This window comes from Corvus cornix, chromosome 1 (assembly GCF_000738735.6).
Source record: "Corvus cornix cornix isolate S_Up_H32 chromosome 1, ASM73873v5, whole genome shotgun sequence".
In the NCBI taxonomy this organism is placed as follows: Eukaryota; Metazoa; Chordata; class Aves; order Passeriformes; family Corvidae; genus Corvus; species Corvus cornix.
This window is the reverse complement of record NC_046332.1, coordinates 25,010,188-25,286,014: the sequence shown is the minus strand read 5'-3', so window position 1 is coordinate 25,286,014 and position 275,827 is coordinate 25,010,188. Positions and strand designations below refer to the sequence as shown.

The 275,827-nt window shown below is 43.8% G+C and overlaps 11 protein-coding genes across 23 annotated transcripts; 6 read left to right on the top strand and 5 right to left on the bottom strand.

Moving 5' to 3' along the window:
- The first annotated feature begins 2,855 nt into the window (after nucleotides 1–2,855).
- Nucleotides 2,856–4,194, top strand: LOC104687073 (apovitellenin-1-like). The gene is made up of 3 exons (XM_010396005.3): nucleotides 2,856–2,916; nucleotides 3,290–3,449; nucleotides 4,095–4,194. Exons 1-3 carry the CDS (start codon nucleotides 2,856–2,858, stop codon nucleotides 4,192–4,194), a joined length of 321 nt encoding a protein of 106 aa, XP_010394307.1.
- Nucleotides 4,195–16,400: 12,206 nt separating this feature from the next.
- Nucleotides 16,401–18,541, bottom strand: GPR15 (G protein-coupled receptor 15). Its single transcript, XM_039559105.1, has one exon. The coding sequence runs from the start codon at nucleotides 18,539–18,541 to the stop codon at nucleotides 17,441–17,443; it is 1,101 nt and encodes a 366-aa protein (XP_039415039.1). The 3' UTR covers nucleotides 16,401–17,440.
- A 7,347-nt stretch (nucleotides 18,542–25,888) lies between these two features.
- Nucleotides 25,889–36,371, top strand: CLDND1 (claudin domain containing 1). 2 transcript variants are annotated; one of them, XM_039559117.1, is made up of 7 exons: nucleotides 25,889–25,938; nucleotides 26,303–26,480; nucleotides 30,143–30,271; nucleotides 30,402–30,696; nucleotides 31,869–31,976; nucleotides 32,350–32,487; nucleotides 32,581–36,371. In XM_039559117.1, the coding sequence occupies exons 4-7, from the start codon at nucleotides 30,408–30,410 to the stop codon at nucleotides 32,799–32,801; spliced, it is 756 nt and encodes a 251-aa protein (XP_039415051.1). In that variant the 5' UTR covers nucleotides 25,889–25,938; nucleotides 26,303–26,480; nucleotides 30,143–30,271; nucleotides 30,402–30,407; the 3' UTR covers nucleotides 32,802–36,371. The 2 variants fall into 2 exon arrangements, with proteins under 2 accessions (XP_039415051.1, XP_039415048.1); XM_039559114.1 differs by having other exon boundaries at nucleotides 30,131–30,271.
- A 15,786-nt stretch (nucleotides 36,372–52,157) lies between these two features.
- Nucleotides 52,158–62,933, top strand: LOC104687070 (phospholipase A2-like). Its single transcript, XM_010396000.3, has 4 exons — nucleotides 52,158–52,713; nucleotides 55,844–56,009; nucleotides 59,506–59,612; nucleotides 62,694–62,933. Exons 1-4 carry the CDS (start codon nucleotides 52,671–52,673, stop codon nucleotides 62,855–62,857), a joined length of 480 nt encoding a protein of 159 aa, XP_010394302.1. The 5' UTR covers nucleotides 52,158–52,670; the 3' UTR covers nucleotides 62,858–62,933.
- Nucleotides 62,934–64,815: 1,882 nt separating this feature from the next.
- Nucleotides 64,816–72,180, bottom strand: LOC104687069. Its single transcript, XM_010395999.4, has 4 exons — nucleotides 71,837–72,180; nucleotides 67,700–68,143; nucleotides 65,993–66,134; nucleotides 64,816–64,930 (listed from the first exon to the last, which is right to left on the bottom strand). The coding sequence occupies exons 1-4, from the start codon at nucleotides 71,928–71,930 to the stop codon at nucleotides 64,921–64,923; spliced, it is 690 nt and encodes a 229-aa protein (XP_010394301.3). The 5' UTR covers nucleotides 71,931–72,180; the 3' UTR covers nucleotides 64,816–64,920.
- A 2,534-nt stretch (nucleotides 72,181–74,714) lies between these two features.
- Nucleotides 74,715–126,964, top strand: GRAMD1C (GRAM domain containing 1C). Of its 7 annotated transcripts, none has more exons than XM_039559089.1 (18): nucleotides 74,715–74,815; nucleotides 76,179–76,307; nucleotides 92,714–92,798; nucleotides 95,573–95,676; nucleotides 97,448–97,543; nucleotides 98,690–98,770; nucleotides 105,093–105,211; nucleotides 106,445–106,565; nucleotides 110,405–110,564; nucleotides 117,019–117,165; nucleotides 117,949–118,067; nucleotides 119,155–119,297; nucleotides 120,896–120,999; nucleotides 121,694–121,873; nucleotides 123,328–123,385; nucleotides 123,900–124,010; nucleotides 124,842–124,947; nucleotides 126,744–126,957. In XM_039559089.1, exons 1-18 carry the CDS (start codon nucleotides 74,741–74,743, stop codon nucleotides 126,819–126,821), a joined length of 2,016 nt encoding a protein of 671 aa, XP_039415023.1. In that variant the 5' UTR covers nucleotides 74,715–74,740; the 3' UTR covers nucleotides 126,822–126,957. The 7 variants fall into 7 exon arrangements, with proteins under 7 accessions (XP_039415023.1, XP_010394298.2, XP_039415006.1 ...); XM_010395996.4 differs by lacking the exon at nucleotides 74,715–74,815 and adding an exon at nucleotides 75,174–75,476 and having other exon boundaries at nucleotides 126,744–126,964; XM_039559072.1 differs by lacking the exon at nucleotides 74,715–74,815 and adding an exon at nucleotides 75,174–75,476 and having other exon boundaries at nucleotides 117,022–117,165.
- A 1,088-nt stretch (nucleotides 126,965–128,052) lies between these two features.
- Nucleotides 128,053–135,422, top strand: ZDHHC23 (zinc finger DHHC-type palmitoyltransferase 23). The gene is given in 5 exon segments (XM_039559057.1): nucleotides 128,053–128,159; nucleotides 128,393–128,412; nucleotides 128,415–129,087; nucleotides 129,786–129,953; nucleotides 130,746–135,422. Coding segments are annotated over 5 exon segments (1,236 nt in total). The 3' UTR covers nucleotides 131,014–135,422.
- A 3,108-nt stretch (nucleotides 135,423–138,530) lies between these two features.
- Nucleotides 138,531–160,629, bottom strand: CCDC191 (coiled-coil domain containing 191). 4 transcript variants are annotated; one of them, XM_039559019.1, is made up of 16 exons: nucleotides 160,437–160,629; nucleotides 158,220–158,361; nucleotides 155,817–155,942; nucleotides 155,106–155,284; nucleotides 154,385–154,608; nucleotides 153,429–153,585; nucleotides 151,383–151,573; nucleotides 150,416–150,662; nucleotides 148,639–149,093; nucleotides 148,050–148,144; nucleotides 145,407–145,489; nucleotides 144,246–144,347; nucleotides 143,153–143,296; nucleotides 141,927–142,079; nucleotides 141,369–141,523; nucleotides 138,531–139,871 (listed from the first exon to the last, which is right to left on the bottom strand). In XM_039559019.1, the coding sequence occupies exons 1-16, from the start codon at nucleotides 160,464–160,466 to the stop codon at nucleotides 139,739–139,741; spliced, it is 2,616 nt and encodes an 871-aa protein (XP_039414953.1). In that variant the 5' UTR covers nucleotides 160,467–160,629; the 3' UTR covers nucleotides 138,531–139,738. The 4 variants fall into 4 exon arrangements, with proteins under 4 accessions (XP_039414953.1, XP_039414944.1, XP_010394297.3 ...); XM_039559010.1 differs by having other exon boundaries at nucleotides 158,220–158,307; nucleotides 160,437–160,520; XM_010395995.4 differs by lacking the exon at nucleotides 160,437–160,629 and having other exon boundaries at nucleotides 158,220–158,981.
- On the top strand, nucleotides 160,620–174,015 carry QTRT2 (queuine tRNA-ribosyltransferase accessory subunit 2). Of its 3 annotated transcripts, none has more exons than XM_039559030.1 (8): nucleotides 160,620–160,889; nucleotides 161,898–161,953; nucleotides 163,192–163,268; nucleotides 165,947–166,156; nucleotides 167,093–167,292; nucleotides 169,876–170,027; nucleotides 171,513–171,633; nucleotides 172,695–174,015. In XM_039559030.1, exons 1-8 carry the CDS (start codon nucleotides 160,693–160,695, stop codon nucleotides 172,954–172,956), a joined length of 1,275 nt encoding a protein of 424 aa, XP_039414964.1. In that variant the 5' UTR covers nucleotides 160,620–160,692; the 3' UTR covers nucleotides 172,957–174,015. The 3 variants fall into 3 exon arrangements, with proteins under 3 accessions (XP_039414964.1, XP_039414973.1, XP_039414983.1); XM_039559039.1 differs by having other exon boundaries at nucleotides 160,622–160,889; nucleotides 171,516–171,633; XM_039559049.1 differs by lacking the exon at nucleotides 160,620–160,889 and adding an exon at nucleotides 160,940–160,958.
- An 8,041-nt stretch (nucleotides 174,016–182,056) lies between these two features.
- On the bottom strand, nucleotides 182,057–196,535 carry DRD3 (dopamine receptor D3). The gene is made up of 7 exons (XM_039566079.1): nucleotides 196,431–196,535; nucleotides 193,785–194,076; nucleotides 188,678–188,790; nucleotides 187,328–187,470; nucleotides 186,044–186,240; nucleotides 184,829–185,174; nucleotides 182,057–184,010 (listed from the first exon to the last, which is right to left on the bottom strand). Exons 2-7 carry the CDS (start codon nucleotides 194,064–194,066, stop codon nucleotides 183,814–183,816), a joined length of 1,278 nt encoding a protein of 425 aa, XP_039422013.1. The 5' UTR covers nucleotides 194,067–194,076; nucleotides 196,431–196,535; the 3' UTR covers nucleotides 182,057–183,813.
- Nucleotides 196,536–242,388: 45,853 nt separating this feature from the next.
- Nucleotides 242,389–269,016, bottom strand: ZBTB20 (zinc finger and BTB domain containing 20). Its single transcript, XM_010395989.2, has 3 exons — nucleotides 268,833–269,016; nucleotides 248,407–250,014; nucleotides 242,389–243,179 (listed from the first exon to the last, which is right to left on the bottom strand). The coding sequence occupies exons 2-3, from the start codon at nucleotides 249,992–249,994 to the stop codon at nucleotides 242,761–242,763; spliced, it is 2,007 nt and encodes a 668-aa protein (XP_010394291.1). The 5' UTR covers nucleotides 249,995–250,014; nucleotides 268,833–269,016; the 3' UTR covers nucleotides 242,389–242,760.
- Nucleotides 269,017–275,827: the final 6,811 nt, after the last annotated feature.

The window sequence follows — 275,827 nt, the reverse complement described above, 5'->3', positions numbered from 1 at the left end:
AACAGTCTTCTAAAAATCTTGTTTGGTTGATAAATGAAGGTACTGGTTGAGCTTTTCACACTTCCCACATGTGACAGTCCCCTACTAAGTGGTTGACATAAGAATGGAAATGTGTTGGGTCTCACACAATAGGCTTAATTTCTGTCCTCCCATTCCCCCAGCTGATGCCCTTTGTAGCTCAGCGTTGTGGCCCTCTTGCCCCCGGCTGCGTGTGCCAAACACAGGAGATTGGACCTACTGGGGACCCAAGGGGCACTTGGAACACGAGCTATGGGAAAACATTCCCTACAGCAGCAATGCAGCCACTTTCTGACTGCAACTTGGGAGCCTTGGGAGATGTTACCATAGAATGGTAAAAATGGTTTGCTTTGGAAAGGACCTTACAAGATCATCTCATCTACCCTGCCCCTTCCACTAGACCAGGTTGCTCAAAGCCCCATCCAACCTGGCCACTTGTGAAGTGTCCACAGCTTCTCTGAACAACCTGTTCAACCAGTGTCTCACTGCCCTCACAGTAAAGAGTTCTTCCTTGCATCCAATCTAAATCTTTCAATTTAAACCTGTTTCCCTTTCTCCTGTCAATACAAGCCTTGGTAGAGTCTTTGTGTTTCTTATAAGAACCCTTTAAAGTACTGAAGAGCTGCAATAAGATCTCCCTGGAGCCTTCTCTCCAGGCTGAACAGCCCCAGTTCTTTCAGCCTTTCCCCACAGGAGAGGTGTTCCAGCCCCATGATCATTTTTCATGCCCCTCTGGACCCGCTCCAACTGCTCTATGTGTTTCTTGGGCTGGGGATCCCTTAGCTGGATGTTCCTCCTGGTAAGTTTTGACAGCTGTCTCAGGTGTATTCTCATCTATTCAGCCTGTGCAAAAAGACTTGGTCACAGGGAAAGAAGTGTGAGAGGGGTGCACAGCTCTGTGCACCATCTGGTTAATGCATTTGCTGTAAGTGGAGGGGGAAATGCCAGCGGGTGTAGCAGCAGCAGGTAAGTGCCAACTGCCAGAGCAGTGGGTTAGGGCACAGGAGGAGTAGGAGCAGGAGCAAAATTCAGCCCAGCTCTAGCTACTGTTAATGTGGAATTTGATCAGCTTATGAAAGGGGCCTCTGTGACATGGTTGCCTGCAAAAGTAGGGGACTCAGTGACCCAGAAGCTGCCTTCCACATCTCTTGGGCTCGGGTCAGACTGACCCTCCATTACCAAATCTCAGTAACAGGTCCAGAGTCCTCCACAGCTTCTTGCTTGTCCCACTGAGCTGGATGTGCTTGCAAAAGAGCAAATGGGGAAACAAAGCAGGACCTTTGACCCCTTGCTACCACTATATTAGCTCTGCATAAATGCTGGGGTCTCAGATGTGCACCTACCTCAGCTTTGGCCTGAGAAAGAGAGAAAGCAGGACAGGTAAGAGCTGAACTCTCTGTTCTGGGTGGCATGGACTTCGTGACTGGTCTGTCTAGACCATAGACAAGTGAGTGGAGGTCATCTTCTGTTTTGCCCCATCTCCTACTGCAAACCAAAGTGTGAGCCCTTCTCACGCTCCATGGCCAGGAATGGTGCTGAAATGGAGGAGGGTGGGAGTACCTGGGTGACCTGGTCTGAAGCTGGGTCATGGATGCTCCATAAGACACTCATAGGAGGGTAAAGCCCATGGTAGGAATTGCAGACTTTGTGTTGGGAGATACATAACCTTTTCCCAGGTGCCTTCTCCACAGGGACTACAGGTTCTAAAGGGGGTAAGAGCATCTGTTCATGCTCCTGGGAAGCAAATTTATGCCTTTTGTGAACATGGAGAGAAACTGGCTCTGGGATTAAAAATCAAGGAAGGGTGATAAAGGAGCAACTGTGCAAACATCTAGTGAACTGGGTGATAGCTTTTGGAGGTAATCTGTGCACAGAAGGAAATAAAAATGGATGGAGATCTCCTTACTGTGGGATAAGAAGAAACATTGACTTGTAACCACCTGCTACGGGATTTAGCAAAGCATTCACATATAATAGACTTTCAGCCTATTTTGCCATTGCAATTCCTATGTTCAATGTTTTCTTCATGTTGCTCTGAGTGATGCATCCCTCTAATTGGGGGCATAAACAATTTTAATTTCTAAACACCTTTTTAAGTGCAGCATGTTTGAAAAGCTTGTTTAGGTGTAAGGTCGTATTTTCAGTGTACCAAGTAGCAAACTTTCAATTCTCCAATTCTGAGTTTTTTAAAAGACAAAAATAAAGGAAGTCAGATGAAGCTAAATTTTGCACTCACTCACTTTTGGGAACTTGTTCTGCTTGGGCTACTGTCTGCTGCATTAATTCCAAAGTGAAAAAAGGCAAGGGAACCTAGTTAGCTAGTTGGGACTTTGCTCAACTAAAGCAAGACAAAGTACTCTGATCACTGGGTCACTAAGATGATCATTGTATGTGATGTACTCACTAGCACAACGTTCTTTACAGCAGTTTACCAAAACAAACAAAAAAATCCCACCTTATAAATTTTTCAATTGTACTTATGCATGGAGGAAACCTACTCTGACTTCTGGCAGTTTTACTGGTTTGCTCATGTGCTGAAACAAGGGATTTTAGCTCTGATATAAAAGAACCAGCTTTAACTGTCCATATTGCTTTGAGATCCTGAAGTTATTATTGTGGATATTTGTGATTATACAAATAAAAGGACACCTTCATTTTTATACTGCCTTTTCCTCACATCTTCAGAGGAAATGCACCATGATCTTTCTGTTCTTGTCTTCATTTATTGGTTAGGTTTGTTGCAAAAATCTGGTGTTTACCCAACAAACAACCCCAAACATTGTATGCTGATTCCCACAGGTCTCTCTGTGTAGAGAGCAGAACTGGTACTGCAAACCATGCTGCAATCCAGGGCATTGGTGATAGCTCTGATCCTGCTCCTTAGCACCACTCTCCCCGGTAAGTCTGGAAAGCTTTGCTGTTTGCCTGAGACAAAGCTCAGCTTCTACAGGTTCTCATGTACTGTGAAGTAGGACTGAAGCCAAATAATTTAGTTGAAAATCATGACTACACAGTGCTTGGCAGCATGGAACAAATCAGTGGAGACCTGGCATGAAAACTGCCCATACTTGGTGCAAATACTCTGCCATGAATGGTCTATGACTTAGATACCCATGACTGGGTGAAGAGGTGCTGCTGGATGCTGCTAGAGCAAATTCTGGGAGAGGTTCTGTATCTCAGAATTTCAAATCTCTTTCCCTGTGCTTCTGGGAAGATGGCAGAGACACAAGTGACATGAGAAGCCTCATGGGGGTTTGCCTTTTTTTCTCAGAAGTGCAGTCAAAGTCCATCTTTGAGAAAGACCGTCGTGACTTGCTGGCCATCCCTGAGGCTATTGCATCTTACTTCTATGAAGCTGTGAACAAGGTGTCCCCTAAAATCAGTCAGTTCTTGCTGGATACTGTCCAGAGTCCATCAGTTGTTGCGGCCAGGTATGGAAAGCTGCTCTGTAGTAACACTCCATAGCCATGTGTGAAAGGGAGAGGGAGGTGTGGGAGAAAGAATAGATTAATCAAGTATCTATATGGGGAGATCCAAGGGGAAATTAATCAGCAACCAAAGCCTGATGTACCAAGGAAACAAGGTGCTGGAAAGTGGGGTGAGATGGTACGGTCTCCTGCGAAAGCACAAGCTCTTCCCAGAGAGGCACAGTGTACATGACAATGTTCTCAGGGATAGCTGGTACTGCTCTTTATCCATGGGTAGTGAGGGAGGAGGCCGCTGGCTGGTGGGGGATCAGCTGTCTGGAAGGGTGATGCAGTGCTGTGAGGGGCTGAGTACTCAGTGTGCCAGGATCACTTGATGCAAACCATAGAACTGGCTCTAACTGTGCATATATCTTGCTCAAGGAAGGGGAATGAGTTTCCTCACAAAAGGAAAAGCACGATCACCCTAGAGACAGTTTGATGTAACTCGTGGCACACACATACTGCCTATTCCTGTCTTCTGAGGAAAGCCCCTCTAGGACTGCCGAGGAGCTCTGCACTCCCAGCGACAGGCAGTGTGATAACTACAGCAGATGGGGTTTACCCTCGCATACTTGTGTATCTTACCACATACTCTGTTGTCTCCTGCAGACAGAGATTCGCCAAAGAAGCAGCTAGAGTCAGTATAATGTTCGAACAGCTGATTGAAAAAATAAAGAACCTGTGGTACACAAGAGTCCTAGGCTATTAGCCAACTGAAGACAAGTCAGTGTTTCCTGATGTGTGTAACACCCTGCAGTGTCCTCCTTCCCCCTGCCCCTCCTACGGACCAAGATCAGTCAATAAGACAGAATCGATGCTCCTCTTAATGCCACTAGAGGGAACCCACCTTCAAAGACCAAAAGATGGAAGGCGTCTGCGGAAGGCATCTGCTGAAGCCTCCCTGGAAAAAATTCAAGCGGCTGGGCATGGGGAAGGCAATGTAGAGATTGTAGAGCTCTTCTGTAGCCAAATCTTGAAAATTAATTCCTCCTGAATGGCTTGGCCATTGCTCCTCTAATAAAAAAAAAAATATTGGTTGTTACACTTCCTTAAGTTTCTTGCTTGTACTCACTGCTACAGAATCCCACTCCCCTTAGCATCCCACTCTGCTGAGAATGTAGCTGTGACTCACAAAAAGTTTTTGCAATGCTAACAAACCCTGAGTGTTCAGGTGCTTTTAGCTAAACTGAGATTGTTCTCGGGTGGAGGAGGCACTACCTGAGCACCTTTCAGAGTAGCCACAATTGATTATGCAACTGATCATGCTGCTTGGTTAGGTAGGAAGCAAGTAGGTGCACCTGTACCACATGTCTGGAGATTTCAGATAATTTGGAACACAAATGCCAGTAAATTGAATTGTCCATCAACCTGAGCAGGACTTTGGAAGCGTGTTTCATTGGCCAGCCAGAGAGGCTACTGAATGAGCTTTTCCAAAGCAGAAATGAGTGGAAAATTTCTCACTATCTTGACCAGTTTATGAAAGGGACACTTATGAAGACCTGGCAGGTCTTCATCAGTCCTGTGTAACTCTATCAGCTCAGATGCCCACAGTGGACAAAGAAATCCATCTACTTTCCCATTAAGCAAGCAGAAGCAAGTAGGCAATTTTTCTGAAATCACAGTGGGAGATTGGCAGAGGCTAAAGCAAGTCCATTATTTTGTTGTTTTGTTTTTTTTCTTTAATTATCAGTCGGATCAGCTATAAGCTCACACTTAACCACTTGCCTGGAATAAACTCCCCCTCATTTTCCAATTTCTTTGTCCCAGCAGCTCCTTGTCACCATGTGCAATCACAATGAAATCAGTGTCCCCATGCAGAGCAGCAAGTTTTTCCATCTCCGGTGGCTTCACCACTTCTGCAGAGCTGTTTTGCAGGTTTATTCATTGCTGCTTGTTTTCCTTAGACGGTCTGTGCTTTCCCGGCCACAGTGAACGCACATGCGTATGTATTATGTAAATGCACCGGTATTTAGGAAGAGATTAGGGAAAGCAGAAGTTTTGGCTGATAAGAACATTTACCACATGAAAAAGCCAGGACCTTTAGCTCTTTTGCTACAGGGATGATTTTCTTCCTGCTTGTTTTTGCATGTGTCTGTTCAAACTTCCCCCTCCCCCCCCCCCCGCCCAAAACATAACACTTATAAGGAGAAGCCCTGCAACTTAAATTCCCTCTTATCCCAGGGAATAATTCAAAGTTCTGAATTTTCTCAGAATAGAGCTTGTTCTTCTGGCATTTCTAAAGTATTTCTTTCTGAAAGAGTGAAAGTCATGAGTCATATGAAAGAGCCTGAAGGTGGTCTTAAGAATTTGGAGTCCTGGAAATCGGTGCTTCAGCCTTTTCAATCTACTTGTATGCATGGCCAAAAAGAGTAGGAAAAAGTTTGCAAAGTATAGGGGTCCTTGTATTGCATTTTGATCCTGTTGTGTGACTTCACTAATGCAACCCAGTGGCATTTCTGTATTGCATCACTGCACAGCTGGACCAGCACAGTAGCTGGCATGAATTTTGTGCTAAAACTTAACAAAGTTGACATTTTATTAAGTGCACTTCATTATAGCCTTTTGCTTCTTTGCAATGTAACCTCCAGAAAATCCAAGCCAGATGAATCCTGATTAGCAGTTTGATGTCTGATTTTAGCAGACGGGCAAAATAGAATCAGACCGTAGCTCTCTGTGTTTGTTTGTACTCAATCTCCTGATCATGTAGTTAGTTATCTGTACATTTTTATGCTTGAAAAAAGTAAGCAGAAAACCTTCCAGGTAGTTAATCTCTTGTACAATCTACAACGTGGTTGGGCAACCTATGAAGAACAAAGTAGACAACCTTCCACTGCCACTTCTGCCCCTGATGTTACTGGCATCCTTTAAGACAGAAACTAGCAGCTGAGACAGCATTCAGGCTGGGATTGGGTAGGGGGAATAAAAGCTTTTTATCCCAAAAAGGACCCTGGGGCTAATTCATGGGACACATAATGAGAGGGCCATATATTTTATATCTCAATGTTAAAATATTTCATATCTACTCTCAGTTTTCAGTTGGAATAAACAGGTTGATCTGTAATTTCATTTTAAAACATGTACAGAAATCAGTTCCCAAGTGATGTTTGTTGCAGAGTTCACTGAATGCTTCAAGATTCTTGGAGAGGCTTCGTAAGTGAAGCATTCATTTCAGTGAGATTCATGTCACAGAAACTTTCTTTGTGAGTAATCGTCATTCAGCTCGCAGCTTTTGAAAAGCTTGTGGTGTAACTGGTTCAACTGAGTCCATTAAAATGAAATCTTAAGAAATGTCAGGTTTCTGTTGTTTCTGAGATGGGTGGATAACCCCTCGGGTGTTCCTGATTTCTGCAAAAACACCCTTTCTTGAAAAGTATTTATGATCGTGGATACTTTACACCATTTTCCGTGGCTCAGAGTGTTGATGGCTTTTACACTTCCTAGCTCCCCTCGCCTCTTTTAACACTTGGAAAATTCACTAATTAATGCTAAGGGAACGCACGCCTCGGGCTCTGTGCTGCTTCGAGCACCGGTTGCTGCCCTTGTCGAAAAACAGCCCAAGTCCTTCAGCGGCAGAAAGCCCAGTGCAGGAGGTTTGAGAAGACAAGGACTGGGAAAAGTCGTGTAAAATATTTGAAACCTACGGCTGGTACTCAAGCCTACACCCACGCAGACATTGCATCTCAGGGTACCGCAGGTTTTGTCCTCTGGTGAGGGCTGTGCGGGCAGGCACAGCGAGGGGAGGGAGCAGGCGGAGATGCTGGACGCGCACTAGGACGCCGAGCTGACACGGCCATCGTTCTGATGGCTCTGCCCTTCCCACTTGTGACTTTGGACTTTTAGCAAAGAGGCTTTTCCCGATTTTAAAAGTAAACGCCAAAATCACCAACGGGGTGCTTGTGTGCGCATGGCTACGTGAAGTTAGTAAGGAAAAAAGGCACAAGCGTGCAGCGGGCGGCTGCGGGGCAGCGCTCGCCTGCAGAGGGGCCCGGCGGGCGGCACAGGGCGAGCCTTGCGTGCCGGGAGGGCGGCCGGGATCAGTCAGCGCCCGCTCCCTTTCGCTCCCCGCCCGCGCTCCCGGCCGCAGGCGAGCGCTGACTCAGAGCGGCCCCGCCGCCGCCGCCGCTTCGCACGCGATGCCGCCGGTCCCCTCATTCCCCGCATCCTCCCGGCCGCGCAGGGAGCGCGGGCACGCTCGGGCGACGGCAGCTGCCTGGCAAGGACGAGGGGTCCCCAGCCCAGCAGGGGATGCTCGGGGAGGCGGGAGTCGGGCAGGAGTGGCTGGAGGAAGGGAGGACAAGGTTTACAGCCATAATCCCACTCTTTGGTGCGGCTGGGACAGGTAAATTGCTCCCTGCTGGCCGCCTGACCCCGTGGAAGGGGAAGTGTGTTTCGGCATGGGCCGAATTGGGGTTGAGAGGCTGCAGCTGGGCCGGAGTTGGGTGGGGAAGGTTTGAATGTTGTTTCCGTAATACACAGAAAGTTTTTCGCATGTGTTTGCTCGCTTACCTGGGTGCTCACCAGAGGGGTGGGGGCTCCTTTCGTCTGGGTGTGTAGTGACCATGCTGTGCGTTGTAGATGCAATTTTTGGGGGTGAGAAAGGGTGTGCCGAATTAGATGATCCCGCGCTGCAGATTTATGTTTAGATTTGGGGGTGATATGCGACTAGGTAACCTCTCAAAGTGTTTCTTCGTGAAATGTTTCTTAAGGAGTTTCTCGGTTTGCTATTCAAAAACCTAGAAAATTGCACCACAACTCCAAGCTAACTGTTTGGACAGTAGCTGTGGTGAAACTGCTTTATTAAAAGTTTCCCAGTGCCATAACTTGGTGGCCTTCAGATGTGCACCACAGCACCAGGTAATGCCCGTGTGTCATGGGAGATGCATCAACTTGCTCGCTGCCATGCCGGGAGCATAGCTGGAAATGGTTTAAAGAACATTTGCTAACGACCCCGAGCTGCACTGATTACTGAAAATTATAGCAGAATAAATATTTACAAGTACTGCTGCTATACATGTCAGTGAAGAGCACAGACTGTTTATATTCACGTTTATATTCACAGCCTCCTATCTCCAGGTTTACAGTAGCATCCTTGTTAAATGGGTTCAGATGTTGGTTTTGGGGCTGTTTTATTCTCAGTTCACTTGAGAGACAAAAACTTCAGATATGAGGGAAAATGTGTGAGTGACCTAGTGTTTGAAAACAAGTGGATTAAGTTCCCTGCTTAGAAAAAATACTTCAAGATTGTTATTTTTTTCCTGATTGTAACATTTTCCCTTCTTTCCAAAGGCCTCATTGTCTCTTGCATTTCCCTGGGGTTAAAAGTCCTGCCAGTGAAGGACTGCTCTCTTTGGAGTGGAGCACGGACCCTCCCAGGTAACCTTCCCTTCAGCAGCGGCTTCAAAATGCCGTGCTCAGGTCGGCTTTGATACTTGGAGAGCACAGAACTGCAAAACAGCCAACGTGGCTGTGTGACTTGCAGGACTAATCTGTTTACAATTACTGTCAATTAAATCCAAAGTTTTGTTGGTTTTTTGTTGTGTTTTTTGTTTTGTTTTGTTTTTTTTTTAAGGAAGGAAACCCACATAAATCAAACCTTGTTAATGGCCACAGCCTGTTTTGTCCTTAGTTCGATGCTGCCTTTTGTCAGTTAAACTGCCACTGTGGCTGTTGGCTAATTCGGCCTTTTAGGTCTCCCTTATTTCTGAGCTGCTTTGCTCAGCATGAAAATGGGAAGTCTCCTATTTCTTCTTTTGGGGTGTCAAAAAGAGTTGGAGCTACATACAATTATTTTAGCAATTCAAGTAACTAATTAAGTCTTTTTTGGTCAGGAAAAAGCTTGTGATTTTTAGATTCCAAATGAGCTTTTCGTATTCTAGTAATAAGGTTTACTTGATAGAAGCCTTATTTTCTAAAAATAACTGGTAGATTTTGCTGGAGGGAGAAATTGTTAACTTTATTTGGAGTTACCTGTTTTTCCAAATAGTACTTTGATACTCCAGAAAAATAAAGATCTATTGTATAAAACCAACATACATGCACATGACATGTAATACTTTACTATCTATTGAGAAGCAATGCTTCATCCAAAATAGTCATGAATCTGATTAACTGTATTTGCAAAAATGTCCTTTGTTCATATAAACTCCATCCTTCTTCTGAGGACCTCTTAATAGTGGTTAGGTTTAAAATTTTTCCACTTCAGTTGTAAGTGCCTTTTGCTCCATCGCATAATATTGTGGAGGGTTCAGTGGGTGGTGAAGGAGAGAGGGAAAGAAATATTTCTCTGTTGAATTGACTCACCACAGGTCAGTAATTTTTGCCAGCTCATGTGCAGTGTTAGAAATATGGTGCAGGCAATTGTCATCTGTAAACTTAGAGAAAAATTCTTGTATCAAAAGAAAAAAGACAAGAACAGTAGGCACTGTTATAAGTTTTTTGGGCAGCTCATTGGCAGCTATCCACCATAGAGGGCTGGCAGGTAATGCAGACATTGCTAACTTGTGTCATAACACATTAAATCAAAATATGAAGCATGAATGCAGAAAGTACTTCAGTTCTTGACACACATTTGCTCCCACACAGTACCAGGGTTTATGACTGATGAAGCAAATCACAGACCTGACTTAAATAACTGAGTAAATAAGAAACCTGGTTTTGAAGCACCTAAATTGGCATGTGTGATCATGTCTGTTCCCTGAGTGGACTGACTATGTGTGGTGCTAATAGGTGGTTATATCCTCAAAACCCTTCAGCTTTCCTTTTAAAGCAATCTTTGTTTCCCTTCCAGTGTGTGCAAGGAAAGCGTGTGGTTAAAGGGTAAACCTACAAGTTCAAAAGCAAGTAAAAGGAACCTCTGAATAGATTTGCATGGCATCTCATGATTTTTAGTGAATTTTGTGAGTTCTGAGGATAAAGGATGGCTACCTACCCATACAGGTTTTGACAGATTTATGTGAAAAATAATCTGTTAAGTGTTTGCTCTTAGTGAACTAGATGATTGCCTGCAGTCTTCTCCAGCTGTGCTGGTAATGCCGCTTGTTAGAGCATGAGTCAGAATGCAGGTTTGCTTTTCTCAGATAAAAAGGATAAAGATGCATGTCACTATTTGTCCTCTCTATGAACATGAGACACTCAACAGCTGTTAGCAGACACTTCAGCCATTGTGTTTTCACACTACAGTTTATCCTGTCCTTACAGCCACAGGAGAAGAGCGGGGAACACAGATGCCTAAATCACTGTGACCTTGCCCTACGCTTTATCCAAGTTGTTTAAAGGCACTTTAAAGAAGGTGCAGCCAGCAGTATCAGGAAACCTGTCCAGCAGCACAGCTGGGAGCACCTATTTGGATGGCTCCTGTCTCTATGTGAGACCATAGAATTATGAGTTTCATGGGTCTTCAGAGGTTTTGGAGATGAATCATAAGCATGAATTCTAACAGACGCACTAATCCAGCTGGGTTCACTACTGGGTAGGTAGTCTGTGAGTTAGGCTTTTAGTCTTCTCCCTCAGCCAAACCCCAGCTCTCTTGAAGTTAGTCATACAAAATTCCAGTTGATTTTCAACAAAACCACCAGTTTCCATACTGACTTTAATTAGTATTTATTTGGATGACAGTGGAAATAAGGACCTATAAGCATCATTAGTCTAGTTGAACAAGTACTTAAAAATTCGAAGAGTAGGAGGATTACCTCTCCTTTACGAACCAGCAGGGCTTTCAGACATTTTTAATAGCCTCAGGAAGGTCGCAGCCTCTTAAGTGGCTATGCAAAAAAGTGTGTGTCACAGCTATCAATGTGGTTGCCAAAACGTGAGTCCTGGGCATTAGAAGGGTTGTTCAAGGTTTATTCTCTTCTCTAGCTACATCAAGTCTTTTTTCCATGCAGCAACTCTTCTCTGAAGCGGTCTCTCATCAAGTGCTGGCTTAGCTTCTCATGGGCACCTCGTTTGAGCATATTTCATATCCACCATATACTCTTTGTCCTACTCTTGACAAAAAGAAAAAAAATGTGCTTGCTTTTTCTGTCGAGGTCTCTCCTTGTCTTTATTCTCCTGATTTTTCCAAAGTCACCTTCTCTCTTCTGGTAAGATATCTGAAAAAGTTTTTCAGTTACCTGAGTGTGTTTCTAAGTGGTCAGAAGTACCATGTTCCTTGACTAGATTTCATAATACCTTATCTAGAGCTGAGGTTTTGGGCATGCCACTGCACTTTTCAGTGCATTTGTTGCTCTCTCTTTGCTTCTCAGCACCCCTCTATCCACAATGTCCTGGCTGGTTATGAGGAGAGCAGAAGTTTATGTACATATATATGTTTCTTGAAAGCTGCTAAGCTTCTACTCTTACTTGCAACACTTTTTAGGTGGTGTGATTGTACCCACGGTGGGTAACTCCCACAGGTTCAAACACAGGCAAAACCAAATATGCACCTGTCTCTTTTCTCTCTTTTTTTTTTTTAATCTTTTTTGTAATGGTTTGCATTTTTACTCTGTGTGAGGCATGATTAGAAGTTTCTGTAGCTCGCAGAGGAGGGGGGGGTGAGGAGTGGGTGGCAGGGGAAATGGTGGTTGTAATCATGCAGTTGTTTAGGCAGTGCATGGAAGGAAGTCATGTGAGTGGTCAAGTCAGGTGCATGGTACTATATATGGCAAACATTTGTGCTGTATTTATTTATACATGGTGTTTCTCAGTGCAAAAGCTGCTCTTTGCATTTAAAGCCTGACTTTCTGGACATTTGGTATAGCAGTTTTAAAGCTAGACTGAAAATCTGGATAGATTTAAAAACCACTGACCAAGTTTCATTCTCTGAGCAGATGCCACACAGTTTCAGTCTGGTTTTCTTTGCCTCAAATTGAGGGTTAAAGAAAGGGCATCATTTGAGAAACAGCTGTTCTTTTATATTCATATTAACTAGTTTTATCAGTGTAGAAAGAAAGAGGGCATCAGATTCTGGGGACTCCATTGCACAGTAAAAGAAGTTTGGGTTTTTTTTCAGAATTGACTAATAACTTTTGGCTGCATGCAGTTATTTCCTGGTATTATTGAATCCACTTTATTTTTGAAGGATCTGCTGTTTCAAAAGCGAGTATTTATCTTGTCTGGATATCAGTGCTTTGCAAAGGGTCTGAAGCTAATACAAATGAAAGCCTCTGAATTCACCTTGTGAGAAGCATTTTCTTTGGGATAGGATTCTCACCTTACATTCCCTGTGACCTACTCTAGTCCCCAAAGCAGCAAAATGCAGTACAAATTGAAAGAGAAACATTTGCCTTTTTTGACATCTATTGCTGGGATGCCTCTTTTAAAATCCCATGTACTCTAGAAAATGTGAGAAGTAAACAGCAGAGGATATATGTTTACTTACTAGACTTAGTAGGAGATTCTGAGTAAGAATGTGGTCTCTTACTAATAATGAAACTGTTCTGAAGTGTGAAAATATGTATTTTGGTCACAATTCATTATTTAGATGATTGATATTGAAAATGTTGCGTGCTCTCAAACTATAACAAGTGGCCTCAATTTCCAAAGCTGCTGCAATCTGGTACAGAAACATAGGTGAGGCAAATTGGGAAAAAACCCCTATGTTTCAACAATTTATTTTTTAAAAAGTATCAACACAACCAGCCTGGCCTTTGGCAGGAATTTTTCACCAGCTCAGAGCTGGAAGGCTGCCTTTCTTCTTGAAGGCTGTTGGTTTCCAATCCACTTGCTTTCTCATCTCCCATATTTTGCATTCTTTTACTTCATTATGAACTCTGGTCTTACCTGCCCAGATGTCTGGGGCCAAACCCCCTCTGTCATTTAGTGAGACTGGAGTATTCAAAAACCTCCTGTCACTTGCAGGAAGACTCCGGCAGGGTACTGAACACCTGCATCTGGCAAACTGAGCAGCTGCTTGGGTTGTTATTGAGACCTAGAGTGCACTAATGGCAGGCTTTGTGGTATAATGTTAGATGAGATAATGTGGGCCCTTTCTGGTTTTCTAGGGGTTCCCAGCCACCTCTGTGTGTGACATTTGGTAGCACTGTAATTACTTCTGAGGCCATTTAATGCATGGCCAGTGCATATTTCCATCAGTTGTGGATTTAGATAGCTCTTTCTTTGTTCCTATTCATGAACTGATCCTCCTTTCTCTGAGAATATGCAGAATGCTGAGATATTTAGTAAATAGCCCGAGGGGATGGATTTTCCACTGCAGGATTGTGGTCACTGTTTTCTGTGCTTCACTTGCCCTGAAATGTGCTCCTTAAATGGGTGAAGCCTTTTAAGCAAGAGAAGAATGACAGATTCATTTAGATTGGGAAAGACCTTTAAGAGCATTGAGTCCAACAGTTTCAGTTAGAAATTTTGGGATGTGTAATGATTTGTGCTCACAGCTTGCAAATCTACTCACAAGTTCCTGCTGACCTCATGAATGTAAGTGATCCTACAGGGATAATAAACTAGTATTGCAGGAGTAAGAGTGTAACTGTTAAAAGTGTGTGTTAGTCTCCCCACATGAGCTGACATCTCTTTGTACGGTATGCCTTGCAAGCACCTGAGAAAAAAACCCACGTCTTTTGTCAATGACCTTGCTGTTCCTGTGGAGCAGTCAGCAAATCTATCATTGCAATATTTTTGCAAGGTCAGGAAATATTCTTTTTGTAGTTCAGCCTATTTGAAACCTGAGGCACAGACATGCTGCGAGGGGCTTTGCCTCCCACCAGTCTGAAGGAGCCAAGACAAGAAGCTGCAGATGAGATCTGGATGCATCTAAGTCAGTGGAAGTTTTCCTCTTGGCTTCCAAGAGCCAATCTTCACTGCAGTACTTGTGGAGGGTCAGTCCACTGCAGTGACTACACCACTTTTCTTGTTTTGAGGGCAGCAGGTTTGCCCTGCTTATCCTGGGTCTGAAGCTATCCCCTGTGTGACTTTCTCCTCAGTCCTCTGCAACTCAAAGTTTTCCATTTAGCTGTGGTGCAGTTGTCAGTGCTAGTACATATGCTGCTGAAATTAAAGTCACAAAATTTCTTTGCCTATTTAAGCAAGCATCAGGTCTGGGTAGAATTTTTCTTTGTGTTGAGATGAAATACTTTATTTCTGAAAAATGCTGATTCATTCAAGCCAAAACTGAGACCAAGAGAGGCTTCTAACAGGATCCTGATTTGTACCAAGAAGGAGAGGCACTTCAAATTTGATTGTGTACACCTCAGGAAAGTGCACCAACCTCTAGATTGCTGGGGGTGGTACTGGTAGTGTAGTTGTTTTCATTAAAAACCTCAAAAGGTCTTGATTTAATTCTAAGGCAATATAAAAGCATCTCTGAAATAATGAAAAGGTTTGTGGGATGGGTAGATGAATGTTCCCATCCAGACTCACTGACAGATTTTCTAGTAATGCTTTGCTATTTTTTGATGACAATGATAGCAGAAGTTAGATTACAAAAAGCCAAATAATATTTCTTAGCTGCAGTCATAGGGGATTTATTTTAAAATAATAAAAGTTGCAGGGGAAAAAAGCCTTATCCAAATTACTTGCCAAGGTCTTTGGCAGGTGTCATATCAGAATTGCACCATTTCCATTTTACATAGCAAGCCAATTTACTGTCATTACATTCTTTTAACATAGATAAAATAGGCATCCTGTTACATTACTCAAGTCTACCACGTTAAATACTTTCAATCACAATAATTTTGCTATCATCTTAAGATATTTTAGCGCCAACAAACTAATAAATGTTAATATGGAATAGTAAAAGTCCCTGAAGTAAAGCTGTTCAAGCATAGGTTGTCTTTTCTTTGGAAAAAAAAAAAAAAAGAAAACAATGTTTACCATGTCATGAAATTGTCAAACGACCTGCAGTTCACAAGAAAATAAAGTACACTATTCTGGATGAAAGTCTGAAAGAATCTGTTGAGTTTTCCTTTGCTGAATTAGTTGCCTTTGGTATATTTTATTTCCTTGCTCATGTGGAGCATTTGCTGTGGCATTTATATGTGATTCTCCTCAAACCTGGCAATATCTATCAAGTTTATTTGTTATTTTTCAGAAACTAAAGCTTTGAGCATGAGATCTTGGTGGATTTCCTTAGTAATTTTTCCAATTTGATCTGGTATTTTGAAGTATTTAAAAAAAAGAAAGAAGCAGCCTTAACTAGAATTATTTAAGGTCTTGTACATTGGGTGTATTCCAAAGTACTGCAGTGCTGTAATAAAAACCATATCTTAGTTGAAATGCAAATCTTAGGCTTATTTTTTTTTTTTAGAAAAAGGTCTCCTTATACACTTGTAAAGGTAGAAAGAAGATAAGAGATGAAGAAGAGAGCAGTTTTTGAGGGTCACTGCAAATAAATTTAGAACTCTAACTTTAAAATTTGAGCTGACACTGGTCTCAGTCTCAAACACTGGCAGGTCTGGGAACAGTTGATGCTCTTCATGCAGTTGTACGCCTGAAAAAGGAGTGTGGGAGTTAGGTGGGGGTGGGAGGGAAGGTCTGCCGTGTGGAGGAAGAAAAACAAAATCTTTTAGAAGAGGTCGTGAGGGAGGAAGCAAACACATGCAATGAAGGGAGGGGAGAGCAAAACCCTTGTGTGTGTCTCTGTGATACCCTCCTCGTAGCCCAGGTGTGTATCCCAGTATCTTACTGTGCGCCAGAGAGCACTCTGCCACCAGCAGTTGCTGAAAGACACTTCTGCCTGCCCTGAGCCTCTGAGCCAGCTCTCCACCTGCTGTGGTAGCCAGCAGGTCCAGTGTGGAACTGGCTGGGGAGCTGGGCCAGATGTGCATGCCTTGGCTTCTAGGTTTGTGCCGCCCTTGTGTGAGGTCTGCTTTTGTTTCTCTGCAGGCATTAAACAGCTCAGCTGTTGCCGATACAAAAAGCAAACACCAGGATTTATTTGTAACACTCCAAATAGTTATTGCCATTTACGGATGTTTAGAAAACAAAGAGGTGTGAAAAGAAAAGCCATAGTGTGAATGTACACATGCTGCAGTTACATCGGAGGGATACCACTGCCATCGCCCAGTCTCCAGGGTTTTTTTCTCTGCTGTCCAGTCAGTAGTCAGCCCTTCAGGCTTTACTCATTTCTATTTTTCATGAGCTAAGTTAGCTGATACAGCTGTCTTCCCTTTGAAGCCTTTTAGCAGGTTTGCATGTGTGTAACCGTTCGCTCTAGAACCCACCATGTCCTTTTCCTTACTGGAACTCTTTAGTTCTGACCCAAGCAGTCAGAAATTGTGTGAGGTCCTCAAAAAAAGTCTTTAAAAGCACAAGTGTGCTTTTGTTGGTCTTCTTTCCTTTAAGAGAAAAGTTAAATGCAAGGTTTTGCTTGTCTCCTGGTTTCTCTGCCTTCAAGTTCTCTTTTTTCTGAAATCCGAGGGGCTAAACACTTTAATGATTATGATTAAAACTGAAGATTTAATGCTATAATAAGAAGCTGAGACTTAAAATGCACAAGACTCAAGTTATGAGAACTGGTAACACACAAATTCATAAAAATACTGGATTTCTAAGTTCAGAAAACCTCCAAAAGCCCATAATTGTTCAGGCTGGTTTGAGGACATTGTGAATTATTTGTGGGCAAGCTAGAAACCGAAAAGAAACACTCGTTTTTCTCACACAGAATGAAAACCTATATGCACACAAGTTCAAAGCTTGTCTCGGAGAGGCCTTGACTGAGTCACATGGTTCTTTTCTGTAGTTTGTAGAACTTGTACTGGGCTTCCAGCATAAGCATTTGTAGCTATTTCTCGGTATGATGGTTTCACATTTACACCATGCGTTGTCACAGCAATCATCATTGTGAAGTAATTCTGGGGTTAAGGTTTCCTATCCCATCTATTTGCATTTAAAAGGAAGCAGCATCCCACCCACCTGAAGCACTGGCTGCATTACAGTCGCACCTTTCTCTGTTGCTCGATTCTCTTTCTTTTCCTGCCATCTCTGGGGGGAGAAGTTCCTTCCTCCGCAGCCCCAGCTCCCAGTCAGAGGGACACAGAGCGCTTCCTCTTCCTGGCAATATAATCCCCTGCCACAAAACTGGATAAGGAATGGCTCAGGTGGGTGTCCAGGGTGTCAGAGTTGTTGCTGCTGATTTTCACCCGTGGGCACAGGCACTGGAGCATGGCTCTGCGGATGTAGTTGTCAAAGCAAAAGTAAATGAAAGGGTTGGCACAGCTATTGGCAAAAGCAAAAGGGCTGCTCACCTTTATGCCCAGCAAGGCAACCGTGCCAGAAAAGCAGTCAGGATGCTTTAGGAGTCGCAAAAGGATGGCCATAAGCTTGAAAAGATTGTAAGGAACCCAGGAGACAACAAAAGCTGCCACTACAATGAAGACGATCTTGATGGATTTCCTCAGTTTCTTATCACGTTTCCCAGCCTTCTGATAGTGCACACAGAGTCTCTTGGTGATGGAGCAGTAAAAGGTTAAGATACTCAACAGTGGGAAGAAGAAGGCCAGGATTAAAAGCATCAGTGACATGATCTGTTTGGCTTCTGTCACGGCTTTGTCTGTGCAGTAAGTCTTTCCATATTGCTTCTTCAGTTCTCTGGACAAAAGGGTCGGCATCCCTAAGCAGCAGGATAATAACCAGACACAGATGCAGAGTGCTCTGGAATAGGATCTTGTTCTGATCTGTCTTGCGACAGAGGGGTGCATGATGGCGAGGTACCGGTCAGCACTCATGCAGGTGAGGAGCAGGATGCTGCAGTACATGTTGACTGAGATGACGTAGGAACTAGCTTTACAGAGGAAAGATCCTACCCTCCAGTTCTCATCCGACACCTCCATGTCCACCCAGAATGGCAGCGTGATGAGGAAGATGAAGTCAGATGCAGCGAGGTTGATGATAAAGATGTCAATCAGCCTCTGGACCCGTCGCTTGAAGACCAAGGCCGCTATCAGGATTGAGTTGCCAACGATGCCCACCAGGAACACAGCACTATAAAGGATAGGGAGGAAAGTAGACATATGTTGCAGCTGCTGGTACTGGCACTGGTCATCGTAGTAGTAGTCGTAGTTGAAGCTGACTGTAGCCATGGATGACAGCTCAGGGAGTTCCATTTCTGGCCCCGCTGTCTTCATTCTCTCTCTGAGGGAGGCTCGGAGCTTCCCCTTACCCTTCCCTTCCAGGTCTTCGTTAAAAACATTTTATCAGTGAGCGGGGAGGAGGGGGAGAGGGGGGAGGAGCAGAAAAGTGGTTTTGTGGGGAGGTAATTTTTACCCTTTTAACCAACTGCACAGGCAAAAAACAAGCAACAAGAGTACCTGATTAGTCAAAACCCTGCCTTCAGAATAAATGCTTGTGAGTTTTTAAAAATCAGGTTTAGTTTTACTGATTCTATCTCCATTTTGCATTTTCTGGCTTCAGGTTTTGCTTTTCTTTCAGGTGGAGGGAAGGTAGTTTTCAAGATTCTGAACTTTTTTTTTTTAGGAAAGTATATTTGTAGTTTGAAGGCATTTGAGATTGTACCAGCTCGTAAGAAGCCCAGGAACAGTGAATTCAGGTGCCCCAACCTTTATCTATATTCAAAATATTTTGTATAAATTGCTTGTTGGGGCAAGTTTGACTTTTCTGAGGCTTGGAGGTTTTCACTTTACTTGTCTGGTTATGATTGTTGTTTTCTGTTTGAAAGTAATTCTCTCATACGAATATATACAGGGAGAAACATTTAAAACTACTATAACCATTCTACCCTGTAGTTGGTTGTTCTTTACCTGTCCCAGGTTTTTCGCTGCCCTACCAGTGCTCTCCTCCTGCCCTGCAGCCCCACCAGTTCCCCTAGATCTGGAGTGCCCACATCCAGCTCTAGGAATGTATTAGAAACTTCAAGAACAGTTTTCCAGTGTGTCGTATATTCTTCTGCAATTTGAAACTTGACTGGCTGTTCCCATCCCCCACATAGGCTTCCTTATCAGCCACAGTCCTGGACTCCAGAGCAGCAGTTTGTTCCTTCTCCTTCTGGCTGCACAGCCTGCATGGCTCTTGAGCTGTTCTTATATACAGCACTCACTCCTCTTAACGAGCTCTGATTTCTTCCATCTTTCACTCTCAATATCAGTATTGCTCCAGCTGTGACTTACCTTACAGACAGCCCCTGCAGCATTGCATAAATCAAATGGAAATTTCATTTTTAAAACTACTGAATTCATTACAGCTTTGTCAGTGCATACTAATTTGAAACCTGCACTATTAGTTTTCATCATCTTTCCTCTCTTCTAAAGATAAATTCATTTTCTCCTTCCTCTCCCTCCCACCAGCATGTTCACAGACCAGGCGTGCCTCCAGGATTCTCAAAGCTTTGAGGAAATCACCTCCTGGTGTGTGCTCCATCCCCAGGCAGACAGATTGCATCTGTATGTGTCTTCACATGCAAAGAGCAACTCCAAACTGCATGCACAGCAAGTGAGTCCCTCCAGTGCACTCTGGATGCACTCAGATTCATTCTCCCAGGGCTCAGGTTATGTGCTCCTGTGCAGCAGGTGCCTGCTGTGAAACGACTGGCTGCTGGATGGAAGGGTATTTAGGTGGGCACTGTCTCAGCTGTAGATATGCTGATATCTAACAAGTGCCTAGTTATACACAACTGCCTTCCTATCTGTAGGGCACTAGTGGACTCTAGCTGACTATTTTTATGGAATGTGTAAGCACTTGCCTAGTGAGTGTAATTCAGCCACCACAAACTCTGAGAAAGGATCAAGGTGTATAAAAACACCCTGGCTAAGATTATTGATTTGTATGTCACAGATGTAAATGTGAACCTGTAAGGAATAGCAGGCTAAAAATCATCTTCCCACCTTCTCAAAGTGGGTGTAAGTGTTCACCCTATAAATCACTGTGTCCTCTTCTAAGTAGGAGGCAGTGACTCTGTTTAGTTAGTTCACTTATGAATCAGAGTAAAAAAACTTTCCATAGATTTCTAAAATGCCTCGTTGTTATTCTAGGAGTAATCTCCTGCACCTGATTGTCTAAAAGACAATTCTTATTTTCAATGAAATGTAAAAGTCTCTTCTGTGGTGATTAAAGTGAGTAGGTACTGTTGCCATAAGTCTTTTTGTTCATAAGAGACTTGTCACTGGTCAGTTACATATGGATTTGTGTGCCACCTTATTTCTCCCCTGGCAAAGCTGGGAGAAGGAAGCACAGAACCAAACTCCTAACACACTTAGAATCAGGTTGCATTTGAGGGCATTGCAATTTGCATGCAGGAGACATCAAGTGTAAACCTGCAAGAAAACACAGGCTAAAAACCATCCTCTCCCCATCTGAAGAGAAAAAAGAATACACTGAGTTTTCAGCCAAGACTTGTGTAAAAGAGCCCAAGTAGCTGACAGTTTACAAAAAAAGATATTTGATGAATTCAGTGCAGACATGAGTTTTGCTGATTTTTGCTTATTGCTGCTTCAAGGAATGTGTTTTCAGGTTTGTTTTTTCTTCCAAGGAGCAGTGGGAAATGGAGGCATTCTCTTTCCATCAGTACTAGAACAGGAGATCAGCTGAACCCTACAGTCAGTTCTACAACAGTTCTGCCTCTCTTGCAAAGGCGGACCTACCTGTTATTTTACTCTGCAGTTAGAAAATAACAGCTTACAAGCAGTTACAAGCTTTAGAAATCAGACACAAACTTCTCTTCCCTCCATCTCACACTACTTCATACTCCTTGAAATTCACTCCTTCCCTCTCCACCTCAGAGCAAACAAAAAAAGTATCTTCAAAAAGCTTAAAGGCATAATAAAGATAAGTTTATGTCTGTGTATTCCTGTGTTTGTGGTTCCTCACTGTGTTGTCTCTCTTTAGATTAACAGCCTTACTCACTAAAATAAAAAATTAAATAGTAAACCTTTTCCAACAGGGACCAACTCTGCTCTGCTGAATTTGCTCTGTATTTCTTGAATGCTACAAGCAGACTTAGGGATGTCACTGCATGTTGCCATATTCCACATGTGACACTTCCTTATCTGAACAGAAGATTTGCAAAGATAATCTAAAGCATGGTCGTGAATAATGAAGTGATCTGTAATTATCCAAGTGGAGCAGCAGCAGGCATATTTGTCAGTAGTCTGGGGTGGTTTTGTGTGATTGTGATTCACTTAGGGCATCATGTAGTTTCTTACTCTTCCCAGAGTTCACTTCCCTGAGATAGAGCCAAGCTATCAAAAATACTGAGTACATGGAAATTCCCCTGATAACACTCCTGCACAGATACTACAGAAAGCTCAGGAGGACAGACTCTATCCTCTCCTCATCCTACTCCTGTATTTCCACAGCATTTTCCTCCTCCCAGGCTTCACCAGATACATGTAAACACTTTTCCTGAAAGAATTCTCTTCTGAAGCAACCAGCTACTGGTTGGCTCAGGTGTATGTTCTTCCATTCGGGATACCCATCTTGTCCAGCCCTTGATGCAGCTCTGAAAAAATGAAGCTTCTGGGTGCTGAGAATGAACTCAACCGTTGTAACCAGGCACTCAGAGCAGGTACTGCGACTGTGGCCCTGCATGTGGCCAGTTCTGCTTTAAATTGTGTGTTGCTCTGATGGTTCTGACTCTCTCAAATGCACCTGTGAGATCTGTCAGGTCCGTGTTTACACCATTCCTTAAATCTTCCTCCTAGGAAGCGCTGAGATGTTTCCAAGAGCAGCAAGGGAGAAGCTGTCACGTCTTTGTTCACGGTTCTGTAATGCCTGTGATAGATGTATTATGGTAGGTAGTCACGTAATTTGTGGGAAAAGTATCTGCACAGGAAGTAGGCAGCGTTGCCGATTTTGTTTGTTACACACACCACCTCCGCCTTACAAAGTTCTGCAATTTCAGGTAGCAAGGTGTGGGTTTGGTTTTCTGTGTTGTTTATATTTTGTTCTTTTTGTTGTTGTTGTTCTACACCCTCTGTTTTACTGATAGTTGAAATGTCATTTTGTTCCAGCTTGTACATGCACTTTTATATAAGAACAGGCAGCTAGATAAAATAAGCTGCGTATCTGTAAATTATTAATAGTGATAAATGCTGAGAAGGACAGAGGTTCGTTTGGCTGTAAAATAAAGTGTAGTAGTTTCTGAATGATTTTACTTAAAAAACATGTAAGAAACAGATTTGCAGACCTAATTAAAAAAGAAAAAAAATCAAAAACCCCACACTAAATTGGCTGCAACTGCCCTACTATGCTATGGCTAGTTGAAGGCAGGCTCAAAGGTAACCACATGAATGCTAACCAAAAGAAGTTTCGTCTCTCAACAAAGAGGAAAAGGTGGGACCTATTCAGGTAAAATTGTGGGCACTGATAGACTGAAATAGTTTAATGCTGAGAGCAGTGGTCTACAAAATGCAGTGCAGGAAGAAAATACGTTTGTACACTTAATTTTTAAATATTGCTTATTGTCTATTGCTGTTTATTTAATCTTTTTTTAATTTCTATTTTTGTGTATGTTTTATAATGTACATTATATATTGGTACTGTAGTACATATGTATAATTCTAAAAAAATATATACATTTAATAGGGGTGCCTGCTCAAAAAGCTTTTACTGAAAAGATGCATGATAAAAAGGTTTGGAGAGCACTGACATAAAGGATGAGTACCATTATAATGCCCCAACGCTATTCATGTTATTTGGGAGAAGCACATCTAGAAGGTTTTCTCTCTGTGAAAATTATACTACTGTGTTCTGTGCCACAAAAAAAATTAAAGAAAAACAAAGAAGGCAGAAATAAAACCAGGCAAACTGTATAAAGAGGTCTGAGGGGAATGGGAGGGATTTTCTATTCACTCAGGCTGTGGGAAATGCTCATAGATGGTGCCTAAAACTAAACCTGAAAAACTTTTTATTTTATTTAAAACTAAAACTTTTTATTATTGAGAAGAGAATATTTGTTGGGGGAGGTGATATCTTGTAAATTAACTAGTAGTTTTGGAAGAAACGGGCAGACTTTTGAACACCTTTTTCAGGTCTGAATCAATAATTCCTGAAGTGAACGTGATATATGAAGAAGGTTTTTTTTCTTTTTTTGTCTTGTATCAGCTTCATTTAATACAAATGGTGCCACCTCCTACAAATGCTTACATATTTCCTTAGACTGTGAGAACTACAATGACACACATTTTGTACTAAACAATTTAATTTTTTTTTGCAACATACTGGGGTTTTGGTTTTGTTTGTTTTGTTTGCAGCACTCTAATGTTAAACTCTCTGTCAATGCCCGAGAACTCAGTAATGCTCGTGATCCAGGTCTGCTATCAAAGAAACTTCACTTTTGCCAAAAGCAGGAATAGCATTTAAGCTATAGCCCTGAGGATTATTTCCTTAGCATTGTTCCCTTTGTGCTTTCCTGTGCACAGTAAAGCAAACTCTTACTTTTAAAACCTTCCCAACTCATCCTGTGCTGTAACTAAACTGATCAACCAGTGGTTCTGCTGAGGCACATTGAGGAGGTGTGAAAAGAAGAGAAAAAAGAAAAGCGTTGCTGGCAAGGAATGACACCATGCATTTATCTGTAACGTTTTTATTGGGTTGCTCTTACTATAAGGAAGGGTATTTTTCCAGGAAAAAAAAATCCAGGTGGAATCTGTAGAGAGTATTTGATTTTAAGTAAATAAAATGAAAATTCCTTCTGGATGCTTTTGAGCAGCTGCACACTTCACATTGATCAGGGCAGATTATGAAAAAGAAGAGGCCACCGTAGCCTAATTTAATAATGGAAGTAGCAATGGCTGCAAAATTTTTCAGAATTGATTTTCATTTTTACAAAATTAGATCTTTTAGGAGAAAACTGTAGTCGTGCCAGTGTTAGATAATTCACTGCATTTTACAGCAAATGGTTCCAATTCTGCTTTTACAATTTACGTAGTACAATTTACATGGCTTAGAATACACAGGGGTTTTGTTGACTTTTTTTCCTTTTAATGTTTTCTGGCTTCAACCTTTGATAGCTTTTCCAGGTATACAGAAAGAAGTTACTGATTTTTTTTGTTCCCTGTTGCTACTACATGTATTTTATAGTCTTGTGAGTCCTTTCGTTTAATAAATTAACTCCTTAAATAAACTCCTCTTCTATAAATAAAATGGACTGACCTTCCGTGATACATTTCATTAAGAGAGGTTTTCTAATTGCTCAGTGATTTTCATATCCCTTTTCAGGTTTATCTCTACTTTGTCAACATATCAAAACTAGTCATGCTATTTCAGAGCCAGCAGCAATTCTAGATGTGATACAACTTCTTTCCTTGTTATTTCTCAGTTTATACATCCGTGGTTACGGGAAAGTTGGGGGGTTTTTGGGGTCACATCTTGGTAGTTGGTACTTCACCAACATTCTTCCTTTTTCATTTTGTGTTTCCCAGGATGAAATCTTATGTCAGGTAAGTATAGCCTCCAGTCTTTGCTTTTAAATTAATGAGCTCATTGATGACCTTATTGAAATGCATGTTTGCTTGCCCCAGCCGAGGAGACATGATCAGGTCACCCTGTCCCAGTACCCTCTCTATGTCATTATTTACCCTTCCCTCGTGTCATCTGTGAGGTTTATCAGCAGTACTCTGCTTTCTTCCAGGCCATCGATAAAGATGTCAAGTATTTTAGAGTCCACGATAAATCCCAGACAGACCGCGAAATATGTCTTTCTACACAGTTTTATTATGAAGTGTTGCTGAGACAGCTCCATGTCCCAGAAAGGTGGGGCATATAGACAGAAATGTCTTTCATTAAATACAATTTCTAATAATTTTTTTAATTAAAAAAGTAATGTTGCACCAAATCTGAGAAGTTTCTTCTGTGGCTGTTTTTCACCTTTACATCCTACTTTCTTACCTTGCTGCAAAAATGCTTCCTGGCTGTTCTGGCGGAGGAGTTGATCAGGATAATTCCCCAGAAGTCCTCAGAGCGTGAAAGCCTCGGATGATGCTGGGGTTTTTTTCTGACTATTTGTTTGCTTGTTTGGAGGTTTGTAAAACCAAGACTGGGTGGGCTGGTCTCTCAAACAGGGGAATTGTTGACCACTTTTACGAGTCCTCTTGTCATTTCCGTGGTTTCGTGTACCAGGGATGGAGGGAAACGTCCAGTTTGAGGCATGGAGCCAGTGTTACCAATTTTTTTGCAATTTTTACTGGGTTTTTTTCCCCCTTCCATGCTTTCCCAAGTCATTCACCCAGGCTATCATGTCACCATTTTTTCCAAGCGATCAAGAGAAACAGAAAAAACTAGAAAGGAGGTTGTAGCCAGGTGGAGATCGGCCTCTTCACCCAGATAACCAGCGACAGGACGAGAGGCCACAGTCCCAAGCTGTGCCGGGGAGGTCCAGGCTGGACATGAGGAGGAATTTCTCCCCAGGACGGGTGATGAGCCATTGGAAAGGGCTGCCCCGTGGGGGCGGGGGCCGGCGCCCGGCGCCTCCGGAAGGGGGCGGCAGAACTACATCGCCAGCGTGCCCGCGCGGGGCGGCGCGGCGGGCGGAAGCGAGGCCGGGCCGGGTGCGAGGCGGCGGCGATGGGCGGTGGGTGCCGGGCCGGGCCGGCGCTGAGGGGGACGGGGCTGAGGGGGGAAGCGGGGCTGAGGGCTCGGGGTGCTCCCCTCGGGTTTGCTGCCGGCCCGCGGCTGTCGCCCCCCGCGCGGAGCTGGCGCCTGGGAGGCCCGAGACCCCAGGGGCGGTCGCGCTCCGTGGGGGTGCCCGGCCGGCCCGGCCCGGCGCTGGGCTGGTCCTGCGGGGACAGGTTCTCTTGGCCCGAGGGTTTTTCAAGTCATTTCACTTCTCCATCTTACCTTTTTTTTTCGTTAATGATGACAGACATCTCCCAGTGCTAAGTAATTTCAGAGTGAAATGATGATGTCCAGCCATTCGGTTTGCTCTCTTCTTGTAGATCACTTGTTGTGAACTGGTGGTGTGGAAGAAGCTGAATGAATGGAACAGTCAGGGCAGAAGGGAGGTTTGTGTTTCATGCTCTCCACTGGCCACAGGATACAAACAACACTGTGCCTCTGAAGCCATCTGGAAGCATTGGAGCTGTGTGTCCTGAGCGGCTCTGTGCATCTCTGAAGGTAAGAAAGTGTTTAGTAGTAGTCTTTCCTAACATTTTGTTGCCCTGAATATCGATCGGACGATCCTGTTTGGTGCTGTTGGCAGCCCTCTCCCCTTATTTGCACCCTCTTGTAGGCCTTCTGCCTAATCGCTTTTTGACTGCAAGCATGTTTCCTGAGAGAATGCCAGCCAATGCAGCCGTCCTTTTTTTGTGGTGTCACGTAAAAGGAGTTTCTTAAATGTGGTGGCCCACTGTTAGCTGGAAGGAGTGACAGCAGTAACAAGATAAAAATGCATGGTTTTGTATTCCCTTTTGCCATGGTACAGTAACTTCTTACAAAGACTGTCCAGTCTTCAGTCTTAGAGTTGATTTTTCGCCAGAATCCTTGCTTTTGTTCTGTTCTCTGTTTTTCTTTCCTGACTCTACTAACTTGCCCCCTTTGTTTTTACCTTCTTTGAAATGCATGCAGTCTAGTCATTCTATTGAGTATTGCTTCCAGTTTGGCCTTTGCCTTCTCTTTTTTGAGCTTTTTTCAAAAATTTTCTTTTTTGAAAATTTAAAAATTTTTATGTGTCTCATGTCTTTTAAAAAGTGAATATAATCGCAGTATCTTGTAAAGCACTTTTGCCTGTTTGCAACCATCTAGTGTCTTAAATTCGTTGCATAGCTTAGTGTCAGCTGCAACTTGTTTGGAATAGCTTCTCCTGTTAGACAGAAATGTGCTGTCAGAGCTATAAGAACAAACCTGTTAAAACAGTGAAGGCTCTTGTTGACAGCCTATGGAGAAAAAGCATTTTTATTTGTTAACAATCTTTGTCTTTATAATTTTATATTTATAATTTATAATTTGGTAGCACTAATGTTATTTTTTCGTAAGCATCTCCTACACGTTGTTCTGCACAGAATCTTTTGCAAAGTGTGGCATTAATCCCATAAACACACAGTGTATTTCTTCGTGGTCTTCTCCGGTAACTATTTCTTACTGGCTGTGCTCGCTGTTCCCTTTGAGCTCTGCCTGGGGCTGGCAGGATGGTTCTCTCTTTTGAAAGGACACCTCATTTAAGGGGGAGTGTGTCTCCTGTAAATGAAGATGCAGTGGATATGCACAGTGAATGGGCAGGGTAGTCGAGTCTACTCCATTGGCAGGAAAAACTGGTTCAAGCTTTGCATAAAGTGTTGTAGAGTTCTTCATCTTTTCTGTAAGTAGTTGCAGTGTTAGGCAGAAGCATTGAGGGAACCTTTATTGTAAGGAGCTGGGGATCCACTCTTGCCTTGTCACTGTCCTGTCCGTACTGAAAGTCATTTGGGGAAAAATGCCACACAAAGCCGCCCACTAGATTTTGGGGTCTGTAGCCCCCTCGGCTGCTCTCTACCCCTGCCTGCAGTTACATTACAAGGATTGAAAGTCAGTAGATTGCCATGTCCCTTTTACCAAGTGGATAATGAACACTGGGCAATGCTTTAATTTGCTACTTGGTGATTAAGCCTTCATTTTGCTTATGAACCGTTCTTGGTTGCCAGCTGACATCAACTCTGCCGTGTTCACAGCACACCAGCACACAGAAGGCTGGTCAGAAATGTGTAGCTGTTTTTTAATGGTGATCTAGTAGGGATACTGCCAGCACCAGTGTTCTGCACCTGGCAGCCAGGGATATGTAGCTGAAAGTAAGACTTTTGGGGCACTTCTTTTCTTTCTCTGTGTTTGGTGTAAATTTGATAGGGCTTTGTCAGCATTTATATTGAAAGGCAGTGACAGCAGATCAGCGGCCCAATAATGTCCCGGTTACATTCTTTTTCACCAGACACTACTCTGAGGATGGAGCTTGGGGGTTTTTGTGATCCTTCCACCCAGAGAGGGCCCTTTCTAAAGAGAGGAGTCTGTTGCAGAGAGTTTCTCATGCAGTAGATCGCAATATAGTGGAAAATCCAGACCAGCCTGTTCTGCTGCTTGCTCTGAGAGTGATCTACTCATCTCTGAGCTGAGCTGGGCAGAAGCTTTGACCCTGGAGGTGCCACTTGCCCTGTTTGCTTCGGGGGCAGTATGTGAAGGGGAAAGGATCCCTCAGTTAGCTCAGTAGGTTATGAATGGTGGGGTCAGATCTATACAGCAACTTGTTCTTCCTATCCTGTTCATCCCATGTCCTGTGTACCTTGAACAAGATGCTGGGATATCAAAGGAGAGTAGAAATACATAAACAGGAATTAAACACTGCACAGAGAATTTGCTTCCAAGTCTGTGCTTAATTCTATGTTTTCTACATAAATAAGCCCGGATACGGTGTGTTCTCCCTCTCAATATTTCTATTAACTTACAAAAGTTTACAGCGTGTAGATTTAAGTACAGTTGTGGTATGCAAACTTGGCAGTATTTTGAATGGGTGTTTCTTGTCAGTTCACCAAAAATCAGTTCTATTCTTTCTCGTCACTAAGGATGCCGTTCAAGGATGGATATTGCAGAGTGTGTGCCTCATTTAATGTGGAAATGAAGCATAGGAAATGATATGGGAACACATTTCTCCTCCTTGTTAGCCAGTTTCAGACAAATACAGGAGCAGATGGAGGGGAAAAGAAATAGGAATGGTATTGTTAATGGCAAACATTGATGCCTTTGAAATTCCCTTCTTTAATTTGCAACTTGTTTTCTAGTTCAGAATTTCTTACTGACAAGTCTGACTTGAGGCTCTGGTGTTTTTCCTGGTGAATGCTGAGGTTTAAGGCACTTGCTGTTTCCAGTTGCGGTTCATTAGTTGCAAAGAAACTAGACCAAAATATTTTGATCAAAGTGTGTGGGAGAAGGGAGGTAGAGCCAGCAGTAGACAAGAGCTGATTAGATAGTAGCTCCTGCCACCAGCCTACCTCTAGCTGCTGAGCTAGTTTCAATTTTTTTTCTGGCAAGTGCATCAAGCCTGATTCATAATAATCCATAAATTTAATCAAGCACAGAAAGCACGTGAGAACAACTGGCATCCGAGAGGAGTCCTGTGGTGTATTGCAGCCACAGAACATTTCTTGTATTACCAATCACTTGCTCATTAAAGTCATGGTATTGTCATAAGCATAAGCATGTGTGGTATTTGTGTTCTCCCCATGCCTCCTTTGACCATGAATCTCTGCCATTTGGGGGCATGACCCCACAGAGGGCATAAATGACCCCTAAGAGAGGGACGCAAAGTCCTTGCGGCAGCATATGAAGGCCTTTCAGTTTTGTCACCTTGTTCCCATGGAACAGGGCACCCCTCTGCATTGTTCCCGGTCTCCAAAAAATACCATGGTATGTATTGTGGCATTATTGCAGCATTTATCGTGATTTCCAGATTTGTCTTCCAATGCTTCCTTCATGTTCTGCCTCTAGTGCAAACATTTCTAGTGCTACATTTCTCTCTTCCCTAAAGGCATTCCAGCACCTTGGCATGGCTGCCCTTTGTGAGCAGCCTGGAAGAGCTTTTTCGTCATGCCTGTGGTTCTTATCTTTGCTGTAAACACAAGCTGTGAAAGTCTTATGGGATGGCAGGCTAAAAATAACTTCCACCCTTGGTAATCTCTTAAGGAAAGATAAGTCTTCTTCCTGGGCGTTGTGGATGGAGTCTCTGACGTTGCCTACAATCAGGATCACAAATGGCAGGGAGCTGTGTCATCTGCTTTGGAGATGAGTTGATGTTGTTCTGTCAGTTGCTGTTTCAGGGAGAGCAGCCAGTGCAGTGTGACTGGGAGAGCACACTCTCCAGGATATTATCCCTACTTGGAACTTGAAGACCCAGTGGATGCTGGCCAGCACTGTGGATTTGCTCAGTGTTCCTTTGATTCTAGCAGGTAGGGAAAGGAAGGCATGCATACCCTGAGGGGGTGTTGCAGAAGGGGACTGATGCCACAAGTTTGGCACTGCTGGGATAACTTTGTGCTTCCAGAAGCGTTGCTCACTTGTCCCTGTGTCCCCACCCAGGGCGCCATGATGGATAACCGGTTTGCTACCGCGCTGGTGATCGCCTGCGTGCTCAGCCTCATCTCCACCATCTACATGGCAGCCTCCATTGGCACCGACTTCTGGTACGAATACCACACCCTGTCCCCAGCCGAGAATGTGAGTGAAGCTGGTAGAAGCATCTGGGAGGAGTTTGTCAGCAAAGATGCAGATGAGAAGACCTACACAGATGCGCTCTTCCGGTGCAACGGCACGGTTGGACTGTGGCGGAGATGTATCACTGTACCCAAAAACTCTCACTGGTACAGCCCACCAGGTACCTCCGGAGCCATTATCACTTCCCTAGCTTGCCTGGGGTGCTAACTTCCTCAGAACACTTTGTTCCTCCAGAAGGTTTATTTCTAGGTTATGTTTTGGTTGCTTGGTTTTTTAATAAAGACAGTCCAGATTTTTAAAGAGGCAAAGGGCAAAATGGTCTGTGGCTGTCAGTGCTGCAGCTTCTGGTTTTGACACATGATACTTGATCTAAATTTAATCTCACAAGCTTGATTTTTATTTTGCCTCAGCTGTCCAGTTGGGGCTACAATTATAGTTGCTCTCCCAGTTACTGTGTTTAAGGACACATCCTGGGATCCAGCAATGGAATAAAGACACTACTTTATCAAGGAGGCACTCGTTGCTTTTAGCTAGTCATTCACTTTGTTCATCATCACATCAGCACATCCTGGATTCCTTGAATGGATATGGAGTGAAATATTTGTATGATTTTTCAAAATCATTGGAGGATAAAATGTGTGGTAAACAATTATTTTAATTGCTTCAAGGTCGATTTTGGGTACTTACTGTATGTGTGAACATCTTCATTTGGAAATCTCTTAAAGATGTACTTTCAGATACATTTCTGGAGGAAAAAAAACATTACATGAAATACTTTTTTTTTTTCCTCTCATGAAAATGCTTATTTTGGAAGACACTTAAACCAGTTCTGCTCAACAGTATTCTCAAAGAAAAATCTGAGGTAGAAATTTAGTATAAAGAAGCAAATCCTTCATATTTAAATAGGCTTTTTATCCCTCTTTTGATTTAACTGTTAGTATGAGACTGCGTTCTGCGTATGGAGATAAGCACAGTTTAGTTAAGGGACCCCAAGCACATGAATATGTGGCAACATAGTTGAGCATCATATGCCACCACATTTCTTTCCCAGTCTGTTACACATGGCGCAGTTCTCTGTGGATAATCCAGGGAAGCTTGAAGATTCTACATGTTGGAATGGTGTCCCTTAGTGTAGTACCTTGTAACAGCCATGCTATGTCAACTACATCATAGGAAGGCATCTACAGATCTGTTTGGAGAGGTAATTTTTTCTCACAAAGGGAACTCAGAGGAGCTTCCTAGCTCAAATCATTTGAAAGGAGGATTTGAAAGGGGAGAAGGAGGGTTGAGGGAAGACACCTAATGGTAACTTTTTCTTTTTTCCACCCCCAGAAACCGATATGACTACAAACTGCATCAGTTTCTCGCTCTCTGATCAGTTTGTAGAAAAGTACATAGAGCCTGGAAATCACAACAGTGGCACGGATTTGAATCGGACTTGTAAGTGTCTTTCAGTTCTGGCAGATAAGAAAGTAGAATTAAAAAAAGATGTTTCTCAAATACAGTCAACAGCGAGGAAAGCTTCTGTGTCTTGCTCGCCATTTACTGTTTTTTACAGTAGCACAGGCAGTAGGTCAGAAGACATAAATGTGTTAGCAAGGGTTTTGCCTATGAATTTTTTGCACAGGAATTTTTGAGTTAACAAATTAAGTTCTTTATGCTTTAATGGAGTCTTTGGTCCTCTTTAGCTATGAATGTGGAATGTCTGATGAAGCAGAAACAGCAGGGTAGAAGGGAATGTAAGATGGTGGGAGGAGATCTGTTTTTAACACACCTTCAGCAAACTTGAGGTGTGTGTTTCTTTCACATGCAGATCTCTGGCGACTGCAGTTTCTTCTGCCCTTTGTCAGCATCGGCCTCATGTGCTTTGGGGCTCTGATTGGGCTCTGTGCTTGTGCCTGTCGCAGCCTTTACCCAGCCATTGCCACTGGAGTCCTGCATTTCCTAGCAGGTAAGTGCCCCGCCATCCTCCTCCAGAAGCTGAGAGTACCCCCTGGAGCACTCCATGGGTGAGCTCACTGTGCTTTGCTGCTTCCTTCCCCAGGGCTGTGTACACTGGGCCTCGTTGGCTGCTATGTAGCTGGGATTGAGCTGCTCCATAGGAAGCTGCCTCTGCCAGAGGATGTGAGGGGTGAATTCGGCTGGTCCTTCTGCCTCGCCTGTGTGTCCGCACCTTTGCAGTTCATGGCAGCTGCTCTTTTCATCTGGGCAGCTCGCACCAACAGGAAGGAATTCACCCTCCTGAAAGCCTACCGTGTGGCATGAGTGCTGCTACTGCAGTCTGGGGTTTCCATGTTAGAGCCTCTTCTCCCCAGCCCTTACTACTTTTTTCTTTTAGTCAGAATTTTATCATGTACTGCATGCTTCTTGCCAGTCGACAATTTAGCCTGCAGGCCCTGAAGACAAAGACCTCTGGGCTAAATGACCAAACCCTGCCAGAAGTCTGCAGCACTTTAACAGGTTTTTTAATTGGGTTTTTTTAAGAATTGTTATTATTTTTTAAACTACATTTGGTTGTTGACAGTTCCCCTTAGTTAGGTGTACAGGCCCCTTCCTAATTTTATTACCCTGTCAGCCTGGAGAAAATAGAAGTGGTGTTGTGAGGTGGAAGAGAGATAGGAAAAGGTGCAGGTATGCAAGAATGGGAACTTCAATGCACAAATAATACAAAATGAGGAGCTGTCTGCCATGTGACTGAAGCTGGCAGTACCTACAGGGAGCACCCGAGAGACATGGGGGAATTCAGAAACCTCTGTTAAGAAAATACTGTAGCTAAATCAGTCTGTAGCTCAGATCTGGGTCTCCTATTGTCACTAGTTTGCTGTGTTTTGTGGCATCTGCCAAAACAGCTGGAGGGAGAGCAGGCAGCTGTGGCAGTGCCTGTACAGCACACCCTCCTGAATGCACACTGTGCACTTGCTTCTGCCAAGGAGTAGGATAAGATGGCCCTCATGGAGCTCTGTCCTGCTGTAGCTCCACTGCTTCCAGGACCCAGGCTAGTTTGGTATCTGCACTACATGTGATTGTGCACTCTACTCTTAATTTGTGGTGCTTTTGCTTGATGTGGAATAAGGCTTCTCTTTTGTTGAAAATTACTTCATCACAAGTTTTCTGGTTTTAATTTGGTTTAGTGTATGTGTGTATATGTACATATATAAACTTAACTTTTTTTAAACCTCACCTGTTTATCCTTTATAGCACACAACAGGGTTTTTTTAAAAGGTGCTGTTCTTTCCCCATCTTGTTTAAGTTAAATAATAATAATAATAATAATAAAGACTCAGAAATTTTCAGCTTTGCATGAATCTGATGGGAGGGTAAGGGAATGATCTAGAGCTGATTTTACTTGGGGAAAGAGGAGCCAGTGTCTAGATCATTCTCTCTTTTCATGGAAGTATCACCAGAAACCATGACATTAGATTGGATTTTTTTTAATGAAATTCTTGGACTCCTGCTAACTTTAAATTTTTTCCTGCTCATCACTGGTGGTCACAACAGCCCATAATTTCTAATTAATTCAAAAATGTTATATTTATTCTAAATCACTGCCACTCTAGCCAGACTGGGTGACATGTCATATCTAGGAAACAATGTTCCAAGACTAAACTGTTTAATTCTGAGGCCTTAGCTCACCTTGTTTCCTTACTTCATGCTTAATAAAAGAAGTATGCCTTAGGAGAAGTAATTCCTGACAAAACAAGTGATGGCAAGGATTCTGTGGGACTCTGGTGATGAGAATGATACAGAAATAGGCATTTTTATCTCATGGCTGTTTTTCTGTTGTGTTTTGTGCCTTTGTGCTTTTTTTTTCCTAGTAGGTGTTTCTACCCAAGCTATGTTTGCTGGATCAGCAAACAGCCCTAGTCATGATTTCCCTGAAGATCATATATAACTGCTTGTGTAATTTCTTTTATTTTTTCTCTCGAGTGTGTGATAGGCTTCTTCTATTATCATTCTTGGAATCTTTACGAAGTAAAACAGAGATGATGATGAAAACCAGAGTCACTGAAAAAGCAGTGGCAGGCCATTCAAGATAATCCTCTTTCTCCTGCTGTTGAGTAGTTTTTTATTTTCCTCCTTAAACAGCCCCTTCCTCTCCCTATGGTGTCTGGGCTATTTGTAACCTCGTGAGAGGGGATGTGGTACTTTTGTGCAGTATCTGAGAGTAAATGAAAATCCGTGCTGCCTGATCTGTATGATAAGGTGCTTTTTCAGAGTAATTATCCTGACTTAGATAGATAAGGCCTAACTGCTCAGCTTGTCATGTTCCTCATTTGCTAGAATTACTAGGGCATGCAAGCCTCAGCTTGGGTCAAAAGGACTGAAGTTGCTGTTCTGCAGTTTGAGAGGAAACACTGCTGCTGATTTTATCTAGTACAGTTTATGAGTTTTTTTCCTTTTTTTTTTCAGGAGCTGGCAGAATATTTGTTTTATGTGATTTTAATCTGAGCAATGGAAATCCTGTGCCCTCACTCTCCTCTTGTATGGGACACTTATTTTTCTGAAGTGTAAATCTCAGTTGTCAAATGTTTACTTTCTTGCCTCCAAAAGAAGAAATGTCATAGGGAGAAAAGGGGATGTTAGAGGTGCTGTCAGTCCTTTCTTCATCGTTTTAAATACCAGAAAAACCAAGATTGCCTGCTTGTGTCTATGCCTGAGACAAATGTTTCTGGTTTTCTCTGCCCAGAAATGAAGAAAAGAGGCTTTAATTGAGTCTTGATTTGGACCATTTTAACTAAAATGAGGGTCACCTTTCAGATTTGGTGGGGGTTTTTTCTGTTTTGCCCTTGTGTAAAGTTTTCTTCATCAGAGTGGATCTTGGTGAGAGGCAAATCTCACCCAGAAAGAGGGCTGGCCCTCTCTGTTTGGGGTGGGGGATCTGTGTATCAGTATTCTGCTTTGTAAATGTGTGTTTTGCTCAAGGTGAGCAAAAGGGAGCAAGAAGAGTTCTTGGACTGCTGGCTTGGGTCCACTAAATGGCATTGGATGACAGAACAACAGAGGAGATACTGAGGATGGAGTAATTCTGTAAAAGAGGTGATTAAACACATTAACAAATAATGAGAGACCCCAAGTGTGTGACGCAGGCTCTTCACACTGACAGAGCCTCATGCCTTGTTCAGAGGCTGCATTCAAGAGGAGCTTGCAGCGTGTGTGTGTCTTTGTGGTCACATACATGTGTGCAAATGCAGACACCCTTGCTCAAAAAACTGAGGAGTGCTTCAGCTTGGGAAGATAAAAGGCTGTATTTGTATTTCTCAGTATTTTGTGGTCTGGCCGTGCAGTATGTTTGCTGATACTGGTTCAGTGCTGAAGGTAGGGATGAGGCAGATACAGTTAGATGAAAATAGGTGAAGAAAGGGGGTGTTGTGGGTCTGTGTGCACAGGGAAAATGGCACACATCTCTAACACTTGTATGTGCCGGTGCAAGTGAAGAGAAGGAATATCAAAGGAAAAGGAGAAACGGGGAATCTGGACTGAGCGTGAAAACTGAGGACTCTTGGCACTACATGTGAGCGAGCTCCCAGAACTCCAGCATGAATTCCCCACATGGTATTTCATAGCCAGGATAGCAAAGGCCAACTGCTCCTGTATCACTCACAGCTCCATCACAGTGGTGGCTTAAGTGGGTGAATTGTCCTCTTGTGCTTATGAGAAGCTCCTAAACATTCTGTCCCCCAAATCTGAGGTCAGCAAGCTGCATTTCAAACATGCTGCTTATGACACTGTTTCTTCCTCACAGGCTTGGGTTTGTTTTCCTGCTGACTCTGTGAAACCTCTGGGAAAGCAGGACTAGCAGAAACTTTCACCGATCAATAAAGTTTTTAGTCTAGGTAGCAGCCTCTTATTTTCTTTCTTCAGATGGATGTTCTCCCCATTCTCTTCCCATGCTCCAGTAGTTCTGAGAAGGGACTGATAAATGAAGCTGCAAAGAGGGGGTTTATTGTGTCTGTAAGGACAGCTCCTGCTGGTGTTAGAGATGGCTGAAAATAGAATAGTCAATCCCACTTCCTTGCTTTAATAAAAGAGTAAGTAAAAAGAAGTATAGAGCAGACACAAAAGATTGGTTTGTTGTGTAAAGGGGACAGTTTGCCATGTACAAAAGTAAAGATACATTTTGAGTGCAAGTGGCTGAAGATGATCCAAGAGTCACTTCTAAATCTTGTCATGCCAGAAACTATGTATCTTGTTCTGGTTTTCCTTCTGGATCATGCTGGCCAGGTGATCCTTTCCTCAGAGAAGGTCTGTTGCAGTCTTTTTGCTATGGTGATAGTGAATGCCTCCTCTCTCCTCATCTAAAACGCTCTGAAGTATTTTTTTGAGGAAGGTGTTTGGATTTTGGGCTGGTTTTTTTGTTTTGTTTTGTTCTGATTTTTGCCACTTAGGCCTGGCACCAAGTTATGTACCAGCTTGCAGTCAGTCTCTTGCAGTATTGTTCTGTGATTCAAAGCAATGACTTCTGAAAAGCTCTTTCCTACTCTCCAGCATTGTGTGTCCTCAGCCAGCACCTGTTATTCAAAGAAAAATTCTGAAATGTCAGCAGCTTGTTATCATTACATCTCAGACTGACTATCCAGCCCTATTTGTGTGTATTTCCTGCTTGAGTGAATTCTATGTCTGAACAGAGAGGATAACATCTTGAAGCTGCTTTTTTTTTTCTCATTACCTCAGGAATAGCTGGAGTTTGTGCTATAGAACTTCTTTATAAACTGGTTTCAGATAGGAAAGGATCAAAAGTTTGCATGTTTGCTGTTAACTTTTCTATTGCTGTAGAATATTGTCCTGTGTTTTTAAACCATGGCTTTCAGGACTACGGAGTGCCAAGTGAAGCCTATGTTCAATTCATGGTTCAGATACATGGCAGTGGAACAGTAGATTCTCCATAACTGGAAGATTGCATAGGTGTCTGGATATAGCAATAACAGCCACATGCAAAATCAACATTTAACAAGCACTTGTCTGCCTACTGATACAGACCAAGCCTTTATAAAAACCAATGAGCACTGAAAAAACCTGAAACTAATAATATATTCCACCCCCTTGTCTCCTCCTTCCTTCTAAATTTACCCCTCTTAAAAACAGCCATAGGGACAGTGTTTTATTTATTCCTCAGGTTAGAGCCATGAGTGTCAGATGTCTCTGCTCCATGCTTTCTGTGTACAGACAAAGCTAAAGATGATGGTGACCATGACAATACCTTTTTGAATTCCCTGAGAACCTTATTTTCAGAGACTTTGCCTGTGAAAAACGTGTATAAGAGCACCAAAGGTGGCCACCTGAAGTGTTTACACTAATGTTGATTTCATTGTTGATTGAATCCACCGGTTGATCACCAAGTTGGTGTGTTTTGGAGCACTGGCTGGGTGAGAGCAGGAGTGTGCTGGACTGGCATTGCAGAGTAGGTGCTAATTTTCTGTGGTGCCTCAGCTTTGCCAGAGCCTTCCTGCATGCTGGTGTTTTAGACAGCAGATGCTGGAGAACTGGTTCCACAGCCTTTCCAAATCTTTCCTGGGTCTCTCCCTTACCCCATTGCTAATTCCCAATTTTAAACAAACTGCTTGTGTGGGTGATTCTGTGGTCCCAGTGACTTCACTCAAGTCATTTCTCCAGCCCTCATAAAATTGCTTTGATTACAAAAGGGGTAGAGTTCTTCTTCCCCACAAATCACTTCTGCTTTCTGAATGCTTTCTGGGGCTGTAGCAGTAGTTTCTTCTGCAAACAGATCCCTTTTGTCTTGTGCTGAAGTGACCCATTCAACCAGCGGCTTTGATTTGCATTTTGATGTTTACTTCCACACAAAACAACAGCAGCAGTGGTGCAAAACCACGGTTTCTGCCCAGTGCTGGGACTGGTTGGGTTCACTAAAGGTCTTGGAGTTCTGGAAGGTGGTTACCCATCCACAAATGATGAGAATGTCGCAAGCGGTGTCAGTAGCAGGATGGTGCTGGCAGAGGCACCCCAGTGTCCCAGTGCAGAACGGGGAGGCGAGGCAGGAGAAGCTGCTGAGCTGGCTCAGGCTGCAGTGGGAAGTGAGCAGCACTGGAGAGTGCGTCCCAGGCTCTGGAGCAGTTTCACCATTCTGCCTGAGCCACCGCAGACCTGCGCGGGAGCAGCACTGGGACAGCTCTATCAGTGGTGTGAGAGACAGCATGAACACGCTCTGGGATTTCCTCTGCGTCGCGGGGCTTGAAGGGGAGGCTGCAGCAGCCAGGGCTGTCCTCTGCCGGGAGCACAAGGAAGTGTGCAGCATTATGGGCAGAGGAAGCCAAACCTGTTCTGCAGGAGATAAGTGTGCTTTACCTTCAGCCGCCTTTGTGAACTGACAGGAGTGGCATCATCCGGGTGGCAAACTTGTTACTGCCATTCTGTGTCTCCTTGCTTCCTTCTCCCAGCTCCTGAATCTCCCCTCACTGATTCTCCCCTCTTTGTTCTCTCTCTTTCACCACAATATATGAACTAGTTACTCACTTCAGAGGCACTTTGGGCCATCCTTGGAGGACCTTAAATTTGTCCACATCCCTATTCCACAACCATCTGGGTGCGTCTGGAAGCCTAAAACCAGCTAATTGGAAATGTGAGGCAGAGGGACATGTTGGGGCATGCAACTACAGCCACTGGCACTCAATTTAACATGGCCTGAATGCTGTTGGCTCTGCCTGCCAGGTGCTCATTTTACAGTTTAAACTCTCTGCATCCAGTGTTTACACAATGAGAAATAAGAGCTTAATTTGCAGTAAAAGATTTGCATTGTACAGTCCAGGCTCTCTACTTCTGTTACGCTCCCTGCTCTGGGTCATCTTTACCCCAGGAGATGCCAGTAGGGAGCCGATAGCTTCTTGATCCATGGACACTGTTGCTGTTCAACAGGCTGTCAAGGAACCAGAGATCAGCTGATGGAGCACTACAGAAAACTGCCATGGTGGTGTCATACATAATACAAAGATTCTGGTCTACAGATAAAGACAGTACATGTGGAATTTTTTTCCCCTGTTTTCAGAGGCTGTATCATATGTTTAGCTTGGGTTTTTCCTGTTGCCAGTCATTTTTAGATTAACTGGTAGAGTTTCTAGAAATTATGGGAGTCACCTTTGTCTTCTTACTGGAAAGGAATATTTCCAACAAAGATGTCACGGATTTCAAGTGCCCCAACTTAATGAAAAATTATGAGGGTCAGCTGAAGCAGTGAGAAGTAAGTGGACAAAGAAAGTAATTGAAAATGAAGATTCAGAAAGTTGAATTTCAGACAAAAATAATGTTTTCTGTAGGTTTCCTATTCTGGGGCATAGTAAATTGGGATACGTATAAAAGATGCAGGAAATAATTGTTCTTCACTTGACCATGTTCAGCCTTAGCTGTTGTGTGTTGAAGCTGTAAATAGCTGGGGGTATCCCAAGAGGAGTGAACATCACCTCTAGAACTTTTAGAAACCATAACCTACAAGATAGGGAGTGACAGAGCCATTATGTTGAAGGAAGGACTCTTTGGGTGGGCCAGGTGATTTTTTTTTTTACAAAGGAAATTGATACAGAGTTTCAATTGCTGGGAGTTGTCAACATCCACTGGTGAGAGGACAGGAGGTAACCAGCTTAGTCTGTAGTAAAGGAGAACTAAGCTGAGGGACAGAAAAAGCCATCTCAGTCTTGGCGTGCTTGGTTCTGGCTGGATGATTATTTGTCCTTTCAGCCCTACATTGTTCCTCATCCAAACTATCTTCAGGAAAATGCATCACCTACCCAAGAGCTCATCTACTGAGTGTTACCAAGAGACACCATTTCTGAGGGACTTTCTTTATTCTGTCACAGAATTATTTGCGAAATACAAATACCAAAACTGCTAATTGAACATGGACCCTCAAATGAGTGTTGTGAAATTTGGCAATGATTCAATTACTTATTTTACCTGAGACACTGGCTCAGGATGCGTTCCAAAAAGTCACTTATATAGGTGTTTCCTAAAATTTTAGTTTGTTGTATTTGTTCAAGATGTGTTTAGTTTGGGGCTTGCTTAATCTGGTTTCTCAGTGAGACAAACCTGAGGAAACTAGGATGTCTATGTATTTATGTGTAGTGGTTTCTAAACCATGGCACTATGATTGTTGTCCTTCCTTCCTGTTTAGAATTTATTGGCCAGTTCAAGCCAGAGATGATGAAATACTGGTTTTGTTTCTTGTAAAGGAACTTTGTGGAGGACGGGACACTGTTAATGCCTCTATTGAAGGTGCCATTGCCATCTGAGTGCTTACTAAGATGTTCCAAGCAGAATAATCCTTTGTCTAGATGACAGTTCATGGTTTTCTTACCCTTCTTTTTTAATCACTGATGTCACTGTTATACGATGAATGAGAGGTACTAGGTATCAAGACTTTTTTAGGTGATTTTGCAAAATGTGAAAGAAATGCACTGGAGTTTGCTCTCCTGGATTTAGAACAAGCAAAAGACTAGCCTTGAAATCCTGCAGGCATTTGAGTGATGTCATGCAGATCTGGTCTGTAAAATTCCCAGTAACTGATATGTAACTGTTTGGAACCTTGGTGCAGCATTCTAAGAAAGTCTGCCACTTGGTGTAATGAAGAACCTCTGTTTGACTCTACAGGATACATCTCACCATATTCTTGTCTCATTTATGGCATTTCCTGTAGGGCTGAAATGAGACCACACATTATTTGTAGCCCGGAACTGCTGTTTTTTAGGCATTGCTGGAGTAGTTCATAGGGAGTTACATTAAAAATTTGTCATAAATAGCAGAATAAGGGCAGATGTTTGATATGCAGTGAGATGTCTTTTTGATGTTTGTTATGCTGAGTCAGGCTGAAATGAAAGTGATCAAAGGAAAGCATCAGAAATTAGAGGTGATGCAGAACTAGACAAAAGTAAAATTTGGAAAATAAGTCTGAACTGTAAATAATGAAGCTGATATTCCTTCTGCCCTTGCAGGAGAGCAAACAGCTTCATATTAGTGAAGCAGTCATACGTGTTCTGAGATAGTATTCTTCTTGAGCTTGTTCACACAGCAGTACTCATCAGCAGTTTCCCCACAAACTTCTTTGGAATTTACTTTGGAATTTTGTGACTGAATATTACGTTTGTTAAGCAAGATGTCTTTGTTACACATTCCTCTTCATTGTCATAAATTTCTAAGACAGATTTTTCTTTCAAATAGGAAATAACTTGTTTCTCATCATAATGTTCTAACAGTAGATTCTGCCCTATCTGAAGTCAGTGTGTGCTTCATTCTTGAGCTCCCCTTTGTTCTCTGTATCTTTATTTTTTAATGAAAATTCTTTCTAATGTGTGACTGACTTCTCTCAGATGAGTCCTTTGAACTGTTTCCAGCTCTGTTATCAAAAGATGCACAAATCTTCTCATAGTGACAAAATTTAACAAACAAGAGGAGAACATTAAAATCATGAGCAGGTAAGCCCACAGAGAGAAGAGCTGGTCCAACTGGAAATAATCAAATTTGAAGAGAGTTTCTAGCATCTCAATGCCACAAAGTGGTGGGCACTTTGGGTCTATGACGCTGATGTAGTAGGTCTTGTATTAAAAACTTAGAAGGAAATGCTGTGAGTTCAATTCTGGTATAACCAGATCACACACTTAAGGGTTTTAAATAAAATTTCAAGATTTTAGTGTTAGATGGTAATTTTGTTTCAACATACTGCCCTACATTTTATAGAAAAATTAAGGAGAAGCTTTCGGCCTTTGTTGCTTGCCTTGACTCTGCGGTATAGGGAATTTGTTTTGAAACTATGTTGTGGTTTTCAGTTCATGGGGTTTGCTTTGCTTTGAGGTTTTCTTTGTTTTTGAGACAAAGAAAATCTTAGTAAGAGAACTGTCTCCCCAGAGATCACTGCATCAACACATTTAATCTCTAGGATTACATTGCTTTGTAGATTGTCAGACTGCTTCAAGGTTGACAAATTTACTTTGTCTAAGGCATTATCCTTTGAAGACTTACAAAAATATTAGATGAAGGGAAAGTGTCAGCCAGTTGAACACTTCCAATTCCTACTTTTTCACAAAGCATGTTAATATCAGGCTTCCAGTTAAAGCTCGGTATGATGGTACAGAGATAAGTGAGCAAATAGCACAACAGAGCCTTGAATATACAAGTTAAAGTAAACACACAAGTACACAATTACAGCCATGGGCAAAATATCAGTCTTGGCACTTCTCACCACATGTAGGTAGTATGAAATGCAAATTCAGAAATTTTCTTATACTAGCCAAGTACAATAATTGTAGCCAGAAAAGGCCTGCAGAAAAGAAAAGGAAAGAAATATTTTCTTTCAAAGAAAACAAGATGTGACTCAGAAAACAATATTTTGGTCATATCTGGCATTAACATGAGCTGATAAGCAAAAATTAATTCGGCAGTAGTCTCAGAAAAAATACTCTCTATGAACAGTAAACAAAGCACCAAACACATAATTTGGCAGTGGTTGGAATGTGTGAAGACGTGCTCAGCGCTGTGCAAGAGAGGATAGCAAACTTGCCAAGCCAAATTTAAACGAAACAGTGGCCTAACTATCGTTCTGCCAGGGAAAGCCAAACTGCAATGCCAAGGAAAATAGGTTAAACTATCAGGGAATATAGTGATTACTGAGAAATATGTTTTGATTGATGGATGTATTTATTTACAGTTAAACTTGCTAAACAAGTGGCAAGGGATGCCCTCAGTAGATCTACAGACAAAACAATTGCTACTGGAAGAGCATGCATGTGATTTTGGCTTCTCTAGCAAAACTGCAGAAAAATGTAATGTTTTGGAAACAAAACAAGTAACATTTTCTGGATAAGTTACTCCAAGAATTAGACTGCTTGTGTCACTCAGTCCAGCAGAGCTTGATGGAATTCTGTTTGAAGAAAAAACCCTACAATAATCTGTATTTCTAAAGTAATAGTAGAAATTGGCAAATAGACAGAATCCTTGTACTGAAGTACATAAAGCCAAGGAACCAACTGACCAGTCAGCCTTGCCTCAGTCCCTGGCAAGGTAATGGAGCGCCTCACTCTGGAGACATCTCTATTCACATGGTGAGAAGAAGATCGGGAGTAGTCAGCATGGATTCACTAAAGGTAAATCACGCTTGACCAACCCAATTGTGTTCTACAATGAAGCAATTACCTGGGTGGGTGAGGGGAGAGCAGTGGATATTGTCCACCTCCACTTCAGCAAGGCTTTTGATACTGTCTCTCACAGCATCCTCATAGGCAAACTCAGGAAGTGTGGACTGGATGAGGGCACAGGGAGGTGGATGGAGAACTGGCTGAACAGCAGATCCCAGAGGGTCGTAATCAGTGGCACAGGGTCTAATTGGAGGTCCCTAGCGGTTTCCCCCAAGGTTCAATACTGGGCCTAGTATTGTTTAACTTTTCCATCAGTGACTTGGGTGAAGGGGCAGAGGCCTCCTCAGCAAGTTCACTGATGACACAAAGCTGGGAGGAGTGGCCAATACCCCAGAGGGCTGTGCAGACCTCGACAGGTTGGCAAGATGGGCAGAAAGTCCCCACAAAAACGCCCATGTCAGGAGCTCTTGTCATACTGTAATATGCTGCCTGCCCAACAGAGGAATTTGAGAACCAATAAATATCTGTATGCCCAATCCAACAGAAGTAGGAGTAAATATCAATGGAGTTGCCTCTGAGCTAATTTCCAGGCAGAAGCCAGAGAGAACCTGTGAGTAGGCAAAGACGTGGCACAAGCTTTACTTGTGTTCACACTCATTCTTCTGCCTGGAGAAAAGAGAAGCCTCATCTTCTCATGTGTCCCAAGTTATCACTATGGATTGAGTGTCCAATATAGCTTCACTTATGAAGATCCTGAAACCTTCAATAAGTCTCGTGTCAGAAAGTTCAGGAGCTGATTGCAACACATATCAGCTGTTCAGAATGACAAGAATGCCTTCGGGCAGAGATGGATGCTGCTTACTGTGCAAATATGACAGCGATAGAGATCAGGGACTTGATGTCCAGTGGGGTATATATGGATAGGAACAAGGTGTAAAAAGAGACAAAATACACAAGTTCCAGACATACAGTGGAGTAAAGTGGGAAGGGTGTCTTGACTGTGAGAAAATGCACTGAAGTAGAACATAGCCATTTTAACTAGGGCTCTCTGGAACTGACCTACTCTTTGCTGCCCAGCCTAGAAGGCCAGACACCCTACATTAATTTATACACTTTATCATTGCAGATCTTTTTTCTGCTAACTATTCAAACATTATTATTGCAGGCAGTTTCTGGGTGTGCTGGGAACTGGGTGAACTCCTGAACTCCCAAGTGATGACTGGCATCCATGAAGTGATAAGACATTTCATCAGGCACAGCCTGTTATCTCATTCTACCACCTCACAACCAACAGCATTCTAATCATACATTAGCAGTTAAAATTATAAATACACTGTGTCGTTCAGTAAAGTCTTAAATTCTCTGTAAGTACTATGTCTGGTATGAGAAACAGGCAAGAGAGCAAGGTAAAGGTTGAAAATTTCCTATACCTGTAAGCAAAAGACTACATGAAATCATAATCAAAATGCCTCACCTGGATTATTTGCTGAATATAAAAGAGGCAGCTTTACTGAGAATTGAGGACATTTCATGAGCTTCAGGGAGCTCCAAGGGGGCTTCCTGTGTTGGCAGTTCCTTGCTGTGTCTCAAGGCACAAGTCACTAAGTTCCTCATTCAGAGCACAGCAGCATCTAGCCCTCACCAAACCTGCCCTTGGGTGCAAAGGTACGGGCCTGGATCCGATAAACTCTTGTCATGTAAGGGAGGAGAGGACTTGCACTGGGACTGCAAATGTGGTCATTTACCCACTACAAGCACAAAGCCTGAAGAGGAGATGTAATACAGGCAGCATGCCCTCAGCTAGGGGCTGGCCAGAGAGGAAAAACCCACAAACCTACTAGGTGACCACAGTGACCAGCCCAGAGCATTGTGTAGCAGCAGAACAAATTGCAGATCTGTCTCCTCTCTTCTTCCTGGAGGGTGGAGCTCTTTTCGCTGTCCTGATGTTTTTTTCTTGTCTTTTTTTTTTTCCCCCAAACCTTTTAATATACCCAATATGGAACTAATTTCCGCAGCAGCAGAGGCGGTGAGTCACGTAACAAAACAAGGTAGCAGTAGTGAATATGAGTGTTGGTGCAGATGTGTATATATAGAAAAGAAAGAGGTTTTGAAGGACCTGTGGAAGGATGTCAACAGTGTAAGGGACAGTATTTGAATTTGGGCTTGGTAATTCAGACTGTGATTGTGGAAATAGTGAAGAGGAGTTTCTAGGGTACTTTCATTAATGTAAGCTTAATTGTGTGTCTCTGTGTGGGTCTGATGAACAGCACAGAGATTCCAGGAATGGTTAAAATCTTGCTGTCATGGTTTCACTAGCCATATGCAGCACTGGTTGATGTCAAGAAAAGACAGCAGCTAAACCTTTGCTCTCTAATGTTTCTTCTATTAAGCCTGTAGCAGTACCCTTGAGCTCGTGGCCAACCTTCAGGAGGGCTACAGGAAAGATGATAGTGAATCATCATGGTAGTATCTTCAGGGGGTGATTTCACATTTCATGTAGGAGTAGCAACACCACCTAAAACTTAGCGCATTATTGGCTTTCTCTTTATGTCTTCAGATATCAAACATGGGAGACATTAGCCTGTACACTTGATGCATCCTAATTTAGCAATCTGAATAATGGAGCAGAGGTAGTGCAACATACATCCTCTTTTCTTCAGGAAGACTCTAATTGCCCTGCTTCTTAAAAGTGGAAGATTCAGAACTCCCAAGTGCTCTCTGATGCAAACAGGACCAAGTGCTGTTATGAATGGAAGCCTTCAATAAAAAAAGCACTTTCCTGTGTCTGTTGCTACCTGAGGCTGGAGATAGTTACCAACGTGAGTCTCCAAGCTATTTATGATGTTGTAGGTGAAAGTGGTTGGTTGGGACAAAAGGTGGAAGGAGAGAGGTATGAGATGGCAAATGTAGAAGCAGGAAAAGTTTTAGTAATTGAAAAAAAAGAAAATGAAGCCTGAATAGTGGGGAAATGAGAAACGGAAGCAGACAGTGCACAGCAGACTACGTGGAAAGGCAGCACTGGAATACACTGGCAGAGCTGAGTGAGGATATTGGTCTAGAGTTGTCAGGGTTGAAATGTACTTGCAAAGGTGGAATAAGAATTTTATGTGCTGATCTATATCATACCTTCCCCACCCAGGCCATCCCTTCCTCTGTCTCCCAGGAAGATCTATGAACACACCTCTGTTTACATTTACTTTACAATCAGAAAAGAAAAAAAAAAGTACGATTTTGCTCTGTTGAGAACTGCCCATGAATTTAAACAACAGACTTCAAAACACTGACACATCAAACCAAGTATTTTGGTGGGCTTCAGAGTCTGGGTGAGTACCATGAATCTTGGTGCAATTGGTATGAATTTGTGTCATGGGTCTTTCAGCTTTGTCTCTAACAGGAGTTCCTGTTAAATGAGCACAAACATTTATGTTAGCTGTTCTTTTACGGGGAACTCAGAGACATTCCAGGAATTTGTCTTGGACACCAGACTGTATGTTCATCTCCATATGTGTGGGTGTTCCCTGGTCTCCCGTTGGATGAAGCAGCCAAACCTCTTGGTGGATGTCACAGGCTAAAGCAGCGTGAGTATTGAAAGAAGACACCTTTATTCAACCTGTATCCATTTACTTCATCTTTTAAGTGGGAAATGTCACCAGGGCTCTAAAATGAAAGCCAGCTGTCTCAGGGTGCTCAGCTGATCATGTATGCCTGCTTTTCACTCCAGACAATGCTCAGTGTGGTTCCAAGGAGATGCTCTTGTCCCTGGTTTGTATTGACAGCAATGTCCCTGGGTGGTGATGGTAGTGGGTTCTGCACTGCCAGGGCAGGCAGTGTTTCTCATTCTTGACTATCTATGGCCAAGGGACATTGACTGCAGTCTTGAAAACCTTTTTGGAGTCATGGCTCCCTTGCCCTGGCACATGCAGCAGGTTATGTGAGTTCCCAACAGCTCCTGGAGGACACAAGAACCTCTCTGTTCCTGAGCAAGCCTGTCTCTCCGGTGGTAGGATGGCTGCTTGCTCTACAGCAGAAGGGCAGAACAAACAAGGAAATGAGTGCTTCTGAAGGCCTCAGCATAAGACAGAGTGTCACGAACTCTTGGGAAAAGAAGGCTGTTAAAGTCAGAAAGCCTTGATGTTCTCAGTGACAACAGAAGAAGGCAACGGGGGCCTGCCACCACCTGCAGTGGCTGCACAACAATGGGACATCTGATCCCCATCTCCCTTCTGTGGATTGCATCTCCTCTCTCCATGGCTTGTGGAAGGAATGTGTGAAGGGATGCAATTCTGGGTTTCATGTGAAATGAATGGAGCTTGCATGGTTCCAGATCCTCACCAGGGCTGGATGGAGGCAGCCGTGAGGGTGGCAAGGCAGCCTGCTGGGGTGGTGTAGCTCTTCTCTAGCACACAGCCCACAGTGTTTACCCCACATTCAGCAACGCTGACAAGGAAGAAGCTGCTGCTCCCTCCACATATCATATTACTCCCCTGCTTCAACTCCCCATCATGCCCTGACTCCAGTCAGCTCTGCCTGCCTGCCCTCCAGCAGCGTTATACATGCAGACCATGAGGTCCACTCCTTCATGGGAGCAGTGCAAGAAAGTGTGCAGAAGGGGAATGACGCACGTAGAAATTACTTCAGAGGGGAAGGTCCCCCACAGTCAGCTCAGGAGACAGTGCCTTCGGAGACTGCTAGGAGGAAACTGTGACAGTGAAAGCCTGAGAGAGGTGGCCTTTTGCCTTTATCACCTTAGGAGGCGGTAGGGGGGGAGTGTGACTGACTATAGACAAAAGCAGGCACTGACTTTGAGAGGGTGCTGCAGGCTGGAGCCATCCAGCTTCACTATTCAGAAATGCCACAATCAAGATGAGACCAGCACACAGCAGCAGTGAAATGCAAGGAGATACATACCAGACACCCTCAAACCAGGAGCCACTCTTAGAACTCTTTTCAGGGCTGACTTAGAAACTGGAAATAATAATAATAATAATAATAATAATAATAATAATAATAATAATAATAATGTTGTCTTTCCTCATTAAAGACTGACTGGGCTTTATCAGCACTAAAAGAGGTGCAGACCTTCCATGCAAGACAATATTAAGCAAGACTGTTTACTTATTATATTACTGTGTTAACTCTGTAACTGGTTATGTCACCAGAAATCATGTGGCAGTCTTAGATTTACTTTTCTACCTCCAGACAGGTAATGTGGGGTTTGCTTCTCTTTAGAACTGATTTTCTCTTTTTATTCTGACTACCCAAACAGTCATTCTGTATCCTTCAGTCTCTTTAGTCCTGGTCTCTGGAGGGGCAGATCCTTTAGGAAATCTCTAATACTCGTGGTATTGCAAGAAAGCTTCCTCTGTCCCTCAGAGGAAAACCCAGTGGCTGGGACAGCAAAAGCACCATTGACTCTGCTGGTGCTGAACAGAGATCTCTTCTTGAGGTTGGTGGCGACATCCACAGTGGTGGCTGGGTATTTCATCTGAGGAAGGACAGCCTCTAGGAGATGAAGGACAGCCCACCTTCTACAAGAAGATCTGACATCTTAAACTTCATTGGGTAAGCCTTGTTAAAAACTGTGGAGTCCTTACAAATATCTTCACCCCTTCAACCGAAGATTTTTCCCAAATATAGTTTTTCAACAACAAACCCAAGAGTATGAAGTACTATCATTCCTGAGAGCCAGCTGGTTTGGTGGTACACGCCAAGGGAACTGTTTTCAACATAGCCAGGTCATCTGAAGAAACAGCCTCCCAACAGTACGGATTGACTGCCCCACACAAGTCACCTGAGGCTCAAAGTAAGTTTCTCGTGCCTGCAGTTTTGGACAGACTAGTCTGAGTCAGAGTTTGATGAGATGACACCTAAAATTCTCATATGCTGCCTCTTGCCACTAGTGAGGGTGGAGCTCAAACAGGTAACATGCAAAATTCACAGGAACGGGTGGGATCAGGAAATTAATTTTATTTCCCTGAACAGCACTAAAAATGCCCTTGTGATCCCAGTGCATTTGTTGTAACATAGTAAGAATGTGATTAGCACTTAATACTATTTAATAAATATGCTGATTAACGTAGGCAACAGTAATCAGTACTTTGCACAGATTAACAAACTTGACCAGTCAGTGGTGTGAAACAATCATGAGGATGTGTTATATTAACTCTGCTTTGTGTTTTGGGGTTGAATTTGGGCATCCCATCCTAATACCTGAAGAAACCTTCTTCAAAAACTGAAGATACATTTGGCTATGAAAGGAGTCTCTATTTCTTTATTTTGCATTTGTTGCTGAATGGGGGGGGCAAAAAACTAATCTGTTATTTGGGGTGCTGTGAGAATGGGAAGAATAGAATTAATTTCTGATCTGAAACTTTATAATGTCTTTTTTTGATCAGGTTTATAAGTCAGCAAGGCTTTGAAAGAACAAGATTAAGTGTCTGTTTTCAAATCCAAATGATTTGGATAAATCCAAATGAGAGTAGATACTTTTGGTGACAGTTTCCCCCGACTTGGGGACCCCAGGAATCCTGTAAAGCAACTGCAGAGGTTCCTCACAACTCCCACTTGGTCCCCGATTAAGAACTGGGACAGCCAAATATCCCTCAGGGGTGGGGTTTTCTCTAACAGGGCGTAGTTCAGCCAGACCCCACGTGATGTTTCAAAGCCTGCCTTCTTCGTGTCGCTTCTCACAGGCCCGGTGTCCATAGAGCCTTTGATCACAGCACATCTGTCCTCTGGCATCCTCTTTCTGCAAACTTCCATTCTTACGGTCTAACATTTGCCAGCAACAGCTCACACACACAGAACCCTGAGCACAAACACAGGCTGGGTGGAGAGTGGATTGAGAGGAGCCCTGAGGAGAAGGACCTGGGGCCATTGGTGGACAAGAAGCTCAATGTGCACTCACAGCCCCCAATGCCAACTGCATCCTGGGCTGCATCCAAAGCAGCGTGGCCAGCAGGTTGAGGGAGGTGATTCTTCCCCCCTGCTCCACTCTGGTGAGACCCCATATGAGGTACTGCATCCAGCTCAGGGGCCCCGGCATAAGAATGGGGATATGAACCTGCTGGAGCCAGTCCAAGGGAGGGCCTTGAAGATGATCTGAGGGCAGGAGCACCCCTCCAATGGAGACAGGATGCTGGGGCTGTTCATCATGGAGGAAAAAAGGCTCCAGTGAGACCTTATAGCAGCCTTCCAGTACCTAAAGGGGGCTACAAGAGAACTAGAAAGGGACTTTTTACAAGCACTTGTAGTGACAGAACAAAGGGGAATGGCTTTTAAATGAAAAAGGGTAGGTTTTGGATTAGATATCAGGAAGAAATCCTTTACTGTGAGGGTGCTGAGACACTGGGACAGGTTTGCCCAGAGATGATGGGGATGCCCCATCCATGGAAGCATTCAAGGTGAGACTGGATGGCACTTGAAGCAACCTGTTTGAGTGGAAGGTGTTCCTGCCCATGGCAGGGGTTTTGAACGACATGATTTTTAAGGTCCCTCCCAACCCAAACCATTCTATGATTCTGTATGATTTGGCATTATGACTTGAGTAAATTAATAATTACTGAAGGGGGTTTCCAAGGGCAGAAGTGTAAGCTTCTCCCAAGCCCCTCCGAGGTAGTGCAGAAGCCAGGGCAGGGTGTCCGAGTTGTCCTCCTCCCTCTCCTGCTGCCAGCACATGGCCCATCATGGGGGTGGTGGTGGGCAGGAAATTTCAGGCTGGTAATTGTAATGAGATTTACTCAGTCCTGCTGTCTCGTTTGCCCTGTATCACAGGCACCCAGGATATACTGTATCTTGAAAACTTGCTTGACAAAGAGTGATGGCAGCTGCACTGGGGCAGGTCTCAGCAGAAGGGAGCTCCATAAATGACTTGCTGATGACCTTTGATTTGACTACCAATATGTAGCAAGCAAATATTTAAACCCGTGCCCTTAAGAAAGGAAGCACAGCTTTAGCATGGGGAGCTCAGGCAAGGTGTGCTGCTATGACAGTCCTGGGCTGTGCCCAGGAAGGGGCAAGCAGCCTTCTTACCCTCCTCTTCCCCTCCAGCAGAGCACCCTGCCCATCATGCCCTGTCCAGGGAAGGGGCAGATGCTCAGACCCCAAGTTGGGTGGCTGCTGTACCAAGGAAGGCAGGAGTTTTAAAGCTGTTTCAGGCCCAAAGACAAAATAAGTGTGGCCATTCCTCTTGCCCACATTGCCTGTGACCCCATACAAGCAGAGGCTGTGTGAGGGGGAGGTCACCTCTGGATCTGGCTGCCTGCTGTGAACTAGAGCCCCAGGGGGCTGGACCCAATGCTGGTCTTCTGCCGTGGCTGGCACCCACATACTGACGAGTCTTCAAGAAATCCACTGGTGTTGGTCAGGTGGAGCAACAGACCAAGAGGGTATTTATCCCTCAGAGTGGTGCTGAATTAGCTCTTTTGGTCAGTTTATAATTAGGTACTTGCACTTAACAGTATTCTTTCTGTTGGATGTTTATAGTTTTGTCTTTTCTTTTTTAAACATGAAAATAATCGGTCTTAAAATAAAATAATTTTTAAAAAATACCCTGGGAAGTGATCTATAAAAGGAGAAAATCCTTGCCAAGGGCATGCCACAGCAGCGAGCCCAAGCCACAGAAAGCCCGGTTGAAGGCTTCGCTTTGCCGCAGCTTCTCAGAGGTTAACCAGGGTCTGTAAGCAAACAGCTTAAAGAAGGAGCCCGGCTTAGTGCCTGGGTCTTGGGCTGTCCCAGAGACTACCAGCCTAATGCCCTTCCAGCAGCCCCTCCCTCCCAAAGGCGATGCTGGGCAAACAGAGCCAGCCCTCGCCCTCTCCTCACGCAGCAAGGAGCGGGGACGGCCCGGACCCGCACTGGGGCTCAGGGGCATCGCAGGAGAGGGTGTTTCACTTCAGACGGGCGCAGAGCCATAACAGGCATTTGTGTATATAAAGCCCGGAGCAGCAGCCCGGGAGGATTGTTTAGCACAGCCACACCTCGGCTCACTCGGCAGCACGGCGAGGCGCTGCCGGAGTGCCGGCAGGCGAACCCCGAAGTACGCGAGAGTGGGAGCGATCTGCACATGGGCCCCCGCCTGCTGCTCACACTGATGCTGCTTCAGGCAGGTGAGTACCACCCCTCGCTCCCTCTGCCCTGCCATGCCTCCCCCTGTGCAGGGACAGCCTCTCCCCTTGCCATCGGCTTTGCGTGATTCACGGCAGGACCTCCGTGTGATTTGGCCAAGTGAGGAAAAAAAGTGTCACTAGACAATCCTCAACCTTACAGTGAGGGACTGCCTAAGTGAGCTGCCTGCTTGCCTCACTTCCCAGCCCCAGCTATGGCTTGCATAAACTGTATAAACACAGGTCTTTTTATTTTTTAATAGTTTTCTGCTACGGAGTTGTTAGTGTCTGTTTTCATAGAAATACCTTCTTTTTATACCAGTGGCCATGGAGTGAGCAGTTTCCAACTCATCTGAATTTAAAATAATTTTTAAAAATTCTGTTTATAAAAGCCATAAATGATGGCTAACATAAAGCCCCTACACACAGAGGCAGCAAAACACTAAACTGGCATATCTGAGGTTATACCTGCAGTAGACTTTTGAAAGAAAAAACAACCTCCTGCCTTCATCTACAGCAAAGGCTGCCAGTTTAAGCAGGAAGTAGTGCTAAGTTGTCAGATTCGCCTCTGCTCACCTCTCTGCAGGTATGTTCTTCTCTAAGGTGCTCCATTAGTAGTTTAACTAATGATTGGACGTGCTGCTAACGGGATATTTGGCTAGAAGCAGGCTGCTGTGGAGACTCAGACTTTTTCAAGGCTTTCCGGCTGTGTTGGCTTGGCTGCCTAGTGTAGAGAAAGCAATTTCAGTTTTTGGTCAAGTTATTAGCTGTGCACCTGAATATTAAAATGTACTTGCTGGGGCTGACCTCTCAGCTGCAGCAATGTGCTGCTGGCTCAAAACCCAGACAGCTTTCAAAGAACAGGAACATCAGAGGCTGCCTGGATGCCTCTTGCAGAACACGCAGCCCTAAGCCCACTAATTGAGTCTTTTGGACTCCATTTCCTTTGGGGCTTTCTCCCACTCACTTTCATGAGCAGTTCTGCACTGTAATTACAGTTCCCTGATCCTCAGAGATATCCCCAAAAGAAGAATGGCCTTTCTTCTTCTGGGTGAGGTACAGTTACCTTATACCAGCCTTAGCCATTTTCAGCCCATGGCCAACAGACCAAGCCCAGCAGTCCTGGCTTAAGAGGCCAGCAAAAGACAGCTGAAAAAAAAAAATCAAGCTGCTTGTCAGAAGGCCGGAATGCCTACAAAGAAGTTTTTGTCTCCATTGGAACATTTTCAGGGTCTGCAAACTGCAACAGGTTGAAAAAGCATGATTTATACCACCAAATCCAAAGCAGCTCACTACTTGTGATTTCCCCTGAGAGCTGAGCCCCCTTCTAACTCTGGAGCCTTGCTGTTTAGACAAGGAAAATAAGTGGTCTCTTTAGTTCTCAATAAAACCCATCTAATGTGTTTTTAGCATGAAAGCTGAACACTTAAGTAGTGTTCAGGTGAGAAGCCGCTTGCTTTTTCAGGAATGTGCATTGAATCCCCGAGGAATGCCCCAGGAAACAGACAGAGGCTGTGTTGGAACAGCCTGAGGTGTCAGTCCCTGGGGTGAAAATGGTGGCACCCGTTCCTGCTGGGGGGTCAGGCTGGGAGAGGGAGCAAAGCCCTGCCTTGTCCTTCATGGGGAGAGCCCCTCCTTGTCTTCACTGGCACTTGGATTGGGCTCGGAGGGCGAGCTAGCCCAGGAGATGCGGAAAGAGGCCCAAGCAAGGGGATTAGAGGCTAGGTTTTAAAAGGAAAGCAACTGTTTTAATAATAGTATTGAGTCCTTGGGTGGTTTAGGGGATTAATTAGCCCGTGTTTGCACAACACTTTGAAGAGGTCAAGCATGCTGCAATAGCCAGGGGCAGGTGGCAAAGCGACCTCAATGGCGCGTTCCCAGCTCCCAGGCATCACCTCCCTCTCCATCCAAGCATGCCCGAAGGTCCCCCTGTGTGTTTTTGGAGTGGCTGTGCATGGGTGGGATGAGCAGATGGGTTAGGCTGTCAGGTTGAGGATTTTCATCCTACCAATAGAGCAGTGCAAAGTGCATTTGGTCCTTCACAGTAAATCCAGGCATGAAATGCTCCTACTTGTCACTATAGCATGATAAGCAGCAACGTTTGCAACTGAGCATCACAGTGGGTTGAGTATTAGGGACAGGCTACTCTTGGTGTTCGTAACACTGCAGGACTGAGTCTGTGGTTTCTAAAAAAGTTGCAAATTAACATGCACAATCATGAGACTGTTTGAAAGACTTGTAATTCACAAATCTCCAGAGTGGCTTGGGTGGCCATCCATACTCTCCAGCTGACACAGAGCTCCTTTCTTCTTTTTTCTTTAAATTAATGCAGCCCACCTGTTATGACTTAGGTGGAACATAATAACGGAAACAGATGCAAGTGTTGCCAGCACTTCCAGAGTCTCAAGAGAAAGAGGATACATCCATCTTGGCTGAGGGAGGCACTTTGTCCTTGACAAAGTATGTACTCTTCACGCTCAGGGACTCATAGCTGTCTCTCTGTGCAGATTAAGTGCACTGTCAGTACTTTCTGCCACCTGGACAATGATTAAAGGATCCTGAATAGTGGGGGAAACTTTGATAACGAAAGAAATCTTGAGCAACATAGAAACCTCACTTCTTTCCACAGAGCCCAGGTTAGGTCTGGTTGCCTGGTTGTAGTCTGCTGCTTCATGTCCCAGTTGGGACCATAGCATAGCTGGAAAACTTTCCCAGGTTTGGGAGCTCTGGGGTGCAGGGAAGCCCAGCTGGCCCTGCATGGTGCTGGCACAGACCTTGCAGAGCTTTACAGCTTGGGCTCTGTGATGTGCAGGACCAGGCACACTGCTCCTGGGTGCAATACAGCTGCAATCACACACCAGTGCACCAGAACTAGTAAGTTCTGCTTGAATTGAGCTCCCATGGAAGAAAGAGCCTGCTCGGGTATTTTTGCATCCACCTTTTGATTATCCCAGGCCTCAGACAAAGCTCCCTGCGGAGTACCCTTTGCCAGCTGAATGTCACGACTAGTTAGATTGTCAGGGCTGCACCCAACCAACCAGTCAAAATCAAAACCATCTCCCTTTAAGGACTGTAGGAAAATCAGCAGCAGGCATGTTTAATCCTTGTGTGTAACCGTGTTCTGTCTTTGCAGTTTGGAATGGTGCTCTGGGAAAATCCCATTCACTGCACACTCGAGGAATCGTGGAACTGGCTGGAGCTATATCGTGTGGCACAGGACGCTCTCCCTTGGCATATATTGGCTATGGGTGCTACTGTGGACTGGGAGGACGAGGTTGGCCTAAAGATAAAACAGATTGGTAAGAAAAATCTCAAGTACGTGTCCAGAAGCAGCGCGAATCTCCCTACGCTTCTTTGTTTGTGCTACTGTGAGTCCACTGACTCATTTGCTGCCTTGTGGACAGGGAACTTAGTACATATGAACATACTGGGGATTTGTGAGTGATGACCCATGCATCTCTTGGGATGTGAATGAGGGCTTAACCTCCTTCTGGATGACACCAAAGCTCTTAGGACCTTGTACTATGTGGGGTAGAGGGCAAAGGAGAAACCAGGATGTAATTTCTTGAAATAACTGAATGTTTTTTTCATAGAGATCAAACCCTGCCTGACAAAAGGAGAGTAATCCAAGGTATTTGGAGGGTTATTTCACCCAGGTCCTTAAAATGGAAGTGATGGGAATATCACTGTTTATTTTCTTGAAGAAATCCATATTGATGCAAGGAGTAATCAAACCTGTTGCCTTAACTGCCTGTTAGTTCACATTGAATCAAGGTAGAGTAAGAGAGGAGAACATGTTATTTCCCCTTTTCTTAGTTAGTGGGGCAGATGTTGAGCTTGTTATTCCCAAGGAGTGTTGGAGGTGTTGCAATGAAAGGCTTCTTTCCTGTACTGTGCAATGAGCATCCGAGTAAAGCTGAGCATGGTGAACTCTTGTCTGCTCTGAGCCTGTTATTTGCAATCTCACCAGGTTTGGAATATCAGAGTCAGAGCACACAAGTCTATCTTTACCTACAGTCAACAGGCCAGGTGCTACTAGTAAGCAAGCCCTGCTTTTAGGAGGGGTGAAGGCAGTCTGCAGCTCACTGGGAAGGAAACTGAGCTTTCCAGAATACCTTGCTGCTGGAGACAGTGCACATTGCTACAAAACCAAATTTTGCTGAGTTTGCATGACAGCAAAAGCAGGGGAAAAGGAAGAAGAGGCATCAAGGTTAAAGGCCTCTGTGGGCATGAGAGAGAAGTTGTCCCTTAAAACTAATGGAGCTGTCTTCATTAATGCAGTGAGATGTTTCGCTACCAAAGCCCTCTCATCATGTCCCTTTATTTGTCTGTGAAACATTTCATCTATGAAACAGTCAATATGGGGCTCACAAATGATGAGTAACTGCAGTAATACCTCTTGACCTGCTTATCACAGCAGTGTGTGTGAGGTGTTTAATTATTTTTTAACAATTTAAACAATTTAACAAATCTCATAACAAAGCCTTTAAAGTAAAACACAACTTCACTAATTTGGAGTATGGCTTTTATTGAAGGGCCAGCAGAGTGAACTAAAAGCTGTTTTCCATAGAGGCTGAGTGATGTCCAAATGTAGGTGACCCTGGGAGATGCAAGTAGTCAGCACTCCTGAAAAAGAGAGAGTAAAATATGGCCAGGTGTTCATTAGGCAGTGTTTCTGCTGTTGTTTAAATTCCCTGGAGTATGGATTTTATCCTAAAGGAAGAAAATGAGATTTTTCAAGTGGAAATGCCTCAAAATATCAGGTAGTTTGTAAAAGGGAGGCTTGATCCTCTAAGTACGTTCATTATTATTCCTTACCTGCAATGTTTGGCTGCTGTAGAAAAACTTGAAAGATTTATTTAGGTTCTTAACTAGGAAGAATCAGCAATGCCACACTAGATTTGGCACTAAAAATTTCCATTTTCTGTTTGCTAGAGAAATTGGTATCTAAGAACTACTGCAATGAGTAGTGTAGTTGAGTACCCCACACCTGTCAAAGTGACCACATTATTTTCCATATTTGCCATTCTAAAAAAGAAATAGAGTGGCAAAACTACTGGCTGTGAGTGACAAACACTGTTTGAAATTAGTCACCCCCTTGTCACTTCTGGGTTTGTTACCGAGACCCTTACAAAAGGAGTAATTTTCTTGTGTGTAATTCAGTCAATCTGTCTAGACAGGGCTAGAGTGCTTCTAAGCACCTCTCTTTTATGTGCAAAAGGAAAAAATGCCATTGAGTGGGTAAGCCTTTTATAAGGTTTATTCCACATACTGACTTTGATGTGGTGTTGTCAGTAATTACCTTTTCCCTTTTGTTCCACTCTCACAGTTCCATCACTTCAAGACATCATGGCATTTCTTCCACATAGAGGCAATAGATTTGTTCCTCCTTCTCCTTTTTGTTCCCCTGGATTGCTGCAGCACCTGTGTTGTAAAGTAGGACCTGAGGGTGCTCAGCATTTCCCTGAAAACACCATGAAAGGCAGGGATGCATATATGACTCATCTAAGTCATGGAATCATTAAGGTTGGAAAAGATCTCTAAGATCATTGCGTCCAACTGTTAAATCCCGGCAAACTCATCGGGAAGAGTAAGATTTCCCCTCTGTCGCAAAGTTAAAGCAAAAGGAAAATATGCACAGCAATGAGGGTGCTGTTGATGTGACACACACAACGTGACAAATTCTTACCTTAGTGGCATTTGCTCAACAGCAGGGGTCTGGCCAGCTGATCCCTGCGGACCAGCCGGAGCTGTCTGTAGCCATTAGGGCTGTCTCGAGCAGGTTGTTTACTAGCCAGGTGACACAGTCGTGTTTGTTTGCCATAGCTGATGGCCAGTGCTCTGCCATGGTGTTGGTTGACTCTGTTTGTGTTGGTGTAACCAAGTGTTAGCGGGTTATTAAAAGCTTAGCACCACTCTGAGCCAGGTGCAGCAAAGGGCATTTCCAGACAGGAGGAGACCATCTGAAGGTGGCAAAGGACAACAATAGGATTCCTTAGTCTTTGTTCCTTGGCGGTTCTTTCAGATGTTTGTAAAATAGGAGCCAAAAGTCTTCTCAGTTTGTGCTGCTGTAAGCTATCTGTCACCTTGCTGCAGCTGTGGGTATCATCAGGAGGAACTGCTGTAAGGGGAGCAGAATTGTGCCCCAAATCCTGTGGTCCTACAGAGTTTATGTTGTGTCACTCTATGTTAGATCTCTGCAGCATGAAAATGTGAACTATGGTGCAGATGTGCATAGAGGGAAGATAGGTGAATGCCTTAGATGTAGATATTTTTAAGGTTCATAAGTTAACTGATACAAATTTCGCCATTGAGATGAATTAATTTGTAGCCAGCCCTCAGAACCTGGATGGGCCAAGGAGCATGTGGCCGGTCCAGGTGAACTGAAGAGATGAAGCTTCTTGATGATACTGAGGAAGGCAAGAAACATCCCAGTTCCAAATTTTGGGATGAGTCTAAGCCTAAGCCAGTGAGCCACAAAAGCACAACTTACAGGAACACTTCAGCTCCCTTTCAGCCAGATCACCGTGTCTTGACCACACATGCTTTCATGAGGGCAAAAGCTCAGAGGAAGAGGTACAGTGGTCATGGGAGAAAATATGACATTAACGAGCTCCTGAGACACGTGAGCCTTCCCAAAGATGCCAGGATACTTGGTTCATCAACAGATGATTTACTGACAGGCTGGGGTGAACTCTGCTGTCATGAGCTCTGTGTGAGCAAAGCAGCCCTGGAGTCTGTGCCAACAGTGGAATGCAGGAAGACACCCAAACTCTATCCTTTCATGTCTCCCAGGTGCTGCCACAGGCACGACTGCTGCTACGACACGGCAGAGAAGGAGGGCTGCAACCCCAAGGTGCAGCGCTACCAGTGGGCATGCGAGCACAACACCGTGCGGTGCGGTAAGTAAACGCTGTCTCCTGTCGGGGGGGGGGGTGGTTTCCCTGCCTCCTCTGCTGGCACCAGGCTGACCAAAGAACTCTGGGGCCCCCAGAGGCAGGTCTGTGTTTGTCAAGCTGGTTTCAAAGCTGCTTTAGGCAATGTCCGTTCTCTTCCAAGCTCTCTGCCCATTCCTTGCCAGGAGTCCCCAGCTGGAGCTGGGAGGAAAGCTGGAGCCCCAGCACAACCCATTCCAGATAACCTGAGATCTCCCCAGGCTGAAGAGTGGGAGTGGAGGCCATGGAGCCCACAAGCCATCTAAGTTTGGCAGGGATGCAGATGCGTCCCTGGAGACTTTCTGCTTGCTGGCGTTAAGCATGCCTGCTCCTCGCTGGCCTCTTCCCACAGCTGCAGGTCTTCAAGGGTGCTCTTCCCATTGCAATTCTGGCCCTACCTCCAGCAGGACTGTCCACTTTTTTACTATCCTTAAGCACTGCTAGAAAAGAGGCAGCCTACTTAGCATGGCTGCAAGACAGGTTAAATAGGATGCCAGCCTGCACCTCTGCCCCATGTGGGGCTCCAGCCTGAAGTCCTGGGGTTCCAGCAGGGATTTTGAACAGTGCAGAATCAAATGCTCTCGAGTGCTACAGGCAGACAGCGAGTGTGGGCTGTGCTCAGCTCTACAGCTGGTACCCAGTCAAGAAGGTTTGAATTGCAGTCACAGCCCGTCAGTGTCTCGCAGAGTTTGTTTTGACATACACCAGATGACTTGAGTTTTAGAACTTGTCACTTGTATTTACAAGTCTCCAAAAAGCTCCTGGTGGTAAAATCCATTGTAAAACAAAGTTTGAAAAGAAATTGTGAGAGTAAAACGTATCCCCATAATCCCCAAAGCTACTTGCTCGAACATTAGAAGACTATTTCTGCCTTATCAGAAGACCATATTCTACTGGTGCAATCCTCAGCATCGCCAGCAGCTGAAGATCTGCCAGCAGATAGGGGATGGGACACAGCACATCTGCAGCTGGTCTTTTCCAAGTTCCAGAACAACCTATTAAATACAAAGTGCTGGCAAAGGAATGTGTCACTTTAATGTACAACTGCCCTCCCTCCTGCCTACCCGTATTTCCATAGCTGACTGATATTTTTGCTAGTCATTTTATGGGAAAAAGCCCAGTTTCTCTTTGCTGTGAAGGAACAATCCAAGCTGCAGATATGTGATGTACCACTGAGTCCATGGCGTGTGTGCCATAGGAGTGCAGGGGGCTGCAGTTGCTCTGACTTGGCCAACAAGCATGAGTTAAATGAATTCCATTAATTCCTTAACTGATGTCCAGGCAAGACCTGATGCATCCATCAACTGTTCTGCACAAGCCCTTGTCAGGCTTCACTTCCCCCGACATCCCCGGTGAGGAGGAACAATAGAAATGTGCTCTGAAGGCAAATCTCCAACCCCAGGCTACAGCACAGCAGGTCTTACTGGGATGTGAAGGTATAATGTCTGATCCCATTCAAACAAAAGGGATGAAGAGTTATATTTCCAGGCATGCTTGCTGGGCCCAGAGTAATGATGTCCAGAAGTGTTAGAAGCAGAGCTGTTTGCGCTGTCATTTCAGTGCAACAGGAATTAGATGCCTGCTGCCTGACACTGTATCATAAATGCAGGCATTTTCAAGTACAAGAAATAGAAACTCATTTTACGTGGGATTTCTTCTCTCTTTGCTACCATTAGGTAGTTTTGTTTGTGGAATGAAATAACTGGCAGAGACATATTCTTCAGTCCAGATATGCGACTGCCTGTAGGCAAATTTCATTCAATAGATATCTGGAATATAGAAAAGGCTGTAAGTTGTGGGGTCTGGTCAAAAAAATCACTCTGCTCTAACAGAAATGTTGCAAAGCCAGACTTTTGCACTCACATTAGATGAACAGTGGCTGGCACAGCATGGGAAGAGCTCAAGGAACAGAGGGGCAAGGAGAATATCAGGCAAGACTGGTAGCTAAGAAAAAAGTGGCCTTAGGTCCTCATTGATGGGACCCTTGAAACACTTTTACCAGTAAATATGTGATTATTCAGACCAGCTTAGCAAACATGGGCTTTTCTTATTTTTCAGATACAGGGTTTATCCATCAGAGTCCAGTGAAATCGGAAAAAGTTCCTATACTTGTTGCAGTTGGTTTTGGAGTAAAGCCCATGTGCACTGGCTCATCAAGTTATACATTAAACTGCCTAGTGCAGGGTTTTGGGGCTGTTAGATAACCCATGGCAGCAGCCTCAAATAAACAAGGCACTGTGCTTTTAAATAATACTAACCCAACAGCTGCATTTAAGCCACCTATAGGTGGGATGAGAGGTTCACTAACCCAAACTCAGTCATTTGCAATGTGGCCTTCTAAGCTAGTGGCTTTGATGTTCTTTATGGTCATGGAGTCATACAGTTGCATTCTATATAGTTCCATGTACGACTTTGATCACTTTGTTAGCTGCTGGCTCATAAAAATCAGGTACCTGGCCCTGCTGCAGAGCTTCTTGGCTCCTCTGCTGTGATCAGAGACACGTAACAGCAACTGATCCAGCAAGAGTGAAGGACGCCTGGTGGGCACCCTGATGCCCTCAGGTTTCTGAATATCCCTCTGGGAGGCTCCTCCTTTCAAAGCTGGTTTTTTTTTTTTTGCCTTTTGAAATCAGTCTGTTTTGCAGAGGGAAGAGTTAGAAAGGAAATTCACTGACTGAGGAACGGTGGAATATCTTTACCTCAGGCTAAGATAAAATAATTTTCCTTTTTTAGCTTTGGCTGCTGAATTAAACCCTCATAGTTCACACAGTTCTAGAAGGGAGTGCTCCATGCTGGGCAGATTTTTATAAGCATTGCCAATTTACATTTAGCTGCTACTTTCTGATGCTCTTGGTCACAATTAAGGTCAGATCTGTTGAGAGAAAGAGGGCAGGGGAGGGTCAGATCCACTCACAGCACAACATGTTGGTCCTGCTGCCACAGCCTCTGATCCCTAAGAGTTGCTTTTTTAGGGAATTATGCCTTCTAAAACTGTTTCTTGCCTTTGATACAGAATCTCTCATCCTTGGCTCACATTTTCTTTTGCAGATAACCTGACAGACCGGTGTGAAAAAATGGTGTGCCTGTGTGATCAAGAAGCAGCCAAGTGCTGGGGAGCAGCCCCGTACAATCCACACTTCATCCTCTGGCCAGACTTTTTATGTGGACAGACTCATCCCACCTGCCATGTCAGATATGGGGGGCCAGAATAATATTTTTAGGACCTTTCTTCTAACAATTTGAACCTGAAGGTGCTGGAATAAAATTTTCCCTCGTTTTCCAGCTCTAGCAATGGTGTGAGAGAATTTCTGTTAGGCCAGGGTTTATGGGAAGGAGAGACAGACCAGGAAGGCACAGTGGTCTGGGAGGGAGGGATTTACCCTCTGTGTGAGACAGCATTTGGAATGTACCGAGCTCTGTCTTTGGGTGGACAACAAGCAAGTCAAGAGCTTATGGGTTAGGATTAAAGGGCAGACTAGTAAGGGTGACACTGATGTGGGTGTCTGCTACAGGCCACCCAAGCAGGAGAAAGTGGACAAGGCCTTCTACAGGCAGCTTGAAGCAGCCTCACAGTCACAGGCCCTGGGTCTGGCGGGGGACTTTAACTACCCTGACACCCGCTGGAGAAGCAAGGTGACAAAAGTGATATGGGGACTGGAGTATCTCTCTTATGAGGAAAGACTGAGGGAGCTGGGCCTGTTCAGTCTGGAGAAGAGATGGCTGAGAGGGAACCTCATCAGTGTCTACGAATAACTGAAGGGAGGGTGTCAGGAGGATGGATCCAGGCTCTGCTCAGTGGTACCAAGCAATGGAACAAGAGGCAATGGGGCACAAACTGATGCACAGGAAGTTCCACCTGAACATAAGGAAGAACTTCTTTACTGTGCAGGTGACCATGCACTGGAACAGGTTGCCCAGAGAGGCTATGGTGTTTCCCTCACTGGAGATATTCCAGACCCACCTGGACCCAGTCCTGTGGCATGTGCTCTGGAAAGACCCTGCTTGGTCAGGGAGATTGGACCAGATGACCTATTGTGGCCCCTTCCAACCTTACCCAGCCTGTGATTCTGTGACAGGGTAACAAATATGCTGAAGCAAGGGCAAGATCCTGCTCTGATCATGGCCTTTGCAGAGGGTTTGTTCTGTGGTGCAGTGGGAACACATTTCCTGTCACCAAATGGCGCCTTTTTTTTTTTGGGCAGGGGTCATAGAATCATAGGGTAGTTTGGGTTGGAAGGAGCCTTTGAAGATCACTTAGCTCCAATCCCCGTGCAATGAGCAGGGACACCTTTAACCAGACCAGGTTGCTCAGAGCCCAGTTGTCTTATCCCTCATGCTCCTGCCTCACAGCACTGGGGACACTTCTGAGCTGTGTTCAAGGGTAAGCAGAGTTACACTGAGCTATTGCAGTTGCAAGGTCAGCAAGGGTTTCTCACTTCTGCTTACCAGCAGGCACACCCACACTTTGCAAAAGAATATACACTCCTCACTGCTGCACAGGAGCTGATACGCTGCTCTCTGATACATATGGAAGATGATCTCCTATATAGGCATGGTCACTGACTGCCTGGGAATCAAATATTGTCATGTAAGGAAACGGTGGCTGTGGAGAACATCAGTCATGTCAAGCAAATCTTTCATCTCTGCTTTTTTTTAGAGGGTATTTAGAGGCTTATATTCAAACAACACATTTCCTTCTGGCAAGAGAAACCAAAATCCCATTCTTTTAGCCAGGAGTAGCTATGTACAAGTGGGCCCTCTTTGCCTCTTTGTTACAAGTGTTTAGGCTGGAGCAAGCCAAAAGGACAAGAGCTGCTTTCAGAACCAATGTTTTTGATTTCCTCAGGTAGGTGCTAGCACTACATGGGCACTGGGAGCACCTGGGTAGGCTGGGCTCCTTCTGTCTCTGCTGAAGCTCAGCTTACAAACTTCGAACCGCACCTTTAAATAAGAACTAATGGCATGGAAAGACCCAGGGTACCTCATCAGAGTCTAAATTCGGAGATATGTGGCCAGACTAAGTGGAGTTTTGGCAGGTGATAATACAAATTTCTTCACAAAAGGCTGCTTTGCTCCTTGCTGCAGGAGGATGGTGAATATGCCACTGTGGCTGTTAAAGCTGCAGGAAAAAGAAGCTTGCTAACAAAAATTAAAAAGCCGAGTCAACATGTAGAGGCAAAGGCTTTTATTCCATCTAGAACTCCACTTATGGGGCATCAAAAGTTGTTCCACCTGCAGGCTTCGCATATCCCAGCAACTCCTCTAATGCTGCACCTCAAGCTATGCTGAGCAAGAAGGAAAGGAGAGAGAATGAGTGAGCAACACAGAGTCAGGACAACACAATAAACTCCTCCTAGGCTTTCTGGCAAAAAACGAAGTTGTAAACTCTTAATGTAGACTGTTTGCAGAGGGATGATGCTCTGTGGGCAGCATCAGCCTATAGAAGGGAGTACGCTTCCCAGCAAAGGCTGGAAGATCCTCCCCGGTGAGAGAGGCAGAGATCCCGGCGTGTCCCGGTCCCCCGCCACGCTGTCCATCAGGTGGCGGCAGCGCTCCAGTGAATGGCAAGAGCAGCTCTTCCTTCAGCCCTTCAGGGAGGGGATTTTTTTCATCACGCCGAGCAAGATATTTGGGCGCCAGGAGAAGAGGTGCAAATCACAACTCTCCTCACTGAACGCAAAAAGTCAGCTGAGCTTGGTTTGAAACGCATACCACATCTTGGATTGCTCAAAATGGGAACTAAACTTGTTTCAAAATGCAGTGTCAGTCTCCTCAAATTAGACCAGTTGACAGAACAGGAAAAAAAGCAGGCAAGCTTTTGGGTACATCAGCCTCTTATTGAGGCATTTCTTTGGCTCATGCGTGGTGAAAATATCTGGTTTTCCCAACGTTATCAGCTGCTCTAATAGAAGAGAGATCTTTAAATACAGCTTTAAAAACCACACCTCACACACCTAAGCCATTAATAGGCTTTTTGTACACAAGCATTGCAAGAATACAGATGTAAGCATGAAGCTGGCAGGAGGAAGAACCATCCTTCAGCATAAATGTTAAAGAACTGAATCAGTCCTTGGTCTTTGTTAAAAGAAGCTGCAACATCTCACTGAAAAACTCTTGGCTGAAAAGTGGCAATTGAAGAAGATCCTATTATTTTCTTTATAGGTAACTCATTAGGCCCATTGGTGAAGCTCTACCCAATATAAACAAAAAACTATTTGAAAAAGTGATGGAACATAGAGCCAGCTCTGTTAGAGTTTCATTCACACTGCTTATCTCCTGAACCAGATCCCATGTCTGACCAGAGGTAAGTAAATGTCTAACTCCTCTTTCAGTTAGAACACTGGTACCTTTGGCAAGACTCTTGTCCCATGCAGAGGATGCACTTCCTCAGCTGCGGGGTTAAAACAATGATCAGAACCGCTATGCCTCCAATACCAGCTGCCACAACCCCAATGATTGTTCCAATGGATTCTTCTATTCCAAACAAGCCTGGGGGAGAAAGGAAGGTAGAGAGAGTAACATAAGATATTTTCCAGACAAGTGCATGCAATGCAGCCAGCATGTTTTCTGCAGTGGCTGCAGGGGAACCTGCTTACTGTGATTATGCTGATGTCTTGTCTGACATGAAATCCCTACTAGAGTGTCTTGCACTACAGAGCTACTGATTTTTTTCATTCCTATGTAGGAATTCCTAAGCAGCATTCCTAGGCTGCTATGCTCTCTGGGGCTTTAGAGACAGGACAGCCTCATCACCCCAGCAATCTCCCTCATCAGCTAGGCACTATGGGATGGCAAAAGAAGCTGCTGCTTGAATTAATGGGACTCAGGCCTGTATGCTTTATTTTTGAAAAGAAAAAAATTACTCTGACAACTTTGAGAAAGCCATCGGTCTCCCTGTCTGCTTCCAAAGGAGACAGCACCAGAGAGCAGACAGAGCTCTGCTGAAGTCCTTTCCTTGACTGGCTGCTCTTGGGACTGTTGCATGGCAGAGATGGCATAGTGCTGAAATTATACATTTCATCATCTCAGGAACACAGAAAGGCAATTATGCTAGCCAGAGTGCAGACATTTCAAGAGTAACCTGTGCTACTGAGACTATGAGATCAAGCCAACAGGAGACCTTATTAGACACACAACCAAGCCCTTGCAGAGGGGCACAGTTTTCTTGCCTTAGTGTTATAGTTTAAACTGAGTAGTTTTATAAAAATTAGTAACTCAGGCTCAAAAGGCCAAAGGTTTAGTGAACCTTGGTGAGATAGAAGATTTGGTAATGAATAAGAGGGAAATGGCACTTGTGCAATTTACTCTTGACACAGAAGGAGGTATTTTTTCTTAATTAGATAATAAGAAAATAACCCTTCTGATGTGCTGACTTTTTGGGACTGGAATCTGTTGAGCCTACAAAAAGGGAAGGTTTGACATTTCCAGCTGATACAGGCATAGCAAGTTACTACTTTACTTAACACGGCTAGTGTGTATCTGTGGGGCTAAGAAAACATAGCATGGCCCTTTTAATGCTACTTTCATTTTGATGTGAATGAAGTTCATCAGAAATTATATAACGATGATATTATATATGATCCTCATGATTATTGTGGGATTACTTACGTCATTCGGAGTTAAGGAATGACTATGCAAGCTAGTGGGTTGGAGAGAAATAACATCAAAAAAAAGAGGTCTAGAGCTATTCCTTGAGATGGTACCTTGTCACCTGTCACAGGGCTTCTGCCAGAGCTGTGAGTACAAGGGGAACTTGTTTGATTGTTTCATTCTTTACAATGAGTTTATTTTTATGGATAATGTTATTCCTTCTTTTTTTGTTGTTGTAAATGCTCCTTCTTATAATAATACCTGTGATTGTTTATAGAGACAAGCTAATGAATTTTAGCTGGCCTTACAAAAATAATGAGAAGTGCTATAGAGCAATTACACTGCATGACACCAGGCCCTTAATGCCAGAGGCTAAACAGGCCAACTTCCCTGTTTCTGCAAATGTGCAGACCAGCTTTGGAGGAAAAACAAGGAGGAAAAAAGTAAATAATTCCAAGTATTACCCAGAGCCCTCCTGATCCTGAGCTTTGTGCCGTCTCCTGTCACCACTTTCCCATCCGGAAGTGTAACCTCACAGAAATAAATACCATGGTCACTGGTTGTCACATTGAGGATAATCAAGGAAACATCCCCTTCGGACAAGTCTCCACTCATGAAGACCCTGGAGTTATTTGGCAACATGGTCACATTCTTTTCTAGCAGGTCCATCTGGCCCTTTTCATCTTCTTTGTACCACTTCACCATCAGGTCGGTCAGGGAGGGACGCTGCGGACTGTTAAGATGACAGTTCAAGACCACAGTTTCACCCTCTTTGGCTTTCTCCTTGGCTGGCGTTTGAGTCACCAAAAGGTTCCATGGCTCAGGTGTCAACAACAAAGGCTGTGCTGTTACATGAGTTACAGCTGCTGCGTTCTCCCTGTTTGCACCTCTGCCAGTAACTCCTACATCTGTACCAGGGAAGAGAGAGAAGAGGACGGCTGAGGGTGACAGCATGATAAATATGATAAATGTCCCTGCTGCTCCTGACCTCTAACTGGCACAAGGAATGGGTCCTGGAATTAGGACTTGAGGGCAGTCACTGTTATGATGATAGGGATTTTCTTCCTAGGTCCTGCTTAGATTATGTTCTTAGGTCTTTTCCTGAATATCAGCTCCTTTCTACTGCCATCCTAGAGGACAAACAATGCCACTGTCTAATGGCTTTGGGTGAAATTTTGAATCCAGTCAGCCACATTTCCACCTGCAACACTAATCTCTTTCTTCCCACCCCAAAAAGTCTCAGGGCCTGATGTCCCTGCTTCAACTGCTTCTGAGGCAAAGCTAAAAATGCACGTACAGTTATACACCAGCAGTTCTATTCTGGCAAGCGCACTGAATAAGTGCGTAGCTGATGCAACTGCCTGCATCCCAAAACATAATGTGATTCTTAGAATTTCTGACATGCACTTTCATTATAAGACAGGAAATCCTGAAATTATGGGAAGAATCTCCAATACCAGAGACCGAATCCCCAGCAGATCCTATCAGCAGTCTGGGGGACTGAACATCAGCCTTGTGCCCGTACTGAGGCTGAGGGTGACAGCTATGCTCTGTGAAGGGACCATTTCCTGCTAACTTTTGTTAGAAAAACATGAACATGTCTTGTATTAGATATTTCAACCTGCCTTCTCATACTCAGGTGCTAATCACAGTATCATACGCTTGAGCTAAGAGTAGCGGGAGTGGATCTCATTTCTGGAAACAAGCCTGGGCACAGAAAATGAGAGGAATAGTTGCTGTCTCAAAAAGAGGGAAAAACAAACCTAAAAATAAGCTTTTGCCAAGAAGGAGTTCAGACCAATTTTTGGAAAAGCTTCTTCTGTTGTTTTATTTTCTTCAAGTGAAACAGTCTCCCTTGGAGTTAGTTCGTGTCCTGTCAAGGACTGCAGACCACTCCAGAGTGAAGGTCGTGATTTCCCATTGTCTTGAGTCTTTCATTGCCGTGCACAGAGAGTGAAACGCTATTGTGTGGGTCTGGTAAAGCATCACAATGACAATAGATGCTCTCTGCTCAGGGACAAATGTCTCGAGGCAATGGAAAACCAACCCTCTTTATGATCAGTTTGAGACTTACTTGAATGGCTCCTCCAGGCATGCTTGTACACAAAATTCACAGTTGTATTCATAGTTATTATTATTTATGCCTCTTATGGGAGTAGAGGATTTTTGTCAGACAGCAGGGCCCTGTTGTTCTGGGCACCTCAAAAAGGCTGGGGTATAGAGCTTACAGTTTAAATATGAGGCAAGAGATAACTCTCAGATGCAAAAATACAGGAACTGTAAACTGGCCACGAAACTAGGCAACAACAGAGCATGTGAAAAAACTTATGAGCTGTTTGGTACTCTGTGCTTTTACCTCCAAGTAAAAATTTTGGCCTTAGAACTGAAACACCAATCCATGGGAATTGGATGACTGAGAATTAGGTACCCAAATACAGTTTTGAATCCAGTTCCCTAAAATTAGTAGTTCGTATTAAAGGCACCAGATGAGATAATATCCTTCCATTCATATGTAATCTTACCAATGAGCCCACTGGAGTTACCTGGGGAAATCTGAGGTCCAGATCTTCCCTGTCCAGTTAGATCCATGTATCGAGGCAGCAGTCATAAAAGTTGAAGTATCTTGACAAGATACTTCGACAAAATACAAAGTATAATCGAAATAACAGACAAAGCTTGACATATTACAGTTTTTGTGCATCAAATATTCTGAAGTGATATATTTAGTTTTTTATTACAGTGAATTTGAGCAGTTTTATAATAATGCTCTTTTAAAATCTCAGTTTATCAACCATTTTCTCCACGAGATAACTGCTGCTTTAGTTAGCGTGTGCTACTGATACCTTGTTTTCAAGGAATGGCCACAAAATTTCTTCTCTTCTGCAAGTATTCCAGCCTTGACATATGCACCCCTGTGACACAACTGTAATTTTTATTTCTTTTAGTGATGCAAAAGGTATAATTTTTGCACAGACACTTAATGACATAGAGAATGTAACTGAGTAGAAACAATGTGCTTTGACGCCGCTTTTGTTCATCATGAGTTTTATACACTTCTCCTATCATGAAATAACTGGCCTTGTCATCTGTTTTATTCCACATCTTTGGTTCAATACAAATCATGTAATTTAATTAGGAAAATCAAAACAGGAGAGGAGTAAGCTGTCTTGTTTCACCCCAGCTTTCTTTGAGGGTTTCACTGAGAAGGTCACAGCACTACCTCTATTTTTCTCCCTTTGTTTTCTTTCTTTTTCTTTTTTAAGGCTGCAAAACTGGAACATATTAGTTCACTGGTATTCAATTACACAATGCCCTTATCGTTTTGGCATCTGGGAGCATACCATGCCAAATGCTTTGCTGACTCTGCTTCAAAGCTCTTTTTAAGTCAATTGCTTCATTAGCAGAGTGATGTGTAGGTCCCTTGTTATGCGGGTTGTGGGGCTCAAGCCTCATGGAGAGGAATGCAAGGCTTTGTGGTGAAAGCACTTGAGCTAGACAAGGGTACAGAGAAATACAGCATGGATGATCCTGTCTAGACCTGGAAAAACGATTAGATGATCTAATAGGTCATTGTCATATGAAGTCGTTAGTTCACGTCCAATTTTCAGCCACGGGGGAGAAAGCTCTCTGGGACTCCCTGTAATGCGGGAATGTGCTCCACATTTGGCAGTACTAACAGGGCACCTACGAAGCCCTCAGCTTTCCCTTTATGTAATCTGCAGGTTGATACTTTCCCATGTAAGGCCATATCAGACCCGTAAGTGAGAAATACACAAGGCAGGCTAGAGGAGGTGGGGTGACAAAAGGAAAGAATAAAGTAATAGCTGCACTCTCTTCCTGTCCTGGAGCCTCACTGAAGTCTTTGGTGCCTGGAGTAAATCCGAGCAGCCCTGCAAGCTTCTTCTGCCAGCCGCCAACAGCATGGGGGAACCAAAATGGTGTGTGGAGCTCAGTGCAGAATTCTACCTTTCCAGTTCAACCTCCTCTCCTTCATTCACACTCAGTAGCTGGAGGAGGGGTTGAGAACAAATAGGGCCCAATTTCCAAGCCACAAAAAATCCTCTCCTGCTGAAATTACTGTCTTTCAGATGGTTTTGTTGGCTTTAGAGCTCAGCTTCGCACTCATACCATGCTGGTGCCATGAGGGTGCTTTACAAGCTGTATCCAGCTCCCAGACATCTATGATTAAGTGATCAATTGCTGCACATTGCTACTCTTAATTTATATGACTTTTGCCCTGGGCTAAGGTTGGCTTCCACAAAGGGATATGAATAACTACCTTGTGACAATAACTGGTTGCTAATATATCAGAGAAATAAAATAGAAATGAAACTTCTAGCAATGATGATACACATCTGGGAAAAGGCAGGCAAATACACTCTTTCTGAACATTTATATTAGATAAACACGAACATATCTAACAAGAAAAGTATGTTTTAATGCAATGCACAACACTAAATACAATTTCCCTGCACCCTGAGGAAGCCCTCAGTGGAAAGCTACATTACAGAAAAAAAAGAAAAAAAGAAGAGAACCTCTCAAGCTAAGCTCCAAGAACAACCTACATTTCTTCTAATTAAGGAAGGTGGTTTAGTACTCACCCACCACCAAGAAGAAGATGAATGAAGACACTGCAGATCTATAGAATTTCCCAATGTGCTGGCTCATGGTTGCTGAAGTACATGGCCTCACCATCTCTCCCTTTGGTAGTACGGGTAAAAATATGTGTGTATTATAGCAACAGGACCTCACATTCTGCCCAGTGAATGTCACACTTCCTAAAGTTACCACAGCTTCGAGCTCACAGTGCTCTGCCTGCTCCCTGGATGAGAGCCACGTTTGAAGTGACAACAGTGACTTCCCCTGGGGCTGTTCTGATCTCTCTCTGAGAACATGCCAAAAATGCTCTGAGAGCAGAGGGAAGATAATACATTGTTTTTCACTTTAGGCTTGTATAAACCACAACTTTGGGCCAAGTACAGAATATCCAGATACTCCAAAGGAGACCTCTCTTCTGCTGAACCCCTCCTGAGTGATGGTGAGAAAACAAAGAGCATTGGCTTAATTTTCTGAACAGGCAGACTCTAATGTACCACAGTATCACCCTAATGCACCACAAAAGGAACTCAGTATCTTTGTGGCTATATGCACATGGTGTTTATAGATGACCTGTATTCCCCAAGGTGTTTTTTTCAGTGCAGAGCAAACCCTTTTTCATCAAAAGTCGACTACTTAAACTCTATTTATATTTAAGTACAGCTTGTCTATATGACTTGGGTGGAGGGGAAAACTGCTGGAGAGGGTGGCCTATGTGCAACACCAGCAGGTGTGCTCTGAGTTAGCCTGTGTTTATACAACGCCCACACAGAGCATGACTTTGTGAGAGGAGCTACAGCAGCTCCAAGCCCCACATGTACCACCCAGCCCTGCCAGCCGTGCTACCCCTGTACCAAGCATGGGCTACTGTCACTATTTGGCTGACACCTCTTCCCTCAACTACAGGATTAGGGATTATGGCACACTTTATCTCAGGATCTTGCATCTCTTTAAAACTCTTCAGGTAATGGAATTGTGCTTGAGTATCCAGTAAAGACTCAATTCCATACCTCTTAGAGCACAATGCAGCTGAGAGAGGCATGACTATTTCTGCTTTTCTTTGCATTTGAAAGCAAAAAGGACCCACACTTGATTTGCAAAACTTGGCTGACCAAATAATGTCAAGGTCCATTCCTGGAGTCACCAGTTGTCACTCTAGCTTTGGTGTGCTGATCCCAAAGCAGTGGAATCAGTGAAAGCAGGATAGGCTAGAGGGAGTACAGTTAAAGGAACTTGGGAGGCAAATTCTTCTCTGAAATGGCTTGGGAGAGCGGGAAGACCTGTGATTACCAGGCAGAAATCATATTAGGAAGGGAACTGGGACCAAGTGCAGAGCAACAGAGCACTTGAGAAGAAAGATGGAAGATGGTGAGGGTCTTCTGAAGGAAGTACTGCCAAAGTGTTAGTGAGCAAACCAAAATATCCATGAAAGGAAAAAATTAGGAGTCCAAAACGATGAAGAGTTTGAGGAGGAAATAACCAGTAGAGTCAAAGGCATCTGGCAGATCAAGAGGATTTGGGACCGAGTTACCAGTTTTGAGTACTGATTTTGACTGTGTGTAGAGGAGTCAGCGCGCAAAGATGGATCTGAACCAAAGGCCATCCAAACATTGCCTGATTTAAACGCAAGTACTTGGTGTGCTTCAAAAAAACCCTTCAAGTGTGTTGTGATGGACATACCACCACTGTTCCTGCAAATGCTACTTATGTTCATTTCATCCTGAACTAGCAATTCTCTTGTGAATCCTCCATTAAGTAGGTCATGCCTGAGCCAAAGTGCCAGGTCAGCCAGCTTTTAACCGAGGGAATACAAAGGGGGTTAGTGTTGTTGGCAGCCAGCAGTTGAACATGAAGCTTCTCCCACTTGGATAACCCAATATGATTCAGTTTTTGGACAAAAAGAAAAATAAACTGGTACCCTGAGTATTGTTGAAAAAAAGCCCTCAAAATTCGAGTTTCAGGTGCAAATCAAGAAAGCAAGGCAAAAAATTAAACAAAATGCACATTCTTTTTTACACTTTATTGTAAATTTTGGAGACTTGCCATTGCTTGCATTAAAGCTGTCCTGTCTGGGCCAACAGCTGGGAGGGGGTGTCACCCATGGGGACTTCAGGCACCTTTGCTATTGTAGCAGTGAGCAGGTATCACAAGGCCCTGACATGTCCCTTCAGGGAGAGCCTCCACACACTTTCTAGGGAAGAGGTAGAGAGAAAGGGGACAACAGGAGGAACCACTGTTGTCACAACAGGCTGCTCTACTCCTCCTTCCCTTGGCCATCCATCGCTTTTACCATAATCTACCAGCCTACTTCTTTGCACCTCACAGGGCTCTTCTTTTTGTGTGAGGTGACCTGAGGGCACAAATCTGCGAGCCATCATACCACTCGGCGCCGCTCACCAGCTTCAAAAACGAAACCCAGGGTTTCCTGCGATGACGCTCCCTCTCACTGACTTCCTTTATGTCACCTCATCCTCTGCTCGGCCCGCAGCCAGCTTTCCCCCTCTCCCCCTAGGAGCCCCCCCGGAGCGGCCTCTCGGCGGTGTTTTCCGCCGAATCCCACGAATCCGGGATGTGGGAGCCGTTTTGCTGCCCGGGCGCTGTTTAACCGGCTGCGCTCACGGAGGGCCGCGGGCGCGGGACTCTCCCTCGGGCAGGAGGCAGCGAACGCCGCCCCCCCCCCGCAGCCGCGAGTTTTTTCCTACTACAGCCCTCAAACTTTCCACCGGCGCGCAGGCTTCCCAGTTAACCCTTGTGGAAGGCGCAGAGGGGCTGCCGCGGCCGGACGAGGGGGGAACCGGCGGCGCCGCAGCGCTCCCCGCCCCCCATGACGGCTCCCCCTCCTCAGCAGCAGCAGCGGCGCCGCTCGCCCCTGGCAGCCTCCTCCCGCCGCGGGCCGCCGGCCCCTTTAAATGGCGGCCGCGGCCCCGCCGTGCGCCCCGCGGAGGCAGCCGGCGGGTGCCGCGCCGTCCTCGCCCCCCTCCATGGTAAGCGCCGTGCTCTGCGCTCCCCGCCCGCCCCTCCGGCGGGCTCCGTGCCCCCGGCTGCCGCCCCGCCGTCCCCCGGGCCAGCGGCGGGCCGCGCAGGTAGGTGCGGGGGCGGCAGCCCCGCTCCTTCCCCGGGGGGCCGCACGGGCGGGCCCCGGACGCGGCGGCGGCGCGGCTCCGCCGGCAGCGCTGGGAATCTCTGCCGTACCCACCCACCTCCCCGAAAGTTTGTGGGGCGAGGCAGGGCCAGAGGCAGGGTGGTCCCCGGGGCTCCCCGATGAGTGGGGGTGGCGAGCGCCCTGCGGGCTCCGTGCAGGGAGGGTCTGGGCTGCCGGGAGACCCAGCGCGGGGGCGGCTGCTGCACCCCGGCGTTATGGTGGGGCGGGAGCGGGCGAGCAGCAACTGGTGGGGATTGCAGCGAGTCCGGGTGTTCGAGTGGAAAAGCCCCCCGGGGGCAGCTCTGCTCTCGCGCCACGTAGCCTGGAGTGTCTGTGCCTTTGCCTCGCCCCGTGTCCCCTCCGCAGCGTGTCCCCAGCCCGGGCCGCAGCCCCGGGGCAGCGCTGGGCGGGGATGCGCGCCCCGGGCCGCCGGGGGTGGCCCAACACCGGCTCGGTTTGGAGTTGGAGTGGAAACGCAGCGTTGCCTCGTCCCGGCGGATGCGGTAGTACAGGCGGGGTTACTGGTTAGGGCCCTGGGCTGGGTTTGTACCGTTTGCTGGGTGGAATGGCACAAGTGACTTTCAGTGGCTCGGTTACCCTTCATAAAGTACAACTGACCTCCAAAGCGAAGAATACTGATAACAAAGGAGACTACTACAGAATTAGAAAACAGTACTGCTTATATCTTTATAGTAAGTGATGTGAGTTAAATTATTTGCCTCTGAAGTGTTCGGCGTGTATTTATATACAACTTACAGTGTAACTAGCAGTAAGTATAAGCATTTGATGTATCGATATTATAATAATATGTGTCAGTCCTCTGGTAAAAATGCTACACCTGTATGACCTTTCTCAGGTTCTGAAGGGTCTCACAGATTCCTGAGACGTGCTGCAGGCTAGGCACTGATGTCTTGTGTTGATGTTATTTCAGTTCTAAGTATCTGCAGCTTCAGTGTAGTTGGGGGCTGCAGTGGAAATAAAATACTTTAATAAAAAATGTAAAAGAAATTTAAATATAGTATAGTCTAGGGGAAAAAAAACCCTCCAGTGAGAAAGCTGTCAGTGGGAAGTGTTTCCATACCACTCACCTTGGTGAAGCTACCATGTCAGGTTTCATTTAATATGCAGCTGTTAAGTGGACTAACCATCTTATTTCACCTTTCTCCACCGTTGCTGAATTACATACCTTATTTCTTTGTTCACAGGAAGTTCATGAAGTGGATCATGGTCTTATTAACCAGCTACTTGCTAATTCAGAGGAGACTCTTAGTTCATGCACAGAGAAAATGCAGGGTCCTGCTCAGTATAGCTGGAGTGCTGACTGGAGCTTTTGGGTAATGTGTTTCATCTCTTTTCTAACTTGGTTTCAATTTGTAAATATAATACACGTCTGTTTTAATTTACATATGTGTGTATATGTACAAGCTTTATATCCACAGTTCTCAAGTTGCTTTGTGGTCATGAATTAGTAAAGTGTTCTCCACCCATGTAGTGAGGCAGGTAATTTTATCATTACCGGCTTACTAAAGTGTAAAGTGAGACTGAGAGGGGGTGAAGTTGTTTATCTGATGTCATGGATCAAGTTAGTGACAGAACTTCTGCCTTCTGTGTCCAGTCCTGTCTCCCAGTCTCTGGCATGGTTCATTGACCCACCTAGTGTCTCTTATGTCTATAGAAAGACATTTTTGGAGCTCTGATGCTTTTTAAGCATAAGGGCTGAATTTTGATTCTCATTGGTGGTTCTGAATTGGATTCCTAGTGTCTGTTTTTGTCAAGTAAACACATTTGTTTTCAACAAGAGTAGATAAACTTCCTGTGTTTTCTGTAAAAATGAGATTTGTTAATAAGAAAGGCAGAAAAGGAGGAGTTTAATTTTGTTCCTTTCCAGGAAAATGCCTGACTGAAAGCAGAGTATGTAATAATAAATGCTGATTTCAGTACTTTTCTTTTGGTAGATTTTTTTTTTTACTGCCTTGAGAGAAGGTGAATATATGTATGTGGACTTGGAATATACGTTTTGTTGCTGGTTTGGTGAATGGATTGGTGAATCCCTTTTGTTTGATAGGAAGGAGACCACGTGTGCATGGAGCCACAGGCAGGGTGACAGCTGATCTTGTGAGAGACTTCGAGTGCCAGAGCTGTGAGGAGGGGAATCTGACTCAGGTTCTGTATCAGGTGTCCTCAGTACATCTGTGTGCTTAAACTCCTAGGAACATCATCTGGACTACTGTGTCCTTCTCCTGATGAGGTTGTCAGAGTGTTCACTATGCTTAGCAGGTGAAAGATTAAGTAACTAGCAAAGGCCATAAGGAATCCGTGGCAGAGCTGTGAGCAGAAGTGGGGGTGGATCAGATTTCCCAACTCCTTATTTATAAACCTAGCTTGTATGTTTTCATCCCTCCTGTTCACAAGTAGATGTCCTAATGGTCAGGACATCTGGTTTTGCATCTCAGGCCATATGATAAACACTCTCCAAATGCATGTGTACTCTTAAACTGAGCATCAGTAGTCTGAAACTGATGGAAATGGGACAGGCCTAATAAAATCCCAGCAGGTTGTAGACTTGTGTTACTAGAGTGAGTACTTGTGGTGTTCAGTATTTCCTTCACTATCCCTACAGGGACAAGGATGGTGCAGGGCTGTCCTGCCTGTGCCCAGCTGTGTCTCTGCACTCAAGTGGATAGGAAGTTGTGCTGTGCAGACATTGTAACTGCCAGCTATGCTCTTGTGAGGTGGCAAATTAGATTGTGCAAACTAATGCTTGATGGTTTGTGTACAACCACTACTGCAGCTGGTATTTTGTGTGAGGAATAAACCTGTCAGGTCTCGGTGTCAGGTTGTTGGACCTGCAGTTAACAACTCAGTGTTTCCTTGATAGGCTTGGCAATTGAAAATAAAGTTATTAAAGTATTCTATGTGGAGAATGTAGCTGTGCTTTTCGCTTTGCACTCTCTGGTTTGAGACGTGCTGAAGGCTTGAAGTTTCTTTGAACAGAGCTTTGAGCCTGCACAGTGCAGGATATTGTGTATCGTCCCAGTGCCACTCTGCTTCCTGTAGTAATGCGTGCCTGTAACTTCATGGGAGTGGGATTCTTCAGTGCAGTGGCAGGTGCTGTGTGAGGTGTTTTCCAGTATGATTAAATTATTATCTTCTGTCTAACTTATACTTCAAGACCTTAGTATTTGTTTGATATTGGTGTTTATCTGGTTCTGCAAATATGACCTTGCAGTTAAAACAAAGTCATTGTATAATACTTCCCTCTTGTAAGATAATGCTGTGGCTTGAAATGTTGTAGCCTTACAGCCTGTCACTGATTAGTTTTAAAAACCTCTACCAGCCTGGTTATAGGAAGCCATTATTTTCTCAGCCTCAAGGCAACTGAAGTGTAAAGTAGCAGGAACCAGAAAGTCACAAATTCGAGGCAAAAATTAAGATCTTCTATTTAAAATGTTATGTCATTGGCATCTCTTCTTGACAGAAAATGTTTCAATAACTTGCATGGTTGATGATCAGCTGCTGAGTATTAAAAACAAATCATTAAAACTCCCAAAAGTCTGAGTCATAGTAAATGTGTAGGTGATAGCATGGAAGGCAGCCTGTTGCAGTGTGTGAAGCATGTGTCACTGACATTTGATGAAGATGATCTGAGTTTCCTGTGGCAGGTGGGGACTTTTATGCTCATTCCCACTCTTAAGTCAGTAGAATGGAGGGATTGCTACAACAGCAGGACTAGCCTGTGGTAGCAGCCAGGGATCAGCTTTGTTGCCTGGGTTATTTGCTTGGAGAGGCTGCATGTTTCCAACAGCTTAGGTTTGCTCCAAGGGTTCATTTCTTCTGAGGATGATGTACTCTTGTTTTGCTGATGATAGAAACCAAATGTGGATGTTGGAGCCTGACTGGTTTGACTTCAATTTTTCATGGATTGAGTGGGAGTAGGCAGTTGTGCCATGCCTCTGGAAGTCAGGCCAGGTATCATGAATGCTCAGTAGGTGCTGTGAGCACATGTAATTAGCAGCAGGCTAGGGCTGGCAGCCTCTGGGATACAATCTCTCTCCTGGCTATGGTGAGTGGGGAGAAGGAAGGGTAGCAGAGAAATATCAGGGAGGGAAGAAGAATAGCCTATCACTATCCTATGTGAAATTTTTCTTATCTCTTAAAATCCAAACCTTTGGATATCTTTATTGAAAATTTTTGAGAAATAATTAGTTTTCTCTGTTACTGTAAGCAGTTCTTAAAATGATAGTGTTACTAACTGCTGTTTGTAAGGTTGATAGTGTGTCACAGGATGTTTTTTGGTTTGGTCCCCCACCCCCCCACCTGCAGGTGGACAAAGCTGGACTTCTACAACCTCACTGGAGGAAGAAAAAAGATTGCTTACACACTTAATCTTGGGGCTTTCTCTCTGTGCTGGAAAGCGTAAAGCTTGTATCTCCATTTGATTAAATAGTCCTAGTTTTGGCAACTGCAAATAGATTATGAAAGGCAAAGATGATTGGAAATTAAGTTATATCTGGAAGCCCTATCTCAGGATTCTGAATTCATCTTTTTATCCTTTTTTATGCCCTTCATACTGAAATATGGTTCAGTTTAATATCTTTGGAAGAAGAAACCTAAAAGCCTTAAGTATTCTACCATAGTGAAGAAGGTAAAGGTGAATGAGAAAACTAATGAAAAGCATCCTTGCATCAAAAGTGAGCCCCTTGTGTCTGGGGACTCTAGTTTACATTAATGAACAGTCAAAGAAAGTTCATGTATGTCTGCAATAAGAAGAATGCCTGTGGAAAAAAAACCCAAAAAAGTAAGTCCTTCCCTTGGAATGAAAAGGTAGGTGGAATGACTGGAAATCAAATGAGCATCTCAGAAAATTACTTGTATTTGGGAGGCTTCGTTAAGCATTTGGAAATGTGAGGTGTCAAGGAGGTGTTGGAAAGAAGATAATAAAAGAGGGTTTAAAAAAAGGCAATTGATTGGAGTGTAATGCCAGTTTAAAGAGTTGGTCAGTGTGGAGGAGTCTGACAATAGAAGCAAATAACTGATACAATGAAAAGTGAAAATAAGCCTTTTACTTTTCATAATAGAAGAGCGAATGAGGTTGCACAAGATTGAGAAAGTATTTTGAATTTTTACACACATGGATTTGGTTTCTACAGGAAAGAACTAATCTGGGAGTATGTGACAATATGTATGGCAAGAATACAGTAAGCATGTGTGACTCAAACCTGCACAGGAGGGATGCAGATAAGTGTCACAATTTGGAAGAGAGCTTACTGAAGTGCAGTAAATTGGGGTACTTCAAGGCCCAAGACTGGTAGGGTTAAATGAAATATTTCTTGTATCTGTAGTTGTTTGAATCCTCCTTCCACCTTTCTCTGAGGATTCACACCACTCTTGGAATGGCTTGCTGGGCTGGTTGAAGTGGTAATTGTTTTGGGGGTTGATATTTAAGGCCTTGTGACAGTAGCTCTCTCTTATGTTGTATGCTTGGTATGTTGCTTCTTATCTGTGCCTCCAAATGTTTGGGATGTGCAGGAGATACAGCAATTCTCTTGACACTGGAGGAGGATTTTTAGCCTCCTTTTTATTTAGTGGTATGGAGCAGTCTGCTAAAGAGGATGAGAATTGATTGAATTAATTGGGTAGGTCTACAAAGAGAATAAAAGCCTTTAAGCGCATTAATGCTGCCTTTTGGTGTTTTGTTGGTTGGTTTTTTTGTTTATTTTGGTTTTTTTTAAAGTCCTAACTTTAGTACAAATAGCTTTTGCTATAGCTGTAGCACTGGTGTGTTGTTTGTTTACCTACCTGGAATCCAGAAACAGGTGCCTTTTTTCAGCCCTGTGATAGCACTGATTATACAGGAACAGTGTTTTAAGGTGGTAGGAAAAGACAAACTGCAGTTCTAACCAACCCTTGAACATGGGTGGTTAGGCTAAAGGGGTTTTTCTCCCTTCTTTTCATGCTGGGAATGTCTTTATTGCTGTTGGTGCAGCTCCAAACTGAGCACTGGGGTAGATCTGGCTGACATCAAGTTTTAACCAGTTCTGAACAAAGACTGACGGGGGTGCCCTATTGAAATAAGCTTTTGCCAGCTGCAGCAGTACGTAGTTCTATATAATATAAATTATTAGTACACACATGTAAATTAGTCTAGAACCTGAAGATCAAGTTTAATAGGTCAGAAAGAAAATACTTCAGATTTGTGTGATTTAATTTTTTTTTTCAAGTCACTGGGAGCAAAACCATTAGAAATGCAACATGGTTCAGGAAATCTTCATGGGGTTGGAAAAGTGATATCTTTTTAATGAAAGGGAGGTCCCTAAGTTGCAGAATGAGTGCTTTAAAAGTCAACTCCAGGAGATGGGTATAAGATTTTTAAAATATTTCTTGGGTTTTTTTGCCTTGTGGTTCGTTTACAGCTTGTATTTCTGCAAACAGGTAGTGGTGTAGCACTGTGTCTTTCAGGTCTGCTATAGATGAGGCACTTGTATATAAGAAGAGGGAAAGAAGACAGGAAGATGAAACTGTGCAGGATATGATTGTTTTGTGGTATATGAAGTTATTAGCAGCAGCCAGGAGAAGTTGTTTTGGGGCAATTGTTTGGTCAGTGCCACTTTCCATGGAATTTCAAGTGCAGTATGGCTACTGGCAGGCTTAATGAGATGACCAGAGCAATTTATAGCAAAGCCACAGTCACTCCTGCATTACTAACTAGGTAGTGTTGTGGTTTAATATGCTCCTTCAGGTCTTCACTGTAGTCCTGATCAAAAGTATTTATGTATCCTTTTACGAGTTGCTGAAAAGTAAATGGCACCAAGGGGAATTACTACCATGGTGATTGTTTCCTTCATGATGTTGTTTTCTGATCTGTATTTGGGCACTGTTACTAAACTTAAATACAGATCAGAGATGCAGATACAGAGAGACAGATTTTACTGGCAGAGTAAGGAGGGACATGTCCAACTGAGATGTGCCATTCTTTTGCTTCGGTATTTGGCTACTTTGGCATCAAATAATCTTGGTGGGACTTGGCTGCAGGTAAGGAAGGTGAGTTGAGAAGTTGTCTTGTAGTTTCTGTATTGTATAAGGTGTTTTTCCTCACCCTGAAAGCATCTGGATTTTCCCTGTTTGTTAAATGGATCAAATAAGTCCAAAGACAGGCATTTTGAATTTTTTTGTTTTACTTGGGTAGCCTGCAGTGAAAGATCAGGTGAAAAAACAGATGTTCTTAACCAATAACATTGGCTGCTTGTTTCACACACGTGCTATACAAACAGCTGTGAGTCAGATGAAACTGCTGTTCAGAAAGGAATGTATTTCGTTATCCAAAAGGAAATAATCTTGATTGAGCTTCTAATTGCCATTGCATCATAATACTTAGTACACTTGTGGCTGTTGAAACCTGGACAACATAGTTACAGGACTCAAAATTAGGCTGGGGAGCAGACAAATTGACTTGAGCTAAAGGGTAACTTCCTGCTGGAGAGTGACAAACTCACTTCAAGTACAGAGTTAAAACAGTAACTGCAGAGTTCATCCAAACCCTTGGTTTATTTGTGTTAAATTTGTTTTAGAAGTTGATGTATCACAGGACCTTGTTGTTCTATTTTGATTTACCTTTTTCTAACTCTTCATGCGGTAGACAAAATTACTAAAATAGAACAAAAAGAATGCTTGAATGCTGCTTTTTTGAAGTCGAGAAAGTAGGTACAGATGCACAACTTTTCCTAAAATGAGCAGGGCTGTTAAGAGCCTTGTGAATTTGGCTTGTGCTAGTGTCCTGGGGAGGCTGCCTGAGACATTGTCTTTGGTCAGGGGCATTACAGGCATAGTTTTACTACCAGGTTCAAAGATGTTATTGCCAGCTAGGAGGTGTTGATGAGGATGCTGAGTAAATCTGAGATTGGGACATCTTGGCTCTTGGAAGCTAAAAGCACCCTAATTTCTAATTCAGAACTGAGGAAGAATTAGAATTTGTTTGTCAATGAATTAGAATTAGTTTGCCAGTGGAAGCGTCCAAATCTCTCGCACTTTTTGTGTAACTGCCATCCAAACTCAGAGGTGCTTGGTGGCAGTTATATAAATTATTATATTTGAAACTGAAATAATCTGCCTTATTGCTAATTGCAGATGTCCACAATCAGGTGTTCAATCAGCTGCAGATGGTGTTATCTTATAAACAGGAAATGCACTTAAAACAGTCTATGCTAATGCTATTTTGGAGACCTGAGTCACACTGGTACCCAGGCTCTGGTACGGCCTTTCTGAGATCACTTTGAATCTTCTTACTGGCTTTCTGGTGGAAATAAATTGCCAGTGAGTATTTTTATGTATGGATATGCTTCCCAATATTTTGCTGCTCTTTCAGCACACGGTGATTCCCTGTGATGTATCCTGTCTTTGCTTTGGGAAGGCAGAAGAGTTACCTCGTTTTTCTCGTGAAACCAGTTCCTGCTATTTACATATGTAGCTGATCTTGACAGCAGAACTGCGGGCCATCCAAAGCCACCACCCAACTAGGTGCACAGAGACAGCTGCTTATCCTAGCCAGCAGCCCAGGCTGCAAAATGACTGTAAATACAGCGTCTTTGTGTTCAATTACCTTCTTTCAGACTTGCAGATTTAAATCTGAGTGATTAAAATGCCTTGAAACACATTTTTCTGTTTCTTCTGTCAGCTTTCTCAGTAGGGCTGTGCTGGGAGAGGGATCTCTCTTTGCTGCTGACTCCGTGTAGTTAGCTGTGGAAATGTAGCATAAAGAAAGCAGAGTAGGTGCATGCCTGCTGTTCCCCTCTCAGAGCAGGCAGAGGTCTGTTGGACATGCAGAGCCCTGGATCCCTTGCCTTAAAGTGCCTCTGAAGAGCTGAGCTCTGGGCAGCTGGGGAAGGGGTGGCTGGTAATGTTCACATTTTGGGGAATTTGGGTGTGCATGAAGCATGCCCTGATGTTCTCCTCCCCTGTGCTGGAGCTCAGACTGAGAAGGTGTCTTAGCAAGGGCTTGACTTAGAACAGGGGACAGTGGCTGAGTCTTGTGTGAGAGTAGATTCTTCTCCATGCTGAGTTGCCAGGTACAGATGTACTCTTAAGGCTGGTTCATGGATTGTAGCCTTCAGCGATGCACAGAGGAGGGGTGCTGGGCATTAAGTGCTTCTTTCCCAGCTGGTGTTTCCCTGGTGATAGTACTTCCCTCTGCTATTCCCTTTGGGACCTCTGTGAACTTGAAATGATTTATGCTACTGCAATCTGCTTCCCAAAATCAGTTCCGATGATGGCGGTACTAGATCGGAGCTGGGCAGCTCTTAAATGTTACCCCCTGTGGAAGTTTCTTTGCCCAGCTGCTGCAGCATTTGTGTGCCTGTTCCGTGAGGCTGGGGTGTTTCAGCCTGTTTTCCAAGCTGGCATACAAGCAGAGGCTGGCAGAATGCTAGCTAGCACTGCTGGAGGGTGTCCAGCAGCTCTGAGCAAGTGGGTGAGAAGGGGGGAGCTGTAGCGGCTTTGGCCAGGGATGTGTATGGTTTGGAACAGGCTGCAGGCAGTTAGAGGAGGAGGAGGTATGTGTAGGGGGGTGTGTGTCTTCTGACTTTACATTAGCTTCATGCCTCAGTCAGTTTTATTCTGGAATGGAGCATATGCTTCGCTCTGCACTGTTATGTGTCAAGCTTGCGATTTTTATTTCCAAATCAGAGTTGTTCTGAAAGTACATTGGCTTCACTTTTAAAATGCTCTAAAACATTTACTTGCAGGAAAAAAAAGTACTGAATACTACAAAACCATTGCCTCAGAATAAGCAGGGGATATTCTCAGTCCAAACTCTTGTTTTTCAGGAAAAAAATATATAGTACTGCTAATGGTAAGAAGCTTTCTTATAATTGATAAGAAGCTTATTCCCCAAGCACCTTGTTGGAGTACCTTCATTTGAACCCTATTTCAGTGAAATGTAATGGCTTGTGAAAATGAGCTAATTCTAGTGTGACCTTGAAGGAGAAACTTGGGAGAGTTCCTTACATGTTCTAAACTGAAATACTGTGTTACAAAATTCTTCCAGGTCTGTTCTACTGTTTTTTGGTTTGGTGGGTTTTTTTTGGGGTTTTGGGGTTTTTTTTGTTGTGGTTTTTTTTTTTGTTTGTTTGTTTGTTTTTTTCTCCTCCTTGGATTGCCTTTTTTTTTTTTTTTTTAAAAGAGCATTAAAAATGTAATCTCTAACTGGTTATGCAACTCAAAGTTCTCTGAAGAAATACCTTTATATTTTCAGCTCTAAGTCTTTGAATCTTCTTCTTGGGAAGGATGCCAGATTTTAAAATTCTTCACAAAAATGTTACCTTTGTTATAATTATATAACCTGATGTTAGCAGCATAGTATTTCATATGATGCTAAATTTTCTTGTCTGTCAAAATCATAATTGTAACAATTTTGGTTGTGGATTTTCTAGGCTGTTTTTCAAGCCATGCTCCACCATGTTTTGATATCTGTACTTACACAGGTGAAGCTCAAGGATGAGACCTTCCTTCCTGCTTTTGGAAGGACACTGTGAGGTGTGGGTATGACCCAGGCCTTCTGTGAGCAGTATTCCAGTTCAGCTCAGTTCATGTTACATGTGGGGAAATGCTTGTGATCAGGTCTCCCTGGTCACTAGTTGACCAGAACTGCTTTTCAGGAAAACAGACTTGCACCACGTGTCAGGCCAAGGATGGCTTGTTAAAACTGATGTCCATCTTACTTGGTGAGAGCTGGGCTACTCTTGTGGGACACGGTGCTTGGATGTACTATATCCAGTCTTTAAAATAAACAGAAGCAGTCTCCCTTTCAGAAGCACCTCATTCAGTCACTTTTGTGACACTGGGTGTCAAATGTTTTTTAAGTGGGCGTCTAAGCAGCTCTCCATAATGAAATAGTTGTGAGGAGTTTCTTTCTACGTGGATTTTTGGAAGCTCCAGGCGTTGGTGGTAAATCATAATCTAACACTTTTAGTATGCCTGCCTGTGCGTATGTGAGAACTAGTTAATAGTAACACTCATTTTGGGAGAACTAGGTACTCTGTCTTTAGCCTTGTTTATGGGATCTCATGGGCTTAAAAAGCCACAACCACCACCCCTCACTCCCCTATCCACCCCAACCTTCTCTCCCCAACCAAACTGATCCCTAGAAGATACAGTAGCTGAAGTATTTGCCAATGACCTATATTTTAATATCCCTTTCTTTAACATCTCTTAGTGACTGAGGAGAAAATCAACAGCATCCTCCTTCAGTGGCATCCAGTAGAACTTTGGTGAAAGTATGTCTTTCTTCTGATGGAAATACAGTATGTATACTTCAGAGTTTCTTTCTCCTTCAGCCTCTACAAAGAAGAGGGGGGCTGGGCCACAGGAGTGGGGACATAATGACCTTAGTGCACAGCCCTGTGCCTACCAGTGGCCCTGTGCTTATGAGACTCCCCTTTCCACAGGTAAGGCTGAAGGGAAAAAAGCCTATAATGAATGTAAGGAAAATAGTTGTAGCTCCCTAAACATTTCCCCCTCCCACTGTGATTGTGAGCTTGTTTCACATTTCCTTGAGAGCATGGGAGCTTTTGGAAAGCAGTCTCCTAAGGAATACAATGGGTGAGCAAAGCCTGGCAACAGTTGCTTGGTTTCTTTTTTTTTTAGTTGGTTGACATGCCTCTCATGACCTGTGAATTAAATACAACTGTGTGAATAAGCAGATGTGATCAAATATCTCCTTATTTTAAAAAAACCCAACAAAAACTCCCAAACACATGCAACACCCCCAAAAAAAGAAAAAAAACCACCTAAACCAACAAAAGTGAACCAAAGTGCCCAGTATTCTGTACACAGCACAGTAAGTCACCCTAAGTAATGTCATGCTGCTCTTCAGGTCCTGTGAATTTTTTTTTCCCTGTGTAAGTTAAATGTTTTTGCCCTTAAAAAGAGAAAAGAACAGAAGTCACTGCTAGTAAAGCTTTTGAGTACTCAATGACTGAAAATTGTTCCTAAACAATTTTTTTTCTGCGATTTTGTCAAGAAGTGGTTAGTGGAAATAGATCACTGTAACAGAGTGGATCTGGACTTTTTACATGTGACAAGGTAAACAGAACAAGTCTGACACTTCCAACATACAGCCTAGTTCTTGCTGTTAGCAGAAATGGGATACTGTGCCCTGTAACAGCAAAAAGATAAGGCAGACTGGTAGTCATGTGGATGTGAGCTTTCACTGTGGTTCTGTGCCTAAAAGCAATCTGTGATTCAGATTTCTCTGTTTGTGGTAACTCCTGCAATGCTATATCTAGCAAGAAGAACACTGAAAATAAGAGAGGATTCAGAAAAGCCTTAAGAATAATTCTGGAAAAAAAAAAAAATCTTTTTGCTAGTAGACTTGAGAAGCTTAATGCCTACCTCAGAAGGAGATATGGAGTAACTTTCTTACAATTCAAAAATAATTCATGAAGTGAAGATAAAGTTAACCAACTGGACTAGTAGAAGAATCCATAGCTAGGATGGATTTTTCTATCCAGAGTGACTTTTAATTTAAAAAGGTAGAATATATATTTTGTTCTTTGCCAAAGGGAAATTTGGTCATTGCAGATCTAATTTTAAAGCAGGAGAGCTGTGGCTTGTGTGTTACATAGATTAGATTGGATCATTAATGAACTTTTGTGGACTGAAGAAATGGTTGCAATGGAATCAACGTTTCTGTGATGGAAAGGTTGTCAGACTTGGCACCTTTTACAGGTGAGAGACCACCATCTCAGTGTGCCATGGGAATTGTTCCTTTGTTAATAAGGGAGTCTGCCCAAATCTGTTTTGAGGTATGTGAAGTCTTAAGTGTGTCTGCCTTACACTGTTTAATGAGGCTTTTGTTCAGGGCTGTTAACTTGGTTCTCATCTACCCTAGTGGGGCTTTAATCTGAGTGAAAGTGGGATCTTGGTATGTTTTGTTTAGTGGGTCTTTTTTGTAGGTTTTGGGTTGATGTTTTTCTCCACCATATCAGATAAGTTTGAAGAATATTTGCAGTATAGAGGAGTGTTGTTGTATAAAATCCAAACTTCTCTCTGAGTGTTGTTCTTCTGGAGGCTGTTTTCTTTTTCTTTCTCCTGATGCTAAGAAGGGTTTTTTATGAATTTGAATAGGTAAGAAATTGTTATTCAGTAGAAATGCAACAGCTTTTGCCAGAATACTTAATGTTTGTTTTAATATGCTAATGTAAGGTTAAAATGTACTTTTATCCTAACCTTACTAATACCTCCAAATTTGTTTTTGACCCTGTCTAGAAATTTCATAGGAAAATACAGGTCTTTGGGGAATAGTCAAGTGATCTTTAAGTGAGATTTAGAGTTAGTGGCCTGGATTTACATGCTGTTAGACAGAGGAGCAAACCTGTGTGTTCCATGGGCCATATTCTGGTGGTTAAGTGAGGCTTCTGAGCATAAAAGAAACAGTAGTTCGGGCAGCTTGCTTTATAGGCCTGTTTGATTCTGGGACCCCTAGCCCATGGTGGTAACTGATACCAAGACTGAAGCTCAGTGGGAGACATCTCTTGAAATGAGGTGTGTACTGGTTTGAAAACAAACCAGTGCGAGATCGTAAATCAGAATTACAATTTAATAGGAAAATTAAATAAATGCAATAGTACAAGAACACTGACAGTCAGGATACAGCCTGACACCCTGTTAGTCAGGGTGGTGGTAGCAGTCCAGCTGAAGAGGTCCTGTTGAAGCAGTGATCATACCGAAGGGTCTGGTCTTTGCCTGAAGGTCCAGTAGTAGCTCTTGTCCTCTAGGAATCCAATAGGGCTGCTTGTGCTGTTCCAAACCCCGGATTGTATCCAGGTGGGAATGCTTGGCTCCTCCCCCCTGGGCAGGGCATCTCACAATGGGCTGATGTAGTTTTATGAGTCATGGGGTGGGTCCTTGATGGCCCATTAACAGAGATGGTCTCCAGAGGGAGTTATCAGGGATGAGTCACGGTAGGAGATAACACTGTCCTGCCTGTCTTAACAGCTTGTGAAGATGATAATAGAATACATCTTACATTGTAACCTAGGACAGGTGACATCAGAGTTGTTACCCCACTGGTGAAGTCAACTTACATGTGATCTCAGCTGTTGTATTCAATGGCTGCATGTCATAACTACAGACTGCAAATTGTCAGGTAACCTGTGTTTTGTGGTGTCTCAAAACAAAGGGAAAACACTAACGAAACAAATGCAAAATTATTGCAGCTATTAGTGATAAAAAATGTGCACACCATTCTGCTGAAGTTGATTGCTTATTTGCATGCTTAGTGATATCTGCAATCAAATACTTTCCCAATGATTAGGATTTTTGCAGTATTCCTGGGAGAAGGTGTTGCTTAATTTTCCTCTGCAGTTTGCTAAATGGCTCAAATTACAGTGGCTACAATTTGAAGATGTGAATGTGAAGGGAAGCTGTTTTTTAACAGGCCTCTATCCTATAAATAACTCAGCGTAGTCCTATTTAGGTTTACATTTTTTTTCTGGAACATGACTTTATATAGTTGAACCGGTCCATTTCTAAAAAAGGTATGAGAATCACTTGGTTATGTGTCTCCAATATCTTGTTCTTACATAACTGTCTTCTGTAAAACTTTCTGGTTGTCACTGAAAGTGGTTTTCTGTTCATGCTATTTTACAGGTTTCTGGTATATTTTGTGGCTTCAGATGAAAAATGCTAATAAGTTGTCGGCTGCACTTAATAATTTCCTTAGTGATTAAATATAGCATAAGCATAAATGCCTAAGATTATCCTCAGGCAAAATGTTTGCCTGATGACTTATAATTAAACTTAGAAACGTGTATGTATTAAAAACAAGTTGCTGTTTTCATCTTGTGCCATATTACAACCTGATTTCTGCCTTTCCTCTTTTAGTATTTGGTGCTAGATTTTGTAACCCAGAGGTGGCAACCTGCTTCAAATGCTGCCACATGTTGGACATTGTAGTAGTGATTAGGAGAGATGCTGTATTCATAGAAATGTCTTATTTTCTTCACTTTAAGGAAGTTGAAATTACCAGTAGTGTTAAAATTGCCCTTCTTGTTTCCCAGGTCTGTTGAGGGATCTCTCCGTTATCATCAAGCCACATACTAAGTAGGTAAAAAGTACAGATTTAAGTGAGCTAGTTTCCATGAAAGGTAGGGAAAAGATAAGGTTCAAAAGTTTCAATGTGCTCACATTTTTTCTGCTGATTAGATGAGGATTCAGAGCAGACTCTGCATAAGTGTTCTAAGAGCTCAGTAGAAATCTACAATTAATAAGGATTTCTTATAGTGTGTCACTCATGACAACATTTCTAAATGCCAGGAAGCGTTTCTCAGACAAGCTATAGCAGGTTTTATGCTCTAGAAAAATTGCATTTCTAAGTAAAACTCAGTGTCTTGAGTCTTGACTCTTAGAGCTGTTGGACTGGCTGATTCAGGCACTAATATAAATGTGTCTGTGATGCTCCTATTTTCTTTGATTCCTTTTGTCGTATAACCACAGAAATGCTGAACTTCAGTGTAGCTCCCATTTCTTGTATACAGCATGTTTCTCTGAGAAACTACACTTCTCTTTAAAAGCATTGCTTCCTAAATCATGATTTCACAAATTTTGAGCTTTCAGTTTCCTCTCTTGGCATACCAATTCTTTTATCCCCTGTATGCTGGCATTGGCAACACAAGTCCAGACTTCAGTCAGCTGAGGTAGGACTGTGTGTAAAACCACAAGGACTCTGGAATTACAGGTGGAAACTTTACAGATGTGAGTTAATTTTTCATTTTTCCCCCACAATTCTTTCCAGAGTAATTGCAAAGAACTTGGTTTCTTCAAAGCAGTGCAGACATTGGATTCCTGTTTTGGATGATCAATTAAAAGCGTGCATTTCAGGGCCGGATGTTGCAAACCAAGAAACCATAGCCCACCTATTTCAATAGATTACATGCTCTCCAAGAATGTTATTTTTATAATCTCAGAAATAACTGCAATATAACTGGAAGCATTACATCTTAGAGGAGACATGTCTAACATGTTGCCCTTTAACTGCACCCAAACCTTTTGTGTTTACTTTTCTCAGAAGGGGAGGGGTGGATGTATTTGGATGTATTTTCTGTCTCCATCCCTTGCTGGCTTTTTGCATTACAGTACTCAGAATATCAGTGGACAGCAAATACTTACTCAAACAGAGGTCAAACATAAAGACTTTCTTTTATTCATGGTAATAGAAGGTAACATTGACTTTTTTTTTTTAAAAGCTGATCTGTGTCAGGGCAACTTTGTTCTCTCCCGTGTTACATGCACTTAAACACTTGACTTTGAGGTTGCACTTGTGTTCTTGTGACCTTAGAGCTCAATTCTCAAGTGTAAGTAGATGCCAGACCATCGTAGGATGTGAGTGTAGGGTGGTGTTCCAGGATCTTTTGAACTGTAAGAAGCCAGAATGTCCTCAGTGAAAAAGAGCAAAATGTGGGAATCTTGAGGAGATGGGAGCACTATTGGCTCTAGCTTATTAAAAGACCCTCAAGCTGAAGATAAGTCTGTCATGGTCCTGAGATTTTTTTGGACAAGCACAAACCTAGTGAAAGGGTAGTGGCTGACTAACATGCTGCAGGAGTGTGTCAAAAGTAGGTGTTTTGTTAGTAAGCATGCTGCAAGGTCATACAGTCCAAAGTGGTTCTTTGCCTCCTTTCTTCTTTCTTTCCCCCCCTCAATGTAAGTAGTAACTAATCTTATGTAGATGGGTTTAATGGTGAATGTCAAGTTTTGGAGTAATACAGTTGCTCAAGTAGAGAACAGCATGTATGTGCTTAAAATCTTTCAGAAGGTTTAAAAAAAAAAGTGTGAAAGAGGCTTTTGTAGTATATTTATACCTGGTTCTAGGAACACTTAAAAGTGATTTCTTCCTGTAATAGCTGTAGTCCAGCTGAGTCATGGCCTTATACACCATTTAGTTAAGACCGCCTCTAAAATAAGTGTCCAATATCTGTGAAGAAAAAAAATACAATCCTCTTATAACTGCAAAATGAAAAGCAGGGCTTTTACAGCAGAATATTTTATGGAGAATGTGCTGAAGCTCTTCATTTGAATGGGAGCAGGCACATTTGTTCATAAGAATAAGGAGTTAAAAGTCCATCAAGATAGTCCTCTTTCTGTGAATTTACTGCCCAGTTTGAATCTTAAGAGAATCATAGACAGACAGTGATCTCTTTAAATATGGGGTGAACTGTAGAACATCACAGAAAATCAAGAATTGATGGTGATGCTGCTTACTGGAGGAAACTTATTACCTTTATTCCTGCGGATCTGGTTATAGCACCTGGTGAGAAATCCAGTGCATTGTAGTATTCCTGAAGTGGTACTACAAATAGACATTGATGTTCTAGGTTGTGTCTAGCTATTGGCCTCTGTGAGAGCTTGATTTTCTCTGTCACCTCAGTGTTGTGGCCTTGCTGCAAATATTTAGTCCCAGAAGGGCTCTCATCCCCTTATGGGTGGAGCAGGTTGCCATCATAGCACTGTAATGCTTTGTGACTGACATCTGGCCTGATACAGGGAATAGTTTGGCTCATGCCAAATAAATACTCTTACATAAGTAAGCATAAAGTTACAGTGATGATCACATTTAGATACCACCTATTCTTTATTGCTCTTCTGAGGTTCATTTGTTCTTCAAGATAAAATTACACATCCAGTATGAAGACAGTTGATGGCTGAAAATAAATCTGTTTGCATAACCTTTTACTGTTCTTTGTTGCAGCTCTCAAGTTCCACTTACAAATATAGGAGTGAGGAATTCAAGAGACAGTTTTCTCATCTGCCAGACTCAGAGAGACTCATAGTAGGTAAGAAGCAATTACAGCAAAAGTCCTTGTCTTCTGGCTGATGACTTCAACTTGCAGTCATGTCAAAGCATTTTGGGTTTTGTATGGCAAATTCTAGCTATACCTGATAACTTCTTATTCTCCTCTCTCTGAGCTAGCATCAGATACTTTAAAGGAAAAGCCAGGTCCATACTCCTTTCCTCTACTGCCTGCTTTGTGAAAAAAAAAAAAAAAAAGGATGTTGTTTTTGAGACCCTGTTAACTAGGTAAATCATCCTTAGCAAAAACTTTCCCCTTGCTCTCTGGAACTAGCACCCTTGCCCAAGGCACCTTGATTAATGTGACTCCTGGGACTGAGTGACACAGTGGGTGGCTGTAATTTAAAAGACTATTTTTCAGATGAATAGGAGAGGAAAGAAGCAGATGTCAGAGAATATCAAACTATGATGCATAACTTTTCTCAACACTGAAATGTTCCCTTTGAGCTCCAGCTCAGTTTCACTCCACTGCAGAATCCAAAGCAAGCATGTAGCCCTACCTCCTCTGCATACAGTGATGCACCTTATTCCCTTCTTTATCGCCTGCCTGTGTTATATTTGTGTAACAAATACACTGTATGTTTTCATACAAAAGAGGCACTGTGACTGTTTAAAGTTCATCTCTCATTTTATGCAACTTCTAAGGAAGTGAACATTGAGAGGCTGTTAGCATATGCTTGCAGCATGCAAGCAATGGCTCTGAAGCAGTTAAATCCCTGTGTCTTTTTCCAGCCTCAGGAGGCAGTTATCCTCTGAAATGCCTATTGCATTTTTAAAATACTTCAGTAGGGAAGTAAAACAGAAGGAAAGGATATTACTTCAAAGCATTGTTTTGATGTTTCTCCTTACACTTGATTGATAATGAAAGCCATGGAGTAAACTCTGAAGCAGTTTCAGAGAAGAGACTGCCTAGGATTTAGAGAAAGATGTAGTAATGGGTTAATCTCAATCTGTTCCATCAGAAGAAAAGCCACTACTTTTATATAATTTTTTTTTACCCCACAAAAAGCAGTGCTTTAAAGGAGTTTTTGCATCCTCCAAGCAAGGAGCTCTTCCTTTGCTTGGTGCAGAGAAACTTGGTACAGGCTTTACAGTGCTCCAAGAACCCATTGCTTGCTGCTGTTCATTAAAAGAATTGTTACTGCTTCTGTTCTTAAATTAGCTGTTAAAAAGAAGCAACTATTCCACTGTAATGAGCACAGTATGTAAAGATTATATGAATCTTTTTCTATTTTCTTAAAACTATTTTCTTAAAATGAAAGGAATTACTTTGGCTGTCTAAATGGGAGCTTAAAGGAGTGCCACTATAATTTGCCTGAAAATGTTTTCAAGCAACATATTAAGTTATTGGTTCTGAAATCTTAGAAGGAGAAATGCTAATCTCTTCCTTTTGTTTTGATATTTGCTTTTGTGTAGGTGGGTCAGAGTGGGGTTGCTCATCACTTGCTCAGTGATGACCTTTATAGGTCTGAATCCCTCTCTTAATAACACAGAAGTCAGATGCAAACTTCTTACTAATGCTTTCCTCAAGTCCTTAACCTTGAACTCCTGTTGCCTTCTTCTCTCAGTATTTTGGTATCTGACTGTTCTTTAAGCATGCATTTACAACTTATTTATTTAGATTTATGTAGTTCTGTGTGTAGTTATGTCTCTTAGGGCTTGTATACACGTCTCATTCTTGTTACAAGAAACTTTATTTCCACTTGATTATTTGAGGGGGGAAATGCTAGAGAATTTAAAAAAATATAATAAAAGCTTCTGCAAATGCAGACATAGCTTGAAGTTAGGATGTTGGGGATTTCTGAACTTCTTGGTATTTGAACAAGAACTGTATTATCTTCTCGTAGTACACAAAACCAAAATTCAGGCTCAGACAATACCAGATACAAAGCTATTTGATACCTCTAAGGGTAAAATCACTAATATATTGCATCAATACATACGTTCTGTGTATTTTCTATATATTAGGTAGCCTTCTTTAGGTTGGAGCTTCCAAAACCGGTCTGTCTTAATTATTTAGCAGCAGTACTTGTGAAAATTTCTTTTGTTTGGATCTTCAGGCTCTGAAATTGGGAAAGCTCTCGGAGATTTTTAAACAGCGCAACCAAATCCTCTGCTCTTGTTCTTAATTAGCAGGTATCTGATGATGGGTAATTGCATTGTAGATGAAATCCGTTTTTCAATATGGGTGTTTCAGTCAGAGACAGTATCATAAAAACAACAGTCAACTTCTGGAAATATCCCCTGCCTGAAGAACTGGATATCTTCAAGCTGCCTGTTAGTGTCTCACTCTGCAGATAGTTTTAGCTAGTGATAGGATCTGTTTAGTGGTAAACTATTATCTTACTACAACATACGAGCTACTGTTACATAGGAGTTGACAGTATAATCTGTTGTACTAAAAAATGTTTGTGTATTCTGTTGTTTAGGTGCTTTGAAGTTTGACTAATGAATATTTCTCCCGTGTACTGCTGGTCTTGCCTGATACCTTTTCTCTGAAAACCTAAGATAATGCACAGGGGTTGATACATGGAGTGCTGTCCTCACACGGATGTACCATCAGCTCAGACTTTGGGCTGTTCCCAGAACAATGGTCTGGATGCAAGCCAGTACAAGTCTGCCTTCATAGTCTTCTTAAGAGTGAAAGAAATGGCTTTTTATTGTATTGTAATAGCCCATCTCATTTTAGGTAACAGGTTGGGGTCAACTGTGCTGCAGTCAGTGGGTGAGTAACTTGCTCTTGCTCTCTGTACACAGATTACGCCTGTGCGCTCCAGAAGGATATCCTGCTGCAGGGACGCTTGTATCTCTCTGAAAACTGGCTCTGTTTCCACAGTAACATTTTCCGATGGGAGACCACAGTAAGATCTCTAAGCTCACTTGAATCCCACCTTTTCTCTGTCCTATCCTGTCAGGATATAGGATTAGAGTCTCTCACATCTTACCCTGTCAATCTCAGACTAGTAACTTTGGGCTGTGAAGAAAGAGCCTGCATCCCTGAGTGGAAATGCAGATCCGTTCTCTGGAAAATAAGAATAGCAACGGAGGCATCTGAATGCTGAAGTAAGCCTGCTCAGTCAGTCATTCAGCATGGGGAGTTCAGGAATTATGCTAAAGATGGCTTTTAACATTTCTGGATGGCAGTTTGCCTTTCTTTACCATGCAGTTGTCCTATAAAGGCATGTAACACACAATCTTCTACTGTTAGACCTGGGGCATGACATGGTATGTGGTGTTGCCCTATTCAAGAGCTCTCCAGCATTGAATCTTACTTGACTTAGCCTCACACGTAACTATCAGCATCTGAGAACAACAGAAGGGAATTGATAAATTACTTCTGCAAGTTCTCATGTTGTGATCTGTGGCTTTTGAACAGTATGAGCAAAGGTAGATATTTGTGATCTGTTGGCCCTTTATTTCTGTCAGATTAGGTTCGTGAGTTAAAATTTTTCATTCAAACAGTTGTTGCACTTGCTGTAGAACTTGCATGAAGCAGTGAATGAGAAAGGGAAGACAGCCTAGCTAACAGGGGATGGACATGTCAAAATGTTCTGTGAGCTGTGAGACTGCTCACGCCTTAAGTTAGTCTCTTAGACTTAAGTGCTCTGAAATACACAGGACAAACAACAAATAGCTTGTGTATTCAAGATGGCAAGGGGCTATAGAAATACTTAACTGAAAACCAAGCTTACTTTTGTCAGATGGATTTGGTGATTGAATATATCTTATTTTAGATGTGAAATTAATTAAAAAATAAACCCTTTGAAATTATATGCTTGAATATATAAACTGTTCAAAGACTGGGTTTTTTAGCCAAGCCAGCATACATCCAGGTAACCTGTTTCTGCCTGTCTAGCAGAGTGATATATTCAGCAATACCTTTAGGCAATCTGAGCTCATCAGCTACAATGTTAGAGCCAAGTTTGGGACCTCATTAGCAGGCTGTGTTGTTGTAAAGAGAGATGGAGTAAGTGGAGAACCTTCTTCTCACTGAGGAAAAAACAAGATAGAGCTGTATGTTTCTCCTTTCTCTAAGCTGAATGGCAGCACAGCCTCATACTCAAGAGAAGAGGTGGTAGGCTGGAAGGAAATGACTTGTTGCAGGCCAGATAGACCATATTCTTCAAACACAAACATTTCAACTACTAATATACAAGTCAAACATGTCTAGGCAAGAAGAATTCTTGCAGTGACTAGACTGCAAATAAAACTCTGAAGATGGACTATATAGTAAACTTCTGTGAGATAACACAGTCTATTATCTTATCTCTCTCATCTGTGTCCTGCTTTATGTGTAGCATTCTGATTGGGATTGACTTTCAGATCTGTGATTTGTATTTGGTTGGGACTGTGGTGTGTGGCTGGAGGAGTGGAAGAAAAGAAGAAAGAACCACTTCCTTCCCTAGTCCTAATGTGAAAGAAGAGGAGATGACTCTTAAGTCACCTCAGCTTCTACTTTGAAATGCTTACTGTTAAAGCAGCAATTAGAGACAGTAATTGCTTTTGTGATCTCATCTGAATTTCATCCCAGGGTTTGGGGTTAGTTTGAGTTCCTCTTGCATGTTCTGTAATGTCTAACTTTTTAGTCATAAGTTTTTTTTAATATGTCTTATTAAATGTGTTTCTGCTTAGATTTCTATTGCTTTGAAGGATATCACTTTCATGACAAAGGAGAAGACTGCTCGTCTCATTCCAAATGCCATACAAATAGCAACAAAAGGAGAGAAGGTGAAAATCTGTGTTTAAATAAGTTCTTGCTAAATGATAGAGTCCAGAACACAGCACTTGTTCTAGTCTATATTTGCATAAGTAACTTCCCTGTCAAATGTTTAAATGTGATTGGGATTAGAAGGCAGACTGTGGTTTCGTGCCTGTGCATGTTGTTTTGCTAATTGAACTCCAGTTTGATTGCAGAATCCCTTAGTGGTGTTGATACAGTAACCAGAAAGTAAAAGTTTGTCTCGCCTATTCCAAGGAAATCTATTTTAAAACTAAAATTCAATGCATGAATTCAGAATGTGTATTCTTCATATTGGAAAAATAACAAATCACTCAATTTCAAGTGCTCCTGGAAGAAAACTACTGGAAACAAAAGGAGTATGATGTCATGGATGTCAAGTCATGGAGAAATTTACCCCAGAACATGTGCTGGGAAATGAAGTTTTTGAGTGTGTATTTGAAAAACTGAAAAGCATGATGCAGAGTCTTCTTATGTGCAACACACTTTGTGATTAGTTCTTCTATAAATGCCTTGAAAATAATAGTTCTTTGCAAAGAACAGAGAACAGCTTATCACAGTGAACCTGGAGCAACTGTTCTTTGTGAAGGAACTGTGATTCCTCATATTTGGCTGGTCCCTCTCAATTTATCCAGTATTAAATTTCATAGACAAGGAAGATAGACCTCTTGATGCATGTAATTTGATCTCCTATTTTAATTATTTTAATTTCACATCATCTTGTGTGAAAATGTTAGTAAAAGGCATATATGGCAGAAGAATGGAAATAGCTGCAGCCTGTAGGAAACAGGCATGTGCTTTTCTGAATTGTTCAACCTCCTATTTGCAAGTGGGGGAAAAATTTAAGTGTGTAATTAGTTGAGGAGGGAGGATCTCTTCCTTTATGCCAAGGGTAGCTACATGGCCAGAACAGCAAGTGTCTTTGTATACTGTGTGGACATTGGGGAACATATTATCACTCACTGAAAGTGATACAAAGTGTGGAACATGAGGAATATGACCCCAGGTTTGTTGAATGTGAAAGGAGGCATGCTGTTACTGATAACCTTGGGATATTCAAGATACAAGGAAGCATTTTGGGACTCTTGAAAATAGCTACATGTGAGCTTATTTTTTTACCTTGTTTTTTTCTGCAGTTTTTCTTCACGTCATTCAGTGCAAGAGACAGAAGCTACCTCAGTATCTTCCGTTTGTGGCAGAATGTGTTGCTGGATAAGGTAAGCTTGTCTGCATCAGTACCTGTGGTTAAGCAACCAAATAATCTTTTTCTAATGCAGACAGATGTGCCTCTGGAGAATAAGAGACTTGAAGTTAGCTTTTCCCTTCTGACTTAGAATTCTAATCTTGATGTTCTGCTTTGGTTCCTTGTACTTTAGATCACAGATGAAATTCTCATCCTTTCCTTCACAGGCTGCCACCTACAACTCTGCTGTTGATGGAGCATTTTGCCTTTGCATATAGGTTGCATGATTCTCTTCACTACCAGCTCTAGCATATGTTACTAAATTGATATGCATTTGCTTCGCATTTTCTATGCCTAATTTGTGATCAAAAAAGCAAGAGGTTTTCTCAGTGAAAACTTTCAAGGAAAAAGGCCAAAACTCCTATTCAGATAAGTTAGCAGCTAAGAACCTTTGCCAGCCAACTCATTACAACTCTGCTGACCTTGAGTAAGTGCAACAAAGGCAGGCTGTATGATATGGAAGTGTATTTTGGCAACTTCTGCTAGTTAGCTTGATTTATATTGCAATTTGTGGATACTTAAGCTAATCATCTTACTAAAAATGGACTGACACTTTTGCAGAACATCACTGCAAGAAAGACAGTTTTTGTAAACCAATTCCTTCCTGTTTATGGCTCTCATTGTTTAAATATTTTAACACAGTTGCAATTACACACTGAAATACCCATATATAATGCTGCAATGATCCCTAAAGGTTTAAAGCTGTTGTGCTACTTACACATAGTAGCTACACTTTTTTTTTCTTGTGTTAGATGAATTTTAAGGTAGACTAGAGGCACTTCTTGTCAAAACAAAAGCTGAAAATAAAGGGAAGTGCTATTTAAGGCAAAACCAATGTTTCTTGCAAATCTCTTGTCCCTCAAATCAAATACAATATAACTGTAACTTCATAACCATCTTGTCTTGAATCCAGCCACAGAGTACTATGTCACCTGTTGACTGCAATGTGCAACTGGAAGTAACCTTGCTTTCTTTCATTGTGCAAAATTTGTCAGAAATGGCGCTTACATTATTCAGTTGATTGGTTTGTGGTGCTGGAGGGTCAGTCTATGGACATTCAGGTATACAAACCTATTCTAGGGCTGGAACAGAGGTAACTAGCTTAGTACTGTTCAGTATTAGTTTTTCTTGTGTGTTTCTACTCTGTGACACTGAAATGAGTGTCACATTAGGATCAATTTTTCACTTTAGAGCAGTAGCTAAAGGATAGATAAGAAAGCAGGAAGCATGAACTGCATGCAAGATGAGATGAATTAAGCCAGCAGGTTTTAGGAACCAGTGCATTTGAGTAGCTTGGGAACTAGCCTTATTATTTCTATCAAATTGTGCTGTTAGCTTGCTTGCATCCTCACTGAAGTATGTTAATAAGATAAGTCTGTTTGTGAGAATTTCCCCTTGGGGTTCTCAGTTGTAAAATGGAACACTGTCATAAGGTGTCTGTAGGGCTTTTTAATGTAGTATGTTTGGAACTGTTATTGAAACAGGATTTCTGTTAGGTTGAGTGCTTCTTCTGCAATGTAGTAATGACTTCTGATTCTCTGCTAGAATGTGTTTGAGTCACCTGTCAGCCTTCTTTAGATCAAGCTATAGAGGGGCACTGTGGAGTTGAAAGTAGAAATTGAAGTTGCTAGAGCTGGATCCACTGACTCCACTACAGTAGCAGGTGTCTGCTGAACTAATACTAAAAGAGAGCCCTTGGTGTTTTCAAGCAGTTTTGCTGTTTTCTCCCCACCACCCCAATGTCAGGACCAGCATACATTTGGAAAATATCTCATACATCTGACGCCCTGCCATGGTATGCAATGCCTGAGTATGTGAAGCTTGGTGTTCCTGATCAAAGGGATGCCATCAGAATCTACAAAGCTTTTGACAAAAAACAAATCTCACTCTGGAACCAGTTCCAAAAGGAGCTGGTTTTAACGTTTCCTCTACAAACAGCTAAATGCTTTAAAGCCTGTGAATAGCTTGGTTATATTCTGGAGCACATCTGCTAGACCTGGAGATGATAGCCAACTGTTAAATGATGAAATAAAGTAATTCTGTTGTCTTCAGAAGTATAACTGACTATGGTGTCACAGTGCTGGTTTGCGCCACCTGACGGTGAATAATCCCCAGTTTTCAGGATTTGGATCCAGGGGACTGGAATTGCATTTGCTTCAAATCATGTCTGCACAGAGGTAATTTCCAGTCACTGGTCTCTTTAACACTTCCTGAGCATAGATTTTGTTCTGAGGTCTCACCTCTGAAGTGACCTGTCTGCTTTACCTGATACACCTTAAGCTTTTACCACCTGTAGAACTTCCCAGTGGGGTCAGCCTCATACCCTTTCCCAGATCTCCATCTGGTGGCCGTTCTGCCTGGTACCTCCCAAGTATTGCGTGTCCTACATGGTTGAACAAGTAGTCCTTTGACAAGCCTGCCTTTCTTTCAGAAAGTGACTTGCACAGTGCAAGGAAACCCGTAAATGGTTACATGCTATTCTGTGCCCAAACTTATTCGTCTATCAAGATGCTCTCCCCCAACTCTGTACCACTGTTTGGACAGGACTCCTGGTCCTCTTTAGCTGAGTTATAATTTTCTAGCTCATAACTTCTTCAGACTTGCTCAGAATACACTACAGTGTGTTTGGTGCCCTTCAACTTTTGTTCCTCTGTGAATCAGTGGGTACTTTCCTCTTAAGATGGGCCTCTCTTAAACTTTTTATTCTTTAAATGTTCATGTAAAGGCTTTTTTTCTTTGAAGGAAAATTCCACTTTTTTTTTCCCCATCCCTGTTGCAAAAATGTGTGCAGAGTGAGTCTCCTAGGCTTTTACCTTGCCATTGTTTTTTAAATGATCCAGCATCATGGAAAATAAGGAATCATTAATGCAGGTCTGGAAGAGACATGACACCGGTCTTGATAAAACAGATAGCTGCTTCCACATCCACTGCAGCTTTCAATAATACATCTGTTTATAAAATCAGCCCAAAATCCTGTTTTGCAGTGAGCTTTCCAGATTGGTACAAGAAGTTTATTCATGGCTGCTATTGACAATAAGAGCAGTGCCATTTACAGTTTTGCTTTATTTTCCTAAACCTTATGGGTGTCAAATATCCCTCAAGTTTAAGGGAGAAGGAACAAATTAAAATGTAATTAGGCAGGTCATTCAAATCCCAAACAAACACAGCACTCCTTATTTCTAATGGAACAAGATCTTAACTTAATCGGTCTCAATTCCCATGAGTCCTCTTCCTTAGAGTTGGATTTATTTTCCTATTGTTCTTATGCTTTGCTGGGTAGAGATTTGCACCTGTCTCCAGAGACATTGTAGCAGGTAAGTCTAGAGGTGTGAGTAGGAACAGAATTTCTGGTCAGCTGGGCTTCTTGTGGCAAACATCTACCAGGACAGCAGTTCTGCCTTCCCCAGCAGTTTCTCAGGGAAGGTTGTGAAAAGAGAGATGTTTATTTGCACCTTTGTGTACAACAAGATTAATTTTAAAGCTAAAGAAGGCTTGGTTTGATTCTGAGCATCGTGTTTGGGCAGTTAGAGGGAGAGTTTGCTGTTTTCCTCCCCTATCCTGTAAACAATCAGAGTTCTGTATTAGAGTTGCCTGGCAGGAGTGTGGTGTGTGGTGGGGCTTGTCTCTTGAGTCGACCTGTATGGCATGTCTTGTTCATATTTCTGCATTTGTCCATAGAGGGTAAAAATCAGCAACTTTGCTTCTGTCAGTGGTATTCTGTAGTATTGCTTGTGCCATGACACCGCTTTGTCTGGCATGAAGCAAAGTATTGATGATCTATGCTCTGGTTGAAAAGACAAAAGTGTATCCCAGCTGCTTCTTGTAGCCTTTGTTTTTGTATACAAAGAGAACTGAGGAAGAACCCAGTGTAGACCATCACCTTGAATGGGCAAAGTAATTCATGTTCAGATTTAGCCTTTCAAGCTTCAGAGCTTCTCTAAGCCATCCTCTCAGAAGCAGAAGTCTGACCCAGAAAATTTATGCCCTTCTTTGCTTTCAGAACTGGCTCTTTCTAACACAATAAAGCAAGTCTCGTTTGATCTTGGCTTGTGACCATTAAGAACTTATTATATCTAGCTGAGCTAGGAATAATTGAGCAGAGTGCAAGAATCCTGTTTTAGAAGCAGAAGTCAGTAACATTGGCTTTACAAAACAACAGGAAACAGCTTTATAGATTCCTTTACAGAAGCTGAAAAGCTTCTTTGCTTTCCTCAAACTATTGAGCTGACTGTACAAGGGCAGTCTGATTTGCCCATAGACAGAACATACCAGTGAATTTCATTAGCAACATTAGCTCTGACCCATTATGACTGGAAATCAAGGCATTGGCAATACTGGGCAACAGAAATTAAAATGGCTTTGTTTCTGTCCTTTGATTCCTGGTTGGAAGGTGTGCTAGCTAAAAATACACTTCAGTCATATTTTGAAACCATGTAATGCCTGCCCGTTTTTTAGCCATATAATAAGAACAGCTGTAGGTAGTTGTTTGTGGTTATTAGTTTATTGTTCCAAAGGACAGCATGCCTGGGGAAAGTAAGGCCAGCTGTAAGTGGATGCACGTGTTTCAGCAGTGCATTGCTCTGTAGAACAAACCCCCGTGCAGGGGGAGGCTGGCGTTAGCTGCTATGACCCTTGCTTTATTGCTGTGTGTTTTGTGTTTTAATGTTTACTTTGCCCTCGCTAGGATTAAATACCTTGAAACTGATCTCTGCCAATAGGGCGCTTGTTGCCAGCTGCTTTCTGAAAAGCCCGAAACCGTGTTCTGCCGGAAAACACCCGAGGGAAAAACCCTTCCTCGTCTCCCGCGTTGGGCTGTGCTTGCCCCGGCCTCGGGGGGAGCGGCTCCCGTGCGATGCTTTGCGGGGGCGAGGGGGCAGCGGGACCCGCGTGGGGCCCGGCCCGGCGGCGATGGCCGGGACTGCCCCGGTCCCGCCCCGGGCCGGCAGCAGCGGCCGGGGAAGGCGCTGGCCCGGGCCCGGCGCGGGCGGGGGGGCGGCCCCGGGCGGGCCCCGCCGCCGCCCAGCAGGAAGTGGGAGCGCGGCGGCTCCCGGCGGGAGCGGGGCTGCCCGGGAGCGGCGCTGCCCGGCGGGACGCGCCAGGTGGGTCGCGGAGCGGGACGGGGAGAGAGAGCGGGCGGGGAGTGCCGGCAGCCCGAGGAGCGCCGGGACGGCTCTGGGCGCGCATTTGCATCCTGCGTGCGGGTCAGCTCCGCCGTGTCTGTCTAAAATTGCGGGTACTGTAACACTCTACAGGTGAAGCAAGCGGGTGGAGAGGATCATTTAAAGGTCCTTTAAATAATGCATGGGTATTTAATGTCATCATTTCATGCAAATAGTAAGCACTACTTGTGTTACTGCCTCATTAGCACAGTCCTGTTCCCTTGATCAATATGGATGGTGGCCGAGGCACATTTTCCAGTGTGGTGTCTCCTGTTTTAAGATCGCTAGTATTGCTCTCTGAGCTCTGTTAAATACCAAAAACCTTTTATTTCCTTTCTCTCTCTTTTTTTTTTTTGTCCACCCCTCCCCCCCCCTTTTACAGCCAAGGTGGACTTTGAAACTCATTGCTTACTCTGCAGATAGGACTGTGTCATACTACTTTCACCTCTAAGCTTTCCTGATGATTTAAGAGAACTTAAATATGTCCCGGTAGCTGTGGGAATTCATAGAGCAGGACAGAGATATTGTAGAGAAGAAGACTTAGCTAGTGGTGAGTCAAGGTAATGCTGAAGAAAAGCAACTATTTTTCATAAAGAGGATGCTGGTGGTACAAATTGAAGACCTCCTGTCCCACCTTGGCAAAGTGGGCAGTTGGCTGACCTAGACACCAGTGTAGTGACTGAAATGCTAGCCTGCCACGATTTGTAAAGTACTCTGAGCATCCTCAGGAAACAGGCAGGTATCTATTAAGCAGTTTGTTCAGGATCAAAGATGGACCTAACTGGTCTTGTGCCATGTCGAGTGAAATTCGAGAGGGAGGTACCTTGAAGGTATCTCTGAAAATGTTGGTAACATGTAAAGAAGCAAGTACTGGCCACAAGTGTGTTTTCTCAAAATGACAATTTTTCTTACGCCTGATGTTATTGGTTGAACAGCAGTGGGTTGGGAGTATGGAGCAGACAGGAGTACAGTTGCCCAAAACGCTGAAACCCAATCTCGGAACGTGATACCTGAATGCTTTCGGTCCTTGTCAGAATTGAGGTTAAAGGCTGTGGCGTAATTCGAACTTGTTGCTGTTTTTCCTCCAGCACCTTACTGTGCCATACCGTGGTTCTTGACTAGCTCGCTTTGTTTCAGAGGCTGACCAAGCAGGAATTCTGGCAGCTGGTGCACCAGAGCTATGGCTCTGAGCTGGGCCTGAACAGTGAGGAGATGGAGAGCTTCCACTCATCGTCTGAAGACAATGGGCAGTCTCGGTAAGGAGAGGCTGTACAGCCTATTGAAACACCTGGGGAGAAGCAGTGTCCTCTTGCTTAGAAACTGTTTCTAAAGAGCTGCTGTAGCCTTTACCAGAAAGGTTAAGCCTGTAGTAAAAGGATGCAGAGGTCTGAACTGCATAGACTGGGCATGTATAAAAACTTAACTGAGTGAATTTTCTGAAACAGTAGCAGTGCAGCTGAGGCCCCTTAGAAGAGGAGAGAGGAAGACCTTGTTTTCCCTGGATCTGCTTGGGGATCAGCATAGGGTAGCTTAAATAGCAGCCTTTTCCCATGATGGTGCTTGTATGCCCTTCAACGGTTTGGAAGGTTTGAATGGAATGGAGCTGTATTGTGGTTCAGGCACTTTTTTCTTCCCCTCCTCTGTGGAGAAATACTTGTTTTGCCTTGTTCTCCTGATATCTGCGGTCTTAGCTTATTTTTGTATTGTCCTCAGCTTGAATTAGAAAACAGAAATAGTCATATGATAAGCTGGAATAATTGTAATAATAATGATGTGTTTTTTTAGAAGAGTTGCCTTGATTTTTTTTTTTTTTAACAAATGTGAACTGATTTATGACCTGCCAGTGTCAATCTAATAACAGCACTTTACATATCTCTATGTAAATAAGCATGACTCTACAAAACTGAACAGTGTAATTTATGTCTCTTCAATCCTGTATTATCTGAGTATGTCTGTGAGAAAAATGTCTTGAGTTCATTGCAGGCTTCAAAAGATACCCTATTAAATATGTTCTGATTGTCTTTTTTTTTTTTTTTTTTGATTGGTTTGCTTTTTGTTTTGGGCTTGCTTGGTTTTTTTGTTGTTTTTGTTATGTTTTGGGGTTTTTTTGTTAAAAAGTCACAACTTTGCAACTTTGGAATAAGGGACACAGGAAAAAAAATTATTTTCTGACACTTTCTTAAAACATTTTCTTTCCAAATTAGTTATAAGCTACATCTGTTTCCTCATTTCCCACAGCACTTGCTTACTTTTTGATGCACCAGTGCTTGGTTTTATTGACCTTATGATCAGAAGCTGAATCTTCTGAGAGGTAGCTGGAATGAGGAAAATGGCTTGACCTTAATGAGCTGGGTGTGGGAAGAAACGAGTTGGTATTTTTTAATGTTATCTGAACAGCAATGTTTTGAATGCAAAAATCACATGAGACGCTTTCTCAGATTTCTCAGCACTTATATCTCCAAGGATATCTTCCTTTTTGCTTTGGGCAGATCCAGCATTTGTGATGATTCTGGAGAAAGGGATGAAAAACTACCCAAAATGATTGGTTTAGTTCGTGAGCCCTCGCTTCAAACAGAAGGAGAGCCACTCAACAGACACACGTTGCCAGGAGTAAGTGCTGACACAGCCTTTCTTGCTGTTTGTAGCTGATAAGCATATCTGCTTAACTTGTGTATCTGTAAGCATAGGATGAATGGAGATTGCAACTTCTAAAGAAGTCTTTGAGAAGTCAAGAATGTTTCTTAAATCTGAAAACGAGCAAAATTCTTTATAAGAGATTACTGTTGGTGTGAGCTTTAGCAATGCTCTGTCACTAATTTGCAGCACAACCTAGCTAGAATGCTGAGGCTTATGCCCTGGTCTGGTTTTTGTTTTTCCTTTAAAAACATTACCTGATTTTTCTTACCCAGTTCCTGAGGATACCGTATTTGTTTTTTATCCAAGTGCTTTTTGATAGTAATGCCTTGTTCACCAATGCTTTCTTGCTTGTGCTGTTTGTCATTTGAAAAGATCTCTTATATTACTATCCTCTACATAGGGTATATTAAAAGATAGTTATGCTTTGTTACCCTTGCCTTGAAAGGTCAGTTAGTCTGCTGTTGTGAATATATGAAACCTTTTTTTATTGAAATCTGTGGAAATGCTTCAGAAGGAAGGGGGAAACCCCCAGACTTGCTATTATAAGGATGAATTTTACCTTAATGCCTTGGGTTAGTACAACTGAACAAGCATGAATGTCTCACTCGTGTTCATTCATGTTGTATGAATTTGTGAATGTGTTTGGCTGGTGGGGGCTATCACACTATTAGTAGTGACATCTGAGATGGGCACAGTGTCTAGCACTGTTACTGGGACTCCCATGTGCAGCTGTAGTCTAAAAAGTTGCAGATATTTTCTCTTTGGGTTATTAGATATCCCAAAGAGCTTGGAAAAGAAAATAAGCCACTAATGCATTTTTTATAAACTTTACTAGGGCTGGGTACCTAATTGCCAGTTTTGCTTTGGAGAATTTGGGGAAGGAAGGAGATTATTTTAATAGTTTTTACTACCCTATAAATCTTCTGACTTTTGTCACTTGCTGAAAGTGATCTGGAAGTTAAGTAGGATTTAAATAGTTCTGCCAAAATCCAAGTTAATGGCTAGAAACTCATATCCAGCAAACAATATTGGTATTTCTCAGATGTTAAAAGCTTAGTTACTTGAGTGATGGGTATTCCTTATGGAAACCCTAACAGTATAAAGCAAGATTTTTGGAGAGTTGTAAGAGAGGCATGAGAGGACTGGGGATGCTGCTGGAATTTGGGCTGTTTGGGATAACTAAAAATCTACACAGGTAGCCTTAGTTTGGACTTGTAAGTCTTATTTGCACAAGAACAAGCCATTTAAAAATAATTGCTGTGCCTGGAAAAAGAAGCCACACCCAGAGATGTCTCTTGTAGGTGCTAAATCTAATTGGGCATCTTGGTAAGGAGGAATGCCTGGGGATTTGGTCTGTAAAAATGCCAGGATTTTCCCTTGAATAAACTGCTTCTGAAAAGTCTTCTAATTATAGTGTAAAAGTGCAATCTTGCTAAATGTGTAACTAAACTGTTTAGTTTACTGTTTCAGGGTAGCTAAAATGCACAGTGTTTTTGTCAGCTGTATGTGTCACTCAGCATTACTCAAGAATGTCCATGCTCTCTCCACAGCCCCAGGATTGCAGCATATTTTGTAGAACCACAAGGGCAATAGGAGGAGGCAGTAGTGCTTAGAATGTATTTATCAGAAGCCATCACAGTGATGACACAAAGCACACTTAACCACCTTCCAAAGACTGGAGGGAAACAGGCTTAAACTCCCCTTTACTGCTCTGATAGACAAAGTAAGTCCCAAAGCTCTCGTAAGAGGAAAATCTGAAAATAGTGGAGGGGTTGGGTCTTGTATTTGGCCCATCTTGAAGGAAATGTTGTTAATGGCTGTCTGTAGTTGATTGAGGAAAGTCTGTGTGGAACCCTGGTCATGGCTCATCTGGCTCTCAGTGTATGTGAATGTGGGAACCAACTTGTTGCCTGTTTTTGTAACCATCATCTTCCCTTCACCCCTTGCAGGGAGGCCTTCCAGTCCCAGAGCTTGCTGTTCACAGGCTAAAAAACCAAAAAAGCCTTGGCACTGAGCTTAGCAATACTGGACTAGCTCGGGAGATAAATGTACAGTAGGGAAGAAATTATTAATCTTTAATTTCAGCTGATAGATCTTAAAATCTTTACTCTTTTTAGTGTGAAAACAACCCAAACAAATGCAAACCAACCCAAACCCCCATGAAATCTGTGTTAAACTATCAGTTATTCCGGGAGCCCCAGCTTGAATCTCTTCTTCCATGACATCATGAAAATTTTTTTTTTTCTAGAAGCTGTTGCTTTTGTCTTCTGACTTGAGCCTGACTTTCCTGCTCTGCTCATGGCATAATGGGCTGCTCTTATGCTGCTGGTGGGAGCTCCATGTATTCAGTAGATCCCTAATTGTTGTCAAAATACTGTGAGAGTTCCTTGGGTTTGTGCTGGATCAGTGTGTCAATTTTTAGGCAGTTCTATCACAACTAGCTCCTTTTTGACTTCCATTTGTATTGGTAGAGTATTTTGACATTTAATATTGGTTCTGTCTAGATCCTGTTGTGGGACTGAGTATAACTTACATGGCAGCTCCTCTCAATAGGACCATTTGTTAACTGATCTGTTTTTCTGATTTAGTCTTCCTTTTTAATTTTTTGATCTTGAAGGAGTATTTTTGTCTGCTTATACTGCAGTCAGATTGATGCCTGTCTCTATTTTCCAGCCACCTACCTCCTCCTAATGGCCCTTGGTTGCACAAAAAAAGTAACAGGTTTTTATTTTGAAAAAAACCCAAGAAGTACAGGAAGTACATGATGACTGTTCAAGCACCAGATGCTCTTGCTTTCTTGAGTCACTGCTGAATAATCTTTAGGGAAGATGCTTTTGCAGATGAATCAGAACAACTCAGTTGAGGAGCCCTGATCATGTTTACTATGGCCCATGCAGTGCTCTTCTGGGGGCTGTACTGCTCTTGATTCCAGGTGTTCCACTGGCAGTGGTGGGGCCTTGAGGAGAGGTTTAGAGTGAAAACTGATGAGAAGCTTTTTGGGTGGCATTTTGAGATATATGAACTTTGTCCATACAGTTTCCTTGGAGATTTACTTCTAAGTATGCAATGGTATATGTGCTTAGCTGACAGTTCTTGTTTAAGGTTAAGAGCTGCATTATTGTTTAAGTGATTGATGTTCTGGGGGATTTCCTTTCTGCTTATATACTGGGGATGGTAAATGATACTCCATTGCTTTGTTTCTGAGAAGCAACATTTTATAGGTAGGATGGCTCTAGACAGTGTTTTAAATTTCTTTTTTCAAAGAGTGATGGAGTCCTACAAAATAAGAACTTTTCAAATATATAATTGGGATAATTTAGTCTTGCTGAAAGAGGAAGGCCCTACCTGTTTCATTGTGCTTCCCCTCTGGGTTGTTGGACCCTTGCTTAAGCCATTAGGAAAAAACTAACCTGATGAATACCAAGCAAATCTGTGTTAGGTTAATGAATTTATAAATGCTAATGTTGAAGCAGGGAAGGGGCCGAAACTGTGCAGAGTGGTGCAAGGGGACAGTCCTGTGTACGGCAGCTCTTTGTACCAACAGTGCATAAACAAGAAACAAGTCTGCTCCTTGTTACTGGGGTTTAGTAAAATATTTAAATAAAGGAAAGAGAGGTTGTCTGGGGTAGAGGAACAAGGGAGAAATTAGTGCTTGTCTGTGTGGTAATTGAGTAGATAGAACTTGTGGCTTTCTTTGTATGGCTGTCTTTTTTAAAGTAACTTTCTCTTTGGGTTGGTTTTTTTGTTTTGTTTTTTTTTTGTTTTTTAATGATCTCTGATTACTGATATTTTTTTTTTCTTGGTTGTTTCAGGTGGAGGAGTCCCCAAGTGAGAAACAAATAAAGAACCCTCTTCTATCTTCAGAAAGAAAACCTGCTAAGCTAGTTAGGAGCAGGTCTTTAGAAAAATCCTTAGACCTTAATGAGAATGAAAATCTTTCAGAGAAGAGCAGTGCCTCAGATAGTGAAGAAGGTAAATCTCTTAACAGCTGGGATCTGTAAAACAACATGACTTTGGTGTTCTGTCTCACTTGTGGAGAAAGTTAGAGAACTTCCTGATCTTATGAAACTTGCTTGCTTATTTGTTTCACAGAATTGCAACAAAAAGGTTTTTTATCTTAGTTTCTGGGGGAAAAAGTTGTTGGGTGTTTAGAATGAAAATAAATTGTGGTTTTTCTCTTTTGGTGTGTAGAGAGTTGCTAACAGCTGAAACTAAAGAAAGTTTCTTCACAGTGGGGTGGTGTTAATTTCAAAGATGTCTCTTTCCATCCTTTGCATTTCTTGGAAACTGAGGGAAAACATTTCAGACTGTTTTTAAGTTCCTGAAAGATTCCCCCAACTCCCCCTTCTTTACACTCCTATGTTCTTAAGGCTTATGGGCTTCATTGTTATTGATGGTGTAAGCTGAGGAACTTACTGAAAGCCCAGGGAAGATAACTCCCAGCTTTCAGGAGAGTATTGTGCATATTCTGAATCTGATCTGAAGATGAAAAACCTTCATGGATATCTTGCAACAGATTACACTCTCTGTGCAAACATAATCTTAATGGATCCTAATGTACCAACCTCATAACTCATTACCCAATATAAGATAGAAGAAACTTGGATACCTGGAGGATAAACTTGTGCTGAGGTCTGTGGGTGCTTGTCCTGTGGTCCCACAGTAGCCCCTGACAAGTTCTCACTTTCTGTGGTGAGCTTTTCACTTACCCTGGGGAAGTTTTCTGTGCCAAAGGGCTGTAGTTGTTGGGGCAGCTCATTGAACTTTGGTGGATGTTCTGTAATATCTGACTCTTTGATTCTGTAAATGCCTTTAAAGCAAAGTGTGCACAACCTGCATTGGTTCCAAGGTTATATGGTGGTGAGCAAATGAAAGACAAAAAGCCCAACAGTAGTACTGTGCTCAGTAGCAGCTGTGTATTTCTTTCATGTGCAAAGAGAACTTACTTCATCACTTGTTGGCAAGGAATAGAACAGTTCAGTTGATTGAGGCCAGTTCTTAAACTCACTGAGAAATTTTATATCTCGTCATTTCAGAGTTGACAACTGAAGTTGTTTGCAGGTGACATTATGTGGGGATCATTGAGGTGTCCAGGAAAGTTTTCAGAGTTGCAGGTTGAATTGGCTGCCTTCAAGTTGTGCTTTTTGCCTGGGGATATACTTTATATTCAATAAACTTTGCTTTTGCTCCCCCACAGTGCTTTTGTGTTGGCTTGAGTTCAGATTCAACTCAATGCATGTCAGACATTACCATTTTTGTGAATATATGTACTTGAACAGGCTGTTGTTTATGCCATGCTCCTACACACATAACAAGCTTGACAAATTAATTTACTCTTCCAAAGGTGTATCTTTTAGAGCAGCAGAAAGTTTTGGTCTTTGGATGTTTTAGATATTTTGCAGCTTTCCTATCTTCCTATTACCACATCTCTCTTCTTTCTCTGGATTTTAGTTTTTATGGCAAAGGTCTCCAGTGTAACTGATTAAAAAGTAGTCCTGTTGTCTTTCCTGCTACTAGTTGCCTAAATCATAGCAGTAAATATTCCCTGTCATGCCTGTATTAGTGATGTTGAATAAACTGGAGATGTCTCTTTAATACAAAGACAACTGACTTCATGCTGCTTTTATTTCTCTTCCCTTCCCCAAGACTAGTCTTTTTTTATTCAGAGCAGGATTTTCTAGACTCACGACATTAATCTTTTCTGTCAGAATCTTTATGCTTAGAATGTCTTTCTTCTGTTTCTCTGTCTGTTTTCTGTTGCAGTTGCCCCACACTCTTACAAGGTGAATTCCTTCACGCAAACGAAACTAGCTTTCCTACATGGCAAAGGTTTACCCATGCGATTAATTTCTCTTGTGTCCTCTGGCTCATACTCAGGCTGCCCATGGAGGTGTCCTGGCAAATAAGGTGAGGGGCAAGCTCAAGACTCTGGTTCTTCACAAGATTAATTCCCTTGTCCTAAGCAGTTCTCACCTTGGGGATGGGGGGGTCTGTATCCCACTGTCCACCACTGGCCTGTTGACCTGCATCTTGGTGTTTTTGTCCAGGTTTATAAATCAGAGGATAAATCCTGAGCCATGACAAACTTTTGGCTAAGCTAAACGTTAATATCTGTGGCCTTAATTCTGAATTTCAGAAAACAGGTTTTAGTTCAAGCATAGAATACATATTTGTAACACAGGGCCACGAGATCTTTTTAATTTCCTCAAATGACTCTTTAGTATATAGGGTAGTTTGTTTCTTTGTTTTCAATGACTGTGTCCAGCAGCATGAAATACTTCAAATAAAGAAGGGGAAGCAGGATATTGGAAAAACAGTCTTTTCTGCTAGAAGGCTTTACTGTATGCAGGGAGATCATACGTTTCTGCTGTCCTTGTGTAACGTGACAGACTTACTGTGTTGTTTCTGTGTGTACTAATAACCACCTTAAATGTGTGATCTGCAGGAGAGCATAACTGCCTGTACTGTGGTGCTGTGATGGGCACAGCAGAGGCTTGACTTTGCTTGCAGATAGTGGTATATAGGGCATATGGTGTTTGAAATACAGGATAGTTGAAATTAGGTTCAGCCCTGTGTTAGTTGTCCCCCTCCCCACCTCAATATGAAATTTTGGGTATATGGTGTATGTAAGGAAGAGTAGCCCTGTTATCTTGTTGGAATTTTAATCAAAATACTGAAAGGATGTATTTTGTTGGAAAAAAAAAATTATTTACTTTGGATTTTGGAGGATATTTGTTTGAGTCACTTGAAGGCAAAAGGTTGTAGGGATTCTTTATCTTGTGAACTGGAAAGGGTTAGCATTGTGACAATACTCACTCAGTAGCTCCCCAAGTTAATTCTGTACTTAATGTTTAAAGTATAGGGGAGGTCTCTGAAAATGGTTAGTACTGCTGATACAATCTTTAAATAGATGGTGTCTGGAACATGTTCACTTCTAGGAATTGGTTTTATTCACTTGATTTCTGGTGTATCTGGTTAAAGGCTCCTACCTACATATCTTTCATGCAGCGTGTAATTTTTTCCCCATCCCCAGCGGTATAGAAATGTTCAGTGGTGCCAAGATTTGCGTACATACTTTTTTAAAATCTGATCCTCCCCCAACTCAGTGGAGTGGAAAAATAAACCTTCTTATTAATTTGTTTGATAGTCTCTGCTTGTATCAGTTCAGCTTTCTTAATTTGGTTGTGGTGTGTTTTAACTTCTTGCTGTTGGTTGTGGATGAGAATTTTAATAACAATGTTTTTCTTACTGCTTCCCCCCCCGCCCTTTTCTGTCTCTTTTTTTGCGCTGCAGATGTCTTTAAACCTCTGCCATCACTGCTGCATAATGGTATTATATTCAAACATTATTTCACAGCTTGCTTTGCAGTGATGAAATGACCTTATGAAGTGCAAGGCAATAGTGGGGGAGGGAATAGACCTGCTGTCATTAGGCTGAACCAGGACACTCTGGGTAATATGTTTACTTCTGTGTTTTTGGGTCCCTCAGGGTCCTTACCTAAAATCAGAATGATCTCATGTTCTTTTAGCAGACAGCTCCAATTCAGCTATAAATGTATTCAGGCTAAGAGAGTTAGTGTGATAATAGTATGCTGCTGAGGGGTTAGAACAGCACTGAAAGTGAAGGAGTTAGACTGATATCTCTGTATTTGCACATAACATTCTGTTAATAAAGAGCATTCCAAGCCAATCTTAGGTAAAATGCTTCATGTTGCCCTACTGTTGTGAAAAATAAAGGCAGATAGAAGTTTAGCTGTGTGAGTAAAAACAAACACAACAGTAGACAAACATGCATCTTCATTTGTAGAGAGATAAGTGGTTAAAGCTGCCTGTTCTGTTCAAACTGCAAGTGTACAAAAGTGTACCCTAACTCATTGCTGTGTTACTTTTTGTGCTCGCTGCTTCATTTAGGATTTCTATGGATATGTTTTGAGAACTTGGAAGGTACTTGCTTCCACAGATGTGGAACTCGCAACACAGTTTATGCATACATGCACCTTCCAGACTCATTGTCCAAAAGGTTTCCGGTTTTTCTGGAGAACAGCTGTTTGAATCCTAGCATCTAAAGTAGCTGATGGGCCTGATATATAAACCTAGTTTTAGCTTGAATTTCCTAAAAGTTACTGCTTTATGTGCTAATAGCATTAAAAAAACCCAAAACTTTGTTTCTTTCAAGAGCTAAGAAGGATTGTAAGTAAAAACGTATTTTTCAATAGATTCTCATGCACTTGGCACTTTATTGACTGTTCCTTATTAGAGACATGACTGTATAGAGATAGTGTAGGTAAATTAACTTACAGGAAGTTTTGTATAGACCTGTGGGTGCTCTTTCTTCAGACTCACTAGAAAGAGGACAGACTCAGAGTAATACAGCTTGGTGGCAAGATCTGCACCTTAAGGTAAAAATGCATGGGGTTCATGCATATCATAAGTTGCCCTGGCTTACCAAATTACCTTGCATCAGCAGAAAAATAGTGGCTGTCCTCAGGCATTTCAGGTGAACACGAAGTTGTGTTGTCTAGCTCAGGCTCACTGGGGCAGAGGTAGCTTGTGTTATCTTGTATTTGCTAAGACGTATACAAATAGCTGACAAAGCTGATCTGATGCTTATCTGGTGGCTTGATCATGTGTCTGGCTCTTTATTTTTTTTTTTTTTAAGTGGTAGTAGGTTCCTTGGGCATGTCAACATCCAGCTGAGTGACACTCAACCACAGTAACTAGGTTTGAATTGCCTGCTCTCTGATTCTATGCCAGCTGATGCACAGTAGGCAGAGGGGATGTCAGCAGCAGTATCTGAAACTTCCTGTCTCTTAGCAAAAGAGAGGATGTGGGAAGTGCACTCTGAAAGGAGAGATCTGTAGTGTTGAGGTCTTGTTAAGTGAGGTCAAACTTACAGTTCACTTGGCCTGCCTTTTGTTAGAGTTAGGTTCAGCTGGGAGTGGAAATACAGTGAGCATAAGCTGAAAGCTCAGGCTGATTTCTGGCTTCCTGCAGAATGTTTCAGCACAGCAGAATCTGTATTCTACATGTGATGACTGTGTATTGACTGGTTAAATAGACCTCTTGAATTGTGTATTTGCTTTCTGTCCCATCTCGTAATTGTGTGGAATTACAATTGCATAAGCAGAACATAGCACAGGAAGGAAGTCAATCTCTTGTGCAAGCACAAAAATATAGCACTCACGCTTCACTTTTGGGGTCCTACATTGAAGCCTGATGAGATCAAGGAGAGCTTTTTTGGAGGCAGATGTTCTAACAGGCTTCAAGCAGGCTAGGAGCAGCATTAGAGGAAGTCTGCTCAGTCAGAACTGGGTTTTGTTGGGGACTGCTGTGGTTGTTTAGCTGCTGCATTTGCCTTCATTGATACTGACTGCTACCAAGCAGCAATGTTTTAAGTGCTGTAACCTTAGCTTGTGGGCAGCTTGTGAACTACACTGGGATATTCAGGCTGCCTTTGCATTAGTGGCTGGCACTGACCTTTCCTAGCCCCGAGCATTCGTTTATATCAGTTGCAAGGTTGGCCATCCTGAAGATTCGCTTTTGGGCTTCTTGTTTCATTTTAGTGATGTGTGGGAGTGGGGGAGGGGCTTGTTTGTCTTGTTGGTAATTACAGTTTAGGATTGGCTTGTTTCTAAAGCATAAGCAGATTGAGTCAGGGTTGGCATAGGAAACTGCTTGCCCTCCAGGATTATAATTCTATCCCTTATCTCTTGCAAGCGTGGCTGAGACAACCACAAAGCTGAGTCATGCCAGCAACCACCAGGACTCAGAAATAGCAAAGATCAGTGCTGCAGCCACAGAATGCCACTGGGGTGCTCGGTGGCTTTGAAATAGGTGGTGGCATTTGAGCCTCTTAGTGCATTTTTGGGGACTGCAAAATGGAGCAGGGTATCTCTTGTGTTCCTGTTCAATACGTATGGAGGGAAAAACAGTTTGAAGAACTGCTTGGGAGTCTACCTGGTCCCTTAGACTGTGGACACTACCAGTATTATAAATGTTAAAAGCAGAATTCTGAAACTAGCCACAATTAAGAAGAAAACTGTTATGGTTTTACTGTCCTTGCTTCTCTTTTGTACAATAGAGACACATGTTAATGAAAATTATGCTAACTTTGTCTTTCCCCAATATTTCTTGTAGAATTAGTAAAATACTGAAGGCAAAACTAAAGGGATGGGACCTTTTGTTGTTAATTTATCAATTTGCACAGGGAAATGGTGGTAGTTGTGTATACTTGAAAATCAGCTCTGGACTTGTTCCTGAAGGCAACCTACCTACCAAATCATTTGCTGCTATCATTACTCGGTTTCTGAGAGCGAGAAACAAAGGCTGATGCAAGCTTGGGAAGGATTTAAGACGTAATAAAGCTTAGAATGCTAGAAAGGTTCTTCATAATACTGTTCTTAACCTGATCTCTCTGTCTCTCTTAGCAGTGAAGGAGACTGTCTCTGACAATGATATCTATGGGAGGCTTTTTATAAACAGAGTTTTCCACATCACTGCAGACAAGATGTTTGAAATCCTTTTCACCAATTCTCACTTCATGCAGAGGTTTCTTAATTCCAGGAGTATAGTAGGTAATAAACTCTTCTTTCTGTGTATGTTATAAGCTACCCTGAAAATTTTTACCTCTGAGAATTGCTAAATAGGGCTAAGTTGAATTTTAAGTTTCTCCTTTGCTTTAAAAGAATTTTTAAGCTTTAAAGTTTCACTACGAGAAAAGATATTTAAAGCTAGACTGTTGTTTCCCTAGATATGTACATTTTGGAGTAAAAGCCTCATTTCAGTGCACCACCTTAATGCCTGAATTTTGAGTAGGTTATTAAGTTGATGCATTCTGTGGGGTATTTCTGATTACATTGTGTCCCAGAAATAGTGAAAATTGTATGGCTGGCACACAGGCAAAAATCATTGCATCCTCCTAAACGATACTCACAGGCTTTAATTTTCTGGATGAGTAAATTTTATTCACTGAGACAGTAAGAACAGAAAATTAAGTTAAAAAGGGTAATATTTATTCAGTGTCAGCTTGGAAGGCAAAGTGGCAAAAGCTTTTGATAATGCTAAGTGAATCCATTCAACTTCAAGCAAATGGGAAATGACATATTTTCATTTAATTGCTTATTCTTTTCTCCACCCTCAAATCTCTTTCAGTAGGTTCAGGTTCAGCTATTCAGAGCTTCACCTTTGTTCATTAGCACACTACAGTTTTCCCTTTCCTGGAAAAACCTCACAACTATTTGGAATCAGTTTTCTGTCTCTCCCCCTATTGCTGTTCTCAAACTCTTAAGACACAATAGGGCAGAGATAATGCCCTTCAGGTAATTTTTATGTGAGATTTTGCATCACTTCTCATCTAGATGCTGTATCAACCCCTTGGAATAGAGACTCCAATGGCAATCAGTTGAGGACTTTGACGTACACTGTCACAATTAACAATCCACTCTGTGGGAAGTTCACAACTGCAACTGAAAAGCAGGTACTGTGTGCATGTGTGTGTCTGTCTGGTGCCCTTTAAGGCAAGGGAGAGGTCAGCTCTGTGGTCTGTCAGAGTTCTGACTGGGATTAAAGTTCAGTGAACTGAATGTGACTCTGCAGTTTAAACAGAGCACCTCTAAGGGTGGCTTGCTGTCTCTCTCACTATTACTGAGCCAATGCTTATTAAATGAGAGAGGTTTTCTACCTTTACAGATGGCTGTAAACTCCATAAAACTTGCAGGGAAAAGTATTATTATCTCTTAGGAATTGGGGGGTGAAAAGGTGCAATTAAAGGCTTTCAGTATCCACTTCTGGGCTCCCCAATATGAGATGTGAAGAGCCTGACAAAGGGCCACTAAGATGATGAAGGGACTGGAGCATCTCATCTGAGAAATGGCTGATAGCTGGGAATGTTTAGCCCTGGAAAAGAGAAGGCTCAGGGGCATCTTAAAATTTATAGAAATATCTGAAGGGAGGGTGCAAAAAATTGAGTCAGGCCTTCACCATCAAAGGCCGCACATTTCAGTGGTGCCCAGCAATGGGACCAGAGGTGATGGGCACAAACTGAAACACAGATAATTCCTTCTGAACATCAGGAAACACTTTTTCACTGTGAGGGTGACTGAGCAGCAGAGCAGGTTGTCCATAGAGATTGTGGCATCTCCTTCCTTGGAGATATTGGAAAGCCCCCTGGGCATGGGCAGATAGTCCTGCCTTAGTTCTTGGAAAAGACGAGCACCAGAGGTGCCTTCCAATCTCAACCCTTTTTGTTATTCTGCTTTGGGAAAGGTCTCAAAGAAGAGCTGTGGTCATGAGGCAGTGGCCAGCCTTGCATCTGGTACTTGAAGTGGCAGTGGGGAAGTACTGCTGCTGCCAGTGTTGGCTCTAGCAGGAGGCATCTTCTCTTTTCCCACCCCACCTATGGTTAACATTCTTACCTGGTTTCTATAGTGATTCTTCAGGCTTTCTCTCTCCTTGAGTTCACTTGGAGTTGGTTAATCCAGCCTAAGGAACTCAGGCTGAAAGGGGGTGGAGGGAATTTATGTACCATGAATATACCTTCTTATTTTTATTTTCTTTTATGATAGATCCTGCATAAGCAGAGTCAGAAAGGTCAGTCTTACCAGGTGGATGCTGAGGTCCTGACACATGACGTCCCTTACCATGATTATTTCTACACTGTGAACAGATACTGTATCAGTCGCACATCCAGTCACAAGTGCCGGTTACGGTGAGCCTGGGTGGTCCACGGGAGGAGGGCAGAAGCCGAGGCAGGGATGTTCTGATGATTAGTAAAAGATCTGCCAGCAGCATAGGAAACGTTGGGTTCTCTTCTGGAAAATAAGCTTGGTCACATGTATGCTGTGCTTGGATCTCATTAATGCAGTGAGAAACTGACTGAGATGGTGACTCTGAGGTACAGAACTCATCTCCAATACCAATTTGGGTCCTGACCAGCCTCGTGTTTTCAAGTGCAGCTGTGTGAGTGGGATAAATTGGAAAAAATTGAGATGTTTTATTACAAGGTTTCCCAGACATCCTTGCTAAAGGCCTGCAGAGGAGAATGGTTTCACAGGAATGTGCGGGGGAGATAGAATGTACTTAATTTTGCAAGGAGGTGCTCAAGTGAACTCTGCCTAGATATGGAAGTTCCTCTCCCATTTGTTGAAAACATTGGAAGTGGTGCTATCTTTAGTGAGAGTTTTTATCTCAAACTTAATCAGTACTCAGGAAAGGTTAGCAAGCCTGGATTCTATTCTGGTTTATCTCAGGCTATAAAACTACTGCAAACTCTACTGGGAGGAGAAGGGAAGAAAGGTCCTTGAAAGACTGCTTTGGATTTTTTTGGAGTGAATCACTGTTATTCTTTGAGACCTAGACTTGTTTATTCTGAGATGCACGACAACCCTAGGGTAAAGAGTAAAAACCTAGGTATTAACATCATGTATAGAACAGAAGGTACATGGTGATGTCACAGCTGGCCTTACTAAACTGTGCTTAAAGTGGCTTAGAAACTCCATTTGAAAGGAGTTACTGTGTTAGACTGGAAACACAGTGGGCTTACATTGATTTGGAAGATTACTTAAAAAGTTGAAGAAAGTGTATTCTAGGATAGTCAGTGTTCTTGACGGAAATCACAGGCTATGCTTTTGTCCTTTATAAAGGACAAAATCCTTTATAATATCCTTATATCCTTAAAATCCTTTATAATAATCCTTTGGGATTCACTCAGCTGTTAGAAGCATTCCTCTGAAGGATTCTAGTCAATTCATTTTTATTCTGGAAGCGTTATTGATTAGCTTGACCTGAGGAATGCAAGGTAGGACTGTCATTTTCCCCTCTGTCATGCTCACAGAAAGACAGATTTTAATTTCTCAGGGTAGGGTGTGAGCACTTGATGTATGAGTGGTGATAAAGAATTTCACCTTCTGCACCTTGTAGTGCCCATGTAATATATCATGTGTACATATACAAAGTAAAAATCAGGGTTTTATTATCTGGAAGCCTGAATCCTATTTTAAATGCGTGTTAAAATGAGAATGCATCAGAGGGTAGAAATCGTCTTCTAGTCTGAGTCTGAAGGAAACATTTCAAAATGTTTCCCATAATTTGGACATTCAGATTTTGAGGCTTTAGCTGGAGATGTTGTCTTTGCTACTGTCTCTTGCCTTTCTTCAGTGAAAGTGTGCCCAGCTGGAGAGCAATGGCAGTTCCAGTTGGTATTTCAGATTTTAGACATAAGCTGGAGGCCTGCTTCTGATAAGAGATTTCTGCTATCACGGTGCCGCCTAGAAGAGCACTCTTTCATTATTGCATTCTGTTTGCTAGGGTTTCTGCAGAAGTGAAGTACAAAAAACAGCCTTGGGGTCTTGTCAAGTCTGTAATCGAGAAGAATACTTGGGGAGGAATACAGGAAAACTTCAAACAACTTGGTGAGACATTTTCTTCTTTGTGCTGGAGTAAGGAGGCTACTTTTGCTATGTATGTTTTTGTGGCTGTCAAACCTGGCTCCTTGAAGAAAGGCTTGGAAAAAAGGCAATGCCTAAGCAGTCTTGAAAGACAGAACTTCCTGTCATCAATGTATCTGCCAGTTGCAGGGTATGGAAGAAGCCTTTTGGCTAACAAGGGGCTTTTGTATACCTGGTTGTAATTGCTTTCAGAAGGAAACACGAGGAGCAGCAGGAAAGCATGTATTATGCATGTGCTTATCTCTAAGAATTTCCTTGATTGTGCATTTGAGAAGAGAAGCAGTGGCACTTGGCAGGCTCCATGAGTGTCTGTTCACAGCCTGGCCCAGCCACGGCTGCAGGCTCTCAGTCTGACACAATTCCTAGTCTCAGTCTAACAGTGTCTTGCAGTGCTCTTCCAACTGCTGTCTGGCATAGCATTGAACAATCCTGCCTGGGCTGAGTGTGCACCACCTCTGCAGAGTGTTCCAAGTGCCTCTAGCAAATAGAACTGGGGTGGAGGTCAGGGTGTACTTTGCCAATTAGCTGCTTTAAGTTCATGTACTGGAAGGTGTGCTTGTTCCTCTTGCTGCCATCCTGCATATCTCACAATTTGTCTTCAGTGTTAAGCTGTTCAGCTTTCCAGATTTCTTCAGTAACCTTATTCTTTCCACTGCAGAATCAGATCTCCTAATGGAGGAATATGCAATTAATCAGTCCATAGAAGACTCTGGGAAATTACTTGCTCTGAGACGGAGGCGACGCACTTTACACCGGGGTTTGGCAGAATCACTTCCCAAACGTTCTTCCCAACATTCCTCTGGTGACATGGGAGTAGAGTCCCAGGGCAGCTTAATAGGTAGGAATTTTTCATACCAAGTGCTTTCCAAAAGGTGTGTTCAAGAAAGCATAACTCTTAAAATAGTGCAAGAGTAGCACTTGTGTATATATTACTGTTGTCTTGATGTAATTGGTGTGACAGCAAATGCTTTAATAAGTTCAGGCTTCTTCAAGCTTGCATCAAGTAGATTTGGAGTATGCATGGTTACTTCCTATCATGAGTATCTCATGAAATCAAGCCTAATATCACCTTCAGTTTTAAGACAAAAATCAATCAAAATCTAAAATGCTGTTCTGTATCTGCAAAGGATTGAAAATGAGTTTGGATCAGGAAAAAAAAATTAACCTGATTCTTGTAACATTTCTGAAAAATTGCTTTTTTTCTTCAAATAACTGCACACACAGGTCACAAGTTGATTAAACTTTGCCACTTGCCTCTTGGCCCTGTCATCTCAGTTTTGGTTATTTATTTTTAATGTTAAGAAGTCTGTTTCCCATATGCTTCTGTAATTTCTGGGTCACTTAAGCATTTCTTGCAGTTCCCCTGCCCTTAGGCACGACAGACTTGGGCGCTGGGGAGTGGTGGATTCCATGACAAAAATTGAATTGTAAACAATGAAGTAGGAGCAAGTGCACTTCCCTTAAGGGGGAGACAACACTGAGTACACCTTTGAGAGAATATTTGGATCAGCAGTGTGTGTGAAGGACTCTTTACCTATCTGAAATTGCTTCCTAATTACTTAATTTTGCTACTGCTGCTCCACCTTTTCAGATGAGCGTGTCTCTCAGGGTACACTACAACTTTTATGTATGTCCTTTGTCCAGGGCAGGATGTGCAAAACTGGAATTATTTTTGAAGATCAGCCTGCCCACGGTGATAGGTGCTCAGTTTGGAGAGAACATGCACACTGTCCCTCAGTAGTGTCTGATCCCTGTTGCCTGATGAATAGCAGATGGCCTCTGGAAAGGCTGTTTCCAGGACAATAGATAAACCAAGCCAGTAAGGATGGGACCAGTTACAGGAAAATGTGACTGACATTGGTTGTCAGAAAGATGAATGTGAGCAGGAGAACAAGCAGCAGAGAGCCACTTTGCAGCCTGTCTCTGCTGTGTGTGACTAGCAGCACATGTGCTGGATGCACGTTAGGAATGGATGGACTGCAACCCTCTCAGGCTATTCAGCTTTACTGTGACCATGCCCCAGCATTCTGTTCTCCCCAGCACAGTGGGATAGGGGGAATTCTGATGGAAGAGCCTGACTGTTCAGCCAGCTTCTCAGAGATGACTGCAAAAATGCCTTGGTGAATGGTGGAGGTGATCATGTGCACCTACATGACCTGTTATTTTTTTTCCATCAGAAGTTGTTGAGCAGTTCTGTGTGAAGTGCTGGGCACTGACATATATCTATCTGCACACATCCTTTAGGAATGTTCTTCAGTACTTTTTAACCTCCTTCTCTTCCATGCTCTATAGGAAGGAAAAGAGATGCAGTAAGTAGGACCACCACCATCATTGTAGTAATGAGTGTCTTGTAAGTACTCACTTGCATTAAAATGTTGCTTGACTTAAGCTCATCTTGACCTTTATCTGTATTTGTTCCTCATTTGCATGTTAACATTGCATGTAGCATGATAAATCTTAACCTAATTTGAGTGGAACATGTGGGTATAAAAGGGGAATGGATTGACTTGGAAATTACAGGCAGAATGAAAATGCTGACTTGCCAAACTAGTTACCTTGCACGTTTTTCTTAGGTCTGATCCTATTAACAAAATAAAGTCTAGAATTTACAGATTCCTAATTTTAAAAGTTCCAAGAAGAGATACTGTTGTTATTTCTATTTGCTATTACCCAGCTTAATGGTAACTGCTAAGAATTGTTCAGATAGATACTAATTTCCAGTATAGTGCTGCCCCACACCTTTTTTCTCCCAGGATTCTGGGAGGATTCTGTTTCCTTAGCTGTCTTTAGCCATGATCTTGTGTTTGTAGCATTGCAAATGAAATTATTACAAGACCTGGGTTTTTCTTCTCTTCTCTCTACAGTTTGCTGCTCTTGGTCTTGCTGAATGTAACACTGTTCCTCAAACTGTCAAAGATAGAGCATGCAGCTCAGTCCCTCTATCACGTCCAGCTTCAGGAAGAAAGCTCTTTGAAGTAAGTTGAATTCACAATCTTTGCTTGCTTTCTTCTTCAGCTTATGTGAAAATATGATCTAAGGAAATAAATTATAAATAATGAAATTCAGTGGCAAGTTTTCAGAAGTGGCTGGGGCTTGCTGTGGTCTATGCTGAAATCCAGTGACATGTCTGACTGCATCTTGCAGTAATAAATTTCTCCTTTGACAAGCTTTTTTGGGAGAAATGTTAACCTTAGTTTGCATTTATCAGCCTGCTGTGACTCATCTTCTGTGAATATCATAGTGCTGATCACAGAACCAAAGTATTCATCCTGTGTGAACCAGCATGTTCTCAAATGGAATGTTAAAGGTTCATTTAGCTTTTTAGCTTCTTTCTGTGAGTCTCCTGCTAAATCTCTTCTCCTTCAAAAACTTCCATGTTATGTGCCTTTTGTACTCAGACACAGAAAGATGGTACTTCCTCTTGAATACAGTATCAACAAATAAGTTAAAAACCATATCCTGATGCTGAGACTGGAAGAGGTGTAGGGACCTCCCATAGTGACCATCTCAGAACTGGTTAGAGCAACTTTCTTCATAAGAAGGATCTTGCTCCCTGAAGTGTGAGCCTTATATCGTAAATGTAATGTCAGCACACTTTTTTTCTTGGTGGCTGTTGTCTACAAAGATCTGAGGTACTAGCTTCAAGAAAACAGGCATTGAAATTCAACTGCAGGCAGCTTTTTATGTGGCTTTTGTAAGAGGGTGCTTTTAGCAATGGCAGAGCAATGGTGGCAGAGAACTGTTGCTTTTATAAAGGCATGGAGGTGCTTGTTTCATGTTTCTGATGTAATCTCCATCTTTTTCAGCATATCCCCAGAAATGGTATCAAAAGAGGAGATCCCTCAATATGATAAGGAACAGGTTAAACATGTGAAGGGAGTTTTAAGAGACTCAATTGAAATGCTTGAGCAGGTAGGTCTGACACTCTTTCCTGGTGATGTTCTTGTTTCTCAACAACTCAAGTTTTCTCCCTTGTGTTATCATAGCTTTTGTTTGATGTGGTCTGATGCTAGATAAAGTTTTCTTGATCGGTTTTGCCCTAGGCAGTGCTTATGTTTCTGATGTTTTGGGTTGGTTTGGTTTTGAATTTGTTTCTTGGAGGGTTTTTTGGGTTTTTTTTGTTTGTTTGGGGTTTTTTGTTTGGGTTTTGTTTGGTTGGGTTTTTTTGGGTTTTTTGTTGTTGTTGTTGGGCTTTTTTGGTTTTTTTGGGGGGGCGTTTGTTGGGTGTTTTTTTTTATTGTTTGGTTTAGTTTTTTTGGGTTTGTGGTTTTTGTTTGTTGGGTTTTTTTTGTTTGGTTTGTGATTTTTTACTTAACTAAGATGTAAGTGTGCATGTCAATTTTCTTCAACTTGTCAAGTGCTTAAGAGATGTGTTGATGCAGTTCTGAATCATGACAAAGCAAAGACTGGAGTATTTCAAAAGAGATTCCCTTTCCTAAGAAGACTCATACTAAGATGTTTTTTTTCCCATCTTATTTTGGGGTTTCTTCATTCATTTTTATCCTGGCTTTTGCTCCCTGCTACTCTTCTAGATGTTGGCAAGAGCTTCACTTAGCATTGATATCAAGGGGCCACCTAATCTCTAGTGAAAAATAAATAAATTCTGCAGACTCATATTTTTCTGAGAGGCTCCATAGAAGTTAATCCTCCGTCACAGTAACTTAAAATTTCAGGCTCCTGTATACTACAGACACACACAAAAAAAAGTTGTTGGGTACTGTTGTGTCTCTGATCCTGAAGTCCATGACCGTTAAATCCCTAAAATCCCTAAAATCCCTAGGCTGAAATTTCAACTCAGTAACTGAAGGACAGTAAATTGATGCTTTAGTTTTTACTTACCACTCATGAATGTTCTGATTTTAACTTCTTTTATTAAATCTAAATGCAATGGAATAAATTATTAGTTTAGGAAAGCTGAAGGGGGAGTTCACATGTACCTTTCTCCATCATTTGCTCTTTCTTCTTCCATACACTAAAGGAGGTTAGAAAAAGAAGACATTTTTTATACTTCTTGTTTAGAGGTGTCTCTGCACACACAGCTGCTATTCATCTATTAATTAACCACTTTGATCACAACTTGAAAAAGCCTGAGTGCTGGAAGCTTCACTTTAGAGAGAAGGTTTTCTGGTTTCCATGCCCTTTTAACTTTTTCTGCTTACTATCCAAACAATTCCTAATTCTGAAGTGTTAAGTGCTTTTTGAACACACAGTGTAAAAAAGAAAAGTGAGAATTTAGCCACCTTTTTCATCCAGAATAACACTTTTTGTCTGGAAGTCCTGACACATCTTAGTGCTTGCTACCTTGTGTTTTCTGAGGGTTGTCAATAATCTAAACACACTTTGTGCACCAAAATGCACTAGGAGGGCCAGGTGTTAAAAGAAAATTCATGTTGTACTGCCGTGTTCCTTGGAGTATTTGCACTGAACATTATCTGTGACTAAAAATGAGTTGGGCGGTTTATCTTTTGTGCTGTTGTCTGGTGAGGTGTTAAGACTTTATCATCCTAGACTGTTAGTATTTATAAACTCTGCAGAGTGTAGCTGTTAGGAGAGCACAGTAAGCCAACTGTTTATGGAAACAGGGAGGAGGAAATCACATGAAATCTTTAAAAGAAAAGGAGCAGGGAGACTATTTTCCTGATAATGCTCACCCATACAGGAGACTGACTTAAGTAATTGGTGGGGGGGGGATGATTGTATCTTCACAGCTGAAGATTTCCCTTTCCATGCTCCAAAGAAGCTTTGACCACTTGAACAGGACACAGAGCAGCAAGACTGAGAGTTAATAGCCACACCAGCTTTTTATTCAAGACGTCTGAAGAACACGTGTGTGTGAGGACTTGTGGGGTAGGGATTGTAACTGTCTCCTCTGGACTCTTTACTGTTTAGCTCAAAAGCTGCACAGAATAAAGGTTTGTGGAAGAAGTAAGTCGGGTTCTGCATTGCCACAGCTTGGCAGTCTTGTCTCTCCTGCCAGCCCTCTACCGTGGGGAGGCTCACTTCCAAACAGCGCAGAGCTCTTGCATCCATCCCATGGTGAGTGAGCGAGGGCAGTTGTACTGCTGGTGAACAGATCCGAACACTTTGGAGGGTGAAAAACACCCTCAGCAGAGAACTGGGCTTGTGTCTATGAAATCGCAGCTTTTTATGTCAATGTACAAAATGACCGTCACCGAGGAGTGTTTTGGAGAAAAAACGTTACTGGATTCACAGCTACAGGATCTTCATAGGCTTTTTTTAGCAATGGGGACCTTGTGAAACAAGTCACCATCTTAAGATGAATATGCCTAAGATTAATTAAGAGGAAGAGGTTTGATATCTCTTGCATTCTGCAAGCTTTGGCAGGCTGCCTTCTGCCATATGTTTCTAGCTCTCCCAGAGAAATTTCAGCCCTCGGTGTTTTCCCTCCATCAAGGGCTGTGCTTCAGTGTGGTGTGCCCACTGATGATGAAACACCTTTTCATGTGCTTCAAGCGTTTTCTAAGCAGGTTGAGGGAAAGAAGATGAATATAGAAAAAAAAATCCAAGAAAATGGAAGGGCCCCCTTCCTCGAGGCTGGGGTGCGGTTGGAGCGCAGCCCTGACTGGGGTGGTGCTCAGCCCGTCAGGCAGCGGTGCAAACACCGGGTGTGGGGTCGGGAAGCGGGGCGCAGGGTCGAGTTCAAGGTGTACGGTGGGAGACTTTTCCCGGCCGCGTGTCCAGCCCCGGGTAGCGGGAGCCCCGCGGCGCCGCCCCCGCGCCCGCCACCTGTTGCGCTGTCCCTTTAAGGCAGGTGCCCCCGCGTGACGGCGGCCCCGCCCCCCGCGCGCCCATTGGCGCGCGCCGCCGTCAGGTGGACGGTCCGGGCGGGGGCGCCGCCCCCGCACACCTCGGGGCGCGCGCGGCCAATGGCGGGCGGGCGCCGCGGCGGGGGCGGGGCCGCGGGGCGGGGGCGGCGGCGCGCGCGGGGCACCTGAGGCGGCGCCGGCGGCGGGAGCCGCTCCCGGCCCCGCGGGAGGGACGGGGCGGGCGGCGGCGATGGAGGAGCCGCTCTGCTGCTGCGAATACGTGGACCGGCGCGGCCAGCGCAGCCACCTGGCGGCGTGCTGCTGCGACTGCGAGGAGCTGGACGACGGCTGCGACAGGTACCGGTGCTGCGACCTCCGCCACCCTGGGGGCCGCCCGACTGCGGGACATCCTCCCGGCGGCGGCGTCCCCATGGGGCTGCCGCTCTGAGGGCGGGGGAGCCGCGTCCCGCTTCCCGAGAAACTTGTTGGGAGAGAGGGCGAGGGAGGCGGCGGGAGCGGGACGGGCAGGGGCAGGGCGGCGGAGGGCGGCTGCCCCGGTGCCAGCCGGCGCTGTGCTCCCCCGCTCACAGGTGGCTGACGTGCAAATCCCTGCCCCGGGAGCGCTGGAGAGGATCGCCGACACCATCGCGGACCGGCTGCGGGTCCCGTGGTTCTCGGGGGCCGTGAAGATCAACGTGAGCCTCGTGCCGCCGCTCGTCCTGCTGCCCGTCTTCCTCCACGTTGCCGCCCTGCACTTCCTGCTGGGGCTCATAATCCTGACGTCCCTGCCCGTCGTGGTGCTGTGGTATTACTACCTCACCCACCGGAGGAAGGAGCGGACTCTCTTCTTCTTGAGCCTGGGGCTCTTCTCCTTGGGATATATGTACTATGTGTTTCTCCGGGAGGTGGTTCCCCGGGGCCACGTGGAATATTCCCAAGTGGTCGCTCTCACGTGCGGGTTAATTCTTATGCTTGCAGCCCTGTCTCGAGCCAAGAAGGACCCTGGCTATCTTCCCATCCCAGCAGGCAATGAGGAGCCATCGCACCAGGGTTTGGCCAGCAAGAGTGTTAGAGGGAGCTCCAGCGGGCTCCATGGTATCTCAGGTGCTGCCAGCAGTCGTGCTGTGAATGGGGAAGCTAAAGGTTATTGCAGGATGTCAGCTGGGCAGCCAGAAGGTGTGAAAAAGGACTGGTGCACTAAATGCCAGCTGGTCAGGCCAGCCCGAGCAGGGCACTGCCGGCTTTGTGGCAGGTGTGTGAGGAGGCTGGACCATCACTGTGTCTGGTAGGTTTTGCACTGCTGAGGCTCCCTGTGTTCTCTCTTTCTCTCTCTCTCCTAAGTTCCCTACTTTTTTAAGCTAGCTTCTTTTTTTTTCAGTCCCTGGCAAATAGAGTTGTTTTTGCTGTGTGCAAGACCTTATGACACTCTTTAAATACAAAAAGCTTTGTATTTACCCTTTAAAAGAACAGTTGGAATAATTGTTTATTCTAAGTGGGTTGAGCTGAGAGCTGAAAGCTTCTACAGCATACTTCAGAATTGGCTTTACTTCTCTCCTGTTTTTTCATCAGTTTGCGTTGTTTTTTTTTTTTTTTGGTGTGGGTTTTGGATTTGGTTTTTTCTTTTTCTTTATTAGACTTGGTCTGTGGAGCACTAGCAATCCTGCAGTTAAGTTGCTTTAGTGGTCTCCTGAGGCAAGGGAGCCCAAAGCTGCCTTTTGGGTATAATGTGTCTCAGTAAAGGATACTACCCTTGCTAAAAATTTGAGGCAAACAGTCTGCTGCTGTTACCCTACAGATCTATTGTCTTGTGTTTGTAACTTTATAAAGTTGTAGACCTTCTTTGAATATATTTCAAAGTTCTCAGCCTGTGTTGAATGGAAGCACCATGGAAATCAGGTTCTTTGACAGCTGGGGGAGGGAGAAGAAATAGAAGACAGTTTATTTTCTTATTTTAAGCAAGTAATCTCTTCTTTCCTTTTGGAGGATTAACAGCTGTGTAGGGGAGCACAACCATCAAGCTTTCATCCTTGCACTCTCGTTCTTCATGCTCACCTCTGTGTATGGGATTACCTTGACCCTGCACACCATCTGTAGGGGCCGAACTCCCTTTGTGGCATTGTTCTACTGCCCCGGGGCCTATTCTGACTACAGGTGAGATGTCTGTCTGGAAGAGAGCTGGGGTGGGAGCAGCCTTGCTCAGGCAGCTTAGCTCCTGCTCCTTGTTCTGCTGGCTGTCAAACCTGAATGCAAAGCGCTCCCTAAAAAGCCCTGGAAAGCAAAGACATGTCTCTGCTTTTGCCAAGGTGGGCAGCCTGAGACTTGGAGAAAGTTGAAGGAGCTGGGATTTGAAGTACTTACTGTGTTATATATAGATGTACTTTTAAATACATTTGCCCTCAGATGCAGGTAACAATCTGACAGCCTGGAATCCACATGTGCTCTCTCCCTCTTATTCCTCACTATTTATCTAGTGACTGTCCTCCACGTTATCTGCCTAGAACATGCCCTGTCTGGCAGGGAGGCTGGTGGGAGCTGTTGGACACGAGTTCAGAGACCAGCACTACCACAGATGGGCAGAGTACTGCTAGTACATAAGTGACTCTTCCTTCCTCTGCTCCATCTCATGCCCGGTGGAGTATGAGCATCCTGGGGTCCTTAAATAAGGCCGGAGCACCTTTACAACAGGAAGAGTAAAGAGCTAGGTTGTGTGACAGCAATGTGCAAGAGTAGCTCTGGTAGCAGTAAAAACTCTCATTAAGTAAGCCCTGAAGCTTTAATTTTGAGAAAGCTTTTAAGGATTATCTGATGAAAGCAGCAAAGTGAGATCACTGTGGCAGATGTTAGACAGGGATTTGAAAGGATAGTGATTACCAGGGAAAGTCACTTTGTAGCAGCTGCTCCAGTACTAAATGGCTTCCTTCCCATCTTTTTCCCTTCTGCCAGCTCTGCTCTGTTGTTCACCTGTGTGTGGTACTGTGCCATTGTAACAGCTGGCATGGGATACATCCTCCTTATCCAGCTGTTGAACATCAGCTACAACGTGACTGAGAGGGAAGCTCGGCTGGCTCTGCGGGACAACACCGGGCGCAGACTGCTGGGTGGCTTAGTGATAGACACTGGCCAGTATAACCGGGGACTCCTGTGCAACTGGGGCCACTTCCTGAGCCTGGGGTCTTCTCCTCCACAGCGCTCTGCCGAGGACATTGTGTGACACCCCTCTTTCTGCAGATGTGTCGTGGTTCACTGACTTTGTTTAGCAGGGGAGCCGCCCCTCCCTCCAGGACTCCTTCCTTGCACAACCTTCCCTTGTGGTCGGCATGTAGGCTGCCCATCCCCTCACCGACAACACCAGAGGTTTTCCCAGGTGGAATGGTTCTTCACATGCTGTCAGCCAGCAATAGGATGCAGAAAGCAGTAAGCCATATGTGCAGATGGGGAGAGGAGGAGCCTGCTGCCATTTTCCACTGTGGGAAACAGCAAGAAGAGCACAAGGTTTTGAGAACTTGAGTTTTCATTAGATGTGAACACTGGCATCAGGAGTAACCGGCTGCCGGGCTTCAGGGAGTGCACTGGTTCCTGCAAAGGTTAAAGAATCCCTGGCTCGTACCTACGTGTGGCATTTTGGAGATGTCAGAAGAGTGAACTCTGGATACAGATGGACCCTTGCAGAAACCAGGCTCTTTGGCTAAAAGAGACTGTCTAGGCAGTCACTGAGCAGCGTTCTCCTCTCTGGTGCATTTATTTATTTATTTTTACTTTCTTATTCCATCCAGCTGTGTACATGCTTCTATTAAGTGCCTTTGTGAGCTATATTCCTGTAGGGCTTTGTAGATCCCTTCACCTCTTGACCCCTAAAATTGTTATTCCATCCCTGTCTAAATGAGTGAAAAGAGATCCCATTGTTCTTTCTGTAAGCTGGGTCTGTATTGGTTTGAAGGCTTTGCTCATCTCCCTCAAAGTGTTTGTGCTCTGATTATGGGTTGTGACACATGACAGCAGGTAAATACACCAAGTAAGGAAATGTTTTGAAGTAACAATGAACTCTGAGGGCAAAACAAGAGTGCTGTCCATCTGGTATTACTGTAGCTTTATGGAAATTACCTTCTCCTTCTGTCTGTGGGAGAAGGGAATCTGTGGGAGAGTAGGCAATTCTGCTAGCAGCATGTTTGGTAGGTAGCATCTTGGTTGGTTGTGTTGCTGTCAGCACAGTGATCTTGTCTCAACCCCAGTTGTAGAGCTGCCTGACTGTAGAGCTGTTTTCTCATGCCAAGAAGCCAAGGAACAAATCAGCCTTAGGGTACGGAGGGAGAGGTGGAGGATGTGTTGGAGGTGTCTGATTTTGGGATAGACGACCTGTAGTGGCAGGTGAATGAGCCTGCAAGAATGCGATTTGTTCCTCATCAGCCTGCAACTGTATTATGGCCTGGACTTGAGCTTCAGCCAAAATGACGAGGTTTTGGTGGCAGTGGTTTCTGAATTTCGTGGGTGGGATTTTTTTGTTGCTTTTTGTTTTAAACCCTTTATGTATGCTGTTGGCCCTGCAGTAATAGGAAGGGTCTGGCTGGAAGAGCTGGGGACCATGGCACAAGAATTACAGGTTGGGCCTAAGGTGAAAAAGCAGAGATCAGAGCTTTGTCGTAGCCATGGTGATTTCAGATGTGTGCATCATGCACAGGTCAGGCCTGCCCCTGACTGCACGGGCGTGGCAGGCAGCTGGGGGATGTTGGGCAAGTGATGCTCATTCATTGTGCTGCTGTGCATTAGCTTTGAAGAATGGATGGATGGTGCATGGTGCTAAAAGAAAGCAGGGTCAGGGGTGTCCCTTGAGATCCCTGCCAAATTTGTTGTGAGTGCTCTTCATTATATGTCCCACTTTAAGGTAAAGATTGTGTCCCTCTTTGTACTGTTTGGTTTCCTCGAGTGGCACTTTTTGTAACCAGCAGATAACTGAGGAGCAGCTGCACCTGGAATGTGGCTGTACAGAGTTACTGAATTTCCCTTATTTCCTCTTGCCCCTTTTCATCCTGTGAACAGTTCTCTATAAGGAGGTAAAGGGACAGCTCTCTTGCTTCTTACCTCTAACCAAGCACCCTAAGAGGTTCTGATCACTTCCTTGATCCTAATGTGAATAAAAAGGCACCTAGCTGGACTGTGCAAAGCATTCCTTTTTGACTCTCTGTTTGGAGCTTGAAGCCTGATCCTAGGAGTTGAAATTGAGACAAAGTTGCTTTCCCTTGATTTGTCTGTAAATGTTTCCAAGGCACATATGTATTTTGTGATGCCTGCTGAGATGAACTGGAGCGTGGCAACCCTGGAGATAAGGATGCTGTGGGCTAGTGGGATCTTCTTAGATCTTACCCTGCTGGCACTGAGGAATATTGAGGCAGAAGGACCTCCTGGGCTAAACAAACTCCTGCAGTGGAGACAGCCAATTTGTTTGTCCCTGTGTGTTGCATGCACAGGAATCAATCATGCACCCACGGGCTGAACGAGTTCTGGGAGCTTTTGCAGGTTTGAGATAAGTGATTTCTCAGAGTCCTGCTACTCCTGGCTGGGAGAAAGCAGAGCAGATCGCAGGGCTGGCAGTGTTGGCCCTGTGGTACTCACTTGCACTCACAGGCAGAGATTGGTTTCTACTTTGCAGCCTGTCAGTGTAGCCTTGTCCCTTGTCTCTCAGTGAGCTCTTAGTGATTGGGAGGTTTCATCTGAACTGCTTACACCGAGACTCTCTCAGGGCTGTTCTCCCAGGCAGCGAGGAATTTGGAGTGCAGCTTAGGAACAAAAGACCTGAGACTAATGTAACCATTTCATACCTTGGTCAGGCATGCTCCAGTATAGCGGGGGTGAAGTGCTGAAGTAAATTTCATTTTTTGCACTGGCTCCAGTGGGAACCAAAACTATTCAGGGCACTAAAGGGTTGCAAGGATGGGATTTTTCTAGGAGGAAAATGCAGTGCTGATTCCTCAGTGAATAGGAAGTTCAGGTTGGCTGTAATCTGCATAGCAGTGGTGACTGTTTCTTTAACAGGATTTGTTTACCTCTTCTTCCTGAAAGGATTTGCTTTGTGAATGCCTTGGGAGATGAGAAACATAAAGTAACAGGATATTTAAAAGGCATCTAAATGGGCGGAAGAGTTTCAATCCCTTCAGATGCATACTTGGGAACTCTCCTTTTAACATCCCTGAGAATAAGCAGGGAACTCTTGGAGGGTAGTGCTCCCTTTGCAGTTATTGCAAGGGCAAACTCTTGTGATCCGGTGTGCTCAGGAACAGTTTCTTTTCTGAGTTATTTCCTGCTGAGCTTGGTACTGACCATACTGGTAGAAAAATGTTAAAATCTAAGAGCGTTAAGAGTCAGTCCTCTGGCTCACTATGTTAGTAGCTGCCTAGATCCATGCTGCCTGGGGGTTGGAGCAGTAGGAGCAGCCAGCATGTGACTTGTGGGTTGTGTGTGGCCTTTAGGCAAGGACCAATGTCTCACCTGTAAAACTGTATGCCTGGCAGTGCAGAAAACAGTACCCTGCTGGCTTTTGAAAAGTCTTCCCTCTGTATAACAAGAGGACTTAAAGCTGATCAAGAGCAGGGAAGGATTCTGGTAACAGCCAGCCCGGATGTTTTTCCACCCAGACTCAGAAGTTAGTTTGTCTCGCTTTACCCATGACCTTTTAAGAGGCACTTGTTGTTTTACAAATAATGTGGACTTCTGCAGACCAGGCAGCTTGTAGGGGACCAGGCTTCTGGTATTGCTGGTGTTGTAATGTTACACCCTCCGTGCCCAAATGCCAACACCCCACTGTTTGGCGTCTGTAGGAACACTGTAGTAGGAACAGTGCACCTTTAGATACACCCTATAAGTGGTGGCTTGGCACTCTTTAACTGTGTCTTCCTTCATTGTGCTTTTTTGTAGGCGAGTCACAGGTCCCCACATCGACTGTTTCTCCATTTAACTTGTCCTCAAATGACAAAAGTCACTGGTGAGCCTGAGCTGGTGCTGCTTGTGACTCCTAATCACATTTCAGCCTTCATGCTATGATGGTGCTTTTTTTTTTCCCTTCAAAGTAGGTTGCTTTCAAGTGTCTTAATGAAACCATTTGCTGTAAAATTTCTTCTGAAGATAAAATGGATACTGCCTCACTGCCTAATGTCTTAATAATGTGCTTGGTTTTTTCCTCCTATATGAATGTATATTGCCTCATTAGGGCAGGAAGCGTGTGTGATTATGGATGTGTTTTCCTGTATTCCTTTCAGTGAAAAATTCTAGTTACCTAGGACTTTTTTTTTTTTTTGCCACTACCAGGATGTTCATGCAGCAAAAATCTTTCTGCAGACAGGTGAAGTTCTTTCTGAAATGTGGGAATTCAGCCTCCCAAGGTCTTGTCTTTATGGAACTCCTCTAATGATAATGTGAAGAGTGATGGGCGCTGGAAGAACTGTCTACCTTGGAAAGTTTTTTGGTTGGTTGGTTGGGTTTTTTTTAAACCTGAGCTTTAGGAAGAAACTTTGTGAAATATTTGTGAGCCTTTTTGAAGAGACTGATGTGTGTATGTTTGTGTCCATTTTGCATCATATTCAGTGTTTACAAATGGGTATCAACTGAATCAAAATAAATTAATGGAAATTATTTGTGGAGTGGCCTGTTATTTATGCCAACACACGCAGGCAAGCCAAATGACCAAAAGCTGCCACCATCTCATGGCTGGCTGTTAAGCTGTCAGCTGGACTTGGGAATAAGGGACCAACAGTCTAAGGAAAAGTTGGGAAACAGATGTTCTTCCAGTTCTGCAAAAGTTGACCTGTGGGTTTGTTGGTATTGAGATAAAACAGACCTGCTGGCAGTTTCTCAGCATCCTAGAAACTAGGGATATTCCCTCATGGTAGGAATTTGAATGGGGATCTTTCATCCTATCAATCAATCAATCATCAGTCTCTGAGCAGGTTCCTAGCCTGTTTGTCATGTGTCTTGTTTTCCCACTGGCACCTGCCCACATAATACACCCAGAACCCCAAAAGAGAACAATCTCTTACTTTAAACCCTTTTCTAAGCCATATTTGGAAATGACATGGATATTCTCCTTGTAGATAGTGGGAAGAGATGTAGCCTTTAATCCTGTTGGTATCTTGGGACAGCTGCTGAAAGGCGAGATGACTTTTAATGAGTAGAATCACAGGTGCCTTTGATTGTTCCAGATCTCTGCTTTGATTCGCCTGGGTGGTACTTCTGTCTGGTGTTCAGCTGTTTCTGTTTGAAGGTAACTTTGCACTGCTGACAGCAAGGACCTTCCACCAGGGTTTTAGCTGGAATGAGACAGGTGTTTGCAGAAGGGTGTCAAGACTTTGACACCCCAGCATGACCAGCTTTGTGAACTCTGTTGAGTGCTGTTGATGGGGGCACAAGACACTTCTGTCTCTCCCCAGCTTTTATTTTTTCCCCTGTTGTGGCTTGCTGTGTTGCCCCTGCAGAGCAGGGCCATGTCTGGAGCAGCAGCTCCTGTGCTAGGGGCAGCCAAGGTGCACTGCTGGGGCAGGTGCCCATAATGGATAGCAGGTCTGCAACGATGTGAGCTGTAGATCACACTGCAGTGGTCCATGGACCCCTCCCAGGCTTACTAGTGTCCTTCCCTGCCTAGGGGGAGCAGAGGAAATTGTTTAATACTTCAGGCACTCTTTCAGATCCTGTTTGTGCAGGGCCTAGGGGATTTGGAAGTGACTGGTGTACAGATTTAATGAGAAGATGGTATTTCTGTGGTTAAGGTTTTTGGGAAACTGTGTAAGAGCTCTGGAGGGCAGGTGTCAGTAGAGGATGGGGAGTTTGCAATCACTTCAAGGTTCTGTATTTGCTGTTGTACCGCAGTGAAAGTCCTCCCCCCATTCCTGTGAAGGAGAACGAAAGCCTGGCTGTACAGCCACCTCCCTCTCTTGCTAAGAAAAGCAAGGAGCTGACAGGCAGGAGTGTGCCTGAGCTGTGAGAGTGTGGGCTGATGACCAGCATTAAGGCATTGACATCTGCATCTAACCAAGTGTTGGAGCAGGAGGAATGCTCTGGTACAGCTGTAGGCTGAAGCTGTTTCCTTGGTCTGACAAGCTCTCTCACATGTCACCCTCCTGTGGGAGCCTCAATTTGCAAAACACTAACGTTGTGCCAGGGATTTTAGGGGTATCCTGTGCATCATCTGGCACAGCCTTGCTTCTGCCAAAGAGGTATATGTTTCAGCCATGTGTGGATCAATAAGGAAGTCAAGAGGCTTCTCCTCTCCCTTTTAATTTCAGTATGAATGTGCCTGATCCCTGAACATCTTCCCTATTCTTCAGCTGGGTCTACCTGAGGCTTCAGCTCCATGCTTGCACTGGCAGTAGGCAAGGGCTCTCAAAGCACAGCTCCCCGGATCTTTTAGCTTCTTGCTGCTGGAACTGTCCAACCAAAGAGCATCTGTCAGGAGAATCTTTCAAAGCTACTAGGAATAGAAGGAAACCCTGGAAGGTGAGAGCATTGGAGGCAAAGGACAGTTTTCAAAATGTTGACTGTACTTCAAGTTCTTTGGAGGAAACTATGCTCTACATAAGCAGTATTATTTTCGTGATGGTGAGTGGGCACTGAGATGAGTGGAAGCTGTGGGCTTTGAGGACAAAATGTGCATTGCTGGGGAAAGAATCTGCAATTTAGTAAACTGGATACACCCCTGAGTAGCCAGTGCTTTGGGGCACCTTTTTTTGCTGCGCAAGATGTAAATTCAGTATGTATTCAGCCTGTTACTAGGGTCAATTCCAGGCTGCACGTGGGTGCATCCACTCTACTGCTCCAAACTCCTGTTCCTCCCCCTACAGCTACAGCATGTCCTGTCTCTGGTTGGCTGGAATGCTGCCTTCTCTCTAGGTGAGGAAGGATATGTCCTCACCTTTTGTCCTCTGGGTCACTGTTCTCCTTACACTGTGAATCCAGGTGGAGGGTGGGCCAGAGGCTTTCCTTGCTGTGTCCGTTGTCAAGCCCCAGTAGGGAGGAAAAGTCCAGCAGAAGCATGGGAGCATAAGGGCTGGTTCAGGAGTTCCAGGAGCTCATTGGGCACTACATGGCTGAGACTTTCCATGGGGAAGAATGCACTAAGAGCAAGTGGATTGCTGTTAGCACCAGGTGTGGCTGCTGGCTGCACTTGGAGCATTACTTTGGGGGCTCAGCCCCAGCTCTGCTCCTCCCTGCCTGTTTGGCTCAGTCCTCTGCAAAAAACACTCCCCTTCTGCAGTGCCCGCTCTTCCCCGCAACACGAGTTATCCAGCCTCTCCCAGCTTGTGCTTCCTCTCACAATCTGCCTCGTAATGCAGCCAGATGGTCTGAGCTTGCCCACACTCCATGCAGGCACCTTCAGCTCTCTGCAGAGAACAGGCTTGTCTGACCTGCTGCTGGTCAGGTCTGCACTGCGCCTTTGGGAGATGGGGAATGTTCAGGTGTTGCACAGGATGGCTGTGGGAGGTACCTGGGAGTGACAGCTGTCTTCAGACCTGCACCAACAGCCTGTGTGACAGCCTGGCTTTGTGGGCAGGGAGAGTCTCTGACCATATCCCTGTGTCTACATGGACAGATTCCCAGTGCTAAAGCTCTGGAGTGTGCTGCTGTGCTCGGGCACCCACCTATGCCACTTTGCAGCATTTAGTGCTGGTCTAGGTCCCTGGTTCTGGCCTTCTGTCCAGTGCCATTCAGTTGGCTTCTGACACAATCTCCACCAACAGCTCAGTTGTATTCGTTTCAGATTTTGGTTTATTGGAAATTTTCAGTGCATATATGGGTTTTACAAATGATCTGTTACAAAATAACAGTAAACTGTTATTGTTGTCTTCCTGGTGTTACTCAAGTACTTCCTGTACTGCCAAATGCTTCTGGAGAACTTTGCCTATCTGGCTGTGAGACGGAAGTGATTCTAGCTTCCTGCCGTAAGTTGTTCCTAAGACATACTGTACCTGAACAGCATTATCCTGTCTGCATTATGCTGCAGGTTAAGGTTAAACAGAGGTATGAAACTTGCATTTTAATCATGTCAGCTCTAGCTTATGTAAAAGCTACAATCTGCCTTTTTCTTGGAGTTTTATCTTTTTTTCTTTGAAGTACTGGATCAAGTGAAACAGCCCAGACAGACTTGCACAATATACCCTGAAATATTAAACAGCTTGGGAAGTGTTTAAATGACAAGATAATTGAGGCTCATAAACTTGGGATCACCGCTTGATGCCAAAATCAAAGCACTGTGTTTGTGAGCTGGCCAGTGCTGCAAACAAGGCAGTCTCTTGCAAAAGAACCCAGGTTTTAGATTGTCCATATGCAGTGCTGTGATCTGGATCATTAGCAAATACGGTTTGCATAAACAGCTCTTCCCTCACCTCCTCTAATCCAAACTTTCCTGGCTCAGTTAGCTAGAAACTGTGCTCTGGGTGGCCAAGTTCATAGCAGTGTTTAGGGGTCAGCTGACAGTCAGGTCTGTCTGCTCTCTGAACAAGCTGTCACCAGAGTACTGCCAACAGAAAAGCACTGGGCTACTGCTTAGGAAAAAAGAGATGAAGTTCAGTTCTGTGCTTCCTTGGATGAAGGAAGATTCATGTCAGTGCTGCAGCTCTGCATGTGGAAATGGCCTTAGCCTCAAACACACCCCGTGCTAGGCTTTGGTTATCTGGGGTTCATAGCCACCAGCCAAGACACCCCTATGGAGGCTTGTGGGGTCCTCCCCAAGGAGGAGCTTGAGGGGAACGACTCCATGAAGTGTAAAGTGAAACTGTCAGATAAGCTTCCATCTATGCTTTGTTTACAACAACAGTGACCACAGGGAGCTCCCTTTGGATATAAGCCCCTCTGCACTTGGTCAGCCTTCCCCTTGGACTTGTTTCAGTCAGCAGGGAGACAGAACTGAAGAGAATCGGTCTTGTTGTCTCCTTCCCATCTCATCTGGCTCTCTTCTGTCATGTCTGGAAGTTGGGGAGAATTTCAGCTACTCTCCTGCGTAGCTGGTTTCTTCTTTCTTCTCTTTCCCTTTCCTTTTTCATCAGTAATGGGTACTGCCTCCATGCCTTGAATGCGTTCAGTGTAAGTCTCCTTAAAGAAATTAGGGACACAAGGAACAAGGTGACAACGTGCAGATGTGTTCATAACATAACAGGCAATCAAAAGAGCACTCCTATTTGAGGGCGGAATTCAAATCTCAAGGATTTGTCCTTTCTGCTGATACTCAGGGCTGTCACATGTTAAGCATCTACATGCAGACCATTTCATTGATATGTCAATCATGCTGGGGAAAAATAACATATTTCCCTTTTCTATTCCTCTCCACCAAGAATTTTGCTCTTCTCTCTGACAGGATTCATTAGCTGGTGTTTGCTTAGAACTCTAAAGATGAAAGAGGTTTTCTGAGGAATAAACAGGGCCTCTGAAAGAAGTTTCTTTAGGAAAAATGCAGGTTCATTTGGTCCAGACCAACCCCTTGGGAATGGAGGCAGCTGGGCTCCAATTCTTACCTGATTTTAATCACCCCATCACAGGTGCCCTGCCCTGGGTTCCCACATGGGTAATAGGGACCAACAGTCCTGTCTAAAGAAGAGTTTGTTATGGCAAGGTCTGAACTGCCTTTTGCTGGTGGGGGAAGAGATAATAAGGAATGACAGGTGATTGTGCTCCTAATAGGAGGTCATATGTAGAACGAATCCAGTCTCTTCCTGGGTTTGACTTTCCCCTGGTTCCTCCAGTTTGCTGGCTTATTAATGTTAAACTGTGCACTATTCAGAACTTACTGATGCAGCAAGCTAGAACAGGTCTGCCCTACTATGTAAGAGGTGAATTTAATTTAATTCAATTCTTCCTCCAAGGTGCTGCAGATCCCATTGAGGCTGTGCAAAGGCACAGCCTATTCATGACTGCATAAAACTACCATGCTCTTTCATAGTGAGGCAGGTGAACAGACTTCTGTTTTCTGCTGAACTTTGACAATAGTTTTTTCTTCCTGCTAGAATGCTTTTTATGGGACAAGGAGTGGACTGGGTGTGTCCAGCTCTAGTCATGATTGGTAGAACTGACTGCTCTAGTTTTTGCTGTCAAGATAGGCTGGTGATGGCAAAAATGTAAAGACTCCTTAAGTAGGATTTCTAGTTGATCAACTTTGGATTTAAGAACTAAATAATCTGCTGTGGACAAAAAAGTACTATGTAATTCCTACACAATCATTTGGCTTGCTATAATTGTACTTAAAGATTTTCCTAAGGCAGCTTTTAGCAAAAGCTGCGTGGCCAGATCTGCTAATCAGCTTAGAAAGTTTCAGCTACTTATCCTTACTTAGGCTTTCACTGTATTCTCTTTTTTTGAGATTTAGAAGTCCTGTGCAGGATGCCATTACACTTTCATTTCCAGGCTGCATGGAAACTTAGCATAAACCAGCTGATGCTGTCTGTGCATATCACAGAAGCAAAACACCAGCAGTATAGAACCTGTTTTTCCTGTGTTCCTGGAGAGCAGATGACCTGTCAAAAGTAGTCCCTAAAATCATCTACAGGGTATATTAAACTGAAGTAAAAAGGACTGCTGGTCAGGGCATACACTTACTTATTACTGTGTTCAGTAGCAATCTTCAGCCTCTCCCATAAGGCCCTTTTTTCCTCCATGATATGATCAAACCATGCCCAGAAGTACTTCCTCATGAGGCAGACTGTGTGGAAGGTATCTGCTCTCTCCTCCTGAGTGGAGAGATAATCCTTGTACTGGGGAGGAGGACAAAGAAACAGGTGAGAATGGCTTTTTTTCTTCTTTTCTATCCCAACCTCTGGCCCAATAAATAGAGCAGTGCTGAGATTGTGGCAGTGAAGGGTAGTGGGCACATGAAGGGTAGTGGGTACAGGAGTGGAGGAAAACCAGCAGGGAGCAGGGTGAGAGAGCGGAGGGTGGAGGAGCAGTGTGTAGGAGAAACTTCTGGGTGGAAGATAGTGATGGAGAGCGAGCAGCTGAGAGAAGGTTTCTGAAGAAGGGAATAATGTTGCTGGAATGGGCATAGCAAAACTCTGCAGAGGTTGTGCTACAGGTGAGTGAATTTGCACTGTGGTGAGGGGAGAGTGTGGCAGCAGCCAGCTTTCTTGGTGTCATTTCTCCACTGTGGTGCAGGCCAACCTTTAGCCAGTTCCTGAAGCCCCGCCTCAGTAACATTTGGGAGTAGAAGTCCTCAGCCCGAGACATCTTCTCCCTGAGACTCTGCTGGGCATCCTGCAGCCAACTCATCAGGCATTTCCTCTGCAGGCCCAAGCTGTGATGCCTTTGTGCCACCTGAGTGAAAACAGCAGAGACAGCAGCTGGTTACCTGAACTGGTGACTACCTAAGTATAACGCCACAGAAAACTGAGTGCACTAGAAAATCATCTCAGCTTTTTGGGTCACCCCCAAATCCAGATTTCTGACAGCTGGAATAACTTACAGGATCCCACAAAGAGGGGTCAGCATAAGGAACACCACCAGTCTCTCTACCAGGCCATTGCTGCATCACTTCTATAGAATGCCCTTTTGAATGAGACGCTCAGTTTAACTGATTGTGGATGGGGCAGAGGCATGGCCTGTAACAGCTTAGTCCAACCCTGTCCATAATGCTGACCAGCAGGGTGGACATATGGAACAGCTTGTATCCATCTACTTCTTCCCAGCTGGAAGCCTTTGTGCATTTGGTGAAGTACTGTGAGTAGCTTCAGTTCCAGTGACTTAAATGGAAGCTTTCCAACTTAGCCCTGGGCTCTGGCTCTATCTTCAGGATACGGCTGAGTGTTATCAGTCTCCCCCTGATAAGGGATGCTGAGTCACTCACGTGTGGAAATGTTTCATTAGCAATACTCCTGCACTGAGGTCTCGGAAGCTGCCACTCATTGTTTTGCACTGAGGATAGGGCCAGGATAGAATAGATTGTTGGATTATCACCTGAAGTGTCCTGCCACTAGCAGTGGCCAGCTCTGTACCAGCAACTTCAGAGAGAGGGAAAGCCCTGATGACAGGCTGGGGTTAACTCCTGCAGCTGAAGTTGCTTGGTGGTATCTCACTGATAAGCTTTGCTGTGGAGTACGAGAACTGGCAGGTGCATGCCATATAACTTCAATTATTTTTTTTCTGTTTAATCCTGGTTAATCAGCTATAAATGAGGATGCCATCCCTGCAAGTTTTTAGTGGCTTTTAATGATTATTGTCAGATGGGCTGATTTAAAGAACTAATACAGGGCAAGGTATGCAGGGAGAATTTTTGCTTTTTCCATCTCTATCTGGCCTAAAAGCCTATTAAGACTTCTGCTAAGTGCTGCATCTACTCTTCTTCCCTTCCTGTTATGGCACCAGTCATTTCCTTTACCCTCAGCACTTACCACTACATTTTCCTTGGCTTGCTCCCTCAGCCTTTTCCATGGCAGTATTCCCAGCTTTCTGAGAAGGACCTTCTCATAATGATCTTTAGCCTTTTTCTGGAGCTGCTGTTCTTTCTCCAGCCTCCTCTGCTTCTCCAGTTCTTTCTGCAATACAAAAAGCAGTAGTTTTAATTCCATCAGGATGAAGAGGATATTAAGCAATGACAATAGATTATCATATTGGAGCTGGAGGTTCTGACCTGACAGGAAATAGGGATCTGTATCATCTTTAGCACTGCACACCAGACATGACCCCATGTAGTAGAACCTGTGTCCTAAAGCAAACTGTCTTCTCCTGGGAGATGATGTGGCAGGAACCTCCTTTGAGGTCCAAAGATGGTTCTGAGTTTATGCATGGACCCTACCACTTAATTTAGCCTAAACAGAAGGGGAGGGATGTGGGCATTTCATAACTGTAAAATACTACTTTTGACTGATACTCAGGGATGAAGGTCAAACGTACTAAAACACTCCAAGCAGATCAGTAGTTGTAGGTTGAATTCCTGTAGGATTTCAAATGTACTATTTGGGTTATTAGGACAAGTAATTTCCAACTAACAGTAATGATGTGCAGATATTCCTAGGTTAGCTCCAAGGAGAGAATGCTTCTATTCTTCAGGTGGAAATCTGCCCTTGATACAGCAGTCAGGCTTGTTTACTTTTGAAACACATGTTTGTGACTGGTATCACTGTGTACAATCGAGGGGTGACAAGAGTGGATGGAGTCTGAGAGTAGACTGAACATGCTGTCACTGGGGGGGGCTTATGTGGCTCTGTCTCAGCAGAGAATGCCCAGCAGCTGGGACCTCTAGTCCTGCTGAGGAGACAGACAACATATACTTCATAGCACGTTTGGGACACAGCCCTTCCCCTAACGCTGCCAGAAAGGGGAAGATTGTGAGTGTGTATTGTGGGTGCCATGGCTGTGGAACTCTGCTCTACCAGTGAAGACCTTCAGTTCACATTACTCTGGCTGCTGACTGAGTACCAGTGGGTAATGATCTTCTTCCCTATCCCTGCTAAATGGGGAGAAACAGGTGAAACATTTGGTCACCAGCTTCTGCTGCCTTCTCTCCTCCCGGCGTTTTTCCCGCTGTGCTTCCTTCTCCTCGGCTTCCTTCCTCTGTCGTGCTTCCTGTTCAGCCTTCAGCTGGGCCTTGAAATGGAGAAAGGTGAAATTCAATTTGTTTCATGTGACCTATTCCATGAACACAGATCTTTAAACTTTCCTACTGTTCCTCTAGTATTGACCAGCATCTGGAACTTCAGAAGAAAGCAGACCTTTTCACATACTAGACATGATCTCTGCTCAACAGTGATCTGTGGAAGGGACAGGAAGGAGGGACTGTCCTTTTTACTACCTATATACATATCTGCATCAATCTATCTATTTATTTTTCTATGTATGTACATGTTTATCTTTCTTTGCCATAAGTTACAGTATTTGTCCACTCTTCCTCTAAAAAAATGTAAACCACACACCAAGTCATTTATTGAGAATTTGATTACTGAAGTCAGTTCTGAATCCCTGGGCCCTGCTCTCAAGTTTAATTTCCACATGCAAAGCAGCGTTACAGGTACCCAAACATTTCTTTCCCCAAACACTGAAGATAACACTTTCTACTCCTAATGCAACTTACTAGCAATGTTTTCAGTAACAGTTTAATACCCTAACTTGAAGAAGGCTCCTCTGTTTGATGTGTATCACAGAATTTGTGTATTAGCTATACAAACATTGTCAGTATCTTCCCTCTTCAGCAGCGATTTGCTAAAAGGTGCAGATTTTTACTAGGCAAGCCCGCATGTCCTCAAGCTGCATGGGACCAGAGAGGAAAGGCAGGGAGGGGAACCCCACCACTGCCAGGTCCCATCAAGTGGATCTCTGTGTGCACTTCCACCCTTACCGTTCTCAGCAAAGACAAGCTACAATCATGGGGTAGGTGTGAGAAAAGTTTAGGGGGTGATAGGAGAGGCTGCTTCTAGAACTGCGACTTCAAGTTGAAGTGTCTGCCTATGCTATAGCAGGGCTGGCGCTGCAAAAGCAGCTCTAACTACTTCTTTTGATGTGTGATGGACATTTGCTTTCTCACAAGTCATAAAACTCCTGCTTTGGATAAAGGGCTTTTTCTTGGTCCCTGACTCTGGGGTTAAATCAGCATTTCTTGTAACTGCAATGATATGAAAGACACTTTATTTCATTTTCCACTTTCCTTACCAGTTTTTCCTCTGTTTTTCGTTGTTTGGCTTCTTCTAGTTTCCTCTTCTGTTCTGCCCGCTGAATTGCTCTCTCCTCCATCCCTACAGAAACAGAAGACATAAAGCTTAGAGGAAATGAGCTACAGTGTTATGGCAGAAGTTTGGTGAACAAGGATGCATCACTCTATGCCGGGCCCCACTGCCCTGGCAATGCCAGCACAAAGGGACTTGCTTTCTGCAGCCTCTTACAGCCAGCAGTGTTGTGAACAAGGAACCTAAAAATGTTTTTGAGATGACTCAGGACCACAGTAATGACATTCTCTCCACCCTCCTTGGTTGACAGGCACAGCCATGAGGCTTAGTTATGAAAGAAGCTGTGTTCAGAGGGTTTGTCCCTGCCTTTCCTGATTGAGGGCTGAGGCTCAGGGCACATCATTTAGCAGCAATTGCTGTAAGGTCTCCAGTAAGCTCTAACTGCTTATTTAAAAGCAATTTCATGACAGAAAGCATCACTGTCACAGTGACATACAGGTACTTGGTCCCACTAGTAAGAAACTGCTGCATAATGCTTCTTTTGGAAGGTATATTGCAATGCAGGGATCTTGCTGGCCATCAGCAAAGGTGCTACACACAGAACATGCAGAAGAGTTGGGAACCTGTGCTTGCTTCCTCTGCAGTTGCAGACAAAGCAAAGGCTGGAGCAGTCAATAACTGGGAGGCATTGAAGTGTTTTGAACACAGTAGGTTTCTGTAGGTACAAAAATGCTGCTAGCGAGGACTTCTTGTTATTTTCTAAGTCCGTGAGAGACTTTTCTCTCTCACAGAAGAGGTAGCAGGGAATGTAAACAACCAAGCCACCTGCAACCTTGGAAAGTCTTGTTTATGGTATAGTAGAAAATATTTTGACAATGGATGTTTTAGGATTTTGGCCAATCACCCCCAAGGGGTGGCTGGTCCCTTGTCCAATTAGACTATGAAGAAAAAAGGCACAATTCCTGCCTGTTGGATCTTCTCTCCTCCTCCTCCCTATGGCTGCAGGACACGGTGATATACCGTAGGAACCAGGCCTGCGGTAATAGGTTTCCTCAGATTCTCTTCTCCTCTCAGCTGTCCCAGGGTTCTCTGGCAAGGGAAAACCATGCAGTGATAACTTCATCACTGGATTTTTTTGGGGATCTTTAAACACAAACACTTGAATGCTTGCTGTCTCTAAGGTGTGCAGAGTTCAGGCAAATCAGGGTGAATGATGGCTTGGACTAGATAGCGTTAGAGCTGAACACAGGTAGTGAAAGGCAACTATTAATGCCCAACTATCATGGCAAAAAAGGTCTGGTGATGCCCAAACTATTGAAACATCACAGTGATTATATTCCAGGTAACCTTTCATGCAGGCTGTGACTACTGTGCATTGATGCAGAAGAACTTCACCATAGGATATAACCAGAATCCTAATTTACTGATGAAAAGGCTGTGTTGCATATTTATTGTGAAAATGCTGTTCCAGTGTGGCCAGAGAAGGGGAGATATCTCAAAAAAGGCAGGGATCTGGAGTTCCTTCCCCAGCCTGGCTACTGTTGTCTCACTAGGCATTTAATTCCCTTTGAAATCTCAACACCTCTGTCAAAGCTGGATGAAAATGACTGGCCAGTTTGAATGTTACTTGGATGCATTGACACAGATCTGTGCCATAAATCGAATCTCTCCCGATGGGAGAGAGTTTTTAAAGTCCTTGCCAGGAGTTAGTTCGAGAGACAAACGGAGACTTTCAGCCTTCACAGCTGCTAGGTAGTTGTTTATTAAGTCTTATCAGAGAAACAGTCACTAGCATGACCCAGACACAGCACAGAGCAGAGAATGCAGGAGAAAAGCCTAATTATCAAGATTTACGCAGCCTTTTAAAGATAAATTACCCAATTAAAAAAATGCAAGATATTTTCACTTTTTTACCAATGTCCAACAAGTTCCTAAATCATGTAGACAGGAACTGTGGAATTCTTTATCCAATCATCCCAGACCACTACTGCTGCAAAATATGGAGTTATTGAAGAAGGAGAAAGAAGCTTTTAACTACAACTTATCCTCCATTTTGAGGTTTTCTACTTTTATCTATTTATTATGCAAATAGACCTAAAAACTAAATTTTTCACCCTGTGGTAATATCACATAGTATTCTATCACCTAATTCACACCGGTTTAGTTTCTAGTTCTTTTCTAATAGCAGGCAGTTTTTTCCAAGGTTGGAGGTCAAAACAGTGTTGTTCAGGGGGTAAAACCCCTTCAAAACAGGCAGAGAAATATTCTCTGCACTCTGGGTTCCTACATGCATGACGAAGGGAATGAGACTAATGGCAACAAACCCTGTACAGCTTCTCTCTCTGAGTTTTGTCATAGCAGAGACAACCACAGGTGTTAGGACTAACTGCCACAACAGTGTACTAAGTGTGGGCATGAGGGGTTTGCAGTGTCCCAGGCTTCACAGATGCCTGTCTCAGATAGGAAAACAGCTCACCCTCTCTCACAGCACTCATCAGACTGGGAAAGAGAATGCAGAATTTTACTTGCATAAAATCATCAACCAGCAAAGCTGATGCAAAGAGAGACATTTCCAGATAAGCTGTTGAGAAAAGCAGTCTGGAATGGTCTTTGCTATCTAGAACAATACCTTTCAGTATGGGATGAGGTGAGGTCAGCCAGCTGGAGGGCCTCCTGCCTTGCACTGCTGCCCTTGTGTTTCCTGGCCCATGAGAATCAGGTAGGCTATGAAAGAAAAGAGTAAAGAAATTCTTCAGTGAATGTGGTCAAACTACATCTCATACCTACCACCTATGGCCTTGCAGCTTCTGTTCTCCATTGTGCTGCATTATCCCTGATACACCCTTCTGCTTGAAATGGGACTGATGATGCATCCTTGCAAAGGAACTGAGTTCCAGGGCTGCTGCACGGTCTGAAATATGGAGGATGATACTCCTTCTTTTCATGACTAAATAGATCCCTGCTGCTACTATGGGTGGCACTGGTGTTGCTGTTTCTAATGGATCCTAAGTAGAGATCACCTGGTGTCGAGCCAGTGCAGAAGGTGAGAAGGAGAGAGAACTGCGGCTAGTCTGATACTTCCCTTGAGGCTAAGTCACAGCTGAGAGGAACAGCAGATAGCACTAACATGACTGAAACATGCTTAGCAAATTCTGGCTCAGCTTGAGTGGGAATGAGACAGGATGACTAACTGACCCTGCTTTATTGAGGGCATATACCTCAAAGGGGTTGTATTCTTGCTTCTGGATTGTTTTTCCTCCCTGGTTTGAGAAACAGAATTGTTAAACGTCTGGGTTACAGCCGTAGCTTGTGCTGCCTCTTCTTTATCTCTGCTCAGCTTCTGATGTTCCTGCAGTTTAAGGATCAGCTCTTGCTGTTTCTGAAGCTGCTGCCTCTGCTCCTCAATCACACGTTGCTGGAAGGCGTGACGGTGCTCAAAACGGCTACCATAAGCAGGAGAGGTCTTTGGACTGAGTGCCTGGAACTGCTGGAGGACAGTGGCTATTTGATTCTTGTACGTAGCCTGGTCCTGGGAACTCAGGGCTGCATGTCTTATGGTAATCTCCCAGGCAAATTTGGGGTTTCTGCGGAAATGAGATGTGTGAACAACATCCCAGCTAGACTGGTCTCTGGTCTGGTCAGGCTGTTTCTGTATGAGGTGAGTTTCAGTTGGCTAGGGGAAAAAAAAAGAAATTAGGAAAATTTGGCATTGATTAAAACTAAGCACTCGCCTACCCTTCCTGCATAGTGTTTTTTTTAATGCAAATCTAGTGAGATGCCTGAGAAGTAGGGTAATCTCAGCTATGCAGTCTTTATCCAGTCAGGCCAGAGGGGCCCCATTATGCACAAAGTGGAGGCTGTGGGGAAGAACTCTTAAGGAGCTGAGTGCCATTTCACCAGGAGGAAAAAGTCCTGATGAGGCAAGAGCTTTGGCAGGAATACATCCTGGCTATTTTGTCAGGGAGCATGGCTTAGGACAGCTCATTTTTCAGGGATTAGCACACTCCATTTTGGACTGTGTTGTCCCCGCTCAGCACTCAGATGGAGAATAAAATTAAAAAACAGTTGTTGAAGTGGTCTACACAACTGATCTACTGAACAGTCCTCTTTTAGACGGAAGTCTACAAGGTGCTGCTTCCTCATGCCTCTTTTCCAGCTTTGATAAATGTTACCATGAAACAGGTGCACAGTGGGGAATGAGGCTGCACCTTTCTGACACATAGTCATTCTCTGAAGAGGCATCAGCTGTAAGATCTGCTTTCTGATTCCTAGGTCAAACCCTAAATTCAGTTCCATTCCTTCAGCACAGATTTTATCAGTGCAGCAGAAGAAAAATAGGGGCCTACTAGGATAGTATAAGCACTGAAAGAAATCAACTTTTGGTTACACTTAGGCAAACAGAAAGCTTGACCTGTAATACGTGTGTGAGGGCTCTAATACTGACATCAGGATACTGCTGTGGTACAGGTTTTATAGACAGAAGGGAAGGTGGGGATCCAACCTGACAAAAGACAATTTAAGGAAGCAACCTCTGATTCTCCTCTCTTACCTCCCCGTGATGCGCATTATCCTGAAACAGCCAGTGACAGCCTCTATTTTTCCCCATACTTAAAAGCTGGAGAGCTGCACTGGCATGAAAAATATCTCTTGTCATGCAGTCAAGTTATTCTTTTTCAGTCTAAGCTGGCATCAAAGATGTAACTAATCTCTCAGTAAAAGTGATCTGGGGGTGGGATGCTCATTGCGATCAGAGTACATGAAGGGTTGTTCTTTGGCAGCACTAGAGATTATTTTTAAAACTCATCCATCGTCCTTCACATTTACCTCTGATTTTTAGACATCTCTTCTGAACAGCTGCAGGCAGGTATTTGGGGGTCACCCTGGGAAAGAAGCTTTCCTCTGGGACAATGTACTTTTTATTTCAGATTGCATAAAGTAAGTACTTTCTAAGAGTACAGCTATGCCAATAGGCAAAACTACATGGGAAGGATTTACCTTGTCTTGCTGTAAATCTTGATGATTGTTTCCTTCTGCTGTCCCAGGCTTGTTAACCTCCAGTGGCCTGTCCCCACCCTTCCCCCGTGACACAGCCTCCAGCAGCTGTTCCATCTTTCTCCTTGTCTGCACCCTCTTGATCTGCAGCTCTCGCTGTTCTGTCTCTGCTCGGCTCCAGCGCTGCCAGGCCAGAAAGCAGCAGCGCAGGAGCCGTCGCTCGTTGTGCTCCACAGCCAGTTGGGTTTTCCTGAATGACAAAACGTTTGTGTTATGGCAGGAGTAAGGCTTCTGCCAAGGCACAAAGCCACATCATTTCCTTTTGTTGCTTAACTCTGAAGGCCCTCTGAAGTTGTACAGAGCTTGTCCAAGGACGAGTGGGAGGGCAGAAAGGATGGCTGCTATTCTGAATTAAGTTTCACTAGTTCACACTTTGCAATTTCCTGTGTCATCTCTGGAATGCAGGATAGTTGCGAAAGAGGTATCGTGTTCCCTGGCCAGCTGCATATGGGGAAGTGACAGTGTCTCACCACTGCAGCCTGCCAGACACCTGCAAGAGCAGTGTTTCTCTGGATGGTAGGAAATTCATCCAACAGCCTCCTTAATCAAAGGCACTGGCTAAAATGATCTCTGCTACACTACTACTGAAACAGCAAATATATTAATCAGGAATAAATTTGGCAACTCATATTCTCTGGAGGCCAGAGCGAGCCAGGGTGAGATTTCTAGGAAAGATACCTACAGAGAGACTGAGGCTTGTTGGAAAGTGCTAAAGCACTTGTTTCTATCTGTCCTCCTTTTCATCTGTGCCACAATGCCTCTGGCAGACTGCAGGCAGTGTAGCAATTTTCTCAAAAAGCTGCTGTTTCCCTCCTGCTGGGTAACTGACAGGCTCCTTTTACAGTCCCTGATCACCACTCTGCCCAAGTACGGATGCAGTAGGAGGAATTCCACAGTAAAGGGTCACTACCTGTTTTGATCTTGGAGATGAACTTCCAATTGCTGTGTCTCCTGCTCTACTTTCTGGGCCCAAGCATAGTTTCTCCAAGCTCGCAGGGCCTTCAGTTGGCATCTCCAGTCAGCAAGGGCTCTGGCTTTTCCCATTTTAATTCTGCGCTCCAGAATGACTTTCAGCCAAGCAGAGAAATGTCGTTGCAAGCACTGCATGGGAGAGTTTCAAAAAACCAATGAGCAAGATACAGTCTGCCACACAAATACTGATCCTCTCCGCCCTTTGCCTATTCTAACTTTCCTTTTTGAGATTCTTTTTAGAATCCTCATTTTCAACAATTACCTTGAGGATAAAGAAAAAAAAGTATTGCAGAGCATGTGCAGGTCTTCTACAAAAAGCAGAAAGGGTCTAAAAAGAGACATCATATCATGGGGATCCATGCTTTGGAATGAAATGCACTTAGTTCACCACGTGTAAAGGAATGAAATGGGTGAGGAACATAGAATTTCTAGAGACATGGAAAATATCCTTAAATCTAGAAAATGTCTAAGATGTTACAGATGAGAACACGTGTGAAGAAGTCCTGCTTTAAAAAAAATTTTTTTTTAACTTAGACAAAAATCAAGTCACATCCTAGAGTGAATTTATGACACCACCTCAGCTCATCCTTGTTCCAGTAGGAAGCCAAACCTTCCCCCTATTGTGTAATTAGACTCGCTGCCTTTGGGAGTAATTTACATTGTACAGAGCAGCAATTTGCTATCTAATCTACCCCATAATTCTCGCCCTGTCACTGCAGACACTGTTCATTTTGATCCTCCAAGTGGGTCAACTCACAGGACTCTGCTGTTCCCTTTTTGTCATAGTGCCTTGTGTTAATTGCATTCCTCTCTCACTTGAAATCTTCAAATGGAGACTTACAAAAAAGTCAATGCATTAGCTGTTTCTTTCTGCTTTAGGAAAGTAATCAAAATGTCACTATTGCTTAGCTCAGCCAAGCTGTGGCTTCTCCCATTACGCCAGTCCTGAATTGTTCTGTGGTTTCATTCAGGTTTATCTTCACAGCTTAGACTGTGCTGGAGAGAGGCTGTGTACTGCTAAACAGCAAGCCAAACTCAAATCCAGCAGATGGGCAGATGGATTGAGCTGTGAGGAGAATCACCATAAAAATGATGGGACTCTTCTGCTGAAAAAACCCCTAGATGTAGACATATAGACATCAACGATGATGACTGCTCTATTAATTGAAAACATTATGTGATGGATAGTATTCATACCTCCACTCAGGAAATTTATTCCCTTTGCTCAGACTGCCCATAGAAAATTATTCAGTACTAAAAGATCACTCTTCAGTTGCAAGTATTTGATACGTGTTTAACCCAGAGCTGACCATGGTACCAGAAAAATGAAGGTAAAAGAAAGAGGTTCCTACTAGGAATTATTAAAGTTTGTTTGCCTCGAAAGAGCTGTTGCAGTAACACAGAATATCCTACTGCACCGAGTGGAAGGGGGTCCCTGAGGAACCTGTTACTGTGGATGTCCTGGCGTGCATCAACTCTCAGAGCTCCAAATTCATCCCAGGCTGCAGCATTTCTCTTTCCTCTCCCTGTTCCTGAAATAGAGTCTGCAAAGCAGTCTTTAAAATGCCTTCCCACACATACAATAAGGGCTTCTCAGGCCTTTTTTCTGCCACTTTCTCCTTTTATTTCCTTCCTTGAGGGAAAACAAATCTCACTCCACTTCCTACTCTGTATATCCCCTTATTTCTTGATTGCAGAAGCCTTTATGGTCTCACTTGTCTTGAGAGCTGTGTCTTTTCCACAATTCTAAGTGAAATGTCCCACTAAGTACACTGGAGGCACAGGCCCACTGGGGTTGGCACCTCAGGATTTCTTGCTCCTAGTCTTATAAGACACTTTTTGCCCTGCTCTCATACATTCCTGGTATCAGAAGGTCTTGGAAAAAGTAAAAACTTCTGCATAACCATGACTTCTTACTTCATTTTCCAAATGGTAGCCAAGGGCAGGGAGCTCAGAGTCTCAGATAAAGAAAGGTGATGCTCACTCTCTGCTTACTGATGTGAATCCTGTGCAGCAGCTCCTGAGTCCTTCTCTGTTTCTCTTCTCCTTGCTCTTCTCTCTTCAGGACCAGGGGTGGTGACACAGTAACAGACACCTCCTGCACTGACAGCTTCTGAGGTTTTTTTTGTATCTTCCCCTCCCTGCAAAGTGAACAAACATAGAGATCTAATATCTGATATACAATCTAATACCTTCTCTTTCTGGCCAATTCCAAGAGAACCACCTCTACAGCTTAGAAAGTTGCTGATTATTTTAACTTGGCCTTCTTAAAAACCACCTCTGTAATGGTTTGGGGTCCCAGAGATTAAACAGTCTGGTGCATTTTCTAAATATAGAAGGCAGAAGAAAATAGTAAATAATTTCAGTAAATATTTCATTTAAGCACTTGTATGAGAAGATTTAGGATCTCAGGGCTGCCTAAGTAAATAAATGGCATTCCTAAAAGTGACATCTCTGTGACAATCCAAGCTCAGCAAAAGAAAAAAATTATGTCTCTGCAGAATCCTCAGCCAAGAATGCTCTTTATCTTTCATAGTAGGGAAAGTATTGCAAGTGCTAGACTTTCAACACAGACTATTTTTTTCTTTTATTTTTTTCTGTGTACTGGCTTTCTGGTGGCATTAGATGCTAACAAGGCTGGATGTAGCCACAGAGCTGATGGAGAGAATGTACAGTGGTGCAAACACACTCCTGCCTTGTGTTTCAGTGCACATACCATAATGGCTGAGGAGAGGATAACACTATATTAGCCCACCTTCCCACTCATGGAAAACTCTGTCACTGATGTTGGTAACAAAAGACTAAAAGGTTTTGGGAGAGTTCAGAGACAATAACAGCTGTTTTGTTTGGGATCACCACTGCTCTTACATTTAACAAAAGGAGCTGATAAGTGCTTTCATATCTCTACACACACACACACCCACACACCCTCTTCCTTACATTCTCCAAACTTTTGCCACAGTGTGCTTCTTCTCAGCCATTTCCTTTCGCAGCTTCACCATTTCCCTCTGGATCTCCTCCTCCTCCTTCTTAGCCTGCAGGGCCTTCCTTCTATCCTCCTCCTGTGCTTGGAGCCTGGCCTCAGACAGAATTGCTTTCTTCAGGGACTCTTTTTGTCTCTGAAGCTCTAAAGCCTTCTGATGCCTCATTCGGTTTTCTTTCACCTGGGAAGGAGGAAATCGGCAAAATCGGAGAGCAAGCACCAAAGGCTGAAGAATTTGAAGCTCCCTGTAGACTGCCAGGCTGGGTCACAATCCACCTTTCACATTAAGAAAGAAACCCTACCCGTAGCTGGCACTGACTGGAGAGATTCTGCTCTTGACCATGTGAGAGAGTGAAATTAAATCAATATTCCTTAATGGGAGCAAATTCAGAACTGACTGCTATGGCAGCTCTTCCTGGAAGTCTTCAGAAAAAGGGAGAAAACCTGAACAGTTTTAGTGAAAGCTGACTGTGCAAGCTACTGCTGAATGGCTAATGTGCACATGGAAATGAAGTAAAGTTTCAGCTGAACTGGGGAAGAGTATCTTTGGGTAGTTGCTTCCAAGTCAGAGATTATTGCAGGCTCTGAGAGAATACTGGGGAGGTATCACTGAGCATTTACTCTAATCCTATAATCCTCCATCTTATTCCTTTTAACTGAGCTGCCTTGCCTGCTCACCTGCTTGTGTCTGAGCTCCATGATTATTCGTGGATCTGCATGTTTTTTTTTTTCCTTGATCTCTTCAAGTCTAAGGTGTTTTGCTATACCACAGTTCACAACTTCACTCTGCAAAAGATGCTGAAGGTATTTCTGGACAGAGGAACTTCCCATTTCACATTCCAGATAGCTGCACAAGTCTGAAATGAGAAATTCAGATTATCTCAGGCTAGTCTGAAATGAATAAACCCTTCTCAGATCACAAAGCCTAATGTAATTAAAGGGATCACTTCCCCAGACTGTGAATGCATTTCTGATGAACGTGGACACACTGACTGCACTCCATTTATCCCCAGTCTTAATCAGTCTCCCACTGAACACGCTAGAGCACTAACAATGTTTCATCCATTTTTTACTGTCCCACCTCTCAGCATCTCAAACGGCTGTATAAACTTGACAGGCCTCAAAAATACAGGTTCACAAAAGAAAAAAAAATTCTCTTTTACAAGGGGAGACACTGAATGTTTATGAGGTGCATTTATGCAGTCATACAGCAAAATGCTGTAAGAGCTGGGGGACAAAAATCATCATCTTTAATCTTGTTTCTACTGAGTCCACTGTCCTGGCCTCAAAACAACTGTTACCTCTCAGTCTGATAAACCATAAGACCTGACCTCCTTCCCCAGCACAGCCTCAGAGACGAAACCAGGACTTGCTTTGCAGTGCTCTCACCATCAAAGTGCTCATACTTCGGAGGGGCTGCAGGAGGCTCTTCCTGAAGGACAGAGTCAACTTCTTCTCCATCACTCAGCTCCAGTTGCAGTTTGGACTTCATCCACTTACTGAGCAGCTCCTGGGCTATCATGAAGAAAGAGACCAATGACTTCACTTGCGTAAAAAAACTATATGGCTAAGTGTAAACTAGCAATAGTCTGGGATAGCTGTACGCTGAGAATGACTGCAAGCTGATCGGCAACAGAAAATGGAATAAAGCTAATAGTTCGGTTCTCATCTTCTTGATCTATAAAAGAACAGGAAGAAAAGGTGCCAAATTTTGTCCCTGTCACATGTGTCACAAATTAATTCTTCTCCTCCTTATTTTTCCTACTATGATTCCATGGGCATTTAGATCACTCGTGATTATTTTACAGCATTTATTGAGGAGATGGAATTCACATGAGATAATTCATAACTCAGATAGTTTTCATATGTTTTACCACTGCACTTGTAGACACTTACATGGTTTCCACATCTACAGCCAAGGCTGTCATATGCTAAATTCAGAAGAACTGCTGTTTGGACAAACATTTGCTTCATGTGTACAGGTTAACCCTTTGCAAGTACCACATGAGCTACTGGAGAGTCTACGAATCTGTCAGGTGGCAAACTGCACCTGGGACTCAGGGTTAAGACTGCAGCTACAGGAATGCACCCATGATGGATGTGGTGCTCCTCAGTGAGCTCAAATGCCTAATGAACAGCTGGGTATGAAGTCCTTCAATGGACTGTTTGCATCTCCAGTCTTCTGTGGAAAAACAAAAGAATTCCTTTTTCAGAGTTCCTTCTCAAAAGCAAGGTCAGCTCACGTGTCTGCTGCCTCAAGAAACCAGCTGACCTTGCTGTATGGGTGGCCAAGCTGTTCCTGAAGCAGGACACAGGGCTGTAAACTGCAAGGCGTCAGGAGCAGCCCCACAAGAAGTGGAGCCATCCTCAGCCGTCCGTGCGATGAGGATGGACAAGGAGCTGGGATCTCGGCAGCCACTCTAGTGGGAGTCATTACACAGTGTAAGGCACACAGTCAACAGACAGGAGCAAACAGCTGCTCCAAATATTTCCCAACACAAAGTGAAGATGCTCCCTGGTATTTCTAAGGCAATAAAGCCTTTTTCAAACTTTCCTAAAAAATGGTGTGTTTTTTGAAGAAAGCATAAATCTAATGTTTGTTGTCCTTCAATCACTTTTATTCTCTTTCATAATCTCTCAGGCCAGCTCAGAACAGGGAAATATATCTGATAACAGAAAAAAGAGCAGAAACAACTTGCCACTTGGGGAAGGGTTACTTTTTTGACTGGGATTTGTGATCTTCTCATAACTGGAAGAAAAGCGTTCTGGCACTTCTCTTATTGACACCTTCCTTTGAAAAGTGGGCTATGTGTAGTTAATACCACTAAGTATTGTAATAATGGATTCCAGATAAAAGAAGTTCAGTTGAGCTAGGAACAGTTCTGAGAGATTGGTAGCTATAAAAAGGAAAACCCTAGCAGAGAAACAAAAATATTAAAGAAACGTGAGGAAAGCAAGGAACCTTTTCACCAAAGGAAAAGACAAGGCTTTTCACCAAAGCCAAGACTAGCTCCTTTGGAGCCTCTGTGCTGTATAATGCATTCAGACAGTGCACTCTAAGTAGGTAAGTGTATTCCATGTTGTCAGTTGAACCCTTGATGATGACAAGTGAAAAAGCTGACTTCCTGTATTGAAGTGGATGCTCTTAAGATGTGTCATCATCCTGTTCTGTAATGCTGACTCGTAAAAGAGCGGTTAACTCAGTTTTTAAAATCCTGTCTCCTATCAGCTTTTTACACTGCAGACATATTCCCAGCACTGATGGGTGATAATTTCCCTCCTCTTTGTTTTTTAAATCTACCACAGCCTTACTTTCAAACTGCAGCAAGCACCTTTGGCTGCAGGCTTTAAAAAGAAATATTTAGTTAACTCATTAGTGAGGAAAATTTTGCATCATTATTTGTAGATGTGAAATTTACATAGAGCATCTCCATTTCCACATCTAGTCTGCTATCAGAAATATGTCAGGTAATTTCACCTGGTTTCCTACAGCCCACTACCTTGGCTTTGACCATACAGTGTGTCTTCAAGGGCAGTTCTTACCCTTTTCTTGACCTGCTATCTCCAGGAGACAGAGAGTTTATCCTTCTTTTAGGTATGTCATTTAAGATCAACCTTGAACTTCAGCAACTGATCCTTCTTATGCCTTTCTCCATTAGATGAAAGACATCTGACTAGTAACTGTTTCTTGTGAACTCAAGCTTTGCAAGAGCCTGTTCAGATCAGAACAACAAAGCTGGATCAAGAACAGTTCATTTCAGGCAGCTTGTGGCAAGCAGAATTTTAGCTCACCTTCCTCATGGGCCTCATGATGATCTTGCAGCCGTTCTGCGGTTTCCAGACTTGTCACAGGACCCCAAGGCCTCTGTGGATACCTTGACTTTTGAAGGGAAAAAGCTTCAGAGAGAGCATACTCAGAGGCTCGGTCCACTCTCTTTAAAGAAAGAAAAACATTTCTAACGATATTAATTTTTACACTTCCTATATCCACATTTCTCCTCCAGAGAGCAAACATCAGTGGGAATGTAACACAAAACAGCATGGCTGTTAAAAGGAATAGATTTCTTTTGAAATGCATTTCTACGACTGCTTGATTGCATAAACTGGACTTAGAAGTCATTAAGCAATAAACACTCATTTGGCAATTAATGCCAAACACAGAGACTGGAGAACACAGAGAGAAAGGAAACACCCAGGAGAGACACTTGCTGAGCTAGTGCCCAGCAACCAGCAACTATGAAATTTTTATCAGCTTTTTGTCATAGCCAGGCTGAGAGACTTCCTGTCCCATATTCATCTCTCTGCAATGTTAATGGTCCTGACATGTGACTGTGTTTTCACAAGTAACACCTGTGCCCCAGACAGTCCATATTTCTGAACTCTGTCTGTGCTGCTGCCAGAGGCCCAGGATGCTGCCTGAGGAAGCAGATGCACACTCCTACCTGCCACAAGAAGCAGGCTGAAAGTGGGAGCATGGATGTGCCCAAGGAAGCAAAACAAAGGGAACCTCACCCTAGAATTCATTTTCTTTGATGTCAGGTGGTTGCAGGTGCAGGACGCGGTGCTTTGGGGTAAATATCTTGTATTACTTGCCAAAAAAACCTGCAGCACTGCTCAACAGCAAGTTTTGTGTGTTGAGTTTTATGCACAGCAACAAGACACCTTACTCTTCATATATGAAGAGCTGGATTGGAAGGGACCTTTACAGGTCATCCAGTCCAGCCTCCCTGCCAAGAGCAGGGACATCTTTGATAACACCAAGTTGGATGGGAGTGTTGCTCTACTTGAGGGCAGGAAGGCTCTGCAGAGGGGTCTGGACAGGCTGGATTGATGGGCTGAGGCCAGTTGCATGAAGTTCAACAAGGTCAAGTGCCAGGTGCTGCATTTGCGTCACAACTCCAGGCATCACTACAGGCTGGGGGAAGAGTGCTGGAAAGCTGCCCGGCAGAAAAAGACTTGGGGATGCTGTTTGACAGCAGCTGAACATGAGCCAGTGTGTGCCCAAGTGGCAAAGAAGGGCAACGACATCCTGGCCTGTGTCAGCAATAGTGTGGCCAGCAGGATCAGGGCAGTGACTATCCCCCTGTACTTGGCACTGGTGAGGCTGCCTTGAGTCCTGTGTCCACTTCTGGGTCCCTAAGTTCAGGAAGGACATCGAGGTGCGTATCCAGAGAAGGGAAAAGCTGCTGAAGGGTTTAGAGGGGCAGGTGAGGGAACTGGCATTGTTTAGTGTGGAGAAATGGAGGCTCAGGGGTGAACTTATCACTCTCTACAAGCACCTGAAAGGAGGATGTAGCCAGGCAGGGGTCAGTCTCTCCTCCCAGGTAACAACAGACCGGGTAACATGGAATAGCTTCAAGTTTTGTCATGGAATATTTAGATTGGGTATGAGGAAAAATCTCTTCACTGAAAGGGAGATCAGGCATTGGAACAGGCTGCCCAGTAAAGGGGCAGAGTCACCATCCCTGGAAGTGTTCAAACAACCTGTGGATGTGGCACCTGTGGACGTGGTTTAGTGGTGAACATGGTGGTGCTGGGTTAATGGCTGGATTCCATGATCTTAGAGGTCTTTCCCAACCTTAACGATTCCGTGATCTTCAACCACCTCAGGTTACTCAGAGCCTCGTCTGTTGACACAACCTGACCCTGAATGTCACTGAGCAAGTTATTCCGCCTTGGCCCACTGTTCCATGCCACCCGATCCAAACCTCGGCAGGGACTAAGACAAACCACAGCGTTCCAACCTCTCGTGTCTCTTCCTGAACCCGAGTTTCACGCTGCCAACTTCGGCGCCGTTCGCTCGAGTGCAGCGCGGACTTCCCACCCGCCGGCAGACCGCCCAGCCCTGGGAAACCTCATCCCTGCTCCTGACCCTGCCGAGCTAACTGCCCGCGATCCCAGGGCAGCGGGATCCCAGGGCAGCGGGATCCCAGAGCAGCGTCCCGCCCCCGGGGCCCCCCGAGCCGCTGAGGGCGAGCGGGCCGCGCTCTCCCCGCCGTGCCCCGTTACCTGCGGGAGGCGCTGCCCCGGGAGAGCCATGGCCGCACCGAGCACGCCCGCCCGCCGCCCGCCCCTCCCGGCCACGGCAACGGAAGGGCGGTGCCTGCCCGCCGGCGCCCGGTGATGACGCCCGGCGCGGGGCCGGGGCGGGAAGGGGTGGCCCGTGTTCGCCGCGGCCCGTGTTCCCGGTGTCCCTCGTTCCCCGCGTCCCTCGTTCCCCGCGTCCCTCGTTCCCCGCGTCCCTCGCCGGCGCCGCGGAGCGAGGATGAGGCTGAAGCTGCTCGGTGCGGGCGGCGGGCGGCTGGGCTCGCTGGCGGGGCTGGGCCGCAGCGGGGCCGGCGCGCTGGCGCTGCCGGGCTGCCTGCTGTACACGCGGAGCGGCGCGGCGCCGCACCTCACCCACGACTCGCTGCGGGAGGTGCGCGGCGTGCCCGGCGTGGCGCAGCTCGCCCTGCCCGCCCTGTGAGTACCGCGCGCGGGCCTGGGGCCCTGCTTCCCCAGCCAGGGAGGTGCAGGGGCGGGGTAGGAAAGGTGAGGGGAAGGGAGTTGGAGGGCTGCGTGATTTTTAGCGTGTTTAGGCCAAACCCATCGTGGTGACTTCACAGTCATCTTCCTGAGGTGGGCAGCAGGGCGGGGGAGGTGATTCTGCCCCTCTGCTCTGCTGGCACCGCACCGAGAGTGCTGCATCCAGCTCTGGAGCCCCCAACATAAGAAAGATGTGGGCCTGTGGGACCAAGTCCTTTGGAAGGCCACAAAGATGCTCAGAGGGCTGCAGCATCTTTCCTATAACAACAGGCAGAGAGATTTGGGGGTGTTTAGCCTGGAGAAGAGCAGGCTCCAGGGAGACCTTTTACCAGCCTTCTGGTACCTAAAGAGGAATTATAAGAAAGATGGTGACAGATTTTTAACGGAGCCTGTTGGGATAAAATAAGAGATAACTGGCTTAAACTGTAAGAGGGTATCTCTTGTAATGAGGGTGGTGAAACACTGGACCAGGTTGCCCAGAGAGGTGGTAGGTACCCCATACCTGAAAACATTTAAGGTAAGGCTGGAGCAGTAGCTAACTCTCAAAACTAGTTAGGTAAATGGCAATTGAAAGTAAAGATTAACAAGATAAAGCTTGTGTGGTTGTTGAATGATCTTGAACACATTAGTGATGCTACCCAAAAAGTCATAGTCTAGCTTTGTGCTCTCCATCAAGTCAGTGGTCACTAGTCAGTGCAGGTAAAAGCTTTACGTTTTTGCCACAGAATTATGAGTGCCTTGGGTTGTGAGCTGTGATTCTTGAGCTCTGTGACTCTGTCATTTCCTTCCATCTGTCCCTGCTTTGCTGCCTGACAGCTGGATGGCAAATACCAGTTCAGCGTCAGACAATGCATAAGTATGGAAACAGAAGCCGTAGTTATGAAATCACCAATCTCTTTAGACAGTTGTCTGCTTAGTTAATGTGTTTCTGTATCTGAATTGCAGGGCAGAAATTCAGGACGTTCTGGAAGAGTATAAAGAAGGAGCTGCAAAATTTATAGGTAAAGTACAAGTGTTTGCTTGTATATGTGAGAGATAAGGCAGGTGGATCCCACTAGAGCATGTTCAGGCAGTACAGGAAGCAGAAAGATGTAGGCTTGCACATTTAGGGATTTTCTCACTCAAAGTGCCACTAGGGAAGACTCAAAATAGTATGTTGTCACTAGTATGGCCAAAAATCCTTCAATCAGGCTACAAAGTGTCTGTAATTTCTATAATTTACAGACAGTTCTTTGTGTATGGAATCTAGCACATTTTGCAAGAAAAAAAATTGAGTTGCCAACACTTGTTTTGTTTGTTTTATTTTTTTAAAAAGCACATATAAATTTGGGACATGCATTTCATTATATAAAAGATATTACGGTTTGGCTTTCTAAAGGTAGTTTGCACCCAAATTTCGATAAACTTTAACTGCTTTGGAGCAGTTTACTCTTTCAAGAGAAACTGAAAAATGTCTTTGTCTGAAACTTCCTGGAGGCTTTACCAATTTCAGTGGCTATCTCTGAAGAGATAGATGTCTGTATGTCACTGAGACATACTGTCTAGCTTTCTGACATTTGAAACCTCCTGTCTGGCAGGGATGATGAGTTTCTCATTTGTGTAGTTGATAATGTTCCCTCACTATCCTGTTCTTTTCTGTGAGGGTGGTGAGGCACTCAGACAAGTTGCCCCATCCCTGGAAATATTCAAGGCCAGGTTGGATGAGCCTTTGAGCAATGTGGTCTAGTGGAAGGTGTCCCTGCCCATGGGTCATGATCTCTAAGGCCCCTTCCAACCCAGACCATTCTGTGATTCTTTGTCCTTCCTTAGAAGTTCTAGGCTTGGGGTTGTTGCTCAGTTTGGATTGTGTCAAATGTCAGGTGTCTCCAGTGTATCAGTTATCAGTTGAGTGGTCAAGTGAGTGAACTGTTGAGTCTGGAAAATTCTAATAGGTGGAGTATTAATCAAGAAGAAACATAAATAAATCCTGAAGCAGCTATGTAGGCTGCAGGACCAAAGGGTATTATTTCATGGTTTGTCCTGCTGCTGCACTCTCCTCCAGGCAGTTGGTAAAACTGAGGAAGAAGTCTGCCTTCTTTGGTGCTGAGAGATAGATGAACAACATTTTCTTTGTCAGAATGGCTGTATTCGTGTGGGGGACAATACCCTGTTCCCTTTTGCAGATCCACGGGCCACATCTTTATGTTAGCTTTGCTTCGGTTCATGAAGCTCTCCTCTGTGTCTGTCTCTGTGTTTTCAGGTATGCCAGATGCTGTGCTCTACTGCTCCCTTCATGACCCAGTCACTCCCTGCCCATCTGGCTACAACACTAACAAGGTACAGTAGCTGTAAAGTCTTGAAAGGGTCCGCTAAAGTTCCCAAAAGAAACCTGCCAGTCCTCCCTCCTTCTGTGTGGGTGTGCTCAGACAGCCACAAGATTAGCAAAATAAATCTTTGCACAAAGAGGATTATCATTTACATGCTCATACCTCAACTAAATAAAGCTGTCCATGTTCTTACTTGGCAGCATGCACCCTGAATGGTTCCTGAGCAGTTAAGGGGCAGTTCAGGTAGAAAGGAGAGCTCTGGCCTACCATGCTGTTGTGGTTAAAATGGCAGTAAAAGAAAGTACCTGTGTTTTGGCATATGTGCTGTACAAGCTTATGGTGATGCCATTGATAAGTAGTACATCTGAACCCTTGTGTGTGTATTTACAGCCTGCTACAGCCCACAAAAGGGAAAGACTTCAGAATTTTTGCAGGAAGGTGGCTCAGCAATCCAAGAGTGCATAGTGTTGCAGACATTTGCCTGTTCCACCCCGCAGGCACACACATTCCCTGTGTAATCCATGCCCTGCCTGCTGCCTGACACAGCTTTGTGCTGGAGCAGCCACTCCTGGAACCTGCTCAGATGCAGTCAGTCCTAAGGCCACATTTGGTGGAAGGTCACTGAGTGACAGAGGTTAACTACTGCCATACAGCTATCAGTGTGTATTCCTTGCTGCTGAGTCCTGTCTGTCTGCAGGGAAGGAATTACCTGAAGCTTGTCCCACCACTGTGCAGCTTTGAGGTCATAGCAGCAATCTGAACCTGGGTGTTGGAAGTTTGATTCAGACTCCTTTGGATTTTTTAAATAAGCTGGTGAAGGTATTTGTCACCTTGTTGTAAGGCCTTCTGCAGCTGGATCTGTGCTGACAAATACTTACGAAAGCTTTTTGAAAGCAATGGGACAGAAAGCTCTGTGCCAGAAAGTCTAGCATGGGCTGGATTTAAATAATCAGAGGATAATGCTCATCTCTCTAAGCTGCATGGCTATTTTATTTATTAAAGCAGCTTTTTTCCTCTGGAGAGCAGAATGAAGGTAACTGGATGTGATTACACTCTGCCCTTTGGCTCAGACAGCTCTAACTTTCCTCTGTCTGCCTTCACCACCTGTTCCCTGATGCTCTCTCAATAAGAGGCAGCAGGTACTGTCTGAACAACATGCTGCTGCAGGGCAACCTACAGCTGCTGTGCTTCAGTTATTCTGCAGATACAAATTTTGGATCTCCTCTCTTTGGAGTTGCTCTTTTTTTTAGTTGGAAACTTGCAAAAGATGTTATTACTTTGGAGACTTCTGTTTTTATTCAAATTTGGTGAAATTGGCTGATAAGGCCAGAAGTAATCAGGAGAGATGGATGGATGGACGGACGGACAGACAGACAGATGGACCACAGGCACACGGTATACTTGTGCAATCCTTCTGGGTCTTTGTGGGGACCAGACCAAAGAAAAAATTGTTCTGCTTATATTTTTTGCATCGGCTGATGAAATTCAATTTGCAAATTAGTATGCATGAGAACTGCACTGCTTAATCTGTCTGTCTGGCATAGGCTAGGTGAATGTATTTAAACCCTCAGGCCCCAAAAAGTGCCCATGAGACTCCAAGCTATATGCTGTTTCTGATGGCTGAAAACCCTTTCTCATTTAAAAAAGCATGAACAGAATTGCAGATGAAATGGGCTGACTTCCAAAGGGCTCAAGCCATGTACTTAATGTACTTGAATACTCCTTTAAAATTTTGGAGCATCAGTGTCACAAGCCTAGCAATGATACAACAAAAGCAATGGCTGAGCTGCGCTCACAGGCTAATTAGAGATTCTGCAAAATAGGCTAAAATGTGAACATTTTGTGAATGTGAATGTTTAGTGAATTGAATGGTGACATCTGCTAGCCTGGAGGTGTTCAGGTAAGATAAAACCTATCTGTCCATGTGCTTTTGTCTTGCTTTAAATTCTTTTGAGGGTATCACGGATGGAAGATGGGGTCCCATGTGTGCTGGCAGGATGGGAAGCATGTGAAGAGACAGGGAGGACTGTGTGTGAAATCCTAATGAGCACTTGCCATTTCTTACACTGGCTCGGTTTGGGTATTTTACTGCCTTCTAGACTTGCTGGATTTGGGACCTAAAATAACTTGGGATTCTAAGATTGAATGCTAAACAAGCTTTTGTATTCTTCCCAGTCTGTATGGTTTACATATACATGTACATTCACATGTGTGGCAAGAGTTAACTGCTCAGAAGAGGAAATAGTTTCTTGGGTTTGCATTTTGTACAGGAAACTGGCGAGCTGTATTTGCCATTGCAGCCTTTGCTGCTTTTTATAAGCCTTTGCTTACTTTTGTGGCAACATAAGTTTGGTTGGAATTCAAGCTTTTTTTTCTTCCCCAATTCTGCCACTAAATTGTGTGTGATGAGAGGCCAGCTGCTCTCTCTCACATTTTCTAACATGGAGAAGTCAGTGTTGAGTGGGATGGTTTCACCATAGTATCTTAGAAATTCCAGTTCAGTCATTTAGCTCCTTTCACTCATTGTGCCAAGTGCAGCTGATTATCTGAGCCATGCCCCAGGACAACTTATCTAATGAGATATCATTCCAGTATCTGGTGTTTCACCAGACCAATTCCTTCTCTCTTTTCACCCTTAAGATCTGCTATCCCTTGCAACTGATGTTCATCCCTGTTCTTCTTACACAGACGGTCTCCCTGTGGGGAAGCTCAGGGCGCATGGAAGTGACAGCTTCCAAGTTCATGGACATCCAGCGGGCCATCCAGCCAGACTGGTTCCAGTGCATCTCTGATGGAGACACCATTTCTGGGGAAGCTGGTAGAAAAAGAGCCAAGAAGTCTGTGGATAGGTCACTTTCCTTCTTGGATATATGCCTTCAGCTGCAAGAAAAATCACCGGTAAGGTCCCCAAAGTACTGAGGCACCAGCACTGCAACTGTGTTTTGGTCTGTGCTGCGTGCTGGACCAGCCCCAGGATGTGATTTAGTAGGAAATGAGGTCACATGTGTGTATCAGAGAATGCCCAGCTTACAGTCCAGAGTGAGGTATAACCAGTAACACAGTGAGTTTTCCTTCCTTCCTCTAGTAAATTGTCTTCTGCACCAGGGTTACCCCTCATCTCTATCAGCTGAGAAGAACTACTTTTTTGGTTTTTTCTTTCTGCTTTTGGACTGTGATGCATTTCTTTCACTTGCTGTATTATTAGATGCATGGGCAAAGTGGAATCTTCTTACTCAGATTGAGAAAACCCATCTTTCTGCTCTGAAGTCCCCTTGGCTCCAAGTGAAGGAGGATTTGATAGAGTTAGTGCTATTCTTTATTTCTTCCAGCAGCTTTGAAACTTCCTTTTGGTGAAAGGAGATATACTATCTGAGTCTGCACTGCAAGGGAAAACAGGTGACAGGAGTTGATATTTGTATCTCCTGAAAGGGAGTTCCTTGTGAGATCTGGTGTCTGACAGCCAGGATAATGGCCCCTGCTTTGTATTTTGCACTAACACATCTATTGCTGAGACTGCATCCATAAAAAGCCATGTACAAAGATGGTGTGTGGTTATTGCCTTCTGTAGGGAGGTGGGAAGAGTGGCATCAAAATTCTCAGTGAGTCAGTGTCAAGGCAAGGAGCAGAATCTTGTCTCTACTAGTCTCCTTTCTTACACATGAACTTCACAGTGTTGTGTGGAGAGTAGTCTTAAATGAGATGAAATCCTGTGGTTCTGGCAAGTTCCTGGGAATGTGGGGCTTAAGTAGCAGGCATCTGAAGTCTGGGCTGTGAGATGTCTCTCATGTCTTTGGCAGAGCATGCTCTAATACTTGTAGCTTTCTCCTGGGACAGGAACTACAAGGAAGTGTAATGTTTGGGGCAATTGAAGGTGGAGATATCTTGGAAGAGAGACTCAGATCAGCCAGGGAGACTGCCAAGCGGCCTGTGGGTGGTTTTCTGCTAGATGGCTTCCAGGGAAGTGCCATGGCCAAGGAAACCAAGTTGAAACTGATAGCTTCTGTCACAGCGGAGCTGCCAGAGGATAAACCAAGGTAAGTTGTGTGGGCAACATCCCAAGAAATCCATCTGTCCTATTACGAGCAGCATTGACAGGCTGCTGTGCAGTTTCCCTGTAGGAAATAATCGCTGTATTGCACAGCTCTGTGTGTGCCAGGCTGCATAAATTTTACCACTGTCAGGCTGCAGTCTTCATCACTTGTTTCAGTTTTTAGCTGCAACTGGCACCAGGCTTTGCTCATGCTGTGGGTTTGAGTGTTCTCCACATTTGTCATCCTTACATTTTTAGGAAGAGTTACAGGTAGGATACTTCAGAGTTACTTGCATTTGATCTTGGAGGCCGTGATTTACTTGAAGTTCAGCTCAAACAAGAATGTTATGACCTAGATATTTTGCAGGGACTTCTCAGTAAAACTGTCATGTTTCTAGCTTCTGTGGTCTGAACTGGAGGATGGCAGAGAGGGGTGCTGGCAGAGCTAGCCAGTGCTTGCTACACGATCTTGGTAGTCAGCTCTGTCCTCATACCTGAGGCACTGAGCCTGTGCACTGCCTGGGGTGGTGCAGCCTGACCCAGAACAGTGGTATTCTCTTCTTGGACTGTGTGGGGCTTACTGCATATCTGAGTTGTTAGTGTGCCCATCAGACCCATGCCAGGGAGTGGACAGGAGTGGCAGCTTTCTTGATCCTTATAACTGACTAACAGTAACTAAAGACTTGTTGAAAACGTGTGCTAATATTTGCTAGTGGTTCAGAAGTGTAGCGGTATCTTAATTGGGTTGAGCTTGCTGGATTGCTATTACCAGAGCAACTGCTACAGAAATAATATGGTTGCTTTTTTCATGGTTTCCTGAAGAGAATGACAGAGGCCCCACTGTGTTCCTGCTTCCCTCTGCTAGCAGAGCATTGCTCTGACCTAATGGTGTTTAAAAGGAAATTAAATGCAAAAGCACTGTGCCTGGTGTTCCAGCTTGTTCTTGCTTAGTGGTGCCTGGGGTTTGAATTTTCCTGACAATTAGAAGGCTTGCTGTGTCGTTGCCATCCTGTCTGGTTGAGCTACTTAAAAGATCCCCTGGGAGCATTAGAGTCCAATCTGCTCATCTAACCTCAGTGGCTACCAGTGCATCTGCCTCATCTATCAAATTGTTTGCTTGTCTTGTTAAGACAACTGTTTCTGACCTCTTGATAGGAAGAGAGCTGGTTAGCCCCAGGGGCTCTTGGAAGTACCTCAAGTGAATTTCAGGCAGTCCTTGCTCCTGAATCACCCTTGCCATTCTGGCTGGAGAAGTTGTTTTTCAGCCCTGTTCTACCGCAATGTGAAATTCTCTGGAAGACAAGCACTTTCTGTGCTTCACTCAAGAAGTGGCTGCTTTTTGTGTGATGGTAAAATGATCTTATGAATGTACTCTTTATAAAGAGTCCTTTCATGTATCTAAAGGTGCTGAAGTCTCTTGATAAAATTTGTTTTCCTTTCCAATAGCATAGGAACCCTTGCAAGAACAAATGTTTGTCCTTACCTGTGCAGAGATGAGTTTCAACAAAGCTTTGATCATATATATATAGAGCTACTGTTTTGACTTTTGCATATCATTTTCTCCCTGTCACGGGAGCCTGAAACATAAAACACTCATGCTGTAAACTTCTCCTATCCTTATTCTGTGCTCATCAATTTAATTGGAGTACTTAGAAAAGTGACTAAAAATGGCACCTTGTGACTTCATTTATCAGCCCCTGTGTGTTTTCCTAATTATCTGTTTAGCTCATTGCCCTACATTAACTTCTACTGCTTTCAGCCCAGCTATGCACCTGCAGGAGAGCAGGCACTGCTCTACTCTCTTACACTTCACCCACCCTTGGTGAAGCTGCCAACTAAATTTGGCTGCCATCAGGATCTCTATTACCATTGATGGCAATCCAGCCAGGCTGTTCCTGGCTCCTAATGCTGTGTCTCAGGAGATGTTACAGCCCACGTTTTTGGGTAAATCATTTGAGCAAGTAGAGTGTAAAGAGAAGGGAAGACTAAAGCAAGGAAGTTTTCTCTTTCTAATGATGTTTCTCATTAGTGCATTCTCCCTCGGGCAGTTTTCCAAGTGCAATATGACGTGTCTGTCACCTGAAGGACTTGTATCTTTGACAGCCATCTACTGCTGTCTCTGTTGAGACTCTTTTTAGACTTGTCTTCTAAACAGCTGACAAGCAAAAGGGTCCATGTGTCTGGGAATTGGTAGTTCACTGGGGCACAAATGTGATTAAGGAAAATATCTGTTCTATGGCACAGATGTTTTGAATCTAGTTGTATTTATGTGCATGCGAAAGAAATCACATACAAATCACTTCAAACACAATGAACAGAATGGGGTTTTTCTGCAGAAAATGAGGGATTATTGCTGTCTTCCAAATGGAAAAAAGTGAAATCCAGCTATGTAGTGGATAGGTTGGAGGTGGGGAAATGGAAGCACGTGGAATTCTGAGTGATGACTGTTGTGCCCCCTGACCTTCTGATTAGCAGTTCCAGAGATAAGCTACACATGCTGCACATGACCTGGAGGTCTTTTCCTTCAGGTACCTGCTTGCTTCTCCTCAGAGTATTGTAGATTTGTCTTCTTGTGTGTCTCCTGCAGAATCATTCATGGTGTAGGCAGACCAGATGAGGTGCTTGAGTGCATTGAAAGGGGAGTGGACATTTTTGAGAGCTTCTTTCCCTTCCAAGTGACTGAGAGAGGGTGTGCCTTGGTTTTCAGTTATGACTTCCATCCAGACCCTGAAGCAACAGGTAGGATTTTTGATGGTACTTACAGATTTTGCATTTTACATTGTGGCAAGCATAATTCATACTTGGGAGCAATCTGTATTTGAGGGCTTTGTTCCTGAAATAAGTGCAGTGACCACTGGAAAAACTGGGATTCCACTACCAAGTGTTCTTTTTAAGGTGGAGTACTTTGGTGTGAAATCTGTTGAGTAAAACTTGAGGCCTCTGAATGTCTCATTAGCCAAAATATGATGACTAAATATTTCTGAAACACCTCCTGAACAGAGGGGTTTTAATTTGACACCATTGGCAAATTTTCTGTTACCATTAGCAGTGAAGGCTGGACCTATTAAGCGATCTGTAGAATTAACTGAATATGTGTCTGTTGTAATAATATATTTTGAAGTTATTTTTTCTAGCTGTCAGAAGTTTCCAGTTTATTTGGGCAGTTTTTCTCTCTGTCCTTGCATTCATGGGTTTGTATCAAAACCAAAATGCTCTGTTCATAACTCATTACACTGTGAGATGGAAATGTGTATCACTCATTAAAGCACCTAGCAAATGTGTTTCAAGCAGCTGTTTTGTTTTGGCCTATTAAGTATTTTTAATACAGGGAAACATTTTACATTTTTACTCTTGGGTAGAACCTGGTGGCTTTTCATGCCTGGATAATTCAGAGCCAGCTGAATAGAACAGAACATCTTGTTTCTTTGTGCTTGCTGCTTTATTTTTAACCCTTCTCTTTGTTTGTTGTTGTTTATCTTGTCTCACTTTATTCTTAAATTATAAGGGTCTGGGTAATGGCAGTAGTTTTGGCCTGTGTCTGTTTTAAACACAATAGGCATGGATTATGCAAACAGTAATATGGTATTTCCAGATACATCTCCTTCTCCTTAAGAGCAAACTTAAAAATGCAAACCTGCAAAATTATGAGATGGTTCTTTATTTTTCAGATAGCTGCTGAAAAGGCAGATGTGGAACCTCCCTCTTCTGAATTAGTGCTACCAGCCTCTTTTGATTCCAGGGTTTTTTTTTAAAAAAAAACAAGAGGCATCTAAATCCCTGAGTCTGATCACAGTATGGGAAGTAGAATGATTGAATGCAGATGAGTTGCCTGTCGACTCTAACAAAGTCTCAATAAAATCCATTTGTTCAGGTGATTGCATTCTATTCAGCATGCAGTTCAGACAAAATACTTTTGATGTTTTATAAAGAATTCAGCTCAATAGAGCAGCAAAAAGTTATACTGTTGTTTCAGCTCTAACTTTTGATTAGTTTCAGTTGATTAGTTTTCACTTGTCTCTTGCTGTTTTAATCATCTAAAAGTGTATTTGTGTTAACTAACTTAAGGCAATTAAAGTAAAATGCCTGGTTTCTAGAAGAAAGAGGTGGAAACTTGCAGCAGGAGTTTTCATTTGGCAAGAGACTAGCAGAAATATCTACTCCAAGGTTGCTACCCTTGCTCTGCCCTTTCTCTCTGTTCTAAGGGTGTTGTCTTTTTAATTTAAGCAGTTTTAACACAAAATTGGGCCCAGGACCTGGAGAAGAATGGTGCTCAAGAAGACCAGGATGAAGTCTCTGAAGCTGACCCAGAAATGACACCATTTGAGATATTTCTGAAAGACAAAAAGTATGTGAGTTAGTGAGGAGGGTACCTGCAGCTGTATCACTAAATATGATGCTTTTCTCCTTTGTATTTATTTGCAGCTGGTCAGCAGCTGGATGAGAGACTTTGTAAAACATGAAGCTGTTGAAGAGAGTACTTTGGACATTGAGTGGAGAGTGTTGGACAAGCATTCTGGCTTGTTATCAGGCAACAGCCTATCTCTGAAAGCACTGTCTTTTGCTTGATCTAGAACCAGGGGTTTTCTGATCATTTATCCAGCAAACATTTTGTGGTCATAATTATGTCTCAGCTGAAAGACCGTAGGTTCACAAGGGTGGTCTTGGAATCACTTTGGTCTTCCACATCTAACTTGGGTCATCTTGAGATACTAGATTGTATTTAAGCTATGGAGACCCTCTGCTGTCTGACTCAGTTTGGGCAGCTGCAGATCAGTTCTGCCATTTCTGGATACTTCACAAAAACTTTGGCCATTGTTACCACTTGTCCTTCCTTCTCTTTGCCACAGGTACTTCCAGACTGTCTGAGTAGACAGTTGTGTTGCTTTATTCTCTCCACTTTGTGAAATGGTGCATCTCACGGAAGAGGGGAATACTGTTTTGTGAATAGTGGGATTAGTTAATCTGTGGTTTTGGTGGCTTTCTCCTTCATAAACTATGTGATAGCTGTCTTGCACTGCTGCTTTTCTGCCAGGGAAGGCACAGATAAGGCCTCTCTCTGCTGTTAGCTGTGATGTAGTCAGAGTTATTCTGACTTAAATGTGTGGCCTTTTGGCTCTGAAGTGAGTTCTGGCATGAGGAGACCTGGGTCTTTCAGCAGCCATGGTTCCACACCATGGCAGGGTATGGGAACTGCATGATCTTTAAGGTCCCTTCCAACCCAAACCGTCTCTGATATTTGAAGTCCTTTGTGCCAGTGGTGCTGGTCTGAGTTGTCACCAAATCTGAATTAAGGACCTCAGGGCTTCAATGCTCAGGTCCCAGTAAAAGGCCAGGTGGTAACTAGGTACTGTTTGTTGCTTGAATGTGTCTTACCTCTGATGTTACCCAACATTGCTTCTTCCTTAGATACCACGATGATTTTGGTCCTTTGCTGGAAGGATGCAGCTGTTACTGCTGTCAGAGGCACACTCGTGCCTACGTCCATCACCTCCTGGTGACCAATGAACTGTTGGCCGGTGTCCTGCTCATGATGCACAACTTCCAGCACTACTTTGGTTTCTTCAGTGCCATTCAGGATGCCTTAAGGGACAGTAAACTGGACCAACTCAAGAAGCTTGTCTTCAGGCAGGCGCTGCAAGGCCCAGCAAATGCGACGCTGAGCCAATGACTTCAGAGAGGACAGAGGAGGTTGCAGGCTGCATCCTCCTCCAGTGGCACGGTATCACCTGGACCTGTCAGTAGGAAAATGCCTTTTTTCCTTCCTGGAGGGACCTGAAGGAGATGCTTGAAGAAGATCTCACTTCCTGGTGGGGAGGGACGTTTTTCAAATATCTCTTTTGGTTAGCTGGCTCGGTGTATTCTTGGTGGATGGAAGAGCCTGGACAGTTCACCAGTAAGACCAGTATGGATAACTTTGTTTTCAGGTACTCGCTGTTGGTTTCCCATGTGCAAGGACAGAGTTACTGAACTTGTGACTGAGGATAAAGCAGGGCATATACTTAAAATTAATCCAGCTGCCTGGAGGCTCAGCAGCTGTTTGGGACTCTTGTTCCATACCTGACAGTAATGAGTTTTCTAGAAAAACCTAGTGGTGTCTTAGTGTCTCATCACGTATCTCCTTGGTCAGAAAACTCACCTCAGTCTAACCCGCTGACCTTGTAGCCATTGCCAGCATCTGTGTCCTTGGAAAGAACTAAGTGGAAGTGCTGCTGTGTCCGGTGGCACAAGGGACTATGTGTTTACTCCTCTCTCAGGCCACCTGCAGTGCAGGATGTTCTTTGGCCTGGAAGAAGCCCTCCACCTCGGCCTGGCCTTGAACACCGCTGCCTCAGGAGTCCCATTCAGTGACATTAGAGCCAGAGAGAAAAGAAAGTGTTTAATCCATGTCCTGCTGTAGAGATTTTTTTAAACTCTCTGTGCCTTTTCCAGATTTCACTCCCGTGTTAGCACATGGGTGACAATGTCTGTACTGTTCTTTCCAGCCACCGTAGCGCTGGTCACAGAGCAGACTACACAACTGTCCCTGTGAGGTGGAGCTGTGGAAGGGATGTGTCATAGGAAAGGGCCTTTAGAAAACATTATTTTGTCTCCTTTTTTTTAAAATATGACTGAGTTATGTCACATTCCTGTTACTCAGTTGGGGTTTTTTACTGGCCCTTACTGTGGAATCATGGATTTAATAATTTTATATTACAAAGCAACAATAAAAGAAATTTATTATTTGTTACGCTGGCTCCTCAATGTGTGACAGAGGTGGTGTACGAGAGAGCTTGGAATCAAGATGTCTCCTGAAAACTTGACCTAGCAGCCTGATGGAGGACATTATCTAGGAGTAGGATCTTATCATGGAGCAGAGTTCCAAATAATTTGCTTTGAAAGAATGTCATAATTGACTTGGAAGTGTTGAAAGCAGCTGCCTGTCCCTCTCCCCATAGGAACTCCACTACCTGAATTAAGCTTGAAAAAATGCTACACTTAATGGCCTTAAAGCCATTAAGGATTAATCCATAGTTTTTTCTTCACAATTTCTGCAATGCTTTAAGATTTAATACCTCCCATCAGAATGACTTTAACATAGACCATAAGAGGTTTTTAGTTTCCCTGTCTCTTTGGGCAGCTACACAAACAAGGTTGTCACCGTCCTTTTTACCAATCCAGCCTTATTCACTGTGTTGCACTAACTAAAATTCTGTTCCACAGGATCCTAAAGAAATGCTGCAAATACTGCTCTACTGTTGTCTTCAAACGGGGATTACAGAGAATCATTCAGCCACAGAAACAACATAAAACACAGGATTATTGGCCTCACTCCAAGTGGTACCTTGTGGTTGTTAAAATTGATGCAGCACTGGGAAACTTGGAGATGGTGTCCTGGGCATACAGCATGAGGTATGCTGTATGTCTGCCTAGCTTAAAGAGCAGGAATTCTAATGAAACAAAAGTGGTTTATGCTTCTTTCAAGAGGAATGCAGTGGTGGTGCATGGGACCTTGCAATGCTTGTTTCTGCAGTGCCTGTTTCTGCAATATTGCAAGTGCCTGTGCAAAATCTTTTGGGAGGGGATGGGTGTTGCAACTTCTCATTCACTGACACTCCTATATCCGTGCAATCACTGAAATGACTCAGCCAGCCCAGCGCTCGGGCGCCAAGGTAGCTGTGTCCAAGAGGTCAGTCAGGGATGCTCTGTGATGACATGGAGGGTAAGGGATGGTGGTGGTTGTGTCCTCCTCATGTTTCCTGTATAATTCAGAGGCTGGTAACCTTATGCTAGTTTTGGAAGTGCTGTTTTATACCTTTTAGGAGCTACGTGTGATCAGTCAGTCTCCCCATCCTGCCCCACCTCTGTGAATCATTAGGATTTGTTAATTTTTCTTTATCTCTGAGCCTGGATGTCCCGAAGAGATAAACTTAGCTGTACTGGGATCTTAGTGGTCTGCTAAGTCAAGTGCCAATAACATGCTATTCTCAGTAACCCACCCTTCTCTTCTTTGGCTTTCCAATCCTTCCATACTGCCGTGTTATGTTTTTTTCCCAGTCATACCCATTAGGCTTTCCTGTTACAGTTCTCTGCTTAGCTTTTATGTGTGTGCACATGTGTACCATGGCTGCAAAAATAAACCATTTTCTACTGGGCAGAATTTGACCAGCTACACCTATTCACTGTCTAACAAACACAAACATCACTAACCCTGAAACCATCTTAATGTGTTGTATTTATACAACTTCTCAATATGTCAATCCTCTTAATTCACACTGTAAAAAATCAGCAACATTTTTCATGCTAATTTAGAAAGTTTATTTATTTCCATGCAGAGATCTAATTTCTTTCAAAAACAGAATTCCTGCCCTAATACGGGGATCAAAACTGCATGAAGAAAGCTAAACTTTCCATGGAGAAGTGAAAATTGAAATTAATAAGGAGTGGAAAAATGTCTGTGCTAAATTAACTTCACTAAGCACAGAAGACTGCAAAAACATCCTTGGCTGCCATCCATCCCCAAAGGGCAGAATATAAAAGAGCAGAGCAGAATGCAAAAAAAGATGGTGTGTTACATTAGACCCTTGAATATCTTTTCCTTAGGAACTTTTAGTGTAATCTTCCCCTTAATAAAGAAAAACCTTTCATGCTGATGAGAATATCTGGCAGGGCCTCATGTTAAGTCCTGTGCCTTTCTGACCATCAGTATTCTGTTCAGTAACTTCCTTCTTTCAGATCTGTTTAAATGTTGCAGGCTCTTTAGCAGTTTCACAGGTATGCTTTGAAATGTATTAAGGAAAAAAAATCAAATTGGTTTTTTACAAAAATGTTTTCTCCTTTCCTTCAGCTTTGTCATTTCCCACTCCCCTCCTGCTGTTTATCCACCCCATCTTGTAAATCACTAGGACACAGTGTCCCAGACACACAGAGTGTATCCAGCCTGTCTGACCAGTTCTAGGTCTGCTCCTCTGTGGCTCCGCAGGATTGCGGGAGCTGCCCAAGACTGGAAGTGTCCCAGCAGAGTGTTCAATTTATTTCTACATCTCTAAGGTTCAGAGGGCTTTCAGATCATGGGATTTTTATGCATAGAAAAATCAGTTCCAGGTGTGTTTCAGAGGTGCTTTTAAGCATTGAGTAGCTTTTTTTTTTTAATCCTGAACCCTGTTTCGTGATACGTAACCTGAGTTGGCAGACAAAGGGCTCCAATAAAATGTTTAAACCTTTATCTCAGTAATTTCAGGGATGTTTCCTCTGTGATGTGGAAGGCATACATGAAATAGATGATGGTGCAGGCCAGTTTAATGGTTTTATTTGTAGTACTCTGGAGTGATCTACATAATTCACTTGGGACCTCATCTCTTTTCTGCTAATGCAGCACTCCTTCAGACTATTGAAGATGTTCGAGCACATGTTACCATCCTTTCTTATGCACATTCTGTAGGCATGACAGGACTTTTCAAACAAAAAGAGAATTAATTTATATCCCTTTGAAAAGTTGGATCTGGACTGGCAAAGTTGGTGCTGGCACAAAAATGATGCAGCAAAATGTTCTTGCTTCCCTGTTGATGTTGCCAACGTGAATGGTGTCTGTCAGAGTACACAGTCTCTTCCCTGGGGACATACTGACTTGGAAAAGCAATACCTTTCCTGCCTCACAATGAGGTGATGATGAACTGCCTGGTTAAGTCTACATCTGTCGTCTGTATGATTTAATTACATTGGTAAGGTGAAGGTGCAACACAGTGGAATGCTCTGTGCTTCTGACACAACTCCTCCAGCTCCTGGCTTTGCTTACTCCCCATCATTACAAAATCTTTGGAGAAAGCCTGCTCTGTTCACAGCTATTTGTGTATCTGAACATCTTGCAGAGCACTTTGGGAAGCAGGTTTGGATGAGAAGGGGTTATCTGGTTAACCAGGATTATTTCAAACTTCTGAAGCCTGAAAATCTAGGAATGTTTAGTGAGGACCAAAGGTAAGGAAATTATAAATAAAAGCCTTTGGGTCTGCCAGACAGCTCAAGATTAACCAGCTTTCTGTCTTCCCTATCCTTCTGCTACAGTGTAAAGCATTTTCTGGCCCAAGGGAGTGGCCAGTGCGCTGGGAAAGGCAATGGCTGTTCATGCCAGAGGCTCTGCAGGACAGGATGTATCTTACTGCCTGTACGTGCAGAGTAGATTGATTTGCAGGTTGCTGATCAAGAAAAGATCTAAAAACTGGAGCCCTTATATGTAATGGCCCAGCACAGACTTTCACAAAGGAAGGAGTGGTTTCAAGGTCCTTGGCCAGAGTTCCTGGACCTGTTCCTGTGCTCTCTGTGTGATACCTTGTGCTCTTGAGCTGACTGCCTTTCTGGGCTGGTGGATGTGTTGCAACAGGACATGAAGGTGGCTTTGTAGCAATGCTTTGTGCTCATTGCTCCCTCCTTCCACAGGAGAACATCTGATTTGTCTTTTGATGAGGTGATCAGGGGAGATATTGATGTAGCCAGCATCTTGCAGGAAGTCAGCAGAATCTACAAATCTGTCCTGAGCTTTCTATACTGCCCTTCCTGGACTAAAATGGAACTGTCTACAAAGTAATGTCAACTTCAGTAGTACTATGTGCTGGAAAACAGCTGAAGAAACCAGCCCTTAGGAAAGCCAGATGCTTTCCTCAGACAAAGCTGAGGGAACTGGGATGAGAGAGAACAGACTGGCAGGCAGCCGAAGCCTTTAAAGAGATGCAGCCTCTTCAAGAAAGGGAACAGGAGATGGAGCGTCTGGGAGGAAGGAACACAGGCAAACAGGATGAGTAGGATTTGGCAAGGCCAGCAAAAAAAAGGAGTGGCAGCTGTGCAGTATGTCCATGGGTAGCACTGCCAACATCAAGTTGCAGAAGCCACTGGCACGTGCCTTTTTGCATCCCTTGTTTTGCGCGCATCTTGAAGAGGAAGGAGCGCTGTTTTGTGGTTCAGGGACTGTAGCAATGGCTGCCACACTCCTGCTCACAAAGGCAAAAGGCCACAGAGTAATGCTGGTAGCCTTCAGACCTGAGGCTGACAGGGGTACTTAGTGCTGGACCCAACCCTGGTACTGGCTCCCCTGTTTCCCACAGCCAGTGCCATCGTAAATATTCAAGGGAGTCCTGTAGCACCAACCATCTGCTCACATCCCTCGACCTGACCCCCACAGAGACAGAAGTGCTGCTGCCTCTCAGCTGAGGCATAGCAAGGTGAGCAGTCCACCTGCACCACAGCCCTTCTGCCATGACATAGGCTGGCAGAAAATGTGATTCCCTCAGTATTTGGTCTTTATTTGGGCTGTTCAAGTTGCCATGCTCACAGCTGTGGGGTAGAACTTATTAAAACTGACAAGAGTCCCCAGGGCAGGAAACCAGAAAGGTCTTCCCCACGTCACCAAACATACAACAGCCTGATGCATGTCTCACTGAGATGTTTTAAGTCATTATACTGACATTAATTTTTAATTATGTTCATTTTTTTCTTTGGCCCTAGGGGTTTTCTTTGCCTCATATTTCCAGAGGCATTTAGGGGTAAGATGAGACCAGTGTCTGGCAGGAAGAGATTTACTGATGTGTATCCAGAATCATCACAAAGGAAGCTCAGGAGAACTCCTGGCCTGGGAGAAAGTGTATCCCTGTTGTAGAAAGATGTGGTTGGCATCAGAGCTGGTGGGCTCCTGATGCGACACTTGAGGCAGGAAGAAACCAAGGAAAGGTGGCATGAGTGATGCCAGGAAGGCATAACAAAAAAGACCACTGCTATGTCTTGAGCTGAGATTGACTACTTGGAGAGTAACAGAGCATAACTGGATCAGTGGCTTTTGAGATTGAAAGGCAGCATTGGTCTGGGATACCAGATACTTTGAATCCCTCACACCTTGAAATTCCTACAGCCTGTGAGCCTTCCTTTGCTCCTAAGGCAGTGGGTGAGCTGGTAAAATACTGCCAGGAGGTGACAACGGTGTTAATTCTTTATTAGCATTGGATAAGGAAAACTCACTTAGATGGCTCATTCAAAGGCTCATGCAGGTTTGGGATACTTGCATTGGTCAGAGAAAGAACTGATGAGCCCACTCTTTTTGGGAGGTGAGAGTGTGTTTGCAGGCTGAAGGCTGCCAGAGTCTGTCACTTTGTGACCAAACCATCACACACTTAGCTGAAACTAATCAGATTGCCACCGGTGTCCTCTGGGTTGTCCACAATTCCTTTTTGTAGTTGTCTGAGTGCCACCACATCAGCAGCCTGCAGGCTGTTGAACCTTGCTTGAAATGCTGGCATTGATTAGACATTCTTCAGAAAGCATCACATCAGTAACAGCAATAAGCTGCAGCCAAGCTCTGTCTCCCAGAGGAGCTGCCGACCTGAGCAGGTTGTGCTGGCCCCAGCTGGGAACAGAGAACCCCAAGCCACTCCAATCCCCCTCAGAGAGGCAGACTCCAGGTGTACCCCCTCCTCTTCCCAAGGGGGAAGCTCCCTGTGTGAGCTCTGCAGTGGGGTCCAGCTGAGCTCAGCTGAGTATCTGGCCAGGCCAGCCCATCCCCTAAGGGGCCTAAGGAAGGTTACCTAGGGAAGTGAGATTTTTCTGCAAGGCTTTGCTTTGTCCTTGTAGTCTGGCAAATGTGGATTTTAATATCTGGCTGCAGCTGGGATTGTTAAAACATGTCCAACAGCTGCTGCAAGGTACCTGGAGCATATTAACTGAGCAGTGTCACCTGCAGAGCATTGGGCTGTGCTAGCAGGTGAAACCCATCTCCTCCATAATTTTCTTGCCTTCCCAGGAGTCAGCTTTTTCTCATGGAAGATTGTTTTATCTTCTGCTCCATGGACCTTTGTGCTCTTCTGCTTAAAGATTCCTGTATGATCTGGTGCTTGGTGTGCCTGGTGCTGCCTCTGACAAGGTGGGGTGTATAATGGTTTCTTCTCTGTTTATATTTTACAGTGTAAAACTCAACATAAGAGCTTTTGGTTTTGACTCTGGATGGCTTCAGTTTGATGCCTGGTACCATTTAGGATTTTAGTAACTTGGGTAACCTTTGTTCCTTCTCCTAGATCTGAAGTTTGATACGTGCAACATGTGGCACATCTGTCACAGATGGGGAGCCCCAGGTACATATAGGAGAGCAAACTGTGGGATATGTGGGCTCAGTGGCTCATTCGTCTGGGTTCCTGCAGCTGAGCCAGACCCTATGGCTCTGTGAGCTGGGAGATCGGGGATGCAGGGGATAAATGGTGTTTTTCAGTCCATTTCTCAGGCGTGCTGTAAATGTGTCTAGACAGGCAGTACTTGGATGGCTGCCTCGTACCTTGAGGGGGGGCTGATCTTCTTCCCAGTGTGTTGCCAGCTCTCCTTCATCTCCAAAGGGTCTTAACTCTCCTCAGCTCTCTCTAGTGGCTCGTTTACAAATGTCTTTCAGTACAGGGGAGCTGAGCTATCCCATTCCAGCTGCCTGGAGGAGCAGGGTGGAGGTGAGCACAGACTGCAGGGCCCTGTGCTGCACCTGCACATCTGCCCAGCCCTGCAGCCAGAGCAACCTGTGTCTGTCTCTGAGCTCCCTTCTCCTCTCTGCAGGAGAGGAGGTTTCTGCGTTATCCACAGGCTCTTCTAATGTGAGTATCAGCATGCAAATAAATCCCTGTAGAATGCAGAGTACAGTGTCACAGCTCACCTCTCCCCTCTCAGCCAGTTGTGGAGCCAGGGAAAACAAAACAGCAAAGAGGAGAGTGTTGTAGAAAATTGAGGTTAGTAGGAGACATTGAGCACTTGGAAAAGGAGAATGCAGATTATTCTGCTGTAAATAATGAGGGAGGTGTGTGTGTCTTGGGGGCATCCTTAGCAGTCTCTCTGGCTTGCTGGAGAGGGTGGAGAGGCATCAACTGCTTGCACCTTTGATTGCTTCTGTTCATTGGAATTTTCTATGGGGTCACTTGTGTTTGTATTGCCAGAGTAAAACTGGGCATGGAGCTCAAACAGCACTTGAGAGAGGAGGAGACAGAGATTGTTTTGGTTTGGAGTAGAGTTGTTGTAATTGTGTGAGGGTTTTGTGTGCTGTCTTTTTTTTTTTTTTTTTTTGTCCATAGCAGGTTATAGTTCAAGAGGTTGCTGTCAGTTCTGTGATAGGATAGCTCAAATCTTAGTTAGTAAAGAAAGGACTGTATGTTTAGATACAGAATTTTCCCCATCCCTTATAGCTGTGTGGACACCAAAATGCTGCTTAGTCTTCTGCCACACCTCCTGTTCTTACCTGTATTCTGAATCATCTTGGGGAGCACTCCTTGAAGAACAGGTTCAAATTCAGGTAAGATCAAACTGACCCCTGAGAGATGCTAGGCCAGGTCTTGAAATGAACCTACTCATCCCTTAAAAGATTTTCTTTTAATTTCCTCCTTTCTGACAATTGTTGTATAGAGCAACTGGGCTGGTGATCTTTGTTATGAAGCAGTGAGTGGCAGTCTGTCCACAGGTTGATTCACCCGATTCATAGCTCCTCCATCCTGTGTGCTGGGTGCCTCCCATGCTATCCAGCATCTTTGAGCAGATGGAGCAACACTACTGCAGGTCTGCTTGGCATAGCTGGGAAACTAATTGACCACATTTTCAGAATTCATCTGCTGGAAGTGCTTAAAGCAGCCTTTGATTACTTTCCCAGTGCAAGGAAAATGCAAGTAATAATAAAGACTTCTTGTGGGTGTCCAGGTGGATGATAATTTTTTAAAGGGAAAGTGTTACGAGGGCTGCAGGTGACAAAAGGCTTATGGAAGGGGGTACATTCAGCACAAAGGTACCAAAACTTCCAGTTACACTTGTGTTTTATTGGGTTAAGGCAGTTACAATGCAGAATGGAGGGCACCTGCCCAGGCAAATGACACATGCTCTCCACAAGATCCTCCTCCCAAAACCCAGACAAACCAAACCAGCAGCTAGAGCTCTGCTATGTGCTCTGGAGGCAGAGGACAATGGCTTTGGCTTTATATTAGGAAAGAAAGGAAGCCCTTCCCAGATGGAGAAGCTGTGGCACAGACACAGGCAGGAGCAGCACACCAAAGCTACCAAACGAGCATGGCTGACAGCACAACTAAGCCAAGTCCTGGGAGTGAGAGCTGAAGCCTCTGATCCAGTACTGCAAGAGGGCAAAATGAGAGAACCATTTGAGGCTCTCTGGCCCATGCCAGGTTTGTCTATATGAGGGGAAGAGCATTAGGGTGCCCTGACATGAGACTAGCTTACCTGGTACATCAGGACTTGCCTGTTTTTTTCATCCAGGAACTATTGGAGATGGCTTTGTAAAATACTGCTGGGAAAGGAGACTGTGGCCAGGCTGTATTTGGCCAGCTCCTAGATGCTGGGATATACAGATGCCGTATGTGAGGACAAGAGTGTCAGGGAGAGTCCTGGGGCTGATCCCAAGGCAAATGTCCCTTCTTACTGGGAGAGATGTTATGAAACAGCTCTCCCCCAGGTATGGATTGTACCAGGAGTTATTGCAGCAGCCAGGTGGTACAAACCCTAAACCTGTCAACAGTGCTCCTGTCAGGAGAGGAGCAAGGGTGAAAATTGGTTCCAAAGAGACCGTGAACAGGTTTTGAGACAGGATGCATGCAACCAGCTGAAAAAACAGGTTTGAGACTCTGGGAGCTATCACGGGCCTTGTTCTCTCAGTGGCCACAGTAGATCACTGGGGTGTGTGGTAGTTAGCAGCCAATCTATCACTGGTCCTTGGGTCAGGAGGAGAGGGGACCCTGGGGTAGTGCTCCACTTCTCACGTGAACTGACCTACCAGAGGGAGGGCAGCCACCTCTCTATCTTGCAAGGAGCAGTAAAATACAAGCTGGCAGCACAAGGGAAGATTTCATTTGCAACTAGGGCGATTTTCTCAAGCACTTAGACTGACCCAGTCTTATGAGGCAAACCTTTTGATGGAAACAACAGGAGAGTTGTTATTTCTCCATCAGTGCTCTGTTTCTGAGTTTCCTTGTCCAATTTTTGCTCTTGGCTCCTGACTGAAGAGATCAGGATCCTTATCAAAGAGGTCATGTTCTGTCCTCTTGCTAGGACTGCTGTGCACGAGCTGGGTGCCTTCTGCAGGCTGAGGATCCAGCTGTGGGAGGGCAAACGCATTTCCAGCATGGAGGCAGCAGAGATGAGAGATGCCATCTGCATTTGGGTCCCGTGTGCCCCGCGAGCCTGGCAGCTCCCAGGAGGGATGCACTGTGGTGGCGGATCTGCTGCACACCCGGAGCTGTGCCCAGCACTGAGGGACTCACTGGTTTGTCTCTCTTTTTCCCCTCCCTCCCTCCTTCCCCAGAAGTGGGAAGCACTTGTACTGTCTCAGGCAGGAGCACTGAGGCTCGGTGTGGGAAGGCAGCCATGCAGGTGGGGCGTGTTCCCGCTCTTCAGGGGGGGTACCTGGGGGGTACCTGGCTGTCGGCAATGACCACGTCTGGCTGACCATCGCTGCTCGTGGCCGAGGGCAGCACGGCACTCCCCACTGCCTTGTGCCAGCCCAGGCAGCTGCTGCAGACCTGTGCAGCCCGCTGTGGCCCCGCAGTCAGCAGCAGAGGATCTTGAGGAAGGCTTTGCGGAAGTCAGTGTTGAAGGTTGTGTAGATGATGGGGTTGAGGGCACTGTTGACGTATCCGAGCCAGGTGCTGGCGCTGTAAAGCCCTGGAGGCACATGGCAGGATGGGCAGTGGGCATTGAGGATATGGATCAAGAAGAAGGGCAGCCAGCAGACTATGAATGCCCCTGAGTTTAGAGAGAGGCAGAAAATAATCCATTGAGTTTAGAGCAGAACTATTTGGAAAGGGGCCTGCACTGGTGCCCTCTCCCTCCACCCCCTCACTATTTCCATGATGTTTCTGTATTTCACAAACACTGAAGGCCATGTTTATTCCTGACACAGGGATTTGGCAAAAGCTTGGGCTCCTTGCGACCAGCTTTGTGAATGGATCAGAAGTGGTTTGATGACAGACAAAAGCAAGTGGGCACAACTTTGAGGGAAAATCCACTGCTTCAGCTGCTTTAATCAATTAGGATGAGGGCTGCTTTATTTCCCTGCTACTAGTGAGTTAATGGGGGGAAGCAGTGCATCTGGTGACCACAGCAGGTGACAGGGACACCAGTCACCTGGCTTCTCTACCCAGTTGTATGAACTGGTTCCTCTGTGGCTCCTTGCCCTCAGCTTCCCCTTCTGTAATTGGATCTAAGAGCTCCTGCATGTAAAGAAACTTAGGGTTGTTCCAGCCTTGTAATAGTAAAACAAAGGAAAAGCAAAGGTGTTGGCTGTTGCTCCCTCTAGTAGGGCTTGTTGGCATCTGATTTTAAACAAGGGTAACAAAACATAGTAAATAAAACACTAACATACTTGGCTCTCAACGTTTGGGAGCATTATTCTAGATCCCTAAATGTCCCACCACTGTCTCACCTGAGTTTGTAAAGCGGTACCAGCTGAAGCCAGGGCCTAGCCTGCATTTTTAAAAATCTCAATATTAGGAGATTCTGTGCTCCTGGAAGTCCCAAACCATCACCCCCTGCACCCTACAGGCAGAATGGCTCTCACTCACCCAGGACAATTGCCAGCATCTGTGTAGCCTTCCTCTCCCGCAGCTGGATCAGTCGGGGCTGCTGCTGTGCCAGCCTCAGGCTGCTGATGGTTCTGCCACTGCTGAGCCTCTGTACCTCCACTGTGGGCTTCGTGCTCCTTCTCCTCTCTTCCCACCTGCTGCTCAGTGCAGGCCCTGGTGCCTTGGTGAGGGATGGCTCATGGCAGAAGCTTCGGTACCGCTGCAGGCTGAAGACAGTCAGCAACCTCCTTTTTGTAGACATCTCCTGGCCTGTGCATTTGAGTGAGAGACAGGGGGAGAATGTGCCTTGGCATCTGCTCGGCAAAGCTTTTCTCTCCATGTGCTCCTGCAAAAGAGGATGCCACACAGGAACTGGAAACCATGCAAACTGCTCATTGGATCAGAGGATGATGAGGGAAGTTGTAGGAGCTATCCTCAGCCTCACTTGCCTCTTAAATTGCACCATGTCCTCTGGACTGACCTGGGGGTGAACCGGCACTTGACAACTCTCTGCCTCCATCCCACCAGGGAGAAGCATGAGAACAGTAAGAACAGAAATACCTGCTCTGCTAACCTGTCATCTGTATTTTTGTGTTGGCCCTGCTCCTCTCAGCATCCCCACCCTTTTAATGTAGCTTCACTGTGCAAAAATGGGTAAAAGGAGGGGATATGCATGACCAGGTAATTCCTTTCAAACTATTCTGTTTGTTCCCATGGTTGCAGATACTTCATCTAGAAAGGTCAGTGGAACAAATGTTGCATGCACCATGAGTATCTTGACCTCTTAAGTATGACAGATGAAGATGGTTTTTTATTTTAATAACAGAGGTTAAAGCCTGTGAAGCCCTGAGAATGAAGCTTCATTGAGCAAAAATCAATAAATGAAGACATTAAAATCAATAAATGAAGAAATTACCCAGACTTATGCATGGCTGAGAAAACCCTGCTCTGAAGAAATTTTGAAGTAGGCTATGCTCTTTTCTAGTTTCCACTTCTAGAGGGCAGAGATACACAGGGAATATCCTCTCTCTAGAGGTCTGAAAAGGATTTAACAGGACCTTCTACATCTCAAATATCACAGTGTATGAGCGAGGGATGAAAACATGTCCTATCCCTCCTTATGCTTTCTGTTCTGTGCTTTGGCCCTTTGAGGAGAAGAGATGATGCATTCCCTGTCCTTTTTGACAGCTCCTACTGTGTTCACGTGGCTCTTACTTGGTGTGCATAACACGGTTTGGTGCTGGCGCTCTGGCTGCCCTGCTGGGTGAGGGTTCGCTTCTTTTGCCTCTGTCTGAGCACGAGGTAAATCCGGACATAGAGCAGCAGGGTCACCATGAAGGGGAGGTAGAAGGACACCAAAGAGGAGTAGATGATGAAACTAGGGTTGGATATGGAACAGACACTGGGATCCCCTGGGGAGGAGAAGAGAGAGAGAGAGAGAGAGGAGCGGCTGAGCTGCTTTGGTTTAGTCAAGGACACTCTGGTGTGTTGGCAAAGCAGGACAAAAGGTGGCTGGGGACAAAGGCAGTCTAAGGAGTGCAGATTTTGCTCTGTCTAACCCACCTACCTGACTGATGCTTAAATTGAACCCAGCACAGGGCCATCTAGCATTAGGCAGCATGCATCTGCCTGCTTTTCTGGTCAACAACTCTGTTCTCTTCTTTCATGTCTATTCCTATCCTTTCTCAGAGGACCCTGTCTCCTTCATACTTTCTCCTATTCCTTTGACAGCCTCTGAGCTGTCTAGATGCAGTGTGCATTCTCCCCTATCTGTCTGAGCCAGGCAGTAGGGGGCAGAAGAATTTCCCCCTCCCATCCCCTTCCTGCCTCAAGCACTGCGGAGAGGATGGGTGGGGAGCAGAAGCTTCTGCCTGTGACTCAGTGGGGAGGAAGGCTCCCTTGCTCCTCTGCCTCCAGGGAGACTGTGCTGCCCTAGCTGAGGGAAAGGAAAAAGATCAACCTGTTTCCAAGGTGGAAATTTTTTTTTTTGCCCTCCTCAAGGGATTAGTTAAGGAAGCAGACAGCCAGTTGGATGGGAAGGAGGTTTCTAACAAGCAATGCTGTTATGCAATCCTTGCTGTTTAGAAATGTGTTCTGTATCAGAGTCAAAACTGTGCTTCTGAACCTGTTGATATCAGCAAGACACCACTGAGTCTGGTGTGTGAGTGTATTGTATGTGCTGCACATTTTGCTCTGTGTGCTCAAAGTGATTGTTTGATGGGATTCTGAAGACCTGGACACCTTGATGGGCATTGATTTGGCAGTAGAGCAGGCAGGTTTGCCCTTTAGAGCAGTAGTCAGTGTCTGCCTGAGCAAATGGCAAGTTTACAGACAAGAGCACGTGGGGATTTTTCTCTCCCTTCATAGTGTGCTTTCCAGTTCCTTAAAATTTCCTGTAACTTGGCAAATCTGCAGGACCCATGTTAAATGACCTGGCCATACACAGGGCAGCTCCACTGCAAACCCCTCCTGTATGCTATTGTTCAGGATACCACCTACCTGTAGTATTGAAGCCAAAGAGGAGAGGGCATGACACTGCGAACGCCAGCATCCAGACTATCACAATCATGAGAGACACCCTCCTGCAGGAGCTCTGCCCAGTGCTGTACTGGTACTGAACTGGTTTCACCACTGCTGTGTATCTGCAGACCAAACCAGCTCCGGGAAGAGGAGATGGAGGAGTGGAGGGAGGGAAAGGACCAAGTTTTTAAAAGGAGAAATGAAGGCAACATCGGGAACATGATGGTGAATGTGGTGAAGAAATAGAAGAGGAAAGTAGAGAAGATCAGATGATGGGATCAGCAATTTGTAGAAATGGTAAGTGGGGCATCAGGGGGAGGAACAGAGGAAATCAGAGTTAGTTGGCAGCAGTGCAGAGAAATGCTCAGAAGAACTCACAGCATGTGAAGCTACAAGGTTTGGGCTACCAGATGGATCTAGAAACCCCAGGAAACCCCTAATCTTCAAGCCCCTAAAGTTATATGGGCACTGCTGGGAAAGAGCACTCTCTGGAGCAACCACAAACTACCAAACTCTTTGTCTCAGCTGCCTGGTCTGGTGTTAGCCTGACAGGCAGAGGATTGCCCAGGGCCAGGTGTCAAGGACCTTCAGCTCCTGGGGTACCCCAGGAGATGCAGCTCAGCAGGGTTAGGATTTGGAAGGCACAGGAGTCTCATCTTCAGGAGAGTCTGGGGGCTGCTCCTTGCAGACAGAGCCAAACTGAAATGGGGATACAGATTCCCTTTGAGGAACACCAGACCTACCCAGCACTGAGAGCTGCCTTGCATTATTATCCTTGAACTACACATTACAAAGGTACAGCATGCAGTAGTTTTCCCTTCTCCCACTCCTTGGTCCCAGTAGCACCACATGTCCCAAGGTTTTGGCTCCCAGCCCTCAGCAGTGCTTAAAATAGGCTCAGTTTTAAAATGCAGAAAACCAGAGCAAAGCTCAAGATTATTCAGCAATAAACTTAATCTCTCCCTGTGAATACAGCAGGATTTTGTTTATTAAAGCTTCACAAGTGAGATCTCCAGAAGGAGAAACCCCCTTCGAGACTCAGTGGGAGTTGGATGACCAGTTGTGGTTCCTGCCTTCAAAAAGCTTGAGGATGTGGTTGGGGCGTGTTTTATTGCTTGTATCTCCCCCACTCCAGTGCAGACCTCTTGTAGCACAGTGTGAGCAGAGCCACATTAACAGCAGCAGTGACAGGCACAGACCTGCAGGGGTTTGTTGTCCTGAAGACACTGATGCTGTCTGTGCTCACCCCACTTCCTTGTCCCTGCCCCACTGGGGTACAGGGCTGACCCCCATGTCCAGACTATCCCCCTGGATGCTGTTGTGCCTCACCTGTCAATGCTGATGGCACAGAGGTTTAGAATGCTGGCTGTGCACATCATTACATCCATGGTGACAAAGATATCGCAGCAGATCCGGCTGAACGTCCAGACCCCTCCGGTCACCTGCAGCGGCAACACAAAACTGTCAGCCTTGTTCTGCACCAAGTCCTGACAAGTGATGTGTAAGGGGGTTCTCTCCCCCAAGCATCTCAGCAGCTGGAGGAGTTCATGTCCACAGTGATGGGCAGAGGGAAACTGAGGCACCTGTGCTGTGTTCAAGATAACATGGCAGTAGGTCATGGAGAAGGAGCCTCACTTTAATTTCAATCCTTTATTTGCTCTTGCAGAGGGAGGCAGGGAGAAGACACAGCAGCTATCCCTTCTCTCAAGGCCTAGCATGATAAACTGATTTAAATTTGATATCGCTGTACTTATCCTTTGATTAACGATTATCTGAGAAAATCTAAGGGTTGAAAGTCTTTCTCAGCCTAGCTGCCAAAGGGCTCTTGCAAGCAGTGAGCTGGAAAAGTGCTGCAAATTTTTTGCATTTATGTATGAAACTGAGATCTGAGACTGAGGCCTCTCAAAAACCTTATTTGAATTCTTATCTCAGTTACAGATTTTGATTATTAGATCTGAGTGAGAACTCACAGGCCATTCAGATAAAGGGGCTTGGGTTGCTACCAAGCTGTTGTTCTGGTTGCTTTGAGTTTTTAATCTGAAGTGTGTGGTTGTGAAAGCTCAGCCGTAGCCAGTCTTAGCGATGGAGAAGAGTGGTTTTGGACCAGCCACCGAGTTCTTGACAATGACCTTTCTGATTGACAACCATGCTCCAAGCACTGTGTGGCCCTGCTCTCCTTGGGGTTGGGATGACAGCCTGACTGCGAGAGAGGTGGTCTGCCTCAGTGCCCACTCCTTGTAGGAGATGGAGGGCAGGCTGCCTCCTTGTTCAACTGCAAACAAACCCAGTGCTGTGCTGAATGGGGGAGTAGGAGAGAAAAAGGGGGGAAAAGTCCATGCCTGGAAGAGAGCCTGGATTTAAGCCTTCAGGCCTGTAGATCCTGCTGTTTCAGCTGAATCCTGGGAAGCTATCAGAAACTGCTGCTGGTTCCTGGTCTCTCTGCTTACATTTAGACAACATCTGGAATACTGCATCTGGTTTTGAGGCATCAGGAGAGGAAAAATATTGATAAACAGGAGTGAGTCCAGTCGAGAGCTACCAAAACAATCCATAGGGGCTGGAGCAGCTCTGAGGACCAGCTAAGGGAATAGGACTTGTTCAGTTGGGAAAAAAGATGGCTTTGAGAGGGGTGTGAGACTGACAGCTCTCTAGTGCCTCATGGGAGGTTTTTGGGTAAGTTGGAGGCAAGTTGCTAAGAAGATGGAGCTGGGTTTTTCACAGCAGTGTGTGGTGGGAGGACAAGAGGCAACAGGAATGAGCTGGAAGAAAGGTGCAAACTGGTTAAGAAGGTTACTTTTCTGACCACAAGGACAATGAGATAGCGGAGCCAGTTGCTTGCTAAGTCTGTGCAGGATCTATCCTTGGAGGTTTTCAAGACCTATTCAAAAATGCCCATCCCAGGTGGCTGGAGAGGGTGCCACAAGTAAGTTTGGCTTCTCAGGCAGTGGGTCAGCCCTGCAGCAAGTGTTGGTGCATAGGAAGGATGCAGCTCCCTGCAGAGAGAAGCACCTGTATAAATACAGAATTCACTCAGTGAGAGTTGTTCAAGAAATAATCCTGAGAAATTTAAATGGCTTTAATAGTGGCAGCATTCCCACACAAGGGCACAGAAACTTGGTGAGGTGAGCTGTGTCTTTAGGGTGTTCTCTGCTGGACCCAGCTGCTACATTTCAGAAATCAGGTATTGAATGAGGCAGTCTTCCATTAGACCCTCTGACCTTGAATGAATGCAGAGAGGGGAAATGAGAATTGGCTTGCAGAATGCAGAAGGGAACTGTGCTTTCCTCTTCAGTTCTCTTGATACTGGTGCTGATCCTTTGTTTTCTTATAAAAAAGTAGGTAAAGGGGGAAAAAAAAGTCAAACCAAAACCATTGAGCTTTTCTGCACAGTTAGGTGAGCTACAAGATGTGCAAACTGAAGGCTGTCCATCTGAGATTAGGGACCTTAATAGGTAGGTTCAGCTCCAGAGAAACATTACAGCGGTTTTACTTGAGTTTCAGATTTTGAGATCTGCTTGACCACCTCAAAATATATTAAAAAAAAAAAAAAAAATGCTGGAAGCCTTTGCAGTGGGACCCAGTAAGGGATGTTTCTGCAGTTTGAGGCAAAAAGCAATGCAGTTTCTGCATGAGCTGTGGAGTCTGCAGAATATTTCACCAATCCAGTGGCAGGTGTTTGCATGAAAGCCAGCTGCTGCTAACCCAGCAGATGAACAAGCACTTAACTGAGGGAGTTTCCAAGGTCCTGAGCACATTCAAATGCTGAGCTCAAGAATGTGAACCATTAAAACTGAAGAAGGTGCTGGTGGGACGGCTTAGAAGTGAGCCCTCTCAGGATGATGCATTCAGATCACACCACCTGCATACTAGACTGTAGCTTGTGTAAGAGGATGCTTGACAGATCAAAATGTTTGGGCTTAAAACCCGTCCTCACTTCCACCTGCCACTTCTAAAATGGGGAGTAGCTCTGTTGAAGTAGTTAATATTTACCTGTGGGGTAAACGAACCCAGAATTCATTCCAGAATTTAACAGTGAAGAAGAGCCATTTTATTATATGCTTTTTTCACAATTTTAAAAATTCTATTTCTGCTCTTCCTTTTATTGCTCTGTTCTAATCATCTTTGCTACAGCAGCTAGAACCTGCTAGTCTGCATTTCTGGTTTTCATGTGCTGGCAGGGTACCTCTTCTTTATCCCTCTGGTGCTTTTTGTCCAGGAATCTCAAAGGACATCCCAGGTATTAATTGATTGAATCCTCACATCTGCCTGGGTGAGGTGGATGGTCAAATATTATTCCCTTACAGCTGATGAGAGCAAACCACAGAGAGATGAGGTGATACAATCTCTCATTACCACTCACTGACTGTGCAGCAGAAGTGGGAATAATGTCCAGGATGAAATCCTGGCTCTATCAAACACAATGCTAAAGATCCCTATAGACTATTCAGGTCAGGTTCTCATCTAATCTTCCTTGATGACCAGTCTGCTTTATCTACAAAATTGTAGTATTATTATTTTTAACTTCCAAACTCCATAGGAAGATTTCCAGTTTATGAATGCACGATGATTATTTTTTTTTAAACTTATGCATACCCACCAGTCTCCTGAATTCTTGAAATAACAGAATCTCCACAATTCAGATATGAAGGGTGATGCCACATTGAGGAGCACATGGATGGGAAAGTAGGAAACCAAGTTGCATCAGGCAATGCCAGGCATGAAAGTAGTGGTGCATCTAAGCAGGCTCACTGAAGGGTTTTGTGTTTGAGAGCTGCTGCTTGGGGGTGCTGTTGGCTCCTGCAGCTGTGAGATGGCTGCTCATGGGTTTGCACGCTGGGAGTACAAAGAGCACTCGTGGTCAGGGCTGCTGAGCTGCAGTAACTCAGCTCTGTCCCCCCTCTGACTCCAGTCCAGTAGAGCTCCTGGAGCTCACAGAGCAGCTTAGGTCTCACTGCTCCTGGGTGAGAGACACAGATGAGGAGACAGTGTGACTCCCACACAGTCTCAGCAGATTAGATCTCAGTAACAACCTTCTCCTGAAGCTTTCTTCTCCTTTGGAGGTAGAACTGGATGTTGTAAGAAGACTGAGGAGGGTGTTCCCAGCCATCCTGCCACATGTCCTCCTCCATTTATGCAATGACTACAAGGCATGATGGTGTTTAATGCCATCGAACTCCAGTGGGCAGGATACCCTGATGCCACTGTTTTGGAAACCTTGGTGAGCTTCAGCAGCCACAGCACCAGAGATCAGTAAAGAAGAGGGGCAGCAGTACTGGTGTATCAGACCTTACACTCTGGGCCCCAGGGGACTGCTAGACACACTGCTGAATAGCACTTCTGTGCCAGAAACCTCCTTAGGTGGAGATGAGGATTTTGAGGCTATAAAATGTTTTTATTGCTGCTCTGTCACAGCCATCTCAAAATATATCTCAGAAAGAGATAGTTCTGGTCTGCATGATTGATAGAATAACACATTTCATGGCCACAGATGACTAAAAATGGAGTGGAAAGCACAAACTTCACAAGCGACATTTAAATCTGAGGCATTCATCCACCTTTAGCCTCTCCATAAATAAGGGCCAGTTCTCCAAAGTCTGGTTTGGCAGACCTTCAGTAGATGAATAGGTATTCCACATGGTTTTGGGAACGGAATGATTTTTTGGCAATTTCCAGGCTTATAGTGTATTGAAGCATGATGCCATTTCTGCTTCATTGGTAGCATCGCTGATCCATAAACAGCAGCAAATATTGAAAAAACTTTGGGGCTTTTTGGACTCTTTTTTAAATCTTACTCTTGCTGGAGTCCTACAGCCCAGTTCTATAGGAAAAACTGTGCAATGCCAGGATTGGTAGTTTGGGATCTGTATGAGTTCTTTTCCCTGTTGTTTGGATGGCTCTTCCATCAGCTGCTTTGATTATCCAAGCTCCACAGACAGAAATTAGTCTTGAATGGGTCTACAAACACAAGTAGGAAATGGACCTACTGTTGTGCTCACAAATCATGACCAAGGCACTGAATGGGGCAGAGGCTGCTCCACAGATGTGCCTCAGTCCCACTCTGTCCGCAGCAAGAGTGAATGCCAAGTATTTTCTAAAGCAAAGCATAATGTGATTTCATTAAGGATTGGAATGCACTTGAGCTGATAGACTATTCCAATCTGAAATAAAACTTGACTTTCAATAATATTTTTTAGCTGCAATCAAATTGAAGAGTCTAATTCTGTCTTGTTGGGTTGGCTTCCCACACACACACACTTATTCTTTTTTTTTTTCAATCTTTCTATTTAACACACCCAAGCAGTACACATCCTGCAGGACAGCTCCAGGGCTGTCCCACACAGATCAGTCTAAACGTTGCTACTGCCTTCTTTAGGAACATGACCACGCATGCAGTGGTGTGGTTAAATTCTGCTGATTGTTCCTAAAAGGCACTCACCTCCAGGTACACCATCCATGGCATCACCAAAGTAGCCACCAGCAAATCTGCCACTGCCAGGCTCACCACGAGGTAGTTGGTTGTGGTCTGCAAGGTGCGTTCCCTCAGCACAGCCAAGCAGACCAGCACATTCCCAAAGATGATGGCCAGAATCAAGATGCAGTAGCAGAGGGCGTAGTAGGCATGTGAGTGGGGCAGCTCAGGCTCTGTGGTGCTGTTTGCCCCACAGGGAATGGGGTCTGTTGTATTAGGATGGCTGCTGGCTCTGGTGAAGAGGGCCATGGGGCTGCCACTGCAGAGAGAAAGAAAGAGACGACAGAAAATCAGAGCTCTGCAATAATTGTGGAGAACAGTACCCCCTGTGGGTACTGGTATGATTTTATACTTTATTTACGAATGCTCCTTCAAGCCAATCAGAGAGGTGTTTTTTCTGCTCATATACAGGCAGAGCTTTGCTTAAAGATTTGTATGGCCTGTTCTGTTTTTCACTGAATCTAAGCCAAGAGAAGAATGCAAGACTTCACCTCCTGTGTGCATGTGAAAGGTGGATCTTGCCAACCAATGCAGCTGTTTGGAAAGTGGCAATGGTTTTGAGATGCACCAAAGTCACACCACAGTACAAGTCAGCTGGGCAAGAGTGCAGTCTAAAAGACAACAATTTGAATGATGAGAAAGACTCAACACAGTTACCCAAACATGGTAGAGATTGGCCATAATTTGGAACTTATATCTTTTCTTCTGGGAAGTATCCTCTTCCTTCTCTCATCAAAAAATGTCTTCAATAACTTCACACACTTGAGTGCTTGGCAGCCTGGCAGAGCCTCTTGATCCCTGGCTGCCTGGCAGCAGGCACCACCTCCAGAATTCCTCCTTTTCGGCAGCATGTTTCTGTCCCAAGCCCTGCCTGCCTTGTAAAGGGTTGACTGCTGGTGCTGTTCCCATTTCATCCATACTGTGCTCTGTGTTTTCCATGCCTGGCCAGAAGATGTGCTTCCAGTGCTGAAAAGCAAACCAGCTTGATGTTTGGGATGAAATAATGGAAATATGCTTGCAGGGTACTCTGCATTTCTTTTTCTTACAATAGATTCAAGTCTGTTCTCAGCAACCTACCATGATTCAGGAGGAGGATTTTTTTCCAGAAATATGAAAGCTGCTGTACCAAGGTTGTTCCATGACATTTAATGGTTTGTATCTTTTTTTCCTTTGCTACTGCTCCTGTTGCTGAACTCATCATCAGTATGACAGGTATGAAAAGCAAGGAGAAAACATTGCAAAGCCAGTGGTATAAATATTACTCTGTTTCACCTCACCCCTTGAACAGCAGCATCTGTGATGCACAGCTGCTGCACAGCTATGTTCCTGGAAGAGTAGCAGTGCAATAGGTATAAATTGCTCCAGCCCCTGGGGATATACTCATCCTTAAAACTGGTGTCACTCTCCCCTGATGCTTTGTAGCTGGGAGAGGACAAGGGTTGAATGAGATGGAAACTGAACTACCCTATGTCCTGTGAACACAGATCCCTCAGAACAGGGGTGAAACAATGGCACGTGCTTTGTTTGAAAATGCCTTTGCTTGTCTCCTCTGTCGTTCTTCTGCCTGTCCATGACAAAGAAGTTAAGCTTTCCACTGGATCACAAAGATCTCTTGTAGTATGAGTGCTTCTGCTGAGTCCAGGACTGTTCATAAAACAGTTGAGCTGCAGCCACCCAAAGACAGCATTAATTTTACTGTGTCCGTTGCACTGACACAGTTCTCATTCTGGGAATTCTATAATGCCTGGGACCAGGAAAGGCTGGTTCTGTAGTGCTGGAAAAAAACCCTACCTTAAGCAGCTGCGTAGCTGATAAGCAAGGTTAGAGCAGGGAATGAACAAAACATCACCCATAATATATATAAACAGAAGGCATAAGGCATCCCAACACACAGTTTAGCTGTGGGATTCCTGTCTTGTCTTCTGTCCTTTATATCCATGAGCACCGTTTTCGACTTTCACCCCAAAGTCAGTCTTCCCTACCAAGATCCCTCCCAGCCCTGCCAGGTCCCCCATCCCTGGACTGTCCTCCACCCCCCCAGTCCTGCTCACTCCGCACCTGGCCAGGGTGATGCCAAACCAGGCACGTGCCAGTGTACCTGGATACCCTCACAGGGGGGTGGCAAGACACCCATCACCCTGGGCAACCGGGTGACAAACTGCGATGGAGACAAGGGTCGCAGTCGTGGGGACGCGCAGAAGGAGGGGAAAGGAAGGAAAAGGGACGCTCCCCCCGTGGGTCTCCGCCTCGGAGAGGTCCGGGTGCCTGTCCCGGGCCGGATGGCAGGTCCGGGTGCGGGGTGCGGGAAGGGTCCGGGGTCCGAGCGCAGAGTCCAGGCGTGGCGGCGGCTTTGGGTTCGTTTCCAGCTGCGGGTGCTGCTCCGCGCCCGCCGCTCCGGCTGTTCCCGCTGTTCCCGCTGTTCCCGCACCCGAGGGGCAGCGGGAGCTGCGCCGCTCCCCGTGGTGCCCCCGGCCCCGCTGCCGTGTGCCCCGGCGATGCCGCGGGGTGCCGGGGCGCTGGGGAAAATCGGGCGGGGAGGGAAGCGGAGGGCTGCGGGCAAAGGGACTGCCGGGACGGGCGGGAGGCGAGCGGGAGGCAGCGATCAGGACTTACCCCGGCCCGTCGGGCCGTGCCGCCGCCGAGCAGAGCTCGGTCCCGGTCCTGGTCCCGTTGAGTCCCGGCCCGACCCGCTCCCTCCTGCCGCCTTCCCGGCGCGGAGCCGCGGGGCGGGACCGAGCTGGCCACCTCCTCCCGCCCGCCCCTGCCCCGGGACCCCGCGGCGCCCGGCGAGGGGGCAGCCGGCCGGGGTGCGCTCCCCGTGCCTTGCTCGGGTGCCCGAGAACTTGCCCTTCTCCTAAAGAGAGGCGGCGAATTTTGGAGCCGGGGTCCGCAGCAGGGCCGGGCTTTGCTGAGGGATGGACCTGCTCCTGCCTGGAGGCAAAGCGGAGAGCTGGGAGCCCGGGGAGCCGGTGCTGCGGCCGAGCGCGGGGGCTGCTTGCCCTGCAGATAGAAAGTTGTCACTTAACAGTTGAAAAAAAGGATCAAAGCAGAGATGATTTTAAGAAGGGGGAGGTTTAAAAATATTTATATCTTTAAATAAACTACCTTAAACCTGAGATGGAGGGCGGGTAAGCGGGGAGGAAGCTGGAAAGGAGACTAATACTGGGAAGTGTCCTTCTCCAGGGACCACCGCCAGTAGGCACAGCACGATAGCCAGGGCTCGGCTACAAACCCCATCTCTGCGATGTGGCTTCCCTTGCAGTCTGAGATCAAGTCTCTGAGGCACAGTTCTCCTCAGACTGTAGTCACTGGGGTACGGCTGATGCCGGTGGATCTTCTCTCTCTGGGGGCTGGGTTGTACCCACCACCCACTCTGGCACAGCAAGTGGGACTTGCAGGGAACTGCCAGGAGGGTGCAGGAAGCTCAGCAGCAGGGCTCAGGCTTCCCTTCTCTGCACGTACGAGTTGTGGCCCTAGCAGGAGGAGACAGAGTGCCCTTCCCCTTTAGGCACTCAGTGGTGGGGGGCCACAGGCTGGCTTGTGTGTGGGCAAGGAAAAGAGGAGATACTGTGGAGAGCAGAGTTTATCTACTTATTTTTAAGAATTTACTTAAGAAGTATGTGTTGGGACTTGGGCTGCCTGGATCATCTCTCCTGCCTGCAGCTTTGCAGGCTAATCTCTTTGTGGGTGAGAGTGGTGGGAGGGAGAGGTGCTGCAGAAAGCCCTCATTACCCATCAGGTGCGAGGGGTGTGAGAGTACCATCTTTAGCCTGGCTAGGGATGGTGAAAGTGCCCATGCAGGATTTGATGCGGACTAATCAGCAGCACTGCCTTTAACCAAGGCTGTGACTGCCCCATGGCAGCTCTGTGGATGGCATTGGAACAGTGGGATGAGTCACTGCCTAGTCCCTAAGGTGACACATTCACACTTGACCTCGCTGGAGGATATAGCTGCCAGCCTATTAGACCAAATGACCCGTGAAGGGCTCTACAGCCCCTTTGCTGCCTTGGGAGCCCCCAAATGGTGTGACATGGACTGCATTTACCATGCTTACATTATATCTGTACAGCTGAACTTCTGCCGTCATCTGAACCATGCTGCTCACTTTTGGGGAAATGCTAACCGTGCCTGGGGCAGTCAAGGAAGGGGGGACCTCCTGCCCATGTCCAGCAGAGGCTTTTGAGCTGTGAGCTCGAAGAGTCCAACACACCCACACTTGTGTGGCTAAAGCCAGAGGGGAAAGCACACACCGTGATGCTTGTCCTGACTAGCGAGGGCTGTGCGAGTCCCGGGCTGGGTGCGGATGCCCGGCGAGCATGACTCCTCACAGGGAGGCTGACAGAGACATGGAGGCATTTTAACTTCCTTTTAGCGGGTTTTAAATGCAGCTTGTTTGTGGGCAATTCCCGAAGGACTGTGGCTGGCAAGGTGCTCACATTGGCTCTAAGCTGATGGGGCCACAAGGCACGACAGCAACAGGCTTTGCTGCTGTGAGCTGTTCCATGTAGCAGCTAACCACAGATCGATAAACAGACACTGCCTGGCCCTCCTCGAATATAAGGGAGATGCAGCAGGGGGAATGCACAGCTTTAACCACAAAATCACCGTTGTTCTGCTTCTCATTTTTATGTTCAGTGCTGAAACCTTGCCTGATTCCTTGCCCTGTGTGTCAGTGGAGCCCCTGGTTCTGTCTCCCTTGTGAAACTTGTTTCTTGCTTTTAATTATTTTTGTCTCATTTCTTAATATTACTCTGACTCCAGAAAAAAAAAAAAATCGTAGACTCACAGAATCATAGACTGGTTTGGGTTGGAGAGATCTTAAAACTCATCTTGTTGCAGCTTGGCCTTGAACACTGCCAGGGAAGGGGTATCCACAGCTTTTCTGGGCAACCTGTTCCAGTACCTCACCATCCTCACAGTAAAAAACACTTTCCTAATATCTAATCTAAACCTACCCTCTTTCAGTGTAAAGCCATTCCTCCTTGTCTTGTCACTATGTGCCCTTGTAAAAAGTCTCTCTCCGTCTTCCTTGTAGGCCCCTTTAGGCACTGGAAGGCTTCTATAAAGTGTTCATGGAAGCTTCTCTTGTCCAAATACAATTCTCCAAAAATAATCTAGTTGTAAATGCTGCTGCTCTATTGAAGCTCATTTTCCTACGTGCTCCCTTCCCACCTCCTTCCCAGAATGGCCTCCCTCACACCCCTTGTCTGGTTTTACCAAGACTGTGTCAGGAAAATTAATCCACAAACAGCAGAGGTTTATGTCCAAAAATGAGACAGAGGAGTCCTGTTACTTTATTTGAATAAAGGGAGAGGCCATGGGGCATTCCCCTGGGGTCTCTCAAATTTTTGGAGGGCACAGCCTCCTATTTATCCTAATTTTCCATCTGCATTTCCCTCTCCCTTTCCCCATTGGCTGAGGTACTTGAGAGGTACAGACTTCCCAAAACGCCTAATACCTAAGACTCCCTTCTAATGTATAACCCCCCCTTTATTTAATTCTTATGGAATTTATGGTTCTTCCCATTGTTTCTTTCATCTCTCAGCATCTATCTCTACCTATCAGCAAACCCACAGTTTGTGTGTAAAGACAAATCTATCTCATTCCTTTCAACTGGAAGCTCTTCGGGGAAGGGACTTAATGACTTCCTTGTGTTTGCTCTGCAGCAGAGGTCTTGTGGAGCAAGATAATAATCCATGTGATCATTTAATTTAGAATAGATTGCACCACACACAGAGGCAAGGCTGAATTAAAATTGCATTAGCAATCTAGAGTGTATTTGTGGCGATTTTTTTTAACAGTACAACTTCTTTAATACCGTGCTTAGTGCAATGTCTGTCTCATAAAATCCTCTCCTTCTTCCTACTCCAAAATCAAGTGCGTGGTGTGTATTTGCCCCTGTTAGACACTGGACATGGTGCAGGCCTTGGCTGGGACAACACGATATCACTGGAGCATGGCAGAGAAACAGGTCAGTAGTGAGTTGTTATAACCTCAAAAGGAAAGAATATGCCAACAGGTTTCATTTCTCTGACTCCTTCACAGGCTTTCTGCCCCATGTACAGAAAGTGGACAGATGCTATGGTTCCCAAACCTGGTTCATTCCCAACCTGTTTCTTTGCCCTCACCTCCAACACCAACTCCTTAACTCTTCTTTTCAGTCATATGTGTCCTCCAGCTCTTTGATAAAGATTTCAAATAAGTTGGATGAATGCCAGTGTTCCCTCTTAATATTTCCCCACCTCCTTGCCCCTCAGTCCCGATGTTCCTCTGTGCTGTTTGTCCAGTGAGGGCTGGTGAACTCCTGCTCCCTTATGCATCTCTCCAGCCTGTGCTCGTGTGTCTTCCTTTGGTTTCCAGCCACAGTCTCAGCAGCCTGTCCAGTTCCCAAACCTGTCTGTCCTTCCCTACCACTGCTGATTCCCAAACTCACTCTTCACTTTGCCATCTCTGGTTGGGTTGCTGTGCCCTCCACTCCTGTGGCTTAAAGGGTTGTTTGCAAATGGTATTATTGTGCTTTCACACCAGAGTTGCCGTCACTATAGCCCGTATTTGAGGTGTAGTGTCTAAAATGTGCCACTCAGGTGGAATAAATCTTCCATCCTTCATCCTGCAAGCCAGGGTGCCCTTGTGACAGTATTGTTAAAATACTCTGTGTCCATGGGGTTTTTCAATACCTGACTGCACAAAACCCTGATTTGACCTCATGGCTGACCCTGTTTGGAGCAGGATGCTGGGCTAGAAACCTCCTGGGGACCCTCCCCAAGCTCAGTTATTCTACGCTGACATGAAAATAACGTTGCCTGCTGGATGTGAAGTAAACAGAACTTTTCTGGCTGGCACAACCTGCAAACTTCCAACAAAACTTTAATTCATACCCATACTATCTAAGCAGGATATGCCTGTTTGGCCTCAGTAGCTTTAAATTTTTTACAAAATTCTCCCGTTTTCACAGTGGTGGCCAAAATGGAACTCAGTCAGCTTCAGGATTATCTATGCACAGCAGCTTGCAGAATCTGTACAGACTTCTTGGAGAAGCTACCACAGCTCATGTCAGATAAGATTCACATGAGACTCAGATCCTGAGGATATTGATTCCCTTCTGCCCAGCCTTTACCTTCCCTGTTCCCTCTTCCAGCAGTACGGAAAGAGGTGGCGCATCCCAAACCTGCACAGCCCACAGGGATGTGAGCTTAGCCTGCAGGGAATTTTTGCCATGCAAATCACATCTGCAATGGATTTTATACAGCAAAACATCATGACTCCAAGGGTGGGCGGTAGCACAACAACTCTCTCATCTGTTGGTTAGGTATTAGACTGGGACTTTCAGGTCTAAGTCCTCCTTCTGCTTTACCTCAGGCATAATCTGGTGTAGAGGAGCTCTCTCAATTTGGCAGAACTGTGACTTCAGGCACTGTATCCCATAAAGCAGGCTGATCAGATAAAGCCAGCATCCTGCCAAATTCCTCTCTCAAATTACTGTTTTGATCCTGTTTTGCTTTAATTAAATTTTGGTCATGTTAGAACACCAATTTTGCAGAGTGTCACCAGAAGGATGGATCCTGTCACCGTTTTCTTCTGCATCAGTATTGGGCAATTGATGCTGCTTGTGAGGAGAGGAGATGGGGGTTCTAAAATGAGGAGGGTGACTTCTGCAGGGATGCCTGAAAGAGGAAGCACTGAGGAGGAGGCCAGGGGATCGTACTGCCATAGCTCACCTTGTGGTGTCTCCCCACAATCTTCACACTGCACCAAGCACAGGGAGTCCAAGGAGCTCATCCGGGTGGAGCAGTTTCAGGAGATAAGAGAGGAAAAATATCCATGTGAGAAAAAGAGCATCAATTTTCAAAAGTGCCACGATGCTTTTTAGAGTAACCCATTCACATTTTCACGCCAAGAAGCTGTGAAGCAGCAGGGCTGTCATTACCTCTGTCCCTCCTTCCTTGCCCGGAAAATGAACTTGCCTGCTCTGTGAGGAACTGTCCTGCTGGGGCTCTCACCATGCCCTCCTCTGAGGAACAGCCCTTCAGTAGCTGGGGTTGTAAAGTCATTTATCAAAGCGGCCCTAAATCTCAGAGAGGCTGGAGGGGGTTCAGCGCCTGCCACAGACATGTCTGGGGGCAGGGAGGGGCATGTTCCTTTCTTTCTGCCCGGGACAGCTCGGCGCTACTGGCAGGGAGCAAAGCGCCCTGGAGGCAAGGCTGGTTTCGGGAGCAGCTGCTCAATTTGAACAGAGGAGGGGTTCTCTGAGCCAAACACAAATGCTAACGCTATATTATCTTCTCAAGCCAGTGCCCTTCCTTCTCCCATTTCTCCCGACCACCTCAGCCTGAGGATCCTCAGCAAGTAGGATCCCTCCTTAGCAACAGTCTGCTGCAGCATCAGCTCTTTCTGTGCGCCTGTGCCCCTCTTCTTCCCTCACACCACCTCCATCCTGAAGGGCTTTTGGGGTCTTGGCATCATCAGTATTGACACTTTTTATTGTACATCTGGAATTCCTGCTCCAGCCTGGCTGTCTGGCTCAGGGGTGTTCTCACAGCTGGTGACAGGAATACGCTCATCTCACAGCTAGCAGGCATCTTTAATCCTCTGTTCCTGCCTGAGGCAAGAGGCTGTGTGCACACACGTGCGTGCAGGTGAGTTGAAGGGGGTGTTTGTGGCTCCCTCCTGTCACTGACTGGTTTCTGGGCCCAGTGTCCACCCAGAGTTACCTCTCACTTTGTGCGGGACAAAGAAACAGACTGGTTTCACCAGGCAGTGGCACTGGTCGCCTCTCCTCTTCCAGCTGCGGTGTGACTGAGTAGCAGACATCTGTGTCCCTGGGGAGGATGCTCCCTGGGGAGATACCATGCTTCCTAAATGGACTTGGACAGTCCTAATTGCCTCTGACTGAGATGCCCGTGTATCCCATAACACACACCAAACATTTAGGTCTCACTCAGGAGTGTTGCCTCTGCCAAATTTTGACCGTCTAGCCCTGAGGCATGACCCATGAGTAGAGCAAAAACGCTCCAGGACACTTAGTTTCTATTTCAGGAAAGACAGCAGAAGATTACATTTCCACTTTTTTTCACAAATTAGTTGTTCCAGGAGCCCGGGCTGCTGCGTTTTTCTTCCTCATGCTGCTAGTTTGCGTGGGGCTTGGAGTAATGCCATCCTCCTTAGGTTTGCTGCTACTCCCCCTGTCAGACTTGGGTCACTAGGCTCAAAGTTTTTTCCACAGTATGATTGAGATGGTTCAATTGCACGAGTCATGTTTCCTTCAAAGAGCAATGAAGCTAAAAACATCTCAACCATTTTTACTTAAAAGCGCTGGAACACTGAGCTGAGGCAAGACCGACAAAATTATAGCCCGAACAGTGAGCCAAGAAATTAGGCTGCATTCTGGTACACTTCATTACAGCTTTCAGAGGTACTTCAACTGCTATATACAGACATACCATGAACTGATATCAAGTGAAAATTGTTGGGGTGGGTGCAGCATTTATGGATTTCCTTGGCTGTGAACTGAAGTCTCTCTGCTTTCTGTCTGCCTTGAAGTCATACCTCCTCCAGACCTCCCCTTTCTCTCCTTCACCCCCTCAAATACCTGCCCTGAGTCTTACTCATCTGCTCGCCTCAGTGAACTTTGCTTTACCTATGGTTTCTTGTGAACTTTTCAATGCCAACCTCTATTCTGGGCTGTCTGCTGGGACATAAAATGTTGAGAACTGCTGCTGCCTCCCTGGTTTCCTCCCCTGCATCCCTGAAGCTCACCAGCAGACACGTAGCGTAAGGTGTTGCTCAGAACAGCATCTTCCTGTCTCACTGCCATTTACATGCTGCTCAGGTTTTAAAACCTCACACTAAGTGCTTTTTCCTGAAGAAGCAAACAACAGCCTCATCAGAGTCATCTGCAGTGCGCTCGCAGTCGCACAAGTGTTATGTAGCTCCAGGCTAATTTATTTATTTCTTTTAAGCCAAGCCTCTGAAAGCCAGAAATCAGGAGTTCCTCTGTGCAGTTATTTTCAACTTTGGGGCCATTTTCCCCCAGGACTTTCCTGTGGAGCGAGCATCATGGGCCCAGGGCTGTGATGCCAAGGTAGCTGGGCCACCACAGCTCCTTGGAGGGGTTCCTTGTGGCTGATGGCTGGTGACAAGGAGCAAAGTGGTCTTGTGAGGGAACGTTTCACCATGGAAAATGCCCAAAAGCCAAGAGCCCAGAGCATCTGGCTTGCTAGACCTGATGAACAACAGATATTCTTTCACACATCTGAAAGCCTGTCATACTTTCACTGTCCTCCTCCTGCAGCAACCCTTACTGATCGTTTGCCCAACACCACTGCGGAAGGTATGACCTTCTTCTTCACTCTGTTTAATTATGCTGCACATAGGAACTTTCCATGCCAGTGGCCTGATTCCTGCTGAACATTTTCAAAAGTGTTAAACTGGAACTAGAACACAGGGGAACAAAATGTCTTCGTTGAAACCCTGCCTCTTAAAATTGAAATCTCCTGTGGTTTAGAGCTCATACTCAAAATTTGACAGGGAATTCCTGCAGGAGGAGCCCTCTTCTGCTCATGTAGGGGTTAGTGTGATGTGTCCAACCCAGAGCTGAGGTTGCACATAGAGGTAACAGCTCATGAACAGGTTTGGGGACTGAGTGCTCTGACCAGCTCTGAGGGTCTGTGGGCCCTGCTGAGCTCCTGTGTAGTAGCAGGACTGATCACTTGCGTTACTTCAGCATCCAGGAGAGCCAGCTGAGAGGAGCACCATCCTGAGCGGGCACTGGGCATACCTGGAGTAATAGGAACCTATTTCCCAGTATGCAGGCAAGGCCTACAGCATGGGATGACTGCAGCTGGAGTGGCAGAGACTTTGTTCCTGCTGGTGGAAGGGCTGGTGAGGGAGGGGGCACAGGAAGCTGTCAAAGGGCACGTGGGGTGTCAGTGACAGAGCAGTGATGGCAGCCCACAGGCCTGTCTGTGGGATGTGAGCGGACAAGATGTTGCTTCCCTGGGTGAGAATGGACGCACAACAGCTCTGGAAATGTATCTGAAAAGAGATTTTCCATGTAGTAGGTGCTCTGTGGTGTTTGATACAACCTCCTATCTTCATCCCCCCTGCCAGTGGCAAGGCTAGATTGTGTCCCACAGCAGTGGGTGGCCCTGAAGCAGCAGCTCCCAATTCCTTCTTGGAGCAGTGCCTCTGCCTGGTCCTGGTGCTGGTGGACAAAGCTGCAGCACGTGGCTGCAAACCGGGACACTGGGAGGGTCTGAGCACCCCTGGCCCCACACCCCATGGACAGCCTGGCCCCAAGTGGGGGCTGGGCTCCTGGAAACAGCCTCTGCTGTATCCTGGCAGCTGCCCTGGGGCAAACCCCAGCCCTTTGGTGGGAGCATGGTGACAGCCCCTGTGTCTCAGCCAGAGGGGCAGCTCAGAAAATGTAGAAATACAGAAGAGGTTCATAATCCTGCTCATGACCAATGCCCCAAGAAAAGAAAGAGATATCCTGCATTGGTTTCCCTGTCTAACACAGCTGCGTACAGTCTTCTGACTCATACAAACACCATGTGTTTTTCTTCCAAAAATCGATATCTAACTTCTTGGTAGCAATGATAACGGTGTGGCAGTGAGTCACACAGGATAATGATGCTGTTTAAAAAACAATCTTTGTCAGTGCTGAGTGTTTTCCCTGTCTTAATATTTCGCTGTCTTAATATCAGGGAAGATTAGTGATACTGCAAATCCTTGAAGAGAGGCTCTCTCAGGAACAGGCTCTGTATGTACAGCTCTTAAAGGGCCGTCACTGGATTATGGTGAGGGGTCTTTTTTCACTGCTGTGTTGTGGTTCAACCCCAGCCTAAACTAAACCCCAGACAGCCATTCACTCTCTTCCCCCCAGTGGAATGGGGAGAGAATCAGAAGAAAAAACAGCAAGAGAACTCATGGGTTGAGATAAAGACAGTTTAGTAGGTAAAGCAAATGCTGCATATGCAAGCAAAGCAAAACAAGGAATTAATTCACCCCTTCCCATGGACAGGCAGGTGTTCAGTAATCCCCACAAAAACAGGGATCCATCACATGTTTTGGGAAGATGAACACCACAACTCCTAATGGCTCCCCTTCCTCCTTCTTCCCCTGGCTTTATATGCTGAGCATGATGCAATATAGTCTGGAACAACCCTGTGGTCAGCTGGGGTCAGCTGTCCCAGATGTGTTTCCTCCCAACACACTCACTGGTGTGGTGGTGTGAGAGGCAGGAAAGGCCTCAACTCTGTGTAAGAGCTGCTCAGCAATAATTTAAACATCCCAGTGTTATCAACACTGTTTCCAGCACAAATCCAAAATGCAGTTCCATACCAGCTGCTGTGAAGAAAATTATCTGTACCCCAGTCAAAACCAGCACGTGCCATAAGACATGCTCCTGCATTGGTCTGGCTGCTCACAAACTTTCACTATGGTTGGTCTCTGCTGTACATAACTTTAAGCTTTTTTGGTGCTTTCAGAACCAGCCCCCTCTGTAACATGAGGTGCCTGAAGAGCTGCTCATCCCACAGGCTTGTCCACTTGGCTTTGCCAGCAGTCCGCAGATCAGCCAGCCCTCCCAGGAAGTCATAAAATCATAGAATGGTTGGAAGGGACCTTAAAGATCATCTAGCTTCCCAAGCCCCGTGTCCAATTCAGTTTCTCCTCTGGAGTGGTGTGATTACAGTTTCACTCCAAAAGGCAGAAATAAGGAAGTAAAAATGTGGTTTTGCCTTTGGCATAGGAGAAACACAAAAAGATATTAATGCTTCTCAGTGCCTGCCCCCTTGCCTTGTGCTTATGTTACTGTTCCAAGCAAGTGTTTGCTATAGTGTGTTTGCATTGAGGAGCTTTGCATTTATGGGATGAATGTGTTAGTCAAAGGAAGGAAACTTTCAGATATGCAGAAAAAAATGCCAACACTGATTAACTATAAATATATCCCAAGAAGTCAGGCAAGCCACCAAACGCAGTGAGAGAACTACTTGTTTTTCTAACCTTTTCTCTTCCAATGCAGAATATGAATCTTCTCAGTCCCTCATTAGAGATACCTGTCTCTGAGTTTGTTCCAGTGTGCCTTCTGGGAGGGGGCCAGAGCTCCTTCACACCAGTGACACAGCTGTCACACCATCGCTCTGCAGCTGTGCAGGAGACCTGGGCTGGGAGGCCATGGGCTGTCCTGCAGCCCAGCCTGGGATTTTCACAGCAGAGCTCTGCAAGGTCCCTACACTGTGCCAGAGTAGAAGGCTGGCCGTATTCCCAGTGCTTTATTTCTTGGGTGGTTATTTTAGTTTTTTTCATTTTTTTCCCCCCACAATGGAAGTTTCACATGAGCTGTTCCTTCCATAAAACGAAAAGCTAGGAAACATTTAAATGTCCAGAGTTTTTTGCAGCACTGTGCAAGACTGGTCTTCATTCTGGGAGGGATTGGAGAGAACTAAACTGCTGTTAGTCATCTTTCTTGCCAGCTGCTCTTGTCTCAATGGGTCAATGCCTGTCAGTGTGTGCCAATGTCAGAAATTAGTTCCTTGCCTAAGCCTTCCTTGGGATACTAAATATTTCTGTAAAAGTTCTTGCTGTCTGTATGCTTCCCTACAGATTTGGAAAGTATGCCAACATATTGGAGAAAAAGTTTAAATTATTTCAAGCACTAAGGATATTTGCAGTAAAGGAAATACAAGCTTTGGTGCATAGGAATGAGGGGTGGTCTCCCGTCATTTGCTGATATGGATTTGTAATGACAGAAAAAGGGAGACATTACTTTGGAGAATTCCCCATGAACTTTTAGAAACCACAGGAGATGTAGTTGATAAAGATATTAAATGTATATTAGGTTCAGGAAAGGCTCCTCCAAAGGGGGAAAATGGGATTAAGCTGCCATGCAGCAGCTGCTGACCCATTCCTATTGCAGTCAGGAAGAGGTGCCGGTGCTTTGGTCCTGTCTGGGATGGGGCTGGATGTGAGGCTGGACTTTCCTACACCAGCAGGCTCAAGGTGGAGCTTGCCCCTTGGGCTGGAGTTCATGGCACTTTGCTGCTGCCCTGTTGGGTTTTTGCTGGAAGAGAAAGCTGCTGGCTCTCACCAGACCTCCAACTAGCACAAACCTCATGTGGGCAACTGAGGAATTAAAGCTCTGGGCTCAATGTGCACATCAAACTAAGATCATTCCCATAGGTTGGCCTTATAAATCTATAGCTGTTTTGGCTGGAGGATAGTTCAAGAGCAGGTGCAAAAGGAGAGGTGTTTCTTGGTGGCCTTTCCCAAAGAGTCCACTCCAGAGTATACTCAGTTATATTTTTTAGACAAATGCTTTCAAGATCAGGCCTCACAGGGTCCATGGCCTATGAACCATGCACATAGATGACATATGTGTGCTTGCTGCCCTTGGGTTCCTGCCAACATCCTAACTCCAGACACTCAGGAGAGAGAAGGCGCAGAGGGCACCAAGAAGAGCAGCAGCTTTGCAGAACCAGCATCAGTGCCAGGAACTTAGGAGGATGCCAGCACCTAAATTTCTTTGGTGTTTATTCAAACATCACCCCAGGCTGGTGCAGGATGGTTTAATAACATTTTTCTGTCTCACATATAATTGCAGGCTAATGGCCTTGTTAAAATACTTGGGCTTATGATCTGATTTTCTCCTAAGCAGCTGTTTATACATTTTATTAATGGTTACTAATTAAGTCGCTTGAATGAAGTCCTTTGGAGACTGTCCAAAGACATAAACCCAAATAAGCCTGGGCACTGTGATGAAACACAGGCACTAAAATATCTTCTCAAAAGCCATGTAAACAGATTGAAAATGGACCAAAGAAAGGTCTGATGAAAAGGGGTGGGTGGGAAAATATATGGATTCAGGTAGGTGTCATCTAAAACTTAGGGGAAGTGTGGAGAGGAAACAGGATTTGAATGCCTTGAAGTCCCTTTTATGCATGAGCTCTTAAACTCAGCAGCTTGTATTTATGGTCAGCTCAGGTTGCTAATGCAGTTCTGAGCCAAGGGGCACTTGGGAGACCTCAGCCCCGAGCCATCACACCACAGAAGGCCACAGAGTGTCCTGGAAGCCAAAAGCAGCTCTGAAGTCAAGCTATGACCTCAGTGTGCTGGCTTATAAAGCCCCTTGGAGGCAAGACTGTCTGGCTTTAAAAGGAGCTTGTGCAGGCGAGAGAGAAAAAATTAAGAGCGGGTGAAGTTTTGGTTCGCTGTTAAGCCTGGGGAAGGAGATGTTGAGAGATGTGAGCAGCACAAGCTGCATTTGCTGTCAGGACCAAAGGAACCCCTGTCATGGCTGTGTCTGGACACCCAAACCAACCCAGGCTTTGCCAAAGCTCCTGTCCTGCAGCTTGTTTGGCAGCATGAGGGAACGAATGCATCAGAGGAGATGTAGATTGAGAATTAGTGAAGAAAAAATGTAATTTGACTGATGTTGGAGAACTGGCAGCTGGCAAGCCCATCCTCCAAGGCAGTGGTCACTTTCTGAAAGTTTGGAAAAGCTGCCCTTGGGCAGCCTGGATCAAGCCTCTCCAGGCAGGACTCAAAGCACAGGCCTTGGGCAGGGCTGCCACAAGTGTTGAGGGCTCAGCTGTGTGACTGACTTAGCAGAGAGTGCTAACAACTTTCCTTCTGTGAGGCTTTGAGGGAATTTCAAGACTCAAGAAAACACAAATAGCTGCAAACTTTAGAGGTGCATTGCCAGCTTGCTTAAGGCCAGGACTTAGGCAAAGGCAAAGCAGTTGCTGCCCAAGTCCCTGGGGCAGGCTGAGCTTCTGTGGGCTGCAGAGCTGCTCTCTGCAGGGAGCTGGGGTGGGCACAGAGGTGCCACAAAGCCCAGAGCTTCGTGACATGGGGTGTGCAGGTCATAAATTTCAGAGAGTGGGGATCTGTTGGGCTGAGAGACTTCCTCCCATCATCACTAAAGCCATGAGCTTGCAGATGCTTCTCCACTCTTCCTTCCCCAGCAAAACATTGGAGGTCTCCTTATGGCTAATTTCCACCATAGGGGATACAGGAGGGGGTTGTCTCCCTCCCTGTAACTGCTACACTGGGGACTGGAAGATGCATTTGCAGACAGATGCAGCTGACTGCAGATCGGTGGCATGCTTGTTTATGCTTATTTCAGAGAATAGCTTTTAAAATAATTTCCTAAATTCTCACTGTAATAGCAGTATGGAGTGGGAATTGTGAGAGCTATCGCTTGTTGCTTACATAGCTTGGTGGTAGTGTGGCCTGGCTGCTCCTGGCAAGGGGGCTGTGCTGGTGTGTGACCACCACCTTCATGCTTGCTGGTCCAGGTACGGTTCTAGGAGGGTGCTGGGTTATGATGGCTTTCCTGGGGTTCAGACAGGGAATGAGAAATCCTGGAGTTTGTCTGAAATGCTGCCATTCATCTGCAGTGGGGGCAAGTTAATGCTACAGGCCTCCAAAATCATGAAAGAAAAAAAAAGGAGGGTTGTGCTGTTGTCTGGGGAAGTTTGGCTCCTGTTGTTTCATTGTTTGTTTGTTTTCCTTCTTTCCTTTCATTGCTTTGTTTTTAGTCTTTTCCAGACAGCTGGCTCTGCCTCATTCATCAGGCTAATTGATGATGGACAATGTGGCTATATGGAAATAGAATTTGTCTGAATAGCAGGATTCTTCTTCATATTTTAATGAGACGAGATGAGAGAGATGGGACTGTGGTCAGCAGTGCTGCCAGTGCTGTTATCATGCATTTCTTCTGGCTTGGGCACAAAAGCCTGGCATGAAATCCCTGTGAAACAGCCAGGGAATTTAAAACTGGGGAAAGGCTCAGCCATGCTTTGGAGAGAGGTCCATCAGAGCTGTGCTACAAAGACAGTCCCTGGGTGAAAGAAGTGCTAAATTGTTGCCTACAATTTTCTAGTGGCACAAGGGCCATGACACAGAGGCACATGACACATGGCACTGAGGGGGCCATGTGAGCTGAGCACTTTTCTCCACCCACATCTGAGTTTGAAGCCCATACTGGGGTGGATGTGGGTAAGGAGACCCTTGTCTGCTGGTTTATAGGCACAGAGAGCTTTTTTGGTATAGCTGAGTTTCTACAGACACTTTTAATTACTTGGATGAATGATATTTATGTCTTCCCTCCTTTCTTATATAATGACTTGGTCTGCAAAATTCATTGCATAGTGTTTGTATGAGAGTGGCAGAGTTGTCATTGATGATGATGATGAGGATGAGGAGGATAATGATCATTACTAAAGGGAGCACCTATGCCAAGGCCTTGAAGCATAGTCAACCCCACTCCACCAGGGCCTCGGGGAATATCTCTGGTCCTCAAAAAGATGTGCAGTGGGGGCACTGATGGCAGTATTTCTCCACAGAGCTGTGCAAGGGCATCCTCCTGTGTCTCCTGAAGGAAATCACATTTTTGTTCCTTTGGTGAAATGATATCTCGTTCTCCTATTGTGCTTCAGACTTGGGTTTCAGTGCACAGACCCACCAGTGAATAGGTCAGCCAAGGAAAATTGCAGCAAAGCAATGACAAGCAAGGCAAAAGCAGCTACACCCCACTTTCAAAAGGGCTTGGAGCTCAGCCCTGAGGAGCTGTGTAGATGTTTTGCCTCCTTTGAAACAGAGCTATGGTAGAGTCACTGAATGGCCCCCATGGACCTGGCCTTGCAGCACTTCATAAATCTGTATGGGCCCCAGAAATCAGAGTTACTGTTTGCAACTGTTCCACATCCCATGGGTATCCACCAGGAACATTAGGACTGCAAGCCTTCTGAAAAAAACAAGCTATTTTTAATGAAAATTGACTGTATTTTAATTTTTTTATCAGCACTTACCAAAAGTTGCAGGTTTGATAAAAATTACTTGAACTTTCCACATTTTCCTGTGGGGATTATTCATCCTTGTTTTGGCACAAGGAGGCATTTCTAGTTCTGTGAGAATGTTGGCCCAAAAAACTTTGAGTTTCCTGTTCTTATTTTAAAAAAAATTATGTTCCATATTCCATACTCTGAGATATGCAAGTGTGAAGCTTTAAATATGCATTCCTGAAAATCCTGATTTGGGAGTGGTGCTGTAGCCTGAGCATTGAGCCGCAAATCTCCAGGTGCAGATCTTGCATTTCTTTCTTAATGCTGTAAACAACTGTATACCAATAGGATTGATTATTCTTTTTCCTGTGTGGGCAGTTTAGCTATTGACTCTTGCAGTGAGCAGTCTTTAGGAAAAAAACAACAACAGCAACTAAGACTGATCTTGACAGAGCTCAGCCCTCTCTGCCAGCTGGCAGTGCAGCCTCACCTCCCTGCTGGTGTGCTGGGAAAGGCTGTTGGCTGGTTATGGTGACTCTGGAGGGGGTTCTTTGCTATTGTGGCCCCTGCCTTATCATATGGCTGAATGTACAGCCCTTGCATATCAACACTCTGAGCCACACATCCCCTTTGTTGTGTGTCTGGGCATACAGGCCTGGATGGAGGGGCCTGCAGGTGCCTCATGCTGTCAAGCCATGTCTGGTGCCAGGCACACGAGGGGAACTGAGGTGTTAAAAAATGGAGGCTACCACTGCAAACAACATCTACTGCCCAGTTCCACGTCTGCAAAGAGCCTGAGGGTTGGGGGAAAGGCCTGCAAGGAGCACTCTTGGGACCATATTTAGCTTGGGAAAACAATCCTGCACTTCCTTTGACAGTCTTGCAGTCTGGAGAGGGAGTACATGCACTGCTGGTACATTTAGGCTGCTATTTCATTCCAGCAGGTAAGGGAGAGCTCTGGCTACAGCCCAGCCCATCTGTGATTATTATAATCATGAAATACCTCAAGAAGATAGGGCTCACTAATATTTGCCACCTGCCTCTGACTGAGTGAAGTGCATGGTGACATAAGGGGACCGTGCCGCCACATGGCTCTTACTGTGCTGGGGGACAACTGGTGCACACCCAACACCCCAGGAGCCCAGAGCCGGGTTAAACACACCCAAGTCATGGCTGCTCTCCCTGGGGTGGCACCTTGCCCCAACTCTTGGCAGGCAGCTGGATCACCTCCCTTGCCAGCAGGCTCTCAGTTGAGCATTTCAAACTGAAACAAATTTGTCTCCTGGCCAGAAGTTTCTGACCTTAGCAACTCTGAAGGAAGGTATTGAACCCACCCTAATTTTGTGCTTCTATGTTCAACTGCTTCTTCAGATGCAATGTGGGGTGTGAGGTCGAAGTACCCCAAGAGGGCTGAGCTGAGGTCGTGACTCAGGGTCCTCTGGGACTCAGAGTGAGGAAATCTCTCTGTGACAGTAGAAATGAATGTCTGCATGTGCACACCCATGAGTGTCCATGTGAGATGTCCTACATCCTTTGAAGTGTTTCCTGAGGACATGTAGTGGCTCCCCAGAAGCCTGTTTCTAGGCATTTTCCCAGTTTTCCCACTCCCAGCTACTACAGGTCTGATTTGGAGGAGAGGGTCATGTCAGGATTCTCATTTTAGGCTTATCTTGTGTGTCTAAGTGTGCTGGAATATCCTACAGCTGCATTGACCCTGGCCCATAGAGAAGCCACAGGGGACCAACCTCTTCCCCACAGACCAAATGTGAGGATAAAGTTTGGGAGATTTTATTTCTTCCTAGAGTGGTGACAGAGCTTCTCCCTCATCAACTGTGTGTGTGACACCACTAAGGAGTACTCCAGCCTATGGGGCTGCTATAGAGACACATCCCGCATCACCTCTGTTCCATTTCCTTCTTACTCCTCCACTGAGTTCCCATCCCAAACCTCCTCCTGAGATAGTGAAACCCTTGGTAGGGTCATACCAGCCCATCTCCCAAACTCACTGAAACTCTGGTACTAGTCAGCATGGGAACACTGCAACAAAAACAAGCTGGTTTGGTGAAGAGGGAGGAGGGTGAGGCTGAGAGGGGACAGTGTGTGAACGTGAGATCAACCCTGTTGTTCCTGGCATGAGTTGTACCTGGGCCTCTCTGGCTCCTCCCAGGTCTGTCACAAATGAAGGTGACAGCAAGGTCTCAGCTAAGAGCTCAGCTAGGACCAAGCCCAGGTTCTTGATGTCTCAGCCCACAGAGAGTGGCCACTGCCAGGGACACACAGGGGACATGCCTGGGAAGGCTGTGGCTTGTGACACCTGTGGTCCAGCAAACCTCAGTATCCAGAGCTGATTTCTGGATTTGCCCTCATGCCTCAGAGGGAGGTGTGTGGAGTTAGACATGTGATAGCTTGGCATTTCTGCTAATGGGGCCTGACAAACAGGGTTTTAGTTCCATGCTAAAACTACCTTTGTAGCTGTTCATGGAACAGTTTTTCCAACATGGTTTCTCCCAGGGGGAAGGATCCTTTCTGTTCTAACACTCATGGGTCAAAGGACTGCGGGGATAGTTGTCCTTCACTCCATTATGGAAAAAGAAGAAGGTAATTGTTTTGCATGCCATGGTTAAAGCAGGAAACAAAAGGCCAAATATGGTCCTAATTTACACAAGGAGGAAGAGCTAAGAGAAGGTACTGTGGTCTCATCTCAGGGGTCTCACTCTGCTCCAAGCACAAAGCTGGTTATCCTAAAGTAAACCTGTTTATAGTACATGACCTGGAAACAAAATTAGGGGCTTTTCTGGGTCCAACATGGTTTTGGTTAAGTGGCAGCAGTGATTGGGAAGTGAGCAGGAGCTCAGCTGCGTTTTCAGTTCAGGTTTGTGCAATAGTACTAATTCTCAGCCTCAGCAGCCCAAGCTTGGCAGTGTCTGTGCCCTGTTTTTCCTGTCACTTTTGCTGTAAGATTTTTTAAATGCACTTACTGCAATTATAGAGGAAAGAAAAATATTGAAACTGGAGGACTAGTCATTGTCAAGAAGTAGAAATCCAGGGGAAATGAGACCTCTCAGAGTGAGTGTGGATCCCACTGCTCCCAAGGAGCACTTTGCTCTTTCAGGGCCTGAACTGACCAGCAGAATACATTTCTGGTATTTGGAGGGGGTTGGCAAGGGCTGAGCAAATGAAATGTTCTGCTTTCATAGGCTTGGTGCAGAGTTGCTTAAAATTAGAAGAATGGGAAGTCTCTAATCTTATCTCTGAGCAGTGTCTCAGACACCAGTGCCCCAGACTGTCAGGCATGTGGCCCCAACATCAACTACTGTTGGTGTTCAGACTTGACAATGATCCCATGGCAATGTTTGTGGCCGATCCTGCAGACAGCTGCCAGCAGGGCTCCTGTCAGACCCCATCAGAGCTAAGAGAGGTCCACAGGACACTTGCCATCCACCTTCCATGTTCTCCACAGACAAAGAAACACACAAAGACACCTGCAACATTCTTTTGTCTTTTTTTTTTTTAATTATTCCTTCATATTCAAACTTCACAAACAGTGTGAACTTGTACAATACCTCAGAAAGTGAAACTTACAAAAAAAGTGCTGGTAACATTAAAAAAAAAAAAAACAAAAAACAAACATCATTCTTAGCAACATCAATTACTCTTCCACACAAAACAGAAACCTTGTAAAATTTATTTCCGTATTTTTTTAAGGCGTAATACTTCCGTATAAAGTATATGCAAGAGATAAAACTTCACAGTATTCCAAAATGTCACAATAATAATAATAATAATATAGTATAATGAAGCGCTACAGTTAATTTTCTTTTTTTATTTTTTTTTTCCTGTTTTAAATAACAAATACAAGTCACAGGTAAATATACGTGAGAAAAATACGAGGCTAATATTAAATGGCAGGTAAGGATACTCTCACTGTAAGAAAAAACTGGCAGGATGTGTGTATTTATTCTATATTTTAAAGCACTTGATAGAAAAGGCGTATGCAAGGTATTTTTTTTTTTTTAACAATTTTCTATTTGCTTGTTTTTGATAACTGACATACCATTTACAGAGTATAATGAGAGAAAAAAAAGGAACTTAACCCCTCAAAGCTTTCGACCTGCTCTTCACATCGTCACAAACCGTGTTTCTGGAGAGATGCCTGTACAGCTGTGGGGTGTGTGTGTGTGTGTGCACAGCGGTGCGTGCAGGGCTGTGCGGCTGCGTGGCTGTCTCATCGCACGGGCGGCCAGGGCAGCGTGCCGGGGCCTGCAGGGATCCATGTCCTGCGCGGGACCTCTGCCAGCTGCGCCCAAATCCTGAAGTCTCCACGTTGGCAAGATGGTGCCCGAGGTCATCGTCACTGGTTGCCTGCGTAAAGACTTTAGGATTTAGGCCTGGGTGCAGTTTCCCATCCACTCGGCATCCATTGACTGCTGGGAATTCCTTTGGCCCCAAGAAGAAAGTGTCCAATTGTTACGTTTTACAAGAGCGTGTGCTCTTCCCTCCACCGTTTAGCTCCCAGAGCAAAGACCAACGGAGAAATTTCCGCCTGGGTCCCAGCCAGCCCCGCGAGGAATGGGAATGCGGATGGATGTGCCCGGGTGTGGCCGTGCAGCGTTCTGCAGCACCCCGGCCCCCGCACGCCCCTGCCCGTGCTCACAGCAGCCACTCGGCCCACGGGGAACAAAAAGACAGCAGATAGCATTAACACATCAGTAAGGTGCTCAAAGAAAAAAAGGCAGCTCCCACTCTTGGAATGGGAAGCCACATAAGGTGCTTCAAAAAGTTTTTTTTTTTTCTTTTTTTTTTTTTTTTTCAGTTTCAGACATTTTAAAAAAAGGACTGATTGAGCATGTGGTATGTGAGAGCAAGGCCGAGAGTTTTGAGATTTCTAACATCCTCCATAAATAAGCGCTTCCTCAGGGCAGGATGCATTTTTGTTTGCTTGCTTTGTTGTTTTTTTCATTATCTTTGTGGTAGATTAGTTTAGATGCAATTTTATTTTCATATAAACCAAAAAAAAGTAACAAACCAACCCGATGTGAGAATTAGCATAAAAGTCAAACTGTGTTATTGGGCTGAGTTTTTGTTTTTGTTTCTTTTTTTTGCCCATTCATTCATTTAGCACCGTTCCTTTTTATTCTGGTTACAACCCAATTCCTTCTGTAATTACTGAACGTACAGAAAGGACCAAGTAGTTGTTTTTATTTTTTGTGATCTGTTTCAAGAGCCCAACCATAATTCCTCTGCTGCTGCTGTGTTTGTGTAGCATCTGGTTTCATGAGCTTAAGGAGAAAGGTTAGTCTGCTGATATTTAAGGTTGACGTGTGTGTTTGTATGCATACACATTGTTCTATACATACACACTGCATGGAGTACATTGGAACTGGAGATAAAGTCAACTGGGTTCAAACACATATGCACTGTCTTCCCCTATGCATTTGAAACAGTCTGGAGCTTTGATTTGATTTCTTTTTTTTAAAGTGCATTTAAAGCAAAATAACTGGCATTCACATACCCCATGGAAAACATGATTGCAGTGGAAAGCATGAGCATGCTAAACTCCTTGGACTTGACAATGCCAAAAGCAAATGGGGCAGTGACAGGCCTCAGTGTAGGCAGCTATTCTTGGGCAGCACCATTGGCAAGGAGGGAAGGCAGGAGGTGGTGGAAGGGAAATTGCTTTAGAGGTTGAATATTTGAACTGTTTCCAATTCTGACGCAGCTGCGTCATTCCCAATACAGCTTCCTTTACAATGATTAGTAACCTCTGTCTTATGGATGTACCCATCTGACTCTCCCTAGTTCTGTCTTTTTTCGTGTATGTGTCCCAAGTGCCAGCATCTATTAGGAATAAGGCACTGTTAAAATTACAGTTTTACAAAAGATGCAAAATAATCCAACCCTAATAATCCCGACTGCCCACACTGCTCTCCTCCCCCTCCTTCCCTTTTCTGGGGGAAAATATTGCATGTGATAAGAGTCTATTCTTATGTTCTCTATGTGTGTTAAAAGTAGGCCTTGGACAAATGTTTTAAGTCCATCAGCACCAAAGATGGGTAGGAATGCACCCTTTCTCTTGTATGTATGTGCACACATGCTGACTTTTTAATTGGGAGAGGGGGAATAACTACATCATTCCCATGCTGCTCCTCCCAGGCTTTAGAGCCAAGCATAAAAAAATAAACTTCCAATCCCCCATCCACAACATTTTCATTTACTGGATCATTTATGGAAGCAATCGAGGGGTTTTTCATTCCACCACCCAGGTGCTAGAGGTTTTACAGGTGGATTTCTGAAAGGGCAAGCTCCAGGAAAGCCTGCGTGGAGCTTCTTGCTCTGCAGGGCAACAGCACAGGTGGGCGCCCACCCTTGTGCTTGCCTGCCGGACAGACAGACACCTCTCAGGGGCTGCTTTGCGCTGATTCTTACCATCAGAAAAGCTTCTCCAGCAAATTTGACTCCTCTGTGGAGTCAGGGACACTGACTGTGCAGCGGGCAAGTGTGCAGAGAAGCTGGGTGGCAGTTGGGTCCTGTCTACGCCCACGAGCAGCTGCGGATTGCAAGCTGCTTTTCCATTGTGCCAATGTGCTCTTTTCTCTCCATGGTTCTGACCTGGGAAAAAGTGATGTTCCAGTAACTGGGTGGGGTTCATTTGCCCTAAAAACACTGCAGTCAGCCCATCATAATGTGCATTTCCTGTGGCAGCTAGTACATCCTTCTCCTACTATAATGTCCACGAACTACCTTCCCTTCCCTGTGCCAGGGTCCCGCTGGCTCTTCTCACCTTTCACCAAAGGCTAGGGCTGCCTCATAAAGCAGAGAATAGTTGAAAATGAGGAAAGCAAGCAGACAGTAGGGGTAATAGCAAAGAAAACATGAGACCAGACGGTCCAGCATTTAAGCTCTAGGCTAGTCACTTTAGCCACCATCATCAAATGGACTGAGATTAAAGGAGTCTAAACTGCTATGGACTGGATTTTTAGAAGTGACACAAACCTCGGGCAGGCAATGAGTTGCCTTTTTTTATTTTAGTGGTTTAAGTCATCTTGATAAGGCCACAAACTGCATTTGTCTTGTCAATGTGACTGCTTGAAAACGGCATGCTTTGAAATTGAGTGAGTGCTTCACAAAGCTGGGATAGAAATGGGAGAGAAGAGCCACCACATGCTCACTACGGCTGCACTGTAAAGAGAGGAGCGTCTGAGGAGGTGGTGGTGGACAGTGTCTCCTTGGGAAGACCTGCTACATGTGGAAAGGGAAAGGAGCTAATAGTATCTCCCTGCTCCCCTTCCTCTCACCACCACCTTACTGTTTTGCTGGACACCTATAGACAAGTAGCACTTCTAAAGAGCCTCCTCCTGTTGTCTCTCACATATGTAAGTTGGGGAAGGGGAGGAGGCTGGTATAATTACAAAAGGGGAAAAAGAAGGCACATGATTTTACTCAGTCCTGACTGAACCCACATTTTGAAAGCAAGGGCAGTTTAGGTGGAGGGCAAAAAAGTGCTCAGTGGAGCGGGTGCTCACTGAGAAGAAATCTCAGGGCAAAGGAAGCGGGAGAATAAAAAAGGAAAGGCAGGAGAAATGAAGGCCACATTCAGCTTTCTGTCTGCTTGACAGTCTCAAGATTTGGCTGCATTATTGTCCAGGAAGGAAAAGAGTCTGGTTGGTCTCAAATGTAGCCCAGTTACATATCTCCAGTTTTTGTTATGGCTGTTGGTGTCTTCCTCTTTCCCTTTTCTCCAGTCCCATGAATACCTGGAGCGCTGCTTTAGTCTTTTAAGCCTGTTCTTCAAACATTGAGAACATGGCACACCTCTTTGGTCACCCTCAACCTCTACTCCTCCTCCAATCCAGACCAGTGATCAAACTGAGCTGTGCTCCCTGCTGGTCACTCCCACTGCTGGGGTGCCCAGAAAGGCTTGATCAGCAATGGAAAATGCAAACCAACCTCATGGTTTCAATGGGGTTGGTGAGTTGTTCACAAAAGCCACTGGCAGGATGAGGGCAAACCAAGGGAGCTGTTGACTGAGAAACGGATGACATTTACAGAGGTCATTATGAGCATCGCGTCTCTCAGTCACTTTCTCCTTGCACACTGCCATGTCCAGGTACCATAAGTTTTCTGTCTCCTCCAGTGATTGCAAGCCTTTCTCATTCCTGTGGTAGATGGGAGAAGGAGTAGAGTTGATGGTCCAGCTTTAGAATTCCAAAACACTGGAATTTCCTAATTTTCCCCCAAGTCTCTGACTCAAAAATGCATTCAGTTTCTCTCTCCCCCTTCTGCCATCCCCTCCAAATTTGCTCAGGAAATCATAAGGCAGAGTAATGAGAAGTAGGATCACCAACAGCTCTATGAAGACACAGGGTGGTAAAATGCTTCCCTACAAACTCACAGTCCAGTGTTTGTGACATTTCATAAATAACTTTTTTTTTAAAAAAGAATAACAGAAGAACAATCCCTTTACTTACTCATCTGAAACAAAATAAACAGCAGTGGCTACAAACTTCTTGTAACAATTACAAAATAACTCCCAACAATACAATTCCCCAACTTTTAACACGCGCCTTGGATGTTTTTTTTTAATGTTAAACCTCAAAACTGCAGCATATCCTTAAGGGCAAACTTTTCAATTAGTTTTTTCTTTCTTTTCTTTTTTTTTTTTTTTTTAAATAATGTGTTCACCAAAAAGAAAAAAAATTCCACAAAACAGTCTTGTACCAAGAAAATGCATTCAAAAATAGAAAATACTACACAACAAAAATATGTACCCTTCCTTTCCAAAAGAGTCTTCACAAAAATGTAGAAAAATGCCAACCATTTTTTTCCTTTCCTGAACACTTAACTTTCAACCTAGGGCACAATTATTTATTGACTTATAATGTCTGTTTTTGCATAAAATATGGAAGATAAAAACCAACTATCAGGACTGTGAAGTTACAAACAACACTTCATTATTCTCCCCACCCCACATTCCCTCCTTAGAAAACAAAACAGAGAAAGCCAATGTTTCAACAACTGATTGAAAGTCGTCAGGTTAGGGAAACCCATCAGCTGATAAGGGGATTCAAAGATGCTGGCATAACAGGAAAATCATCTGTCTTTTAAAATGTATGCTTTCTGCATTCATCTCAACACGAGTCTCTGCCCCGCTGTACTCAAATGACCAGGCACTATGGAGACAGGACACTGCCCGGCACGGAAAGATCCGGGAAGAATTTGGGGTCAGGAGCCCAGGGACCGCACGCGGATGTGTGTGTGTGTGCGCGCGCATGTGGTGTTCCACTTGCAAAGAGCTCTTTCCATTTTGAAAGACAGAGAGGATGTTTCCATATGCCTTAAAAGTGCAAGGGCCATTTCTGGATCATAGTAGTTAAATAAGCAAAAGTTTTACTATGCTTAATAGTCAAGTCCATTTTTCTGGCAAAGGGAAGCCAGAGATAGATCACACCAGTTCACGGCTGGGAGTGGGTAACAGCTGAAAGCTGGTAGGCAAAAAGTGTCACACCAAGGTGCATCCAGAACTGATTTATTCAGTGGGAAAATGTTTTGCCTACCTTGAACAATGTTCAAGGGATATGATGTGATTAACACAGCCAAAAGACCAACTGTTTTGACAGCAATAAACTCTAGCAGTGGGGACTTGGGTGCTATGGGGAAGGCAGCTGTATCTTCCACGCATGTGGCTAAATCCATCCTCTGTGTACCTCCTTTGACTTCATTGCAATTACATCTGCTTGCACCAGGGATGAATTTGCCCCATGTGGTTCTGGATTTTATGCCTGTTGGCCATGTAGGAGCCCAACCCTGCAGAACACTGTGCTAGAATACTCCAGACTGCAGAGCTAGGATCAAAGAGGCTTCTCTCTTCTTCTGTTTGAGATTGTTTTTTTTCTAGCATATCTTTTAAAGGATGCTTCCATAACAAGAAGGAAGAGGGGAGCTTTTTCTTAGTCTTTTCCACTGCATGGCTGTGTGTTTTCCTTTTTTCAAATGGCAAAATGTGTTTGTGTTTACTTCCAGTGCATTTTTTTCTCAAAAATTCAAAACAAAAAGGAAACATTATTTTTCCCATCCTTCAAAAGGAAACAAAACCAAAACAGACCAATAAAGTACAATACAATAAAAATCAGGCATTATAAAAGACAACATGATGTGCAACAGCAATACCAAAGAAACAAAAATAAAAAATATATATATATATTAGGATACAGGTGATAAGAATGAGCCAAGAAAGCTATCTAACCCCACTACTGGATGATTGGTAAGCATTGGTTAAGAAATACGTAAGGCTATTCTGAGATTTCTAACTTAACACAGTTAACCACTGCTTCTCTCACACCTTCACTTCCTCAATTTTTCACCTTTCACTCACTGGTCTTTTATGTCTTGAAACTGATTTTTTTTCCTTTTCATATTTTTTGGTCTACAGTAGAATTACATGTTAATAACAACAGCAAAACAAAAACTCAAGCTTGTTGTGAGAGTAAGTTGGTGCCACATCCATGATGCAGAAGAAAGAAGACAGACAACAGAACAGCCGCATTCAGTTTTTCACACACAAAGCATATTCGAGGGCAACAGCATAGTTGACCAAAACAAGTTTGGAGGGGCAAGCAGCAGAAGCTGTAGGTTTACAACTACACCACCAACCAGAGCCTGGTCTTTCAACTTTACCAATGTCCTTGAGGACAGCAGTAGCTCAGTTGCCATGTGGCTTTGCCATTCCTGTCATCTGGAGTAACAGCTAACTTGACATCTACTTCACCACTAAATGCACACCTGGTTTGATGGAAAACCAAACGGAAAAGAAAAAGTAAAAGGCTTCTAGCTGAGGCCAAGTGTATCTCTTGGTCACCTTGGCTATGTAACAAATCCTCAGCCAGTGGTATACTAGGATCAGTGAGAGAAGGCATCTGGCTGGCAGGTCATTGGGGAGCGGTTTTGAAGCGAACTCAGCCTGTCTAAGGTGATGTGACAGATGCTTAGCCTCCTCCATCAGGGGAAAAGTGATGAACACTGACAGGTTACCCTGGGATCGTTCTGTTAGTATAAATTCTATTAGTTCAGCAGGGATGAGAAAGCATACGTTCTCTGCTGGTTTTGAGTTGCCTTTGTAAATGTCAGCGTCACCAGCCACGAGAAATGCATTCCCTACAAACTTGGCTAGAGCACTGTGACTGAAGCTCCATCGTGATTCCTGGCATTTTCTTTTTTCTGTGGAACTTCTGAAACATAACATTTTCCTCAAGGGTAAGCTCTGAAATTACTACAATGTTGAAAATATCACTAGCATTTTCTTGAACCATAACTATGCCATAGTCCCAGCAAAAACTCAAGCTGATCCTCAGTAGTGCTTGTCAATGTTGAGGAAAGGAACGTACAGAAACAAGATGATCAATCAGTATGGGGAAGTTCTGTTTTGGATCTAGCCCACTGGCCAAAGGGATTTTCATTCAAGAGAAAAGGTGCAACAATGAAGCAGGATGACAAATGGAGGAGAATTATGGAAGTTAGTGTTTCTCCATCTGGAGAAAAAATAGGGCATTAAGTTATGTGGCATGTCTAGTCAGCAACATATGTTTTGGCTTCTTAAAATAAACCTCAAGTTATCCTTGGTTTCTCAGTCAAGCACTGTCTACATGGGGCTATAGTACCATGCTGAAAAAAAGATAAGAGTTTGTGCTATATTTAAATGTAGTTCCAGTTAAACTAGTTTCAAACTGACCATGTAAAAAGGAACAACTTATTTAAAAGCCATTGGAACTATACAATCACACTTATGCCCAGGAACTGGTGTGGTTGAGCACTGTAACCGGGTGGGAACATAAGCTGGAATTTGGCTTTTAAAAAATGGTTTGGTTCCTGTTTACATGAACTAGACAGTTCTGTTGAAACTGAGTCAGCTGGAATCAGGTTTAAACAGGCTGAATTCAAACCCAGATTTGGAGCATGGCTCAAAGCCCACTTCTTCAGGTTGCAGTACTTTTAAAAAACTAGTGCAAATGGCATCTTATCACAGCATTGCAAACATGCAGTGTTCCTCTCCTTGTCCAAATATGGTTGCCATCAGGTCACACCACAAGGGAGGAATATGCAGCAATCAGTCAGCCGGAACAGCTCAACCTACAGAAGTTCTTTATTTTACCACAGCAGGAAAGGCACTCTGGACACAGCAGGCTCAGTAAACCCTCAGCTTCACTTTTTTTTCTGGAGCAGTCCACTACTCCTCTTTGACAACGCAAATCCACTCTGACAGTAGCAATATATGCAGCTGCTTTAAACAAGGAAACAGAAAAACTCACCAAAGCAAAAAACAGGAGTATAGGCTCATTATACGAATTAACTTCAGCAGACAGACTTCATTTCCTCCCACATCACAACTCTGTAGCTGTCACTACTCTTATGGAAGCAAATGCCACTTTACAAAATAAAGGTGCTCTCCTGCCTCTGTATTATGCTGGCTCTCAAATGAACTGTGCTTTTGTTGGGCATCCACTGACTCATTACTGGAAGTTGACCTTCCAGTGGTTTTCATCTTAGAGGGCTCCTGCAGATGGCAAAGAAACAGACTGCATGTTCCATTGTCCCACTTACTTTCAAGGGAAGAGTCATTCAGTAGTTAATCTAACAGTACATCAGGGCATATGTCCAGTTCTTCTCTTCCAGTCCTTTCAAGCCAGGATGGCTGAAATCAGAGTGGAAATCTCAAAGCTCACCAGAAAAACACATCCTTAACTCCAAAGTCTCTCCTGGTTCCAGACAGACTTGTTCCTTCCCACCCAACACCTGCCTCTTGTATACCACTCCTTCTCTAGTTCTTGACACTTTTGTCAAATGAGGCAGCCCAAGAGACTGATCAGCAGCAATCTGCTTTGCATTGTGCTCTCTGGGAAAGGTCCATACTACCCACATCTTGGTACTAATGAAGCCAAAATATCTTAGTTTCAAATCTAAGCTGAAATTCAGGGCATAAATAGATTTCTAGTCCCCCAATTACTCTAGCCTTTTCTTAGCAATTGGATGAGTATCCCCTTTTTTGTCCATGAAACCCCTGTGGTACATTAGACAGGCGATCCCTCCACTACAGGACCAAAGCAGATGCACTCATGTTTTACATTCTTCTCCCAGTTTCTCTACAGAGCATTTTTCAGGATCCTGTTTTACCATCTGGCTAAAGTTGCCATTACAGTCTTACTGAAGAGATTCAACTTAAACTTTTGAGAGTTTATAGATCACAAAGAGCTATAGCAGAGATGGATCTTGCTGCACACTGCTACTGTTTTAGTTCTTCTCATAGTATGCTTGTTACAAAATTAATGACCAAGGCATAAACCAACATGCATCTTGACTGTAAAAATATTTTTCAGCTTAGCATTCCATTTGGTTCCAGCTGAAAGCCTTCACAATGCTAGAATATCTGTTTAAGGAGAGAAATCAGAGAGAAGAACTTAAAATGCTAGACAGCATCTTTGCCTAAGCAGGAATATTTCTGTATGTACTGAATTCTGCATGACCCTTTCTTGCCCAAATGTCCCTCCTGCTTCCTCTACCCCAAAAGCTTGACTGGAACACCTGTACTTGAGTGTTCAGGATGACTGTTTATTGCACTGTTCCCATAACAGCCTCAGAAAGACGTGCTTTATTTCAGTGACCTTCCCCTTTGGTAAGTCTGCTTTGTGACTTCACTTCTTGAGCTGAGAGATCTTGCTTTTACTGAAGGGATGCTAATCATAGTCAAACCTCTGGAAGAGATTCTAACAATGCAAGTTTTGACATCGGAACTAGGAATTGGTGTCTTTATGGTGAAGCCTTCCGCTGGTTTACACAATGAGCAGTTCTCTTAACTTTCTCACAGCCCCAAAGAACACTCTCTACAAAAAGGGGAGAAAAGATCTGTAGCACCCAGAAACTTGTGATGCCTCTTCAGTTTCTATTATAGTGCTTTGTTTATTTATTTTAACAGAAGGTATCCAATACAGCTGTCTCAGTGTCTGACTAGTTTCTTAAAATAAAGGTAACCCCACTTGTCATTCAACCTGGTCAGGTTTATGGTACATCCTGTTTTCTGTGCCTATCCCTTTTTCTTCTCCCTTCCTGCTTAATTGGCCCCTTCCAATCCCACCACATGTAAATATATTTCAGTAGTGCAATGCAGTGCAGTGCAGTCATACTTAGTGCAAAAAATAAAAAGCCTTATCCAGACCAAATAAGCACAAACTCCCTCCCCACCCCACCCAGCCCCAAGAAGTCAGCTCTCAGTAAAAGTATATGAATGCCCCTTAACAAAGGGGGATTTGCAGTCTCCCAGACACACTTTCATGTGCCTCATTTTCTCTCCTCCCAGTCGATGTGGAGATCTCATTAACAGATAGGACATTTATCAAAAACAAAGTCAAATGATAGAAATTGGAAAGGAGACATGCCATTGTTTGGGGGCTGCAGAAAGAAGAGAGAACTAAATGGATACAGCAAAAAAGGTCAGTAGTGGTTTTACATGAAGTCGTCTGATGCAAACTTTGCAAGGGCACACCTTGCAAAGGGCATGTGTAAGCGTGGATAAAAAAAAATAAAAAGCTTCCCTGTTCCAAATATACAGTTGCTATTTTAACAGTGCCCAAGCTAAGGTTCTGTAGTGCAATCAACTTTTCAAAGTGGCAGCTCTCTGTGGCCACCCTAAAACAATTGGACAGATCAACACTAACTTCAGTTTTATCCTGCTCACATAGGCACACGTGCATGAACAACTCCCTCCTCCATCCTGCAAATACTTGAGGATATATATAAAGTATTTTTTTCACAGCCCATCTAGGGCTATGGTGGGGAAAGCAGGAATTTTAGCGACAGGCATATAAGCTCTTAGGTACCTCAAAATGAAAATTTTAAAGGAAAACAAAATAAAGCTCACTAATTACAAAGGCAAGCAGGTTACTGAATTCCAATCAGATCATACCTGCCCTAGCCTATCTATCTCTTTTAACAAAATAAAACATCTGCCAGGGCTTGCCACTCGTTAAGATATCACCTGGGAAAACACAACAAAGACTTTGGGGTATTCACCGGTTTGGAGGTTATAACTTCAGTTTAGACAGCCACAAGAGCTTCCATCAAACCCTTGTAATTACTGGAAAGGAGTGTGGGGAACCACCAAAGCAGTGTAAGAGGCCGTGTCAGGGAAGGAGGAGCAAGAAAGGGAAATGTATGGAAAGTGGAACACATTAGGGCAATGCTGCTGCTGCTATACTAATCTCACTGTAATTGCTCAGTATATAGAGGAATACTGCATGCTGCTTCATTTGGGCTCAGGCACATGCTTCCTCTTGCCTTCTGCCTCTTCTGTCACTCCCAGTCCCTTGTTGAAGATGGCAGCCCAGCCCAGAATGTAAACAAAAGCAAATACCATCAGATAAACCAAATTACAACCAAGAAGCAAGTTTCTCTTTTTAATTTCTCTTGCAAAGACACTGCGCCCTTCCCTCCAGGCAGGTGCACTGTTTCATCCATATGCACAGAAATAAGGAAAGAACCTAAGAGAAAGAATCTAAATAGGGGTGCAGGGATCCTGAATATCTACCTCTAAACCAGAAAAATGCCAGGCTGCAAGGATCTTTGCTGTTTATCTCTACCAATGAGCCTATAGTGAAAAATAAAGAGTGCACAATGGAATCACTAGGCATGGCAAAGGGACAGCATCTAAATCCACTCCCTCTGGGTGCAGAGCTCCAGTGGTGCACATCCCATGCCCGAGCATACATGAGACACAAAATGAGTAACACTTACCAGCTGTTCCGTAAAGTCTACAAACTTCAATTTAGCCACTACAATCAGCAGCAATGAATTTTTTTGCTATTCAGCTGCTGTACTTCAAGGGGGTCCTATGTTTCTGCTGAAATGCTGTTCACACTATCCATTCTCCTGCATATCCAGTGCAGTAGCACTTTTTAAAAAGTCTACCAAAAATTTGATGTATAGTCTGAATTTGCAGTTATGTAATCAGATATGATAAAGAAACAACTTTATTTTACCCACATGAATATGTGACCACCATAACAGAAAAGGTATGGCAAGAGCAATTCTGGGTAAAGCAGTCAGAAATGTGGAATCAACTCCAAATATCCAATACCCAAATGCTTTTACATTGTTCTGGCCATAGAAAAGTGACACATCAAGGGTGTAAATTAGGGAAAAGGGATTGCTGTGAATCATATATCTACACTAGCTGTTGTGGCTCACTATCTAATTACTTAAGAAAAACATGCTATCACCAGTCAAACCCAAAGAAAGACTCAAGGCTATTTAGGACTCCCTGAACAAAGCAAGTTCCAAGCCTTGTTCAAAGGGAAGCAACTGTCATGCTCTGTAGGACTTTTTTGAATTAAGTCTTCCAGCAAGAAGGAGAGAATAAGTAATCTCACAGCCCTTAACACAGGCAAAACCTGCCTGGTGGAGTGAAATCAAATCTTGAGTCAGTTTTATGAGGAGTAGAAACTTTGGGCAGAAACACGCTAAATTTTGGGGAACAGTCCTGTGACATCTTAAATTATGTATATGAAACGATTTTTTAGGACTATGGCTTTCTGTAGGACTACATATGCTTTCTCTGTCAGAGAAAATGGACTCAAGTCAACAAAGGGAACATGAGTCCTGCCTGCAGAATTTGGCCCACAGAGTATTGGTCCAATCAGTTTTCAGGGTTAAGCAGAGACCTCACTGATGCTGACAAGAAAAGTCATGCAGTTCGTCCTGCCTGAACTGAGCAGCCTTTTTATATTATGTTTGACAAACAAAAGCTCATTACGGGTGGAGTGAATGGGAAATCACCAATTTTCCACTTCAATTCATTGTAAGAATTTCTTTGAACCTGAACTTTAGAGTAAGGATCTAGGGAACTGATTGTTCAGAACATACAAAACTGGGAATAAAGTCCAGATTTAAAGGACCTCTATGAGTTTTGCAGCAGTCCAAGCTACATCCTGGCATTAGGACAAAGGAAACAGGACATCCTGAAAGACAATGAAGCTTGTTGAAGATACTTGTGAAAAAGTAGTTCTGACACCAATAAATGTGGTGACATTTCTTTCACCAATAAATAGGAAGTATAAAATTTTTACAAGTTATTCATACATTAAAAAAAAAAAAAAAGAGCAGCAGCAGATACTGGAGATTCATTCTTTTCTTCTAAGTGGCACAGGTGAAGAGCAAGTCCCTTGTATGGAGTTCAAGCATCTCCCTCTCCTGGGAGGCCCCCTGTCTTTGGTGCAAACGCCCCCAAAGTGGGGGACTCTCCTCTTACTTAACCTTGCAGCAAAGAGCTTTAAAATCCCTTTCTGTCCCGGCACAGTAGCACAGAGCAACATTCTCTTAGTACAAGGTTCTCCCTCTCGTGGCGACAGTGTTACCTACTTAAACTGTTGTGTTCCTCAAAAGCTGTACGAAACAGAAAAGAAGTGCAAAAAGGAGCTGAATATAAATGCTGCCGACCACAGAAACGTGAGACCATTGCTTGCATTAGCCCTGGAAGTCTACTTGGTCAACGAGGAGATGGAAAATGAAACTAATAATGAAAACCATATACTAGAATAAAGCTAATATTTGCATAGTGTTCCCTTGATGTTTATATCATTCAAGGAAAGTCACCAATGCAAGAATCTATAGAACTGTAAAGTTGATATCACCTCCTGTTTTCTCTCTCCTTAGAAAAGCAGAAAATATGCACATATGAAATGAGTTTCTTAGAACAACACAATTCTCAAGATCAGTATTTCTTCAGAGAATGAAAAAGAAAGGATACGTGTTCAAAAAAAGCAAGATTTCTGGAATCACAAATGACTGACTGTCTTTTATGTAGAAGATATGTTAAAATAGTGTTCACCAGCTGATTATTTTGTTAGTTTCACTTTCCCTTAGGCAATTGTATCTGTACACACTGCATTCTAAAAGTACAATCTCTAGTGTGGATAATCTACCTGTTTGGTACCATCCTGTTTGTAAAACCACTTCTTAGCCTAAAAATATAAACTGTAAACTGTATAACATGCAAAATGAATTGAGGTGTTTAAAAAAGCATTAGGAAAAATAAAAGGCAACAAAGAAATTAAATCAAGAAACACATTAAACTAGTATTTATGCTAAATGAATTACTGAACCTTAAAAAGGATTAGCAGGGCAAGTGTGGAATGGGTATGCGGCCATTTAAATGATCTGGTATTCTCAGTCAAGTGAGAACACTCTCTACAAAAATATGTATGATTCAGCATTCAGACAAAGGAAAAGGCAAAGAGCATGGTCAGAAAATGTGGACCACTGAATCAGCACTCTGTTGCAGCAGCTAACTGGAATTAATTTGGGAAATGGCACCTGTTTGGCTTCATGGAACAAAGCTCATCCTTCATGAATAGAACCTGCGTAATTAATATTGAGAGGATAGTCTCCTCCTTCCCTTACAAATGGGTATACACAGACTAAAGAAAAGCCAGACTTAGAAATCACTGCTGGAAGACCATAACTTTTAAACTGCAAGTAGAAAGAAAAAGAATGTGGTAGTGGCCTCCACGTACGTGCAAATGGCAGATGACAGGAGACTGTAAGGAATGCCAGCACTTGATTCCCATTCTTGAAGTTCTCATTTTAGTATCCCAAGCTGTGGCATAGGTAACCCTTTCTTCTCATTCCAAAATAACTTTATTGATTTGCAGTGACACAGATTTGCTCATTCTCAGTGAAAACACAGTTTGTAACTGATGTGGCCATCTCTCATTTCTTCCAGTCTTCACAGTTAGGAGAAATGAGACAAAATGAATACCTCCTTCACAACACCCATCCACTTCATTTTGCACATTTTCATTTAGGAGTGATATGTTATTGACCAAAGGAATGAAGGTCAGATGAATTTGATGTACCTGAATTAGGAAAGCAAACATAAATTTCCATGCTCTCATAAGTTTGCACTCTTACTAATTTTGAATCAAGACTTTCTGCCTGGGCCATCACTTGCAAGGTGAGAATACAGAAATGACATGCAAAGTCATGAGGCTTGGGTGTCAACCAGCTGTTCCTGGGCTATTTGGATCTAGATGTTCACATATCCCTAGTGACATTTTTTCAGCAATTCTGTGGTGACAACTAAAGTCCAGTGGGATTGACCCAAAATTCAGAACCAACAGGAATGTGCTATGAAGGTGGTAAAGGGAGAATTCACCTTGAAAAACTTATTAACTGAAACTAAAACTTTCAGAAGTTGTTTTCATTTGAAAAGGGAGTGATCAAGTGGATAAGTAAGGATCCAATTGGAATATATTAATAGTGGTGGATGGAGGTATTTATTATTGAATTCCTGGCCACATTCTGCATAACTACACAGAGAACAATGTTTCTTCTACCCCACCCTAGTGCAGAGGATAATTTTAGGAAATCTTAAAACTTTAAAGAAACAGGACTTGGAAGGAGTGAAAGACCACTTTTGGCATCTTTCTCCAAGGCGAGGAATGGAAGAGGAAAGTCTGACACACTTTTACAAATGAAATAATAGGAAATCTTAGAAGAGAGCTAATAGGTAACTGTATTTGTCTTGATTAATTGTTCTTCTGATATGAAAGGGTAGCAGGGAACAATCTCTAATTTTTTGTAGAGCCTAATACTGTTTTACCTTTTCTTTAAAAAATTACTTTTCTACATCTTACTACATAGAGATTTAAAAAAAGCCTGAAAAATGCTTGTAAAGACCATAAAGAAGCCAATAATATGAAAAAGCACAATAGAGCTGTAATAATTATTGGTAAATGCTTCAAATAGCTGCAGCAGTTGATTGGGTTGTGAATGATACATGTGAAAAATTATTTTTCTATGATCGTAGGCAGATGCAAAAGTTAAATGATTATACTATGTATATATATTGATATAGAATTGCTATATATATTGTTTACTGTATGTTCTAGCTTTCAGAAATACTGTATTGTAGTGTACTGTACTTAACTAAGCAGACCTAAATAGCAACTTGTCATTTTCCACGAAGTCACTAGGTACTGTTAACAAAAACCAAAAAGTCTATTTTCTCCAGTAAAAGAAATACATACTGTTACAGTCACAGACATTTTGACTATAGAGAGACAATGTACATTTAACCAAAGGAAAACCCCAAACCAAAATAAAAACCTCACCCCAAAATCAACCAGCCAAAACTGTTGCATTATTTTCTTATTCAAAAGGGGAAGGGATATGCCACCAATCTAAGAAGAAGAAGAAGAAGAAGAAGACTATTTACTCACATTTTATGACTGAAAATGAAAGAAAAAAGATATCCCCCTAAATCTTTATTTACCCTTTCTGGAACAAGGAAAATCCCCTAGTCAGGCAAAAGAGTTAAAAGAATAAAATGCTGCTTTCAGGGCCAACATGATACCAAAATAGGCAGCTGTAGGCTATTGAGTTCTGAGCCTAAAATGAGTTCTAGAAATCCTGCAGCTCTCATGGATTACGTACTGAGTAATCTTACTGACCAATTTCTTCTCCTCCGGAATATCTACTGGTCTTCTAGACACACTAACCATGGTCCTGAAAAGATTTTGGCAAAGACCAAGGGAGAGAAAGTTACTTGTTATTTATTAGTGACTGCACATTTGGAACGGATTACTCAGATTACACGTAAAGATATTCATAATCAACATGTTTCAGAGTACATGAGGTGGGGAAAGAGCTGTTTGACATGATGCTTTGGAAACTAGAGACTCCAGACCTGGAATATTTTAGAGCCTATCGATATATATTATACTGCTAACTATTTAAAGACTTGATAATTTTTGACTGTTCTTTTTAAGGGAGCAAACAGGCAGGTTATTTTGCTTGGATTTTATTCCTTTGTTAGGTAAACATGTTGAAATTGAACTCAACTCAAAAGTTTTGACTGAACTCAAAAGTATTGTTCCAGAGCTGTCATCCCCCATGGATGCCTATGTCTGCTAGTGAAGCCTGCTGCAATGGACTATTTTACTTATTTTGTGGCTGAAAGACCACATAAGGCTCTAAGAGGCACACTTCAGCCCTCCCTTCAGAATGGGTACTCACAAAAATACACTGGACCAAATTTGGGTGCCACATTTTCAGTGAGGGCAAACATCGAATTTGGGCAAACATCCAACTAAGAGCATTTGGCTCATTATGAATATATGTGTGCAAATATAGTGTATGAGTAGTGTACTTACTTTTCATTAGAGTTATGTACCAATGCTCCACAGTTAATGTTGCAATCCTTGTTTCATCTAAACCCTTCCCTGCATCTAAATCATGCATGTCCACACACTCAACTAGCAGCCTGTCTGTAAAGCCAGGAAGAGATAACTGACTCTCTCCCTGCACATGCACACATCCACATGCACACTCAGACATACAGCTGCAATGCACACACACATACACACAGGCCTTATAATTTGATTTTACTCAAAGATCCCATAGGTACCAACAGCCTATGTGACAAATGAAAGTAAAGGACTTAATGAGAACAATTAAAAGAAAGTTGGGCAGTTGGGTGAATGCAATCCTGCTTCTTGAATGCGGTGATCCTCTAATCAAGTATATATTCAACATGAGGGTTGAACTTCTAAGGAGCTTTATAAGGTTTAATGAAGAATATGACAATATCCAGGTGGCAAAAAGAGAAGAAGCAAAGTGAAATAGAAAAGATGCCTATTTAACATACAGATCTCAGAAAGTTATCTGCCTGTTTTGTAGGAACAGGACACTGCAGAACCAGACAGTTGAGCACAGCAATAAGTATCTAACTGAGCTCTGCACATTCCTCAAGTACCACCGTGAACTTAGCAAAAAATCACCAAGTCAACAGTAGGAAGCGTGAACACTGTAGAAGTCTGCAGTCCTGTCTGGAAAATACCTAAAGCAAGCAATGCTTTGCTACACTGGTACCAGATTTTCCAGCAGGAAAGGCTCCAGTTGGGAACTCATGAAAGCATATGGGCTACTGTAATACCTAAGCCCAATGTGACAGAGAGCATTTATGAGGGATGCTTGAGGTGTGGCTGCACGGCTGTGAAGGAAATGTCACAGCTCAAAGAGGGCTCAAGTGCTAATAAAGTTTGCATGAGGAGTGAAAACAAGAATACCTCTGTGGGCTGAACTGGATAGAAGTTGTCACACGCGATGGGATATTGGCAGCTCTTTTGTTTGTGTAATGGTATTGTTGCAGCAAAAGGATATTTTTAGAATATGCTTCTCTTAGAAGGAATCACAGCTAAACTATTCAAAGGGGCTATATTTATCTGCAGTGACATGCATGCAATCCCAGGAGTGCCAATAGAGGTTGCACTGACAGAAATTCAGAACAGGATTTGTCACTTTAAAGTAGCTTTTCACTGGATTTCTCTCATGAATTTCACTGGCACTGGAGAGGCTGGAGTCAAATCACACTGCCTTACCCTCATATAATTCATTTAGTTTAGGAAGAGCATTTGCCCTCCCGTGTTTTATGGGGACCTGATGCCAACCAACCCAATCAAAAGTAGATCACTTTGGAAGAGGAACAAACTTGGAGCTGAAACTGAAGGTAAGAAACAGTGGAAAAGCACCATCCAATATGAAGAGACTGCTATGCCTCACTACTGTTCCTTCACTTCTTCCCTTCCCTTTCAAGGAGGAAAACACAACATATTTTGTAAGAAGGGAACGTTTTAGATGAAACTTTGCTACAGATACCAAACATAAGTACACTCCATACTGCTCAGATGCATTTCAGTTTTAAGGCAGCAATTGTCTATGAGGCTGTAGTGTATTCAAGGCTGCAGTGTATTTGCTTCCCAAGGAAGTATCTTAATGTTCTCTGTTTTTGAAAATTAGTTGAGGACAAATGTGTAAATTGGGGCATTAAAATACAGTTATCAAAGTGTTTAGAAGGCTTCACAGAGGGATCTGGAGAAAAGGAGGTTGAAGGGGAACCTCCTTGCTCTCTAAAATTACCTGAAAGGAGATTGTAGCCAGGTGGGAATCAGTCTCTTCTCCCAGGTTACAACTGACAGGATGAGAGGAAATGGCCAGAAGTTGTACCAGGGGAGGGTTAGATTAGATATCAGGAAAAATTTCTTCACTAAAAGGGAGGTCAGGCATTGGAACAAGCTGCCCAGGAGAGTGGTGGAATCACTGCTCCTGGAAGTGTTCAAAGCACACGTGGATGTGACACTTGGGAACATGGTTGAGTGGTGGGCTTGGCAGAGCTGCGTTAACAATTAGACTCGATGATCTTAAGCGGTCTGTTCTAACAGTAACAATTCTGTGGTTCTGTGATTGGTTTGCTCACCTCAGTGCTACACTCCCTTTCCTAGGGGAAACATGAAGAGTTTCTTTGGGCACATGTGGCTGTGCACAAAAATCTCAGTTTACTGACTACGGGAAAGTTAGTGAAGTTCACGTAGGTCTGCTGGTGGAAACTAGGATCATGTGTAACATGAAGAATTGTGTTATAGCAGCAGAGTTCTGCTTATCTTGAGTTGGCCTCTTTTATTTCAAAAGGTATTAATGAACAATTCTTGGGGAAATTGGCATTTAAAAACCATGACTTATTTTTCTCCTGATAGGACTTTGCTAGAATGACGAGTAGAATATATTTGACTCCTTTTATTGAAAAATAAACCTAGAAACACTTTAGTTGAGTTACCAATTGCAGAAAGAATAGTGAATTAAAGCACATTATGGGTTCAATTTACTTTTTAATCTTATTCACAGTACATCAGCCAACTCTGCTTCTCCTACACTTGGACTCTCTCTTAATGCCCGTGAGTCAAACACTACTGCAGAGGCTAAAATGCAAAAAGATCAGCAACATTGCTAAATACATAATGTAAAAATATCTATTTTAACTTTGCATTTTTTTCACTAGAAACATAATTTTAAAATCAAAATTATCTAACAGTATCCTAGTAATTGTAAACATTAACTCAGAGAGGATATTTATCCAGATACTGGCAGACCTACATAGGGAAATAATCTTTTTGTTCACCAAAATTTCACATTTGTATCACTCTGCTCTTTCCACCTTAGTTACTCCTGATCTATAACAGAGGGGGAGCAGAAATAACAACAATGAATGCATAACATTTTCTCTATTCTTAGAGGCACTAATCTAATTGATTAGTTATCAGCACTGGGAATAATTAGCCGGATATACACTAATACCTAACACATCTTGTTTCTCATTTAAATATTTTCTTAGAAAAACAAAGCAAAGATTCCCCCTTGTGCTGCCTTATGACAATAGAGAGTTAAGTATTCTTATTTTTCAAAAAGGTTGTCTCCCCTGTGGACCAAGTTCCTCTGTTTCATGCTAGAGAAGGCATAACCAACATTTTTTTTTGTCAGTTTGAAGAATATGCACATACCTAAAACTCTCTCTGTATTTCCCAGCTTAGCTGGCTCCTTTGCTCCGGCTGAAATGAACTGGATCACTGAGTAGCTTTAAAGGAAACTAGCTGAGAGCTTATTACTTCTTGCATGACAAATAAGGTAAGCAGCAGCAAGAACACTGACTTGGTGTGGCCAGAACCAGCTCCTGGTGGACGTGTATTCAGCACTAGGCCACCTCCATGCACTTGCCTGTCTTGCTGGCCATGCTGCAGACACTTGGCACTTTCAGCACCTGCCCCTCCACAAGGCCTTTCTACCTGCATTTGGTTTCTGTCAGCAGGACTGTCAAGGGCTGGGAAAGGTGTTTATTGCATTTACAAACTCAAGACTCCAGACTTAATCTGTAGTTTCCCTCATAAGCCTTTCTTCAACAGAACTGTGATTGCTTAGGGGCCAGATGAAGACAAACCTCCCGGGAGCAGAGGAGGCTCGAAACCTCTCAAGGCCAAGTTCTTATCACATTATACCTCCTTCACGAATTTTCACAGCCAGCACAAAAACAAATTAGGGAACATGAAAGGCAGCTATTTTGCTTGAGGCTGATCAGATACTGCTTCAGTTAGGTTACCTGCTGACTCATTTCTATCATGTTTATTCTAATGGCTCAGAGGAGCTGGATGCTGAATTGAAAGGGTTGATTACCAAGGCCTAGTTGATTCTTGGCAGAACAACCACCAGATGCTAATTTGATATTATCACAGAATTATAGAATGGTTTGGGTTGTAAGGGTTTTTAAAGTTCATCTAGTTCTAACCCCCCTGCCATGCGCAGGGGACCTTCCACTAGACCACGTCACTCAGAGCCCCATCCAGCCTGGTCTTCAACACCTACAGTCCACACCTTCTCTGGGCAACCTGTTCCAGTGTCTCACCACCCTTATAGTAAAGAATTTTTTCCTAATATCTAATCTAAACCTATACTCCATCAGCTTAAGGCCATTCCCCTCAGTCCTATCACTACATGTCCTTGTGAAAAGTCCCTCTCCAGCCTTCTTGTCAGGTTCTGGACGGTCTGCCTGGACCCTTCTCTCTTCCAGGTTGATGCTATTTTTTCCTTTTGAGTGGCAAGTCATTTTCAGCAGTGAGAGCGGGAGGATTTCCTTACCATAGGACTGTCAGGAGGGTCACAGATCTAGGCATACTGAAGGTCTGATTATGTTTGAAATGGTTTGAGTGGTTCTGATTTTGGACTGGACTCAACACCCCTGCAAAGAGTGTGGTTTGTACCTTCTCCCTATGGGATTTGTTTTCATTACTAAGGGAGACAGGAGATGTTGGGATAATACTAATGGTAAGAGACTTGTTCCTTCACCATGTGAGTGATCCAGTGTTAACCAAGTAGCTCCAGGTTGACTGAATTCAGTCAGTGGGGTTGATAAGAAGTGGGGGTGCTGATGGTACGTGGGTGATTACTCTACTCTCCTTTGCAGGAAAAATGAAAGAAGAAAAACGGGTTCCACTTGGCCTCTTTGATCTTAGAGCAAAGGGAAATCTCATTCACTTAGAAAGCCAATTAAAATCTTTTCTCCCCTATTACCTTACTGTGAACTTGAGCTGTTTTTGAAGGTACAGCATGGGCCAAAAGTGGGCCTAGCAGAAGACCGATGGATGTTGAGAAAGTGTCCCCAGAGCAGCTCCTGCAAAACATCTACACCTATTTCCCTTAAGAGACACTATTAATATGGGTTTTCTGAGAGGAGGAACCAGACTGAAATGTTATACTACAATTTACAGACTGGTTACTGTGCTGCTACATTCCCATCATTTACGAGTTGTGCCTGCCAGTCCTCTACAAGAGATCACTGTAGGAGAACCTTGCTAATGCACATGCCCCCCACACACAAATGGACACTCAGCAGCTGTCCTCTCCTTGCTAATCAGCAGACACTGAGCTTGTGGTCCTGCATTCCTTGTGGATTCAGCTTCCCAGAGAGAGGCAGACCTCAGAGAAACGGGCAAGGGAAGTCAAATTCTGGTTCTCTGATTTGTCATTTCTTACAATACAAGAATAAGGGTGTTTCCACAAACAACAACAAAATAAACTTGAAAAGGAATCATTTCAACAATGTGGTAATTAACCTGAGGAATTCACTTCCACAGGACAGCATGGAGGTCACCTAAGAATTAATAAACTAGATCTTTGAAGGACAAGGAGAATTATCTGCCACAATACATGATTTTTATATGGGATAAAAAGGTAAACCCATAAATTATTATGTCTTTAGGTTAGAGGCAAATACATATTTTATTTTTTATTTATATGTATTTTATATGTAGAAATAGCTAATGAGGATTACATAATAAATCTTATTCCTTAGGCTTATTGCTTTGTAATAATCCAACACAGATCTTTCATTTTCATTCAAATCATCTCTAACTGGCCACATAGCACAAACACACTACTGGGCAAGATGGACCACAGGGGAGGTCTGCTCTGGCCAGTCCTACATTTCCAATTCACTTCACCAGCCACATAGCACAAACACAGTACTGGGCAAGATGGACCACAGGGGAGATCTGCTCTGGCCAGTCCTACATTTCCAATTCACTTCACCAGCCTCAGCAGCAGTAAGAGAAGGCACTTACTTCTCATTCACTCTAAGGCTTCCTTTATTGCGCTTTTGCCTTGCAGAGAGGCCCTGACTTGTAAGCTTGAATTCATGTTCTATTTAATACCCATTTCCATTACCAAAGCAATATAAAGAGAGCTTTAGGGAAAGTGAGAATCAAGCTCAAGGAATGAAGGATATTGCATGCTTCAACAAAAGAATGTGTGCTACAGTCTGCATTTTCTCATCTGTATCATTTCATCAGCTGTTTTGAAGGAAGCCTTTCAAGCATACTGAGATAGATTTGCTCAAACACTGTCAGTAGCAGTTTCCAGATCACTGTGACTGCTATTCTTTCTGCAAAGGCATATTGTATCAATACATGAAGTTTGAATGCACCAGTAACATTCAGATATTATAGTTATTTCCAAGTAGCAAATAAGTATTTCAAAGATGGAAGGAAGCATTGCTAAAAAGAATCTAACATTTTAAAAGATAAAGGAGATATGTTTGAGCTTCTAAATTCATAGTGACCTGACAAGCACTTTCAGCTACATTTGCAATGATGCTGCAAGTTGCTCCATGTTTTACAAGATCAATTCTGGAAGTCCAACAACGTCAGTTTATATTACAGGCAGTCATTTGTGAAGACCTTGGCCTAATTTCTTTGTCAAGTGTTTTAGAATTCAATCTAGTATGCCTTAGCTTTACTTTAAGAACCATGTTTAGGTTTTTTTAATTGCCACCCATTCATTCATTCATTCATTCATTCACAACTTATCTTTGATTCACTTCAAATTTATTAGACCTTATAAAAATTTGCATTTCAAAGATAATGCTTTGATTTAGGGAAGGATGAAAATTGAAGGATTAAAATTTGGATAGTATTTGGATTTTGGTGGATGTAAACCCTGATTCTTATTTCCTGTTTACTGGCATATCTCTTCTGGTGTCAGAAGTATATTCCAGAATATGCTACATCTTGACTACAGTTGACCAGGCTTACAATGGCAAATTAAACAGCTTTTCCCCAGACCTCAGATGACAAATGAACAGCTACATGTTTGTAAGCTGGGTAAAATTCTTCACTAATTCCTCATATGGGAGAATATTCTTTGATACTAAAGATCTCAGAAAAAAACCTCCTTTCCCCAGAGAAGAACCTTCAATCCTTTAGTCTAGGTTCACCTTCCTCATTTTCTTCCACACCCTCATCTCCAGAACCTTTATTTACTGTATAGATTCAGTGTGTCTAAATGGCAGATACCAGTTCTCCCTCTCTGTGTCTTGCGCTTTGTCTTTTCACGTCTTGATTTACATGCCAGCATTGCTTTTACCAGTGTGGTTATTAGAACAATATTTGTTAACTAACTTGTGCTCCTTCTCCAGCCCCCTGAACTACCCAAACAAGCTGGTAACAAAGAAAGATGTTACCATATAAGAGACTCGTTTGCTCTGGCACCCACCTCAAAGTCTCTCTATGCTGCATATTGCAACCAAGAATCTGGGCTTCAGCATTTAGGATCTGCTAAACAATACCTTGCAGGGTACAGAAAGATTCTGAGACTAAACCACCTGTCAGGTTTTTTTCCCCAAATAAATTGTAATGGAACAGGCATAGAACATATGGATGAAGTTACCTGTGTTGAATCACAGACATCTGATAGAGAAGCCGCAGGTGTAAAGAACACGCAAAATTGTATATGGAGATCTACCAAGTCAATACTCAGAAAGTTGTCCAGCATAAAAGAATGTCTCATATGAAATGCTCAGTGTTCACAAGCAAAAGGTTTTGTAAACTTAAGAAGCTTAATTTAATATAGACACAAGTAAAAGCTAAACTAGCAAGTTTTCTTTTTTTTCTTTTTGCATATTTTTGTTAGGTGCTTCTTCTCTGCCTAAAATATGAAGTCCAGAGTGCAGTTGGTGTAAGTCCTCATATGGATTTCAAGCAAGACAAAGCTAGTGTCAGACACTGATCCAACTGAACTAAGGACCTATGTACTTTGGGAGTTGGCTTTGGGGGAAAAATTCTTACACAGATACACAGAAGACAACTAGGGAGAACACCAGTCCAAACACAATAAAACAAAATACAAAACACCAACATATATACGCAGATCAGGAATCAATCTTTCACACTGATCCTACATTCCTTGCATAGCTTTGTCTATGCAGAGAATGCGGGATGTGGCCCTTCAGTCAGACATTTTTGCAAATGAAGGGAAGATTATTTGCAATGGTAACGTTTTAAGTTGTTTTGGCATCAGCACAAATTCTCAGGGGCAGGATCAGGTTCCCACACAAATATGGAAGCTCTCTAGCGAGCAAGGCAGGGATGAGAGAACAATACAGCAGATTAATTCTTGTCCAGTGACCAAAAAGAAGGGAAATCCTAGTTATTACACACTTCCAAAACTTTCATTACTTTTTCAAAGAAGAAAGACTACAGTTTGTATCATCCCCAAAACCAGGGGAACATTGCTAGAAAAATCTCTTTCTCAAAAGGAACTGTCCTTCAGCAGAAATAAGTTCTGAGATGGAACCAAAAAAGAAACAACAGAAGCTTGGTAAGAGCCAAAAAGAGAACCATGTAATTGAAAAAACAAAGTAGCAGTTCAAATGATACTGCAGGATGCACAAACACTAGTAGATAATCTCACAGATGACTTCACAGAGCCCCTCATCGACCCAGGTAATTCTTGATTCCGTTAGAAAAGAGAGAGAATAATACTAGAAAAGAAAATTAAGAAAACATCCTTCCTCTTTTTTAAAATAAAAATCAAGATCATCTCCCCTCCCCCCCTCTATCTGGAAGCAGGTTAGCTAACCTTAACAGTCTCAATTTAAAATAAAATATATATTTTTATATATATTCATATATATAATAAAAGAGAAGATATTAGTGGCAGTGTATGCAAAACAAAAAAGAAAACAAAGAAAAATTACTTTTAACAATCTCACTTTTTTTGTTTTTTTACACAAATACTGTTGTAAATATATTAAAAAAATCAGCATTCTATCTGGTAAACGTCACTTTTTCCCCTCTATAAAATTTTGAATTAAAAAAGTCCCAACAACTCTTTTTTTTTTAATTATTATTCCCCTCCCCTCCCACCCTCTATTCCTCTTTCTTCCACAAGAATAAATCCTGATGCAACTTTTTTTTTTTTGCAAAGATTGTGGGAACTAACCCTTCTCTTGTACCTAGATCCATAGGTTGCAACCTCTGATATCTTTGATTTTCCTCTGTGTTTCTCTTTGCCTTCTGTGAAAGTCCCTCTTGATTGTGCTGAGGCCCTGTGCTCAGCGAAGACACTGAATAAATTACAAAAAAGCCACCGTTGCTCGTTGTCTGAATCTTCTTGGTTTCTGCTATAAGGTGGTGGTGGTGGTACGAGAAAAGCAGCGGGGAGGGTGCACCAGCCAGCGTGGGATAGAGCAGAATCCAGGTGAGGAACCTCTGATTCTTTTTCCTCACCCTCCAGGGACTCCACACTATCCAAGCCACACTGCCTCGCATTCCCCTCAGCCCTTTTGTGTGTTTGTGGATGCGTGTGTGTGTGAGAAAGCAGACACGTGGTGGAAACCAGCAGGGCCTTGTTTCCTCTGGTTGCTGCTCAACCAGAAGCAAAATATTCCACAGTTCTAACTGGATACTGTGAAGTCCAAAAGCGGTCAGCAATGTGAATCATGTCCATTGAAACACTGCAAGCGGTGTACTTATAACGACAGTAGGCCTTGTAGATTTGTAATATATTTTGTTTTGTTTCTTTTTTTGTAGTGCTCTTCACAAGTGAGAAAAAAGATTTTTTTTTTTTATTATTTTTCTGTCTGTTTTTTTTAAAATTTTTTTGTGGTTTTTTTTTTTGTCGTTTGCTTTTTGTAGTAAAGAAGGGTTGTATTTAGAGGCCAGTAGCTAGAGATCCAACCAGTGGAGCTCATGAAGCACTACCTGGCCTTAAGGCCACCATCCAAGGGAGGTTGGGAAAATTATTATTCACCCAGCCTCCGGAAATGTAATGTACCAGCAGGCAAAAAACAGTTCTTCATGTAGTACAAAAAACAACAAAACAAAATGAACCCAAAAAAAGGAGGAAAATAAAGGTAAAAATGAAACAAAAATAATTTCTTAAATTCTAGTGCCATAGCTTTTTTTGTTGTTTCTATTTTTGTTGTTCGTAACAAAGAGAGAGAGAGAGATTCTACTTATCCGTCTGACACATGCATCCTCATGTGGTCGTTGAAATGCTCGATTTGGTCAAACTTAGCTGGACAGACAGAGCAGACGTACGTGGTCCCCTCCGTGCAGGCCACCACGCCAGCAGGGACAGCCCTCGCGCCAGTGCCGGTGGCTCCAGGCGTGCCGTTGGTGGCACTGTGCAGAGCCACATGCCTCTCCAGCAGGGTCTTGTGGGAGAACTTCTTCTTGCAGATGTAGCACTCATAGGACTTCTCCCCGCGGTGGAGACGCATGTGCACATTAAGGGAGCTCTTCTGGGTGAAGCGCTTGTTGCAGATACTGCACTGGTAGGCCCTCACGCCAGTGTGTGTCACCATGTGTTTGATTAGGTAATCCTTTAAAGAGAAGGAGCGCCAACAGATGCTGCATTGGTGTGGTTTCTCACCTGCCCATTACCAATGAGAGAGAGAGAGAGAGACAGAGAGGAACAGACAAAAAAAAAAGAAAAATCATAAAATTAAACCAGTTCGGTAGAACTCTTTGCAATAAACTAATGTAAGTCTCGTGGGGGCCTTTGGAGAGGCGCTCTGGCTAACAAGAAATAAGTCTGTTAATCAATGTGTTTTGACACACAACATTTTTTTGCAACCAGAGGTTTCAAAATGCTTTACAAAGGGGGTTGGAGGTATTCCCTATGCACATACAGTAAAAAAGAGCTCAGGTGATTTCCTCAAGGTCACACAGGAGGCACTGACAAAGACAGGACTAGAGTTAAAAGGTCCTGGCATCCATACCCAGTTTCAATGGCACAGCCTCTCCTGTCTGTGCTCCCGTCTAGCCCCTCATGCTCATTTCTAGACAGGAAGGTCTCAGACATGCTACTTCACCTTTTGGTGCCTCCATTTCCTTACCAGCATGCAATAAAAACAGGGACAAAGCCAGTGATTAGCAGACAGCTGGTACCTGTGCCAGCTGACCTGTGCCAGACTCATTTTGGTCAAATTGCTTTAAATTTCTCAGGAGAGGAGTGATAGAGATTGTCAGAAGAATCCAACACTTTATAAGAGGTTTACATTTGTTGCTCCCTTTTCTGGTCAAATGTCATAGCTGAAGCATGTACAAAGAGCAGAACAGGGAACCTCAGGACACAGAATTGCTTAGGCCAGCCAGCACCATGCAAAGGGCAACCTAACAGATGAACTTCCATTCTAAGACACAAGAAACTTGAATAATTTGACTGCCCAGTTAAGTAAAATGCTTTATGAGGGAAACTAGAGATATAAAATACTTATGTAATCTTCCACACTGCCTTGTGTGCCCAGGACTGTTGTAAAACTTATTATGGAAACTCATATAATTGAACTCTGATCATGTTCAGACAAACCAGTGACTACAAGGATGAACTGGGAAAAATACTTAGCTGAGCACATATGACTGGTTTGTTCAGACTATTAAATCCTCCTCATGCTCAGAGTTCTGGAAGATAAGGCATGGTCTCACATTTCATGGTATCAAGCAATGTTTTCATGATATGCTGCTGCACTGGTAATGTAGACAACAACCAACACCCTGACTGCCCCATCCAAACCCATTTTTTAATTTGCTTTCTGAATCACTTGTGGTATATTTCAGGTGTGGAATTCATCATCCCCAAAGGTTTTAGGGATAGAGATGGTACCATAGCTCTGTAAGAATCAAAATGATCCTGTGTTTCACTGACTGAGAAAATTATTTTCCTGTGGTTATTCTGCAATTTCCCTTCTTTTTTTCTCTCCACAGACATCCTGCTTCCTTCTTTTTACAGTCTGTTTGGCACTGTTTTAAATCCTGAAGAGTCACTCTTCAGGGACCATGACATGCCGGTGGTAATATATAACTCACTCATTATATAGTGAGATTACCATATGCTACTTATATTCAATTCTAAGAGGAGATAATTAAAATGGATTAGATGTGAAAGGCCTACTTTTTTTTCTCCCCAAGTCTCTGTTTCCTTTTATTTCATGGTTTGCATGTATGATGGTGACATCCATGAATGAAATCCACTTGCTGCTCTTCCTTGCACTCATGAGGAGTTTGTCCTTACTTGGTGAAAGACACTTGCTCAAAACACAAAGTCCTTACTTCCCTGATGGCTTTGCCACACACAGTGCTGTGTTGTGTGTAGACAGGCCAATATGCTTGACATGTGATGTGGAAAATGATAGCATGTCAGTTAGAATAACGTTTGATTAACTTACAAGAGACAGATTGTATTTACAGAGCTCATTTTTGCTTAGGGCAATATATATCCCAGAGTTTGTAATAAATTGGTCTCCTCCACTCTAGACCCTGTTAAGATTATGCTATAAAAACACCTTAATTTTTGCCTGCATAGTTTCTAAGATACACTGCGTTGTGGCTTTTTAATCTTAGCTTCAAAGCCTTCCTGGGATTTCTCCTCCCCAAAGAATCACAAAACTTTAGTTTTTCTTTTTTGTATGCAAATTTTTGTGCTTCTTAAGTGAGCACTGTAGATTCTTTATTCCCATGATTCTTCAAGTCAGAGAAAACTTTGCTCAGTGAATTAAATGTGCACGTAATTCCTTTTGCTTCTGTATTTTGTATTTGGCTGGTATTAGACAGCAACATGGGATTACTAGAATCATAGAACCATAGCATATCCTGAGTTGGATGGGAGAAGCAGCAATGTCAGTGCCCTGGTCATGGTCCCCTTTTCCAGCCCCTGTGTTTCTGGAGATGTAGGCTCTGCAGCTCTTTGAACCCTAACCATAATGGATGCTTGGTGCTGACACTGAGGTCATGGAATCATAGAATCCTGAGTTGGAAGGGACTCACAAGGATCATCAAAGACCATCTCCTGGTCCTGCACAGCAGCACCCCAAGAATCACACCATGTGCCTGAGAGCGTTATCCAAGAGCTTCTCCAACTCTGTCAGGTTTGGTGCTGTGACCACTTCCCTGGGGAACCTGTTCCAGCACCCAACAACCCCAACCAAAGGGTGAAGAACCTTTTCTGAATACCTAACCTAAATCTACCCTGAGACAGGTTCATGCCATTCCCTCATGTCCTATCACTGGACAACAGAGAAGAGATCAGTTCCTGCCCCTGCACTTCCCCCTGTGAGGAAGCTGTAGGTCACAACGAGGTCTCCCCTAAATCTGCTAGACTGAACAAGGCAAGTAACCTCAGCCACTCCTCATACAACTTCCCCTCATCCAGTCACCATGAGTAGCCCAGACTAGAAAGGTGTGGAGGCAGCAACGTTGGTGCCCTGACATGATCCCCCTGGCACATCTTTTGCATCCTTTAATCCAGTATTTATCACAGTGTGATGTGTAGGAAAAGGCAATAGTGCCTTATAAAGTGCAGACACTGCATGCATCCTAGCACTGTATTTCCATTACATTGTGGGATATATTTAAGTGAGTCTACAGGGAACATGGAAAAATATGAATCACTTGTATGTTTGCACCCATGTGAAAGAAGAAAAAGAGGTCTGTTTCTGTCACATGGAAAGCTACATCAGACTGTAGTTTTTGGAAACATAAAAACATACAGAGATATAGAGGCCTTTAAGTTACTGAATTCTGGTTTATGATTACACTCTTCCATGACTTCTCTTGTGAGCGCTCCAAACAAAAAGATTAATGCAAACATTTGCATCTCCCAAACCTCTCCATTTTTCTGTGGATCTTTTCCAGAGCCACTTTGCCTGGCTTCTTTTAACAGGGCTAAGGAAAGTCACCCTGACAGTGGGAACAGCTGTCTCCCCTCTATTTTTGTAATGATCCTGTCCATCACTAGACAAGGTAGCAGACAGACTTTCTCTGAGGCTGCACACATAAAGATTATTTTCAGGAGGGGTTTCTGAAGCCTAGCTCTCTGTTGGTTAAGGCGAAATTAGTCTCCCAGACATTCGAGGAGCCACTTAGCTCCTAAATGGATTTTGAAATGATTTATCTACCCAAAATTTTCCTTGCCACCACAGTTCATTATTTTGGGCATTCTCAGACCCACATCAATAAAATATTAATTCATGATTGGAGATGCCTATCAATTTCCTCGGTTGGTATTACCTGTAGAAGCTAAGAATGTTTTAGAACAGGTCTTCCAGCACTATTCTTTATCTGACTCCAAATAACCTAGTGCAGTGGTGGGGGAAATAAATACCAAGCTGGGGGTGGGGGAAATAAAGTATCTAATCTCAGTGAAGCTATTTGTAAAAAAGCCTTTCTAGCTTTTAGAACAAGGATGCAAGCAGATATATTTGACTGTGTTCTGAAGGGGATATTCTTCTGAATAACGACACTATCTGTGTAGTATTTTAGCTACTCATCCACAACAGAAAGATGGAGAATATAAACAGACGTAAAGGTAATCTTGGGATTCAGGACGCTTGATCCTTGCAATTATACATTTTGTACCAGTCCTGAGAAGTTGATCTTTTTGTATGTGTACACATACATGTCTGCCTTAGATGTCTAGAGGAGTTTTTCATTTAAGTGATAAATACAGGTAAGTTGAAGTTAAAAGTTTATATATGCACATGGAATTGAAATCTATTGTGTACAACTGAGAGGCATGACCTACATTCCTCCCATACTTAGGGCAATTTTTCCAGGTTCTCCTCCATGTATCACAAACCCAGCATTTATTTTAAGATCTGATGTTAACAAAGCCACTGCTTGGTGAAAGAAATATTTACTCTTTCTCTAAACTAGAATTTCTCTCCAACAGCAGAAAGAGCCAAGGGCTAAAGCAAGCAAAACTTAGTCCTGAACCCATGATAATTCTTCCATGTAGAATGCATTTATATCCTGGCTTTGAAGCCTCATAACTTGGTAACGCTAGAAAAGGCCATTTTGGCTCAGTGGCAAATATGGTTACCTATGTTATCTCAATAGACCATACATAATGTACTAAAGCAGCTGCAGTTTTAAACAGAAAGGTGCTGATGTTGTGTTCCATTGTGTTCCACACGTATTCTTTAAATATTTTCTCATTGAACTTTATGTTTCTGTACTCACAGCTAGTGATACCTCTGACTTACCAAGAGACAAGGGATTACAGCAATCAGCTTCAGTGAAGTACACAAAGACTTTCTGACAAAACTTCAGATTTACTTTCTTACAGTAGTATGTGAGATCTAGAAAATATGTGACAGTGACAGTGTGTGTGTGTGTAACATCTGGGCCTGGACCTACTGCTGCAGCTCCACCAGTAATTAATTTGCCCTAACCTCACCACCACTTGAGCTTAACACCCCATAGCTGTAAAACCTACAGGGGGATGCCTTTTCTTAGTAGATACAGTTTTTCTTACGACCTATTAGTTTCCACTCTTCCACTGAATGTTGCCTGGTCAGCTTCCAGGGTACAATGAATGCTCACCATTTCCTTGGATGGATGCAAGACACATTTTACTCCAACTAAAATGAGCTTGTTTCTGCACCGTGTGTAGTTAGGCCCCTGTTTGGGATCCGTATGTTTCTGCAGGGGCTCAACTTCAGCACAGTGAGCCCAGGAAGTGTTCCGTGACACCAGCTCCCTGGATAAGCCCTCCCTCCTGTTTGTGCTGGGGGCTGGCAGGTTGGCAAACAGAATCTAAGTCCATGGTTGTAAAGGACCTTCTCTGGCTCCATATGCAAGCCAGAAGGAAGTACTCTTACCTGTGTGTACAAACATGTGCTTGACGTAGTTCTGTTTGGCGGTGAAAGTCTTGTTACAGAGAGTGCACTCGTAAGGCTTTTTTTCGCCTTGCCCACCCGCTGTGCTGTGGCCTGCAGATGGGGCCAAGGGCTGTGGGGCTGGCAGCTGGGCAGTAAAGGTTGACAGGCCGGGCTGGGACACTGTCACAAACTGTGTCTGTTGGCCAGCTAAAGGCTGGGGCAGGCTGAAGAGAAAAGGCTTAGGCCCACTGCCAGCAGACTGCGTGGTGAAAAGGGCAGGCAGGTAGGTGTTGCCAGCTGTGCCAATGACCTGAGTGTTGCTGGTCAGAGTCAGTGGCATCCTCAGATTGCTGGTGAGGGTTTCTGTCTGGCGTAAGTAGATCTGTGTGGTTGGCAATGGTTGGGCAACAGATGTGTTGACAGAAGGCTGCAAAGCCCCCTTTTCGGTGCTGTTATTGACTGTGAGCACTTTGCTGTCCATTTCAACGTCATTGCTTCTCTCTGGTGAGGAAGAGTTGGCATCTACATGTTGCTGCTGCTGCTGCGGCTGAGTGCCATCAGCAGGGACGTCATTTTGATCTGCTTGAGAGGGTTCTTGCTGCCCATCCCGGCCCAGACCAGCCATAAACTGCTGCTCCATGGAATCAGGCTCAGTGCCAATGGAGGAACTGACACCCGAGTCAAAACTTTCCCCTTTGGGCTCACTCTCAGTGCCTTCTGCTTGGTCAGTGTCCTCAGTGCATTCCTCAGACTCATTGCGCTCAAGAATCTGCACCCTCTGTTGGCCGTAGTAGTCATAGTCGTCCTCCATCTCCTGTTTAATATGGATGTTGCCCATCAGGGTTTGAATTCGGACAGGGCGGGGTTGCTTCCGGCAGTGTGTGGTCTCTGGAGTGGTGGAGAGGTACCGCTCCATCTGCTGCGACCGTTCATGAATCCGGGTAATCCAGCTGGGGTCTTCTATGTGATGGTCCCTGGGGAGTCCCAGGGCTGTCTCATGGTGGCTGACCACAGCTCCACTGTAAAAGGAGCGCTCCCCACTGCCATTTTGCATGGAACAGGCATAGAGGGCTGAATAGATCCTGTCCACACTGTGCTGTGAATGGCTCTGCAGGTAGCCAGACTCTGTGTCAGTGCTCTGCCCCGAGGTGCCTGATTCAGGTGTTCCCCTGGGTGTCTCTTGGCCAGAATCCTGAATCACCGGGTAGACCTCTCCCACATTTTGTGAGACAATCCTTGTGCACTCATCAATCACAGTCTTGATCTGCAGGATGCTGGCGGCTGTGAGGATTTGGAGGGCCTCTGACTGTGAGACCCGCAGCACCCCGCTGTACATGAAGTCAATGAGCTTTTGCACAGACTGGACTGACACCACTGAGGGGATCTCGATGTCACTGTAGCCCAGCAGCAGCTTGTCCTGGAAGAAGGGGCTGCCAGCCGCCAGCACGCAGCGGTGGGCGCGCAGCATGCTCCCGTGGATGCGGACCGTCACGTCACAGAAGTGGCCACGGTTGCGCTGCTCGTTGAGGGTCTCGAGCACAGAATTGCTGAAGTTGTGAAGGTTGATGCTATGAATGCGCTCTGTCATCCCCTTGCAACTGATGTTACCTGGAGCAGAGCAGGTGACAAAAACAAACAAAAAGAACAGAATGAGTCTTGTCCTCTGCAGGGCCACCACGAGAGCACTGGCAAAGGTGACTGTCCACTGTGTAAACAAAACCAATTGCACTGCAAAAATCTCACAGAGACATCGGTAAGAACACATCATTTTTGTAAGGCTACAACTAAACTTCACTACTCATTTCCAGAAGATAAAGTCCTGAATTTTTGAACAAAACCAAATGCAGACAGGTGTAGCTGGGCCTAAATTCCAATCACACTCCTGGGCCTTGGACTCCCTATCAGTTTATCTAGCTTTAAAAAGCTTAGAGCCAGTCAATTGCAAACACTGAGCACATGGATTAAAGCTGGATTTTAAGATTTGGATTGGACCTATGCCAGAAGAGATCAGAATCTTACTTTAATGACCCTAAGCTGTTAATGCAAAGAGTATATATGAAAATATGATTTCAATCTAGATTGCCTGTGTTTCACAGTACAGTTACTTGTATCAAAAAAACTGGCAGTCACTTTGTAAAATCCAAATCTGGTTCAAGATTTAGGCTGTAAATGTTCCTAAAATCCCACGCACAGTTTTGTCTGGGGTTGTGGTTTAGAACATTTGCTACTCAATAGTGACAAACAGTCCTCTGAAAAAACCCAAAGCAAAAAGTTAACATGAGCTGTCCCCTTCATTTTTAGCATATCCCAAGTTCTGACTTGCACCAGAATGCCATCATATAAAAACAAATGTTCTCCTGCTGTTATTTACTTTACAGAAACTGGAAAATTACAGACATTTACTCCAAGGAAGATTTTGTCTTAGTTTGGCTGAATAATCTAAATTGAGAACAGTTTAGAAAAGCATCTAACCAATTTGGATACAGAACCAATATAATCTTCAAAATTAACTTTTACAAGTGACTGAAAAGAAACTTCTTAATCTCTCAATCCACTGTTCCCTATCTTCATCTTGCTTGCTTTGGTTTTTATGCTTTCCCATTTCCTTTCCTGCTCTTCAGCAAGTTTTCATCTATTTAGGTTGTGACAGGCAGAAACTGTGGTTTCACCTTTTAATTATGAAGAATCAGCTGCGCTCCTTGATTGGTAAACAAATAAAACACTATTAATATTTTTTTTTCTTTTAGCATTTGTAGTACATACATCACCTTGGTTTCTAGAAACTTAGACAAAGCAATGCTAAATGACCACTAGTATTACAGGCATTTTGTCTTGAATATTCCCACCAAAGATATAACCACTCTTGCCACAATAACTTGTTAATGAGTGAGCATCCAAAAGTAAAAGTTGGTAAGTGTGAGTAAATTAAACTAGCTTATCGTCACTGTCTAACGAATATACAGAGCAAATAAATAGCACTGAAAGCAGTTGAAGGCATACCCAGGCCTCTTAGCCCAACAATGTCTCTCTGCTTTGCCCTAAGGAGTGCTTTACATCTCATCCACAGGCAGTAGAACACTACTCACTGCAATTTGCAGGCAAATGTGGCATCCTCCCTGCTCTGCCTTTTTCTTCCCATTTATTCACTACCAACGTCTCGAGCACCCTCTGTTCTGGTGGTTCAAAGAGAAACCGCCTTGGACACTGGTGGTTATTCTAATTCTCTGAAGTAGCTGATGATTAAAGGGAAGCACAAAGGTCAGGAACTGGAAATCACAATGGGCCCAAGCTGTCTGAAGAAGTCTCATGTTAACAGATGTAAACCAACCTGTACCAGAAGGTTATTAATTTCCATGTGTGATTAGCACACTGAAGGGATGCTCACGTAGCAGAAACAAGGAGGAAATCACTAACACCATCATGGAGAGTGTGAAATAAATCTGTCTTGTTCATAAGTTTAGCCAGGAAACCTTCTTTCTCTGATGGGACTTACCACAGGACTAGAAAAACATCTTAGAAACTGGGAGACTTTCCTTCAAGGGCATTGCAACTATTATTACACAAAATATTGTACAGAAGAGATGTATTTCCTCCTCCTTCCTGATAGACTAATTCTCCAGGGGCCTCCAGGCCCTTCCAGATGCTTCCCTGCCCAACGTGTCCGATCATACAAGAATCCAAAATGGATTTACACAGAAAGTCAGAATCCTTGGCAAAAGCTTTGTATTGGTGCGGCAACAGAAGGAGGGAAAGTTATTGATAAATAGGTGACACCTCTTTTCAAGACTTATTATAGCAAGTGACTGTACAGCTACCCATTTATGTCCATCTATCTTTGAGTAGTGTCAGTGACTACCTGGTTTGCTCCTAGGGCTCATGCTCACAGAAACATGTCTTTATTTTCAGCTTTGTCAAATGAGGTATTTGATAATAAGAAGTAATATGCAGCAGTCTAACCCAATAACCCAAAATCCTACCTTGAACATGCACAATGTGGAATATTCTACACATACCAGAGATGCTACAGACAGGTCTCTTGATTTGAGAAAAGAAACCTACTTTGTTACTATGCAACTTGGCAGATAAAATTACTTTTGTGAGCAGAACTCTGAAAAATGCATCCTTAGGACAACTCCTTTCCAGAAAGGTGTGATACGCATCATGAGACTGGATGACTTCCTGGTAAAGTGAATTCTGCCACTAACCCACAAATCACATATAGAAAGGAGGAAGGGCAAGGTTCATCTCTAAGTTTCAACAGCCCTTCTCAGGTCCTGGCTGTGGGAATCAAGAGTTGTGTATATGTCAAGCCACAGTGTATTGGGTCCTGAGCTAACTTGATGAAACAGGCAGTTGAGGTTGATCCTGGCTACAGAAAAGAGGTTTGTGTGCATTTCTAAGAGTGATGTGAATAGCTCTACTGTAGGAACTGATCTTGGATGCACCTTGTGGTGTAGGAGCTGGTCTGAAAGCCAACTGAGTCACTTCATCAATGGCATTATTTTTTGTTGCTATTAGAGTTTGCTCTTAAAAAGATCCTCTCATTGTTGGAACATCTACCACTTCTTCCACTGAGAAGCAACTGAAATTTACTCCTTGAGAATAAAAGAAGAAGGGTGGTTGGAAGAGACACACAATAAATGGTTAAAAAAAGCTAATACAGATTTTGAGGATGATTTTTCTAGGCCACTTTCCTTGACATTCAACACTGTAAACCATATCTATCCAAAGTCCAGGCAACCAAATAATCTGCATAAGTGTCAGAAACACTACTACACAAGCCACATCGGTATAAAGAGCAGTCTTAACAAATTCCAGAGATTGGTCTGTAGCAAAACCTGCTGTCCAATGCAGATCCTTTCCCTCTCTGCAGGAAACCGGGTCCAGATCCAAGTTTCGTGGTTGACTCCTACTTTATGCTGTTCTAAGCTGAAAGTCCAAAGGTGACGTTCCCCACAAAACACGAACTGGCCAATGCAGGTTTGAGTCTAAGTAAATGCCACATTCTGACAAAGACTCCTAGAGCCTTGGACAAGCCAGAAAGTGTGTCAGCTCCTCACAAGGCCCAGCTGCACACACGCACACTCATCTACTCGTCACTGCACAGAATGCCCAGCTCAGGAAAAAGACTCCTGTCTCAGGCTCTTCTCAGGCCTGCCACTCTTTTAAACTCGAGACAGTGGGAAACTTTCTGTGAAATTCAAGTGGTCTTTGTTAAGTACCCCCCTTTTTTTTGTCCAGTAAACATGATGTAGAGATCCCAATGGACTTATTCTGAGAAACTCCTGTAAAATGGTTTTGTCCCCTTTCTGTGAAGCAAGTTCTGATTGGAGGGGTATTCACAAACCATATAGGAAAGAATGGATGTGAAAATGCAAAGGCCATTCTTACCCAGATGGGCAATGAATAGGCATTTGCCAGTTTAAAAAAAAAAAAAAGGCAGAAAAAAAAGAAAGGAAAAAAGCCTAGACAACTGCACAGATTATGCACATTTGAAATCCTCCTGGGATACAATTTGAAGCTGGCATGGCATAAAGGTGAAACATATTACTGTGCAACTTTGAAAAAAGCTTCATTTGCTCGTATGCAAATGCACCGATTAAACTGTCAGGCTATTCACAGAAACATGCATGGAATTCATCCTCAACTAGTAAGAAGGAGCACAACTTGGATGGGAAAGGAAAAAACTTTTGTTGTGTAATACATGACTGAATGCTTAGATTAGTGTTTCCCTGAATCTCACCCACCCCTCCTGCTGACTTTTATGCTATGGGCATTCAAAAGAAAGTAGGTTTTACCATGACAATAACAATGACAAGCTCTCCAAGTACAGTACCAAAGGAGAAGGCAATGACAGAAGGAAACAGCAGGCAGTGGACTCCTGGAAGATGCTATAGAAAACGTGGAAGTGCAGCAGTGAGGTACATCAAGAATGGCTTGAGGCAGTTTTCTATTTGCCAGAGTTACCGTACCTACCGTTACCTACATAGAGCTAGGAAGTTATGGCTTTAAATGGTGATTTTTTTGTTTGTCAAAACGATAAAAAATGACCAGAAAACATGTGATGTAGTAGAAGCAAAAATATGTACAGAATGCTGAACACTGCAGGCCATTCACAAATGGCTACGTTGTACATTTGAAAATGCATTTAGTAAGGTTTTTTCCTGTACAGCCACTAGATGTCCCTCTCTGCAAAGGCAATTCCTGAAAGTCTTAATGCTCATAACTGAAGGATATCAGAGAATTTGATTTTCTCTAGTGTCTTTTAAAATCACAGTATCTCAAAGCTCATTGCACAGTAATGACTACCATTTCTAGAAACACAGTGGTGATGAATCCACCACAGCTACTGTAACTCAGCAGTAGCTCAGTACAGCCTCCACCTGAAGCAAAACTGCCTAAGATGCTGGAATCCAAGCTTTTTTGGAAACTCACTGTGTGCTCTTTCACAGGAATGACTAGCAGAGTGAAACCCAAAGACTGTGTGCTTTCATACTTATGGGGAATAGAAAATAATTGTCTTATATTCTTGACAACTGGTGGGCTTGCTGAGACAGATATAGATTTAGTTTTTGCCTCAATCTTCTGCAGCAAAATTTAGAAAATTGTCTGGCAAAACATCTTACTGATGTCTCACTTAGACAAGATCACCTAGAACTAGCTTGGTGTTTTTGCCTAGTTTGTCTTTCTGAGAACCTTCTCAAGCCTTGCATTGAGAAGAATGCACACTTTGAGAGGTGGTGGAAAAGCTGGAGATGTATCTTGCTGGAGACAGCACATGGTCTCTGTGTTTTTATTACCAAAATGACAAGTGCTTCCCTAGTTGGGAGAACACCCTGGGCTCAGATGAAGATGTAGAGTTAGGCTTAGTAGGTGGTCTTCCTGCTTCTGGAGCTGTTTCTCTGCGCAACAGTAATCCAGCCACTAGCTCCTGGGAGCACAACAAACCTAATAACCGGCTGCTGCTGGAGACAAGCAGTATCATCTAGTCCTTACTCTCTTCCTCTACCATGTGTGGTTTTGGAAATCTCTAATCCTTGGTCTCCACATCAACTGTTGGATGACCACAGCCTCCTGTTTGTATCAAAAGGATGCATTAGGTTCTTCAGACAGTCATCTAGTCTACTACTTTTCCTCATGTGGGAATAATTTATCTACGCTATCTCTTCACAAATTTGTCTACCATGTCTGCAAAAACAGCATCGTGGATTTCACCTCCCTCCCCAGACAGACTGTCTACTGTCTTTCTAGCAAGAGAGATTTCTTAGTATTTAACTTTGAAACTGATTACTCAACCCCTTCCCCTAACAGACAGGGAGAACTATTGACCATTTTCCTCTTTATAGCACTCCCTCATATACTGGAAGGTGCCTCACTTTTCTTCTACTTTTCTTCTTTAGACCTGTCTTTTCTAGAAAATACAAACTCAGGTCTCCAAATCATCCTCATTGGTTATAGGTATTCTCCTCATTCTTATCTTCTTCTATCTTCTCTCCAGCTTGTCCTTCTTTCACTTAAAATGCAGCTCTAAAGTGGGTAAAGTACTCTAACTGAGGGAGGTGCATGAAGGAGTTGCCTATATATCATTGTCTATGATACTTGTTAAAGACTTTACAGAACAAATAACCCCAACCAATCAAAGCCCTGTTACCAAAACAGATTTTCCTTAAGAAAGATATATGTGAGTAAAGAATCCTTATGTTGGAATAAAAATCTCAACTCTTTCATAAACACAACAGTTCCGTGGAAATACAGCATTTCCATCACAATATGTGAAAGCTACTCCAGCCCCACAATTTCCATACGAAGTCCTCATTTCCATACATTCGTGTCTTGTATTCCAAACTTTGCACTGCAACAAGCATGGGTGCTTTCTTCAGCTTCAATGACCTGACTTATGCCAATTGATAAAGCTTTATTTTCTGTCGTTGTCAAGTTAGTTACTATAAAACTGGATTAATAGAGCAAAAATTCCTATATAGTGTTTTCATACACAACATTAGTACTGCATCAGCTTCCAACTCTCTGGGACCAATTTAGTGGAGTAACACTTCTTTCACTCAAGGAAGTGACCAGGATTCAAATCCTGAAAACCTGGCAATGTCTGACTTCTCAGTACATCTTAGAGATGTGGGAGAGACCAATTCAGCCACGCCTGCTCAGACTGATTCTTCTGAATATTTGGCCTCATTCTAAACAGAGGCCTGCAAGAGGAAAAGCTTATATGAAGTTTCAGGAATATAGAAGAACATTTGTATCCTCAGCAGGAGATCTGACCAGGAGTAGCCCTTGCTTTCTGTTGCTTTAAAGGTTTGCTGGAGTTTTCACCCAATCATCTGCTTGAACATCTTGAAAATCAGTATCTCTTTCTATAATATCTATCCAAAACAAACACCAGATGACACTACACAAATTGCCCTAACCCTACCAGATTGTTGTTAGAATCAAAATATGTAGCAGTCTACATTTAACAGGAAGTACTGTATTTTTACCAGCACAACATCTATTAATGTGTCAGTAATACACTCTATGGAAGAAAGAATCACTGTGTTCTGAAAGCTGTCAAACTTCTCTAAATTTTGTAGCTAATAACTACATTCGTTTGAAAGACAGAAATGCATGCACACACGAACACAACCTTATTCTCCAAGGAGAAAACACACCAAGGAGATGGCAAATAAGAGTGAGTTTGTTTAAACTTTTTTTCAGGAGCCTTTTTCTGCAGACTAGAGAATGCTCGGCAAATTTCCTATGGATGATTTGTTCAGTTAATTGCCCTGTCCTTTTTAGCATGTACTGAATGATGAGATATCCATTTTACATAAAACTGTAAGTTTAGAAGACTAAACCATAGGTGATCTGTACAGAAAATGGCTTCTATACCCAGAGGACATAAATCTCCAGTGTCAAGCACAAAAGCCTCTATTTCAGCTTCCAGGCCTGGGGGCAGGCAGGGAGTCACCTTCCTATGCTTTGCCTGACAGATGTCAGGAGGTGTCCGTCCACACTAATCCTGTCTGCTCTACAGTCCACAGGTGGCAATGTCTGTGCCTCAGTTTCCTCCACACCTTGAACAAGGACAGCATCATGCACCCGGTCCTGCAGGGCTACCTGCCTCCAGGAATTTTAGTGGATAGTTTTGCACCCTTGGATAAAGAGTACTACAGAACTATCAAGAATTAACTCCACAGGCATCTTCAAATTTTATTCTCCAGGCTTACAAAAACCTAGTTTTCTTTTCAAACTACTCTAGTGGCTAATTTTTCTATTCCTCTTTAGGGCCAGCATCCTGCTTCCAATTTACTTGCAATTGTAAAACACTTGGTAAAAACTGGCTCCAATTCATAGCAGTGTAGTGACCAAAGGCTCCAGTGTTAACAACACATTCAGCTATTTTTAATTTAGAGAAGTACTACATTTTGAGCCAGGATATTTACTTTTCTCACTCTCAATCCAATTTGTATACTTGCTATTCTAGAAATTCCAAAGACACTTCAAAGAGGATACAGGCAAAAGCCATTTTTTATTCCCAGGCACATATTTGGGGTCCAGTCAAATATACCTCCACATTCAACACATACACTCTGATTATCTCAGTTCCTCTCTCAGACCTTGTCTGCAGACCATCTACAACCATGCCATTGTATCTCCATAGCACAGATGTGGACTGCATTGATGGAGGATACCTCTCCTGTGGGTACCCTCAACACCTCCAAGCAACATGTATGACATTACAGAAGAAGCCTCAGAGCTGTCATAGCTGCATTAACAGGGATTTCAACAGGCTGTGGCCATAGCACGACAAGGGTGTTAATTCCCGTGCTCCAGTCAGTTGTAATCTATTTATGTTAGTGAAATATAAGTTTGCCAAAGAGCATTATAATGCACTTTTTAAAAATGTAAAGGGAGAAAACTGCACAACTGCCCTCTAAAAACAGGAAACAGAGAGAAAATGTGGTGCCACATGATGGCACCATTTCCTAGGAAAAGAAACAACGCTGTGCTCATCTCTTCTGTAAGAGATGTTCAGTAGGGAACATTTTCATGTTCTACACGAAATCCATTTCTACCACACTCTCTTGTTCCCAGAGAGCTCATGCATGATCCTGCCAAACCCCAGCATGGTCCCACTGTTTTAACTGGCTACAAGTTTAAGGCAGTTCATCTTTTTAAAAATCTAGGTGCCATGTATTGCTCCTTTTCCTTCCCAGTGCCAGGTGCTGTTACTCAGAGTGCATGTTTCACTGGTGGACCCACAGCACGAGAGTCACTGAGCAGGGAAAGAGGGACATGGGCCAGCAATGCTGGTGTGAGCACTCCCTACTCAAAAAAAGATTAGGGGGGATGCTTCTTGGAACAAAAAAAATTCTTTGGAAAATGTAGGCAAACAAGGTGATTTGTTTTGCTATTCTATGGCCCTGATTAAAAGACTACTCTAGTCCTTAAGAATACCTCCACCTCCTTTAAAGGCTTTTGTTTAAATCCTAATAGTGTATTTCAGACTGAATCCCCATAAGGGAAGTGGATAAGGATTACTTTTGGTTGTCTTGCTGTGGGGGGACTGTATAAACTTATATCCTCTCTCAAAAACCTTGTTTAGGGAGGAGAAGGGGCTGGGGTTGGAGGTGGGAGCTGTGTCTGGAGAAGGAATGGATTAGAAGGTAATAGGTGCAAATATATTAAAACATGTCTCTGGAAGAGACAATTGCTATTCCATGAACTCCTTCATGTTCACCCTGTATTGTTAGGTTTTCCTTCAGGCAGAAAGACAAGGAGGAAAAGCTTATCAACCTGAGTGTGGTTAAATACAGTAAGCCTGAAAGCTTGTGGGCTTTGGTTAAAAGGAAAATATAGATTAAAACCTCTTAAGGTAATTACCTGTTTAGGAGGTTTCCATTCAAGCTAGAATTCTCTACAGGGAGTGTTTGCAGCAGTCTGTTAGGAAAAGGGTGCAGTCAGTTATGGTTGAGCTCTGTGGGAGAGCACTGCTTATTTCCTCCACGATTCCAGAGAAAAGCCTTTCAGTCTAGGTTTTGTTCTGGTCACAGAACTATGGTTGATGGGAGAAACAAGAGATGGATGAAAAATTGTAAATGCCAGTCCTCAGGGCTGAGAAAAGATTCTTTTATCTCTTCCAGTGCCTCTGTCTCAGCCCTGAGTAGAGGAAAGCTACCACATGAAAATGCTAGATTTTATTTGGTTTTTTTTCCATTTGTCTTTTTTATCTACTATTGAAAGGATAATTGTTAACTAGTACAACTGGGTGCTTTGGTGAATATTTCAACTTAGAAATGTCGTGAGACACATATTCATACTATTTTGGACTGTGGCTTCTTTATTTTGAGCTTATGGGACGAGTGTTCAGGCCTGCTTATAATTCAGATTTAAATATCAGTGGGAAGCAGCACATGCTCATGTCTACAATACCGAAGGCCACAGGAAATGTTACTGTCCTCAGTGAGACCTCTGCGATCTCTGGGAACAGACTTATTTCCAAAATCACCTACTTAGTTTTCATAGGAATAGTAATGTATGGCTGAATGCTTTAAATTAATAAACCAAGGCAATAAGCAAGAACACAGCGTTCCTGGGTGGCTTGATATCATCAGATGGAACTCTAGCATTAAATGTATATTGTCAGTTCCAGTGCTTCCCCCCACTCCCTGGGGAAAAGGCCCTGGAATTACACGCATACACAAGCATTCAGACACCAACAGGTGATATTAATGCAGTGCATGAGAGTTATTTCTCAGGTCTGCCTTCAGGCACATTCTACCCTCTACTCAACCAAAAACACTAGAGATAGCATCTGGGAGTTTTACTTTTGAATACAGGGAATATGCTCAGTTTTGAAATGTAGCATAGGATCAAAGCACAAGGTATTCTTGTTAAAATTGACATGGTTGCCCACACAGGCATGAAACTACGAGAAGTCCCTTTCTCTGTTTTTATTTCCTGTATCATACCCCTTTTCACACAAAAATTGCTACTTTGTGTTTTTTCTCTATCTCTGTAACATCAACAAATTACACGTTATCACTCCTATCATCTAGTTATAAAGAGCCTTTCAAGATTTTTAATAGATGCACAATATTGCTACACTTACATTTTCACTGGTTAAGAACGCAAAAATAGCTGTTGTGAGATTACTCTTAATTTATACTACTTCCCTCTCGTGGGCTTTCAAGAAGAAGCATTTCACCACATGTCACAGATTGATACAGAGTATATACACTGCACATCCCAGTCGGGCAGAGATCCTTTCAGTGTTTAACACAACAAAGCTGGGATGAGTAGGGGTTCTAGGATTTGTTTGTCTCTTTTTCATAGGTGCCGTTAATTCCTCAAGGAGCTATTTGTGCTGACAGATTCTTGAATTCTCTTTGTACTCTCTTTCCTGAGTGGTAGATACATAAGACTGGATCTCATGTTATTTTAGCCTTGTGAATGACTCCATGCACAATGAAAACAGCCACAGAAAACATAAAGGAAGACATGGCACAATGGCATCTCCTCTAGAAATGACAGCACCTGGTATCCTTGGGAATTCAAATGCACAGTGCCAGCCAGAACACACCGCTGTGGTCTCCATGCACTGTGATGCCAGGCAAACACCCTGATGCAAATGAAGTTTAGTGACATTCTGATGGCTTACAGCTGACTTTCACCCATGGAGCAGATCAAACACCACATTTCTTGTGAACATGATTTTCCCCCACAACACCTCCTAGCACACTTTATAAACATTAGTAGGTGGTATTAAACAATTCCTTTGTTTTATGTTTCAGGTTCTCCCCCACTACCATGTTAAGGCTTCAGTTCAAAAAAAGGTTCAAATGAAAGAGCTCCCTCTGTTCAGTTGTGAACAATGCAAGAATTGTTTTGGTTTTCTCTTATTTGAATACTGGTTTGGCCATACCTTGTTCTAAAGTTACTGAGGGGGATCACAGCACAAAGATTACACGGCTATTCTACCACAGGTAAGCAAAAGAGAAGAAAGCAACTATGAAAGCTTATGGGAGACGAGCAAAAAGCTCCAGTGCTGAACAGATCACAGTGGTGAAAAGGAGCAGGAGGTGACCAAGCATATTTTTACACCTGTAACTTTGGAGTTGTGTAGCTGCAACAAACCAGGCCACTACTACACCAGTCAATGCTTCTCAATGTGTGGAAGGTGTCTCCCTACAGCACACAAGGGACTAACCAAGAAAGATGCAAGCACTGAGCTACGCAGCATTTTAACAACCCACAGTAGGACAAAAGGAGATGTAGATGCAGCTGCTTCAGTTTCCTTCAAGCAAGAGTCACCTGTCAAAAGCTGAAGTGTTCCTCTGAAGACCGTATTAGGGAAACGGCACATTTGGTTTAGTCTTCTCACCCAATTAAAACAGAGGAGATGACAGCAGTAGCATGTATGGTTAAGACATGAAATAACAATGATTGGCATGCCATGTTTGACATCCTTCAAGCAGATCACAAAGTGACAGTTTTGGTATGTGCAACTTTGAGAAGAACAACTATTGAAAGGAAAAAAAGAAGAGGAAGTTAGTCAGAAAGAGTCTGAAAGGAAAAGATAAGGAAGTAAAATCCGTAAGAACGGCAGGGAGGTGGCCTTAATACTTTTAATAGAGTCCATATGCATATCCAAGGACAACAACAGAAAAATGAGGAAGCAGAAAATGCTACAATGGTTAAATAACAAGGTATAAGAGTTCATAAAAGCTGAAAATTTATTCTTCCAAACATGGAAATCATGCCCAAGTGACATTAATAGAACTGAGCATAAACTGTAGCAGACTAGATGTAAAACAAAGATTAGGTAGGGCGAAGAGGAAATTTAAAGAAAAACTCACTAAAAGCATAAAGACAAATACTGTAACAAAACATTATTTAAACATATCAGACAGAGAAAGTTAACAGAACAATGATTGGTATCTATGAAGTGCTGTAGACTATGTGGATTGATAGATTAGGCAGGCAAGTAGTAGTGTCAGTGTGTTAACTAGACTACTATCTATGAAAGCAGTAAAGGTAATCACAGAGGTTACAGAAACTCTACAGTGGAATTGACATTATTGCTTCATTTTCAAGATGGAGTATGATGGAAGAAGGTAAGCTAGCTCAAGGGAAGAAGAGGAAAGCACTGCTCTGGAGATTTATAAAAATACTACAAACCAAACCAAACACAAACCCCACATACAAAAAACAAACAAAATCCCAAATATTGAAAAAAAGTACTGGAACATCTTGATACACTGAACAGTGATAGATATTGGTACATATTCCTCAGTCCCTCATTTCATGAGTGAAGCGATTGAAATATATATAAAAGAAGGATTTACTGAAGACTGTCAACATAAAGAATGGTAATTAAAATCTTGGAGGGGCTGACTCTGAAGACATGAACAAGTAAACTCAGAAACAGACTGCAGACATCTTACTGGGCAGTTACAGTGTGTCTCAGTGGCTGCAGCATGACTTACAATACCAACTCAGTCACCTCAAGAATGGAAGCTATGGGAACTGTGAGGAGCAATAAGCCTTATCCTTTTCCCTGGTATTTAGAAAGGATAGACACACTGTACAAATATGCTGAAAATGTCCCCTGAAATCATGAGAGTTAGGAACTTGCATGGCAGTTTTAAACCAAAGCTGAGACTATGCATGTTATCACTGACAGTTCTCTAAATGGAGACCAGTAAGGAAAGCACTGAACACCACAACCTAACATCAAGACAGTATTACAGGGCATCAAGTAATAGAACCAACATTTAGGATAATTAGACAAATTTTCAAAGGCATCTATGTGTTACAAATATAAGTGATTTATGCATCAGTGAAAGTTGGGCTCCAAAGTGACACAGTTGCTTCTGAAAACATACTCACTGACTTCGTAACTGAAGTACCATATGCTATTAGCCATTTCTCAAGAGAGGAAAAGCCCGAGAGACCAACCTGACAAAACTCACTTAGCGCACTGATTCGAATACAGAGACCAGTTCCTACCAGTAGTACAACATTTTACACTGCCAGTTCTTCAGTGTATTGTGATGGCTTTTTCAAGAGGCAGGGTGAGCTCAGCTTATAATTTTACATACCTGTGCTTGTACTTGCTTTTGTCTCTACACAATTCAAGCAACATACATCTGCTTCTATGAAAACACAAGTTCTTCCTGACTGATATTTCTTTGATAATTTTACAAACAGAAATACAAGTGCATGGGACATAGAAATCACTTACGACTACTAAAAAGAGAAGCAGATATTAAACAAAATTTCAAATGTTCTGCAAGATGAAAGTATAATTAAGTGTTGTGACATCAGTATTTGAGAACTATGGATATACTTGCTTTCAGTTTAGCTTTCTACAGAAAAGGCCTGCATCATTATTATTATATCATCTAAAATAGATATCTAAACATACATCACTTCTTAGGTCACTAAAAACAACCTAAAAATATTCAGCATTAGCTAAGACATGCCATACATAGATCAGCAAAAATACAGCTGAAATGACTATTGACATACTGCCTGACTCTCTAAACAAGGACGCTGGCAGAATCAGGGTCCCCTTGTCTTCACTGAGAGTGAAGACCATTTGAAAGCTCCAGAGCAGCTCCTAGGGAATCACAGCCACATATTTCCAGGGGGGGGAGGAAGACCATAAGGGCATGTAACCATTCTCTTCCTGACACAGAATCTCAAAGAGAAACACAGGAAACCTAAAAGGTAAAGATGAGGCCTAACCACCTTCAGACCTATCCAGCCTCTATACTAGCCCCAGGCATATCGAACTGGCAGATTCATGGGAAGGGAATGGTGGGTCCCTCTAGCTGCTCAAGAAAATGAAAACCCAGAGTTTACATATTCACTCTCAATGGTCTGTGGAGTTCAGGAATCTCGTGAGGTTCCCACTCTGTCTTTCCTTGTCATGCTGGAAGGCTATAAAGCTACCAAAATCACAGCTTAGAAGGAAAAAAACAAATACTCTGCTTTGAAGTTCCCATTCTGTGAAAGCTGAAAAATGCTGGAATTGGATCAAGTCAGCCATGGTACTTGAGCATGTAGAGGCAAAGAGTTCAGATGTGGTCTATCATTGACAGTGCTTTTAAAGTGCATTCTATTTAATACAAAAAACCTCCCTGATCCCTTGCTAAAATGTAACTTTAGAAAGTCCTCCCCTATTTCATCAACTTGCCAATAATTGCTTAACAGATTTAAAAAAAAAATACACACGCCTTACTTTCCTTCACTACTCATTCCTTACCAGAATCTCAGGTCTCTGCAAGAATTCTGTGTTCTCTAAAATCATAAAAACTGCTTCAGAAGTTTTTCCAGTGATTGTCCAACCTGCCTCTCAGTCCCATGGAAACTTTTTGCAAAGATGTTGCTTTTGTCTTGTCTGGAACAAATTCCTTCCCAGATGGACCATCCAATGTCTAAGAATAACTCTTTTAACTATCAATAGAGACAAAGAGATTCAGTTGCACTGTTCCCGTGGGATTCCTTTGAGTTTGGACACATCTGTTAAGATGCATACATCAGAGTTTGAATGAAGTTTTTGTCTGATTGTATCTTTGAGAACTCATGAAAATTTCTGCCAAAATGATCTTATCTCTTGGTACTTGAAAAACATATATAGTTATAGCTGCATTCTGAAAGGCTCCTGAAATAAGTGGCCTATACAGACCAAACCAGTTTAAATACAGCCAAGTCCTGATGACCTCCTTCATCTCAGCAAAATCTTTAGAAACTTTACCTGAGGCTGTTCAGCTTTTGAACTACAACCTCATGCACTTTATGCATTCTCCATCCATAAGCAAGGAAATTTGTGAAAACGTGCAAATAGCACAAATCTCATATGCTTCCCTTTGCTTTCTTATAAACTTTCCAGAATCTGTGTTTGTCCTTGCACGAGCACTTTTCTTCTGGGTAAGCACATAGATCTGTTTGTGACAGCTGAGTAGCTAGAGGTATAACCCAGCTGGAGTTCTATCAGCTCACTCTATCGCTTAATTCCAAATTAATTCCAAGTGGTGGTTTTTATCTGCCAAGCCCTCCATGAAAACAGTTACCTCAGGAAGCACCTCTTCCCTCTTCCTCTAACTTGTTTCTCCAATTGTACTGCACAAGTCAGCATTTCCCAAGACTTAGAGAGATGGGACTGGACACAATGCATCCTGTGTTCTGGACCTAGCTTCAAGGACTCATCTCTGCTGGAAATAGAGTGTTCAAATCCAGAAATCTAGGACCCAGTCCTACAAGTGTGACAAATAATGCAACGTCATTTGGAATAAGTGGCACCAGAAACAGCATGTAGAACATACTATGCTACAGAATGAAACCCTAAACTATGTTGTGCATCACATATGACTCTACACAGGTTTTTTTTCTGCTAAGTATTCATATCAGTAAGACTGGCATTCAGACTATTGCTTTAGGCTTTCTTCACCTCTGCCTTTTACAGCTGAGGAGCAGATGGCTATCACTAAGTTTTTATTTCCTATGCTTGGAAAAAAAAATTGATCTGAATCATTCCAAAAGCACCCTGATATTTTAAAGTAGATTGGCTTCTGAACATTTCTCATAATAATAAATATGTGGTGGTGTTTTCTGACAAGCACTAGTGACTGCGCATGCAAAATGGTCAGTGAAGATTTCGAACTGATCTGAATAGGTGGCCCATAAAACCCAAGTATTTTTTTTCCCAGATACATGAATGAGGCCTTATGAAACCATCTGTACATCTGTGCATTTTTCCAAGAATTAATATACCCTACCATGCTGACTCTTTCTGGGTGTTTCTGAATTTTTTAGTGAAAATTCCTCCAAAATTTCCTGTCTAACTCCAGCTTTTAAGTATTTTTGTATTATTTTCCATCCACTAGAAAAACTCCCCAGCAGAATGAAGAATGCCCTTTGAAAATGAAGTATCTGCCCATCTGTGGGGGTACAGGCAGTAGCATGGTCTGGGCAAAGGAGGAGAAGCAATGTTGTGCTGTCTAAAGGTAGGGGAAAGGACAGGAAATCTTGCTGATCTAAAGAAGAAAAGCATCACCATGGGTCCAAAAGTTGAGAGGAAGAAAGATGTGGCAATGTAGCTCTGAGAGGAGGGGAAGAGAAGGACAAAGAAAGGGATTCTAGAGCGAGGGGAAAGAATTGATCCAAAAGGCAGGGCACATCAGAGGTATGGAAAAAGCATTTGTAACGACAGGAAAGCCCATTTTGAAATGTTGGGACCCACAAAAATTAATCTCTTGTGCCCATGAACATATTCCAGCACTATGAATTGAGGCAATATTAAAAAAGAATACCACAATACATGGTAGAAAGCTATAGCAAATATGCAGTAAATATTCATCATGCCTCATTTTAGTTCATGTGAGTTCTTGCTATTTTGCAAGAGCATGCCAAACATTAAATATATGCATACCACCCCCAACAAATACAGCCTGATAAAGGTCATAACCCATCATAAATAATTGTGAGCTTTTCTATTGGTTTCAAAGTTCATAGAATCAGCTAACAGATCAATACCACAAGACATCTTACCATTTCTTGAATTTTTGCAGGACTCTAGCTATATTTTGGGAACTAAATTTCAACAATTCACAAGATAGGACAATATTAATGCTGAAATTGCTATTAAACCCATTTTCTGAAAACAATCCCCCATACTTTCAGTGTGAAAGGAACATCTAACCTGGGCTGGCAGTTTATTCTTATTTATAGAGAATAGAATTGTTTAGGTTGGAGAAGGCCTGTGAGATCATCTGGAAGGTGATCTGGGGACATAAAAAACTTAGGGGTCTAAAAGACTGTCCACAGAACAGGTAGAGCATGAAGAGCTGCATACTCCACCTTCCCCCGCTGCCCTCTGCCAATATTCCTCACCCTGAACTTGGCCACCTCAGAAAGCAAAAGCAGGAGCTCATTCTCCAAGTTCCCTACAATCCTTGCTGGCCTCTGTCCTAAGGTTGCTTTCATGGGTTTCCATTTGTACTGTCAAAAAAATCAGTGTGAGGTTTGAAATCCCATTTACTAATGAACTCTTTCATCTTTGTGAATGGGATAAAGGGATTCTTTGTTTGAAAATAAGGATTATTTTTTTCTTGTTGTTCTGCTCATTTTTTGCATTTTTTCACAAGCTTTTTGTTTTCAGAAAATATTACAAGACAAAAGCGCACTCCAGTTTTAACAAAGAGCCTGACATGTCCAATTTGAAGAGAATTCTTGTATATACTAAATTGCATGCTGCCTGCTGTTCAACTGTTTCACATCTCTTTCTTCTCCCCAAATCACCAGGTGAGATTTAGGAAAGTCTCCCCAATGTTTACCAGCTCTATTAAAATCAAGATCTCTGGCAGAAGCTCATAATGAATAAAGTCAGAAGCCAACAGGAATGAATTGCAGCTAAAGTGATTTTGATAGTGATGATCCCTATAACCCGACTGCTTCCAAGCTTGGCCCTGAGGCAGGATTTTTAAATTAAAAAAAGAAAAGGATACACATACTTTTTAATCTGATTTTTTATTGTCATGCCCTGATTTTTTTTTTTTTTAGGCTTTTGCAAAGTCTGGTTGGCTTCTGAGCTGTTGAAACCTGGTGTCATCATCTTCCTCCTTTTTCCCAGTCTTGTAAGTTTTACAACATCCTAAACCACCACAGAAGAGGTAAACTATATATTCTAAAACTAGTGAGAGATTAGATTCACATTACCCTGCACATTCTTGCCCAAGAGACTTTTGGGCAGGGACCTCTGTGAAATGACAATGTTTTGAAGGGCTGGTGAGGTAAGATGACTTTCCAAAATCCAGTTTTAATAATTTCCTCCCTTATTTTTGTATTTTTTGGCAAAATGGGGAAGAACATTTTCTAAAGGCCAGTTAACCCATGCTGAGTAATCTGAAAGTGAATGCCTTCACAACAAGGGCCTTAAAGCTGGTACAACCACACAGGTCCACAAAGATTTTCCAGACTCTCACAGAGTGATCCTCTCCACAACACACTCCCCTGTCTTCGCAGCAACACTTGACAGTCTTGGGCTTCAGAGCCAGGCATTTGTTTTCAGCACAGGCTGAAACTCCCCTGGTTGGGTAATGAGAAGCATGTGACTACATGGAGAGGAGCAACAGTTCTAGTTGGACAGGGACATGCTTGAGGGGTCTTCCCTTTTTAATTTGTAATAAGCAGCAACCTGACCTAACAGCACGCTCTCAGCTTTCTCTGGCTGATTACATTATCACAACCTTAACACAAAAATGTTCTGCATCAGGTGTAATTCCCAAAGAAGGGAAAAGGTAAGCCCTGAGGACCTACTGCTTATGACATTATGGAAAGAGCATCCAACTGGAAAACGTGGTCCACAGTAAGGGAGGTGTTTTCAAGAACCCCAGCAAGGCCCAGCAGCATGTTGGTGTACTCACAATCAGATGACCCTGTGTGTGCGTGCAGGTTTGTTGGTGAATGTGGAGAGTGGATGAGGGCCGGGCTCAGAGAAGGAACAGCTTCAAGGTTCAGGCAGGGAAGGCCCGGCTTGGCGCTGCATGCACCCGTCTGAGTAATCTCATTCTCCTCAGACGCCTTCTGGTTTTCAGCTGTCTTGGGTTTCTTCCTGAAAATAAACAAAGAGACCTTTGAAGGGACTGACTGCATATTTGGGAAAAGGCATTTTTAGAATCTGTTAAAGATAACTTTCTTCCCCCACCACCACCCCCCTCTCGCCTCTCTTTTCCCTTACAGGGAAGGAGGCAGAGAAGACTTTCCTCCATACTTCTTGTTTGGAAACAAGCTGCTCCTTGTTTTGACTCTGATGCAATGGCCCTGAGACTGTGTTACAGCAAATAGGCCAAGCACGAAGCTCCTTATTCTGCCCCTACTGATGACATGTAAAATGAAACTCGTCCCAGTAGTTTCGACAGTCAGAGTGCCGTTTGACAAATATTAAGCAAGGCTGTAGCATTCTGAATAGAGAGAGTTATACAGAAATATAATAGAATTGTCTGAAAAGCAAACAAATATGCAAGTTTCCAGTTCAAAACGAATCAGTGCAGAGACTTGTTTTGTAGGGAAAAGCACTGAGGCAATTTTGAGATGCAGAGGTCATCTAAGTAAAGCATTAAGACTCAGAACCTCAAACAACTGTCTGTGGGTACTGTGCACACGAACTCTAAACACCTCCTTCCGTCCAGGACCTCCAAGGAATTAAAGCTCAGTGGTACACCAAGCAGGTACTTAGTCACTCCCTTAGTTTCACGGACGGGGAAGACGAGGCACCGGGTGAAGTGTCAGGTTTTGAATCACACAGTGAGCATTCTGAACAGGGCGGCGAGCACCTGTCTCACTGCTCCCCCTCCGTTACTCAGGTGCAGGTGCTGCCTCTGTGCTCCCGAGGCTCGGGAGGCAGCCTCCGGCCGGGGACACTGCTGCCCTGGCCCGGGATGCGGCTGGGGCACCCCGGCAAACATCCGGCTGCTCCCGCCGCACGCCGGGGGGAGAACCCTGGTCACTCTTGCGGGAGAGCAGCGGGAGCCGGGCAGGCTGGAGCCATCCCAGTGGAACGCGTTATCTCCTGCCGACACCGCGAGGCGCGAGCAGTGCCCGGCACCCGGGGAGCAGGTCCTGCCTTCCGCCTGCCGGCGGATCCCTTTCCACAGGGCGGGACTCTCCTCATGAGGGGCCACGGCGGGAGCCCCTTGTCCCCGCGCGCCTCTGCCCTCCTGCGTCCCACCCGGGACGGGGTTTGAGGGCTGCGCCGGCCTCTCCATCCTTAACCCGATGGTGCAGCACGGAAAGCGCCGTTCCCGCGGGGGGCGAGGAGGGGCAGAGCGGGCCAGCCGCTTACATAAAGGCCTTATATAAGGGCGGCACGCCCGGCCGGGGGCAGGGCCCGACCTGCCGCCATTACCTGCGGCCGCCGGCGGGGGGCAGCAGCGGCCCGGCCCGGCCCGGGGCGAGGAGCAGAGCGGGGAAGAAAAACCGCAATTAGAATAAAAACAGAAGTTAAACGGGCCAGAAAGAAAGAAAACAAATCCTTACCCCACCCCTCCTCCAGAAAAGCCCCTCCCAGGAGGTGGTGGGCGCGGAAGGCATGCCCTGGACCAGCCAAGGGGCAGCAAGAGGCGCCCGGTGGCAGCCGGCCGGGGAACTGAGCTCTGCAGGTGAACCACGGGGTCACACTGATAACCCCGCAGCTCTGGCAGCCCTGGTGCGTTTTGGATTACCGGGACTACAAATCTCCACGCCACAGGACGGGCAGATGGTATTGCTGCTGTAAACTACACGTCTATAATCAATGTGGTCAAAATGCACTGGCTGAAGTCTAATCTGATCGAAACCAATAGCACATGACTAAATGGACCTTAGTTAAAGTTGTAGAGGTACAGCAAAGGGCTGAACCGATCTATTCCATTGTAAATGGAAGGAAAATGAAGCCATTTAAAAGTGTGTTTTTTCATGAAGAGTAAACAGAGCATCTTGTCACTCCAAGCTTGGCCATCTTTCCTTTTGTTCCCTGTTCTGTCATCAGAATCCATCTCTTGCTACACAGATGAGAATGCCTGAGACACAAAGCTTGTATGTGAGCACATAGATTTTAAAGTACATGGACTGCATATGTTTTGTTTGTAACAGTCCACATGGATTTTTGGCATAGTCCAAACAAACTCTGGCACACCTTCACACACTTCATTTCCAGATCCCAGGACATTCCCATGTGCAGCCAGCATGCTGGGGACTGCAGGAAATCCGTGCATAAACCAGTGAATTTTTTACAGCATTGCTACCCAAGCAGCTTACAAATCGCACACCTTTTTGGCCAGGAAGCAAAGGTTGCGTGTAGGCTTGGACTGTGGATGCAGAGGGCAATGAAGTAGCTTGTACCTGGGAGCTGAACTGCTGTCTTTTAAGGTCTGTTTTCAGCTCAGAGTTAGCCCAAGTTACATGCTTGGAATACAGCCTCTGACCCCAGGTCTATCCACACACAAAGCTGCCTACCCTGGGCAGGAGACTATTATTTGCAGAGTGGGGGCTTAGTCTGAGTAAACAAGACTTGTCAGTCACTAGCACAGCCATAGTTCTGTTGTTAAACCAAGCACTGACTGATGTTTCATTCTGTGGCTGATCCTGCCTGTGCCTCCCAGGCCTTTGAAACTCATTAGAGGGACAGGTTAAAAAATACTAGAGCAACAGGTAGTGACACCAAGGAGGCTGTGCAAAGCATCCCCTGCGTCTTCCTATCCAAACCCATATATTTTCTGCTTTGCCTAGTTCTAAGGCTGACACTGTGTTATCAAGATGCTCTTGTGTCATCATCTTTCCATGTTGCAGTCCTGCAGCTTGGTGACTTTTGCTCACTGGGATGGTAAGAATATAGCAGTGGTGCTGACTGGCACTGGAGATGACACCTCTCCACAGCAGTTCATTTCTCTCACTGTTCAGACATGCTCTGCATGTCACTACCACATGAAAGGAATGCAGGCTTCCACAGGAGGAAGGCTAAGGGAATCAGCAAAGTCAGCTAAGGATCTAAAGAAAGCTTTTCAGAAAAGAAAAATCCTGGAGACACTGTGATCAAAACTACCTATGAAGAAACCCAAACAAAGTTCTCCAGTCTGCAATGTCCAATTACTGTTGCCAGCAAAGGCAAAGCCAGAGCAATCCTGCTGTTGCTGTAAGTATATTGCTATTCTTTTGTTCTACCTTATCACCCATACAGAAAGCTCCTATTGCCATGATCTTCACCTATATATTCTAATTAAATATTCTTACATTCTCTTACACAGTCTACTTCTATTGCTATCTTATTGCTATAGTCTTCACAGGGAGAGTTGTTAAGTACTCAATCAGGTTGTGGCATCTCCATCCATCCTTGGAGATTTTCCAAACTTAATTGAACAAGGCCCTGAGTAACCTAATCCAGCTTGGAAGTCAGCTCTGCTCTGAGCAGGGAATTGGACTAGAGACCTCCAGAGGACCCTTCCAACCTAATTTTTTTTTCTGATTGCACACTACTTCTATGAACACTTCCATCAGCAAGCTCTCTAATATATCGCCATGTTCCAGAAGGTAAAAATGGCACACTAACTTCGGAAAACTGAATTGTTACAGCTGTGTCAGAAACCCTGAAAGAACAAGGGTAGGAGCAAGAATGAAACAAGTAATAAATATTGTTTGTGGAACCTTCCCAAATGACACCTATTTATGTCCCATCTCTGGATTTCATTGATTGGCAATCCTATGTGATTATTTCAGTAGCAAGGGTCAGTCTACCTTGCTACTTTAGTTCTTATGACTACGCTCTTCTCTACATACTAATCTTGGAAAAGAGCTGTTCGCTATTTACTTGTTAGTAAGGGCAATAGTTGCCATGTTGGGAATGCAAAAGACTTGGGAATGTGCTCTTGAAGCAAGGGGCTTCAGTTATCTCCAGTTATCTCCTTCTCCACACACACCTGTGGTGCATTACGAGTCCTTTCCCATACTGAACTTACTCTTAACATTACCAGAGGGCCATCATCATCCTTGCTCTTTGTGAAGAACGGCAGAAGGGGATTACAGCAAAGAGATGGCACTTCTGTACATGGACTTGATGCACAGAATCCCAGGAGCTGGGAACAGAAAAGACACTGACCTTTCAAAGTCTAGAGGGTCCCTGCAGAATTTGTATTTGCTCCTGGTTTACAAGAGATTTATCCAGTTTATTTCTATACATCCTACCTACTCTAATACTTCAAATTTTCTATCCTATGTCCACGTACTTTCCTTTTGCTGGTATTCACTTTCAGCATTCCCTTATATTTATTGTGTTATTTTTCATTATGTTAATTTCCACCACTTATAATATATTACCTTCTTTCTCCATTCTATGGTCTCCCGCAACTAATAGTAGGCTAACTGCCTCCACTGTCATCCCTGAACTGAACTGTGTGTATCAGTGCTTACCAGCTCATGTGTAAAGCAAAATCTACAATCACTGCCATCATTTTATTTCTGTTTTCTGTCAGCATCCTCATTGCACTGAGACATTCGCTCCTTTCCACATACCTTAGCACTGCACTATCCTACAACAAGATCTCAAATGGTGGGCAACTCACAATGATGCAGCGACTGTAATGATCTGGGCACTGGCTGTAAACTAGAATTGGCTCATTTCTGTTTAATTTGAAGGCAGAATGGGTAGTATTTTGGATGTCCTAACCTCAAAGCTATCTAGAAACTAATTACTACTGCTGAGCTTTGGAATGCCTTTAAAACCCCTGCCACACTTCCTCTTTCTTGCTGCCACTCTTGCATACAACTTTCTCTCCCTCAATTCTCCACTTGCTCTCCACAGTTGATTTCTTTGCATGTATCTCCCTTGCAACCATTACTTGAGTTTGGAATCAATTTCCCCTGGATGAGTTAACACGTTCTCACAGCAGGGCCAGCAAACGAGGTCCCTGTCAAAAATAGACAGTGTATGTTGTACTTCTCACACAGCAGCTATAACTAATGCTTGAACCTTCCCTTACAAGGGGAATAGCTCTCTGTCCTGCAGAGACGTCAGGTTAGCAATGAACAAATTAGCTCAGGTATAGGAACCAGTGTAGCTGTGCAGAGCCCACAGTAGCATCTTGGCTCTCAGGGGAAGCTATGATAATGTGGCTGCATGAGAATAATAATACATAATGAACAATAATGAGGCAGTTTTCAGCCTCTGAATACAGGGAGGGCTGGGTCACCAACCAGACCTTTGTTCGTCGCATATTAAACAGCACAGAGGGAACATGCCACAGGGTTGCTGATGTTGTTTAAGTGCTGCTGCTGGCTGCGTCTGCCCACCCATGTTCCAGGCATTATTTCACCTCTCCACAGATATGGCATCACCTTATAGTAAGTGCCCTCAGGTCAGAGATGCCTGTAGTGTCCAAGCATTCCACTTAACTCACTGGTGCACAGTTCGTTTGTAACCTTAGTAATTCACAGAGGCTGTATATAATTGAAAAAAAAAAAACCTCCGGCTTTTCAGATCCTAAAAATAAGAGTGTGAAAATAGTTCACGTCTGATTTTAAGCAATATTTTTCCTGAGTGTTCTGCTTCACATTCTTCCTCTGCCTGTGTGCGACTAACACAGCTCCTGATATCAGTGCTTATCACTGCCAGTGTTGTGTCTCTTCCAGACATGACATTGACAATACATATTTAGAAACTGACAAAGTAAAGAGAGGGAGAGATGAGTACAATCACTGAATATAAAAAAATAGGCCTGAAAGAACAACAAAAACCCACTGAAATCTGCCCAGAGACCTCACCTCAAAATTCAGGGCACACTGAATGACAGAGCTGAGGGTGAAGCTTCCCAAAACAAGCTCCCTATAAACCACCTGAGCCATCACAGTTTTCCTGCCAGAAGTGTTGCTTCAGTAGTTAAAAGTCCTGCACAGGCTGACTGCCTGAATATTCACACAGCTTCTCTGATGATTTTGCAGCCACATTGATCTTCATGCTGTTGCAGCTACATGACTGGCAGTTTGTTTAAAATCTCTGATTGCAAGTTTGTGTCATACAATGGAAAACACAAACTCCTGAAAACATCGCCATAAAATGTAATATGAAAGAGAAATCCCAGCGGAGCACTGCAAAGCAAGAATGGGAGGCACGGAGAGCTGACAAGAGAGACCCAATGTTCTAGTGCAATAAAAGCCTGGAAAATTTAATCAACACAGAAAAGTAAAATAAACTCCAAAATCCCTTACAGGAGACTGATTAACATAATTAAATTAAACTCAGAGATTAAGTTAAAGTAAGATTGAAATTTGCTAGGTCCTTTTCAGGCCTGAAGTAGGGTTTATATGTCTCAAAATTTGTCCATTTATTCCATCTAAACCGTAAGTCTCATGGGAGTTGGGTCCTGACTACAGAGCTTGCCTGGCTTGTAACATCAGAGCATCTCAGCTACACTAACACTGTGACAATACTGGCAATTACTGAGAATTGATCAAAAGAATTCGAAACTATTATATTTACCGGGGGAAAATTACAAATATCAGACAAATGGTCACTTCAGAGCATAATAAAACCACAATGCAAAGTAGAAATTCTCTCAGGCAACTTTACCTATGCAACCCAGCCAAATCTACCAAATCATAAAGGCCTTGAGTCACAAATTACTCAAGGTCTGGAAAGAACAGTGTAAACCTTTAAGAAGTTGCAGTAGATTCCATCTGTATTGCCTGAAACACCAACGACAGGAAAGGTGTCTCATTAAAAAGTAGTAAGAATAAAAAAGAAGATAAACACTGCAGAGACAAACATGGATGAACCAACTAGAACAGCACGAACTAGAGCAATAAGTAGGGAGAACCTGCCAAACTAAAAGATACAAGCAGATCAAACCAGCCATTGCTGAACTACGCTGTGAGGCTATGACTTAAATATTTA

Coding starts and splice junctions, on each gene's coding strand:
- LOC104687069 (XM_010395999.4), bottom strand. CDS start 71,930: ATGGTGAGGCCATGTACTTCAGCAACCATGAGCCAGCACATTGGGAAA. Junction 68,144..71,836: donor CATCTTCTTCTTGGTGGTGG/GTGAGTACTAAA, acceptor TCCCTGGTACAG/ATGTAGGAGTTACTGGCAGA. Junction 66,135..67,699: donor CAGGATCAGGAGGGCTCTGG/GTAATACTTGGA, acceptor TTTCTCCCCCAG/GCTTGTTTGGAATAGAAGAA.
- LOC104687073 (XM_010396005.3), top strand. CDS start 2,856: ATGCTGCAATCCAGGGCATTGGTGATAGCTCTGATCCTGCTCCTTAGC. Junction 2,917..3,289: donor CCTTAGCACCACTCTCCCCG/GTAAGTCTGGAA, acceptor TTTTTTTCTCAG/AAGTGCAGTCAAAGTCCATC. Junction 3,450..4,094: donor CCATCAGTTGTTGCGGCCAG/GTATGGAAAGCT, acceptor TGTCTCCTGCAG/ACAGAGATTCGCCAAAGAAG.
- CLDND1 (XM_039559117.1), top strand. CDS start 30,408: ATGATGGATAACCGGTTTGCTACCGCGCTGGTGATCGCCTGCGTGCTC. Junction 30,697..31,868: donor TCACTGGTACAGCCCACCAG/GTACCTCCGGAG, acceptor TTCCACCCCCAG/AAACCGATATGACTACAAAC. Junction 31,977..32,349: donor CACGGATTTGAATCGGACTT/GTAAGTGTCTTT, acceptor TTTCACATGCAG/ATCTCTGGCGACTGCAGTTT.
- GRAMD1C (XM_010395996.4), top strand. CDS start 75,189: ATGGTGGGGCGGGAGCGGGCGAGCAGCAACTGGTGGGGATTGCAGCGA. Junction 118,068..119,154: donor CAACTGCAACTGAAAAGCAG/GTACTGTGTGCA, acceptor CTTTTATGATAG/ATCCTGCATAAGCAGAGTCA. Junction 124,011..124,841: donor CAGGAAGAAAGCTCTTTGAA/GTAAGTTGAATT, acceptor CATCTTTTTCAG/CATATCCCCAGAAATGGTAT.
- DRD3 (XM_039566079.1), bottom strand. CDS start 194,066: ATGGCCCTCTTCACCAGAGCCAGCAGCCATCCTAATACAACAGACCCC. Junction 186,241..187,327: donor CTTTGGCTTCAATACTACAG/GTAGGTGGTATC, acceptor TCTCCTCCCCAG/GGGATCCCAGTGTCTGTTCC. Junction 185,175..186,043: donor AACCGTGTTATGCACACCAA/GTAAGAGCCACG, acceptor CCTCTTTTGCAG/GAGCACATGGAGAGAAAAGC.
- GPR15 (XM_039559105.1), bottom strand. CDS start 18,541: ATGAAGACAGCGGGGCCAGAAATGGAACTCCCTGAGCTGTCATCCATG.
- LOC104687070 (XM_010396000.3), top strand. CDS start 52,671: ATGGGCCCCCGCCTGCTGCTCACACTGATGCTGCTTCAGGCAG. Junction 52,714..55,843: donor ACTGATGCTGCTTCAGGCAG/GTGAGTACCACC, acceptor CTGTCTTTGCAG/TTTGGAATGGTGCTCTGGGA. Junction 56,010..59,505: donor CCTAAAGATAAAACAGATTG/GTAAGAAAAATC, acceptor CATGTCTCCCAG/GTGCTGCCACAGGCACGACT.
- QTRT2 (XM_039559030.1), top strand. CDS start 160,693: ATGAGGCTGAAGCTGCTCGGTGCGGGCGGCGGGCGGCTGGGCTCGCTG. Junction 166,157..167,092: donor AGCTGCAAGAAAAATCACCG/GTAAGGTCCCCA, acceptor CTCCTGGGACAG/GAACTACAAGGAAGTGTAAT. Junction 170,028..171,512: donor TCCAGACCCTGAAGCAACAG/GTAGGATTTTTG, acceptor TTTTAATTTAAG/CAGTTTTAACACAAAATTGG.
- CCDC191 (XM_010395995.4), bottom strand. CDS start 158,565: ATGAGTGTTTATTGCTTAATGACTTCTAAGTCCAGTTTATGCAATCAA. Junction 155,285..155,816: donor GAAGTATGAGCACTTTGATG/GTGAGAGCACTG, acceptor TTCTCATTTCAG/ACTTGTGCAGCTATCTGGAA. Junction 153,586..154,384: donor GTGGCAAAAGTTTGGAGAAT/GTAAGGAAGAGG, acceptor TTCACTTTGCAG/GGAGGGGAAGATACAAAAAA.
- ZBTB20 (XM_010395989.2), bottom strand. CDS start 249,994: ATGACAGAGCGCATTCATAGCATCAACCTTCACAACTTCAGCAATTCT. Junction 243,180..248,406: donor GCACATGTTTGTACACACAG/GTAAGAGTACTT, acceptor GGTAATGGGCAG/GTGAGAAACCACACCAATGC.